This window comes from Dermacentor albipictus, chromosome 6 (genome assembly GCF_038994185.2).
Source record: "Dermacentor albipictus isolate Rhodes 1998 colony chromosome 6, USDA_Dalb.pri_finalv2, whole genome shotgun sequence".
NCBI classification, from domain to species: Eukaryota; Metazoa; Arthropoda; class Arachnida; order Ixodida; family Ixodidae; genus Dermacentor; species Dermacentor albipictus.
This window is the reverse complement of record NC_091826.1, coordinates 104,355,931-104,644,288: the sequence shown is the minus strand read 5'-3', so window position 1 is coordinate 104,644,288 and position 288,358 is coordinate 104,355,931. Positions and strand designations below refer to the sequence as shown.

At 46.9% G+C, this 288,358-nt stretch overlaps 5 protein-coding genes across 16 annotated transcripts; 3 read left to right on the top strand and 2 right to left on the bottom strand.

The window, feature by feature from the left end:
• The first annotated feature begins 62,177 nt into the window (after nt 1–62,177).
• LOC135908656 (salivary peroxidase/catechol oxidase-like) lies at nt 62,178–193,768 on the top strand. Of its 9 annotated transcripts, XM_070541194.1 has the most exons (17): nt 62,179–62,287; nt 110,967–111,011; nt 116,741–116,899; nt 152,095–152,249; nt 153,451–153,607; nt 159,984–160,207; nt 162,130–162,327; nt 166,360–166,512; nt 168,212–168,313; nt 175,060–175,170; nt 175,538–175,673; nt 176,842–177,045; nt 179,119–179,250; nt 181,237–181,455; nt 181,745–181,914; nt 183,940–184,048; nt 191,047–193,768. In XM_070541194.1, the coding sequence occupies exons 4-17, from the start codon at nt 152,171–152,173 to the stop codon at nt 191,108–191,110; spliced, it is 2,058 nt and encodes a 685-aa protein (XP_070397295.1). In that variant the 5' UTR covers nt 62,179–62,287; nt 110,967–111,011; nt 116,741–116,899; nt 152,095–152,170; the 3' UTR covers nt 191,111–193,768. The 9 variants fall into 9 exon arrangements, with proteins under 9 accessions (XP_070397296.1, XP_070397295.1, XP_070397301.1 ...); XM_070541200.1 differs by lacking the exon at nt 116,741–116,899 and having other exon boundaries at nt 62,217–62,287; XM_070541196.1 differs by lacking the exon at nt 110,967–111,011 and having other exon boundaries at nt 62,218–62,287.
• A 3,062-nt stretch (nt 193,769–196,830) lies between these two features.
• Nucleotides 196,831–254,786, bottom strand: fws (four way stop). The gene is made up of 19 exons (XM_070541185.1): nt 254,633–254,786; nt 254,372–254,511; nt 254,147–254,259; nt 253,892–254,082; nt 251,378–251,508; nt 245,067–245,238; nt 244,186–244,295; nt 243,567–243,644; nt 242,681–242,762; nt 242,043–242,199; nt 238,062–238,226; nt 231,440–231,653; nt 230,377–230,439; nt 226,819–226,922; nt 224,166–224,297; nt 216,622–216,790; nt 212,987–213,130; nt 202,964–203,043; nt 196,831–197,095 (listed from the first exon to the last, which is right to left on the bottom strand). The coding sequence occupies exons 1-19, from the start codon at nt 254,676–254,678 to the stop codon at nt 196,984–196,986; spliced, it is 2,403 nt and encodes an 800-aa protein (XP_070397286.1). The 5' UTR covers nt 254,679–254,786; the 3' UTR covers nt 196,831–196,983.
• Nucleotides 254,784–256,491, top strand: Dus4 (Dihydrouridine synthase 4). Of its 2 annotated transcripts, XM_070541189.1 has the most exons (7): nt 254,784–254,917; nt 254,995–255,116; nt 255,204–255,279; nt 255,342–255,383; nt 255,701–255,841; nt 255,907–256,115; nt 256,211–256,491. In XM_070541189.1, exons 1-7 carry the CDS (start codon nt 254,823–254,825, stop codon nt 256,489–256,491), a joined length of 966 nt encoding a protein of 321 aa, XP_070397290.1. In that variant the 5' UTR covers nt 254,784–254,822. The 2 variants fall into 2 exon arrangements, with proteins under 2 accessions (XP_070397290.1, XP_070397291.1); XM_070541190.1 differs by lacking the exon at nt 255,701–255,841.
• Nucleotides 256,481–257,565, bottom strand: LSm3 (U6 snRNA-associated Sm-like protein LSm3). The gene is made up of 4 exons (XM_070541191.1): nt 257,393–257,565; nt 257,179–257,286; nt 256,991–257,086; nt 256,481–256,640 (listed from the first exon to the last, which is right to left on the bottom strand). Exons 1-4 carry the CDS (start codon nt 257,411–257,413, stop codon nt 256,557–256,559), a joined length of 309 nt encoding a protein of 102 aa, XP_070397292.1. The 5' UTR covers nt 257,414–257,565; the 3' UTR covers nt 256,481–256,556.
• A 14-nt stretch (nt 257,566–257,579) lies between these two features.
• Nucleotides 257,580–287,136, top strand: Nf-YC (nuclear factor Y-box C). 3 transcript variants are annotated; one of them, XM_070541187.1, is made up of 11 exons: nt 257,580–257,794; nt 260,138–260,251; nt 262,104–262,175; nt 262,264–262,377; nt 265,216–265,353; nt 270,271–270,372; nt 272,685–272,783; nt 274,879–274,941; nt 281,343–281,462; nt 282,917–283,048; nt 286,835–287,136. In XM_070541187.1, the coding sequence occupies exons 2-11, from the start codon at nt 260,144–260,146 to the stop codon at nt 286,982–286,984; spliced, it is 1,098 nt and encodes a 365-aa protein (XP_070397288.1). In that variant the 5' UTR covers nt 257,580–257,794; nt 260,138–260,143; the 3' UTR covers nt 286,985–287,136. The 3 variants fall into 3 exon arrangements, with proteins under 3 accessions (XP_070397288.1, XP_070397287.1, XP_070397289.1); XM_070541186.1 differs by having other exon boundaries at nt 257,778–257,908; XM_070541188.1 differs by lacking the exon at nt 257,580–257,794 and adding an exon at nt 257,999–258,162.
• The last annotated feature ends 1,222 nt before the right edge of the window (nt 287,137–288,358 follow it).

Sequence of the window (288,358 nt, the reverse complement as noted above, 5' to 3'; positions counted from 1 at the left end):
CACGGTATTTGAGACAAAGGCGAGCGTGAGTGCGGGATGATGGAACATGAAAACGTCTGTGAGCGCCTTTTCTTACCTTTTTCTATTTTTTGCTGCTGCGAACGCAGGGGTGGCGGCATCATTTCGTTATACTGGTGCAGTAGCAGCTTTGTTTGTATAGCGACTATGGGCGCCAGAGGTTGACGCTCCCCGCTGTGTTCAGCGGCGGTGAAAGTTGAGGGCCGACCAAGTTTGAGAAGGCCCAGAAATTCACGGAGCTCCTTCACTGATGTTGGTTGCGGAGTGTAACTCATGAGCGTTGACTTTTGTGTCAAGTGGCTTTATTCCCTATGGTGTGACAAAGTGGCCCAGAAGCTCAACATTTGAGACGCCAAATATGCACTTTGAGATTGATGACCAGACCGCAGCCATCAAGGCTAGTTAAGAGAGCAGCAGGGTAGTTAAGAGCAAAGCGCGGTTACTGTGAAATGGCCTCGCAACCATGATATCATCAAGATAAGCGAAAACGAAATTCAGACCACTGGTAACCACAATGGTTGTCCTGTTAAATGCTCGCGGGCGGCGTTGTTGGCACCGAAGGGCATCTTGACGTATGCGAAGCGGTCAAACGGTGCTGTAAATTAAGTGTCATGTTGGCAATGTCAGTTCACCCTACGGGATTCTGATCGTACGCTTTCACGAGGTCAATCTTCGAAAAAAAATATGGTGCAACCAGGGAGAGTGCAGCTGAAGTCTTGGACATGCGGTGGGCGATATCATATGGAGAGCGTCTCAGCGTTGAGTGTTCGCTGTTGTAGGAGGAGGGCCGACAGTCACCAGGGTCCCCATTTGAAACCGTATGAAGAGGGGAGACCCAATTGCTCGAGCGTGGCCATATAATGTCTAGCTTGAGCATGTGTTCGAATCTAGGACGAGCAAGGCGATGGCGAGGCGTTCGCCCGAGAAGCATCGCGGATGGGAGAAGACAGGAAGACTGGTGGCGACGATATGAGGAGTGTGTTTTTACCGGCGGTTCTCTCGTGCGGCGGTCTCGTGGTTGCAGAAAATCGGCGAGTGGGATCTCCTCGAAAGCGAAAGCCGGATTTGTTGCTCTTATTTCTGCAGATGAGGTAGAATAGAGCAGCGAATTGACTTAAAGGTACATGGTCATATGTCAACAATGCGGCGCCAATGGACGTCAGCGAAGAGTTTGATGTACGAAGGAAAGTAAGCACCGATGATTGCTTGTTTTACGCCAGCAACTATGAAAAGCCAGTGGAAACTGAAGTGCGATTCGAGATTGAGAGTTTGGGAACGTTGGTCGTACGTGGGAATCGGTGAGCTATTGACGGCTTGGAGTGAAGAGGTCGGTTGCCTGAAGCTACAATCCTGTAGGAGGCAGAAAGTACATCGAACGCCGCTTCCGTGTCTACAACGAAACGGGGACCAGCAAAGATACATGACGTAGAAGAGTCGGCTATCAGCGTGACCGGTGCCAGTTTCCGTCTACAGGTACCGGTCTGCTTGAAAGGGAGAGACGCGGTGGGAAAGGCAAGGAGGTTAACCGGAAGAGATACCGGTTTGCAACCCTGCAGTGAGGGAAGGATAAGGGGAAATTAAAGACGGAAAGAATACCGAAAGGCACGAAACAAAAAAAAATAAATAGAGGAGGTGGAGATTTCCCGTGAGCACTATAGTCTCTAATAGGCCACTCTAACACAAAAGCTACAAGAATGCACTCATCGACTTGTGGTGGGACGACCGTATAGGCCGGCGTTCCAGGTCTTTCCGCTCCAAAAGCGGTCGGTCGTCTAGACGGGCCAGCGCGGTCCCCAATGAGTTCCTGTGTGCGCTGTAGCGGAGACAAAGCAAAGAACGTGTTCAATACTTTCCTCGCTGCCGTTAGTTATACACAGCGCTATACCTTCCCTTTTGATTTGGAAAGCAAAGGATTTGTTTACCCCCCCCCCCCCCCCTGAGCATAGGTGGGTGCACCAGCCATGAACTTCGCCAAATTTACGGCGGTACCAAGAGGTGCCACAGCAGACAGCGCAAAATGAAGCCGGCCGAGAACTCGACGGCAAGCACCACCATACAGAGGAAGGATGGAGGCAAGGTCTCCAAATACGTACTTAGGCAGTAAGCTGGCGGCTGAGCATGTAGAGGCGTTTATTAAGGAATGAATGATGCAGACCTTCGAAAGCGCGGGCTTGTGAATGAAAGGCAACCGCCTCACTACTAAACGAACACAAGCAGTCGAGTACTCTGTCGAAGGATTCGGCAAGATTGTCGATCTGCGCTGTAAGTGCAGCGGCCAGCCCCATTGCCATGTTTTGCAGGAGATGTTAAAGGAATGACTAAGGCAGTAGGCACCTGTTGTCCTGGTTCTGATCGCCTAAAGAAGCTGTCACATATGGCGTGGCAGCCGAGAATACCGTTTGTCACCCAGCATTACAGCAGCCAGCGGTCGCTTCAGCCTGCTATTTGCATACTCTGCCTTGCGTTTCATGACGGTCTCCTTCAGGCGGTTAAAAGGGCGTTTCGGGGGCTGGGGAAGCATATTTGTGATGTGTTTTGTGACATCAGGTGGTAGAGCCGAGAAAGTGTGCACGTACATCGTCTTCTAGTTAACGATCGCCGAAGACGGAACTGGGCTTCACTTTGTGCAAACCTGACGCGTGTTTTCTTCGTCCATGTACTGCGTCAAAAGGACGCTCTGGATGGTTCCAAGCTGTTCGTGGTTGCAAAACACAGTTGCGGCCGCATCGCCATGACAATTAAGGAACATCTGCCATCCTGTCCGGAGGGGGCCGAAGGTGCATTTTCAAATCCCGGATCGTCAAATAAGTCGGGACCTGCACGCCACGACATCGAGCCCCGGTAACATTGAATTCAACCTGGTCTGTTTTTATGGGGAGTACACCAGACTTCCTCTGTGTTCTTGCTCCTTGCTATAGCAAGCCTAGACAGCTGTGAAATTGAGCGTCATTAGTCGAAATTGAGCAAAATTGCAATTAGGCGAAAGTGAGCGAAATTAGTCGTCGCCGGAGCGCTGGCCGTGATAACGCGTTACGCCATGACGTCCTACTTTCTCTCCTCTCGCACACACCATATGGAGCGTCAGCGCATAGCATTGACCGCGTGACGCCACATGGCGTAAGTCGTTCTTTGCATGTTACAAGATACTTCGAGGCGATCTATTGACAGTCGGTTTGCTGTATCGGCTCGAGCAGGGCCTCTTCAATAAAAAAAAGACTACGCATCTAACGCTGGGACTTTAACTGCAGTCCTCTGTTGTAGTAACCCCCTGATCTACGCATCAGGCTAAAGACATCTGCCCAGCGCGACAGAATAACAACGCTACCAATGGTTTCCTCATGCTAGCTAACGCTTTCAAACGCTTGACGTGTTCGTAACATCGGATAGCAACAACAATTAAATTTTAAAAGTGAGGACTCGTTGGATCCATTCTTCCCAGGGCGCCTCGATAGTAGCGCCTCTCTCCGCTGGTTATGTGCCATTGTGTATGTGTCTCTGGCTATGTGGCACTGGTTGCATGTGTCGCTGCATGTATAACACTGTATATATGCCGGTCTTCAGTGAAAGTCTTTCACGCCAATTTGAGTCATTCACTATGTGCTCCTGGTTATGTTAAATTATTTATGTGCAACTGGTTATGTTCCAATGGGTATGTGTCTCTGGGTATGTGTCACTGGGCATGTGTCACTGGGTATATAACACTGAATATATGCCAGTCTTCAATGAACGTCTTTGACGCGAACTTGAGTCACACTGTGTCCCCCTCGATACGTGCCATTGGTTATGTGCAACTGGGTATGTGTCATTGGGTATGTCTCTCTAGATATATGTCACTGGGAATGTGTGACTGGGCATATAACACTGAATATATGGTGCTCCTCAATGAACCTCTTGACGTGAACTTGAGTCACACACCATGTCCCCCTGGGTACATGCCATTGGTTATGTTCAACTGGGTATGTGCCATTGGGTGTGTGTCTCTAGATAATGTGTCACTGGGTATATAACACTGAATATATACCGGTCTTCAATGAACCACCACTTTGACGCGAACTTGAGTCGCACAGTATGTGCCCTGGTTACATGCCATTGATTATGTGCAACTGGTTATGTGCCGTTGGGTATGTGTCTCTAGTTAATGCGTCATTGGGCATGTGTGACCGGGTATTTGACACTGAATACATGTCGGTCTTCAATGAACCTCTTTGACGCGAACTTGAGTCGCACAGTATGTGCCCCGGTTACATACCATTGGTTATGTGCCACTGGGTATGTGCCGTTGGGTATGTGTCTCTAGTTAATGCTTCATTGGGCATGTGTGACCGGGTATATGACACTGAATATATGTTGGTCTTCAATGAACCTTCTTGACGCGAACTTGGGTCACTGGTTAAACGCAGGAATCTGCAATGACTTATACAGTGTTGTAGGTGTTGAGCTATTCATGCCCGCTCACTCAGAATATAAAAGAAAATGTTGAAGTTTTTTTTTTGTAAATCTAGTGACGAATAATGCAGCACAACGGTTGTGACTCCAACGCTAACGTTCGCGGCCAGTGCCAGGCAGAAGTAAAAGCATAAGCTCGCATCTCCGCCACCGAGTAGCGGCTGCAGTGGCGCCGAGATGGCTGCAGAACGGTCATCCACGTCGTGAGCCCAATACGAACGAGAGCGGACGTGCGAACCTCGCATTCTGCACATCCTCCGGGCGCGCAACCCTCTTAGCCCCGAGAATGTCGATCACCCGCGTCTAGACGGAAAACGAAGACACCGCTATAAAAACAGACGGCTCGCCTGGAATTTCTACTCCGTCTCTCGCGTCTTTCCATTATTCTCCATGCTGCTTCATTCCCTTTTCTTTTTTTTGGTTAACACGTGTTTCTTCGTTCGCGAAGGAATGCGGGAGATAACGTTTTCCTTTCTTTTTTCCCTCTCCCACCCCACGTTTCTCCGGTAGTTCTCGGCTGCTTTTGTTATTTGTTGTTGTTGTTTTACAATTTGTCGAGACATGAGCGTGCTCCGATGAGCGATACAAGGCAACACGCTTGTCGGCACACTGCAACCTTGCCCGCGGCCACGTATGCCCTGGTTCGCGGTGGCGCAGGGCCACGCGCACCGCTGATGCCACCGTTGCGCAGGACGTGCTGGTCATCGGTAGTGAGCTCTCGTATCGGACGCAGCTCGCTTTTGAAAACGGCCGCGCTGCGTTGCACGACCGTGGTTGGCTCGAAGAGTGGCACGGTGTCTCGCGAGCCCGATCGCTTTGTCCCTGTTAACTGTTCGGTTCGTCTTAGATGGAATGGCACAACCCACTACGGCTGGCAGGCGAATAATGGGGCCGTCGTATAAGCAAAATACTTCTTTAAATAAATTGAAGTGTTAGACGGAATATGATAAAAAGTATAACAATAGTACACTTCAATTATAAAACATGACGACAGAACATTGTGCTCTGAAGAAACGCGCTCAGTGCGGCAGACGGAAATACACACACGAACAAAGATTGCGTCTCCGTCTTCCATGCTGTGCTCGTCTTGCCATTAACCACAATCTTGCCCGAGCCTCTATCCTTATGTTGCTTTAAAATGTACCTTTCTTTTTACTTGGAACTGTTTTATGCCGGGACCCAGTGAATATCTATTACGTGTACTTACGTCACGCGATCATAATCACACACATCTGCGGTATAGCGATAAGTTACCGTTTCGTGCCTATGTAATTAACATTTTCGCATAAAGTTTAGAAAGGTTTGCTTCATTAAGGAAATTGTGATCTTGATGACGCGTATTAGTTCAAACGAAGAAATTTCGGTATCATTGCCTGCGAGTAATTTCGTAGACAACGTGACCGGTAGCATCGGCACCTATAGGGGAGTGAGGATGGTAGTCCTTGGAAGTGTCCTGCGGTGTAACTCAGTCGGCGTCTACGAGTGACGAAGTTCCTGGTGTTTTCCGACAGTCAGAATGACCTCCAAGCTTCAGTTTCCTGAAACAACGACTTTGTACGTGCGTGTGCCCCAGGTGCCATCCACGATTTACATACTGATAAATAATGGTTTCGAGCGTACCCTGCGTTCTTGAAGGGGAAAGGGAAGAGCCAGCGCCAAAAAAAAATGTTTCTTCTTTTTGTTGTCTTTATAACGAATATGACGCAATGTATGCGGGGCAGGTTATATTGAGTCGTTGTACGCAGCTCTACTGGTACGTACCACTGTAGTAGTGCCTGTACCTACGAGTGAATAAACTGTCTTTCGCTCTTGCGCTTTTTCCAAGGCGCCGTGGCAGCTCACCTTTGCACAGAGTACATGGGTTCTGGCTCGCAATGCCACCCGGGGATCTAAGCACGCAGTTTCTCCACATAAGCACTCACCGTCGCGTCGCATATACCTATGGCGCCTGGTAGCCTCCGAGGTGCTGCTTACACTGCGCCTCATCACAAGCCTCGCCTGCTTGCTATCGCTGTCATTGCTTCGTCCTTCGAGCGAAACATTAGTTAGTGAAAGACTGTGCGCATTTATCGACTCCTATTTGTGAATGCGGTGCGAAGTTACCACCGCTTCTCAGAATGTGCATATCAATTTTGTGCTTTGACCAATTATTTCGTAAGAGGTATGAACGATCCTTTTATTGGCACGATTCAATATAAGAGTGCCGGAGGCACCGTTTGCCCATAGTGCCATGGACCTTCTGGGCCTATTTCCTATATGTATCCGCGGAAATAATTTGGTCACTGTCGCGACATAGCACCTCGCCAGATACGCGGAAACCTAGGCACTGCCGAGCGGCAAGACAGCTGAGGCGGCACAATGTTTTATTAGGAACATCGTCCTAAGACAGGGTGAACTAGCCGTCGTCATGACACAAGGAAGAACCGCTTTTACAGCGGAGCTTTTCAGAAGTGTGCTCACGTTCAGCGGCGCGGCCTGGAGGAGGACAATAGCATGTCGTCCTCAAACGAATGGGCTAACAGAGCGCCTCAAGGAGATCCCCGCTGACGTGCAGTGTGAGTACGTGGATGGGGACCACAAGAATTGGGACCAAATTCTACCATATGTCGCATTTGCGTATAATGCGGCACGACAGGAAACTACAAGAATGACGCCGTTCGGTCTTCTCCGCGGTCGAGAAGTAACGACGATGCTTGACGCTATGCTGCCTCATGATTGCAGCGATACAGAGGCTGACGCCGCCGATTTTACAGAGCGCACAGAGGAAGCCAACTGCAGAAAGCTCGCGCGTGACTGAGTAACCAGCCAGCAAGACCGTCACGTCCGTCGGTATAACCTCAATCAAATATCTGTGGTTTATGGACCCGGCGACAGAGTTTAGATATAGACAACTATTATACGCCGAGGTCTCCCTGAGAAAATTATAAGGCAGTACTTCGGAACGTGTAAAGTCTGCGCCGCCTTAGCGACGTTACCTACGAAGTTGTTCCTGACACCCAACATTGCTCGAAGCGCCACCAGCATGTGCCGGAGACTGTCCACGTGGTACACATGAAACCTTATCTCTACGAGAGACATGGACAACCTGCATTTATGCAATGACTATACTATTCCTCGCGCATCGGGACGATGGTCGCTCTGAAGAAAGACAAGTGCCACGGCCCTACCTGCATGGAACCACGATGGTGACAACAGCGATTTGCTCGAGAGTGCGCGCGCAGGCTTAATAAAACACTGCACTCCCTATTCTCGGGTGTGCCAATAAAGTGTGACAGGACGACATTTCTCAATTGAGGCTCCTGTTCTTAGTGAACCGCGACAAGATCGCCTAACATAACCTAGCCTAATTTTCTGAACTCTTCTATAGTAATTCTAATACAGTCAATAAATTCTTTATTTTGCTATCAGCTATTAAGCGCCCGTGCAAAGTTCCCGTCCATAGCTTTCCCTAGCAGCGTCGTTTCCTTACTTCTCGTATGCCGCTGATCCATAAATGTTCCTTACGTGTGTCGTTTGCACCCTGTGATTGCATTTGTTACCTTATTTTCCAAAAAAAAACATTCTCTTCCCCAAAGGTTCTTTATCTACCTTAAACCGCGACCTACGCCTTTAACATATCTGGTTACGACATACACAGTTACGTCTGTCGTGCTTTAAGAAGCTAAATACGGATATGCTGCACCCATAAAACAAGTCTAAAAATTGCAAAGATGCCTGATCAGTGTGTCTTGTGATAAAGAGAAATGAGAGTTCCGTCTGTGAGTCGGGATGTGCCTTTTTACAGTAAGCTGATACGTGTGATAAGATCGTCTGCGTCCGACGACTGGCGATCGTTCATGCTCACAGTACACAGTGTTGGGAGCTAGGTCCCGGGATCGGGAACACAGCAGCCATCCGTAGGAATTCTCAAACCCCGGTGAAACGTACGAAGTGAACAACGAATCGGACCAAGTTGAGTTTCTTCAAACAAGTTTCCAAATTTAAACGAGGGTTTCTCTATTGGCAACGTCCCTCTTATTAGTGTAAATGCATGACTTGTAAAGGAATTGAACTACTTGTAATGGAAACGAGCTGTGCGCACAGTTTCAGAAAGCAAACTACCAGTGCTGTGCGCAGGTCGAACGCTTCAAAGCTGGAATGAGCGCTGTTTGCTGCTGCTTCTAAATTTCTCTCGAGCAAATAAGCTGATAACTCAACCCGTTGAATGAGAACAGCATCTTCTGCCTGCACCGCTAAACTAAAGCATGCTATGAAAACGATATGTCGTCTCGCGGCATAACATCTGTCGTGATCAACTTCAGATCTTCCGAGGTAGTTATCATTCATGCTACAGCACCTGCAGGCAAAAGCACATTATCGAGAATATTCCTGCTACTTAAAGCGCTAGCAACGCTGACGCTGCGCAGAAAGCTATAAGTGAAGAAAACCGAATGAAGCTTACGTGTTCATCACTATAATTTTTAAAGCACTTGCCTAAACAAAGTACACTCCACGATTTGAAACACCAGCAAGATATATAAAATAAATAAAGATAAAGCGATAGTCTACTCGCAGGGAAGAGAGTCTTCCCGAGGGGGAAGAGTTTCAAACAAACTGGCGTAGTATCAGTGACCTTTTCCCAGTGCGGAAGTTCCTTATCTATGCCTCCCTCCGATGCGCGTCGTGTGCTGCTTTCGGGAAAAGATGAAATCGCACATTATTGTCTTTCCACTGCTATTACGTGCATAGAAGTACACAACGAAAGTCGCTTGACATGGTCCTTTTCCGTTTTCATTTTTGGGCTTGTGTGCGGCGGCATCACGACGATTTGAGAACTACGAGGCATTCAGCAAATGCCGCGATAGGAAACACTCCTTCGCTCGAATGTAGAATCTGGATCGGCTGTTTCTCGGCGGGGCCGCTAGGTGGCGAGCGTTTACGTGGATCCGCGAATAGTTTACACACAAACCTAATCTCAAAACTCGTCTTTTCGGTTTTATGCCTTAATTTTAAAATCATTGCACTTTACGCTGTGACGTTGCCTTTCTAGCTAGTTTGAGGCACTGATATAATAGACTTGTCATTTGCAAATTACCCGCTGAGCTTGAAGTAATTCTCTGCTGCTGATAGTACCAGAATCTCGAACAAGGTCAAGTTTCCTCCAATTCAACGTCTCTGCTGGCTCTCTGCGTTTAAGGGTTGAATATTGGCCCAATTGGTAACGTCGCACCTCGAGATGTGTTCACAGTGAACACAAACTTAGGGAAAGGGGACATGAATATGGAGCTCTCACGCCGCCAACTACCCAATAAGTGGGTGTCTTTCCAAGCATCTGGAACTCCCGTAGTTGCCGTGCACCAAGTCGGGATCTCGTTTGTACCTTTTTCACCAGTAGGTACCCGGCGGTAGTACTCGTCTGTCTCCCACGGCAGCGGCGGATGCTCGACTGTTCCGCCAAAGGTGTGGTAAGGACAAGGGCGAACAGAGACAATCGCACATCTTTATAGGACCGCCTTTCGAAATGAGTGCTCATATAAACAACTGGGAGCCAGGTCATGGTACATGTCTGCCCTTTAGAAAAAATAAACGATGGATTTTCGGCGGCACCAGAATTCGGGCCTATAGTTCACTCGACCTGTCCCCTGAGTATGTCTACGCTCTGAACACATCAAGTTTCTGCGTTTCTTTCGCTGTATTCCTGAATATGCAAAAAAAAATGATATCAGAATATAAAGTTTCCACAAAGTGCTGTGTAGTCTAAGCTCTCTTTTTTTTATGAACTGCTTATCACGTGTTGACCACCTTCGCTAATAACATGTCCACTGTAATAATTTGCTAGTGCCTTTTTTAACGAACCATTCATGAGTGCGCTTTCTTTCAGAATGAAGGTTATAAACAAAGAGAAGGTGCTTCAGAAAGGCTGGCGAACGTTTAATACGAGGACCTATTTCATCCTGACATGCCTCGTCAAAGACGGCATTGCCATCCTCGGCAGGTTAGTTCTAACAGGTTAGTAGGATGACGTCACGTGCGATAGTTGTCAGTGGCGACCAGTTGTAAAGGAAGAGACTGAAAAGGAAATGAGCGCTGTTACTTAACGTCTCTAGGCTTGGTTTTTAAGACGAGAGGACAAGAGCGGGATAGCGGGAATACGGCAGAAAAAAGAGGGAAAAGAAGAAAAGAAAAACGAGGGCATGTGAAGGTGTAGGGGGAGCGAGAGGTTAGGAAGCCTTAATAGAACTGAACAGAAGCCATAGGTGCCGTAGGCGGCATGCATTTGTGGTTTTAGGAGAGCCGATCAGCCGGTCAGCGCGCTAGTAACAAAAGGACATGAGTTGAAAGGATGACTTGAGTAGCGTAGTAGCATTGCGTCGGGTAATTTCCAAGGTGTTAAGATGGTGACGTGGAGTATCGGGGCAATCGATAGGGTAGTTGGAAGGCTGCGTCTTGTTCTTTCAAGAGAGGTCAGCCTCAGTGGTATGGCGTAGGCGTCGTCACGGCAGTATACAGAAGAGGCGCGACCTTGTTTGATGGAGGCATGGAAGAAGTTATTCTGGCGTCTGGGACTTTAATATGTGTCGGTGAGGGTCCCTAAAAAATTAGTAAACGAAGAAAGAAAGAAGCAAGGAAACGGGAAAAAATTCGGCAGAGACACTTAAGAGTGCTAACGTGTGGAATGAAGGAAAGAGAAAAGCAGAAGGCAGGGAGGTTAGCCAGAATAACGTCCGGTTGGCTACCCAACAACGGGGGAATGGGAAAAGGGAAAACAAAGATGACAGGGAGAGAGAGGAGGGAAGAAAAGAAGGAAATTAGCGGTGAGTTCGCTGACGCGTGTGGTCTAATAGTAATTGCCCTAATAGTTACAAACGTTCACACAAGCTCTTCATCCTCAAGAAGCACAAAAGTGCCTTCACCGCTTTATGGACCGACGGGCGATGGGGGTGGTGTTCCAGCAGCGCCTGCACGGAAAGCGACCGATCGTACAGTTTTTGGAGAGCTTTAGCAAGTTCTTGTCTTTCTGGGGCATATCGTGGACAGTAGCACAGCAGGTGGTTGATGTTTTCTTCGGTGCCGCAGACCTCGCATGCTGCACTGTCGGTCCCTCGAATTAATGTAGAGTATGCTTTCTGAAGGCAACTCCTGACCAAAGGCGACAGAGAAGCTTAGCTTCACGTCGAGGAAGTCCGAATGGAGGTCGCAGTTGCAGTGAGGGGTTTATTCGATGCGGTCGTGTAAGCCTTAAGTTTGACGAGACGTGTGGGAATGCGAAAACGCTATAGCGTTTGTAGACTTCGGAACGTCATGAACGCGCTCATTTTATAAGCTCATGACGTGGCGCCCTCTCCTCTCCATTGGTTGCACCGTCACGTGCCCAATGACGCACGTACTTCACCACGCACTTTAGTCAGCCAGATGACTGTGACGTGACGTGTGCGTTGACGTACGCACTAGGCGCAACTTTTGTAAACCACAACCGTGGAGCCACCATGGCGTCGGGGAAGCATGCTCTTCTCCCACCCAAGCCGAAATGTACCAAATTTTCTTTTCAAAGCCATTAATTTACTGCGTCTACAGCAACCTCTGGAGAAATTTGGCGCCAGTCCGAACATTTTTTGAACTGCACTCTAAGAAACGTTTACACCCTTTGGAGTGCCCCTTCGGCCACACAACGATAATCGTCATCTGCCTTGATGCGTTTCCTTTCTTGAAAGCGCCGCGCCCGCTACTTTCCTGTTGGGAATGTTATCGTGCTGATAACGCGCATGCCGTTCGTTACTGGAAAGTACCGGGCTCGCAGCGTTAAAGAAAGGAAACGCATCAAGGCAGATGACGATTATCGTTGTGCGTCAGATGGGGCACTCCAAAGGGTGCAAACTTTCCTTAGAGTGTGTTTTTACTGTTTGCACCGTCGGCCATTTTTCGTACCGTCTTTCGGTCACGCCCACGCCGACATATTTATGGCGTGACGAGGCATAGAATGCCTTCGCATTAAAATATAGAACAAATAGGAAGTGACAGAAGCAAAGCGGGAGGGGGTGGGTGTACGTTGCAAGAGGGCTCGTACGGTTGATATATGCGCAAAAGCGCGGAATATTAAATTGAGTGGTAGGGAAGAGCTATAAATGGAGGAATAGGTCGCTTAAAGATCGAGGTTAGCTAGTGGCGTAACTTGCCAGTAAACGGCATGTGAACTTCAGGTGTAAGTTACAGATTCCAGCGACTCGAAGTTGCCAAATTGATTCGCATCGAGGGTAGGCATTTAAACGCGTTTATGAGCGATGGTTCCGTATATTTCCTCTCGCTAGTTGAACAGAAATTAGTTTGTAGTATATAGAGCCTTGCTTTATCGAATAGATGGCGATGTTCATTGAAGTGGTAAATTGTGTTCTGTATCTGCGCAATGGCCGTTGAGTCTCGTATGAATTTGTTGTTCAGTCTCACCTATGTATTGTTTGTTGCCAAGTGGCACATTCTAGACAGTAGACTAGGTTACATGACGTGCAGGTCAAACTCGAAGATGCCTTGTGAAACTAATCCGACGCTGTACTTTTTCTGTAGTAGTAGATTGTATATATTCGCATGTAGAGCACCTGGGGCTGCCACAGGAATTCGATATTGGATTCGTCTTTTTTTTTCAGTTTGGCATGTGCAAGAATCTCCTTGAAGATAGTGTTGGGGCTGTAGGCTACTCCATTTGTGGGCCCCTTTCTTGATTTTGGATTTCCTCCAGAAAGGCACAGAAGTGGACCAGTTTGTAGATGTTCTCGAGATAAAGCGCCAAACAGAACACGCGAGAAAAACAGAGAAAGGAAAACCACCTAATGGAATTTGCCTTTAAATTCCGCAAACACTAGACAAATTGCAGAAGCGTTTTACATCAAGCGTTGCGGTAACGTCCCTGATGGCCGCGTCGCGAAACGAGGTTTGATCCCACGTCCCGACTTTCTTTTTTTTTTTGCTTTTTCGGTAGTATTTTTTTCTGTTCTCCTTTTTCGTTATTTTTGGCCCCAGTTTCCCTAACGTGGCCAACAACTGTCGCCACTTAGATATGACAAGGGCAAATTGCAGCAAGCAACGCGTCCTCAGTGCCGCTCGACCGCATACCCACCTATTGCACCACAGGGTCGCGCGTAGAAGCAAATTTATTTCGCTGATTTTACACTATGTTTATTCCGATGTTTTTAAGAGTGCTATGTGAAAAACAGTATGCTTCTTCAGCTGCTTTTACGTGTGCTCTCTGGGTAATGAAAATACAGCGTAAGAACTTCTACTTGAACGCGTGACCAGACGGTGTGACGGATGTGTCTGTCCGACAGAGGACGCCTGCAGTCTGGGCTCGTCAGATGCAACGGGCAGAGGCAATAGTGCCTGCAGTGTAATCTGGTGAACTGCTGTCCAACCCCGGTACCCAGCGTAGCAATATGAAATTGTACCACAACGCTAACAAAACAGCCGGCTTGCGATTGTTTCTGCATTTGTAATATCAACCACTGACTGCAATGTGTTCAGGTTTCTGCCGCATGATTTTTGTTAATGACGTAGTTTGTGCAGGCCGTACCTTGTGCGCTGTGCTTTATTGTTCTAACCTTGCATCCATAACATATTAAATTAAAACAGCCACCTCTAAACTTATTTCGTCAGGAACGCGAACCCTCAGCTGCGCTGGCACTGATTGCCATTAAAGCGCACTACTGCTCGCAGATTCTCTGTGAAATTTGCGCAGAAGTCTACCTATACAGTATTCACTGCTTTAAATACATTAAACAGCATCAAATAATAGATAGAGATAGAGAAAGGTCAGGCAGGGTGGTTAACCAGAGGCGAGTTTCCAGTTTGCTACCCTGCACGGAGGTGGGGGCTATAGGGGTCGGGAAGAATGCAAAGAGCGAGAGAGAAAAAAACTCAGTGCCCTTCCACTCCGTGAAGAAGGATGACCAGCGAATCTGTGTATGTGCGCCCCTTAAGTGGCGAACTGCACTTCCGCCGCGGGTCGGCCCGGCATTGCTCTAGCTTCGTGATCGGCCCACATATGAGGATCGCTTAACGCCTACTTCATCTCCGCCGCGGGTCGGCCCGGCATTGCACTGTCTCCGGGATCGGCCCACGTATAGGAAGTTTTTTTTTTTTGCTTACGACACGAACTTTTCTTGGATGGTAGAGGTATACAGCTTCGCTGTAAAACCAGGAACAAATAACAGGAAAGGCGTTCCAATCACAGGCTTTCACACAGACCGGTCGATCTCAAGAAGTGCAGTAGCGCTTGCACGGCCTTCTGATGCGATGTTAAGTCGAGTCGATGTTTAAGAATTTCTTCCGACAGAGGCTGGTCGTCCAACTGGTTCAGCACGACGGAAACCGATTGTCTCTGCCCACTGTATTGCAGATGTTTGCAAAGAACATGACGAATCGTTTCTGCCTCACTGCATTCGCCACATGCTGCGGTGTCGGCCATCCATATGCGGAACGCGTAGGGATTGGTGAGTATCGCTAAGTATGGACAGCTGGGCTAGTTGGTGATGATTAGCATTGTGAAACATAGTTCCAGCGCACAATTCAACAAGGACGAGGAGAGAAAGACAACACGAACGCCGGACTTCAACTGAGTTTTATTCATTAGAAACAGGGCTTTATGTACACAGGGGGAGGGGGTGGGGGACTGCTACTGCGCAGGACCACTCAAAAATATTTCCTTGGTCTAGGCAAAGGTCATCAGAGGTGTCAAAACAAAAATAAAAAGAGAAACTTTTCCCTCTTTTTTTTCTATTTACGTCACTCAGTACAATCTTGTTCATATCCCGCCCTGCCTAGCTGATTCGATACACCCGTTTGCCCTGAGATAATCAATTTCTTTTGTCCCGAGTGCAACAGAAGGAGCACTCACACAGTTCTCGTTTTCATTGGAGATACAACACGCTTCAAATATTTCCCGGTGTTTCTGATCGCTATATTTGCGCAACACGCGCGTTCGTTCAAAAAACGCCGTGCATGCTGGCTTGTGCGAGCAACGGCGTATGTGGTCGGCTAAATCACCAGCGCCACTTAGTGATATAGCAGTCCTGCGATGCTCTAGCAAGCGTTCATTCAGACAGCGCCCGGTTTGGCCCACACATAGCCTACACAAAAGGGTAGCGTCTCTTCGGGGATGTCTTGCTGGAAGTTGGAGCTTTAAGGCTGGATCCAGGATGCATAAAGAGGCGTGCATGAGATTTGGTTCATTCCACTCTGATGTAGTGCAGCGCCGCGCAAGTAGGCGGAATCCTTGCAGCATCTATCCGAAACAGTGGGATTGATGGGCGGTTGTCTTCTACATGAGCAGACCGAGCAGCGTGATTGGCACATTCATTGCCAATGATACTGCAGTGACTTCGTAACCAGTCAAAAATTATTTCGTTCCTTTCTCTGTCAGGTGGTGTATGGCCTCTGTGATTTTTTAACGCCAACTGTTCGTGCGGACCGAGCCGTAAGGTTGACAGTAAACACTGCAGTGCCGGCTTCGATAGTCGACCACTTGTGTGTTGGTTGGTCATTAATAAAGTGTTAATAAAGTTTTACTATAATAAATTAATAATAATTTACCAAGATAGCTGGATACGGTAAAATATGCCCTGTATCCACGTGGTCTGGCTGTGCATTCCTCGTTTGACCATGTGATCGCGTGTGTCGCTTATATTCCTTCATGCGTGTGTTTCAGTAAACTTAGTTGTGAGTCAGCGCTCGTCCTGTGTCCTTTCACTCCGTCGTCGTTTTGTTCGCGCTGTTACCATTATGAATGCAGACCAACTCGCCCAACTTTCCGCTTTTATACGGAGCTTAGAGATGTTTACATGAAACTTCTTTGTCCTGTGGTTCTTTTGCTCCGGCCTATGTGGCATTGCTTAAACCAGTTGTTTAACTGAAACTTCCCTGTCCGGTAGTTCTGCTACTCTGTCCTTTGTCGCGATGCTTAGAGGTATTTAACTGAAACTTATCCGTCTTGTGGTTCCTTCACTTCGCCCTGTATCGCGCTGCCCAACGCTGTTGTTTAAGTGAAACTTCCCTGTCCCGTGGTTTATTCCTTGGTCCTGTACACGCTGCTTAGAGCTGTTGTTTAAGTGAAATTTCCCTGTCCTGTGATTGCTTGCTCCGTCTTTTGTCGCACTGCTTAAAGCTTTTGTTTGAATGAAAATTGCCTATCCTGTGGGGGCTTTTTTTGTTTTGTTTTTTGTTCTTTCCTGTGTCGCCCTGCTGAAAGCTGTTGTTTAGCATTACGTATCATTGCACCAACGAGCACAAATGAACAAGCTGTTGAAATTTCAATTAGGGTTAGTTCAGCAAACTAATTACTCATTGTTTATTATTATATTAGCAACTTACATATTCACCAACATTTCTATGTTTTCTTCTGCTCAAGTGAACTCTCCACGACCCCGAAAATGAACTGCACGTGAGCAGGGATAGCGAGGCAAAGATATGCTTGGATTTATTCAATTGCTTGCCCGCCTTTAGAAAGAGTATTACCCTGCGCAATTATTTATGCCACTTATTATTTCCAACTATTTTATGCGTGCTAACAAGCAGGATGACGCTAGATGGCACCAAACACCAAACATGAGAGAAAATAGGGTTCCTGGGTTTAACGTGCCAGAACCACGATCCACGGTCCTTGAACCTGCGCCCAATGCACGTTACCAGGGCATTTTTCGTAGTTCGCTCACATGAAAATGTGGCTGGCGCGGCCAGGACTTAATCCCGTTTTCTCGAGCTTAGTGGCGTAACCCCATGGCCGCTGAGTCACTACGGCAGGTACCATACTTTAGTTATACACCTTTACAGTTTGGGCACTGGCGGTTGTCGCCACATGCCTGTGACAAAGCTACACAAACTAGCATGGCACCATGATAAAGTAGACGAGCAAGAAAATTATCTTGCGCGAAAAATATAGTTTGCTTGTTACTGAACACCCTTTAGTACGTTAAGTACGTGGATACAGGCTGTAATTGTTTCCACAGTATAAATATTAGTAGAAATGTTCGTTAAGGCAAATGTTTACTATATTTACCTTTGCGCCCCACTCTGTTGAAGGCATGGGATTTGAGACCACCAAAGTGAGCTCACGGATACAAATTTCCAGCTACCGTTCTATTCAGCGTGACCTTCGCAAACGCAAGGACCCATTTTTCAATATTGCACTCGGCACACCTACTGACTCATAAATTGCGGGTTGAACGAACCGGAGCTTGTGTAGCGGCTCCGGAAAGTATGTGAAGCTGTATAAAGACGACTAGAATGGGAGGGGGGGGGTTGAATGAGGGGGCAAGGGTTAATTACTGGCCTCACGGGGGGTCTGCTCACGGGAAAATGAACGGCCTGTCGTCGTACAAGGAAAAAAATTATCGCGTTCAAGTTTTCGCTTTGAGGCCGAGTGATAGGGGTGCGCGGGGTAATCCGCATAATCATAGACAAGGATTTAGCGAGAAACGGGCCGTGCGACTGTCACGTCATAAATTATCCCAGCAGACGAGACCGGTTATGGTGGCAGTCTCCGGACGATCCATACTCCGTCAGTCGCAATATGTTGCGGTTCCGCGAGCCGTTCATTCCTATTTATCGCTCGTGCACGTTTGCACGGTTCCGTTTCACGCTGTTTGTGAACGTGTACCCTCAAAAACTTACACTACGCATGGATGCTAAATGAAGAATAGTAAATTAATTATTCTTAAATGAAGACATGCGGATTTGCGCTGATGCGCTGTTGCGCTAAGCCTGCAAATGTTCCCCAAACTAACCTACCAACTCTTCAAAATAAAACAGCGCAAGTACTGGAAAACTTTGAATGGCAAATACATTGCTTTCAAGTGCGGTCTATGCACGTTTGTGAGCGAGGCGGGAAGAGGCTTTGTCGCCCAGAAACGAATCCTAAACACTACGTGCAAAAATAAACATCGCCAGAACACCTTGCGGCTGGTTTTTCGTTCTTCCTCTGGCTGCTAAGAGAGTTCTTATGACACCACTTTGACCGCAAAGTGCAAATATCATTCCAGCGGCACCAGTCCGGACCAACAAACAGGATGCGATAAAGCGAAAGCAAACCACAGTCGAAGCTACTCGTAGCTTCACCTGTGATGTTTTATTGGCTGCCACATTTCCAGCACCGAAGAACGACAGATTTTTTTTTTTTGCCTTTAGCTATGTGGACTCGTATCACCTACGTAAAAAAAACTACCCAAAGAAAATTTGGACGTTTCCAACTACATCGGTAATCGGCGCGCACGCATGCCGCCTATTAGCATAAATAGCTCGAGACACTGCCCAGTTCTTGGGTCGGCGCTGCAAAGTGACGCATTCGCGACTATTTTCGCTGAAGTTTTGACATGCAAGTCGATTTCAATCCAATTCGATGCAACAGAGATGCTCGGGTTACTGTTTTTAACGAGGCGCCTCGTTCACAAAGATATTCGAAAGAGAGTCGAGACAACTGGTGCGGTTGGCGCGTTTCCAGTCCTCACGAGAATGACAAAGAATTCCTCGTGGTGCCTGTAGAGCTATGCCTGTAGAAATAGAAAAAAAAAAGCAAATGAATGCGTCGTCTAAGAACGGACCAAGGGCCTTAGGAGAAACTGTAAAAGCTGTCGGAAAGGCGACACACGGGCCGCCGCCTAAGCACCACTATCCATTAGCAATACATTGCGTCCTGAGGAAACTAACTAGGGTTAGGTCAAGTTCGGTGTATAAACGGTGAGCTAAAAACAGGTGGCTTCTTAACAGTGGCGTCACGTTCGTTCTCTGTGCCGACGCCGAACGGGTGCCGACGGTGCCACTCCCTCGTACGATTACGATTCCAGCTCTTTCGCCTCCTGTTTTTGAGGTAGGATCACTCTGTGCTACTCGGTGTTGCTAAATAATTACTGTATATTATTGCAGGCTGTCCTTGGCGAGGACGTGGTAGGCGCGACGACATCCTCGATGCGTTTTGTTCTTTTAATGCGTTGGCATTCTTTGAGCACTTCATGCACTTTCCGGTGGCTGTCTATGTATGTATGTTTGTACCTGTGTGTATATACATGCATGTTTATATCTAACTCTTTTCCCACTTGGGTCACTGGCATGTCCGTAGGCGAATGGGTAAGACATCGCGCTGCTTTGCTGAGGGAGCACGGTTCGAAACCAACCATCGGGCCAACTCGCGTCACGGAGTATGTGGCAGTGCGTACAAACATGCCGTTCTTCTGCCAACCTCTTTCACGCCGACATGGGTCGCCGTACATGCGGGACTTGGTAGGCACCGCTGTTCGAGAAAACTCTTTGACGCCGACTTGGAGCACTCTGCCTGTGCTGGTCAATAATGAACCGCTTTGGTGCAGACCTTCGTCACCGGGTATGTGCCCGTAGGTGCGTTCCGCTGTTCGATGAATGTCTTTGACACCAGCCTAGAAATATAAGTAGGTATGTGCAGCTGGGAATGTGGCGCTCTGCAATTTTTCGGATTGAAAAACTTTAATGAAAGGTCCTGCGAGCTACGGGACGCAAGGTCCCATTGAGCGGGCTACTCCCACGTTGGGAGTAGCCCACGTTGTGAGTAGTTGGGAGAGAATGACGAGCAAGTTGACCTAAATGTGTCTGATGCTGAGCGGTATCGAGTGCACGACGCGAGGGTTCTTCAAGGACCGCAAAGCGGCACATTAGCAGGCTGCACCACAAATTCTTTGCGTATGTGTCACTTTCAATGAACGCCTTTCACGCCAACGAACGCTACAGCTGCGCCATGAATGAACAGGGTCTGTGCCGCTCCTCAATGAGCCTCTCGCCAACTTTTGTCACTCGGTATGCGCCCCTGAGTGTGCGGCAAGCGAGGGAACAATTGTCAGCGTTCGCAGGCACCGTTGTGCCACGCTTCTCGGCTCGAAGGCCGCGCGCGGACATCGCGGCAGTGCCACAAGATGGCGCAGCGTGTGGAGAAAGGAGAGCCATAGAGGAGCCCGTCTGTTACGTGATGCATTTCTCAGCGTTCGTACATACCGGAGCACTATGCATTCTGAAGGCCACACGCAGGTGGCGCTAGATGACGCCGACTGTTCTTAGTCACGTTGAGATAAGTTATGCCGCATTTTCTTTTTCATCTCCCAAGTCCCGCTTCAAGAGTTCAAAAGTCAACGCGTCTTCAGATGTAGGCTCATCTGAGGCTCTTGTAGGCTCATGTCCTGTAGTTTCGACCGATCATCGGGAAATGTTTGCAAGACGGAAATTTCAACACTGGTTTATAAAGACGCGGACATAAGCTGGCCGCCTTGTTCAGAGCTCATATAAATGCTCACCCCTTTTAAGCCACACTAAGTACATTGAGATTGTCTTATTACGCAGATACCTACGTCATCTCTGTACAAACCTCCTCGTCCTAATTCGGAGCGCAGTGCGGTCACAGGGTAGCATACTTAGAAACACCGCAGGCAACTGTAATGCTAAACACTGTGTTGTGCAAGAAAAAAAAACTAAGACCAGCGTCGAGGAAGAAAACAACTAGGAGGAAGCATTGTGACGCACCATTCAGCCAAACGAGTCTGCCCAAAACGTGATTGTCACGTCAGGACACGTGATCGGTTTTAATGCACCCGCCCAGCAGACAGAGACACGGCAAAATGCACTCTAAAAACAGTCGCACCCTTTGGGGTGTGTATTTGCCACACATCGATATTCGTCACCTGTCTCGCTTGCATTTCCTTTCTTGAAAACGCAGCGCTCGTTACTTTCCTGTCGAGAATGCTCTATCATGCTGATAACGCGCATGTCGTTCGTGAATTGGAAGTACCGGGCTCGCAGCGTTAAAGAAAGGAAATGCGGACAAGACAGATGATGATTATAGCTGTGTGGAAAATATACACCCCAAAGGGTGCAACTGTTTTTAGAGTGTATACGAGCAAGAGCGCACATTTAAAACCTACCGGCAGCGAAACATCATCGGCCTGTTTCTCAAAGGTCACGTGCTGAGCCGACCTGTCGAGAGGAAAATTGAAGGGAAGGGTTCGCGGAGGTTTGTCTTGCCAAGGCTTGCTGCGTGACGTAATGCTCTTTCATATTTCATTTCCTTTCCCCATGAAGCATAATTCAAAGGTAGGAGTCATGAGAAAATAACCGAAGAACACCACGGAAAGCGGTCACTTCTAGTCGCACTGCGATGGCGCTGGGTTAGTCATCAGCTTAAAGAGGCCTTATTGTCTATGGTCTTCCTGTGCGTCGGACTGTCTGATGCGCCGCTCCGAAACTGCAACGTGCGGTAACATACCACGAACGAAGCCACGCATGGCTGGTTGTCCCACAATTGAATGTGCGACGTTTGCATTCGTAGAGTGAAGGCAGGGAGAGAATGGGCGTCAGAAGAAGTTGCCTAACGAAGGCTTACTGCCTGATGTACTTCCACATATTTTGTTCTGCGTGTTTCCTATTTGAGAGGTTTGACGTCCTGAAACTGCATTGTCGATTACGATGGACGCCGTATTGGGTGACTCTGGATTAATTTTGCCCAGCGGGGATTCCTTGGTGTGCACTCACTGCTCGGTAAGTGGGCGCTTCTGCCTTCCGCCCTCGTCGAAATGCGTTTAATTCACCGCGGCCGAGAATCAAGCGCGCAACCTCGTCCTCAGCTGCGCATCGTCATAGACGCTTAGCACCCGCGATGGGTTCCTATATTCTTCACCGACAACTGGTGTGGCTCTTCAGATATCGAAGAAATGATGCTAGATAGATGGATTCGTCTAAATGTCGTCCTTCTGGCTTCCTCATTTTCTGAGTGCTGGCTGGCACAGCCTATCAGTTCTTATACACTTTTCTTAATTAATATTTTGTCGAAAATTTGTTCTAATGTAGTTCCTAGCACGACTTAGGCTTAAAGGGCACTTGCGTCCCTATAACATAAAACTATTTCACTCTGTATTGATTCCAATCTCCTGACATAAAACTTACGTAACCACCGACGCAAGCATCGGCCGGTGACCCGCAGCGTTTTTTGAACCGACCAATCAAACGCCCTCCTTGGTTTATATAGTAGGTCACTTTTGTTTGCTTTCACAGAGAATGGCATCGCCTATCATGACAGGTTTTGTTATCTAATTGGCTGACAAGAGTCGGGTAGCATGCAGCAGTGGAGAGGATTTCGGTGGGGCCGAGCTAGCTCAGTGAAAGTATATATAGATCACCGGATAAGCAAGGTGGTGCCCGCGTCTGCGATGGGCCTGCTTGCCCTCGCTTAGCTTGCGGGGGCTGGTCGAAAATCGCGGTATCGTGCAACGGAAGTTCGAAAATGCTGCTAAACCATAGAGTTTCATACAATGGCTAAAACGGGTCCTAAGTGAATAAGTGTTAGGAGAGCGATGCCGTACACTTGTCGAAAAGACGCGATAACGTTATATTGCCACGCAACATTCTTTATTATGCGCCAATAAAGCCATGCTCCTCGGCAGCTCCGAGTTAGTCATGGCATTCGCGTCAAGCCGTTCGCACAACCCTTCAATACGAATTAGCACATGTAGAAGAACGTGACACCAATAACGTTTGCAATCAAGTGCAGGGTGATTGAAAGTAACTGGAGAACCAGAAGTCATGCAGAAGTGTCAGAAACAGAGACAGTAAATTTTATGCAAAGGACGTAAATAAAAAAGGCCGTGGAGACTTACAAGTGTGGCAAGAAAGAGATGAGAAACGAAAATATGTACTACAACACGGAGAACAGTGCCTTGCTATTTAAGGGACGAGCTGGTGGCCTAAGGATCAAACATACTGGAGTAAATATTCGAAATGGCACGCGGCATGTACTTGCTGCAGCAAAAGTCCGGAGACGATTCGGCACGTGGATCCTAATAGAATGCCAAGATGCCCAACAACACGCGTAGGCAACAGCCACCTTTCAGAAGCGCAGGGATTCAAAGCGGGTGGAAGAATTAGCCTGTCAGAGAAACGTTTAGAGTACTGGTGGAAAAAAAAGCAGTGAAGAGATTGATAGGACTGGATACGTTATAGACTTAGGTAACTGCAAAAGGTAGATTTATAGCTTTCAAGGAATGACAGAAGATTAAGAATGTCGTAGGCGAAAGGCCAGATTGATAAGCATGTGTATACTGTAGATTACCTCATTAGCTCAAGCAGGTTAGATGACGATTTGTCACCGCTCCGTTTCAAAGTGGATGAAAATAAATTATCATTGTCATCATCAACATCATCATTGGTAATACTCCCGTACCAGCCCCCCGGGGCCCATACCCAGTGTACCTCAAGTGCATCAAGGAAGGTCCGCGTTCAAAACACCCGTTGAATTATTCCCACACCCAAAATACATTGAGGAAATCACAGGGGGCAAGGAAAGTGACCTATGTAGGCTCTGCTCACAAACAGGGACACACACACATAATGTGGGAATGCAGCTCGCTCCCGTTTTCTCATCCCCTGCTCAGCAGCAAGACTGACTGGACAGCCTGGCTCAGGTCCGAGGACGTCGACCGACAGCTTGAACCGATAGACTGGGAGGAGGAGGCCAAGGAGGCTCAGGGCCTTACTTGAGCCCGATCCCTCAGCCACCTCCCCCTTTCCCCTTCCCCCTTTCAATAAAGTTTACCACCACCACCACCAGCGAGTGTCGAGCGCCCAGGAAGTAACCTTCCTATAATTCTTGACCTTGACACCTCGCACAGTCGCTGTATCCCCGTTCCTTCGTTCATTTTAGAGCGCAGCTCTTAGGCCCCCGTCGCTGCGTTGAGCGTCGGCGTGCCTCGTCCTCCCTCGGTGTAACCGAGCGAACGAGCACAGCCAATGACTTCAAAGCGAACGCTGAGCGCAGCGGCGAATGAAAGTCGGCGAGCAAAGAAAGCGTGAGGAGGAAAGCGGAGGAGGGTGCAGCGGAAGAATGAGGAGGAAGGCGGTGGAAGCCACATTGAAGCACCACCGCATGGCGCTCACGCCCGCGCATCGATCCGCGGCAGCGGCGGCACCGGCCGTGCGGAGGAACAAATGCACCGGCGATTACGATACTCCCTAATGAATAAAGGGAAAATCAGACATCCACCCGTTCGTAGCAATTGCTACAAAGGAAACCCATACGGGTTCCTCGAAAGAAAGGCCTCATAGTTGAAGAAAAATTTGTCCTGGTCAAACGATACTCTCTAATGCGAAACTTGAGCGCAGCAGTATAGCGCAGCAGTATAAGTGTTTTGATTTGGCGGGTCAATATTTTGTATTATAGTTATATAGGTGCACGGTTTGTATTAGGGAGAGAACGCTGTCAGTAGCGTGGCTGACCCGGACAATTTGTCTCGTGCGGCACACTGCAAATGGAGCGGAGTGTGGCGCAACTGCCTGCCTAATCAGGAGGTCGCGATAGAACGCGCGTGGGTGACGCGGGGCCGCAAGTCACAGCAGCCGCCGCAGACAGACCTCGGCTCATGCAGCGCTTTGTTCCCATACAGACGACGCCCGCTACTCTGGCACCATATCTTAGCCATCGTCCCCGCACAGCCCGTCTTGCACTACGCTTTTGTTCTCACGCAACAAAGAAGAGAGCGGTTTTTCGCCGCGGGGAAATCGTGCCACCAGTGTCAGCGGCGAGAACACTCGAGGGGGCGTCACAACGAGCCTAACTCGCAGCCGCTCGCCATCGCCCCTCGCAGGAGCAGTGATCCCCGTTACAGACGCTAGTACCACAGACTCAGCAGCTGACGCCGCGAACGAGCGTAGCCCACCACACCTGAAGCCAATCTGGCCCCCTTCGGAAGCGCAGCTGAGATTGCCCACGTGGCTGCGGATGCCATGGTTTCCGGCAACTCAGTCCATGCGCACGCTGTTTGAACTGTGCTCCTCCTCCACTCTCTGCCTCATGTTTTCACTGTAGACTACGCCTACCCTTTCCTCCTCGCGCTCGCTTCTTTCATCTCCCGCTGCGCTCCGCGTTCGCTTTCATCTTTCGCTGTGCTCGTTCGCTCGGTTACTAGACACGACGTTGAGGGACGCCAACGCTCAACACAGGAACGGGTTCCTAAGAGCTGCGCTCTAAAGAAAAAAAGAACCAGAAAGCTAGCCTTCGCGCATAGCGTTCGCCGCAACCGTTCCCAGTAAAGATCACGGTTGCATAAGCTGTAGTTGTCGGCACGCGGCAACTGTGTGGCCGGTCTATATATAGCGCTGCGTGTGCCGGCTCTGCCAGTGCGATGCCTCAATACGTCGCGAAATGAAAACACGTGTAGTGTTGCACTCAAATTTCGCATTAGGGGTATCGTAAACAGTCGGTGAATTTTTTCTGGTTTGTTTTGCTGTTGGTGCTCTTTTTTGAAGTCATTGGCAATGGTCTTCTTTTTCCTCTCATTCCCCAAAGACCGAAAATGTTTAATCGAAAAGAAGGGCATATTTCTCAAAAATGATTATTTCCACGTGCCGACGGTTTCTTTTCCTTTTTTCTTTTTTTGCGGCTCGCCGACTTGTGTGAATTTTCGGCTGATTCATGATAAAGGACACACAACAAAAGCACACCGCCAGAAATCAGATATGCTTCCGGAGTCGCTCTTCCCTTTCGGTCACAAAGTGCGAAACACAAGTCTTTGACTACTTTGTTTGCTTACACAGGCCCTGATTGGATTTCCTCCTTTGTTCCTTCACCTCGTAACTTCGTACGTAATAGACTGCTTCAAAACATGCCGAATCTGACATCACTCGAACGGTACTAAAGTGAACTAAACGCTACGCTCCGTAGCACAGCGCACGTAAAAACACAATAAAGTGCTTCTTCGAGAATTTCCTTCACTTTACTGATCCGCATGCATGATCACTTCATACTCTTTGACAAACTTCCATCAATTATTTCTTAGTAGCGACGCGACTGGCTGCCAGGGTTGACAATCATATGTACTTAATCGAGATGTCGAACCAAAATGTTTTCGGGTTCTATCCTGGTGCAAGCTTCTGCACAGAGCTGAAACTGGATATAACGAAGTGATGACCAAGCTCGAATTATTTCGTCAAATCAGGAAGTTTGTAAAATCGAGAAAGAAAATTTGAAACATTGGTATACCACCTGCGTCTTCGTACTGCATTCACAAAACACCTCTTGTACAGGATAAAACGTGTCTCTAGTCCGCAGTGTTCTTGTGGCCATCCAGACGAAGATGTGCATCATCTTCTCCTCGAGTGCACAAAATACGATCCACAAAGAAGGGGGCTGCAAGCAAATTTGTTGACATTAGACAGTAGACCATTCACTCTAAAAAAAAATATTTGGCCCATGGCCAACTGCGAGCCTTCAAGAGCGCTTCTTGCTCTGAAAAAGTTTTTAGAGGACGCCAACATTTTGGGAAAATGTTAAGTATCATATGATCCGAATACGCTAAATGAGTGACACAAACATTGTTCGTGGTTCATAATCGGTTTATGTGGTGATCGCAACTTTTACGCAAGGTGTATAATTCTGTTCTGTACTTGCAGTGCATTGTTGTGTGTTTTGACTGTTCCAAATATCTGACTTTATATATGCATACGTGGACTGAACTAATGCACAGAACTTTGCGACTCATGTAGTGACTCATGTACATCCAGTGTTCTACTGAGCGCCATATTTTGTGTCGCTGTTCTCCCTTTTCCGCAAATTTGTTTCCTTTGCCAAGTGACAAGGAGTAGGCGGTACCACCATAAAGGCGCCAACCTCTCCTAATACTCATTTCAATAAAAAAAAAAAGAGTTGACCGAGCGATGTCGTATACTTGCCGCAAGGGCTCGACAGCGTTATACGGCCACGTAAAACATGTCATCATACGCAAATAAACCCGTTTTCCCTGTCAGCTGCGAGCAGGCCGTGCCAGAGGGATTGTTGAGCAGACGTCTTCTATTTCTTTCGGAACGGAGCAGCCTCCGGCTATTCCGAAAAAAAAGTTCAATTTTGTTCGGCATTATATTCCATTTTTATTGTGTACACATCACTTTGAGGTGGCGACATTTCGCCGTTTTGTCACGTCGCGTGACAGAAAGGAGAAGTGGGCGCAGCTCGAAATATTTTTGATCGATAGCGGTGGGCTAACGGCGAAAAAAAGTGCGGAATCGGCAAAAAAAAATTTTTTTGTTTTCTTTTGCTCAATTTAATCACGCATAATGAGTGCGCACACGTCTTGTCAGACGGCAAGTTTGTGGGGTTTTCGCGACGTCGCGCGACAGACAGGCGAAGCGCGGGTAGCCAGAAAAATATTTGAACAATCGTCGAAGGCTGATTGCATCAAAGGAATGAGAACTGTTTGGAATAGCTTTATGTTATAGCGCACCAGGTTCGTCATGGGTCGCGTTGCCCGGATTGGGCATATTATTTTCTACAGATACATCATCTCAAACCATTGCAACCCTTAAACATGTCTGCGAGATCTGGCTGAGAAGTTCGTGCAGTGTTCAGCAAAGTAGTGGGAGGGGATGTAGTGGCGCGGCCCTCTCCGCTCGAAAGAACGCGTTTGAGCTCTACTAAGGACCGGACTGCTGTATGACAAACCAGAATGATATAGCTGAAGATGACTACCAAGGGTGTTTCAAGAAATTGAAGAGATGGAACCAGTGCATTTTTTCTAACGGATACTATTTTGAAGGTAACCACAGGGACGTACCTGAAAGTTTTTTAAACATTTTTAAACGTACGTGCACCAATATTTGGGACAGCTCTCGCATTCTTGGCGTCGTTAGTATTACGCAAGAAATTGGATGAACTGTGAACTAAGGCGCGGAGACCTGCTGTCATATGTTTTCGAAGTCCCCAGTGCCAAGTGCGGTCAAAATTCAGCAAATTCTATTTATTTTCACGTGTAAGCTGCCCTAAACATCCGTGCACATGGTGGCCCTTGAGGTTGACGAAACAGTTAGGGACTGACATAATAAGATGTGGCAGCGATACAGACTTGTGTAACAGCAGTTGCCCTCACAACGGGTGTTCCGCACTGTACAGCCTGTAATTAATTTAAGTTCTAGAGTATTACTTGCCAAAACCACAATTTGATTTCAAGGCACGCCATAGTGAGGGACTCCGTGTTAATCTGGATCACCTTCGGCTCTTCAACGTGCATACAATGCACGGTACACGGACGTTTTTTGCATTTCACCCCGATGCAAATGCGGCCGCCCCGTCCGCGATTTGATCTCGCCCCCTCAGGCGTAGCAGCGCAACGCAACAGACATTACGCCACCACGGCAGGTCTGTACAGCGTGCAATCGAGTTCTAACGAAGCACCCATCCACGTTCCTATATTTCCAACGGCTGACACCTCGAAGCTGTCCCAGGTTTCTTGCGTAAGTTATTGAATCAACGCGCTTATTACATTACGGTCCTTGGCTCAATTTCGCAGCTTGCTGTAGAAATGATGTCGATCAATTACTTTATGACACTGCTGAACTGCACCCCCCCCCAAAAAAAAACCAGCTGCTGAAGTTCTGTTTCTCCAAGTTTACTTGTCTTATTGCGCACTTTTACCAACCCACACCGATGGCGCGGTATCAGTTCAAGTACTCGTATCAAGAAGAGCAAACTTGCACCACATGGAAAATTCGATGCAGTTCCAAATAAAAGAATCGCTGCAGAATCCATCTTACGATGACTGTCGACGGCGACGCGATAAAGTTGAATCAATATGGCGACACAACGTGTTGCCACCATCGAAGCGAGCTATGTACGAGGCGTGAGCTGCAGCGGGACTCCTCTTTCGCAGCGCTTTCCTAAGAACGCTCAGCGCCATCTAGCGCCGCCACCACGAAGCCTGCGCGTGGCTTCCGAAACGCACGGCGCACCGGTAAGTGCGAACGCTGACAAACGCGCCATGCGGCACTTCGCGCTTCCTTCTGGACTCGCTGCGCCATCTAGCCTTGTCGTCTCGCTTGTCGTCTCGTAGCCTCCGAGACGACAAGCGTCGCTCGCTGGTACCTGCGAACACTGAGAACTGTTCCCTCGCTTTCCCCACGCCCAATGGCACGTACTGTGTGACCCAAGTTGTCGACAGGTTCAGTGAAGACCAGCACACACTCAATGCAATCGTGTCGCAGCTCGCTCAAGCGTCGGCGTGAAAGGCGTTCGTTGAAAGCGAAAACATACCTCGTGCTTTTGTGGCGCATCTTGCTAATGCGTCGATTTGCTGTTCTCGAGGAACCCTTGCGCCGTGCATCCGATTCCGCTCAGCATCGGAGAAAGCTACCTTCTTCGTCATTGTAGAGCGGCATATTTCCGGTGATACGTACCTAGTTAGCCAAGTTGGCGCCAAAGGCGTTCATTGAAGAGCGGCACAACTTAGTGGCACACGCCCAGTTACACAAGTTGGGAAAAGAGAGGGTGATTGAAGACCAGCATAAATTGAGGAAGGAGCACATACCTAGCGCTCCAAGTGGGCGTCAGAGTTTTGTCGAACAGCTGTACTTACCGAGTCCCGCACGTACAGTGGCCCATCTCGGCGTGAAAGAGCTTCGCAGAGGAGCGTATCCGCCGTGGTTGCTTAGGGGTGTTGGTGTTGCGCTGCTGTGCACGAGATCGCGGGATCGAATACCGGCCACGGCGGCAGCATTTCGATAGGGGGGGGGGGGGGGCGAAATGCAAAAAAATGGCTGTGGCTTAGGTAAGGTTAAGCCCAGGATGCGAAGCATACTAGCCTTTATTTTAGTTGTTGAACCACTGTTTAGCCTGGTGAACTGCTGTTGCTTGGCTATATTTGGTTCGGCTAGACGAAGAAACAACTCATGCATTACTGCTTCTCCTTCAAGAGTGGAACGCGACAGCGTTCCCGTCGACCCGCCAAGGTGTGTAAGACAATGGGCTACAGGGCAGCGACTACGCGCCCCGCATTGGACGCGGCGAGCTTCGAGCAAAGCAGCGTTCGGCGCGGCAACGAAATGTGCGCCTGAGCAAGAGACGCACGCCTTAGAAACAGCTCGTTTCTAAGGCAACACCGCATTCACTAGAGGCGCTTTTGTACCGCTTTGAAGCATCGTACTCGTGGCTCAGTGGTAGCGTCTCCGTCCCACACTGCGGAGACCCTGGTTCGATTCCCACCCAGCCCGTCTTGCAAGAGTTGAGCCAAAGCCACTTCTCCTCTGTCGTGACGTCACGGTGTCACGTGGTTTCAAGGCGACACCGCCGCGCCTGAGGAGCTGGGTTGACCTCTCGTAATATGCTTCGCATAAAAACATCCGTCAAAGAACCCCAGGTAGCCACGTTAAAAAACCCCAGGTAGCCAAAAAATCAAAGCCCCTTTTTTAAAGAAAGATGGCTGAACGCGAAGCTTTCCCCCAATGCAAACTTAATAAAGTTACCTACCTCCAGAACCACGAACGGTTACGTGTACCCTCCGATGCTCGAAGGTCTGCCCAAGCTGAACGCCGTGGACGTGCCACTGGTTGCGTCTCGACTGCCGTTCATGTGCATCCTGCGCCTGACTCTCAGTCGCGGTCAGTACGGCGGCGACGACGTCGCTCGGATGCGATTGTCGACGGATATGCATGGCTTCTGCACGCCGTTGCTGATACACGGGATCCGCCTTACGGGCACGATCGCGCTTATGTCCGCGTACGGCAGCATTCTCTTCTGCCGTGCGCTGCACCCGCGGCCTGCCCATGGTGACGGCCGGGAATGCATTGCGTGACGCGCGTAGTGCAATGCAGATGTATACAATTCGTCTGGGTAGCGTGGGCTTTTCCCACTGGTCGAGAGCATGACATTGTTCTTATAGGTACAACTGCGAACTTACACTATAGTGTTCTACGTAGACGTTAAGTTGGCTTTTCAGCAGCGCGTTTTCGGCGCTCACGGACGAGAAAGTGAGACATAGATGCTTTCACGTGCGATAAATGTGACATTTCACACTGCCCCCTGCAGACCACCGACAATGGAGCCGGAATTGTAATGGGAAACGCAATCTTGCTATGTTACAAGAACTCCGTGGATGCGCTGGTATTTTTGCAGAATTTTCTATTCAGTTCCCCAAGGCTACTGGCAAATGCAAACTATGATGAAATCATATTAACGTAAAACACCCGCAACGTATGTCTTTATATATACGTTTTCTTTTCTGCTATTTAAAATTCCTAGTCCTCTTATCGGTAGAATTGTGAATGTAAAATATAGTGGTCTGTACAGATGTTCAAGTTGGCTTTCCTGTGGTGCGTTTTCGGCGCTCACGGACGAATCAGTGGGACATAACAAGCTTAGCTTTAATAAATCCGGAATCCCCCTCTACGGCGTGCCGTAGTGGGAGACTCCGTACAGCGTACAAGGAGCCTCCGGACTCCGGACAGCGTAAGCCTCGCACTCGCTCCTTCCCGACGCCGGCCCAGCTGCGGGGGCCTGCTCCACCGGGTGGAGCAGTTCGAGTGCAACTACAGCTCAGTCAACAGCGTAAAGCGTCAAAACTGAACAGAAAGTTGAACAGGGTTTTTCTGGGTCACTTGCTGGAGCAAGATGCCCGAGCACATGTAAATCGCCGACAGTTTTCATCGCATAAAGAGTACCGCTGGTTGCACAAGAAATTAACAGCTTGACGTAATGATTCTGCGGAAACCTGCAAGGTGGAGAGAGGTAATTAATAAAGGGAAAGCAACCTTTGTAGCAATTATCTATGTCTGGATGGATGTCTCATTTTCCCTTTATTAAAGAATTTACAGCATACAAGTACAGCCAGTGTCCCAACTGAGTTGAGATTATTTGAAGTTATTGAGGCGAAAGCCTAAGTGCCTCATGAGTCGAAAATAACGGTTGTTTCCGTTATCGAAACATTGACCGTCCGGCCTTATTGCACCGAAATTCAAGCCACCAAAATTGATGGCGCCACCCATGACCATTGGTGGCAGTCGAACTCGCGAACTTCGTTGTTAATTAAAGCAAACGTAATTAAGGCACTCGAACGAAAGCTTTTGGTGGGATTCGAACACCAGACCTTTGGTAGGACCAAAATTCAATGGCACTAAAATTAGTCGTGCCGCCATTTATGGTCGAACCCATGACTTCTAGTGTTAATTAAGACGAAGTTAATCAACATATATTTAATTAAGGCCCTCGAACCCACGACGTTTGGTGCTAATTAAGTCACTAGAACTCACGACAATTAGTGGAGTCGAAGCCACAACCTTTGGTGGGACCAAAATTCAATACCTAGATTGATGGTGCCACCATTGACGGTCGAAACCACGACCATTGGTGGGAGTCGAAGCCACAACATCAGGTTTTCATTAAGGCCAAGTTAATTAAGGCACCAGAACCCACGATTTTTGTGGGAGTCGTACCCTGGACCTTTGGTTTGACCAAAATTCAATGGCACCGAAATTTATGGTCGCACCATAGGTGTTCCAGCCCACGACCATTGTGAGAGTCGGACCCACGACCTTTGATGTTAACTAAGGTGAAGTTAATTAAGCTTCAGTTAATTAATATTTAATTAAGACACTCGGATCCACGGTCTTTGATGGGAGAAAACAAACAACAGGAAGTAACAACGCATTCGAATGAGAATGCCAAGTAGTTTTACGAATGTCTCGTGAGCGCACAGCGTTTCGCCTTCATCTTCTTTAGCGTATGCTAAAGTGACTCAATTTTTTGTTTCAGTCTTGTCCGTAACGTGGTAATGGTTTGCAAACTATGGGACACTTTAAGACTGCCCGTTTCCCTTCTCACGCGTGCCCTAATGGAGCATCCACATTGACTTCTGAGCCCTTTGTTCAACCAGTTCAGACGGGTTTTTCCAATAAGTTTAGGTTCAGGTTCAGCTGCAAGCGGCGGAAAATATATGGGTTCGGTTCCGGTTTTCAGTTGAGTTCTAGTTTGGCTCAGCACACGATGCATCCGAGCTGTTTATGCGGGTACACTCAATGTGCTTCAGAATACTTCATCATCATCATCATCAGCATCAGCATCATCAGCCTGGTTACGCCCACTGCAGGGCAAAGGCCTCTCCCATACTTCTCCAACTACCCCGGTCATGTACTAATTGTGGCCAGGCAGTCCCTTCAAACTTCTTAATCTCATCCACCCACCTAACTTTCTGCCGCCCTCTGCTACGCTTCCCTTCCCTTGGAATCCAGTCCGTAACCCTTAATGACCATCGGTTATCTTCCCTCCTCATTACATGTCCTGCCCATGCCCATTTCTTTTTCTTGATTTCAACTACGCATTTCGATGGGGGCGAAATGCGAAAACACCCGTGTGCTTAGATTTAGGTGCACGTTAAAGAACCCCAGGTGGTCAAAATTTCCGGAGTCCTCCACTACGGCGTGCCTCATAATCAGAAAGTGGTTTTGGCACGTAAAACCCCAAATATTATTGATTTCAACTAAGATGTCATTAACTCGCGTTTGTTCCCTCACCCAATCTGCCCTTTTCTTATCTATTAACGTTACACCTATCATTCTTCTTTCCATAGCTCGTTGCGTCGTCCTCAATTTAAGTTGAACCCTTTTCGTAAGCCTCCAGGTTTCTGCCCCGTACGTGAGTACTGGTAAGACACAGCTGTTATAAACTTTTCTCTTGAGGGATAATGGCAATTTGCTGTTCATGATCTGTGAATGCCTGCGAAACGCACCCCAGCCCATTCTTATTCTCCTAATTATTTCCGTCTCATGATCCGGATCCGCCGTCACTACTTGCCCCAAGTAGGTGTATTCCCTTACGACTTCCAGTGCCTCGCTGCCTATTGTAAATTGCTGTTCTCTTCCGAGACTGTTAAACATTACTTTAGTTTTCTGCAGATTAATTTTTAGACCCACTCTTCTGCTTTGCCTCTCCAGGTCAGTGAGCATGCATTGCAATTGGTCCCCTGAGTTACTAAGCAAGGCAATATCATCAGCGAATCGCAATTTACTAAGGTACTCTCCATTAACTTTTATCCCCAATTCTTCCCAATCCAGGTCTCTGAATACCTCCTGTAAACATGCTGTGAATAGCATTGGAGAGATCGTATCTCCCTGCCTGACGCCTTTCTTTATTGGTATTTTGTTGCTTGCTTATTACCTATCGTAAACTGCTGTTCTCTTCCGAGATTGTTAAACATTACTTTAGTTTTCTGAGATTAATTTTTAGACCCACCCTTCGGCTTTGCCTCTCCAGGCAATACTTCAACCTCCAATACTTCAGTTATGAGAAAATCTCGGTTCTCAGCCTGCACAATAACGTACGGCAGAGGAGAACTGCAGCGCAAAAAACTCAGCTCTTCTCCCAAACGTACACCTATCTATCCCGATCATCTCACCATCCGCCATGTTGAATGCACAGCCGTGCCAGCAGCAAAATTTGCCAATAGAGAGAGTTTACTATTGCGTAAGCTGGCGGTAAGGCTCATTAATAGCCAAGCACCTTGAAACCAAGTCCTCTCTGCATCTCAATTTGTTCAGTTGTCCCCGTCTGCGCTTTCCGGGTAAAGATTCCACGCAGTGCCTTTTGTGCTGCAGAAGTAACAGCAATTTCTGAAGCTGCAGTAACTGCAACGTGCGTATGGGACAAGGACAGCGCTGCCAGTGAGCTACTGCGCTCGAATATAGCACACCTTCCGAACGCAAGCAGTATCCTCCACTACGCGGCAGCATCCGCGGTGCTCTTGTCTAGACAGTGCTCGTCACCTATGTGCAAAATGTTCAGTTGAGCCCACCATGCGTACAACTAAGTAAGCGAATCATATTGCTGCGGCGAGCCACGTGACTGTTCCAGAGACAACGCACCGCTCGCTGCGCCCAACTGACGCAAGAGTCGTAGTCGTCCTTCACATAGTTTCAGCAACAATGACCCTGGACTGAACCTACCGTTGAGCCGATGCGGACCCTGAAAAATATTCCGGTTCGGGTTTCGTTCCAAGGCGGAAAGCATGTCGGTTCGGTTGCGCTCTGGTTTATCTGAAAATAACGGTTCAGCTGCAGTTTTCGGTTGAGTTCCGGTTGTGCTCGAGAACGTGACTCTTTTGCTAGTTTTTGACCATGGATCGTGAGAGGTCCGGGCGTGCCCTATAGGAGTTGACTGCACCAGAATTCTTTGCACTCGGGTTTTGCAGCAGTTGCATCGAGGGACACCCGAGGGCGCCGCGCCGCTGCTACAAGCTCGTCCGACAGCTCACGGCGGATCAGGGCCAAATTAAACAGCGTCCGGTTCGATTCGCGCTTTCACTAGCGGGAGCAACTAACGACGCCCGGCGTTCTGTATAGACGAGCCACTTCATTCAACCCACGCCGACGTCGCCTCTACGCATTACCATATATTATCCTCTTCGCGCAGCGTAAAGACTCCAGTGGAAGCTCAGAAAAACTGCAGCGGCGGTTATACGGACCTTTAAGCCTGTCTTCTTCTTTTATTACTTTCAACGGGAGAGTCGGAAAGGGAGGCACAGTTTACTGCTTCTCCACTTATATCACTTCTTTTTATTCTTCTCCCGCAAGTTGGTCCAATTTGCCGAGCTACGCCAGGCATGTGGACCCCGAGACCTTGTCCACTTGTTCCTCGATGCAGAACACGTCGGTGTCACTTGGACGGCGGCTGCCGCGCGAAGAACGGCGAGCTGGCAGGTCGCACAGGAGAGGTCCGTTCGCGTAGCGGTGGCTACGTCGCCGGTATACACTGTAAGTGCAACGGAACCCGGCACCGTGTGCCTGCACACGGTTTGCTCGTCGTGTCTGTGCGTGCGTGTGTGTACATAGCCAAGGCCCCACGCCGGCTGTGCGTTGCGAGCACTCCCTGCTTTCGTAAGAGGCTTCTCAACGGCGATCGTATCGCACGAGGCCCGCGTGCACAAACGGTAACCTCGGCACTGTGTAACCCGAGCTGCCAAATGGGGGCCACCGCTTGCGTAATCGCCGCGTAAGCGTCACTGTAATGCTGTGTTCGCAAATCACCAGTATTGTGCAGGAAGAGCGCTTTGTACGCTTTCGGGATTTCGAATTAACAGATGAGCGCAGCGTGATCCCTGTGCCCTCACCGCACGAGATGAGATCTCCACCTGCCAGCTTCGACTACGCGCGAGCGTACGTGCGTCTTTGCTGGCTCGAATGCATCGGAGCGAAGGAAGTTAGAGACGCCGCTGCGATCCTGCCGAACTAGTTCGCTGGTTGCGGCTCTGTTGCTGGACACGTGGTCACAAATTCAACTCGCACATGCATATCAGTTGGGAGCGGGAATGGAAGACACCCGTGCATAGAGATTTAGGCGAAAGTGAAGCCACAGCGTCTAAGAGGCCCAGGGCTATTAGGAAGCGCGCCACTACGTAAACTCTATCAGCCTAATTATTATTTTTGTAAGCAATCAATAAATAGGGTATTTACCTATCAACACATTCACCTTGTCAATCTCCCCTGGCAAAATCAATGCGAAGTTTCATGCACAGGCCAGCTAGCCTACCAGACGTCAGTGGGCAACGTTTCTTCGAACCCGTCCTCACCACCTGGTTTTGAACATGCTGTGTCAGCCCTTCACGACACGACCAAGTAATCCGGCGCACGGAGACCTACAACCTCTGTCGACACGGAACATGGATACGTGGTGTGCGTCGTCGTGCAGAGTGCAGAATGAGAAGATCTGCCTTGGACCTCTTATACTTGTCACAGAAGTCATTGGCACGTCCGTCTACAACTAGACAAACTGAAGAATTGTGCACAAAGTGGTCGTGATGACTCTGTGCATCTCTCGATCCTCGCAAGCCACTCTGGAAAATGTGTGAGGTAGTACGGGAAGCTTGTGGTTCTCAGCGTAAGAGAACGGCCCATTTTGGACCCTGTCTGTCGTTAAAAAAGAAGTGAGCTGAAGGTTGCAGCATGTGACCGCAACATTCATTGCAGCGTATAACACCTGGTCCAGTTCCATCTCGCGAACGACAAAAAACAATGCATCGGAAGCGTCCGCTGCGTAGCGTCGGGTAGCTCGGATCCCAGGGTGTGTCGCACTCAAAGACTTTTATTTATTCGGTTTGTAAGTACTAAGCGTTGGGCGTGTCGGTAATCCATACTCAAGGAAGAATGTCGCAAACGAACGCCCGCGTTTCTATCTTGTCCCTGTTCGCTAGCGCCATTCTTCGAGTATTTATTCAGTTCGTTTTTGTGGGCAGTTTTGTCGCGCTTTCCATCATGCTTAGTGCAAACCAACTAGCCCAACTTCTTGTTCCATTAAAAATTATATTTCTATAAACGCATGAATGCAGTAAGTTTCTCATTCCTGATCATTTCTAATCGGTGCGCAAATAACGCCATATTTTGTTGAAAATTCTCAATTCCCAAAGTCAAAAAGCCGTCCGAAACCAAACGAACGAAGCCAGAAAAAGGAAACTTCAAGAACAAGACTCAAAGAAAGCCTTCGGAACTGAAGCCTTAAGTGTAGACGTAATCGCAGGCAAAAACATTGATAGCTTTAGCCCAACCAGCAAAAACCACCGTGATACTGTAAGTCAAGACATTCGTTAGGGTCTTAAAGCAGTCATTGGTCGGGGATCCAGAGTGCCTATTCTTCGCTTGAGGACACAGAAAACGGCTGGATTTTTGCGATGCGAAATTATCCGTCCTGCGTGCTTTCTATGGCACCTCTTGCAAGCCTTGTCAAGCCAATTAGACCAACTCAACGTTATTCTCGTAGTAAACAGCGCAAATAACTTTACGAAAATTATGTGTTTATTTTTGCAGTACATGCATCGATTTAGTATCTAGTGCATTACAACTCCACACCTCGTGAAGCGTTCGAAACACGGGAATATTTAAACTTTCTACTGCGTTGTTGTGGAAGGTCACTGATATTTTTCCAGCCTATGTACTCTACACGATGAAATGTTTTGAAGATCGTAATCATGGTGACTTTTTTAAAAAATCTGCGAGCCGAAATCAGCTAAAGAAGCCATTCGTGCGCTAATTTTAGCACAGCAGTTGAAGGATAGTTAAACATTTATTTTTCTTGTATGCTACGGTGAGACTATTACCTCTGGATTTAGAAGCCCCGCATCCTTGACTACACTATTTAACGCCGCGCATAAAAGCAGCAGCCGTCGCCACCTTGGACAAACTGGAAACCATTGTCACGACAACTGCAGCTCTGTCGAATCGGTTGAAGAACGTTCCACCAGATCCGTACGGAGAACAAACTCGATATAATTTTTATATAGGAACACGCTCGCCTTTTGGCTTAATGGACCCTGGTTCTCAGAGTGTGTTGACCCAAGAAGCGTCAAGCTATCGCATTTGCCTTCTTAAATAGTCTAAACAAAACTTGCATTTTTTCAGAACACTAATACAGGATCAATGTTTGAGAGCGACATCCATCAAACGTTCTATTCAGCGTTCTTTTGTAGACAACCGACAATGCGCCTAGCTGGGCGCCACACCATAAGAACGGGAAGGATGATACTTCCTCTTTTCTATTCTGCCGACATACCTGCATTGTACTCCAACGTGGGGGGTATTCTGCAAGAGTCCACCTAGTGAACTGTCCATTTCAACCGCCACTGATTAGCTGGGGCTGCTCGTCTCCTCCTCACTCGCACAACTCCGTCCACTCAGCAGCGGCCGAAATGGACAGTGTACTAGGTGGACTCTTGCAGAATACCCCTCCAGACTGCGTTCGCCTCGCACTGCACCTTGCCAGAGCCATACATACTCATGGCGCTGGTGATTGTTCACTTCACAAGCGCGCTGTATAAAACCCGGTGTACATGCTACAGGTGTACATGTTACACCTAGGCGACTGTAAGGCAATTAAATTATCATATTCGGCCTACTCACACCTTCGGTGCGCCGTCTCTACGGTTGGTGCGCCTTAAGAATCGCCTTAAAACCGTTGCAAGGAGAGAGGGAGAAAAAATACGTGAGCCATTTCACTCTGCGAAGGTGGACGGCCAGCGAAGCTGTTTAGCACACGACACGGAGGTGTCACAGAATTTTAAACAAAGGTGCCAACTCATTTACTCTCTTGATGTGTGGTCATCGTGACGAAAGGTACGCACACACATCCGTTGTCTTAATCGGTGGGTCATTATTTGTCTTCATGGGTGGGTCATTATTTTATTGGTCGTGATGGTGGTAATGATGGCCTTGTGGTCGCAATGGTAGACACTGATCGCCTCGGGTACAACGTTGGACACGTTCTAAGCCAGAGTCCAATGTATGCACGACTCAATGGTTCATGCTCAATGAAATGCGCTACTCGGCAGCTGCTGGTTTTATTACTGTGCTCCAGTGCGGACAACTAACTCTGCCTCGGGGAGCCGGAGGAAACTATCCCCGAGTGTAACTGGAGAGCTGCTGCCCTTAGAAGCCGGCGGAGAGGAGGCACGCGTGACATTTCGACGGGACCGCTCGCCGGCGTAAAGCGGACACGCCCGACGTACCCGCCACTCCAGGAAAGCTGAAGGAAACTACAGGCACGCATGGGCTTGGAACGACGACAAAGGCAGGGCGCTGAGTTTTTGCTCGAGCACATGGAGATTTCACGGAAGGCTAGCCATAACCAGCTTCGCTATGAAAAAAAAATAAACGAGTTCCTTGAATACTTTAACTGCGACTCCAGGGTGAAGCTCCAAATCCGGGGCCCCATATGTGCCAGCTACCATTTCCGCCTGTGCCACCAGCCATTCCTGACCGCCATTGGTAGGGTCGGTTAGGCGCTCCGCCCATATGGTTTGAAAAGGCTTGGGAACTGGGAGAACAGAGCCTGGCATTCAGAGATCCTGTGAAAGAGGGGAAAACAGCTTTCACAGCGAGTAGAGAAGAGCATTGAGAAATAGTGTCGCTCTGCAACTGCCGAAAGACAGCTACTTGTCAACGAGAGTGGGATTTGTAGGGGATAGCGCCATTTTGCAAGTCTTAGTTGTCCAAGGTATGTGGAGTACGGAGAAGGGGCTGAGACAGGTGTTGATCGAGGTATTCCCAGTGAGACAGAAGGAAAGTTCTCGGGCAAGTTTACGGGCCAGCGCATGAGTGTGCTCATTTCCGGGCACGGCTGCACGACCAGGCCCCCAGGCAAGTCTGTAAGTGTTGGTAGTGCTGAGAAGGGCGCTTTCAAGGCGGGGTGTAGTCTGAACATGTAGAGTGCCAAGGGTGTTGTTGCGGCACGCTATCTGGAAGTCTCTTATGTGAACCTTTTTCCCGCACATCATCAGAGTGGAACGCCCATACCCAACACGTCGCTGAAATCATTTGCCCAACATCGTCCTTCGAAAATGTCTCTTTGTTGGCTGAAAAATAACCTGCTTTTTTCAAGCGTCATTCTTTCTGTTTTTATGCACTTGCGAAAATCTAGCTTTCTTGTACAATTTCTATGTATACCTGTGTTTCTGCAGCATTATTAACTGTGGCCACCCCTTATGTAATACCCCTAGCAAAGGGGTCTTTAAGGAAATAAAACTGAACTAGCTGTGTGCGTGCGTGCGTGTGTGCGTGTCTGTGTGTGTCTGTGTGCGTGTGACGAGACTTGAAAGCCAGGGCAAATTTTATAGCAGACTATAATGCCAGTACTCTGCCAAAATCAATATTTCATCCACAAACATGTTTTCTATTTTTCTAGAGGACTCCAGCCGGTGCGGCTTTCTTTCAGAAGTGAAATCGCGGCGAGCTCTGGCTTCCCCTCTGTTGTTAAAGCTGCAGGGGCTAATACTATAGAGTTTTACAGTGAATCTGCTAAGGGGAGCAACTCAGCTGTTTTGGTTGAGCGTCGGCCGACCGCGACGGTCTGGTGATCTGCTCGGTATCGCATGTAATCCAGACGACAGTGAGCGACGTAGCCTGCATTGTAGCTCTGAGCGGTCGTGAGCCCAGGCGATAAGCCTTTATGCGTATGCCTACACGCTTAAGCATGAGTGTGCGTGAAGACCAGTCCGTCCGAACTCGCAGCCGGATGCTGGCAGTAGGCACAGCCGGCAAGGCACATAGGAACATGCGTCGCAAAAAGACAATATTATAGAAGTACCAAGCTCAGACATAGCAAAGCATTTTAAAGGACTCCAGTATAGTGAAGGAAATACACACTATATAATGAAGGGTTTGCAATTCTTTACGAAGGTTTCGGGCACTGGCGCGCCAGAGGCCTAGGTGTTGCAAAGCATACGAGAACTCTCTTATACTACAGCTTCGTGGTCTTTGGTGTATCATTTTCTCAGATAAGCACGCACATGCATACACATAGCCCATGCCTCGAGTTGTCTATTCCAAAGTTCTGTGCTCAGGCACACACCCAGAGGTCGAAGTTGGCGTGAAGGAGGTTAGATATGAACACCATACCCGAAAAGTGCATGAAGTCCCCAAAGAATGGTAATCGTATTGAAAAGCCCCACGCAACACTTCATCAAACTAGGGCTAGCTCAGTGCTCTGCTCTAGTGTCTTTTGAGTGTTATCTCTGATGACGAGCTGGTCACCACTTGTGACCGGCTCGTCCGAAGACTTCTAAGGATCCTTTGAAAACTGTCGTCACTTTAATTTCCCGCCATTGCAGCGTGCCACACTTATCGCTGTCTCCGATCTCGTAGGTCGCATTCCGGACTCATCCTCTGACTGCCTCGCAGTGACCACTTTGGCGCGCCAAAAACGAGCTTCTTCATTCGACGCACGCGTCTGTCTCACAGCAAAGCATTCCCCGGAAATCAGCAGTGCATCCGCGGTCTGCCGAAGCACGTGGCAGTCGGGTCAGAGCGTTCGATTAAGCATTCGAGCCACCGAACGATATCATCGCACCACGCATGCATTACCCAAACGTGCATGCCCGCAAGCGGGAGCACCACCGCGTGACCACGGCACGAAATGCTACACCATGCCAAAGGGTGGAGCGAGATTGAGATAAGCGCGGCTTCGATTATGTATCACTCAAAATGCGGTCTAAGACCAACGCGTGGACAAGCGAGAATCACTACGATGACAACCACATTTTCACTGTTTTTCACGGCCCTATTTGTGCAATCGCGAAAGAATCCCAGTGCAATCGCGAAAGAATCGAGAGCTGGGCGAGTTGGTACATTTTGGGAAACGGCATCTTTTGAGAAATTCAGTGTGCACGATATGCGCAGTATTTCTATCTGATCATATAGAATCATTTGTCGAAATCTTTATGTTCCCATAGAAACATCTGTGATCATATAAGATTATGGTGCGGGGCATAAGAGTATTATTCAATATGATTATAGCAGCACATCATGGAATAAGGAATCGACGCTTGCACGCTGTGTACTTATCGGCGCTAGACCATGTGTTTCAATCCTGACAATTAATCCTTAACTATTACTAATAAGATAATAATACTACTAATAAGCAAATGAGGGATTTACTTGGATGAAACTGGAAACGTAGTTGGCAACATTGTGCTGCTAGTTTTTGCCACAAACAACAAATTTCCCGATGTTCAAAGGATGATAACATGGGGTTATATGCAAAAAATAATTGACGTTTCGGTCATGCAGCGCATCTCCTAAACATGCTGAAGCGGTCAATGTAGAAAAAGCTGCAGCAAAACAACACATTCTGCTATTTCTTCAATTAAACACGTGTCTATCAATCGACTGAACGTGTTTCTTTTTTATTAATCTACTGAACGCGTTGTAGAGCTAGTCGGTGCATGTTATTCACCAGAGTCGTGGTGCGACGGTAAAGTAAGAACGCAAACAAAAAGAAAGCACTATAGTATGCCTGTCCACGTCGTTTCTGCGGTTGATGATGATGATGATGAAAAACTTTATTTATCCCTTTTTAAAGGGAAGGGGGCAATGGAATAGAGGGTGGGGGAGGAACTACTTGAAGTAGGCCTCCTTTATCCTCTCAGCCCACTCCAGGATGGCCTCCTGAAGATCGGGCCTGGAGCTGCGCAAGGCAGCCTCCCACTGCTCCTCACTAGATATTAATTGCTTGAGGAAAGGGGGAAGGGGGTGCTTAGGGCACCCCCACATGATGTGGTTTAAGTCTGCTTTGGGAGAGACACAGAATTTACAAGAGGGAGAAAGGTAAATGGCGGGATGAATGCGGTGGAGGAGGTAAGAGGACGGAAAGGTGCGAGTCTGCAGCTGTCGCCACAGAACTTCACACCTACGCGGGGATTTGCCATGTCCTCATTTCTGACCCACAATTCTAGTCAAGGAAAACAAAATTAACAGATTCGACAAACAATCGTACTTCTTGCTGGCCGAGGTTCTACACAAGAGGCGAGAAAAGAAAGCTTACTGCTGGATAACTTATTAGGCTTAATAATTACAATTGGTTAATTAACCTTTAAGTTATCAGTGTCAGGCCGTCAGTGCCAATTGAACGTTTGTACCGAATGGAAAGCTCATAATAAGTAAGCTTTTCAAACGGATCAAAACTTCTGCCTCATTTTGCCCTCAAAACCAAGAGGGTGAGGAGCGCACTAAACAACGGAGGCTTTAAAATTACGTCCCACGGCAAAAAAACCACGCAACGAATCAAACGCAAGAAAACCTTGCAGCTACTAAATGCCCATGATGAAAAACCAAGCACTCGCTACGCTTGCTTTGTGAAGTTATCTGACTGCGCCGTCGACCAGCAACAATTAGCGCTCATTTTCACATTTCGTGTGACGATCCCAAAACTAAGCGTGGGCCGCCAGCTGAGATAGCCTCTATTAGATTCGTCGGACGATCCTACGGCTGTCAAGCAGACGTAGGACTCGTCGGACTACCTCGCCGCTGCCACCATTTGAAGGAGTCGAAAGTCGTAGAGATGAATTCGGTGAACAGGATTTATTTACATATTAACATATTTTAAGGCAAGACATACATCGGCAGTCTAGCGCGACTCCCATGTGGAGCCCGCAAGATTAACATTCAGCAAACAGCATTCGAGCACGCAGCTCACTACTACATTTTGAGCATAACAACGAGCACTCAGCTCCCAACGACGAGCACGACACCAGCACACTCTAGCAGCCGGCAAACGCTGCTTATAAGCCTCCGCTTGACGTCATCGTTCGGCGTGGACGGAGCACGAGTGGTCGGGAATGTTCGTCCAATCATTGTAAACTTGCCAACGCCCCGCCGTTTGGCCCACACACAAAGGCTCCGGAGTCGACGTCAGAAGGCTTTGTGGAACTCTCGGTACAGCATAGCTCGCGGTGTCGTCGACCGAGGGCCTCGTAGAACTGTGCTCCGTCCCGGGTGGCGCGGCGGCGTACCACATTCCACAATGGTTCCAGGACTTACTTTTGGAAATGCGGTTGTTTGCTTTAAATCAGGGGTACAGTCAGGACTCGACGGGAACCAAAGGTCAGTGGGTCGCCTCGCATTGGGCGCTCACGGGAAGACTACAAATGAAGCTGTGCAAGGGGATATGGGCTGGACTAGTTTTGAAGTGAGGGAAGCTCGCAGTAAAATTGAGTATGAAGAACGGCTGAGGAATATGGAGGAAAGTAAATGGGCTGGGAGAGTGTTCAGGTATCTGTACAGGCAAAACATTGATTCACAGTGGATGAAAAGAACTAGGAAGCTTACCAGCAAGTATGCGGCCTGTGGGGTGGGCAACACAGCAACAAAGAAGGTCAAGCGGAAAGTCAGAGAGGCTGAATTAATCTCATGGGTGGCGGCAATGGAAAAGAAACCTGCCATGAGTAACTACTTAAGGGGAAAAAACGAAATTAGGAAAAAAACCATTTATGATAACTGAAAGGGAAGCTCATTACTTTTCGAAGCGAGATCGGGATGCCTTAGAACACGCCCCTATAAAGCGAGATATAGGAAGGAAGAAGAAGCATGTGCTTGCTGCGGTAAAGCTAGGAAAACGACGGAGCATATTTTATTAGAATGTGAAAACGTCTATCCAGCGGTCGATCTAGGCACCACTGGCCTCCTTGAAGCCCTTGGGGTCAGCGGGAGCAGTGGTAAAGCAAACAGGTCCGCAATAGACATCAGTAAGAGGCGATTGGGGGATTGGTGGAAGAAAAGTAGGGAAACGACAAAGGACGGAGACGTACAAAAGCACAGTTCACAATAGGGTATCAGAAAATTTGGATGTGGTAGTTCATAGTGTTTTTCTTTTTTCATTGGTTAACCTAGGTAGGATATTAGACAGCATAGTAGCAAGAGCTTGGTGGCGCAAGCCACCGCGCCGTTCCAAAGGGGACGCTCATAACATCCATCCATCCATCCATTCCAGAGCTGACCGCGCGCCACGTGGCTGGCGGTCATCCGCAGTTCTCGGAAGGCGCCTCGTCTGGGGGAGCTTGGAACACGTGCAGCGGGCTGAAAGCTGGCACGTTGCCACCCCATACGGCCATTCCTAACACCTCGCATAGAAATCGCTGGCGCTCCACCCAGGGCGTCACAAAACGTAAAATTGTCCCATTGAAGTTACTAAGTGGTTTATCCACTTGAAGTATTGAATTAAATTCTGGGATTTTACATGCCAAAACCCCGATTCCATAATGAGGTACGCCGTAAGTGGGCACCCCGGATTAATTTTGACCACCAGGGCACCTTTCCCCTGCCCCCAATGCACGGGACGTGAAGCAATGGGCCAAATCAAGGAACACCGCGTTGTTTCTAGATTTTAGTGTTGTATTTCCACCAAACATGCTCACGGCAAATTGTAAGATCAAAATGAAAAAAGTGAATGCTGATTTGGTGATGAAGTTGCTTTCCTTACTTTGTATACTTTTGTCGCTGACGAATTTTCGTGCATTTCTGTGCGAGATAATATTTTATGCCTCGTGTATTCCACACGGACCTTTATCTACTTTCCAATGAAAGCCCGTACGCTTATGAGACGGCAGCCTACTTGATAAATACCTACGAAAGCCAAAAACAGGCTGAGCTACTCATCGCAAAAGGACGGATAGGTCCAATGAAAGAAACGTCTCTGCCAAGACTCGAGTTAACAGCTGCTACGCTGGATATATGAGAAGTGGATTTGTAAGAAAACTAAACAAAACAAGATCTTGGACAGACTCGACCATTATTCTAAATTCTTTGTCGGAACTAGAGTGAAGAAAATAAAAGAAAAAAAAAACGAAACTGCCAAAGTGGAAATACGTCACAAGTGAAGAAAACCCAGCTGATTTGATGAGTAGAGGTGTGAGCACAGACCGTTTGATACACTCAGAACTGTGGCGGCATGGTCGAAAATTGTTTGTTGTGAAAAAGAAAACTGTAGAGCAAACCGAAGCAGAACGAGACACCGAAATGGTGGAAATTATGCGACCGACACGTGCACGTCAATTGCGGCAGTGATTGACGCACAGACGCACATACATACAATTACTCAAAGTGGCTGCATAGGTTTTCAGGTAAGTCCAGGATATGAGAAAAAAAAAGAGCCGGATCACAGGAGACCTAAGTTTTGAAGAACTGGGGAAGGCAAAGACAACAATAATAAAGCTAGAACAACGACACATACGAGAAGCTATCCTAAAGAGCAGAAGCATTCCTGCGAAGACAACAAGGACGTTTCTTCATGGTATGAAAGTCCTTGAAAACGGGCAAGGTCTGATAAGACACAAAGGTCGCCTACTTCAAAGCGGATTAACATACAATGAAGTATGTCCTATTGCACTAAGAAAGTGGACGACTGTTAGATAGCTGCTGGTGCGCCATATTCATCAAGTCACGCTGCATGGAGGAATAAGCATCGCATTATCGCAATTTCGAACTACGTAGTGTATAATACAAGGAAGGCAGTTGGTGAAGAAGGTGATTCATGGATGTCTAAAGTGCCAACAGTTTGACGCCACAACGCTGCGCCCAGAAACAGCCCCACTTCCTGCCGCCAGAGTCAACGAGCGACAACCATTTGAAGCGACCGGTGCGGATTTCGTGGGTCCGGTGTTTATAAATACGCGATGAAAGCACTACACAAGAGTATTTGTATGTGCTGCTAAACGAGCTGCACATCTCAAAGTGTTGAACAACAAGACAACAGAAGCATTCTTACCTGCATTCCGAAGATTTACAGTGAAACAAGGCCCATGTTGCACGACATACAGCGACTACGCAAGGACCTTCAAGAAAACCAACAGACACATCAATCGTACGATTAAAAAACTACAGGAGGAAATCAAATAAAGATACATCGCAGAACAAGCACCTTGGTGGGGAGGCATTTATGAAAGGATGGTATGAAGCATTAGATCAATAATGGGGTAAGCTAAAGGGAAAAGACTGATATCCAGAGAAGAGATGCAAACAATTACAACTGAAGTTGAAGCAGTCCTTAATATCAGGCCGTTGACATATCTGTGCAGCGAACTGGAGGAGCATTTGGCTATTGTACTGGCTGATGTAATAGCTGGAAAGCATAAGCTCAAAAACATTACCGAAGGTGACGAAAAAAGTCAACATTGAACGAATGGGGACAAATAAACAAAGAATCACGAAATAGCGGTGGAAAAAATCGAGCAGGGAATATCTGAAAGAATAGAGAGAGCGATGTAACGCAAGAAAGCAAGAAACGGCAGTGCACCGAGCAGATATCGTTTTGCTCGGTGCACACACTCTTAGATCCTGTCTGGAATCTGACTAAGGTCACCGAATTTCATTCTGGAGTAGATGGGAAGCCGCGCTCCTGTCTTTTAAAAACCAAAGAAAAACTTGTTCGGAGACCTGTCCAACGTATTTACACACTTGAACGTTCATTCATTGATGAGAAGAAAACTTTTCGTGGGCCGGAGGCTATTGAAACTCTTGGCAGTAGACGGGACGAGAAAGAAGGCTGCGGGTAGAAAAGATGCGCGCAGTAAAAGCCACAAAAAAATGAGAGTTTTGATTTCGCTCGCATCGAACGCAGCTGCCTCGTCTCGTTTTTGCGACAGCTACACTTACATGTTCATAGGTTATATATCTTATTTATTTATTATTGTTTGCGGCAGATACTTTCCCATTCCTCACTGAAAGATTTCAAAATATCGCCTCCGCAAGAACTACGATGAAAGAGTTGGCCCGACACACCAGACGTATGCAAACCTTGCGCTTCGCTGGCAGCGAACACGAAATCACAGCATACATCGTCGCCCCCAATGACTTCTCTTATGGTGGGTTACAAGGCATCCCGGGCGACACCCCCGGTCAACAACGCTTCGACAACCTATACTCATCGGGACATAAAATAGGGGGAATCTGGGCTTTTCCCACAAAACATCATAAAAAACACCCCATCCAACGCTCGACCCCATGTAAGCCAGACGTTAGTCAACAGCTTACCGGTATCATAGCGAGCTAATAGAAACAAGAACAGAAAATTAGCAACCTTGGAGAATCGGCAACCACGAGCAATTCTGCGCCATAATAACAAAAAAAGGCAAAACTAGTCCTCAATCTATCTTTTCCTCACTGATGTTTTCTATTTTCATTAGAACCTCTGTCTCTAAATTGGGTAGTTATGTATGGCTATAACGGCTCCGGCTCTATCCTCTGATTTCTTTCGGCCAATTCTCCAAACTTCTCTAGCAAATATCGAGTGCTCACCAGTTAATGCTTCAATCCACTTTGAATCCCAAAGCTTCTGGACGTTCCTTCCGATTCTTGCTGGGCGAATACCTTGGCATTCCACTGCTATGCACGTGCCGAGTAGTCTCCAGAATTTACTGCAGCAGGCACATGTCTCGTCATGTTGCGAATGTTTGCTCCGATACGTTTTCTTCCCCAAGCACTTAGCTCGGGCCTCAATTAGAAAGGCTTTGTGTTATAGCACCGATTTCTCCTCCTACTTTTCTTTTTCTTCAGATTGCACATCTCCGTGATCTTACTTGTTGCCCTACTTTGCATCCCATTCACTGTCTCTGTTTCTCTCCCATTCTTCTTGGCCTCTCCTGGTTTGTCTATTTGCACTTTCAATTACCCGTACTTGGTTGAAAACCTTTTTTTTTTACCCTTTTCGTATATTTTGTGTCCATTCTCTTGAGGTACAGATAATCGTGCACATTAGCCGGCCATTCATTTTCATTCATGTTCCCGAGTCTTTCTTCAAAATAAAATTTGCTTTGCGCTTCTCTGACTTTAAAAGGAGCCCAGCCAATGTCACCCTCCAGTACCTCATCTGTCATTGTACTGTAGGCCATAGTTGCCAATCGGCTCACAGGCCTTGGGTTAGGTTCCGACCCCGACAAGATTTTTTTTATTTTTGCACACAATGGAATTTTCGAACGTTACCACTTGCAGTCTTACTTCTTTCAGGATTCCTAGCACCACCTCGTTTTTATTGTAGCCCATAATTGCTTTACGTATAATTATTGCTGCTTCCACTTCATCCTCAGAATATCTTGCTGGATGTTTGAGTAGGTCTTTCCTTCATCTATGTATAAACATAGGTATTTATATCGTTTGACTGTGGATCTGACTTGCTGTTGAATGTAAAAGTAATTAGTCGTATCTTCATTAAAGATCGAACTTCCTGTTTGCTCTGTGTTAAACTTAAGGCCTAAGTTAGTAGCTTAATCGAAACACGTATTGTCAGGTTTCTATAAAAACCTTGCATAGTGCTAAAGTAGTCCACATATATCGGCCCAGGGACCCTGTGTTACCCCTTTTGCCCAATTACGCATGTAAAGCAAGTCAAAAACTCTAAGTTACCCTATTCCAGTCATCCTTATATGCCTTTAACATAAAGCATGAACATAAATGGAGATAGTGATAATTCTTGCCTCAGTCCTCGGCTAATTTCCACTAGTTCGCATTTAGGGCCTCACCACGGAACTTGTGCTCGGTTTTCCTGGGGATCTCGCAACGACACCATGAAATCATCTTCTGTGCCCTCTGGCTTTAGAATATTTCACAGCACTTGATGGTCTATGTTGTCCTAAAATCCCTTATTATCTATAAATGCTATTCATAAAGGTATATACCGTCCATTAAGCACTATAGGGGCATTCGGCATGAGTTTACTACGCTCTCTCCCCACAATCGATTCACTATCAAAAACTACCTCTATCACTATCAGACAAATAAGCAAAGCGTTCCACATCAAAAAGTTGTGCGCGCACACATGTGTGAGTGAGCCCTCAGCCCATATCAATGATAAAGAACTTCTATTTTTAAATTTATCATGTTAATCCAAGTGTTGTTGACCTCCTCGCGAAGGGTTGTGACTAGGCTTTTAGTGTGCGTGTATGTTTTTGTTGATTATTTACTATAAACCTTCTTATTGCTCTTGGTTTTCTACGCATGCGTGGTGGAGATTTGTGACATATACTCGCAATAAACTTCAGTTCTAAGTGCAGCCTTGTTCTGCCCGTTCCTTTTATTGGGCTCGCGTCCGCACTTCCTGGAACTCCTTATATGCTCACTATGCAGAAACTGGCCCTGCAAACCACATTACTAGGCCATAAAAGAGAGAGAGGATGGAAGAAAAGAAATAAAGGTCTGAAAAGACGAGGCATTGGTAATTAACTTGTAAAATTGTGTTCGCTATGTTGCATTCGAAATGAAGGCTACGTGGAAGTGAAGTTTGTTCATTCTAACGTCTACATATTACATTTCCTAAGGCTTATCAAGCCACCCGATATCCCCAAGATAAGCAAACAACAAGCTTGAAGCCTGCCGCTTAAGACCTAATGTGCTTCTCAATATGAGTGGTGCTTGTCTAACTTTGGTAAGTTCAAATAACAAATGCCACGGTTATTTTATTTTGTTGAAATTTGAAGATGACGCCATTTAAACGAACAGCGAGGTTGCGAATTCGGGTAGACGTATTCGCATGGCAATTGGGGAAATTATATATGAAGCATGATTTTTGTGTGCTGATGGTGACTTTTCACACGAGACGCCCAACCGGAGGTATTACTGAGTGCATTGCGAGCCCTTGTGCCTATATAGAGAGCACCTGTGGCAGAAAGCATATTTCTTGTCCTTGAGCTGGATTATTCGAAGAGGTCGACATTAGTATCACAAGAAATTCAAACACCTACACAACTAACTAACGAAAATTCCCTAACTTCCTAATCAGTTACCTTACGGCTCATATTTCAATCTACTAATTGTAGCCGATGAGTTTGCAAGGCGTGTTCTCCTTGGAACGAAGTCTAAGGGTGACACCAGTTTCAAGGTACTAATTTTCAAAGTTTGGGACTAAATACATTGGGGTTCTAGTTACGTTTGTGCTTCAATGCATAAAGGAGTTTTTTAAAAATGGAAGTTGAGAAACGGTGCATTTTTAGAGCAAATTTGATGGCGTATATCTCTGAACTGATGTAATTGTGGACATTCATTCCTTGTGGGCACGCCTTGTAATCTCACCGGCTGTAATTTCTACATTTCTAGAATAATTAGGTAAATAGGAATTTAATTAGCTAGTTGTTATTAATTAGCTGATTATGTGTTTGGATTTCCCATGCAAGTAATGTCTGCTCTCTCCGAATAATTCAGCTCAAGGACTAGAATTGTGCCACCTGCAACAGGCGATTCCTTAAAAATTTTGGAACGCTTCGGAACGATCACCCCGTGTTATAGATCCGAGTAGTTGGTCGTGGAAATCTCAACCACTGTGTCTTTTACGCATGTCCTATGACACATCAATCGGGAAATGGTGATTTAAATGTTCATTAACAATAATATCCTGTAATAGAGGACTCAATGACGAGTCTTGAGTACTTCCAAATGAAAGAGTACGTGGCTTACGTCTCACCGGCGCTGGAGCGGTAAATGACAGTTCAGTGATAAGGGAAAGATGTCATTAATGGGTAGAGCTTCCTGGATGAAGTCCAAGAGGTTGTCCAGCATTTTGGTTCCCTTCTGTGGACCACTTTGCCGGGTATAAAATGCTAGCTGGGAAACCACCGTCTGGAAGCGGAAGCTATGGAAGCTGTAGCATGCCGGGCAGTTTTCCAAATGCCATTTGGAATGAGAGCTCTAATATTTTTTTCGTTTTGTTAACGATGAACAAAGACGCTTAGAAAGAGATGTTTTACCAAGATCAACTCACATTTTATATGTAGTGAAAGCTTTATTGTATTGTGATTGCCAAAAGTCCCCGAGTTGAGGTTCTGTCTTTTTTTTTCTTTTTTTTTCTTTGAGAACGCGTACGCATCGTCCTCCTGCGCTCATGTTCGTCATCGAATCTAACATCTACTAGGTATCACTCCTACGTAAAGGAACAACTAGTCGTAAATGAGTTTTACGCAAGCGTTGGGAAGCAGTCTACATAACACATTCCGAAGTTGCGGGAAACATATCGGTACGGTTCGGTTCCGGTTCGGCTCAAGACGGTTCAGCTCAGGTTTTCTGTTCAATTCCAGTTCGGTTCAACACCTTGACAGTCAGCATGACAGGCAGCGTTCGGCGCGCTTTACCATACAATACGCAACTTTGACGTCACGCGCACGGCAGTTGAACGTACCCACATCTCACGCCAGAGCCGCTTACACCAGAGTGAACCGCACTCTATTTTGGACTTATGCAAATGGTGGCCGGCAGTTCGTGGGCAGTGCGGAGTGTATGCCGAATTGGTGCACTCTCCAAGCGAAAGATTCTTCGCTCGCCGGACACTTGTGCACATTCGCTGCGCCCACAGCTCGTAGCCGTGCTGCTGTAGGCAATGCTTGGCACGTCGGGCTATACAGGGGCCACTTTAACTTGCTAAGGAGCTTTACTGACGGCACTCGGCGGACGAAGAAACATGTTAGACAAACACGGTGCTTTTGACGCAATAGCGTTAAAGGCCCCGTGTCACAGAAAATCTGGTGTCGGCGTCCAGCGTCGGACGTTATTTCGGCAAAAATATTTTCAGACCAGCCATACCCAGGCCCTCCATGTGGCGCAAGGAAGCTACTGAAATAATTGAATTTCTCAAGTTAAAATACGTAGGCAAATCGTAAAGCACGACTTACAAAATACCTACAGACATGATAGCGTCGGATTCTAATTTGACTATACGAAAAAAAAATTCTATTACGCGAAAACTCAAACAAACCTCTTTTCCAGCGTTTCTACAATACATAGACCGGCCACGGCGCCCACCATTCGAGCGCGCCGGCGCGTGAGTATCTCAGGGGCCACGGAGCCGCATGGCCGGTTCCTTGCAATACCTCCAGATGGCGCTCATTTCCGCCGCATCGTGACCAACGCAAGAGGCCGCGTTGCTACCAGAAAGCCCGTCTTCTTACATAGCGCTCGCGGCCAGCATTTCCCGGTAAACATTACGGGTACATGCGCTCCAATTGCCGGGAAGCGTGAGAAGTAGCCAGGGATCTTTGAATACTATCGCGTTCCACCATTGAAGGCGAAGCCTAAGCGTCCTCCATCTTTTTTCTTCGTGTTTCTTCGACCACGTCCCATCAGTAACGCGATTTAGCAAGTTAAAATGGTTTATTAACTCGGTCAAGTAACCACTCTGTGATACAGGGGCCAAATTTTTGGTGCTCCGGGCATCGTCATGTATTCCGACTGGGCCAGCTGCTGCCTGGCACGCCAGTACCCCCGGACTACACATTCGTGCCTTAAAGCCCGCGACAAGCGCGTAACAACCCGGCGGCAATCGCGCGCCGCATGCTCACACAAACGCACGCACACACGCATACATATACCGTCGTCGCTAAATAGCCGGATCCGCCTCGCGCGCGACGAGATTTGTAGAGGGAGAGAGGATGGGATAGATATAGCAGTGGTCGTCGATGTCGATCGCCGTACTAGATAAGATCCGCCAGCGCCAGGATCACTCGCAGAGACGCGCTTCCTTGTAGCAGATCCCGCGCACCACCACCACCACGCATAGCGCACGGGGTGTGCTTGCGCAACATATGTAAATTAAGGAAGGGGCCTGGGAGGGTAATTTGAGCGGGAGTATCAAGGCGCAGCAGCTACCCATGCCACCCTCACGCGGCTTCTGCTTGAGCATGCCCAGCGTGCACAGCAACCTGCATCTCAGCTCAGAGGCTCTTCCCTCGCCACTATCGTCGCGAGGAGGCGGACGACCGCGCTCGTTTGTTCGGCGGTATACGCGCGGCGAGATTGGGGTGCCGGAGAGAGCGTCCCGTTATTGTGGAAAAAGAGTGGCGCGGCAAGGCGACGGCGTTGACGATACGCCGCGCTGCGGTTACACCGCGCCAGCTGCGGCGCGCGGCTTGCAGCAGTGCTTGCGGCAGGCCCGCTCCTTCCTGATTCAAGGTCGCGCGTGCCGGCCGGCCGCCCGCCTTGGACGCTCGCCGCCGCTGGCGATCGCCTCGGTGCGGCCACCGGGAACGCCAAGGCCGAGCGATGTGCGGTTCACTGACCGAGCGGCGAGCTACGGCCGCTGCGCGCGTTCCGACGCAGCCACTCGGACGTTATGAAACGGAAAGGCGCCGAACACTCGACAAGAGTCGAGGTAAACAGCGGCCGTATGGAAAGAGTAAGCAAGAAACGCTGTGGCTCGCGGAGTTGGCATGCGGGCGTGTCCCTGCCCTTTTTATCTTTTCCACTCGTTGCGCTGCCCGCTTTCATTAGGGCGCGCGAGTTGTTAGCCCACCAGTGCGCACGCTGGCAGCCCGCTGCCGTGTCATGTCGAGGTAATGTGGTTACGACCCTGAGATGTTTACGTTCGAGAAGACTCTTCGCTGGGGTCGAGCATCCGGTTCGGTGACTGGGCATGCTTGCAGCTCGCCAAGCAATAATGTAACGGGCATCAGAAATCGCTGAGAAAAAAAGGGGGAGGGGGGGAGGTTTACCTAGCGTTATGCTGCACATTCGGAGGTTTGCGCAGGTCACGAAGATACATGCATCTTTGGCTTACCGACCCTCACAGTTCATTGGCAGTGTTGCTCAAGAAGACTTAAGGACTGCTTCGGAATCCGCACATTGCCTGCCCGCTTCCAAGCTTTGCTGTCTCTCTCTCTCTATTTTCTTAGGCACTGGAACTCGTTACACGGGCGGTATCGGCTAAAAAACGTGCAAGCGCGAATATGTGAAACCTCCGATACAGTGAAACTGGTAAGAGGATTCGTCGAAAAGAACGTGCGAGTTACGCGTTGCTGCACACGGCGATTTAGCCCGAAACGGCAGAGCAAGGGTAGAGCGGGTGCCTGAAGTGCTCACGACCTGCGAGCCCAATGAGCGGTTACCTATGTGCTCGGTTCATCTTCGAATACGAAAATCGGGCGTCTGCTCCTACTGCGCGAAAAAGCCACGCGATGACAGGTTCATCTACCTCCGAGTCGGTTCACGGGCGCAGAATTTTATCGAAGCACTTCTGTAAAGGTCTCGGAGACTGCTAATGAGTTGTGGCGGAGCGTTTTACAAGGCGGAGCAGTAACCGCGAAAATCGGACGTACCGGGCCGATACGGCTAAAGAGAGAGAAAATGAGGAACAAGCTTTAATCATGCTGGAGATGTTAGCTTGGCTGTTCACCTGACATGCTACTCCAGGTGACGGGTGATGTTTATATGATACATACCGTGATAACCACTTTGCACCACGTACAGTCACACACACACACACATAGATACCAGGGGCGTAGCCAGGGGGGGGGGGGGCTTATGGGGCTTCAGCCCCCCCCCCCCCGAAATTTTTTCGTGCTGTCCATGCACCGCCGACAAAAGCAACCCCCGGTGCCAGAAATCATTCTGGATTTTGTCTAGAGCGTCTTTTTCACGCTCGACAAGCCATTTCACCGCAAGAATTGCGAACTTGGGCTGAATTTCGCGGCAACGCCCATGCACCGGGAGTCACATAACGCAACCAGCCCCATCCGTGCACAAAGTTTCAAGGACGTTTTGATGGCGAACGGGCTCGCCGCGGCATTGCGCGGAGGCCGCGGAATCTACACTCTATCATGGAATTTACGGAGCGCGTGGATATCAATTCCGAAACTTTATGGGTATAAAGTTCTCATAAACTTTTGATGTGAAAGGTACATTGCGGAACTTTGTAAGTTTAATGCTCCCATAAATATTTGACGCCAAAGGTGCACTGACTTTTCCAAAGTCACACATCGGGCCATACAACGAGACAAGCCAAATGAACACGCTATCAGACAAGTTGACAAAGCCCGCAGCGAGGCCCGATGAGACGAAGCGTTGTGGTGGTTCATTCGTGCCGTCATGTCACATAAAAAATATCATTTTTTTTTCACCTGCGCCAAAGCATCCAGTGAAGACACTAAAGCCAGCCAAGGCAACTACGTTCTTACTTATTTTTCTACTTTGACTTTTAATCGCGAGGACACATTGAGCCTCTTCAACTTTTTTTTGTTCTCGCTCCCCTACCCGCGCGCTACCAGAGCCAGCCAGAGCGCACGCGTTTTTCTCGTGTTGCCCCGACCACCGCGCGGCGCACTTCGGTGCGCGTTGGGTTTTCTCTGGCCGAGTGCATTTTCGTCTGGCAGAGCTTTCGACGCTTTCTAGCTAGCAGACGAGAAAAAGAAACAATGGTCGCTAGCCGCCATCACTGTGGGGACTCGACGGATTGCAGTGCGTTCGCTTGAGCGCAACCTCTCCAGAATGTCTTGTCTCGCCGGTGTAGGATACCGAGCAGTATGCGCATGCTTCTTGGTGGACCAAGCATCTCGTGTTTTCTTCGATATTCCTTTATTAGCCATATCAGTTGCCCAAAATAGGGATTCTATTGTGACCAACATACTTTGCGTTTTTTTTTTTATTACGGTGCCCCCGCCCCACAAAAGGAAAAAAGAAGCGTTGTTGCGGTGCAGCGAATTGTCGCATGGTGAAAGTGCTATTTCGCTACTTCTTTTGCAGAAAGTAATGGGCCATGGGACGCTTCAGCTGCCGGATACTCTTATTTTAATAGTGTGATAGCGATTATACGGACACTAGCCGCATTCCTACCATCGCCGTCGCCCTCATGTTCCGCATAAAGTCCAAGTGCGATAACATCGTGACCCCGCGCCGCATGCTGTATGTGCGAGTGAAAGCGTGTGGGAGGAGGGGGGGGGGGGGGGGGTATAGGTGAGCCGACGATAGTGGCTCACTCTGGCTCACAAAGTGAGAAGCAAGTGCGCCGCCTTCCGTCGCGAGCGTTACATTGGGGGGAGTGGATGAAATGGGGGCAGGATCTAGGATTCTGTTAATCTGTGATTGCGCAACATGTTTATTTGCCTTGTTTGACGCATTATGTACCGTGACGTTTTCTCAGATACGGAGATTTATTGGAGACTTATACGTATATTCAAATATCTTGTTGCGAGGTTTTGTGTGTACGTGCAGTGGCATTTCCAGTGGCACTTTTTTGCTCTTTATCAAGCTGTATCTTCGCATTTGTATATGCCATTGCATCTTCGCATTTCTAATGTGTGAGGGCTAGTCAAATGAAAGTGAGCCTACCCACGCCGCGAAATTATGGTTCTGTTCATTATCTGCAAGGCCTGCGCGTAGCACACAGGTATCTCTCATTTACAAAAGTGACACGCAGGTGTGCGGATAGATGTTCTTTAATGCTCTCATACACTGGGTTGAACATGATTGCGTGCCGTAATGGACTCCCCAGAAGTGAAGCAGCGTAATGCCGTGATGTTTTTGACAGCTGAAGGTGTTTCCCAAAAAGAAATTAGTCACCGTATGACTGCCGTGTACATGGAACATTGCATTTTATTAGCCATTGTGAAGCGTTGGAACAAATGGTTCAAAGAAGGACGTGAAATTTGCAAAGACGATCCCAGACCGGGCCAAAGCCATCGTGCAATCACCCCTAACAAAATTGCAAAGGTTGATGAGCTGATGAAGCAAGAACGGAGGATAAGCATCGATGGACTGGCAGAGCGTGTGAACATCAGTCATGGTTTGGTGCACGCCATCATTCATGAACATCTCGGTTATCGGCTCTTGCGTGCGCAATGGATGCCCAAGATTTTGAACCACTGCCAGAATACGGAGAAGATCAGCGCTGTCTTTACTCATCTGACCCGGTGTCACAATAAAGGTGACGATTTCTTGTCTGCAATTGTGATCGGAGACGAACCATCATGCCACTTCTAAGAGCCTGAAACACAACGGCAAAGCTTACAATGGAAACATTCAAATTCACCTTCTCCAAAGAAAGCAAAGGCCGTCATTTCCGCGAGAAAAGTGTTGTTGACTTTTATTTTTCGATCGTCAGGGGCCATTACAGATAGAATTTGCTGAATCTTGAGAGACTATCAATTGTTTCCGATATTGTGAAACGCCGGATCGGCTGCGTGTCGCAATCAAGAAAAAACTACGTGGAAAATTGACGAATGGGGTCATCTTGTTCCACGACAATTTCCGTCCCCACGTCGCTGACGGGGTTAATACAAAACTGGCAAAGTTCAAGTAGGAAACGCTGAAACATCCGCCACACAGCTCAGACCTGTCCCCTTGCGACTTCCACATTTTGGGGCAACCGAAAAAACAGCTCAAGGGAACCAGATTCGTCTCGGACGATGTCGTGAAAGTCAGTTGCAGACGTTTTGAAGCAACAACCCAAGGAGCTTTATGAGACGGGAATTGCGCGACTCTTTAGTCAATGGGACAAATGTCTAAATGCTCATAGGGGCTACCTTTAATTAAAGTACCCCGTTTGTTATATATTCGATCGCATTGGCTCACTTTCATTTAACTCGCCCTCGTATATTCTGCAGAACTCCTGCTGTTTATACGTGCGACTATAATTTCGGTGCAATTACTCACGATACACGACCGGTGACAGCTGCTGCTGCGAAATGCATTGAAACAAATGGCAGTGTCGTAGAGATTTTTCACTGGCCGTTGCATATGTACAAAAATGTAAACAAGGATCTTGAATGACAAAGTGTCATTAACATATTTGTCCTCAACTTGTTCATTTCATGGCCTTTACATTTTTCATATCAGCGGCATGCACTGCTTTGCTGGCTTCGAAGTGACGTAGTTCTAAAGTTCGTGTGATATTTTCTTTACTTATTAAATAGTTATGTTGGCCACAATTTTTGGCACATATGAGTATATTCTTTTATGAAAAAATACATATTTTACTTGTATTGACAGTGCGTAGCGTTCAGCAATTCGTTTGCAGCATCTTTGGCAATGGCAATGCAGTTATTATTCGTGTATTTGATCCCTAGGCAAATTGTTTAAGAGGAAGCTTTAGCTCGGGCCCAACTGCGACGCGGCCTATTCAGATACATGTAAAACGCAGAAACGGTTTTCTGAGATAACTCCTGAAACGGTTTTAATGAAATTTGTTGCATTTGAGAGAGTATGTTAAATTCTAGCGTCTGTTGGAAGTGGAATTTTGATTTAGGGCCTGAACTTAGTTTAAAATATTTTGAAAAATTCGAAAGTTCGAGAAAAATGGAAGCACGATGTTTAAATATTAATAATTCTGTATCGAGAACAGATATCGCGGTTCTGTAAACGGCATCCATTACACTATTCAAAGCGGAGAAATTCGATATGTCAATTTGTATCTTACGTGAATTGGTTATGTTATGTGCATAGGTTCTGCAAAAGCCGTATTTCCATAATACTTAATTTTTTGAGACTCATGTGTAACATATCAATTTTGTCCACTGTAGATGTACTATTATGTGCAATTCACAGAATTGTGATATCAATTATCATTGCTGATTTACAGAGTTGTAAACAAAGTTGTATCGTTTTCTGAAAATTTTCAATTTTTGCCACTTCTTGATAAAATATTGATGACCTAAATCGAAAATTCGAAACAAACAGTCACTAGAATGTAGGTTTTTATTTTAAATGCAACAAACCTCGTCAAATTTGGTGCAGTGGTTGTCGAGAAAAACGAATTCTCCTTCTACATGTATTTAGATAGGCGCATCCGACCTAATGTTTCCTCTTAAAGGGGGGGGGGGGGTCCACCTGTGAGCCCCCCCCCCCGAACGAAATTTCTGGCTACGCCACTGATAGATACACTATAGATATGTTTACAATGTTTCGTTAAGGCTTGTCGCCCGGAAGAACGTCAGCAGCGCCTCCCTGGCGCGTAACGCACAGATGCTGCTTCACCGAGAATGTGCTGTAGTGCCATGCTTGAGTCCCGTTGAAAATGCAGTGACGCCTTCAAAGACCTCTGACGCGTAGCGGTAGCGGTGACACAGAACATGTCGCAGGTCTTCAGGGACGTTACATTCAGACCACACTGGCGAGTTTGTGAGTTGAATCTTACACCTGAAGTAGTCTGTGTAGGCCACGTTGAGCCTTATGCGGTGAATGCATGCTTGGTCTTCTCTGCTGAGGCCTCGCTGAATGTAAAAGTAGCACGATGGATCTATTTTGCATAGGGGTCCATGCTGGTAGCCGGCATATGTCCAGAGGGATCGCTCATACGGCCAGAGAAAACTAACGTGTCCTGTCAGTGCACCGAACTTAACAAAACAGCGTGTACGCCGGGAATGCGCGGCTCCCGTAAAATACGGTGCACAGAATGCTACCCTTGTACGTCTCCAAGGTTAACGGCACAAATGTGTTGCCAGTTGCTCACCGATCGTTCTGCGCATGCGTATTGGCGTGATCGTGCAGAAAACAACAAGCAACACTTACTGGTAGAGTCACGTGGACCGTCTGAAACCCGGCTGAGGATCGGTAAGGCTGACCGCAGGACGACAGTCACCCTCCTTGCGATTCTAGTTGCTTGTAAGCAATGCCAACAATCTCGAAACAGCTCGGGTGCTTACGAAGGGTCCCTCTAATTACTGACACGCTCCTTGATGAATGGACGGACGAACGGTTCATGCAAAGACAGCTGCAGTACTTGCGTTGTCGGCTTGCGTGTGGTTTGTTGGCTTGCGTGTTGTTTCCAGCCTTTCTATGAACTTCTTTCACGGAGAGATCCGAATCGTCAAGCTCGAGGGAGGGGGGAGGGGCGTATGTCTTCGTGTGTCTTCTGACCTTGAAGCGAGCTGCAGCACCCTACGCATGCACATGTACACCACGGTAAAGAGAAATCCATAAGTTGAGATTGTCTGGCAAGCAGCATGGGCGTCGCGAACGCATTGAGCAGGCAAACAGTATTTGCAGTCGTCGTGTATGTGAAGCTGGCATGAGACAGGCAAATGGCTGGGTGCTGTGACAGGCATCGAAAGAGATTTCAACACGTTACCATTGAGCGTTTGCTTGCTTTGCTCGCGAACGTGGAAGACACTGTAACACGGCCGACAAAACGCAGGTCCCTTTGAGCAAGATATCGGCATAATGCATTTCTTGAAGAGCGATTTCCATCATTTCTATATAGGGTGGTTTTTAGCTGCACCAAATTTTAAAAAATTGTCTGCGCCAGATAGCTCAAGTTTAACTTTATTTACCTGAATTACTCGATGAGGCGGTCGTTACTTCTACGAAAAATCCGAATGCTTAATAGAATAATTACCATAAATAGACTCGTCACAATTTTAATTATTTACATTACAGCACACATTTGAATCTTTAAACTGTAGCTAGTGAGCTAGCAAGGCATATCGAATTGGAACGAATCCTGATGATGGCACTGATTTTGAGATATAGGCGTCGTCAAACTTGTGATAAAAAATGCACTGTTCTTTCACTTACTTTTTAATAAAAACCCTGTTTTATGCATTGAAGCCCAAAAGTATTTGAAAGGCCAATGCTGTTCGTCGGACACTTTGAAAATGAATATCTCGAAACTGGTGCAGTCCTAGGATATGACTTGGGAACTCACCAGCTAAAATTCGTAGATTGAGATATGTGCTGTGAGTTCAATAACGAAAAAGTTAATTGCGGTATTTGAACGGGATTTCGGTATTTAATTAGGCATTTGAACGACTTCTCATAGAAGTAATGACCACCTTATCGTGTAATTTCGCTCAAGGGCTAGAACGGTATTTGGCTGCAGCGGTGGAGCGTATCGTGCACGAAAGCCTGAACGGTCTTCTGTTTTACAGGGAAACCTGATGTTTGATCTGCGCGCCTCGAGACTACCTGGCTGCCTGTGCTGCCACCTTTCCTGAAAATCTGCTAAACGCGACCAGATAACACGGCCAGTTCAACGGGGGGCGTCTCGCGTCATTTTGGCTGCAGCGGTGGAGCGCATCGTGCACGAAAGCCTGAACGGTCTTCTGTTTTACAGGTTGGTCTATCTCTGTAATTTGAAACTTCCTATTTTTGCGCTCCGCTGCTGCCGCTGCCAAACTGCTTGTCTGTGTCTGCTGCCAAACTGATTGTCTGCGTTGATCCTTAATGCGTTTTAGCCACTGTAGCTCTACCATTTCTTACATGTGCTAGTGATTGTGGTTGTACGTAAAAGCTGCCTACAATGTCCCGATGTTGCGCGTGCCGTTTACTTATCGGCGAGCATGACTCAGTTCTGACGTGCTCCGACTGCGGATTTCTTTTTCATATTGGTCAGTGTTCGGGCGTGAATGAGGCCAAACGAGGAGCCTTCAAGAAAAATTGGAAGTGTGAGACATGTCAAGGGAAGGGAAGCAAAAGTGTTGCGCCTGTACAGGGTCAGGTAAAAGATCCGGAAATCATGGTGAAGCTGGTAGAATTGGATAAGAAGCTTAATTTGCTTTTGGAGTTGCCAAGTAAAGTAAGTGGCATTGAGCAATCTATCCAAATGCTGTCTGACCAATTTGATGAAATTAAGAGACGTCTGGACTGTCACGAAAAAGACATCAACAATGTAAAGCGTAGGGTGGAAAAGATGGAAGGGGCTCGAGACCCTGAGGACCTTAGTAAACTTAGGGATGACATTGACGCTCTTGAATGGCACAGCAGGCGCCTGAACCTTGAAATTAATCAAGTTCCTGAGACTGAGGGTGAGAACTTGTTATCCCTGGTGAACGAAATAGCACAACAACTTAACATCGAATGTCTATCGGAGCAGGACGTTGTGGCTACACACAGGCTGCCAGCTAGGTCGGGCAAGACCCGTGGCATAATTGTGCGCTTCGCGCGTCAGGAACTGCGAAATGCCTGGCTTGCTAAGAAACGATCACTTAGAGATAGTTCCATGAAAGTTTTTATTGCCGAGAACATGACAACTCGATCTAGAAAGCTTCTGGCTGCCGCTAAGGAATGGGCAAAACATTCCGGGTATAAGTATGCATGGCACGCGAATGGGCATGTGCTTGTACGCAAAGAAAATGGTGCCCAGGCTGTAGTCACTAAGCACGAGGATGAGCTTTCGACTCTTACTTAGTATTCCTTACTAATGTTCCTTGCTGTTGATCTTATTTCTTTTCAGCACCATGAATCACTTAGGGTCGGTTTCTAAACAAGAATGGTTTGCCCACATAGAAGCTGAACAAAAGGGAATTAGTTGTGTTCATATTAACGCTCAATCCGTTTCTAGCAAAATAGAAGAACTGGAAAGCTTTTTTGTGGGGATAGATAAGCTGTGTGACGTTGTTATGATAAGCGAAACCTGGTATACGAATGACAGTCACATTTTAGAACTTCCGCACATGAAAACATTTTACCTTAATAGGTTAACAAGACGCGGGGGTGGTGTGTGCCTATTGATGTCTGACCTTATACCTTGTGATATACTTCCTAATTTTTCGGTTACAACGAGTGATTACGAAGTGCTATGTGTTCATTCAGAGAAAGTCCTTTTTGCTGTATGCTACCGCCCTCCTGGTGGTGTTCTTGCCCATTTTCTTGAATTTTTTGATGATCTGTTATCTTTTGCTAATGAAAACCGCCTAAACATAATTATTGGAGGAGATATTAATGTAAGCATTGGCGCGGATACCGTACGCCGGTCCGATTTTGAAAGGGTATTCATTTCAAATGGTTGTTTAAATACAATTCACTCCAGCACTAGAGTAACAGAAAATACGGAAACTACGCTTGATTTGTTTATAACGAATTACTCACATCAGTGTTTCGTAAGTGCTATTTTGAGTAGTGCTATAAGTGACCATATGCCTATTTGCATGTTTGTCAAAACTAGAACAGCTAGCACCTCGCACAGAGACACAAGCGGAACCTTCCAGAAAGTAACCGAGGATACCCTAACATCTTTTCAAACAGAGCTGAAGCAGATTAACTGGGATGACGTTTTACAGGAACATGATGCTGAATCAGCGTACAATATTTTTCTTAGCAGGTTTGTTACCGTGTATAAAAAGCATTTTGTTTACAAAGTTAACAGGAGAAAAAAATGCCTCAGAAAGCCATGGTTAACGAATGCTCTTTGTAAAAGAATGAAGAAGCGTGACAAACTATATGCTAAATTCATCAAAACCCGAGAGCCTCTGGATTTAAAAACATTTAAAATGTTTCGTAACAAATTAAGCAAAGAGCTACGGAAAGCACGTGATGCTTATTTTCTGCAGATGTTTTCGTCTTGTATGAATGACTCAAAGAAACTATGGAATAGACTAAATGCTCTTATGAACAGAAATCAGAGGAGTGATCCAATTGAACAAATTAGTTTAAACGGTAGATTGCTGGTAAAGGAGGATTTGGCAAACGCTTTCAATGATTATTTTGTACACAGAGACGTTGACCTCAATCATCCCATGCCGCACTATGTGCACATTACTCCGAACGCAAACACAATATTTTTTCAGCCACTCATGCCTTCGGATGTATGTTCTGTGTACCTAAGACTCAAGACATCTCGCAGCTGCGATGCCGATAGTCTTCAGATTCTACCTATAAAATTTGTTATATATGATATTGCCCCTATTTTGACACATATTTATAATTTGTGCATTTCCACAGGCGTATTTCCAGAAAATATGAAGGTTGCTAAGGTAGTAGTATTATTTAAAAAGGGTAATAAATTGGATATAAAAAATTATCACCCGATCTCGATCCTCCCTGTTTTTTCAAAAGGTCTTGAAAAAATTATTCTAAGTCAGTTGTCTCCGTTCTGTGAAAAGTACAAGATAATTTCAAATGCTCAATACGGTTTCCGTAAAAACAGGTCGACGGAATTAGCTCTTCTCGATCAAAAGGAATTTATATTGCAGAACTTCGAACATAAGCTATTAACAATAGGCATATTTGTCGACTTTACACAGGCATTTGATCATATTATTCACAACATTTTATTCTACAAACTAGAGAAATATGGGATTAGAGGCATTCGACTTCAATTATTAAAATCTTATCTTAATAACAGACGCCAGTTTGTTTCTGTAGGCCACAATACATCGGTAACCAAAGAAATACTTTGTGGCATCCCACAGGGTAGCATTTTGGGCCCGTTGCTGTTTAACTTATATGCTAACCATATTACTTCCATCTACGAAAAGGCGAAGTTTATCATTTACGCAGATGATACAAGTGTTTTCATCTCGTCCGGTTCTTGTACCAATTTAATTAGTATGGCAAATGACTTCTTGCGCAGCCTATCCTATTGGTCCACTGAGAACTGTCTAAAAGTAAATACGGCGAAAACAAAGGCCGTAATTTTTCATACCAAAGGCATGAGTCTTCTTCCTTCAGATCTAACATTAGCGTATAGATCCACAAATATAGAACTCACTCTTTCTGCAAAGGTGTTAGGGGTACACTTCACGAGTACCATGCAATGGGACGACCATGTAAGCTTTGTACTCCAAAAACCTTAGCCGCATAACAGGTGTTTTAAATCGCTACAGATATACTTTACCCGTCTCTGTAAAATTATTAATTTATAATGCCTTATTCGTGTCTCACATACATTATGGGCATCTTGTATGGGGCACCACAACTGAATGTAACTTGAGTAAATTATTTCGTATGCAGAAGAAAATAATACGTGTCATCGCTAATGTACCGTTTGCCGCCCATACTGAAAACCTGTTCAAGAAATACAACATTGCGACAGCCCATAAAATCTAACTGCAGACTATTACGCGAGTATTACTTTAATACCAAACGTAACAATACTTTACTTGTAGAACTTGCAAATCTATCCGTCAATTCATACCGTTATTCAACTCGTACACCTGAAGTCTGGGAGGTTCCGCGCTCTAGAACTAACTACGGTTGTCAAATGTTGTGTAACAACCTTCCAAGATTACTGAATTTATACGACAGAGCAGGCTTCAATTTACAGGATTTATCACTGTCAGAATTGAAAACTTTATTGCTTTCACTTCAGCGCACGTTTGTTAATGAATAATAATGTGTGTTATGTTCCTCTTTTTTTGTCTATTACCAAGTGTATATCATTTATTTATTTCAATGCCGCAGTGTGTCTTGCATTGTTATTGTGGAAACATTTCACTGTTCTTTCATATATTATATAATTGCAATGTTTTATGGCCACTAGATAAATGTGATTTATATGGCGCTTGATGTGTAACCCCATGCAGCCATATTGTACCTAAGGGGGTGAGGTTACCTCAAGCCGCGTCTGTGCGGCTTTTTCCCTCATCCACCTCCATTTACCACTCCTCTGTACATGTGTGTGTGTAAATGGAAATCAATAAATCAAATCAAATCAAACTAGGGGGGGGGGGGGGGGGGGTGGCGTTCGCCAACTTGCACAACTTGTGAATTTTCTCAGGGACTGAAAAGTCCACTTGAAAGCCCAATAAGTTTTGTGCGCACGAGACAGCGCAACCAGCCGTTTCTTGTAAGCGGGTTCGCGTAACCTCGCAAAGCCAGCTTCAGCAGCTTTTCGGCGACATCAGAAAGCAGCGGTTATACGAGTAACCGGCGTTCACCAACCGGTCACCTGTGTGCCAAAACTGCGCTGCACGGCGTCGGGCCAGGATTTCTTCGAGGCGCTGATGCACCGCTTAACTAGCTCGTATACTCTAAACTGTAAGGCAAAAGTGTTTTTTCTATTCTTGGCTCGTATATTCAGCATAAATGAGTGGATGAACATAAACGTTTTAGGTCGAGGAACCTCAAAGTGTCCGTTACAGGCAACTCATGTGTCAACTGCCAACAATTCTCGAAAATGGCTGCAATGTGGGATGCTGCATTGCGAAAGTGGTCATCGTCGCAGTCAACAAGTATTAAAATGCCACCCGCAAATCGGCAGACTCCAATAATTGCGGATTCATTTAGCCTAGCTGCCAGAACATGGGCATGATGAGCAAAGTAAATATCGGCAATGGTGGGTGCCAAACCGGATCCACTGACAACTCCGTTTTTTCTTCTTTCTTTTTTTTGGGGGGGGGGGGGAGGGGGTATGCAGTTGTGGTCATTCCAAGTAAAAAATGTCTATTATACGCAAAAGTTCAACACTTCTAAGAGGCTGCTGTTATTGACATCACAGCGAAGCTAGAAAGCAGATGAACCAAACGTGTCAATGCATTCTTCAATATACTTATGCGGCGTGTCGCGAGGTAGGGAGTAATACAGGTCTTAAATAAGGCCTGAAGCCTTTTGTTACTTTCTTTTAAAACGCCAATGACTGACTCAGAATTATTCACAAAGACAGAGTCATCAATATATTGTAGATTACGTTTTTCTTGTACCAACGCAGATACCGAGTTTTGCCCGGTCCCAATTTTCGTTACAATGACCCGGAGTGTGCAATCAGTTTTGTGAGATTATTAGCTGAAAAAACAGCTAAAGTGTCTAATTTTGCCAGTGACTTTAGAATGTCACTGTAGAATAACGTTTCCAGGACAGCTTCACCGGGCGATATACCTTGCGCCAAACGACTGCGTGGTGACGCTGGTTGCTTCAAAATAATGTGCCGCTTGGCAGCGCATGAAAATCCAGCGCAGTGAAGTATGTTCTGAAACGTCTCTACAACATCGAAGTGGGCCCTTGCCATTAGGTGAGCTGCACGATTGTGCAAATCAGCATCATCATGAACATCATAAGCCTACGAAGGCCTCTCCCCGTGATCTCCAATTACCCTGCACTAGCCGATTCCAACATCCGCCTGCAAGTTCACACGACGTAATTTTCTGCCGTCCTCGGCTGCGCTTCCCTTCCGTGTGCATCAATTGGCCATATAACATCCTTCTAATCTGTCCTCATCAACATTCATACCGTCTCTTCTTCCTCTGCCCCCCCCCCCCCCCCCGATGCACATCGAGTTGCAGCCTAGAGCACAAAAGCTCAGGCCAACCTCTCGGCCTGTCCTTAAGTGAAATCTCTCTTCAAAGTATCGACGCCTTAAGCCAGAAGTATGGAAGGGGGCGATCTTGTATGCTCCGCAGTACAAGTCGATAACCAAAACTTGCAAATATGGGCGAAAACATCCTCTAGCATGAAATGTGCCGACCGATCGCCACTACCGTTAACGCCCACGTTAACATAACGACTCGGGATAATTAAAAGCTGTGGTCAAATGTTCTCTGTTGTAAGGATAATTATGACAGTCCCACAGCCTTGAACCGGATTCTTATTCTTTTTTCGCATGGGTTGTCAGGATGCGTAAAGAGAGAAATGAAAGCGAATAGGCTTGTTTGAAGCAGATATTGCAAAGGTCAATTATGAAATGCGCTGTCATCACTATCAGACGCCATTTCTGTCAGCCTATAATGCATAGGAATAGCGACACATGTTTTCGAAGTCATAGAAACTCTACATGCTTCTAGCACGTAAAAGGATCACACTTTCAAGAATGAAGGTTGCAAAATAGTTATGTATTTTAGCATGATGTTGAAGTCGTCTCCCAGTTCCGTTCAGGGCGTCACTGAAGTTATTTTGACATCATACACAGAGCAGTATTTGCTCAAAACGACTAGCGCTAATCAGTACTGCGAACTAATTGGCGTGAATCCATAAATTAAAGAAAACACCTAGTACCCGGACGATCATGATCATCAAAAACAGTTGATGGCCTCTATTTACAGGGTCTTTTGTGGTAGTCCGGCGAGGTCTTCTTGGACACCCTTGACTGGGTTGAGCAGGGATGAGGCCCTTTCTCCAGAGCTCCGATGGCCTCAGCTGCCCCACGTGCCCGCTGCACGAGACCGACTTGGCCCTTGCAGCTGTCGCTGACCAACAGTGCCTCCCACTGCACCGCACTTGGATTTATGATTTTCGGGACCGCTGTTATAAGTTGGCATTCCCGCGTGATGTGATACAAGGTGGACTTTGGAGGGCACCCCGGGCAGTTAGCGGCGTATCTGCTGGAGTACATTTTACTTAGTAGGCTTAGGTTGGGGAAGGTTCCTGTCTGTAGCTGTCTCCAGTCACTGGACTACGCCCTCGTGAGTGATTTATGTGGGGAAGGATATCATACCCTGGTTCCCCTGTAGTGTGCCAATAAGGTTGAGTACTCATTTGGAACAGATGGTGGACTTTCGAGCGCGGATTATTCAGATGCTCGGAATGTATACGCTCGAGCTACCCGGTCCACACCTTCATTCCCCGCTATGTCACGGCACCCACAGTACCTTGTGTTGGATCGGCTGTGGTTGTGTTGTGTGGTGTGTTACACCACCTGTCTCGAGGAGTACACGGAATGCGCGGTAGCTTATTATGCCATTTACAAATGCCGGTAGGCGTCTGTGGAATCAGTTAGAAGGATTAATGATTTGCCGGTTCTGAAGCTCTTCGCCGCTGCTAGAGCGGTAGCTAGCTCCTCAGTTTCAGTCACGGTGCTTTGGCTTATGAGCTACCTGTAACTTCGTGAAGGTTTGCGTTGATAACCGTGACCACTCTACGTCCTTGTTTGGGATCTTTTGCGGCTGCGTCTGCATAAACTACGTCATTTTTTGGTGGAGTTCGTGCGTTGGATGCAATCTGCACGTGCTTGCGTTCGTAGGTCCGGGTCCATGTTTTTTGGCATTGGGTTCACTCGGAGTTGCGTGCGAATTTCATCCGGTATGTCAGCTGTTTCTGGCGTTGTCTTAATTCGTTCAGTATATCCAAGGCGTTTGAGAAGTGCTCGGCGTGTTGGTGTTTGCGTGAGTGTCTTGTTGAGCCTGGAGCTGTGCTTCGCGATGCTCTTGGAAGGTATTGTGTACTTCCAGGGCAAGGAGTTTCTGTGTAGGCATACTGACTGGGACTTTCAGTGCCGTCTTGCATGCTTTCCGAATGATTACTTTTGCTTGTTTATCCTGATGGAGATTCACTCACTGGTGCGGTAAGCTATGTTGACCCTGCTGATGCCTAGGTTTCTTACTAGTTTCTCTTAATCATACTGGTAACCTGTAGCATTGTATTTTTGAGGCGCTTCTGGGTGCAGGTGCTCCGTTCATTAGGTTCGAGCCACATCCCCAGCACTTTTACCATAGTCTTCCCGGCCCTCGAGGTGGAGACGTGTCTGTTGGTGCCGTCCTATTTAGTTTGTGTGTCCAGACTCTGAGTAGCTCTGGTTTCTCCGTTGAGCATTGCAGGCCTTTTTCGTTAATATGCACAAAAGTCATCACTTCCAGCCTCTTTTCTTCTTTCTATTCCCCCTTTCCCTCACTCCCTCTGTAGGGTAGCAAACTGGACGCTCGTCTGGTTGAACTCCCTGCCTTTTCTCTCTGCTATCTCCCTCTTTCTTTCTTTAACATATTGTTCAACTCAGTTGGTGGCTTCTTGTAGTTTCCCTTCCTTTTCACCCAGGGAGCCCTTGGTGATCGAAATGGTAATTCCTTCCGAGTACATCGCATGTCTTATGTCCGTGATGTTCTCTAATTTTCTGACAAGTCCGATCATAGCTATGTTATAGAGCAATGATGATATTACTGATTCCTAGTGTGTGCCTTTATTGGGGACTTGTAAAATATTTGTGCGGGCATCGTTTATGCGTATTGTAGACGTTCCGTCTGAGAGGAATGCTTTCACAAAGGCGTGGATGCGTTTGCCGCCGTTAAGGTTGTCTAGTCTAATCAGGATGGCTTCACGGCTGACATTTTCAAAAGCCCCCTTGATGTCTAGGGCCATCACAATGCGTTCCTCTCGGGTTGTGACGTTCTTGAGGACGTCTTCCTTAAGTTGGAGGATCACGTCCTGTGTCGAGAGTTTTGCCCGGAAACCAAACATACTCTGTCGGTACAAATCTCTCTCTTCCATGTCGTTTTGGAGTTTCTGGGTTAGGATTCACTCATATAGCTTACCAAGGCAAGATGTAAGCGATATCTGTCAGATATTCTGAACCTGGAGCTTCTTGCCTGGTTTGGGAATGAGTATTATTTCCACGTGCTTCCATTCTGTCGGTACAGTCTCCGCCTTCCTGTGGTCAGTTATGAATTTTGTGAGTTCTTGAATGGCCTCTTTGCTAAGGTAGCGAATGACAGCCTTTGCTATGCGATCAGCTCCCGGAGCAGTATTTTTGGTGCTGTTTTGTATGGCTTCGTAAACTTTTTCCTTCGTTATGTGTCTGTCAAGTGTAGAGATTTCTGCGCCTTCATACTGCCCCTTATAATGGGTGGTAGGTAGTTTCTGAATCATTTCTCACGTGCGTTTTCAAGCAGCTCAACTTCCGTACCATCGAAGGTGTGAAGGGGTCTCACAATTAAGTGCCTTATTAGTTTCTCTTTCGGACTTCAATGGATCAATTAGTGCTCTCAGGAGACTCCAAGAGCGCGCCGTATTTAATGTGCAAGCCATGGAGTTACTTAGTTGTTGCCGATTGACGCTAGTTAGTTGGGCGGCGTAGGCTTTAGCCTTGGCTGTTATTTCTGTGATGTTGAGCTTTAAGTTTCTGTTGTGCTTCTGGCGCTTCCAGTGTATGACTAGAGCGTACAAAAAGACTAGTGTTTGTCGTCGTCTTTTAAGTACTTTGCTAGAGTCCTTCGTGCTTGTTTTTTCAGATCATGGCGTAGCAGTAAGGCTAGATATGATGGCGTTCCTCGCGGGAAAAAGAAGGATGTGTTTCGCGTTTTTCATCAGACTGATCGCGTGTATCTTGACGTCATGACGAATCCCCATCCTGCGCGCCGGAACCGGAATTAGTGCGTAGAAGTCTCGCGTTATAGTAAATTATGTAGGGTACTCTGTTTTACAGCATATTGTCTAAAGCTCAGAGGACCCGAATCTTCATTTATCTTGGAAAAAAAAGACAAATCGAAACTTTCACGTCTGTACTCCGTGACAGTCACAATTGCCTTTACATGCGCCGTGTTTGCTCCACGTCATTTTAAACATAAACGCTTCGCAGGGACATTTTTTTTTGTTGCCTCTAGAGAAGGAATTCGTTTATCAGAGTGGATCACCGTGTCCTTCAAGCATCGTGTGCGCACAATAACGCCAACAGACGTCATCAAATAAAATATGATCGACGTCTTCATCTCTCAACGACAACGATGACACGCAAGGCTGACGACGAGATACGACTCGACCTAATATAGCGAGAGCCTGTTTTATGGCCCCGGTAGTTTAACGTAGAAAAAGGAAAGAAAATGTACCAATATTTTGGATGAAAGCGGTGAGATTTATTTTCCACCCAAAACACGCGTCAACAACACGTTGTGCCAAAACAAATTCCCCCCGTGAAGCCATTAATGATACGCGTTTTAGAGACCATCATGCGTTAGTCCAGCATGAAGATCGTCCTGATTGCGTGCTGAAGACGAATTCTTTCGGCGCACCACTTTAGATTACTTTCGCATCACCAAGACCATCGCACCGACTTCGACTATATGCGTTTCACCTAACTGAATATTTTTTGAAATTCAACTGAATTTATTTGCTATAATCTTTCATGGAGACGCCAACACGACTCCCGACAAGCAAGATGAATAAACCGACCCGACTAAAACTGAACCAAGCCGACCAACGCTCAGGCTGGGTTCAACGTTCGAATGCGGCATGAGGGCTTCCCGTAGGGCTGCACACACGACAAGAACTTTTGACCGCTAGCGCTATCTATGTTCCGCTGCCCGTGGCGGTAAATCATGAGACAAACCGTATGACCCAACGGCAACTCACTGAATCGTCGGAAAGCACGACACTATAGCTATGCTATGCATCATAGCGATGATCTGCAAGCCGCCGACCGGCTCAGCGACTTTAAGGGGTTCTCTTTTTTTTTCTCCTTTTTTTTGCAAAAATACAGGATATCGGGAAGAGACGCCTAAATATTTTTGAAGCGAAGCTTTTCCTTTGCCTCTTCCTCTCATTTTACGAGTCCTGGCTGTTGGCTCCCGTCTTGTACAATGGACTGGTACCGGACACATTGGGAACCGGCATTGGGCAAAGTGCTAACCGAGATGGCCCGAGCAGGCATGTCAGGCGGGTCAGCGGGCACGTGAGCTCCAATATCGACACACCCTCGCCGTCATTTCGTCGTCGTCACTTCGTTCCATGACCATCATTCATTCTTGCCATGCCTCCTTCGTTGTTTCGTCCTCGCCGTTGCGTCGTGATGCAGGCGTCTTAAAACAGATGTATGTGGTCGTTTCATCGTTGTCACTACGCCGTCATTGTCTAACTGTCGTAATGACACATTGGTCATTACATTGCCATTATGCAGTCGTCCTCATGCCATCGTCTGATTATGCTGTCGTCATAATGTCGTCGTAATTCTATCGTCATTACTTCGTCGTCAAATTTCGCCGCCATGCAGGGCATCAGCTTGTTCGAGCGCCACAGATTTATGTTGAGTCAGGCGTTTCCTCGTGAAGACGTGTCCAAATTTGTCACGCGGTCTCTACTTGCAAGTGGTCGCTAAGCAGGGACATCGTTCTTCACTAACACTAATATACAGTTCGATTAAACCGATTCGAACAGCGCGTGTGACCCGCCGATTTTTTATTATCGTGAAAGAACGTTGCTTCGTAGCAACAGGTCGACTAAGGCTTCTTTTGAGTCAGCGCAGTTGCGAAAGAAAAGGACCATCGTTGTAAAAACAAAATAATACGGTCACCAAATTCAGTCTTTATTCGCTATGAAAAAAAAAAATCGCGAAAGCGTCCAACTGTCTTCTTCCTGATTCTGTCACTAAAATGCTGGGGCGAACAAGGGAGTTCTCGGCCTCGAGCTGACACTTCCACAAGGTGACTCGCCTTCATCAGAACTCTGAAAAAGACAAGGCCTCGTCTTTCCCATCGCGACGACAGAGAGAGATTCTTGTTTGGGAAGGAAGAAACATGGGGTAAAGTGCAGCGCAGTAACTTTCTCTCAGATGAGGACACCTCAACCGCGCTGCACAGGGGGGAAGGGGTAGAAAAGAGTAGTGGAGGAAACAGGGAAGCAGCAGCAGCGGACGGACCACCGTAGGCGTGGGGAGGGGGCTCAGAGGCGATCGGCTAGGGCGATGTCCTCGGCGCACACCAGAATCGCTCGGAAGAGGCGCTTCTGGCCTGAAATGCAGCCCGTGTGGTGCAGCAGATTCGCGCTGTCGAAGCGTTGGCTCTAGCCTTGGTCACTTAAAGTCTCCATCCTCCTCTTACCGTTTTAGTCCGATATTGGATGCTTGAAAGTTCGACAACTTTTTCAGCTTGTATTCTTGTGCTGGTAAGGGCTAACGGTTTCACAATGTTTGCTGTAATCAGGGCTCGAATGCATTCGGCTCACATATCGACTGAAATTGACACTGGAAAAAAATTAATGTGAATGAAAACTAAGAAAGTGAAAATGTCATTTTACTAGAAGATATTTCTTTCAATAAAAAGAAAGATGAAATCCTTTGATCTAGAATAATTGAATTTTTTTTTCTATTTATGCTCAGTGACAGTTTTTTTCTTTAGTATAATTGATCTCCACACGGTAAAGTCGATAATCTTCCTTTACTTGCTTTCTCTATCTCCTTCTTGTCATCAATAATCAGTGAAATTAAATTTGTCCATCTCTGTAGCGTCTTCAGCGGCGTAGGCATACAGACACACACAGAGCTCGATTCCTCTTATAAAAAAAATACCGCTGCCCTCCGACCGAGTCAAGCCACTCAGAGCAGGGCTACATAGAGTAGTATAGTGCAAACTCGGATGTGTCACGTAGTGCAGGGTGTCATGTTTATATGTACTAGTATTATGTGCTGTTATGGTCAACCTGTCGGGTGTGAGAGACATTCAGGCGCCACCATGTCCACATAATTGCCCTCTTCTCCAAAACGGCGTCAACCCTTTCATTCCACGAGCTGACACAAAGGGACGGACGAAGAAAAGAAAACCCGAAGGGCAGGGTCGACGGCAGAACCTACTTTCACAGGCTCCCCACGAAGAGGTCGACAACCACAGGATCGCCAGGGGTTAAGGCCATCCCGGCCCCCGTGCTAATGAGAACCGCTCGAGATTCCGATGTGAGTCACATACATGTACCAATGAAGTGAATACAATCTTTTCTACTTTTTTTCATCATCGCGATACCCGGCTTCGTCGTCGTTTCCTGATTCTTGCGGTAAGGACCTACCTCACCCGGTCGAGATCGTATCAGTGCTAGTAAGGAGTATGTCGAAGATTTTCCCTCATGCGAGGTAATGTCCACGGACGCACCACAGAAAGACGGGCAATGGGCGACAGGCATTTGCTCAGGAACACTATCATGGAGCTTTGCAATCCGTCCGCCGGATTACACTCCAATCCTCGTGGCCGAATTCATGGCTATTTGCTCGGCCTTATAGAAAATTTCAAACTATGTGCCGCACATAATATTGCTCGCAGACTGCCTGTCAATTCTTATGTCGACAGAAAGAACAAATGGCTCACTACTGCTTCAGTCGCTGCAGTTTTTACAGCGAAGCTGTATACGAAGCTGTATCGCACTTCTATCGTCCAAGGAAATTTTCGTGTCGTTGTAAGCAAAAAATAAATAAATTCACCACACGTGGGCCGATCCTGAATATAGTGCAATCCCGGGCCGCGGCGGAGGTGAAGCAGGCGTTTGGCACTCCCCATACATGGGTCGAGCCTGATGATAGTGCAACTCACACACACGCGCATACAACGCACACACGCGCTCCCAGTCACATAACACGAACGCAAAAACACAAGTATGCGCACAACAGACACACATACATACACGATACACTCACGAAACACAAACACATGCGCACATACACACACATATCCACACGCGCATGTACACACACATACACAAACACAAACACAACACAAACACACATCCATAAGCACACACGTGCGAGCGCTCCCACACACAAGACACGCACAGACACACACCGCGAACTAATACGAGTTTCCCAAAGAATGTTAATCGCATTAAACATAGCGTGCAAGGAAAGAGATTGCGAGAACGAGTCCAGGGTGAGGTGACCACGTTCAGAAAAAACTCCCGTGCGCAGAGATATTTACACACTTTAAGGCGCCGTGCCATTTTCCAACGTACACCGTAAGCAAAATTATACGAACTACAGGCTCGCCGGTAAAACAGCATTTATTCGTAATTCACATGCAGAAACCGAAATTAGCGAGTGCACTGGAAATGCTTCAATGCCAAATGGGCAGCGCAGTCCTCAGTGTCAAGTTACACGGATAAGCGGAGGAGAAAATCGGCTTCTTCGCAGAATCCCGGGTCAGAATTCTTTTTTCTCAAGTGAGTACATTGGGGACGTCCAACCCTAGCAGCTATTAAATGCAATCGCAGTAGCAACCACTTATACCTAATTTTACCTCCGATGACATCACGCGACGTGACAAAGGCGCGTCGAGCGCAACGCCGAAAACGCGTCAGAAGAGCCGTTTCTGATCTCTCAGATGTCAAAATGCCAAGGAACGTGTACTGACGTAATAAGGCTAAAAAAAAAATACAAGCAGCCAGTCTATTACGCGGCCATTCCTTTCGAGCGGCAATTGTCTCGAGGTCAGTTTTGCGCGCCTGGAGAAAGATTCGCTTCTTTTTCAGTCCCTGTACGGGCAAGGCACTGGTAATGAATTCTGCTGACCTAAATCAACGGTCAATGGCAGCGAATGAAGTCAAAACGCAATGCGACACTTCGGAGAATTCAAAAAGGTTTGCAACAGCGGATGTCTTTAAAAAAAAGAAGGAAATTAATTGATAAGAAACATGGTACCTCTATTTCTATTTTTTTTTCTCTGCTGTTCCCTCAGCTAGTGCTTCAAGTTTGCTGAGGTAACGGTTGCCGTCTCGGACCCTACGTGGGTTATACATTACCCCATAGTCTAAGTAACGACGAGCCGCCGCACTGGTACCCTGGTCCGTTAGTCACGTCTGAATCGGCGTCTTCGTATTCTCCTTAGCCGTCCGCAGACGTCGCCACGCGCTAGAGAAAAATGTGATGTTTACATCGGTAGCGAGTTTGGTAAGTGCGCGGCGTGTACAGACGTGGCGAGTTGCAACACGCGCCACTCAGCAACGCATTAATTTTTTTTTTCCAGGCGCGCTCGCGCCCATCGCACACGTGGCACACCGCGCGCCAACCATGGCGGCGCACCAGGTAGGATAGCGGGGCGGAGGGAGGGGGGGGGGGGGGGGCATTAATTGACGTCGCCGGGCCACCTTCAGTACCGGCATTGTTGCGAAGGCGGCGACAGTGGTCGCCAGTGCTCGTCGCTCAAGGTCGCGGAATCTACCGCTTCATCTCGCTCTGTTGCGGGGAGCTCAACGACGCGTTGCATGGCAATGAAGTGGCACCGCTTGCTCGCCAATGCAGGTCACAGCCGAGAGCCGTCGTCTTAAAAAAATTTCTTTTCTCCCTGTCTTTTTTCTTTTCTTTCTTGCTTTTCGCTCGCTTCCTTGCAACCGTCGGCCGCAAGGCCTGAGGTCTGCGCAGCCATCAGCCGATCTCCGCGGTAAGGCATCTGGTCGCTACAGACCATCATTCAGTCTCGGTTACGAATCTTCAGTACAGGAAGGGTGCGAAACGAACCCTTACGCATACATGTATATATACGGCGTCGTCGACGTGATGAATGGTTTTACAGAGAAGTCTCGATAGTGGCCCTGCATAGCGTTTACGCCGGGAGCGTTGGCGAATTCCGGAGACACGTCGCGTTGGAATGTTTCGACGCTACTCCGCCCTTGTGTGCAGATGATCCGACGTCGCTGCAGTGGATTGCCTGTCGCGGGAACTTGGCTACGAGCTGCACGTGGCACTGGATGTGTCTCCACCTATAGACGTCTTGATACCACTTCAGCTCGCTATTCCTCTCGGGCTTCTTGCAAGCTTGCGGCAAACGGGGCTCTTTTTTCGCCCTATGGCATTCAAATAATTTAACTGTAAGAAGTGTGTCATAAAACACAGAGTCATTTTGCGCCACTTAGGACATCCTGTTCTGCCTGGAGGGCGCTCGTCGCCGAAAGCTGCCATATGTGAACACATTCGAACGGTCCTTTTACGGCAGTCTGGCTGTTCTACAAAAATCGTCATTCTCCGACCACTTCAGGCCCAGATACTGAAGACCTTTGACGACGATCACACTTCCGGTCACTTTGGCGTCCATAGAACATATAAGCGCATCCTCGGCAGCTTCTGTTGGCCTGGACTTGCCACCAGCGTGGCGAAATACGTGGCTCCTTGCTCGCTCGGCCCGCGCGGCGTACTACTGACTTCACCTCTCGCTGGGTTAGTTCTGTCTGTACCACGTCCTGAACTCCGTTTCACAGTCGTTGGTATCGACCTGTACGGACTGCCACTCATATCGTCTGGCGGTAACCGATGGACAGTCACAGCCTTAGGTCACCTGACACGGTACGCTTAAATATCCCCGCTTCCTTCAGCATCCGCAGTGGAGGTTGCTTCCTTTTTCATGGAGGCCACATTTTTACGCTGCGGAGCCCCACGTGTCCTCTTGAGGGACCATGGCAAGGCCTCTTTGGCCGTACCTAGTCCTTGCGCCACTAAACAACACACATTCATTCATTCATTCATTCATGCAAGGCATTTCTGTCAAAACTTGGAAATTCCTCGACGAAATTCTTCGTGCGTCGAACACCATTCATAAGACGACTTCCGGCTACCGCCCACAAAATAATGGCCTCACAGAGTGCTTTCATCGCACGCTGTTCGAGACGTTATCAGTGTATATCAAACCTCCAGACCCCACCAACTGGAATGTCCTTCTTCCATTCGTGAGCTTCGCATGAAACACCGCCACGCAGTGCACCACGGGGTAATCACCATCTTTGCTCGGGTACGGCCGTCAACCGACCGCTCTCCTCGACGTCTCTTTCTTTGGCGTCCCGGTGACCTCGTCGACATCACAGTGCGAGCAGCTCGTTTTGCGCGTTTCCTGGTGTCGCCATTAAGCTCGCCTCAACACCGACGGCCGCCAGCAAAACCACAAAACTCGCTACGACGCATCCCCCCGTGTCGTTTATTACCACGTTCGAGACGAGCTATATTACTGCGGATCCCATTTCGAGCTCCTGGGTTATGCGAAAAAGTTTGAACCTCGTTTCATCGCGCTCTACACCGTTTCGGGACCCGCCGTGGTTGCTCAGTGGCTATGGTGTTGGGCTGCTGAGCACGAGGTCGCGGGATCGAATCCCGGCCACGGCGGCCGCATTTCGATGGGGGCGAAATGCGAAAACACCCGTGTGCTTAGATTTAGGTGCACGTTAAAGAACCCCAGGTGGTCAAAATTTCCGGAGTCCTCCACTACGGCGTGCCTCATAATCAGAAAGTGGTTTTGGCACGTAAAACCCCAAATATTATTATTATTATTACACCGTTCGGGAACAAACTTCGCCAGTGCACTTGTCGCGCCACTCCCGTTGTCACGCATCTCGACGGCCGCAACGTGCCACAGAGATTGTGCATGTTTTCGCGTTGATAGCCTTTCGTACGGCGTTCTTCGCCGCCATAACCAGCAGCCACGTTGGCTGCTTCCGGGCACGGAGAAACTTGCGTGAACGTTATCTTCAGCGCTCATCTTCATCGGTATACAATCTTCACGGCCAGCGTCACCCTCTTCAGCGCGCTGCACTGTCTAACAAAGTTTTAAATCTGTATTACGATAATAGGCGGGAGTGTATACTAGCGATTATCTAGCTTTACGGCTGTAACTGCAGCCCGCGTACGCTCAAACTAAAGCTTCGTTCATGCCTCATAAATTTCACTGCCACTGCCGAGATAACTCGGGCACCCACACTCGCACAACTCTTGCCACTTCCGAGTGTATTTGTTTCATGCTTTCGACGCACTCCTTGCCTCTCCAGAAGCAACGCTTGCAAATAAACAACTTTGCCTACCAGTTCGGCTATCTATAGAGAGGACACCTAGATACATTCAAGAATACACAACTTCTGACTTCAGTGGAGCAATAGTCTGAGTGTTTTGTCGCTCTGTCACGGCAGTACCCATGCCGAACCACTGTGCCAGGACCTTCCGTACTTTGACAGACGAAGAAAAATATGAACTGCTAAATGAATTATGAAGAGGAAGAAACATGTGCGACAAGGAACCAGTCTCAATGTAACATGAGATGTCCGCTGAACCAACATGACCAAAAGAACGCGGCCGGGTTTAAGGATCGAAAAGACAGCCATGGCCCCCGGTAAGTGTGGCAAGTCCACACGTCCAAACTATATGACAACGAAGGAAATTATAATCTGTTCACACGCACTGAAACGAGAGAAAGCGACGACGAAAAACAAGCTGCTACGCAGCATAAGATAGGGCCATACCACCGCGCAATAAAAAGAGAAAGAGGGCGGCGGCTGAGGAGCTGTCGGGAAAAAAAAAAACCCGGCAGTCAAAGGGTTGCACAACATTGTTGACGCTACCGGAGCGCTATAAGACGACCAGTAGAATGTGCCGTTAGCAACCTTCCAGACTGTCCTCGAGCTAAGAGGGCGCGTTTCGTGTCTAGACGGGTGTAGTGCCGGTCTAAATCTCGATAGGGCATGGCCGATAATAGCATTCTTTACATTTAAATATTTTACTGAATTTTTACTCTCCTCTCTATTTTTCAACCTTTGTCAAATGAGAACCAAGAAGTACACTCGAGGGTAAGGGGGATAGTTTGACTGAGATGAGGCACGTGTCTTTGCTGGTGTAGCAACGTTCCGATGCCCTTTCTCCAAAGATGTAGAAAGCCTGCGATCCCCAATCAATCTTGATTATGGATCCAATTGTGGAAGAACGGAAATAACCCCTCTAATCTGAATATCTAGAATGAAACCTATGAAATGTGTGATCTCTATATAGCTTTCATAGATTATAAAAAGGCATTTGATTCCGTATATATGCCAGCTGTCGTGAAAGCATTGCGTAATCAAGGAGTACAGGAGGCATACGTCAATACCTTCGGAATTATCTACTTAGATTCTACAGCTACCATGCATCGCCACAAGGAAAGTAGCAAATTAGTTACTCAAGAAAGGGGTAAGGCAAGGATACACAGTATATTCACTGCTATTCACTTTACGCTTAGATGTATTCAAGGCCAAACTATTAGACTGGAAATGCTTAGTAGTGAGGATCAGTGGTGAATATCTTAACAACCTTCAGTTTGCAGATTAGATTGTCCTTTTCAGCAACACTGGGGATGAATTGCACCAAATGGTTGAGGGCCTTAACCGAGAAAGTGTAAGAGTATGGTTGAACATTAATATGCAGGAAACAAAGATAATGATCAGTACCCTGGCATGGAGACAAGAATTCATGATCGCCAGTCAGCCTCTAGAGTCCGTGCCGGAGTATATTTATCCAGGTGAATTACTTGCAGGGGACCCTGATCATGACAAGAAGACTTACAGACGAATAAAAATGGGTTGGAGTGCATAAGGCAGGCATTATTCAATGCTGACAAAAAGCTTACCACGGTTGTTGAAAAAAACGGCATAATAATTGAATTCTACCAGTGCTAAAGTATGGACCAGAAAAAATGAGGTCAAAAAGAAACTCGAAAATATGTGAAGGACTGCGCAAAGAGCAGCGTAATTTCAAGAGACTGGGAGAGAGCAGTGTGGATCAGAAAGCAAACAGGGACAGCCGATATTCTAGTTGACATTAAGAGAAAAAGAAGCTACAGAAATTGAATTGTCTACTAATGAGTAAGGATTGTTTGACTCGGCTGTGACTTCGCTCTCGCTTACTTTTGCTTACTTGCTTCCCCTAGCTTATGTGCGTCTACCCATGGCCTTTCCGGCGGCAAAGAATGCTTAGCCTTTAGCAGGCAGTAGTGAGATTTTCTCGCCGCATGCGGCCTTCTCACTGCCATCGTACCAACTGAGCCGGAACGCCGGGCACGAACGCCCATCGACGGAGTAGAGCGGTCGAAAGGGAACACCAGCTGCCGGAGTAGCGCGTGATTGGGCGAGGGGAGAGCACAGTACATCGCGGCGAAGCCGTGTCACCTTCGCTGTCGCTCTCGCAAGCCTGTGTTATTCGCGCGTTCCTTGCCCACGCAAGCTGTCGCCTGCGTTCTGACTGCGCCTCGGTAAAGCCCGATCAAAACGCGCCCAACGTCTCAACGAGCTCGCCTGCCCGCGGGGTGTTGTAATTCGAAGGACGTTCGTCATCATCATCAGCAGCCTGGTTACGCCCACTGCAAGGCAAAGGCCTCTCCCATACTTCTCCAACTGGGTTGGGTTGGTTTCAACAAGGGTTGGTTATATTTCGCACATCACCTGATTGACAGTGTGAATATGGTCTATTGTTGAGTAGCATTTACGGAATCCTGCCTGGTCCTTTGGTTGACGAAAGTCTAAGGTGTTCCTGATTCTATTTGCAATTACCTTAGTAAATACTTTGTAGGCAACGGACAGTAAGCTGATCGGTCTATAATTTTTCAGGTCTTTGGCGTCCCCTTTCTTATGGATTAGGATTATGTTAGCGTTCTTCCAAGATTCTGGTACGCTTGAAGTCACGAGGCATTGCGTATACAGGGTGGCCAGTTTTTCTAGAACAATCTGCCCACCATCCTTCAACAAATGTGCTGTTACCTGATCCTCCCCAGCTGCCTTCCCCCTTTGCATATCTCCCAAGGCTTTCTTTACTTCTTCCGGCGTTACTTGCGGGATTTCGAATTCCTCTGGACTATTCTCTCTTCCATTATCGTCGTGGGTGCCACTGGTACTGTATAAATCTCTATAGAACTCCTCAGCCACATGAACTATCTCATCCATATTAGTAATGATAGTGCCGGCTTTGTCTCTTAACGCATACATCTGATTCTTGCCAATTCCTAATTTCTTGTTCACTGCTTTTAGGCTTCCTCTCTTCCTGAGAGCATGTTCAATTCTACCCATATTATACTTCCTTATGTCCGCTGTCTTACGCTTGTTGATTAACTTGGAAAGTTCTGCCAGTTCTATTCTAGTTCTAGCTGTAGGGTTAGAGGCTTTCATACATTGGCGTTTCTTGATCAGATCTTTCGTCTCCTGCGATGGCTTACTGGTATCCTGTCTAACGGATTTGCCATCTACTTCTATTGCAGACTCCTTAATGATGCCCATAAGATTGCCGTTCATTGCTTCAACACTAAGGTCCTCTTCCTGTGTCAAAGCCGAATACCTGTTCTGTAGCTTGATCCGGAATCCCTCTATTTTCCCTCTTAGTAGCACAGTAGCTCAGCAGCGTTCGATAAGACATTGGGCCACCCCGAAATCGCAAGTTGGCCCACCCTCGAATTTAAGTTGGCCCGTGCCCAAACTTAGGTTGGTCCACCCCCAAATTTAACTTGGTCCACCTCCAGATTTCAAGCTTGCCCACCCACAAATTTAAGTTGGCTCAACCCGAAATTTCAACTTGTGCCACCCTCAAATTTCAAATTGGCCAACCCTCCGATTTAAATTGGCCCACCCCCAAATTTAAGTTGGCCCATGTCCAAATTTCAGGTTCGCTCACTCCCAGATTTTAAGTTGACCCTAACCATAATCTAAGTTGGCCCACCCCACGTTTCAAGTTGGCCCGCTTGCAAATTTCAAGTTGACCCACCCTCAAACTTAAGTTGGCCCACTCCTGCTGCAAGCTTCATCATGTATATTCTAAGGAGCGCTATGTATCTCTATGGGTATCCTTATTTTATTGTCTTGCTTTAAGTTGTTTCTTATCGCTTATAAGCTAGCGATAATGTACATTTACGCTACCATAACGATTAAATGTCATAACTTTGCAAATTACGCATTTTTGTGCAGATACAAAGCAATACACTTTTCGCGTGACAGGGCTGGGGAGCTCGCCAAAGGTTGCTTACGCATTAAACTTGTGCTGGGCGGGCCACGTAATGCGTAGGTTAGATAACCGGCGGACCATTATACTTACCGAATGGGTGCCAAGGGAAGGGAAGCGCAGTCGAGGAAGGCAAAAAACTAGCTGTGGCGATGAAATTGAGAAATATGCAGCCGCAAGTTGGAATCAGCTAGCGCAAGGAAGGGGTAATTGGAGATCGCGGGGAAGAGGCTTCCATCCTGCTGTGGGCATAAAAGTAGACTGGTGATTACGACGACTAAAATGCTGCGTGAGCGCAAATGTCGGTATCTTTCAACCGGCTCTGAACTCTACAATGATCCAAACTGTGCGGTGAATACTTGACCATGCGCAACCTTTAGGGTCAATTTCTTCAATACATTATTTATTAGCAACGCCTATAGGTACTCACAAGACGCCAATAAATTCCAGCCAATTCGCCGCAACCAAATCTGAAGCTGAAACGATTCATCTACGATGACGGAAGTGAACATAGGCTGACTGCGTTACCACAGTCGCCAGAGGCGTCTACTTAGGAAATTCCCCTGTTAACTAACTACTACTGTCCTTCAGCGCACCATACTTCTGCACATAACACATATTAAGGCAAGCTAGTAGCTACATAAGAAGAACAGCTTAATGCTGGTCCAATATAAATCGGATATCACTGTTCTTGTAGCTTTTGTGTTAGAGAAAACTTGAAGACTTGCGCAAACGAGTCTAGCATCAGAGTGTCGAACCGTAACATTTTCGTTTCGGTAATCGTTTCGGTTCAACGGAAACTGTTCAGCTCGAGTTCAACTACGAGACGAAAAAAATAGCGGCTCGACCGGTTTGGAACAGTTCATGTTCGTTGGCAATTCAGCAAGTCATTACCGGAAAGCAGCCTAAACTCATTGTACAGAAAACCCGACAATGCTCTTCAGCTGCGCGAAAAGACAAAAAAAAAGTGAGCCTGCTCTTCTTCAGGCCACCAGTAGATACAAAAGAAGGTATGTATATCCTACGCAAATGTTGGAGTATATGTGACGGGAAGCGTTAGGGAAACGGTGCAATGAGTGCTGTTGATGCGATGGAGTACAGTGTTGTTTAACGCTGAATCAGTGACGTCACGAGGTGTAAAGGGATGGAAGACGTTTGTCGAAGAAATGGCGGTGATGAGAGATGCATGGCACAGAGACGCACCACATGTGTGGTAGGCACGAAAATGTATTTAAGCACTCTATACTCCTTTTGTCACAGTTACGGTGGCCCTTACCTAGCAGAACATACGCAGTGGGCCAAGAATGGTCAATACGAATACAATAAGTTTAGGAAAATCAAAAAGCCGTTGAAAATCATTTCGAGGCATGTGCGCTTGAGCAATACCTATCAAGTTAAATTATACTCACATGCTTCATGCTGTGATTTATCGTATTACGTAAAACACAGGTGTGTTCACTGACACTACGTTATCGGTAAAAATTGCGTATAATTGAAGCTGTAACATGTTGAGGCCCGTACTGCCAGTTTCACAGGAATTGTGTAGCCCAAATATCGCCTAGACTATGACTTATTCCATTAGACTACATGTGTGCGTTCGAGAATCATTCAAACGAGCCGACATATATATACAAGATTTTTGCCGTGGCCTATTGTTTCATTACTCAGAGTATAAGTGATCTCACTGGGTCTAAATATTCAGTGCTATCAAAGCCGGTTTATTATTCTGCGAGACAGCACCAAAACGCACAAAAAACAACGATACCGCCCTCTCATCTATGGCCCTGATTGCGTTTACAGATCCACGACACTGACACAGTCAGCACCAGAGTTCATATCAGATGAACTTAAATATGATAACGGATATCTTTGTACAAAAGCAAACGCAGAATGCAGGGCGTCACTGGAAGAATTGCTGCCAGAAGATCCGCATCCTTTTCCGCACGAGTACGGACAAGCGGACAAAGTGTGTGGCGCGGCTCCGACGCCTGCGAGCCTAACATGCTTTTCCGGGGAGAACACTTCCGGTCGCGATGGGCCAGACCATTACCCCCTGAACATCTTTCAGGCCTGTGCCCAAAATTTTGACGTCAGATCCAGCAGGCTGACACTTCCAGAAGCCGCAGCGTCAGCGACATGAATTTAGCCTCGTTCTTACACGCTGCGCACGGACCGGTTGTTGGAGTGGCGTGGTCGCATTTATCGTTTTCCTTTGTTGTTTCGCAGCAATTTTAGCTCCGTGCGCGATGTACAGTGGGTACTAAAATGCCAAATAAGTGTTGTGTGTCAGGGTGCACTGGCAACTACGATACGGGGAAGAGGATACAAGTGTTTTCTTTCCCTAAAGACGACGACACTTTCAAGAAGTGGCTACGCGTCATTCCTAGGAGGTCCTGTTGTGTGCCCCTAGTTGCTCGTAATTGTTAAGTACATTTACCGTGATACTTCCGAAGCCCAGATAGACTTATTGTGCCCACACGGACTGCAAACACGCTTACACAAAGGGGAGAGCAATAGGTTACTTTAATAAGTGGCTTCTCAGGCAGTAACGAGACGTTTGTACGTTGCTGCAGGTTTGCGCGGATAATTTCCATGCTTCATGTATCGAGAGCGCGACTTCATAAACAAATCCGAGAATAGGAAACGTTCTTACAGTTGCACTGCCAGTACCGCGGTTCCGCCGTGGATCTGTACCTACAGTTTTTTTCCGATTGTCCTTCGTACTTTTAAGCACCAGACAACAGCACGAGAGAAGCACCTGATGCCAAGAGCAGCCAACTAGAAGCTTCCCAACTGGCCCATGCAGTAGAAGAGTCACTGGCTTCACATGAAGCGAAGCAGGAGAGAGACCATTTTTCGTCCCTCGAAGAACTCAAGGCATGCTTGCAAGTGGCATCAGTGCCGGTGAAGTGGACTGAGATCCATAAAGAAAAGTGCACGATATCTGTGAACATCACTAACGATCGTGAGCCTTGGTTGAAGGCGTCATTGACGGTGTTCGAAAACCTTCAAGTGTCTGCCTGCTATCAATGCTCCGGGATCAAAAACTTTGGTAACGCTGTTGTACCGAACTCAGGTCCCAAAGCTCCTTCCTTCTTGGAAACCTTGGGCAAACTGTGCATGCTGTCTGAGGAGCGTTGCAGTCCTCATCACCTGTCGCTTGCAATGTGCTTGCCTGTGCTTGCAATACATTCCCTTCTGGGCGTATTAGAAGGCATCCCTAATGAAGACAAGAAAGGGGCTGTAAAGTTTATAAAGGAACAACTACTACTCCTTTCTGCAGAGCGTATTCAGTACAGCACACAGGTAATGGTGCTTGCATGCATTCTCCACACAATATCGCCGAACGCTAAGTTTTTTAGAGAAACAAGTACACTAACCTTGCCCCATCCGAGCACTCTCACGAAAGCGTGCTCATCTGTTCAAATTTGCCCAGAAATTGATTCTTGCGATGAAACTTCCCTTCAGTATGCTTCTCAGGGATTTAAACATCTGCAGCCACATGAACACACCGCGATGTTGATGCTTGACGAAATTCATATCGAGCCTTATTTTGATTACAAGGGTTGGAACACATGTGGTGCTGCAGTGAATTCCCAACGAGGCAGCCACAACAGTACACGTATTTATGGTTCAAAGTCGGCTGGCCTCATTCAAGGAGGTAGCACACATTCTTTCTGTAAAAACCATACAGAGTAACTAACTCCATGCCATACTGGAGAAGGTAATCTTGCGCTTAGAAGAGATTGGGTACAGGGTCATAGCTGTTGTCCGTGACGATAACTCGCTGAACTGGAAGGCAACGAAGATGTTTCTGCCAAAGCCGATGCTTCGTCATGTTTACCCACATGCGGCAGACGCAGATAGGCCGCTATTTTACGTGGTAGATGCTGTGCATCTCTTCAAGTGCATAAGAAATAACTGGCTGAACCAGAAAAATGCAGGTACTTGCTTTTTCTACCCACGCTTCGAGCTTTGAAACAATAATGTTCGTCGTGAATTCAAATGGCTGCCTCATTTAGGCATTTGAGAGATATGCATAAAGAGCAGTCATCTCTGCTGCTAAAGTCTGGGTATGGCTTGACGTCAAAGGCACCTAATCCAAGCAACTTAGAACGGCAGAATGTTACGCTGGTACTGCAGGTTTTTAATCCGCACCTAGCCGCAGCCCTGGCAGCCCGCAGTGGTGAAGTCAATTTTGAGCATGCGTGAGCAACAGCAGATTTCATCAAAATCATTGTTCGCTGGTGGAGTATTGTCAACGTAAAGACACCGAATAAAGGCTTCCATCACCGTAATGGTTACGAACAACCCATGTCATACCATACAGGTGACCCAAAAGTAGCTTTTCTAAATGCTTTCATTACATGGCTCGACGTCTGGGAATTTCATGGGCACCACACTGGAGTCCTTACCAAGGAGACATTGAGTGCCCTAAGGCTCTCTGCTCAATCCTTGTTGAAATTGGTAAAGTGCTGCATAAGTGAGCTTCACTTCAAGTACGTCCTACTAGGGAAAGTCCAAACGGATCCTCTCGAGAGTCGCTTTGTACAGTACCGGCGGATGGCTGGTGAGCAGTACCACATATCTGTTCGACAACTCTATGAAACAGAGGGCAGGATTCGCCTTCAAAATACCCTCCCAAGGATGAGCACTGACGACCTCAGAGGCATCGAAGAAATAAAGTGTCAGAGATGTAGGCACCTCCTTTAGTGTTCATGTTAGCGACGATGACCTTGACGCGCTCAGAGCATGAATGTCAGTTAATGGTTATGTTGGTGGGCATTGTGCGCATGCTACAAGAAAGCTCTAAAGTGCGAAAGTTGCCGAGGGCACTTGGTTGTTACTGGAAATGAGACTGAAATGGATGAAGGCACCCATTCCTTAAACGCACAACTGGACCGAGGTGGCCTCAAATTTCCCTCTGCCTTTGTGATTACAGTAGTCATGTATACGGAAGTTGTAGCTACAAAGCTTCTGACACAAAGTGCCTGCACAGTTTCTCCATGGGCCCTACTACAGGAGTGTCGTTCGGCAACAGACTCTAGACTCTCTTCCGAGGCTTGAGGACATAGATGCATATGAAAATGGGCATGCCTAGGAGCTCCTTATCACACTGGTTGCAAACTGTGCAGCAGACATAATGTTGAACAACTTGCGCAAACAAAGGAATGATCATCTAAACATTAGAAAGGAACAGAAGGCAAAAAACCGAAAAGCTCAAATCTTTCTTGAAAAGTGATTTTCCATACCCTGTACTCTGCACGTTTAATTGTGTTAAGTTGTACTGTGAGTATTTTATTGCAGTTTTCTGGTGTGATTTCTTTGGCCAATTTCGGCCTGTTGCAGTACAATGAGCCTTCTTTGTTTGTGTCGTACATATTTTCTAGCCTAGATTTAAATGGCAGTTCATTGTTTTGTAAATTGAAATTGTAATGTTTTTGGCATCTCAATACGATATGTTTCTTTTTTTCTCATTGAACTAAACCTAAGACAGTTCTTGCTGTGATTGGTGAATGACTTATTTGTGATAACTTGTGACTGTGTGTGCTTTTCTTGTGCAGAGTGCATACAGAGATATTGTGCAATCTGGTTTGTGCATTGGGGTTTCTTGTCGATGCCTCTACCGGCAGCAGTGCAATAAGTGGTTCTTTGCGTCACCTATTTATCCTACTACTGTCCACAATTTGGCCACCAGTGTTTTTAATGGACAGTGGTTTTTTCGCATGTCTTTGACTCTGAAATGCAAGGTCTTGTGTTTGATGTCTTTGAAGTGCAGCATTTTTCAATCTGATAAATGAGTTAATATCTTGCCTAACCTACAATTAAAATGACAGTATGGTTTTCATGTTCTAACTTTTGGCATGGCTTTGGCATTGCAATGTGCTATGTTCTGCTTTCTGTCTCTATACTGAGACAAACAAAGGGCTATTTTCGGGTATTGTTACTCTGCGTGCCTCTTATCAGTGCAATGACTTCTTGTGGCTGTCAGTTGTGATTTTATAGTACACAGTATAAAAGGTAACATGTATCTATATTACAGCGCGATATCGTTTGCTGTCATCCCTTTCAGCCGCGAACATTGTGTAGTGGTAAATATCCTTACAGACGGCGTCTGCTGTGATCAATAAATATTGTTACGAACGACCTGCAAGGGTACCGACCTACAAAATTTTCCCAGCCAGCCGCAGCTGCGAGGGTGGCGAGCTTCCCGAAGCGACCATGGAAGCCTTCCCCACCTGCCGCGGTGACTCGTTTTGTAGGGATGATGGTGTACCGCATCAACACCCCCTTGGCGCCGCTATGACTAAACCCGGTCGGCGGACCAAGTATTGTTCGTGGATTCGCCGTGGCCGCCACGGCTGGTTAGAAGCGGTGGAACTCCTGGGAGAAGATGTCTGGCGGCCGTCTCACGGGGCTTAGAAGTCATGGACAGACGCGGCGGCCATTGTCTGCGGAGTCAACACTGGGATGAAGAGGCGCCTGCTAGGGGCAAAACCCGTGTCTGCAAGAGCCCATTCACCTCGGCGTGATCAGTGAAACCTGTGCTGAAGTGCGTGTAACCCCCCCCCCTCAAAGGCGGGTCGGCTGCGATGCCTTTGAACGCTCCGAATTGGTAGCAGTTTGAACGGCCGTTTTCCCTCACCTAGAGATCTAGGGAGGACATAGTGTATTTAAGAAGCCGTTGGCGGCTCCTCAGTGTACATTCCTCTTTCAGTCATGCTCGACTGATGAACTGTAACGTTCTCACGTAAATACTGTAAATAAATCCCATATTCCTCGTTCTCGATGAGAAGCAGTCCTTTCCTTCAACAACGTCCTCAGCGTGATAAGTGGGACGACGGCATGGGCCAGCTACCATCTATTTCATGCCCGACCTCAACCATGACAATATGTATAATTCCCTTCGTAGTACTAATTATTACATTTACCCTGACAAATCGTGCGAATCTGGCGGTCGAGGAACCTGTATGTGAGATCAGTTCTCGCGAGGTGTGGACGCAGCAAGCGCTCGCGGCCCTCCCAGCTGGCACGTAGTGACGTCGTCGACGTCACATCACGTGACGCGCAGGACTGAAAGCTGTTCAGGGTGTAATGACCAGACAGATCTAGGGATCGGTGTTTGAGGTGCAGCACCAGAAAGCGAGCCGACGTATTTCACCTCGTGCGGGAGCAGACAGCCTTTGCCCAGCACCGATGCAAGTTTATGAGTCGGCTACCAGCAACGATCCCTGTCGCTCCTGTCCGAGCATACGTGCCTTCGCATCGCTCCACAGGAAAGACCCGAATGCCAACTTATTCGACAAGGACCAGTCCTCAGACACGGCTCGGCTCCTCTAGAACATCATCCGAACATTCTGGCCAACTTCTGCTGTGATCGGACCAACGTACTGTGAGTTTCTGTGCTTTTGTCACGGACCTGGCAGGGCGCCCAGCTATCCCTAACGGGTGGGAGAGTAGACCTACCGTCAAGTACGCCAAAGGCCCACACTCCTGCAGCAGCAATGGCCCCGAAATTCGTCACCGACACTGATGGATGGACCACCCGAGTATCGAAACATTCCCAAGGTACGCAGCACGTTGCAACGCTCATTTTGCGTCCGCCAACTGGCCTTTTCCTACCTCAGTGGAGCCCACGAACGCTCCACGACGCGCTAAGCGTCTCAGCAGCCCTGACTGCTGCAGAGGCTCGCGCCGCTACAGTAGACATCAAAAAAGAAAAGAACTTGGCCATAATAACCAGTGATGACTCCTCGGCGACAGAAAAGCTCCAACGCATTAACGAAACCACTCTTAATGGCAAAACTTACCCTGTCCACATCTATATCGCTTCGCCCCACAACTCGTGTAGAGGTGTGATCCACAACGTGGAATTGAACACCCCCACCGAAGAATTGATGCGTGAACTCAGAGCCCCAAATTATGAAATTATTGCGGCTCGTATGATGGGTAAAACAGCCACTGCCATCATAACTTTCAAGGGCTCGCATGTACCTCGCCAGGTCATCTTCGGCGGAGGTATATACCGCTGCGTCCCTCACCGACCCAAGGCGCAATTTTGCTCAACATGCTTTGCTATAGGACACCGATCAGACGTTTGTCGCGACAATGGAAAACAAAGGTGCAGAACATGTGGAAAGTCGGTCGGAGATCCTGTAGGGGATCATGACTGCAAACCAGGCTGTCCTAATTGTGGCAAGGACCACAAGGCCGATGACCCGACTTGTGAAGTGCGACGAGCCGCTGATAAAGCAGTCAGAGAAGCGGCCTACCTGAAGCGTTTGAAACAACGAAAGGACAACAAGCAAATGAAAACAGTCACCATCGCAAGCCGAAGCCCAAGCCCAAAACGCAACTCCGACAACACATCGAGAGACAGAAGTAGCTCCAGAAGCCGTCAGCCATCCAGGGGCCGCAGCCACTCCAGAGGCAGGAGCCGATCCAGGGGCCGCAGCCGATCTAGGGGACGCGGCCATTCCTGGGGCCGGGACCACTTCGGGGGCCAAAGCCAGTCCGGCAGCAGCGGCCGTTCCGGGAGCGGCGGCCAGTCCGGGGACTTCAACCGGCCCAGAGGTGGCAGCCAGTCTCCGGATCACAACCATTCCCGAGGTCAACAAGACGAGCAACCCGCCAACCAGCGAAACGTGAGTCAGTCACCCGGCACCTCCCCTTTCCCCCCCGCGACCTATGCATATCAAGTTCAAACACGAGCTCAAAAAGTAGCCAAAGATTATAAGAACGCTCTACTTCAAACCCGCAGACCTAATCAAATGTCAATACTATCGTCACAATCACTAGAGCCTACCGAAGACATGGACATGCAAGCACAGGCACACGCACCTGAAGCTACACCATTGGGTGATATAGTGCAACCCTTAGTACAGGAAGTAGAACCAGCGTCACTGCAACCGGCAGTGAAAAAGGCAAGATACCACACAACAGCCCTACAACACCTTGAAGCAGATTTTAAACAACTAAGGGACGAAATGAAAGAAATGCAAACCAGTCTAGAGGCCAAGATAGCTCAACAGGTTGCTGCTCAAGTTGAGGAGGCGCTAAAAACATACACTCAACAAATAATGAGCCAAATGCGCTCCCTGTTCAACGAGCTCCTCAGCAGCCAGGCAGAGGCGATGGTCTCTACACAAGTGCAGGCTGCGATGGTCGCATTACCGCGCCAGGAAGAGTGCGAACGACCCAAAGCACGTCGATCTACCAGCGTAACGCGACCCACTCCTTACCCTACAGCGGGCGCCCCGCAAAATCATCGGTAGAACAATGGCGACTAATCTGGTGGTGTGGCAGTGGAACTGTAGAGGGATTGCTCGAAAACGGGGCCTTCTCACGCAGTACATTGCCGCTCAAGATCGTCGACCCGACATCCTCCTACTCCAGGAAACTAACCAAACACCTCATCTTGCAGGCTATACGACGTATAGCCATAATTCGACACTGGCCATTCTCATTCGTAAAGATATAGCGGCAGATGTTGTCCACAGCACGGAACAGAGCCTCACTGTACGCGTCTTTCCAACTAAAATTGTCAAGAGCAAGGCACAGCCCCACTTATTCATCACGAATGTTTATAGCCCGCCAAAACAGAAAGTAGACTTCTTCAAGGAGGTTGCGAATCTGCGGCCAACGAAGTATTTTGATCATCTAATAGCAGGCGACTTCAACGCGCCACACACTTCATGGGGATACACAAAAAACTCCTCCAAAGGATCCGCCCTACTATACCATATGCAACAGGCCCAGCTAACTCTCCTTAACGAGGCCGACTCCCCGACGCGGCACGGCAACTCCGTCGAAAGGGATACCACGCCCGATCTCGCCTTCATTAAAGGACGACTGTCAGCGCAATGGGTTAACACGCACGATACTTTAACAAGTGACCACACTGTCATACAGATATTTCTGCAAATCAAAGGATTCCCAAAACGCCAGCGCAAGCATCGCCTCACGGATTAGATTGAGTTCCGCAAGACACATGTAGGAGACTTCCAAAACTTGCACTTGAAAGATTGGGTGGAGATGGTCAGGCAACGAATCCAGTCACACACGAAGGAAATAATAGAGAAGTGGGAGCAACCAAGCACGGACAAGCATCTTCTTCATCTCTGGGAGGCACGACATGCCCTCATTAAGAGATGGAAAAGAAATAAGCTCAATCGAAAACTACGCTCACGCATCAGCACGCTCAACGAGCAGATCATCCACTACACTGAACATCTCACTCGTGAGCAGTGGTACGATACGTGCAACAAGCTCAATGACACATTGAATATGAGCTCCACGTGGAATCTCATCCGATCACTCATTGACCCCACCCAGACAAAGACGGAAACGTCCCACAAGATGCGAAAGCTGCTCGAAACATTTGAGCACACCGACGACCTATTCAACGAGCTTATAACAACACACATTGCGGATCCAGCGCAACCACAGTATGCCGACTACAAAGGCGCAGAGCCAGAAAATGACGGTCTCACCGGCCCAATCACATTAGCGGAGCTACAGCGTGCCTTAGCAGAAGCAAAGCCGAATAAAGCGCCAGGACCAGACCAAATTACGACAACACAGCTCCGCAACCTTACAGAAGCCGATCATGCATTCTTACTTCAGCAAATTAACAATGTGTGGGACACGGGCAGCTTGCCAGAAGAGTGGAAGACAGCCAGCATAATTTTCATTCCGAAGCCTGGCAAGCCCCAAGCTATATCCAATCTGCGTCCAATATCGCTAACATCATGCGTGGGTAAGCTAATGGAGCGCATCGTGCTTAACAGACTTCTTAGTCATCTTGAACAATCACAACACCTACCCCATAATTTGATTGGATACAGACATCACTTATCTACTCTAGACGTTCTGCTGCAGCTACACGAAGAAATCACGAAGGAAACAAGCAGCGCTCAACTTAAAGCTATTCTTGCCATAGACCTCAAGAAAGCTTTTGACTATGTTGACCACGATGCTATGCTGCAAGAGCTCGAAGCTACTGGCTGCGGAACCAAGCTTTATAACTATATTAGGGACTTCTTACGGAGTCGCACGTACACGCTACGAGTAGGCGACATCATCTCACAACAGTATCCCCATCCGCAGAGAGGTATCCCGCAGGGTTCCGTGATCTCGCCCACACTCTTTAATCTTGCCATGTGCGTAGTCCATAGAGCACTACGAGACATCCCTGACATCAAATATGCGATCTACGCAGATGACATCACCATCTGGATCAGCACGGGTTCGCCAGGGCATATCCAAGAAACTCTCCAACAGGCTATGAACAGGGTGCATGAGTCTGCTCAAACTATTGGCCTTAGATGTGCGCCGGAAAAATCTGAGTTGCTACTGGTCCATTACAAAAGATGGAGACCGCCCACCATACAAATTGTAAACGAAGGCGTGCCGATTTCCCAACCAAAACGTATTAAGATTCTCGGTCTCCATATCTAGAAAGATGGAGGTCCCGCTGCGACGGTGCATCACCTGCTCAGGCAAGGAGAACAGGTGCTGCACATGATGCGTAGGGTCTCCAACCGAGCAAATGGAGTTAAAGAGGCAGATATGCTTCAACTAAGAAACGCACTAATTATGTCGCGCCTGCGCTATCACCTGCCCTATACCAATCTCCGTCAGCAAGATATCAATCGCCTTGATGCGCTCATCCGCAAGGCGACAAAGCTGGCCATCGGCATCCCGTTTAGTGCCAGCACTAAGCTCCTCCTTGACATCGGTTGCCATAACACGGTGGCGGAACTAATCAGCATTCATCGTCGTCGCCAAGAACTGCGTTTGCAGCGCACGTGTCAAGGCACGCACATCCTCCATAGTATCGATCATCATCCAGAAGCTGCGCCCCTTCTGAACACGCGCCCACTACCACCGAAACAACGCGAACTCCTAACCATAGCTCCACTGCCACGCCATATGAATCCAGAACGAGGCAAGGAGAGGCGACGACAGCGAGTTGCCTACTTTAAGAGGTACACGGCAAGACACCCTGACGGCATATACTTCTACACTGATGCTAGCGTTGGTGCACGGGGCTCCGCTATAGCAGTCGTGAATAACGACCTGCAAACTGTACATACTGAGTTACTCCCAGAGACAGATCCGACCTTAGCGGAACTGACAGCCATCGCAACCGCGATCAAACACATGCCCCTTAGTAACTCAGCCTACCCAAGAATCATATTTACCGACTCCATGGCGGCTTGCAGGAAATTGTTGCACAACGATCTCCCGGCCCACATTTCGACATTTATTCAAGGGCACCTTCAGGGTCCTCTGGAAATCATCTGGATACCTGGTCATGACGGACTGCCGGGAAATGAAAGAGCTAATCAGCTCGCCTGCGAGACTTTGAACCAGGCACCCTGCATTCCGCGACCAGCCCAGACGAAAAGGTGGGCTCCCCTACTTCTGCGGCCATATCAAGAGGCAAGACGCAAGTTCCCCAAGCTCAGCAAAGTGCTCACCCGTGAACTGGGTGTACTGATTCGTCAGGCTCAGACAGAAACACTCCCTACACCAGCGCGAATGCACCTCCTCCGTGGTCTCTTACCTGAAGATCCCCCACCCTGCCGATATTGTGGAGAACACCCGAACACATCCCATATCCTCTGGTCCTGTGGACCACCCCCACCTCCCCTTCCTGCCGCCACAAATCTTTCCCCTAAACCCCATGCCGGGTGGCTGACAGAAGCAGCCAGCGCCGACGACCAACGGTACCTTGCGGCGTTTATCAGTGCTGCACTGAAGAATGCCGCAAGCGAGGCTCTGGACTGAGGGCCTTTACACCATACCAACCAACATGAAAATAAAGTTTTTCTCTCTCTCTCGTAAATTTCCATCAGCAGACAAGGTCACGAGGGGATCCACAATAGATGATAAAATCCTCGACTCCGCATTTCGGCGGGGGCGAAATGCGAAAACACCCGTGTACCTAGATTTAGGTGCACGTTAAAGAACCCCAGGTGGTTGAAATTTCCGGAGTCCTCCACTACGGCGTGCCTCATAATCAGAAAGTGGTTTTGGCACGTAAAACCCCATAATTCAGATCCTCAACTCCCTCCTAGAGTACCTCCGGGAGATGTTCTTGCGCAGTTTTACCTTGCACTGGTCTTGTTCTCCTTTCGTCTGCCCTTCCTTTCCGAATAATCACCACATACGAAGAAGGGAGATCGTACTCGTTCATTACGAATCAACATTTTCTACAAAACAATAACGTGGTGGAAGCACACCTCAGAAGCAATATGTCACTTAGTTAGCACTAAGCATGTCATCGTGGTCAAAAGCGACCTGCCAGCTAGGAAGCACTTGCTAACAAAGAACTATTCAAAGGTCACCAAATTTAAGCGTTCACGAACGCATTACCAACGTGCCTGCCTCCCAACGTGGCGCGTTGAAAACGATGCAGGCGGTGCTGCCACTTGTAAAATGACGAGAAGCTGTAGAAATGAGGTAGCATAGTCGAACCGCGAGCGCAGGCAGTGCAGCAATGCAAATCTCCAAAGAAGGTGGCCCACTTGAACCGAAAAACCTTTGTTTTATTTTTATTTTCAGTTTCGCTCCGGAGTGGAAAAAAAGCCGTAACGTTCCGGCCCAGTTCCAGTTCACACAAAAATTCATTTTTTTTATCGTTCTTTTCGTTTTCGGCTCGAAATCTTGAGCACTATCGTACACTGGGTTCTTAGAAAATGCAAAAGAAAGGCTTTTAAAATCTTTTCTCCGTTCTAATGCTGTAGGGTGTTTCGATGAAGGATTCGGGCCAGAGCCCGGTGCCTGAAACCCTGCGACCTGTCCACAGCGTTCTCCACCACTTCGACAGAGTACGTTGGCCATCCGCTGAAGGCCTGCCCATGAAGAAGGGCTACCCAAACGACGATACTCGAAACATGTTCTGGTTCACTGACGATAAGTTGCGTAAGCTACCCATTCACTCCACGTATAGAGGTCACCTGTGTGCACTTGATCACGTAAACGTTCTCGCATGAGGCGCAACAACGTCTCCCGTTTTTTAGCAATTCTAAAAGCAGAAAGCCATAAAATGTAGAGGAAAAGCACAACTCAAATTCATCGCCCAACCGCTATCATCAGATTTTTTTTCGTCCACATGCCTTTTTTTTTATATGATATAAGGAGATGTTGGCGCACAGTTAAGGCACCGGCTACTCCTCATCTCTTGAGCGGTTCCGTGATACATAGTACAGGGTTCAAGGTTTCATATCAAATAGTCTTTTCACACAAGGTCCACATGCCTTCGTCGCCTTTAGTAGGTTTTGCTCTGATTCCAAAGTAAAGGCCACATTTGTTTCCTCACTATAGAGTGAGCGATGCGCCCAGCATAAGAAAAGATTAATGGCGCTTCCATCTCCCGTTTGAGTAGATGAAAGACGATGTGTTCTTGCGCAAGTTGCCACTCAGAACGGGATGTATGAGCCATATAATTTATTCTGAGAAGCCCACGGCATCTCAAACGACAGCGTCTGAAAACGCTAGCTATCCCGTGGCGAGAATGCGAGAATGGTCCCCTTGCCACAGACACCAAGGCCAGTGTTACCACCGGTGCAGCAGCGCGGTATGCCAGTGGTACCGTTGCCACGTGGAGCACCTGTACCACAGGTTCCCTATCTATCTCCGGTATCGGCCCATATTATTAGACCGCACTGTCTCGGTATCGGCCCACGAAAGAAGCTAGAAACATAACCGATAGGAAATAGTGGGAGCTATCACCACAAAAATATTCGTCTTTAACAATGCGAAACAAAATAAATGTGCCTCGCAGCGCAAGCCCACATGTTAAAAACATGGTGTTTTATCGACGGCTCATATTATTACAGTAAATGAAGTCGCATCAGTGGAAGGCGAAGAAGTGTGAGTAGGGGCAAAGAGGATTAGAAGGACGTATTTTAAAAGCATATCCTTTCCTATCCTATGCTTTGTGCGCCGGGTGCATAGGGATTTGCCAGTACGCCAATCGCAAATCAACAGTAGGACGCCGAATGAAGGCAGTCCAACACGGCATCTATATTTGGAAGAGGGTGAACGTCTTCCTTGGTAATAAAATTGAGACGGCGGTACGCCACACAAAATCTCATTCCTTATGCAGGTCATTGCTAATGCGAGTCGCACTTTTATGTAAGCCTGAAGGCAATTACGCAGTTACAGAACAGGAATGCCTAGCGGGCACCTTTGCTGTGCGACGCTTCCGCTCGTAGTGCGTGGGCGTCCATTCAAGATCGTAACAAATCCTCATTCGTTGCGCTGCTTTGTCAACGTCCGTGATACCTCCGGTCGCCTCGCGCGCTGGGCTCTACGTCTCCGTGAGTACAACTTCCCAGTTTCATACTAGAATGGTCGCCGACACGTTCGTTCTGACTGCCTTTCTGGAGCGCCACGACCCTTTGTGACGCGAATAATTTCTGCCACCTGATTGCTTCTTTAACACCAGCGTCTCCCGATAAAGAGACATTCAAGGATGAGCAGCGAGAATACTTCAGCTTAGAGCCACTTTTCAATACTGCGCATGACCCCACAAGAAGCCCAGGCTTTTGTGTCCGTGATGGTCTCCTCTGCAAAAAAGAATTTCGCAACCACTTGTGCCCACTACCTTGTAGTTCCGGAAAAGCTACGCTGCACTGTTCTGCTGGCCATGCACGACGATCCTACCTCCTGACATCCAAGAGCAGCGCTTACACCCGTGAGCAAAAAGTATACGGACCAGGCACTGCGCAATGAAAGTCATTTTCTGCTCTGTCAGTTAATGGAACTTGAAATCAAAGAATGCAGCCCAAACTTGGCATTACTTATTTTCTAGCGCATTCATCAGTTTCCGTTCATGCATGGTAATTACGGAGAAATTCTGTTTTTTTTTTTCCACGACTCTGTGGTCCGTATACTTCTGCTCATTTGTGTACATTTCATCGTGCCCATTAACGGTTTTACTGGCCCCGAATGCGTCGGTCGACTGAAATGTATGTGTCCAGTTGCGCTCAGTGTCAGGCCCACAAGCACCTAACTACGACTCCAGCCGTGCTCCTACAAACACTGACGCCACCTAGTTCTCCTTTCGCGCAAATTGGAATTGATTTCATGGGCCCTTTTTCCCGCTCATCGAAAGGGAACCATTGGATCAACGTATGTGCCGACCATCTGACCCGCTACTGCGAGACGGCTGCTTCACCATCTGCCACCGCCGGCCCAGTTTCCCTTTTCCTGCTGCGCTCGATCGTTCTCCGTCATCGCCCTCCTCGAAGATGTCGTAGAAGAGCTTCTTCGATAGTGCACTTCTAGTTTTCGCCAGTCGACACTATATCACCCTCAAACAAATAAGCCGACCGAGCGTACCAACCGCACACTGGTGAGCGCGTTGCCCATGTACGTCGCGTGGGAGCGTAAGGACAGGGACGACATTTTTACCCTTCATTACACACGCCTTTAACACTGCAAAGCACAAAACTATTGGGTATAACCCGTTTTGGTACAGCCCGTTTTACAGCCGAGCTGTCATAGGCTAGTTTCCAGCGCTTCGTGATGCGGGTAGGCGAAAAACGATGGCGGCCTTTATGGAGCTAAAATAGCTTAAGCTTAAGGCAAAAATCGTGTTAGCGTATGTGTCCCAGCTGCTATTGAGGCCAGATGTGTAAAAACCGGTGATGAACGATGGTTTGATGCATTGCGATCTACGCAGATAACGACAGCGCAGGTGTTGCGTCCTTTGCCTTACCCACGACGGGCGAGAGCACTGCCGTGAAATGTGCCGACGCGTGCGCCACACAAACTGGGGACGGAATCGTTGTCACCACCGTAATAAAACCACATAAAGAAATACTCGAATTGTCGTCAAATTTCTCACGGAGGTTCCTGTAAACAATGTTAACTAATGCCTTTGAAAAGAATATTAGATGAACTTCGGTCTGGGGGAATACAAACCCGCGCCTACGGGGTACGAGACCCGCACGCTCCCCCAACGCCTAGGTAGCTCCACGGTTGTGGTTGACTAGATCTGGGCCTTGTTCCTGCGTCGTTGGGCGCGCGATAGCGCAGCCAATGGGTAGGAGGTGGCACCATGTCATGCGTGCATAAAGTGAGTGTATAAAATAAAAGTCGTTAGCCCAGTTGAATGCCACTGATTGGTCCTTCCAGTTATTAACTGCTAGCGGGCAAGCGAGCGCATTGAGACGCTTGGCGCGTTTTCCATTGGCCGAGGCATGGTTGAAACGCAGGCGAGAGCTTGTGTGGACAAGGAACGCGCTGAAAAAAAAACATTTCATCAAAGCGACCATAATGCTGTCGCATTCCCACACGTAAGCAGTCTTACGTGTCTCTGCCAAATTCTTTTAACGCGACAGCGTTAAGGAGCTCGTGTCGCAGAAAAGCCGGTGTCGTCGGCGTTGGCCGTGAGCAATAAATCCCAGCAGGCACTTCATGAATAAAAAAAATTGGAAGACGCTTAAGCTTCGTCTTCAAGAGTGGAACGCGACAGCGTTCCCGTCGACCCGCCAAGGGGTGTAAGACAATGGGCTATACGGCGCAGCGACTACGCGCCCCGCATCGGACGTGGTGAGCGTCGAGCAACGCAGCGTTCGGCGCGGCAACGAAATGTGCGCCTGAGCCTTAGAAACAGCTCGTTTCTAAGGCAGCACCGCATTCACTACAGGCGCTTTTGTACCGCTTTGAAGCATTGTACTCGTGGCTCAGTGGTAGCGTCTCCGTCTCACACTGCGGAGACCCTGGTTCGATTCCCACCCAGCCCATCTTGCAACTTGTTTTTTTATTCAAGAAGTGCGCGCTGGGATTTAGCGCTCACGTCCGACGCCACTGACAACGACACCGGCCTTGCGGCAACACGAGCTCCTTAACGCTGCCGCGTGAAGAAACAACTTGCAAGATGGGCTGGGTGGGAATCGAACCAGGGTCTCCGGAGTGTGAGACGGAGACGCTACCACTGCGCCACGAGTTCGATGCTTCAAAGCGGTACAAAAGCGCCTCTAGTGAATGCGGTGTTGCCTTAGAAACGAACTGTTCCTAAGGCTCAGGCGTGCGTCGCTTGCTCAGGCGCACATTTCGTCGCCGCGCCGAACGCTGCGTTGCTCGACGCTCACCGCGTCCGATGCGGGGCGCGTAGTCGCTGCGCCGTAGCCCATTGTCTTACACCCCTTGGCGGGTCGACGGGAACGCTGTCGCGTTCCACTCTTGAAGGCGAAGCTTAAGCGTCCTCCAATTTTTTAACGCGCGCTGAGAAAGTGGTATTTATTGTCAATGATAAAATTATAGAGAGTGGTATTTTTTCCCCTCATGTCATGAATATGAAACTGATGACAAATTTTGTTTTCAGTACCACGGCAGCCGCTTTACGACGGGAGCAAAATAGAAAACGCATCTGCACTTAGATTTTGGGACACGTTAAAGAACATCACGGTGTCAAAATTATTCCGGAGTCCGCCAGTACGGCGTGCGTCATAACCCGATTGTGATTTTGGCACGTACAGCCCTATAATCAATTCAAGTTTAATACTTCTGCCACAATGCTATGTACCATGTGAGGCAATGAGCATGCTCAACCTTCTCAGATGTTATGAAATATGGCACACAACAATGCCTCAAGCAAACAGCTCTCCATGTGTGCTCCGTGTACTACGCAGACAAAAAGCAGTGGTGCCCGCTAGGCTACGTTCAACATCAACTCACCACTCTCGTGTTAGATTAAACGCTGAAGAAATTAAGGTTTAGCCATCAACATCACTACTAATTATCGTCAATCAAAGCATTCAGCACGGAAAGCTTCGCTTGTATCGATTCCCACAGTGCATCGGATCTGCATAATTTTTTCTTCAAGGATGTTTGTTCCCTGCTCACTTGGTCGCACTTCAGTCACTGCTCCCATAACTGCCCTTGCTGATGTCAGTGATAATTGGTTTATGCACCGCCTATGACCCGAAGCTTCGCGACCCATTCCAGGAGTGTGCGCGCGGAAAAGCATCATTACGCGCACTTAAAATGCCCTCTAGTGAGCACAAGACGGGAAGAGCCCGGTTACTATACCTCACTGCAGCATATGATCACTGTGCATGACGTGTTTGTCACCCAGCACTTGCAGTAGCTTGGCAGGCGATCAGCCAGGCTAACATCCACAGCTTATTGGTAAAGTTCGTATCTCTCTCAATCTTTCAGTGCAGCATAGCTGTGTCCCTGCTTCCACAGCTTGTCGAACAATAACTGGTCGCCTTTTAAATCTTTTTTGTCTTCTTTTCTTGCATTTCCCAGTTTGCATTTTTGCCTTCAGTAGGATTATTGCGCGACGACCGAAGTGAGCGGAAGATCTGACTGCTGCCACTCCGGCATAGGCCGCCACTTACTCATTGCGCGATGGTAGATAATGACTGCTAGAAATCGTAACACAACTTCGGTGCACAGACTCAAAGCTAACGAGCGAGCGAGATAACTTTATTTGGAATCCGGCGATTGGAAGGCCCGGGCCTGGGGCCGCCTAGATGGCCACTAGGAGCTGCTGCTCCCGTACGGCCTCGATGGCTCGTTGGACGGCCCAAGGTTGGTCTTGGGAGTTCTGAGCTGAGCAGTGCGGCCGACCACCACGCCCGTAGATTGTCCGGGGAGACTGCCATTTTATCTTGATAAATTTTACATCCCCACAACATGTGTTGAAGTGTAACTCTAGCATACTTGCACAGCTTGCATGTATCACTCTCGTATATATCTGGGTAGAATGTTTTTAGTTGCACGGACTCGGTATAAGTTTCTTTTTGCAATCGCCTCCAAGTAACGGACTCATCTCTCTATAGTTTAGTGTGAAGTGGTGGTAATACTCGCCTCCGCTTTCATATATAATTTGGTAATATCACTAAATCTTGTTAATCTGTCTTTTTCCTTCCAGATCTCCACCTCCGCGTTCTCCTGACCGGCGGAAGTCATTCTTTGCTCAGCTCGGCTAGTAAGACCTCGAGCTTCGCGGTGTGCAACCTAGTTGAGGTTGATTGCGGAAATGCCTGGAGTCGCATGCGCTGAGAACCAGAGCAATTGCCTGCCGTTCTACTCTGCGTTGGAGAATTTCGCTTCGTTGACTCTAATGATGTGCCACGCCTCAGAATAGATCCTACTTTATGCAAAATTTCTAATGGCCGCCTGGAAATTGCTAATGATGTATTGAGCATTTGTGGAGATAAATGCTAGTGCAATAGCTACCTCTCCTGCTGTTTCTGAATGTTTGGTATTTACTGACACGCTTGTAAGGGGTTTTCGGGTATGATCTACGACTACTGCCGCGCAACTATTTCTGTGTGGGCATTCAGCCGCGTCTACGAAGGTTGCTCCGTCGTCTCACCCATAGCTCTAGGCTTCGTAGTTCTATGCTCTATAGTTCTATGCTCTATAGTTCTATAGGTATAGTTCTATAGTTCGTAGTTCTATGCTCTATAGTTCATAGTTCTATGCTCTATAGCTTCGGGTCATTTTCTCGGCTCTACACGTGCGTCTTCCCTCGTTGTAACCTGGATGCATGTTTTTGGTCATATTTGGCACTAGGAGTTTGTCACGAATTTCTCTCGTTATCGTCCTTTTTTTCCCGTATTTATTGTGGTAATTCATTCCTAGCTTGCGTAGTATATGCCGTCCCGCTTTGGTTTTGGTTAGTCGTTCCGCCTGAGATGTTCGTTGTGCTTAACTTTAGCAAGAGATCCGTGCTCGTACTGATGGGAATCCCTAGTGCTAGTTTGTATGCCTTTTTTATCAGGCTGTTAATTTCAGTCTTTTCAGCTGCAAACCAATTGTGGAAGGCTTCTATGTATGTGATCTGACTGATTACGAATGATCGTATCAGCCGTGTGATATTTCTTCCTTCATATCCTCGTGCTTGTTAGTAATTTGTTTGATTGGGCTCATGGTGTTTGTTGCCTTTGTGTCTAACTTCTTTATGGTTTCCTTATTTGTACCTTTGTTCTCGATTACTAGACCCAGCATCTTGAGCTGGTTGACTGCTGGGATATTCCACCCGTTCTTGGGTGTAGCTTGATTTCCTCGTGAGCCTCCTTTCTGTCGTATCCTTTTGGAGGCCTGCCACTAAGTGTGGGGCGGACTAAGAGATGTTCGGATTTCTCTTCAGAGTATGTGAGGCGTGTTCCTATGAGGTGTTCCTCTACTGTGTTTATTGCAGTCTGGAGTCGTTGTTCTATTGATCCGGCGCTGCCATCACAGACCCAGATAGTAATATCGTCCGCGTAGATGGTGTGATTCAGGGACTCCATGTGGTTTATTTTCTCGGGGAGTCCCATCTCGAAGATATTAAGCAGCATCGGGAAGAAGACAGCGCCTTGCGGCGTGCCCCCCCCCCCCCCCATGTCGATCTCGGGCGACATGAGCCCTCCTACGGAGATGACTGCTTTTCTATCTGATAGGAAGCACTCGATGTAGTTATACGTCCATTGCCTTAGTCCTATTCTTCCGATGTTTTCCAATAGGGTTCCGTGGTTGGCATTATCAAAAGCTTTTGTTAAGATGAAGGCCCAAGGTGGGCCTTGTAGAGCGCGTTTTATAATAGATTATCTGATGCTTAAGTTGAAGCATCGCATCTTATGTCGAAAGGTTTTTGCGAAATCCTATCATTGTATCTGGGTATATGTTATTATACTCCAAGAACTTATCTGCTCTGTTTAAAATAACATGGTCCATTAATTTTCCGACACTGGATGTTAGGGAGATCGGACTGCGGTTGTCGATCTCAATCTTCTTACCAGGTTTTGGAATGACCGTTATCGTCGCTTTCTTCCATTGAGCTGGCACTTCTCCCTTTACCCAGCACTCATTTATGTATTCTGTTAGTTTGGCGATCGATTCATCATCGAGGTTCCTGATAGTCTTGTTGGTTATACCTTCCGGGCCTGGGGCAGATCTGGTGTTTAACTTTTGTAGGGCCGCGCGGATTTCTGTCTCCGTGAGTTCCTCGTGTAATTTTGCGTTTATATTCCCGTTGTAGCTAGGATGGCTGCAAGGGGATGCCTGTGTTAAGTATTTCTGCGCTAATTTACTGAGAAATACTTCTTGTGTGCCCTCATATGTGTGTATTAACTTAATAATGGCTTTCCTGCGGTTTTTCTTGTTATTCTCATGCTCAAGCAGGAACCCGAGCATCTGCCAGGTTTTGCCGGTGCTTAATTATCCCTCCATGGAATTACATATCTCGTCCCATTGTTGTTTGGTCAATTGCTCAGCATGTTCTTCTATTTTTTTGTTGAGGAGCGCTATGCGCTTTGTTAACTTTATGTTACGGTTCTGACCTCTAACTCTATTCTGAAGCGACTGCTTGGCTTCCCACGTGTGGAGAAGTCTGCTGTCGCATTTCTCGAAGTTAGATTCAGGGGGTGCTATTTCTGTGGCAGACGTGACGCCATCGCCGAGCTCCTTAGTCCATTGTTCTATGTCTGTGATGGATCGTTGCTGTGCCGTCTCTCGCGTGCTACGAAATAGTTCCTTGGTCTATTCGGCCCTTCTCTGACGTGTAACTCCGATGTGCGGTGGTCGCTACCCAAATCTTCCAGTGTGTTGCGCCACGTAGCCATTTCTATATTCTTCGTGATGGTTAGGTCTGAGGTTGTGCCCCTGTTTAACGCGACCCATTTGAATCGACCTTGTGCAAAATTCCAAGAGTGTCCGAGCGGCAAAGCAACATAAGACGCAATTGAAATTCCCTCTAGTGTGCACAAGACTGGGAACAGCCCAGTTACTATACCTCACTCCAGCATATAATCACTGTGCCTGACCTGTTTGTCACCGAGCACTTGCAGTAGCTTGGCAGACGATCAGCCAGGCAAACATCTACAGCTTATTGGTAAAGTTGGTATCTCTCTCTCAATCTTTCAGTGCAGCAAAGCTATGTCCCTGCTTCCAGAACTTATCAAAGAACAACTGGTTGCTTTTTTATCTTTCTTGTCTTCTTTTCTTCTCGCATTTCACAGTTTGCATTTTGCCTTCAGTAGGATCGATGTGCGACGACGGAAATGAGCGTAAGCTCTGACTACTGCCACTCCTGCATAGGCCGCCAGTTACTCATTGCACGATGGTGGTTAATGACTGCTAGAAATCAGCCTATCACAGCTTTGGTGCACAGACCCAAAGATAGCGACACAAAACTTTATAATTTAATTAGGCACTGTCCTCCAAGAAGACATCGACGAATGCTGGATCACCGCAAACTTCGCGGCGGTCTAGAATCTCTGAAGACGTGAGGCCGAATCCACGGGAGTTTTTTCCTTGAACTAAGACGCATTCCGGGCCCTTCGGAGTAACGCTGCCTGTGTATTTCGCTAAACGAAGGCACTTTAACCTTCTTCAGAGATACCGGCATGACTTGGATACTTTACTTTGTTGAGTGTTATGGTTTGTTGTGTGTATGTTGTGCACTGTGCATATTATTTCATTTTTTATCATACTCATTTGGAGCAACATTGCTTGGCGTGCCGCCAGGCAAAGCTCTCTAAAGATTCCCTAAAAAGTCTCTCTCAGGTAAAGCGTCCTCTTAATGATAGTACATGTCATGACTAATGCCAATTTTTCAAACATCTGACAGCAAAGCTTCCGTTTATCTTTATTTTTATTTTTTTTCTGGTCATGACGCGTCCCTGGGCTTTTGCATCAAAGTCTCCGCAAAGAACGTCATTCTGGCGGCGGCGAAATGCACGGTCGCGGGTTGAATGCGTGATGGCTTCCACAATGTTCAACGCCCAACTCGCTGAGCTCTGGTATAGCATTCCGAAAGTGAAAAAAAAATGGTGCTCTAGGAAGGGCTTTCGAGCTAACTTTCTTCGCAAACCATCTGCAACTGCGCAGCAATCAGAAATTCGTATCCCTTGGCACAAAAAGAAAATCTACGTGAGCAACGTGCTAATTATCGTGCAAAGTGTGTACGTCGAAACCAACATTCCAGTGCACACGTCATCGCCAATCTGCAATCTTCGTTGAGCGTATAGCACGCTACCGAAACGGAGGCAGTTTAAAGTCATTTTTATTGCTGCCCCAGCTGCATCGCAGAAGGCGGTGTCGCTACTGCTGCAAAAAAAAAAAATTTTCACTTAGCCTGCCAACGTTTGCGTAAGCTCGCATTGTGTCCAGATTTCTCTTCGCCTTGTTTCACCGTCAAGGCACGTCGCGTTATCACCAGCATCGTGTACGCCAACTTTTCTTAACCGCGGAGGACAAGGCGGCAAGCCTGTGGCAAGCCTTCTTGTTATGTTCTCCAGTTTTACAACCGTCTGGAAAACTGCAAACGAAGGTTGCATTTTTGGGCGCTGACTGTAAACGTTTCATTCGCCCAGACGGGCAGGGAAAACTTGTGTGAATTTCCACACTTGTTGAATGTCTGCGGTCCGAAAAACACTGCTCTCGCAAGTCCCGCGCCGCATCGCCTGCTGAACTTCTCGTCGCCCGCGAGGGCTACCGACGACGTCTTGGGGACGCTCGCTAGTTTTCGATATTTGGCTATATTGGGTCAACGCAAATGCAAGACACCAAGACTGGCTTAGGTTCTGCACATGCGCACTTGCGAGCCGCGGTTTCCTTGGCTCCTCAAACCACTTGAGTCTCCAATGGTAAAACTCTCTAATAGAGAGTTTTAGAATAGCGTCACTCGTCTTACGTACGTTAAACGCGAGCATAGTTGTTGGACGTTACGGCGCACTTCCCTTCAAGACTTTCAGTTTGACGCATGGGAAACGCAAATGTAAGGAAGCCGTTAGAAGACAGGGTGTCATCTGGTACCTCGTGCCAAACATATCCAAGCCAAGACAATGCATGAGCAACCATCCTGTCGTTTGTATGCCGACGCGCCTCGTTAGGCCGACGGACGCCGGAATCGCAGAGCTATCTCAGTAATTGTGCGCGCTTTGCGCTCATAACCAACATTTAAGGTGAGTTTAGAGGAAGCAAAAGCTCATTTAAACAGTTACTGGCGATCAACGATGCCGAGAGCGTAACCGTCATAAGGATGCACATTGAGGGGAGCCATGGATGCCGCCACGTTTCACAACGCCATTTCTTAACGTTCGTAAACATTACATAAGTGCGTTAACCTCGCTAAATAACGTGTGATAGAGTACGTAAACCATGGGAACCGAATAGCTTACGATGCGTGCCATGTGACGACAACGCTATTTCTTTGCGTACGGAATGCGTTTACCTTTTTTGCAAACGCTATTCTAAAACTCTCTGGTGTTATCTAATGAAATGTTTTTCAGGTTCTCGGCATGCCAATAGGTAATGAGAACCGACTCGAAGAGGATATTGTGTAGCTGGGCGTTTTAAAGGTCTCTGGAAGATACGTGAATACGGAAGCGTAAATTTAAATTACAATGGTGACTTTCTCCTCTCTCTCTCTCTCTCTCTCTCTCTCTCTCTCTCTCTGTATTTCTCAATTACCCGATCCACATTCGAGCTCTCAAGAACTCATATGAGTTGAAGCATTCACATCACAGCAATTTATTCCTTTAAAGACCTCGTGTAGTATTATAACATATGGTGTTATAAGATATACAAAAAGTTTTTTGCGCAGTTTAATACCGATGAGCGAAATTCCGGCAGAACCCATGTCACGATGAATGTCGAAGTTAGTCTGATTATCATTGAAGCAATGTGGTGACACACGGCATTGCCACCGCCGATACGCGTTATATGTCAAGTGTGTCCGCAACCTGGATCCTCTGTTGTCCTTCCCCTATTGACATGCAAGGCCATCTAGCGGCAACAGCGCGAAGTCCGGGCAAGACGCGTTTTTTTATGTATTAAGATGACATTATCTGCACATACGTGGCGCGGGCTTCATTGCACGCAACGCCGGAGACATTTTAAAGAACCTTCTTCCTGCGTTTCGCGTCGCCGTCGTCTCGCCGTCGTCCCTCGCCGTAACCAGCTCCGTAGCCGGGGCCAGCGCGCTGCTTTAGTCGCGCGCGCTCCTGGCGCCATCTCTCGCGCACGGTGCGAGCCTTGCTCTCTTCGCTCCTTCTCCAATGCCACCCTTGTGCGTTGAAAATCAGAGCGCCGGCGCGGTGGTGGCTGATGTCGAGGATGTGCTGCTGCCCAAGCCGAAACGCATATCCGCCGCCGTTTGCCACTGCGTGTACCCCTCCCCCTCCTCCGTGGCGGCGACCGCGCGAGAGCGCGCGGTGTTCTCCGGTTGCTAAAGCGCCGGCTCGGTATCAGCGGATCACGGTGCGCGCTTCCCAAGCCGAAACGCAGAGCCACCTTCAGTTTACTCGCTAGCAGCGTCAGTGGCGTCAGTCAGTCGCTGCCACATCTTCGCCGCGCAGCAATCCTACGCGCCTACGCGCGGCCTCCCGCGACCTCCCGATAAGCGCGGCAGTTGCGCCAAGCTACGCTCCGTTTGCGGCGGCTGGTGCGAAATGTTCCGCACGAGAGGGATCGTCCGAGGCTCACAGACGGTTTATATTATAATGCTATCCGTTTGCCTATCTAAATAGTTTATTCTCGGCCAGTTCTTGCTGAGCCATGAGTGAGGCAACCGGTGGAAGTCCTTCGTCTGCCGCTGCTGCTAAACGAGCTGCCCGAGCAGAGGCCCAGCGCCGCCACCGCCTTTGCTTTTGATTTTGCTTTTGCTTTTGAGTAAAGCTTTTGATTTGGTAGCACACGACATACTAAAAAGAAAGTTGAGGTATTACGGTATAAGAGCAGTAGCGTTAGACTTAGTAACTTTCTCTGTCGCCTTTGGTTAGGAGTGGCCTTCACAAAGGCATACTCTACATTAGTTGGAGTGACTGACAGTGCAGCATGCGAGGTCTGTGGCACCGAAGAAAACATCGACCACCTGCTGTGCCACTGTCCAAGATATGCCCTAGAGAGACAAGAACTTGCCAAAGCTTTCCAAAAACTGGACAATCGGCCGCTTTCTGTGCAGGTGCTGCTGGAACACCGCCCCCATCGCCCGTCGGCCCATAAAGCGGTGAAGGCACTTTTGTGTTTCTTAAGGACGACGGGTTTGTGCGACCACCTGTGACTATTAAGGCAATTTTTGTAAAACCACACGCGTCAGCGAACTTGCCGCAATTTCCTTCTTTCCTTCCCTCCTCTCTCTCCCTGTGATCTTTGCTTTCCCTTTCCCATTCCCCCGGTGTAGGGTAGGCAACCGGACGTTATTCTGGTTAACCTCCCTGCCTTCTTCTTTTCTCTTTCCTCCCCCTTCTGAATATATAACCAGCTACAAAACACAACTGTAAATCATTTCAAATCGGACACGGAAATAATCTCAACAGGCGTAGCTCAAGGGTCTATACTAGGTCCCGTTCTATCTTAATACACATCAACGACAAAGTTAACACGCAGGGTACTAAGGATATTGTAATTTATGCTCACGACACGATTTTTTTTCTCGCTGGACAGCATTGTCCAGAATTACAGCATACAGCGAATGCACGGCTATCTGAACTCGCCACATGGCTAAAAGCAAACCACTTGCAAATAAATGTTAACAAAACAAGGTATCTAATCTTCAGACCAAAGAATAAAATAATTCACAATGATTTCTACGTGAAACATCGCACTACCTTGCGCGCTAATCAAAAATCAAATTTCTTGGCGTTGTATTTCAAGATGAGATTTTATTATAATAATATTTTACGTGCCAAAACCACTTTCTGATTATGAGGCACGCCGTAGTGGAGGACTCCGGAAATTTTGACCACCTGGGGTTCTTTAACGTGCACCTAAATCTAAGCACACGGGTGTTTTCGCATTTCGCCCCCATAGAAGATGAGATTTTGTGGTCAGAACACATAATTTTTTTTTGTAGTATGGAAACATCATTGCGTTAGTTTCCGTAGTGGTTCCCCATAGTAGTGTGGGAAATTGAGAATAAACAAGCCACAGTTTTACTCGAAAGGGTAATGCATAACGAAATTTGTTAATTATGCCTATACAACGAGCTACTTTAGCGGGTAAATAATTTATGTGTTCTGAAGATGAGATTTTGTGGTCAGAACACATAAATTATTTACCCGCTAAAGTAGCTCGTTGTATAGGCATAATTAACAAATTTCGTTATGCATTACCCTTTCGAGTAAAACTGTGGCTTGTTTATTCTCAATTTCCCACACTACTATGGGGAACCACTACGGAAACTAACGCAATGATGTTTCCATACTACAAAAAAAAAGCTGTACGTGTTATTGAAAATCTCTCACTTCTTGAAAGTACGAAAGGTTTACTTTTAAAACACAGCCTGCTGAACATTTCACAAACATATCCAAAGAAATTATCAATTAATATACATAGTGAGAAATGATAAACTTTTGAACAAAGTAAATAAATGTTACCACATCCTACGATTTTCGACATAAACACTATAAGTATGATACGACACGAACGCATTATGGCCATAAACTTTCGGTTGTTATAACTCGTAGCTTAAACGCTCATCCAGAAATCGATTTTATATTTAGGTAACATTCAAACGATGACCTTCCTTCAAATCTTCTACACAGTTTGCTATTAGAAGAAATGTAAATCAGTATCGTAAACCTTGTCGTGTTTTCTTCAGTGACCTTGTTATGATTTCTATATTGTGAGCGCAACACATGCCTGACTTTTATCTTCATCATCTCTACGTATTATCATCCGTTGTACGTCTTCTACAAACATTGACAACAAGTTCGATGGTCGCCCCCAAGGCATTGTAGGCTGTCCAGTGGATGGAGTTTCCTCTCCTAAAATTTCATCGGGGAGTTTTCTTAGAGGGCGTTCGCGACATGAGAAGTGGGTTGGAGAGGCGACACCGAACGACGACGTGGAGAAGGCGACCTGCCCGAGATTCACGAGAATTCACAGGCATATCAGTAGGGCAGCAACGAGGTGACCGGTGATAAGAGGAGCGGCACGACTTGCGTCGACAGCCCATTGCGGGACGGACGCCTGTACGTTCCTCGGGAGCGTAGCCACGTTGCTCATCCAGTTGACGCCTTCGACAAAATCGGGAGTGTGTCCTCGATAGCCACAGCAGTAGCAAATGGGTCTGGCAGGACGTGAAGCGGAGTAGTAGCGCTGCACACGCACTGGCGGTGACAACGAAGCCACTGGAGGGTGGTCTCCTGGTGCAGGTGAAGGGACGGTGATGGCTGGTGAGAGCGCCGCAACGTTGGCATACGTTGGTACTTGATGAATGCAGGGGCCGTTTGAGCTCGGTAGACGCGAAGCGGACGTGATCTCTTGCCGAATGATGTCACGCAAGCCGGTCGGTGAAAGAGGGACGGTACTTCGCGAAGCGCAGGAAGAGCACCGCCCATGAAGCACTTCACGGACGATGTCGCGGATCAGCGTGCGCAAGTCCATGACCGAGGCGAGACGAATGTCCGACGTATTGGGGCATAGCCAAAGGGACTGGAGCTCCGCAAGTCGCTGGCAAGTAGTGATTGCATCCTGGATGGTAGCAGGATTTTGCGTAGTAAGGGCGTTGAAGGCGACGGTGTTTATGCAATTATTAATGTGGCGTATTCGGTTCCTATGGGACATGCTGGCGTTCACAGGCTTGCACAATGCAAGCACATCCTTAGCGTACGAGGTGAATGATTTCTCAGATAATTCGATGCCCTTACCGAGCTGCGACCTCAGCGCGAACAGCGGGAGCGCCCAAAATCTGCCGAAGCTTCCGCGTGAACCTCGCCCCGTCAGCAAGATCTGGTTCATGGTTCCAAAACTAGGTTTTCGTGACATCGGGCAGGTAGAACTGCACGCTCCGCAACTTCTGTGAACTATCCCATTCGTTGAAGTCACTTACGCGGTCTTAGTCTCGGAGCCAGTCCTCGACGTCATTCCCTCCTAGACCAGCGAAGGCTTGCGGGTCGTCCTGGTGGCTGTTGATGGTCACGACGGATGGCGAAGGCTCCAATGGAGCGGCGGCGTCGGCCGTGCCTGGATTCGCTGGAGCGAGCATGGCCGGTGGTGTTATGCGGGGACCCGAGCGGAGCTCCCGTGAGAACGTGCGAGAGGTCGTGGGGAACGAGAAGCACCTTCCACCACTTATAAGGAACCGCTTTACTCCAGCCGAGCTCGTCCTGCCACCACGAGGATCAAGCTCGCTTGCCTTCGAAAGTGACCCACACCACTATGGGGGATTGGCCAAGAATCGTGTGATTTGTGAAAAATGATTATATGAGTCAACAAATTAATTAAATCAACATTAAATGAGAATAAATTAAGCTCTATTGGGAATCTTTGAGTCACTGAAAATAATAAATTCAGACAAAATTTAAACTGTGCGGCTGGTGATGATATATACAGATGAAGATGCACAATGGATGATGATATGTAGAGATGAAGATGAAAGTCAGTCATGCGTTGCGCTCACAATGCCTATAATGAATGTTTTCCATCTACCAATGACTGATTTTTTTAAACCACTGCTTTGCATGCTACGTAATGACTTGCATTGATGAAATGTCTTTTAGCTTCGTACATTATATGTTTCTATTTGTTGTTACTACTACGTGTGACACTGAAAATGCTTGAATTCCACTTAGTGACTTTGCAAACATTGTGTAACATTTTTGTAAACCTTACGCTGCAACCGCATGTGCTTGAACTACCGAAGGCAGGCTGGGCCTTTGTCAGGTGTTGCAAAACACCTTTAGCCCAATCTTCCTCAATCTGCAGTGTATACTCTAAACCGAAATAAAAAATTAGGACTTGAGACTGACTCCAACCAAATAACTGAATTTTATTAGCCCGACGTTTCGGAGCCCATTCGGCTCCTTCTTCAGGGGGGTTGTTCTTCGGGGGTGGCGGTGTGCCGCTTTTAAAGCATCTTTTTTGAAGAAAGGAGGGGGGGGAACACGGGAGGTGGGGAGACACTTCACAGACGGAAAGGTGGGGGGAAACAAAAGGAAAGGGGGGGTGTGTTGTTGAGCGCTTCCATGGTGCTGGGATGACCGCTGCTGGGGGGAGTGCTCGCGACGGTGCCCTTGATGGGGGGGGGGGGGTTACAGGGTCGCGCCGACGTTCTGTGTTGGTGAAACAAGCGGGAGTCTATCTGGCTGCGCGTCCTTTTCTTCTTTTCGTCAGGTCGCCAAGGCCATGGACATACACCGAGGGTAGGTTGCCCTTCACGCGGTTTAAGTTATTCCCCGTATTCTGAATGTGCCATGACTCCAGTAGTAGTCTCTTTCGCCAGTTCGTTTCTGTTTGAAGGATTTCAGTTTCCTTGAAAGCGATTTTGTGGTCGGCGACTTCAGAGTGTTCAGCGACGGCGCTGCGAATACGGTTGAATGTCCTGACGTCGTTCTCGTGCTGTCTGATCCTTTCTTTTAGATTTTTGGTTTCCCCGATGTACGACGCCGGACAGTCGGCACAACTGATTTTGTAGACGACGCCTTGAGCTTTTTCTTTAGGTGGACGATCTTTTGGTTTAGGGAGGAGGATATTGAAAGTGTTTATTGGTTTGTGCGCCACTTTGAGGCCTTCTTTTTTTAATATTCGGCTGAGCGCTTCGCTGGTACCTCTGATGTACGGGATGGACACTTGCTTCTGGGGTTGCGGAGAAGTCGACGGCTGAAGGTCCCGCATTTTGCTTCTTCTTTTTTGTTGTCTGGTTGTTTTTCTAATGAAGTCATCTGTGTAGCCATTCCTCTTAAGTTCGTTGAGAACCGTTCTCTTTTCTTTCTTTAGATCCGATTCCGATGAGGAATGAGTTTCGGCTCGTTTGAATAAAGAATTTACAACAGATGCCTTGTGGTTTGCCGGATGGTCGGATTGGAAATGAAGATAGCGGCGTCGTCTACAAAATCAGTTGTGCCGACTGTCCGGCGTCGTACATCGGGGAAACCAAAAATCTAAAAGAAAGGATCAGACAGCACGAGAACGACGTCAGGACATTCAACCGTATTCGCAGCGCCGTCGCTGAACACTCTGAAGTCGCCGACCACAAAATCGCTTTCAAGGAAACTGAAATCCTTCAAACAGAAACGAACTGGCGAAAGAGACTACTACTGGAGTCATGGCACATTCAGAATACGGGGAATAACTTAAACCGCGTGAAGGGCAACCTACCCTCGGTGTATGTCCATGGCCTTGGCGACCTGACGAAAAGAAGAAAAGGACGCGCAGCCAGATAGACTCCCGCTTGTTTCACCAACACAGAACGTCGGCGCGACCCTGTAACCCCCCCCCCATCAAGGGCACCGTCGCGAGCACTCCCCCCAGCACCGGTCATCCCAGCACCATGGAAGCGCTCAACAACACACCCCCCCTTTCCTTTTGTTCCCCCCCACCTTTCCGTCTGTGAAGTGTCTCCCCACCTCCCGTGTTCCCCCCCCCCCTCCTTTCTTCAAAAAAGATGCTTTAAAAGCGGCACACCGCCACCCCCGAAGAACAACCCCCCTGAAGAAGGAGCCGAATGGGCTCCGAAACCTCGGGCTAATAAAATTCAGTTATTTGGTTGGAGTCAGTCTCAAGTCCTAATCAATTTCCCAACCAGACAGGCAATTCTGTCGAAATGTTTAGCTTCAAGAAATAAAAAATTTTCGTTAAAAAAGATGAATGAATCGCATCAAAAATTCTTTAAATTCTTTCATCGTAAATGAGTCCGGTCGGAACTTTATTTCTTTAGTTCTTTATTTATTGTTCTTCTTTATGCTTCCGTTATCGATATCTGCTATTAATTTATTGCTCATTTATAACTTCAAGTCGTCCCGGTACGCACCTCGAAGCGACAGCGACAGACGCAGTAGAGAACTTCAGCAGAGAGAACGCGCAGCTGAGGTCAACCCTTCCAAGGACTGCATCTTGATGAACCCGAGCGGGCTGGGCCAGCAACTGCTCCCCCGAAAGCAAGCATTGTCTCCTGTGAGTCTCAAACACAGCGCCGTTGTCGGTAAAGGTGCGGCGGCTCACCGGGTCGTCAAATACGGAGGCCGCAGTACAGGCCACCGCGTAGCCATCTTTATTTATAGACACTGCGGCGGATCGGCCGTGGCGTGTGCCCGTTCTTTCAAGGACCTGGCTCGTTGTTATTGCGGTCATCGCTGACCTTGGTGGTCACACCTAGCAAGCGGGAATGGCCAAGAATTGATGGAAGACAGCGCGAAAAGTAACGAGGTGTTGGAAAGAATTTCTCTTTCTTTCTCTTTTTTTCTTTTTCGTTTCTCGCCTCGAGCGACATTCGTCGCATCAGGCGGAGCAGCTGCGCTTTGTCACAGCTGCGGTGGCAGTATGCAAATTGCGACAACGCTTCTCTGTTCACGAAGGACGATAGGTATACACAAGACCACAGTGAAGTATGGCAGAGGTTTTCCGAATTTAAAGCGACGAATCCAATAGTGTCCGTAAATAATTCATCGAAAACCTTCTTTCGCTGCTGCAAACTTCGACGTACTAGGCGCAACAAAAAAGTACAATAGCGGGGATTGTACTTCACTTCTTCGTCTGCACAACTTCTTTCTTTCATTTCTTTTTTCGCTCATCCGCGTGAAGACATGTAGACGTAACGCCAGGTACGTTGTAAACAGCTATGACTCCCTAATAACGTAATTTTGCAAATGAAAGTGAAAGACAGTACAAGCACATATGCCCGCAGCCATGCTCCAATGTTCTCATTTCTTCACATTTAGAACGTCCTCTGATATTTCGAGCCCCATTAATTTAACTAGCTCGCAATCATTAGCAGCAGTGGCAGTTTGACGGCACTGTGACGACTGCTCCAACACTATGACACTAAGGCTGACAATTTGGGAAAGAGTCTGCAGCGAGGACAAACGTTTTTTAGACGTTTTTTTTTCTGCCAACATATAGTGATGATGATAACCGCGACAGACGTCACGAAACAGTTGCATGATAGCTAGAATAAATTTAGCTAACCTGGAATTATCACTGTAAAGTATCTCTATCGCGGCGAAATTGGGCAGAGTTCATAAGATTGTCATTCCACGAAGCTCTACGCCTTTTCTAAGCTATAAAACATCGTCCAAAAAAGAAACGGACGATTAAAGCACAATCTTTTTATCAAGTCAGTGTGGCACAGTTAAGTATACTTGTTCTAGATTGGACATTGGGCGAAATGTTACAGTTATCACAGAGTAAGTACTGATGTTTTTTTGCATGCGGTCAAGCATTTGTGCAAGTGCCTTTGTGATGACGGCGTCCTATTGCGTCATCTAGCACAGCAGAAACCCTGATAACATTGTTTTACAACGTAAGCTGTTACGGGCTCATTCCAATAGCCGTTCCTGTTGTCGATGTTGTCCGTCGCGGCTATAGCCGGGATTGAGAAAAAACCAGTTCCCAGTCAAGACAGGGGGTCAGAAATCTTGCGCCTCTGGAAACTCTGCCGATAGAAATTCGAGCTAAAAATGGGCATCCCATACCGAGGGTGGGCTCGGTCAAAATTCTAGGTCTCCTCATTGATGCCAAGGACTGTAACTCGACGGCCCTCAAAAGGCTCACTGGACAGGCTAGTAATGTCCTAAGACTTGTAGCCCGCGTCTCAAATCGAAGAGGCGGTCTCAAAGAGGACAATTTGCTCAGAGCTTATCAGGCATTCTTCCTGAGTCATGTCATCTACATCGCGCCGTGCCCTAATTGGGCTAAAGCGGAAAAGGCCAAGCTCGACCCCCTAATCAGAATCGGCCACAAGCGCGTGCTCGGCCTTCTGCAGTCCACAAGCACTGAGAAGCTGCTGAAGCTAGGACTCCATAACACTATCGATGAGCTAATAGAAGCTCACACAGCGGCTCAGATAATGAGACTTTCATGCACTAAGCCAGGGATTAAGATTTTAGAAGAAGCGGGAATCCAACCCAGACATGAACCGGCGACCAAAGTTAGCTTGACCCGGGAACCCAGAAGTCGCATCATGGTTGACCCTGTCCCGCGAAACATCCACCCAGTGCGTAACAAGGGTAGAAGATTCGCGAGAGCCAAGTCCATCCTTAAAAAGATCAATCAGCAGAAACTAGATGCCCTCTTTGTCGATGCTGCCAGATATGAAAGTGGGGATAAGTTCGCTGTCTCGGTGGTAGACGCGGGGGGAAACCTTGTCAATGCAGCCCCTGTTTATACGAAGTTTGCCCATGTGGCGGAGGAAGCGGCGATCGCTCTGGCTTTTCACAGCTCAAAGTTTCCCGCTATCGCCTTCTCGGACTCGCGCACGGCGGTTAGATCCTTCTGGTGCGCAATCATATCTGAACAGGCGAACAGTATTGTGATTAAAGCACTTCAAAGCACTAGAGAAAGCAGCGAAGGAGGATACCAAATCTCGTGATTCCCAGCCCATCTAGATAGCTCAATTAACCCGCTTGGATGTAATCCTAACGAGCAGGCCCACCGGAGAGCGTGCGATTTCACGCACCGCGCTGTCGCGGGTAGGCAGGCTTGGAACGATGTCAACATCCACAAAGATCCATTACGTACTTTCCACGAAATTGTTTCCCATTATCGACTAGGCAGGAGGACATTTCCACCCACTCACCCCAAATTGAACCAACCTCAGGCTACCACACTCAGACTCCTGCAAACCCGTTCGTATCCCACTCCTCGATCCTTAACAAGATAGATCCTGAACACTCACGGTCGTGTCCCAAATGTGGTCATGACTCATGCTCTTTTGACCACATGCTCTGGCTGTGCCCAGCCCTTAACGCCTCTCCACCCATCACGAAAGAACAATGGCAGGAATCTCTCAAGAGCAGCAATCTCCACATTCAACTCCAGGCTGTCCAGAGGGCCCACGACATTGCGGCGGGACTTGATCTCCCGGTCCCATCGTGGGCGGAGACACCGACTTAATCTCCGGGAGCCTTCGGTTTTGGCTCCCCAAGATCTCAGTCCGTTAGGACTCAAATAAAGTTCTTGTCATGTCATGTGCACCGCAATCGAATCCGGGCCCGTCGCGCTGGAGTCAGCTACTCTACCACTGAGCCATCAGTTTTTTTTTAAACATGGTATTTATTACAATGAATGAAATTATGTATGTACAGGAAGCAACATCTTCCATCACAACTAAACTTGAAAGGAGAAGTTAAATGCGTAATCAAAATTCTACATAAATCTGGCTGACACTCTTCTTGATCGTAAATGTCCTTTAAACGCGCAATCATTTCAGCGAAATGCAATGTTGAGGTAGTTATTCTTTATGCATTTCTGTCTTGCATACGAGCTTTCTATAGGCTATGCAGGCCTATCAGTCAAAACATATCGAATGGTACATCATCACACGGAACAAGATATATCGGGTACTGTGAGAATTTAGATCCGAAGATTTTTGCAAATTTCAATAGAGGGCATCCCAGAATAAGATAGCATCTTTACAATCAATAAAACAGTGTTCAATAGTTTCAGGCACGTCACAAAGGTGGCATTTAATTAACGAAACAAAAATATCTAACTGGTAAGGTTTAAGCGTGTAATTTGCAAATTAAAACTTTCGGAGAAGAGGGAACTCGCATTTCGCGCACTTTTACGAGTACATCATGCCTTAGTAATCTGATGTATACTAATCGATAAAAGAGCAGAAGCCTGCAACATGTTTTTGGCAACCAAAGCGTTCTATGTCTTTCCGGTTCTTCACTGTGCAAGGCTTTACAACATTTTCAGAAGGATTTTTCAACATCCTCTATGGTCTTCCAGCTTTGAACCTATAAGACGCGTAAACATTTTTCGAACAGTGAATGCTGGAGGGCTATACGTTTGGTGCATCTGTATGTGCGACAGGGAGGATAGCTCTCATCCGGTATTACGAGCATTTTTGCAGGTTAACCTGGTTCATGTTCTGCCAGAATTGGTGGTGTCTTCGTATTTCTGTTCTAGACCTTGTTTAAGGGGGTTCATTTCATGTGTGAGGTTTATTTGCTATTGCTTTTCTGGTTGTTCGATTTTCCAAACATTATTTGTTCACTGTGACAGGAAAAACTTTTTCACAAAAACTTAACTTGGATGTTGAGCCACGCCAGCGCTTGCTCGCTTGCAGCAGAAACAAGCCCTGTAAACGCGTCCTAGCACTTGAGGAGACACGTGGTGCGACGTGCGTGCCGCGTGGCATCGATACGTGCGCAGTTTGCATTGCAGCTGCATATGATTGCACCTTGCGGCGCGCCATGTAGCCGTTACATAGGTAGCGATACAAGGTAGATAGAGAAGGTTTGAGGAAGAAAAAGACGCTTAGGGAGATGTATACAAAAAAGTACGGCAGGGACACTTAAGACTGCTCACGTGTGAGAATGCGAACGCATTCTCACATCCCACACGTAAGCTTGCGTGGGCAGTCGTGCTTCCGTGGGCGACCACGTTTCACAGATGCCGCTCAGGTAGACGCTGCGGAGGGCGTCGCAGGAGACAAAAAATAAAATAAATTATGGGGTTTAACGTGCCAAGACCACTTTTTGACTATGAGGCACGCCGTAGTGGAGGACTCCGAAACTGTCGACCACCTGGGGTTCTTTAACGTGGACCTAAATTAAGTACACGGGTGCTTTCGCATTTCGCCCCCATCGAAATGCGGCCGCCATGGCCGGGATGCGATCCCGCGACCTCGTACTCTGCAGCCCAACACCATAGCCACTGAGCAACCACGGCGGGTGCGCAATAGACACGGCACCGATGAAATCCGAAGAGCAAGTGGCACGTGGGAAGCAGTGACGGAGGCAGTGACGAAGGCAGTTACGTGACGTGTACAATGACGCAGGCACTAGGCGCAACTTTAGTCAACCATAACCGTGTAGCCTCCGTGGCGCCGGGCAAGCATGCTCGTCTCGCACACCGGAGTACCGGGCTGGATTCCCACCCAGACCGAAATGTAGCAAATTTTCTTTCAGTTCCATTAACTTACTTTGTTTGCAGAAACCTGCCTGACAAATGTGACGTCGATCCGAGCATTTTTTACGTGTTTTTACTTGTCGACCATTTTGGTGCCATTCTTTCGGCCACGGCGCCGACGACAACGCCGGATTTTCGCGTAATGGGCATAAAATGGTTTCGCATTAAAAGTTCCTGTAATGAAAAACATGTATGGTACACCTGATTAAATCGAGTAGGCTAGGTGACAATTTGTAATCGTCCCGTTTCAAAGGGAATGCGAATACATCATTATCATCATTAGCACTGTATCTTTCCATTTGTCACGCGATGTGACATGCGCGCAGCGTATACCGTCGATACGTGCAAACTTTACATCGCAGTTGCGTTGCATTCCACCAGGTGTGCCGACATGTAGCAGTTGCATGCTGCGTGTATACCTGGTTAACTCAGGCCGGCTAGGTGACTCTTTGTTACCGCATCACTTCAAAGTGGATGCCAATGAATTGCGTTCATCAACAACAGCGTCGTGTCGCGCCACGGGTCAATGGACGCGAAATGTGCGCCGCGTAGTCTGGATTTGTGATACCTGCGTTTACTCTTCGTTACACGTTATGGCACCTATTCGCAAGGTGCGGCTGGAGAAGCGAATTGTGGAGCTACGCGCGCGGCTGCAACCAGGCAACTTCTGGCTCAGCAGACCGCTGTGCAGAGTGCAGGGCAAGCCGCAGCTCATCGTCGCGACGCCGGGCGGACAGTCCCACATCGTTCTCGTGAAAACGACGCACAGAAACTGCCGCGAAGCCCCTCTAGAGCTCTGCCAGTTTATACTGAGACTGTGCTGCGTGTGCCGCAAGGGACTGCGACCTTTTGGTTGTTGTTTTTTTCGTCCACCCTGTCTGAGAATTTACCTTTTACCAATGAGGATCAACCTTTTGCTTTTTATCTATTCTTATACCGATTAGCACCAGCCATGTGCTCTCCAAGGAAGCCATGTGCAACCAAAATGGCACTGCTCGTCGAGAACCTTGCAAACATGCGCAAAGCACTTGGAAGAGAACAACCCCAACTGAGAAAAATGTTTATCCACCGTTCCCTGCCGTTTTGCAAAGGTATAGGATGACCGTTTTGCTAAGAATGAAAATTATTAGAAGCCACACGTCCCTTTCTCATCACGTCCTGTTCCGGAGCTGAAACGCTCCACGGGATATATCAATAAGGGGATGTCACAGTAATGACGTGTGTGCGTTTCCCATCGGGAATGCGCTAGCACTAGGCGCGGATTGGCGAGCTTAAATGTGCATCCGGCTACGCAGGAAGCTTACTGGAGGACAAGCGAAGAGCGCGCATCGTGCGGTGTTTTTTCACTCAACTGTAGAAGACAACACCGACGCGAAAACACTAAGGCCAGCATTGAAAATATTTGCCCAAATGACGCCAACATGCGTGATTCACACGAAAAAAAGAACAATGCATGCGGGTAAGCCTGCGCAAGACATCCGCTGGCCTCCAAGGTGCGTGTCGTACGGTTAGTCGATCAGCCGTTAGATCGTAACAGCGTTTCAATGTGAAAAAGAGTATATACACGTCACTGAAAACTGCGTCGGTATATTCTTCCCTTGGAGAAGTGCGACTCTACTTCCACCTGTGATGTATGTCATACGATGGTTAACTGGACCACGACAGCTTCTACGATGTCTCATATAACAATACTGAAGGCAAACCCTCCGAGCGTATGACCGGCAGACGACGTTCATGGAGAAGCAGTACAAAGAGAAACTCTTGATGAGAAACTGAAACTTGGGTTAGTTCGTACGGGTTCATCATGGCGTCCTAGCTGCCAAACAAGGAAAAAAGAGGCGCTACTCTGAAACTGAAACTGAAAGACTAAGAAACTGAAAGCCAAAGTGCTTCCGAACGACTACTGAAGTCGTTCAGTTGTGAGCAGTGCCGTTATGACCAGTGTCGTTTGTTCTTACTTGACGACCAAGACTCCACGAGGAAACTCTTGACACAACGGGCTGCCGCGAAACTCTTGACTGCAGATATAGTAGGTTACTCCGTAAACTCTTGACATAGACTCCCGCAGCCCCGGTGAAGAGAGAACCGAAAGACAAGGATATCATAATTTATGCGTAACGTATGCGCATTCCGGGCACGTGACTTCCGCAAACCGCGCAAAGCGGGGAACGACGCTGTCAAAAAAAGACGGTGGGTGTCGTCGGTCCGCACGCATTCACTTCCTAGCGCGTGCTTGCAGCCTCGCGCATGCAAGCGGCTGTACGGGCACCGTTACGCGTGCAAGCTGGCGCGCATACGTCTCGACCAGACGGAGCGACTCCTCTCCCCGGATCGCGTAATAGTGGTCACCCTCGCGCTGTGCGAGCGAGGGAGACCGCGTTTCCGACAAGGGCGGCACGGAGAGGGGGCGACAAAGGATTAAGGAGACCACGTCGTCGGCCACGACGAGGAGGACGTCCTCTGAGCGCGCGTCCACGCCAGCGGTCGATGACGTCCGCGGCGATGGCCACCACCGCGAGGGTGTTATAGTTACGCGGTGGCGGAGGGGTCCCCCCTCTCGCGTCCAGCGGCGCGCGCGCTCTTGAAAGCCAGCGTCGAAGGCCAGGGTCAAGGCTGGCAGCACAAGTACCGCTGCGCATCCTCCGGCTCGCCAGCCGTGCCAGTCTGCTCCGCCGACCGTCGCTGATCCGCCGCTCCTCCGCCAAGCTCCCCCATCGTGCGCGCTCTCTCGCTGCCATGAACAAGTGAGTGTGGAACACTGCTTGCCTCCGTGTGCCTGTGAGTCGTGTGTGCGCGCCCGTGCCCCTGGACGCCGCTGGACACGATAGCCACTTGGGATTCTTCTTTTCACGACCAGTGGCTTCCATTTCTTTCATTCTTCCTTTCTCGTCTTTCTCGGTTTGGAACATCGCTTTTTTTTTTCCCCCTCTAAAATATGAGTCCGTTCGCGGATAGCAACCTTCCGCGCCTTTTGTGTTCGGGACCGCGGCGAACGGTTGGCCCGGCGCTAAAGAAACTTTAGCACGGTGTTCCCGGTGTGATCAGTCGTGCGATTTATAGAGAACGCTATGGAATCGATATCGAACGCGTGCAGCCATGAGCGACAGACCTCGAGGTTGAATTGACCCCGAATTGAGGGCCGGGAAATATACGTCCCTAGAGCTTGAAAGCAGCCACGTTACTTTCTTTTTTTTTTCCTGACCCTAAAAGAATACTTCCGGCTATATGTCCGTTCACTTCGGCAGCGTATGTGAAAACGAAAGCCGTATCATGTCGAATGTCGTTAAAAAAGAGATTAACGAAGTTATGAAGAGCCTCTAATGTGGTGCTTTTCCCGCCTTCAACTTCGAACGTTTTACCGGCTTCTTTATCGGCGCGTTTATCGCACTCGTTCGCTCTCAATAACCCGGTCGAAGACGACGGCGTAGTACTGAGGCCGCTTAGACCTAGACGCATCGATAGCACCCCGTCAGGTCAGGATGGGTCAGGTGAGACCGTGCATCTTGATGGCCGTGGTGACCCGCCGCGTTATATACGCACTTTTCTCTTTTTGGGCACTGGTTCTCGAGCTATATATATAACCACTTCGCCATAAGGAAGCACTCTTACCGGTCTCTACGCGAACGGGTTAAACGTGGGCCCTCCTGCCGGGAAGGTATGCAGTAAAACAGCGTTACGTTTAAAAGCTGAACGGGTGGGTTTGCATATATAGAAGGCCTCGCACAGCATTTCCTGTGTCCAGCACCAAATTTATTAGCAGATTTGTAGTTAAGAAACTGAGAACACGTCCGAAACTTCCGTTACACCTGATTTTTGCTCTGTGACCTTCATTCTTTCTTACCTTTTTTTTTTCCTGGGGCATTGCTCTCCGCGCCATCTTGTCTAAGCAGAGACCGGAATGGTTTGCCCTAGACTTCACAAAATCCAAAGAGACGCCGAAGTCGTTAACGAGGAAAGAAAGGGAGACGGCCGGAAAGTTAGGCAAAAAAACGTTGGAGGACTGTTAAGCTTCGCCTTTAAGAGTGGAACGCGATAGCATTCACAGATCTCTGAGTGCTTCTCACGCTTCCCGGCAACTGCAGCTTGTGTAACCATAATGTTTTCCTGGAAACGATGGCGGCGAACGCCAGACACGAAGGCGAGCGAGCGAGCTTTGTGGTAGAAATGCGGCCTCTTACGTGGACCGCGGATGCGCGGAGGCGAGCGCCATCTGGGTGGTGTTGCGAGGAACCGAGTCCAGCGCGCCGCTTTATGAATGGTAGGAACGCAGGACAAGGAGTTCAGTTTCCGCGTGAGATAATTATTTTTTCTGGTATATTCAAATTACAGTCCGACTCTACCACGTCTGTAGGTTGTGTTTAGGTTGTACCTCGCAATTTTTCTGGCGCATCTCACTTTGGGCATTCAGTCAGTTCAGTAACACCTCTGCGCCATGCAGAGGGCCTGCGTGGTGGTGGTTCGGGATGAGTTTTCGCTAAACGACGTCTGATGCAAGACGCCAACACCGGATTTTATGCAACGAAAAGCTTCATTAAGCCATGCAACAAGGAAAAAAAGGTACAATCGCGACAAGCCGCGACGATTGCGTGAGCAGGGTAGCGATCGGGAGACGCGGCCAACCCGAAGGCAGCTGCGAAGACGTCGCCACGCACCCCGTCCAAGAAGTAGTAGTCGCTAGAATGGATGGAAGGACACGTTTAAGGACGCTGAAAGACATAGGCACAGCTTGAAAGGAGAATACGGAGGAGCCAGTGGAAACTGTAAAAGAAGTTCGCCTCCTGTCCAACTTTTCTTTTGTCATGTTTGATGTCCCATATGGCAGCACACGGATGACGAGAGACATCGTAGTTGGAGGCCCTAGATTAATTTCGAACATCCATGGTTGTTTAGTACACGACCAAAGCGCGGTACGCTTACATTCCAACCCCCCTCCCCCCCGAGTAGCGGTCGCCGCGGCCAGGAGACGAACCCGGGACATCGCACATAGCAGCAGACCTAGATAGACTTAGTTACCGCGGTGATTTCGAATATGTGACTGAGCCCCAGAGGCTGACTTTGAGAAATGAGGTGGCTACGCTAGACTTGCCAGAGACCTGTCATACCGTTACACAGACTACGGAGCGTGGCAGGACAGATTTCGTCGTGCGTTGGCACCAATGTTTGCAGGTTTCCATATGAAGTAGCAGGATTTCACACCGCAATGTTGCTATTAGCTGGTCATGAAGAAACCAGCGTTGGCGAGGAAGGGCAACGGCAGCTTGGAGACGCAACTGAAGTATGCGTACGTCGTCCGGTAGGGAGGTCAAGGAAATGGCACGACGGTTTGAACAATAGCAGGCGCGCGGCTGTATAAACATATACGTTAGCGCGATGCGTCTAGTCAAGCTCTGTTCATGGCCAAGTACTTTTCGAGGTGCTATCGGCGTCAAAGGTAGCGCAAACAGCGGATCACCATTGACAGGCGTGCACATCCGGTTTGACCGCACTGCGAGATGATGCTGCCCCTTTTCGTTTCTGTTCTGGTTCTCTTTTATTTTAAAGCGAGAAAAGATTAATCAAAGAACACAGAAGCTAAAATACCGCAGTATAGTGGCGAGTATTATAGCACATCACGGCGAAACCATACGTGCTATCGGCGTCAAATGAAACGCGAACAGCGGTGCGCGTGGTACGGTAAGCGTCGTCATCATTACTGCGCCATTATCCTTTCTCGCTTTCAAATAACAGAGGCCCAGAGGAGAAACAAAAATTCACGCAGAAGCTCCTCTGGGAGTTGTCTAAGTATGCGTAAGCATCGTGCCGCTTGCTCACCTCCACAGCAGCCCGGTGTCATTATCAATGTTACGAAACTCGATCCGAACAGTATAAACGACTGTGCTGCGGCGACATGAAATGCTGCGAAATGGCAGCGCTAGGTGGACTGATGAAGCAAGCAAAATACTGCAGGTGGCGGCACCAGGTGCGCTGATGACGTTGCGATCATTATAAGCCGTTATCGCTCTTTAGTGCTTTATCCATCCACGTCGAACTATTATCCACCGTGACCAACCGTACTCCGGCGGCGGCGGCGCATTTTGCGGCCGCGCGGGCCTCTCTCTTCAAAGCAACCTGCGATGGCGACACAGTGCGGCGAGTGCTGGTAGCTTCGTGCACGCTGTGTTCTCGCCGCTTAGATCGCGGTGAAGCGATAGGCAGCACGAGGGCCAATTCGCTCGCTGCTGCGGATTTATCATGAAAGCAATTGTCTTACGTACGGACAGAGGGACGATAGGACGGACGTTGTTCCTCGTTAGCCAGGCACTGAAATGATTATGCATTTAAAGATATCGCTGTATGTAAGGAGCATCATCGCACTGTGCGCTCAAACCGGATGTGCGTGCCTGTCAGTGGTAACGACTACACCGCGCGCACTACACCTTGTTATCCTTGTTATGCTTCAGCAACGCGCACCGTTGTTCGCGCTTAATATGACGCCGATAGTAAGCCCGTCCTCCCACGTTCTAGCACGCCTGTGCCCATTCAGGTGCAGAGGCTGGACACACGTGCATCAAGAGATTTGCTGACACGAAATCGCAGCATGTGCTACTGAAAACTGTTTCGTCCGCTCGCTACGCAATGTTACGGCGCTGCTGTTGGCAGGCGAAGTTTCGGCGCTGGTTACCCATAGCGTAAGGCTTCGGAAAGTTTTCGGCTGAATTTAACGTATCTGGACATTGGCGCTACTGAGTCCGGCAGCCCACGGGAATGTGGCTGGTATTCGAAACCGAACAATGCTGAACGTCCCCTGCGGTCACAACCACGCGCTCTAAACCTCCGCATAGGGTGCGCGCTGAAACACGGCGACGGGCGCACACGTTTTTCATGTCGGTCGTGCTGTCGCGATCGTCCACTTCCGCCAGGCATGCTAAGGACCTGTGTGGCTGTAGCCATGCAAAGCGTGTGTGTACGGTGTCGTTAACGAACGCGCACATGCGAAGCATTGAACTGCTCTGTCAGGCTCGGACAATCATCGCTGTTCTCGCGCAGTTTCGGTCCGGTGTCGACGCGACCATTTTTACGTGGCGAGACAATCCGTGCATTTGTGATGGGCTGAGTGCGCATCATGACGTGTAAGTTATTGTGGGACACGTTTGTTTTACGTAATGCATAAGGTTGTGAAGAAATTCATTCATTCATTCATTCATTCATTCATTCATTCATTCATTCATTTTGTTTTGGGTGAAGAGCCCAGTCGTCACGGACAGCGTAATGAACACGGAGACGCCCGCACCGATTAATCAACTTTATTTGTTACAAAAACAAATCCGGTGCAGTTAGCGTACCAACAGAGGGCCGGCACCACCCGCGCCGAAGATAAGTCGAAAACGCGTGCAACGTGGTCACAGCCATTGCGCACTACAGGATTGCGCACCGATATTTCTCTCTGCACGGTATATTCATTGCGCGCACAAAGTCAACCGACCGCAACAACAGAGCGACGCGTCGCGCACAGTGTCGCGTACGCTCGGTGCACCGCTGGAGCTAAAATGGCGCGCGCGACATCATCACCCCGGTTGCGAGAGCGGAGATTTGCCGGCGAGGGTGTGAGTGATCCCCCCGCGCGCGGCAGCGTTTTGCTTCGCGCAAACGCGGGCGCTTCGTGCGAGGAGTGATGGGCCGCACAGCGTCGTGGCGACACTTTCCCTCGGCCTGGTGCTCCTCGAAGGCCCCGCGTCGCACTCTCCACCCACCCCCCTCCGCCTCCTCTCCCGTTCCCGCCGCCATAAATCTCCGCCCTGCCGCGTGACCGCTTTGCTAGAATCGTGGTCATAAAACCTCCATCCTGCATACCTTCATCGCACCGCTGCGTGTACGTTCTCTCTTGTCCACTTTCTGGTCTCTTTTTATTTTTATTTTTACCTTTGTACGTCTGCTGTCGATTTTACCCCCTGCCAGTCGGTGGTTGATAGCATTCCATATTCAAGCGCTCGGATTTGCGGATTTTATTGTTCCTTTTTTTCTTCATCTCGTTTGAATAATTCCCGAAAAATAGAGAATGAAAAAATATAATAATAAGCAGACGCAGCCAAATGGCGCGCGGCTTTCTGATTTTTGTTTTCACCTTAAACAGCAGCGCGATATCTAAGGCAAAAAAAAATTCCCATTAAGGAAATCCTTCTCGGTTTCTTGCGTATTCACGCGAGCATTTCTTCTGTTTTTTTTTTATCATAAAAAAGGACGGAAAATACTAATCCACCCGCGAGACGGAGGCTCGTGCGGGGCTCATTTTCTCGTCCTCGACTTCTTGCTCTTCTAGCAAATCGCCCTTTTAGCTCTCCGACACGATGCAAGCGTCATCTCCTGCGTCTTACATAATGTTGAGCCCCAGTAATGGGAAAGAAGGGAGACGAAGGCTCTACTTGAGTACTTGAGGGTCGCTTCAGGGTTTCTTTCTTTTCTTCTTTTCTTTTTCTCTTAGACAGAGACATTGTTACACGGTAACCCTCCCTGCAAAATGGCGCGTAAGAAACCGGATCACTGGGGCCGTTCACGTTATAAAAAGAAATTATGCATACTAAACGCGGTGTTCACTGTGTAATGGTTGAGTAGATAGGGGACTTTCAATCAGAGACTTTCAAAACGGGGACTTTCAAATAATACTTGCGGTTAGTCAGCACCTTGTGTTGTCCATTCTTGTCTGTGGCCTTTTCAGGCTGTTCCCAAGTATTCTCGTAATGCGCCAACAAACTCAATTTTCGACCTTTCTCGTTTAAAAGCCGCTGTTTAGTGCCTATTTAAGCAACATGCGAGGCTAATGAGGGCGGCGATTTCACCAGCTGTCGGCGCTTCCTGATAGTCTCTTTGTCGTCAGTGAAAGCCCTTGACCCACATACAGGTCCGATGGTCAACACCTTGAATCAAGAGCACGGCCACACCCTTGCGCGTACACTTCGGAGCGCATGAGATGTCGGCAAGGTGAGACTACTATCGGCATGAAGTTAGAATAAAACGAAGTGCGGTGAAGTCAGCGCCCATGTTCGGCAGTCTCGCACATTATCCACTCAAGGCCGCTTTCCCGAAAGACAAAAAAGACGCAGTGCGGTGTTCGAGATAAGGATTATAATAAGGAGACCTGATTATTACGAAGGCAGGAGGAGGTCTGTAATAAGGCCGGCCGAGCCATCCACATCCGCGGACTTCGTTGACGGTCTAATAATTATGCAACAAGGCCGAGAGTTGGCCAAGCCCTTCCCCGAAGTATACCTTGAAATAAACTCAGACCTGTTTATTAACTTACAGCGTAACGTGGAAACTGCGTTTCACCGATTGCAGCTGGGATTTGCCTTCACCGAATACTGCCCACTTAACAGTTGGCACGCTGAACCCTCAACGTGGGCTTACGGTGAAAGAAATTATCTTTATCATTATCAACACCGAGAAAGCATATCGGTGTTGTACAAATGCCCGGCAGTGGCGAGAACTGTGAGTGAAGCTTTAGAAGTGCTGGCGAGATATGCGCTTTCCTCGGTGGATGTTCTCTGACCTTGGTCTCTTCCAGACAGTGCGAAGAAAGCGTTGTATATGTACTGTGGGGAATGTTTTTTATTAATTTTTTTTGGAGACGTGCGACCTAGATTCAAAGCACTGGGAGCACGCCTGCATTGGAACTTAGATAAACTTTATTTCCTTTATTTTTTGACATCGAGCTGAATTTGATTTCGCTTCCTGTGACGTTTTGATTCATTGATATTCTTTGACGTGCGGCGGTCATCTCGAAGAGCCAGTCGGTGCTGGCACGATAGAAGTATACGCGCCGTTGGGATCTGACAGTTAGGGCAACGGGCTGTTGTGATGGGGGACCGATCCCCCAATCTAGCACGTAACTTTTCAAAGTACGAGCTGTTCGCCAAGGCAGCAGCAGCAGCACGGTCAGGAATGGCCGGGAGGTTTCGCAAAGAATGCTTTGCAATAAAACCACGGAAATTAAGTGAGCTGCAGTCCCATTGATCCCTCGGCGCACCCAACGCTACGCGAGTTCACTTCGGAGCACTGCTACGGCCGACCGCTTTACTAAACGCTCTGTACACTGATGCCATGAGGTTGCAGTTTCTGGTTATGGTTATGTCTGCGGTCATTGATTAACTTGCGGTTGCTGTTGCCGCCGGTGATTCGTATCTCTTTATGAAAGAAAAACCAAAAAAATATCTATGCGGAACCGAGGGACGTGTAAAGTGAAGCCTCGGCGAAGCACCTAACTAAATGCTTTGCAACTAAAGGCGATGCGAGACAATCTCGGTCAGTTTCTTTGGTGAACCCATACACAATGTTTGTCCACCGGGAAGGTCACAACTTACTCTCGCACAGCTGTATTTTTTTCTGTTTATTCTCTACGCAGCTCACACGCTATGCCGAAATGCAAACACCAAATCAGGCGCAAATGCGAGATGTCTACATAGCGATGTCACGAGAACCGAGGCCACGCACGTCGCTTGTCGAGGCAAGAATGGTGACGAGAGACGTTTGCTCAAAGCACGACGCGCTTAACAATTAATCCGTACCCTTCCTGTCAGAAAGGCGCTTACCCAAACTGGGGAATTGGCCAAGAAAGGCCACGCCCCCGGTGGCACAAGTCCATCGAGTAGCCCAAGAATTGGGTAGGCCAAATATAAGAAATGTGATAAAATCTAAAATGTCGGCTGAATACTATGTGCTAGAGCGTTAGATAGGCGCGTATGAGGCGACGTTGCACCCGCAAGTTTTGTACGTTGCTTTATAGTTTTATTACGCAGATCTGCAGTTCGATTACTGACAGCTACTTTGTCGATAAATATTCAATCCTACATAAGTCGGTTATTCGGCGAGAAATTTCGGCACGCAGTATCACAAGAGCCCGGGGACGAGTAGGCAAAGAAGGCTTCCATTTTCGAAACCGATCCACGTCTCTGCGAAAGCTCAATCGGTAGGCTTTTATATATATTTGTTTTACTAAAGCTCGAGCCCTTTGAATCCTATTATACTGCCTATCCGTTTGCTACTTTCTGCGCATTACGTCGAATTACGTCGAAAATTCTGTTACGACCACCTGCGATGGCTCCCCCACCCTATACAGCGACGCGGCACCGATTCCTGCAGAGCCGCCCAGTTATTTTCCAGCGGCAGTGTTCGTTACAAAAGCGCGCATCGAATTCTGGAGGCGAATCACTACACCGCAAGGACAGGGCAAGCCGCGATACGTGTTCTTTTTCTCTTCTCTTTTTTTCTTTTTCTTTTTTTTTTGTACCAGATCTACAATCCGGGCTGGATCCGCTTCTACATTGAGCTTTGCGGGGCGCGGCGGGCATACTGATGACGTTCTCCTATATAGCGACACCGCTACCCGAGCTACGCAGGCGCCGAAGGAAAAAAAAAAGTGAGGAATGCGAAGAGGAAGGTTCGTAGGAGGCGAACGCTGAACAGGCTATTTTTGATGATGTCGCACCCGTACACCAAACCTGGTACTGCCGACTGCTGTGCTGAATTGTTTTACTGCATGTACGTCACCTGACTGACTTTTTCGTTATTGTTACCTTTGTTTTCTTTTCGGTGCAGGCGTGTTCTTTTTTTTTCATATATATATATATATATATATATATATGTTCTCAGGAAAGAAAGAGCAGCAGCCAACAAGGCAAACATCTCCGCAGTATCAGGTGTTAATAATAATAAGAAAAAAACTATCCCACTGTATATTGTGCCGTAGCGCTTCTTTATTTGTATGGAAACGAAACAAAAAGAAAATTGCACACGCGCCATTTCTTTATTATTATTTTGGCACGTTCTCACTTCCTGTTCTTTTCTTGTTGTTTTGAGTAAGAGCGGTTCTACGTCGCCTTATAAACATTCGTTTGCATGCTGCAAACCGTCAAACAAGCGCCCAGTGAAAATTTAGAGATGATTGCGAGAGTAACGGGAAGCTGGAAAGAAAAAAAGATAATTTTGTTCGGCTTGGTTCCATTTACTTTTCTTTCTTTCTTTAATGGCGCGGGAGGAGCATGGAGGATAAAGGCCAATAATCGGATTGAATTCGGTCATATCTGGAAATCAAAGGAATAATTCGGGCAAAATGTTGAAGGAAACGGGATCTAACGTAAAGCACTAAGCATTTAGCGACGAATTCAATTCGAAACAAGTTCCCCTAACAGGAACACACTATGGGCGACTTGGGCTAAAAGGACCCGCCGTGGTTGCTCAGTGGCTATGGTGTTGGGCTGCTGAGCACGAGGTCGCGGGATCGTATCCCGGCCACGGCGGCCGCATTTCGATGGGGGCGAAATGCGAAAACACCCGTGTGCTTAGATTTAGGTGCACGTTAAAGAACCCCAGGTGGTCAAAATTTCCGGAGTCCCCCACTACGGCGTGCCTCATAATCAGAAAGTGGTTTTGGCACGTAAAACCCCAAATACTACTACTACTTGGGCTAAAAGGATTCCTTGATGGCAGAGCAAACATCCCACTGACTGCGTTCAAGAGAGGAGGCTTCCACAAAAAATTGACGTCATAAGTTGAAAAGGCTCAATCCGCGCCGGTGAAACTACAATACCAAAATATTTTCCCTTAAAGATGAGAAACGGCGACGGTATAAGGGAAAGTGATGCGTCGTCTCATACCGCCACCGCAGAACGCCAAACGGGGTATGGCGCCAGACAAGCACTGCGAAGATAGATGTTTTGAGACTAGCACGCGGCGCCGCAATCTAGTGATGAAAAGGACATCGATTCTTCATGTTTCTAGACAATTCGTCTCCATTTTGCCACGGTGCAGTTTTGATCATGCCATAGTTTTGGTTTTCACTTCGCGGCATTTCGTGGCCATTTCGTGGCTGTCTTTTCTTTTCTTTTCTTTTTTTTCATTTTGTGGCTGTAAACGTATAGTCAATAGCCGCGAAAGAAGTTAGCACACTAGAGTTAATGAAGAATACACACAACAAGCAACAAAAGTAAAAGCACGAAGGGCGAGAGTAAAAGTAAAAGTAAAGGCACGAAGGGCGAGAGCAGAGGTCAAACGACCGAAGGTAAGACCAGAGGTTATTCCCTACGTGCACAAGGTGTCACACAACCTTAAAGAGGTTGCTAACCGTCATGGTATTTCTCTGGGTTTTTTTCTGCGCCCGTCAAGCTTGCGAAGCTGTGCTCTCGAGTTTACTGTGAGACCAGGAGGGGCTGCCGCACGAGGCATGAGAAGCCCTTTGTTGAGTGCTCCAGAGGGGTTGCATACGCAAATCCCTTGCACCCTTGCGGGCAGCTCTACATTGGACAAACCGAGCGTTGCGTGAATGACCGTTTAAGGCAACATGCGCAAAAGCTAAAGAAAAAGCAGGATAAGGGCGCTCATTTGGTGGCTCATGTTAGCGCGTGTGGTGGTGACGCTCGATTTTCTGCGACTACTATGCTGGGCAGGAGCGGCAACGCCTCTTCCAGGCTCGCTCTTGAGGCCTTCATTATCGAGAAGAATAGAGATATGTGTATAAGTGAGCCTTCTGTCTCATTACTAGATGCCGAATTTGACTTCTTGCGCCACCGCCTTTGATGTGCATGTGCCTGTTCTCTTCTGTTTGGTATGCGCATGCGTGACAAGAGGATATATAGGTACTATCCTTCCTTCCATTAAACAGTTGTGAGTAGCGCTTGTCCTTGTCCACCTTTCTTTTTTCCGTATTTTTATCGCGCTAAGTTACTACTTCAATTATGGACGACCAACTAGCCCAACAATGAACTCTTCTAGGACCATAGATGTTTCGAACTTTATTCTTCATTATAAATGGTAACAAGGCTGGCAGTACTTGTAAAATAAAATAAATAAATCCATCCATTTCTTGGCCAATCCCCCATCATACTCCATAGGAAACAAGCTGTGCTTGAGAAGATTCCCTCTCCCTAGTGGGTTTGTGTCACTTGTAAATGGATGCCATCATCGCCACATCATCATCATCATCATGGCAGTATCTGGAATCGTATAAGGGAGTTCAATTCCGAAGCATTCGGTGGTCTTTTTTTTCTGTGTTTCTTTTTTACGGGTTGTTTGCGTTGGTCGTTACTTTGAGTGATTGAGAGAACAACTTTATTTAGCGAAAAAACCCCGGCCCGTGGGATTCACAGAGTTTAGCGTCTTAAAAGTAACACCGGGGTTACGAGAGACGTCGCAGTTGAGGCTGCGAGTTAGCTTCGACGGCATGGAGTTCTTCAACGTTCGCCTCAATCCAAGCACAGTCGAGTGCCTATACAGCGAACGCATCTATGACGAATCGACTTGTATAACGAAGAAATCATTCTTCCAGGTTCTATAGTGCGCTGTGCGCTGCACGACCTTTACAACGAAGTGACCTGTATAACGAATTATTTTTGAGGCTCCGAGCACTTCGCTATAAAGGCGTTCGACATTACACCAGCGTTCACGCATGCCGCTTCCACGGAAATGCAACAGCCGCAGCCAGCTATCGAACTCCATATCTCGTGCTCGGCGACTCAACGCAGCCACCAGGCCACCGCGAAGGGTTTCTTGCTACGACGTGTCACTACGGGTACCTTGTTGCCGTGGTAACCAGATGCGCAGCTCAGTGCCAGGTGATGAAACAGTATGCACGGTTAAAACTGGGCACCGAGTTTTTGCTTCGGTGACCTTCGATTAGTATTTTCCAAGCAGTCTTTAAATAGTATAACAGTATAAAATGTGTAAACATGGAACAGCATACATAGTATACATAGAAGTATAAACAGTATAAACGTGGAATAGGCAGTGTGCGCTTCGGTGGTTCACTGTAACGTAGCCACAATCTTTACAAGGTGAACGCTCACTTTTCTTTTTCTTCCGTTGAAATCGCTCGCGCGCGTCCTACGACGTCGCAGCCGAGCGTCGGTGCCCATTTGAGATCGTTTTTACTGAAACGATACTGGCTGCACGACGGTGACGACGTCGAACTGGTAAAGCCAGCATTCGAATACCGAACGGTGCCGTATTCGATTCACCGTTCGAAAGTTTCGAACGTTCGCCACACTTCCTCTCGCTTCTCCAAGAAAGCGAGGGGACTCGTCGGCCCTAAGGCAACGCGGCGCGTGCGGTACCGGCACGGGGCAGTGCGAGCTATGCTGGCATCCACGTGTGCTGTGGATCTCGCACCAGCACGGCCGCAGCATACCGATGCCAGAATATTCTGTGGAAGGTCCGCTATGAGCAACCCGCGCTATATGCAGTAGACGCCGGAGAAGAAAGGAGAACAAAGAAAGAAGGATAGGGAGAATAAAACGAGGAACGCGTGGAGAAAGTGGGGAGCATACAAATACCGAGCAGGTCGCGTGTTCTTTCTGCCTTTGCACTGAGCTCCGTTTCTGCAGTTACGTGAAGTCGCCCTGACAGTGCTGAGTTTTCTTCTTTTCTCTCTCTCTCTCTCTCCTCTCTCTCTCCCTCTCTTATCTCTCGCTTTATTTCTTTTCTTTCTTGTGTCCATCGCTCCCGAGTACCCGCTTAGTAGACCACACTCGCGAAAGAAACACTGAGAGCCATAAACGCGGCGTGGAGGGCGGAAAGTTCCGTCTCCGAACTGTGGCGCGCGTTTCAACAGCAAAATTATAAGAGGGGGGTGGAGGTATTACAATGGAAAGAGTAAATTTGAAGCCGCAGCTATCATCCTGGCGTCGGTAATGCGCGCGTTCGCCCGGGCTGCCAGCACCAAGCGGCGCCTTTCGCCGCAATTTACTCTCGGGCAATTTTTTAGAGCGCAGCTCTTTGGCGTCCGTTCCTGGGTTTCGCGTCGTCGTCGGCGTTGTCGTCGGCCTCGTAACCAGCTCCGCCCCCCTTTCATCCCCCCAGCGCTAGCAGCGACCGACTGATACCGCTGGATGCCGCTGACGCCGCTAGAGAGTCAAGATAACGTGACTGCATAGAACACCGTCGCCGCCATGCAGAAAGAGGAGGAAAGGGTCCCCCCCCCCTGTTCTTGTGTGGCGGATAGGGTGCTCTTCAGTTGCCGACGCGCCGGTTATTTCACATAGGCCCCGGCACGTCGACGAATACGTGACCACCTTCCCACGGCTAGACCTGGTTCTTAGCGCTGCGGAAGCGAGGGTATCATATTGTTTGTGTCGGCATCGGCGGCGTTGTCCCTGAAACCAACTCCGCAGCTGGGGTTGGCTCACTATCGGCGTCAGCGGCATCAGTCAGTCGCTGCTATCTCTTCCCTCCTCCCTTTATCGTGTTGTCCGCTTGCTGCGCGCGCTTCTGCCCCCATCGTTTGCCGCTGGGTGTACACGCCGCCCCCCTCCCCCCTCTTCCTGCGAGTCTCCGGTTGTCAAAGCGCCGGCTCGAACTTAATTCCTTTCTTCGCTCCTCCTCCAATGCAACCCCTGTGCGGTGGCAATCAGAGAGCCAGATCGGTGGCGGCGGATCTGTATATGTGCACCGCCCGAGCCGAAATTGCCGCTGCCGTTCGCCCTGTGCGGTGGCAATTTGCCTCAATCTATCGAAAAGGTGAAACAGCTTATTTGCTGCGCGCAAATTTCGCATTAGGAAGTAACGTAATCGTCGGTAATTTTTTTCTATGCACGCCGCGAAATGGCCATCGCCGTTAGCCGCTCGTTTGATTACGGCGACGCATACCGTTCGGTGGCGTTCCTCGCAACCTTCTAACTCGTCGCCGGTGTCACGTGTGCCGCGTACGGCGTGTGCCGCGTCAGTGACGGGAACGGTCAGCTCCGGCCGTGATTAGCGTAAATACATGGACAGATTATTCGAGCGTGTTAAGGCGGAGGGGGGCGGGGGTGGGGGGTAATAAGGAGAAGCCAATTACGGCTTCTTCGTACGAGCCAACCGATCGATGCCATGTGGCAGTGTTTCACCACGAATCATGTGAAGATTGGTTGCGATGACGTGGCAGATTTATCGTGCGAGTGTGCGGTGCAAATTGCCGCTGGAGAATAAGGAGAAGCCAATTACGGCTTCTTCGTACGAGCCAACCGATCGATGCCATGTGGCAGTGTTTCACCACGAATCATGTGAAGATTGGTTGCGATGACGTGGCAGATTTATCGTGCGAGTGTGCGGTGCAAATTAGGCGACGAGAGACAGCCACTTATAAGCGCCGAGAACCACGCCCACGCCAACAGCGAACGGGTGGCAAGCTTTTCACGGGTAATCGTCTTGAACGCCTACGCTAAGATGTACTCTATAAACGGTGTGAGTTTACAAACGCGTACACTGTGCCATATTATATATATAAGGAACCGGCTGTATTTACCTCGAATAATGCTGATTTCCACCTTTACACCTCGGTTAGACTTGTCTTTAATTTTCCGTCTTGCTGATGATCAACGTAGGTTGCCGATTGCCTGAGCTTGCAGATCAACTCGCTGATTGTGCGGTCAAAGTGGGGAGGGGGTAAGGGAGAAGCAACAACGCACTGTACGCGTGAATACCACATTCGCATTTGCGTCGGTCCATGACAGGCTGGAGGCGTACATTGTGCCTGAACTGATCGCACTTCGTGCGCCCTCAACAGTATGCACTCTCTGTCAAAAGTGTATGCGGGACACGCTGCCTGAGGCCGCCAGGTTGACTACATGAAGGCAGTTTTAAGGGCTTTCCAGTGGTATGCGACGCATATATATTCTAATGCCCTAAACACTGAAAACTCGCACAATTACCATCCAGGTATCTGGAGAGGTACTGTCGTATATTCGCGGTGGGAAAACGCTAGTGGGTAAAAGCAGACACGCGGACAGACGGTGCTCTTTCTGCCCGTTCCCACTTTACTTAGCCAAACTTTTTTTCACCACAAACACAGACAGCCAAACACCAACCAGCCCGACGTCGCAATTTGTTGAACCTGAGTGGTGCATCTGCTCTGTATAAACAGGCACGAAGACACACGAAAAAGAAAAATCATCCGAAAAGCTTGAGAAAACCATTTCAGCGTTGGCACGCAGGGACAAGAGGAAGACACAGACAAGATGGTGCCCAGGTTACTGTCCCTCTATACCAGTGCTGTAATGGTAATGTTTTTTTCTAAGTGCACACGTAACCAAAAGTAGTCGGAACACGGGAACTGCAGCCGAACTGCTTTCCTATGCGCTCTACAGCAGCTTCAAAGGGAAGCAAAAAATTGAATTACGCATGCGCTGCGCGCATGCTTAATTGCGTATCCATAAAAACTCAGAAATTTCTAATCATAAATCATAAATTCGTAATCATAAATGTTCCATTCTAATGCCCCCTAGCAGCCTCAAGGCTACTGGATGCTTGAGCATTGCGCCTTAGCTCCTTCGTTCCAGTTACCGCGCCTGCACTTCCGCCAACACGCCCAACACGCAGCTGTCAATCCAAAGCAGTAAACAGCGCAAAACTCGTCACCTGCACCTAGTTGTTCCGCGGAGTTTGGAAACAACTTCTTCCATAGCACAAATAATTTGCTTACAACGACGAGGTGTAAGAAAATGCCGTGCCTGCTTCGCTCGCGTACATCGGAGACACGCCCTTCGCGAGCGCGTCTTTCGCACTGCCAGTCATGTTTTGCCGTTAGACCCATTCAATTCACCTGCACTTTCTCAACTGCAGTGCACGACTTTGCTTTTCGTTTCGCCAGTTCAACGTCAGTTCACAGCATTCCGTGCACTCTTATCAGAAAGGTCATTCAGCGTTCGTGCGGCATGCGCCGTGCCGTTTCTGGCGGGAGATTAGTTGGCGGGAAATTGGTTCACAAAATGCGAGGCAATCGAACGGACCCGTTAAAGTGGCGGCCCCGCCACCTGAGAACAAAAAAAAAAGAATACGTCTAAGAAAAAAAAAACGCGGTCGATCACGAGAGTGAGCGGCATGCAAGCAGACACCCCGGATGGAATCGCAAAAACAGTGTGCGCGACATGTGCTGACGCGCCAACAGCCGCAGTACAAGAATGAATAACCTTGACTAGATAAGCGTTAAACAATCTTACTCAAACTATCTAATAATCTACTGTATTAAGCTGTTGTTCTTTGCGATAAAATGTGCAGCTATTTATCCAGGTCACGGTGGCCGAAGTCCGATGGGGCGGGAATGCAAAAAAATAGGCGTGAAATGTGAATTAGCTGCATGCTATATAAAGAACCCCAGGCAGTCGAAGTTGTTCCAGAGCCCCTCACTACGGCGTTCCTCGTAATTGGATTGTTTTTTTAATACATAAATCTCCAGAATTCAGTTCAATTTATTCTTAAGCAGTCGAGACACATGTCTTGCCGTGTTTAGAATATTTGCTCTTGCGTGTTTTTGTCCTCAGGCAGCCGACCAGCCAGCTCAAGCCTCGAAAGATAAGGCACTGCGTTTCGCGTTACCGTGCAAGCTTTCTTTCGTGATTTCTTGTTTTCCATCGTTGCAAATCTCTGCGGACACAATTTCTTTTGCATCCCTTCCATTCACTGTACCATCTCTGCTCCGCTCGATTCCTTTTCGATTACTTTTGCTTACTTATTTTCAAATTACCCTCCTTAAGAGTGAAAATTCTCGAAGTGACGTCTGTCAACCAATTAGCGTCGGTTATCGCGCAGTCATGGAGGCATTGCGTAATCATGAGTACAGCAGACATACGTGGATACCTCGGGAAATTTCTACAATGATTCCACATCTGCTTCGTTTCTCCACAAGAAAAATATAAAATTATCTATGAAGAAAAGGGTCAAGCAAGGAGACACAATATCTCTAACGCTATTCAGACCATGCTTGGAAGAAGTATTCAAGCTATTAAACTGGGAAGGCTTGGGAGTTGGAATCGACGGCGAATACCTGAGCAACCTTCGGTTTGCAGATGACATTGTCCTGTTCAGCAACACTGGGGACGAACTACAACGAATGATTGAGGACCATAACAGAGAGAGTATTAGAGTGGGGTTGAAGATTAATATGCTGAAGACAAATGTAATTGTTCAATAGCCTGGCAAGGGAACAAGAGTTTAGGATCGCCAGTCAACCTCCAGAGTATGTACGCTTATCTAGGTGAATGGTTTGATCGTTGCAGACCAGGAGGAGGAAGTTTACAGAAGAATAAAAATGTGTTGTACTGGCATACGGCAGGCATTACCAAATCCTGACTGGACGATTACCATTGTCGTTGAAAATACAATCATTGCATTCTACCGGTGCTGACATATGCGGCACAAACTTGGAAGTTAACAAACAAGCTCGAGAACAATTTAAGGACCGCACAAAGAGCGATGGACAGAAAAATGTCAGGCGTAACAAAAAGATACGGAAGGGAGCAGTGTGAGTCAGAGAGCAAACGCAGATAGCCGATATACTAGTTGACATTAAGAGAACGAAATGAGATTGGGCAGGCCACGTAGGGCTCAGGGTAGATGATCGGTGGACCATTAGAATTACAGAATGGGTTCCAAGGGAAGGGAAGCGCAGTCGAGGGCGGCAGAAGATTAGGTGGAGTGATGAAATTAGGGAATTTGCAGGCGCAAGTAGGAATCGGCTAGCGCAAGACAGGGGTAATTGTAGATCGCTGGGAGAGGCCTTCGTCCTGCATAGTCGACATAAAAATAGGCTGACGATGCTAATGATGATGATGATGATGATGCTCTGAGAATTATACAGTAAAGGCTAGCACGAGATCGTGGTTTCGATTCCCGGCCACGGCGCCTGCATTTCCATGAGGTCGTGTTCAAAAAAATAATAATAATAACTCGTGTATGCAGATTTAGGGGCACGCTTAACGAAGCCCTGCAGTCAAAATTATTCTGGGGTCCTCCTTCAGGCCGTTTTTATTTTATAACCCACTCTGCTGTTTATCACGTGACCCACTACACCTGTGCAGTGTAGCCCATCGCCAAACCCCACAACCCATTTTTAATGCATAATAATTCCGGCATATCCCTCCCCATGATGAATGTCGACGTTAATGCGGCATTGAAGAAATGTAGCGACGCGCCCCACTTCCAACGCGAAAAACGTGTACGCAGCCTGGTTGCATTCTCTCACGTGACCCACTGCACACGCTACGGTACCCAGCGGCGCCGCCATAAAGTCCTCACGTAGCGCAGGTTCAGTTTCGCAGAACAACGTAGATATTTAAAGGATCATTTTTGCCCTGCGGCATCAACCCTCGCATTAAAGAAAAGAAAGTAGTCTACAGAGCGGCACATACCCGCTTCCACATATCTAGTGCCGCATTCCTGTGACCTAAGTCATCGTCAAAGAGGTTCGTTGAAAAGTGGCGCATGTGTGCACAGTGCCACACATGCCCAGCGATACATACATACATACACACACATACATACACACACACACACACACATACATACATACACACCCAGCGATACAAGGTGGTCCGACGGTTGGTTTCGAACGCTGCTCCCTCAGCACAGCAGCCCGACGCGCTACCCATTCGACCATGGATTACCCAACTACCCAAGTTTAACGATTATAGACATGAATAGAGAGACAGTCAGCCCCCGAAAAGCGAGTGAAGTATGTTAAGAATGCTAATCGCATGAATAGCCTTCATGCTTAGCAACTCGAGGCACGCAACTCCGGCTTAACAGATGGCGACCACATGCAAGTCAGCGTAAAACCCCTCTATCTTTCAAAAGTAATGCCATTTCTAGATCTTTCCGATACACCTCTCCCCCGGCGTTTCCTCCTCGCCGCCTCCTGTCGCCCCAGCCTCCCCCACTCCCCCATTGGCCAGTCCGTATCACGTGGAGGCATGCGTAGCGCTTTTGTATATTTTTTTTTTTCCAGCGTGCTCCGATCGCCATATTCGTAAGAGCGCGTCGAAAGCGCTGTACGCGCAAGCGGTTTGATCGAGTGCATATTAGCGTACCAGATCAAGTGTGTTAGGGACGAAAACTTCATTGTGATGCCGTGCTGCTGCGCCTTCAGTTGCCACAACCGTCAAGGCGAGGGCAAAAGGTTTTTTTCTGTTTATCATCCGGCGAGGGCAACGTACAAAGAAGAAAAGTGTGTATGCATATGATCGCGCGGGCTAATTTCAAGGAGGTAAAAAAAAACGCACGACGTTGTGAAGTGCCACGGTTCTTCATTGCCTTTTCTTTTGAACCTAATTTACGCCTGCTTCTTTAAAAAAGTGTTTGCGTATGTGTCCATGCTGTGCGCGGTATTTAGCTTGACTTTTTTAAGTCGACTTTTTTCGAATGTGCTCGCTTTGTTTCATAAGAGTTTTGTTTCGCGGCAAAAGTGTTAGCACCTCCGGCTGGCCTCTGACATAAAAGCGATTTATGTCAAAGGCTTACGAATGCAGTCGTTTAGCTCCTATGTATGCACGTCCGCATGTATTCGTTGGGTTTGTGGTGTTCAACATTTTTAATGTCCCTAAGCGACTAAGACTATGAGGGAGGTCTTTGTGGGTGGCGTCGGATAACTTAATTTAGGTCAGCTGGGTATTTTTAATGCGCTTTTTATCGTCCGGTACATGGGACCGTTGAATTTCGCCTCTACCACGGCTGCTGCCGGACGCGTCCTCGGAATCGGAGGGATGAGCAGCGGTTACTCGCACGTTTTGCGTGAGGGATTATTATAGCAGAGAAAGGCCGCAAAGGACCACAGGCCCCCAGATGAGTATTGACATTTTTACTGCCTAACATTGGAATTTTTATGTCTCCAACGAAGTAAATGAATATCGCATGCGTCATATGCCCTGTGCATTGCCTTGGATCTCTAATTTCTCTATACTTTTGCTGTTTTTGATTATGGGGTGTGGACAAAATTGCCGTCCTTGAGCCCCTTTATTAAACTCATGTGAGGATTGTGTAGTCATACAAACCTCTTGTTCTCTCTCTGTCTCTAATGGTTCCAAGATAGTGTCCGAGATATAGGGACACTGCTTCCCTATGAAAATTACAACGCAAAAAAAAACACAAAGGAGCGCAGTATGCAGACATGAAATTAGCACTTCAACAAAAGCGCTACTAGTGCTATTGGGGGGCGAGGGGGGGGGGGTAAATATTTTCGGCACCTCTGTCCAGTTTTGCCATCTAATTTGTCCTTGCTATTAAATTCCAACCTCTTGCACAGTAATAAAGCAAATAATTTTAAAAACTATTTCATGTCCTGCAATAATTCCTGGTACCTTGTTACCATTTTAAATACCATCTACGGGTGCAACATTGCTTATGGCCAACAGAACCCGTGCATCAGCTATACAGGTACGTAAACGGCGCAGAGCAGAAGGGGCCCAGTTTCTATAGGCATTGCTGACCCAAGACAGTTGGAGTCTTTCACGAGCCCGCAGAACAAAAGTATTCTGCAGGTACGTAATTGAACCTACGAAACCACGTTCAGATACTTTCACGCAGTCAAAAATTGAAACTCTGGTGGAAATGAGGTGAAAGAACACATCGCATAAGTGCTACCACCACAAGCGCGAGTCCAGGCCCGGGTCACCTAAGGAACGTGAAAAAGCCGGCACTGCCTCCATCGTCTGCCAACTCTCAGGTCATGCGCCTAGCAGGAGGTCCTTCTATAGTGAATAGTGCTCTCCTGTCTAAATTCTTCAAGGTCAATGCCAGTGTCAGTCCTTCAGGCGCATACACAGGGCACACCATGAGCACATGGTGACCCTCTTGATTCGCTTCCCCTTCCGTTACGCAGAGTAGCAGGTCAGATAACCCACTTTCCGGCCGACGCCTCTGCCTTTTCCAGACAATAAACTTCTTCTTAGAAACTGTGGTAGTAACGCGCGTGTTTCAGCCCACCGCGTGCATGCGTCGTGCTTTGGCAACACCAACTCTCAACGAGCGGATGCTTTGCGCTTTAAATAATGGTCCGTTTCTCTCTTCTTGTTTTGCATAATTCCGACATGGCATTAGTAAGGCCAGTAACTGACTCATTAAGTAAAATCTCGCCTCAAGAACGGCTCCGCAAGGCTCGAACGAAAGTGTTCCGCGGGTTTCCTTCAGCAGCGTTTTAGCCGTCGTCTGCTACGGCAAGTCCGACATAGGCGGCTCCACCGACGAGGCCGCGCTAAAACCCCTTAAACTTCGTAAAGTAGTGCCACGCTTTGAAGAATGCCGCCTCCTCCTCGCGCGCTCTGGCGGAGGGCGACGCCGCGTTGCTATTGGCCTAGTGGCATCCCGTGGGCCCTCGCGTCGTGCATCAGCACCATTTTTGCTCGAGAAGCGTCTACGGAGTGGCGAGGAACGCTCGAGCAGTTTAGGTGGCGCCACGGTCGAGGAGGGAGCGTGAAAGAGGGGAGAAACAAGGAGGAGTGAAGACGGAGGAGGAGAGTGTCGATACTTTACGAAGTTTAAGGGGCTTTAGGCCGCGCCGAGTGTGAAAGTAGAACGGAGGAGGAGGGGAGCGGTTGGGGCTACTTTTAAACATTGATGAGTTTGAAGTCGCCCTTGTGCGCAACATGACTCGGGTACACCGTGAGCACAACACGTCGCACGTACTGTACAACACTGCTACCTGCCCCACACAACGAAGCATCTCGTGCGGGACTGCACCGGTCTAAGGCTACTGGGGTATACACTCCACCGCTCTAACACGTGATCGCATGAACCCTGCATTTCACCCCCGTCTCAATACAACGCTGATCGGGTCCAGCAGTCAATATGGGATTTCGCGCAGGAAGCGGAAATCCTGGCAAGGACATAATTTAGCCCTTCTGCCTATTTTCCTTTCCCCTAACATAGACCAGCGTAGCATGACCTTGGATAATAATGCTCTAATGCTATATATGTATAATACTGAAGGTGACGGTGGTCTCCTCCGGAACACGGTCAGACGTGTGTCGAGTGAGCTTCTGAACACTTTTGAATGTGATGAACGCGGTTTAAATCATGAATCAAGGACGTAATGCGAACGCACCTCTCTCTCATTTGCCGCTATAGCGCTACTATTTTCTTTGTCCTGTTCTATATCAGTATGCACGTGTGGGCACGTGCCTTTCGGGCACTTTTGATGGCATATGTGTGCGAGCACTCCTCAGAGATACGTCACGTTCTGTTTAATTCATTCGCCACATTTTGGGGATCTATCACTCTTTGTGCGAGGCCCTGCGTACGCGTCGCGTTCACGTGTCGTTGTTCCCGCGGGCTTTACGTGAGCGGCGTAACTTCTACAGGGCAGTTGATCAAATAAAGTTCTATACCGGCAAGTACGCGGTGTTGCTATAGTTCTTCGCGCATCAACCATATCCGCGTCGGATATGTGCGCCGTGCAAAGAAGGGCGCGCGTCTTAAACGGCGCGCCCTCCGGTGCTCGAATCGCTCATCGTTGCAACTTGCCTACGGGGGTCACGGCTCGTATATAGTATAACCCTGAATGTGCCTTAAGCACACAATCGCCCCAGACTCTCTTCACGGTCAACATGTGTAGCCCTCGAAAGTGTTACAACTTATTCCACTTCAATTATCCCCCCACGCGCCATTACGATGTCTCGCAATGCGTAGGAATTAATTTGCAAATTGCGGGCGGGCCGGGCCAGCGCACCGCAAGAGTTGCTTTGGCGTGTAATCCAATGAGCGCGCAATTCCGTCGGCCTGTACCCTTTTTTTTTTTTTTCTTTGACGTTCGACGGCGAGATTTATGCGCTCTCGCCATTCGCGCAAGCCCTACCACGTGCACCCGCGCATGCGCGAGATGCTCACCATGCAGCCTGAGGCGTGCGTGCGATAAGACGTGACCCACGGGCGCGTTCGTTCGATTACGTCACGAGAGACCGGAACTCGCACACCGCGCGGCCTTTTGGCGACGGGTTCAAGGAGAAAGGCGCGCAGCAGCTGCCGCAACGCGCCGAACCAGGAAGCCGCTGGCGCACAGCGCGAGATCGAACAATTGGTCCGAGGCCTTCATTACGCGGCGCGCCGGCGAGGGTGGGAGGGGGGGGGGGGGACGAGGAAGATACCCAAAGCGACGTCGGGGTCTCTTGATAGTCTGTAACGGCCAACCCCCATCCCCTTTTTGTGGATATTTTTGCGTCTTTCGCGATCCTCTTACGCGCTTTGGAAAAACGAGCGAGACATATTACAGGCGCGCAAGATCCGGCGAACGGACGGAAAATCGCCGGTTGCCCAACGCTCGGACCGAACGCTTCGGCGGAAAACCGGCGACCGTCCGCAGTCGCGGCGGCGTTGTACGAATACTCGTCAGATGTGGCGCTCCTCGGCCAAGGTCCGCGCAAGGTCCCCCAGCTCCTTACTTTCTCTTCGTTTTCCGGTAATTCCTACCTTCCCTTCAGTCGTGGATTGCCTATACGATTCCGTTTATTGTTTTTTTTTTCGAAACCTTACTTCAAACGCTTTTTTCTCTGTTTTCTGTTCTTTCTCTTTCTTTATATATACTTTTTATGTATATAAGGAAGCCTTGCAGTAGCATCGTTTATTCCACTCCCTTGCTGACCTCTGCGCATTCACATTCCACGTTAGTCTGTCTGGGAGTCGTTACTGGATGAAAGGGCGCATCGAGCCTGAATCGGAGCGGGGGCGGCTTGTCTCGGTCGGAGCGCCCACGCGACAGCGTTTGTGTAACGCACGAAAGGGAACTATGTGCAACAGTCGCTTCCCCTTATTTACTCTTTCTCTTCTTTTTATTTTTATTTTTTATTTTTCGGCATCGATTACCCGCCCACTTGTTTCGCTACGACACCGAGAGGATTTCTAAATTCGAGACACCCCCCGAGATGATGACGTAACCCGGCTAGGCGGGGGGGTTGGGGGGTTCTCCCGGCACCCGCGACGCCATCACCTGTGCATAGGTGCAAGCCGGCAGTGGAAGGTCGCGACTCTGCAACGCGCGGCGCTTTCCGGGAAAGAAAAAAAAAAGGAAGAAGCGGCGGTCCTCGCCGAAAATAAAAAGACCAAATACATCAGCGCAGCGGTTCCGACAGAGAGAGAGAGAGAGAGAGAGACAGCCGTCAATTTGGCCACGCGCCGCACCGGCCATGTGGCCTCCCAGACGCTCGCGCAATTACAGCGCGCGGTCGGCCCCCGCCGGATGGGCGAAAAAAGAGGAGCCCTCGATATTCTCTGGGGGCGACCTCGTTGCGTATGCGACGCGACGCCCCGATGGCCCCCGGGCGTTCGTCGTCGCCTGCGGCGCTGATTTGCCGTCGTCGTGCCGCGCGTGTGGATCTTGCCACCGGTTCGCGTATGCGTGAAAAAAAGTCTCCCTCGTTCTTTCTTTTTCTTGTCACACGACGAAGAAAGCAGCTTTGCTTACACGGCGACTCCCTTAGCTGCGGCCGCCTGCACGGTTCTCGTCTACAAAAAAAAAAAAAATCCAGTTGCACGTTATCGCTACGTGCGTACACCTGTATCTTTCCATAACGTCCTCGTTTATCGCGCGCGAACGACGCTGTATCATAAAGCGCCTACATGCAATATATATATATATATATATATATATATACACACAGTAAGTGCAACGCCTAATAAGGTGCCAGCGAATGCCAATTTGGTGTGTGTGTTTGAGGGTACTTAAAGAGCAAACTAAACAATATATTTAATTGATTGTGACCTGCGTTTTCTATAGCGGCATTCTTTCTGTTGCCTGCTTGTTATCTGCTTCTATGAGAAACTTGCTAGTGCACCCGGGATTTTGTAGTTTGCGTCGTTATATGTTCAGTTATCTGTTATATGATGTCAAACTGCACAGGAGTGCCGAGGCCGTCGTCAGGCCTTTCAGCCTTTACCCCGGCTTTCTCCATTGTAAAAAGAAGGAAAATAAGCTTCATGTGTATGTGTGTGTGTGTGGGGGGGGGGGGGGGGCACTGTATGTTGAGGATGCACGTACGAGAAAAAAAAACGATGCTCTATTTCCTACGTTTTGGCCGGAGTCCACCTTTATTCGGGGAATACCTGAAGCGGTAAAGCATTGTTCTAAATACGTACACGGCAAAAAAAAAGGAAAAGATGCACCACGGGATGTTTGTTAGAACAGGCTTGCACAGCAACAAAAACATCAAGAACAAGGTGCTGGCGATGTGGCTCCAATGTAACCAACGGAGCAACCACACCCAGACGCTCCTTAAATATACAACGCTACAAGTTACCAGAACGATTAAGAGAATAGCCACTCATCGGGCAGGACTGCGGGAGTGGGACACTGTGACACTAGTAAGAAGCCTAGTCATAAGCAGAGTCATGTATAGTCTACCGCACCAATGGCTGAACCTCAATGAAGAGAAACAAGCAGAAGCAATCATTCGGAAAGCGTACAAGACGGCACTGAAACTCCCAATCAGTACTGCTACAGAGCAACTGGTTGCCTTGGGGGCGCGCAATAGCTTCCAAGAACATCGGGAAGCTCAGCTCCAGGCACAAGAAGAGACTGTTACAAAACCCAACGCGCCGAGCACTATACTCAAATACTTTGTGTATACCGAACAGCTTAAGACAGTGCCAGCAACAGCTGACGTGCAGGATGAAATCCGCAGGCAACTCAGAGTGGACCGAATACCGAAGAACATGGACCCGAACCTACACGAATGCAGGCACGTGCAGATTACATCCAACGCACGAAGGCCACCAAGAATGACGTAGCGTACGTAGACGCAGCCACCCAAGATCCTAAACGAGGACGCAGAGTGGCCACGTGTCATCAACGCAAACCATCGCCAAATCACAAGTGGCTCAGCAAGCCGAAGAACCGTGACTGAAAGTGAGGAGCTAGCTCTCGCTCTAGCAGCGGCGGGGGACTTCATAATCGGCAAATCTCTAACAATTATGATTGATTCTCAAGACGCCTGTCGGCTTTTCCTGTACGGTAGAATAAGCCACTGCGCACACCGTGTACTCCTCGAGACGAAAGGTGGCGTAACAAACAGCACAACACAACCACAGCCGATCCAACACAAGATACTGCGGGTGCCGGGACACGCAGGAATAGCGGGGAACGAGGAGGCGGACCGGGTAGCTCGAGGGTATGTCCGAGCACCCGAAGAATCCACACTCGAAAGTCTACGGTCTGTTCCAAATGAATACTCGCCTTTATTGGCCCACTACAGGGGAACCTGGACACGATATCCTCCCCCACATAAATCACTCACGAGGCCACTGATCGCAGACAGCTCCAGACAAATGTACCCCCGGCAGATGCGCAGCTAAATGCCCGGTGCGCGGTCAAAAGCCCATCTTGTACCACACCACATGCGAGTGCCAACTCATAACAGCAGTCCCCATAATCATAAATCCATGTGAGGAGCAATGGGAGACACTGCCGGCCAGCGACAGCTGTGAGGACCAAGCGCATTTAGAAAGATGAGAAGCACAACTTCGTGGTTATCTTTAGTTTATTTACCCAACAGTTTCAGTCGGCCTCATAATCAAATCCTGGTTTCGGCGCGTAAAACTCCAGAACAAAATTAAAAATTCAATATGCATAATGCCTTTGGTCCGCCTGCAAGTTAGAGAGAGAGAGAAGCGAAGAGGGAAAGGTAGGGAGCCATTTGTACGAAAGTCATGCTTGTCGTTCCCTGTATTCTTTCTTTTTTTTTGTAACGAGTTGTGCTCACACGCCTGACCTTTGCAGAGAAAATATATAAAATGACCGTGTGTGCTTGCACTCTCGATCTTCATAAAGGCCGCACCCAGTCCGAGAGGTTGAAATGAATGTCTGCTTTTCTACGGGTGCCTGCACTCTTTACTATAGAACTACTGCCTTCCTATATGTAGATGGATGTAAGGGAAACAAGAAGGAAAACAGAGGGGCCCGGTTTTTGTTAGTCACACCAATCATAAGAAGCCAACAAATAATGACGCCAAGCGATGTATAGGGGAAATTATTTCTAGTTTTTAATTGAATTGTAGTAAGTATAAATAAATGGAAATGAAAGTGGAAAATGAAAAAGAACAGCTGGCCGCAGGTGGGATGCGAATCCACTTCTTCGTATTACGCGTACGATGCTCTAACCAGTTGAACTAACGCGGCCCCGTTTTCCCGTACATTTTCTTGCGGCAGCAAAACGAGGCCATAGCTACCAGCAGATCTAGTCTTGCAAGGAAACCTCGTCATTCTGAAAAGTAATGCCAGCTCAGAACGACAGAAAGCTGAGCTAGTTGGTAAGGATTCATTATGCAAAAAAGAGGTGAGGCATGCAGACAGGACGCAAGAGTCGGGAAGTGGAGAAGTACGGCGTTCGTGTTGTCCACTTCCCTGCTCTTGTGTCCTGTCTGCACGCCTCACCTCTCTTTTTTTGCATTATGAATGCCAGCTCAATGTCGTCCTTATGTTGTCCGATGTCGTCCCGATGCTGTCAACTAGAACGAGCGCCCTCCCTCTGTTCCCGCAGGTGGCTACTGCTGCTGCTGGTCGCAGAGGTGGCGGTCGTGCGGTGGGCCGGCACGGACCGCTCCTCGGACGCCCGAATGTTGGGCCAGATGGCGCGAGAGGCGGCCAACAAGATCGACAAGAGGGAAGCCGCCACGCCGCCTCCACGGAACCACGGTACGACGCGGGGACGGTTACAGGCGAACAGGCCGTCTTAACGTCGAAGTGGGATCGCGTTGCTCCTGCGGGCCTCATTCGTGTGACCCGCAACCACGGTTGCTGCTCCGTTTTGCTAACACGGCGAAAGCCGAGAGTGGAGCGCAAGTAGAAGAAGAAACAGGGGTCGCTAATACCGTGTTTCCTCGAACGTAATCCTCCTGCCTTCGTGCGGGAGGCGGCGCGGAGAGGTAGCCGCCGTAGCCACGGTTCATTTAGGACGGCTAACCATGGTGGTGCCGCGGGATCTAGCGAGCGGCCGATAGGCAGAGCGCCAGCGTGTTATAATCTCGCGCCGGCTGCTCGCGAGCCGTCTTTTTTTTTTGCCGGCGCTGGAGGTGATAGTCGCTCTGCCACACATTTTATTATTGTGGTGGTGGAAGTTCTAAGGAAAGCCTTAGATTCGAAAGAAACACAGCCACATTCGGCACTCTAGACTATGCAGAGCCTGAAAAACAAACCGTACAACATCACGTCGTACGTAACAGAAAACTGTGACAAGCCTGAAAAAGCATCTTTCGCTATTATTAACTTCCATTATGGTCACTACTTGCGTTTCCACGTGACTATTTACTTTCTCCCCTCTCAGTGGAGGCAACTTTGGTTGGCCGGAACTGAGGTGCCTCTTTACTGCGTTTAGCATACCCGTTTAAAACTAGGATATCTTTCCCGTGCGTATTAGAGAGACAATAAAAAAATTGCCAGTCGAGCTAGATTGAAAGATTAGGTTTCTGTAATAAAAAATTGGTTATGTTTATCGACAACAAAGCATCCATACCCGAGAAAACGAAGAAAATTGAAAACTGATGCGTCGCCACGCCCTGCAGGAACATGGGAACAGAAGTGCGACGTCAGCACTAGCTGGTCCACATAGACCGGCATGGAGGGAGGTCACGTGGAGATTACGTCAACGCGTCCGTATCGGCGCGGGCCGTTGGAATTGAGCAGCAGCAGCGGTACCTTCGGCGGCTGCCTTCTACGCAACAAAGTCGTGCGCCGACACACAGAAAGCGAGCATGTAGGCTTCTAGACGAATAGCCTATCGATCTAGCTTGACTTGATCTTTCTTTTTTTTTTCCTTTTGGGAGGGGTCCCTTTAACAATGCACGGCCCACTCGTGAAGGAGATTTTCTCAAGAACCTCTGCCCTGAACCCCGCGCAGTTCAAATGAAGGGCGGCTCGTACAAGGGCAAGCACCCGGCGGGCTGTCCGGGCGCACAGCTCCGTCACGTGGCCAGCCGAGGACCGACGGCCAAGTCGCGGCGGAAGGCCCGTGCGGCCAGGCTCTTCGAGGAGACCACCAGGCTGCTCATACCCAGGTGAGCCCGGACCTGTGGCGTAGTAAGCGAACCGAATAGCGCGTAACCGACATAATAGCTTTCCTTTTTGTGGCGTTCAACATAAACATGTGGCGGATAACGGAAAGGAAGTACTCCGCGACTTGGTTTATTCGTAATGTAAGCCACATGTAGTAGCGCAAAGAAACACATAGAAGAGGACGGGAGTGGCCCGGGGTGTCCTGCCCTCTTCTTCGTCCGCGTTACTTCGCGCTTGTGTGGCTTCAACACGTACCAACCAATTCACCCGAGCAGAAGTTTTACAGTGTTTGATTACGTGCATCAAAGTATAAGCGAGCGCGAAAGATATGCGTCTCTTTACGGCACTATCAGAAGGGATATCTATGGCTTGAAGTAATCATGCATTTGCATGGCCGTGAACAGCGCATGAGCGATTCTCATCGCGCGAGCATACAGCGCGATAACGTGGAACGTAAATCAGTCGAAAGGAGATGCGCGTGATACAGACTCACGTAGAGAGTGATGCATGGCGCGCCATGTGACACTACACAGTTATGTTGTGCTACACTACTGTTTTTGCGCTACAGTGGAGTTCGTGACTGGAAGATCGGACTTTCGACTTGCAGAACGGAATTGGCTCGAATGTAGGGCAGGATATCCGGAGCAAATGTTTCTAGAGCCAACAGTCTTTGAAGAAGTGACGCGCTGCCCCAGCGATCCTCTGCGCTGCTTTTTGTAGCTTCCAAATTCGTCTCCGACCATCAAAGTACCATTATGTTCGACATCGTACATGCAGGACATTGGCGTCGAGGTGCAAAGGCAAAATCCACAAAAGCCTTGACTGAGACATCCACACCATTTCCAAACACAAAGGCAGCTTGTGGAAAATATTTTATTCACAGAAACATCTTAATAAAATGAATTCTGCGTCCATCACCTAATATATGCACCCATATGATGGTGTCCTTTTTTTTAGCTGCATTAAATATTTCTAAACACTGACTCTGACACATAGCACATTTCTAATCATTGTTCTAAATTACTCGATGAGGCGGCCATTACTTCTACAAGAAATCAAAATGCATCATTAAATCGTTGTCATAAATGCGCTAATTAACTTTTTAATGAATTAGTTCACGGCTGATATTTTAATATTCTAATTGCATAGCTAGTCAGTATACAAGGTTTATTCACTTCGAACAAATTCCGAGCATGGCGCCGGTTTCGAGGTACGCGCCGTCAAACTTGCGGTAAAAATCCACTCTTGTTCAACTTACTTTTTTGAAGAAAACGCACAATTTTTCATCCATTGAAGCACAAATGTAAACTCGAACGCCAACGCATTTAGTCGGACACATTGAAAACTTTCTATAAACAGGTGTAGTCTTGAGAAGTCCTTCTAAGTGGATATGCCTCGCATACTCACTAGCTACAATTAATAGATTAAAATATGTGCCGTAAAATAATTAGTTAACAAGCTAATTCGCGTAATTATGCCAATTATTCAATGAAATGTTTTTATTTCTCGTTGAAGTAAGAGCCGCCTCATCGAGTAATTGAGATCGTCGGTTAGAATTGTGCTATCTGCAACAGGCAATTTCTAAAATTTGGTACAGCTAAAAAGACACCATGTATGCAGGTATATCAACAATATAAAGCAGCTATGGCAAAGAACTACGACACGGCTGTGGACGGCACGATGGACGCGTACAAGAAGACGCAGCAGCGTAGGCTTAGCCAGTCACACCAGGAACAGCGTCTAGCCCGAGCCCCACTTCACTAGCATTGGCAATCCGGCTGCGGCGCTCTGCGCGGCGCACTTCTTCCTTACACAGCTAACAAAAAACATACGTATTTGCTTGTACAGGAAACAAACACTGAAACGTCGTGAATGAACATTAGATATCTGCCTGAAAGAACTCTACATTTCGAGCTGGAGCAATAACTAAAAACAACTGCGAAGCACGCAATTAGTTAAGGGGAAGAAAATCGTCAATCAACGTACATCACGCACACCATACGATGGTCGTAGAAGCAAACATTTTGTCAAACGTGTGGAACAGCCTTTGGCTAGCCTTATGAATTTTTTTATACGTGCCCATGATTCGTTTACTTATTTCCCACAGCATTTGGTTTCGTCTCCGTTAAAAAAAATGTACGTGGGCTAACCCCACCCGCAATGTCTTCGGTTCACGCTACTGCTCATACCGTCAGTCATCGCCGTCATCTGCCTGTTTTCATGTTCTTTTATTCCATCGGAATCGAATAGCCACTATTCGTAAGTGCTAATATCTTTCGGGCACTTTTCAAATATTTGAAAATCTGAACTGCGCCCAATTAAACACAAAATTGGAGCAGAAGTACGGCAAATTTTCGCCCCCGCAGTCATAGTATAGACATAAAACATGAGAACTTGCGTAGTGGAACAGGCTGCGTCGCTTGAGTAGCCATACTTTGCAGACTGCACAGCGCTCATTCGCAATCTCTGAAGAGTTCTGTACTTGCAAAGAAGCTACTTGTTGCTCCTAATGCTCCATTTGTGCTTTTAGAAAATAACGCGCTTCATACTGTACTACGTAATGAGAGAAACTTGCTGCTTGCTACATACAGTGTGAATTGATTTATGTTGTTCATCCAGTGCAGCCACGCGATGGTAATCAGTATGTCTCCTTGACCATGAAAAAACACAAACTTGTGTTTACTCTAGTGCGCGCTTACCTTTCTCAATTAAGTCGTTTCGACAGACAGAGACTTAGTAACATTTTATATACGACTACTGGTCCGTGGATTGTTGTTGGGGACTTTAACGCGCATCATTCACTTCGGGGAAGTATCAAGGAAGGAATCTCGTTTCCTTTGCTTGTGACTATGAACTTTGCTGCCTAAACGATGGCAGTCCCGCGTTTCTGCACGGCGGGACGTATAGCAGTTGTTTAGACTTAGCTTCTGCATCGTGATGTCTCACTGGCAGCATCCATTGCCTAGTGAAAAATTCATATGACTCATAACCCCCATATCCAATAATCCTATATGTAACATATACGATCCCATACAAAAACCTGTTTTTCCCATATGTAATACGATGTTGTTGGATATAGGAGTTATGGGAAATACGCGGATTTTTCGGTAGGATTGGCTCGCAGATATAGAAACCCATGAAACGGATCACATTCCTACCTACCTGAAGGTAAAGGGCCTAGGCCAAATCGGCTTCATCAAATCTTCAACTAACAATAGATTTGCCCGTGTTTAAATCGCTTATGGAGGACGCATGCCACGAATGCTTTTCCTCCACATTGAAAATTCAGATCTCCAAGGCCATGCAAGATGCTATGCGTTCATTTCGGCCATCGGAGAAATACACGGATTTCAATGCGGAAATACAGCACCTCCGTGCGATCCGCCGGCAAGCGGAGCGACGATAGAGAGGGACTAAATCAGTTTACGACCTTAAAGACGCCAGACGCATTTTTAAAAATTCAGCGTTGCATTGCTGTGCTGCAAAATCAACGCTGGAAATATTTTTGTGATACTCTCGATTCGCGTAAACTTCTGTCGGTTGTCTGGAGAACAGTCCGTGGACTTCGAACAGGTCCTCAACAGCGCCGTCCATATAAATATCTAGCTCTTCAACAACGACGTCGAGAAGTCGAAGTGGCAGAGGATTACCTGCGCAAGGATCACGGGCAAGACGTTGCAGCCATGCACACCTATTCCTATTGTCGCTCCTGGCCACAGAGACCCAACAGCCCCACGTGCGACACATGCAGCAGCGATGAGAGGCTCGCACACATTATCTGTGTCTGCCTGCGCGATAGTGCCGACAGGCAAGTGATGTGCAGAGTGACTAACCAATTGGATGATCGTCCAGTATCAGATCTGAAAGCTCTAGGCCAGTGCTCTCAAAGGACATCCGCGCAGAAGGCCATATTCGCGTTACTAATATTCCTGCGGTTTACAGGCCTTCACGATAGACTTTAAAAACGACGCTCCCTACTGCTCTATATATATATAGTGTACGCGGTTTGTTTGTGCGCGGCCCTGTTTCTGTCTCCCCCTCCTCCTCCTCCCTCTCTTTCTCTTTTTATCCCCCATAACTAATCCTTCCCCCGTGCCGGGAAGCCAAACGGAACTACGTCTGGTTAACTGCCCTGCCTTTCGATACAAGCCTTTTATCTTTCTATCGTTTACTCGCTGACCTTAAAAATATTAACATCGTTTTATATAACGATGCTCACATAATGATGTTCACGGTGGTTCAATAACGCTCTTTCGTGTCCTGAAACTTTTTGTCCGCACTTGCTGGCGTCTAAAATTTGCGTAATATTCAAGATCTATTGATATTCAATTCGATTCACTTCTGGAACTATTCGGTTTGTATTCGATTCGGTCTCAAAAATCACTATTTGCACACCCCTACTGCTAACATTGCGCCTGACATTTTTCGTCGCCCCGCATCACTTCTTGCGCCGTCCTGAACATTCGCTCAAGCTTCTTTCTTAACCTCCAAATTCCTGCCCAACGTGCTGGCAGTGGTACCATCCACCTGCTGCTAAATTGCATAATCGTCACCTCCGTTCAGCACGCACGCATGCATCGCATCGCGCATGTCGTTGCTAACGTTCTCGGTTACACAACAGAGAAAGAGACAAAAGCAAAGAGAGGCAGGTTAACCTGACTGTACATCTCCGGTTGGCTGCCCGTTCCGGGGAAGGGGGTGCGAGAGATAAGATAAAAAGAAAAAGATAAAAAGAAAAAGATAAAAAAGGGCAAGACAAAGCTATCTTTGTGGTCCGCTGTAAAGGCACTCCTTCGTTAAGTAATACCGAACTGTATGACAAGTTGAGAATGTGCGCTGTGTGAAGTTGAATGCATTAGTGGAACGTCGACAGCCGGTAGGACTGTGTGGTGCCTTCGCACGCTCCGTTTCCCGAACGGATTAGTAGACAGTTTTACTTGGGCGTCCGCAGCAGCTCTGCGTACGTAGGAAACTCGAGGAGGCGACAGTGCGCATGCGCAGTACGCAGGAGCACGCACTGTATTTTGCGTGCGCCCGCAGCTTCGTAGCTGCGTAGCGTCCGCTCCAAACTGTGCGGCCTTTGCGGGACGTTCTCGCGTGTTCTCGCGTGTCCACGAGAACGCATTTTTCTATATCGCTCCGGCCGAAGCTATGACTCCGGCTTGTGGTTTTACTTCGTGGCGGCTACACAGATACACAGATATTAGGTACACAGTTTCAGAAGCTTGCATATGGTGGCGCTGAGTAGCACACTGCCGGCCCCTGCGCGTGCACGTCAGCCATCCCCTTCTCAACTTTTGCGTCCGGCCAACTGTTGCCTTTTCGTGCACGCGCGCTTCGCTACGTACGCATGAGCTCGTGCGCTGCTTACGTAAGTGGTTGCGGACGCCCAACTAAAACCGTCTAGTATTTCGATCGCGCAAGTTGTCTATAAAACCAACAAACTCGCTGAAGCACGCTTCTCCTCATAATTATTCTTGTTGCAGTGAAGCCAACGTTGGGAACGCCAACTTTATTTTATTTATTTTAACGATTGACGCACTCACGCACGCACAAGGATAAATTCCGAAGCACGCCATAGGCTGCACAGGCTGCCGCCTGTGCAGCAAACACTTAACCACGGCGAACAGCTTAAATTTGTGCTAGTTCGTACAGACTGATCATTCGACTGTCCGATTCCTTCTGATTGGCGCCCACCTCATCACGTTCAACTTACCTACGCCTTATGTCATCATCATCATTATCATTATTATTATCATTCTTTTTCGTTTCCTTTTTTCCCTTATCCCCCGGGGCGCACCAGCTCAGGTTGACTTCTCTGCTTTTCTAAAAATAAGTATTCTGTCTTGAAGAAAAATATGCACCAGCAGAAAAGAATGCCATGGACAAAAGAAAATAAGACACGCGACACACGGACATTTATAAACGGTAAAGACTTGCTGACGCGCAAAACTTCAGAAGACATGCTCATTAACTAGAGCAGACAATCATGTATCAGTATTCCATCAATCCTGCTAACAGAAAAATTTTAAAAAGACAGTCCGTCGGCCTAAGAAACGGACTGTTAGCGTGACAGGAGAAAAAGAAAAGGCACTGCGGTGGCTTTCCAAAAGCAATATTAAACATTCGGTTGTTAGTGCAGCGGCGTGTCGTCTCTAACCCATGTCAATGTTCCCAGCTGTAATTTGTTGCGTACATCTAACGAACTAAGGCAAACGCTCTCTCTCTCTCTCTCTCTCTCTCTCTCTCTCTCTCTCTCTCTCTCTCTCTCTCTCTCTCTCTCTCCGTTTGTCTCTGGTCTCGTCTTCTTTTTAAAGCGTTGTTTTCCGCAGCGAGGAAATACTGAAATGCGTGTTCGCCTCTTCGTCGCTCTCCCAGGGTCCCGGGTGGCCTGAACGGTCTGCAGTCGCTGCAGCCGCTGGTCAGCGGCGACACCCTGCTGCTGGCTGCGCAGCGGGACTGCACCGCGGACTTGGTAGGGCCCTGCGACCCGACCTCGCCGTACCGTCGCTCGGACGGCGCCTGCAACAACCTGGCCAACCCGCGCTGGGGCATGGCCGGAACGTGCATGGCCCGCCTGCTGACGCCCGCCTACAACGACGGTACGTGCGGCGAAAGTGCGCCGCAGTCATGAACCCACGACGGATGTACAGGCGGGACAGTTAAGGTGCCAGGCGTCTCAAAACGCTTGGCGCCTTTCAAAGCGATAGCTTTCTTTGGCTGTTTCCCACATTTTGATAGCCTATGTCAGTTTCTGGCCTTGAGGTCCCTTAAAGTTTGTTTGTATGTATGTATGTATGTATGTATGTATGTATGTATGTATGTATGTATGTATGTATGTATGTATGTATGTATGTATGTGTGTGTTTGCGTGTGTGTGTGCGTGCGTGTGTGTGTGTGTGTGTGTGCGTTCGTGCGTGTGTGTGTGTGTGTGTGTGTGTGTGTGTGTGTGTGTGTGTGTACGTACGTACGTACGTACGTGTCGAAGTCGCCCTCAAGGTCACATAAAATGCTACTCTGTCTGGAGTTATGCGAAGGTGATGGCCGCTGTGCGAAATCTAACGTCGCGCTTCGATCTCGAACCTTTCCTAATCTAGAAAGCTGCTCCCACGCTCAAGCAGAACGATAAAGGTCTTTCTGCCGTTTACGCACGGTGCCTGCGCCATCTGTTAAAGATTCGTTACCCATCTTGTATCGCTTAAAAGGTCCCCTAAGAGAGCCTGAACATCGCTGTTTTCTCTTAAATTGGTCGGCGACGTCTTGTCCTTTGTGACAGTGACTTACCCGGACTGTACGAGATTTCCTCTGACTGCATGGTTTCTTAGGAGAAAGCTTCTGAATACCAGACGCTCACAAGATGATAAATTACAACGAAGGCTTGCAAGTTTGTCTTGCGTTACTACCCATGCGTGTTAGACGTCCTATCACGGGGAATTTGTTCCAATAAGGTCGAAAGAAACGCTGTTGTTGTGTCGAAGGTGTTTTTTCCGCAATACGCTCCCGCACAAGAAAAAAGGTGCAGCGAAGACTGTATGTTAACTCAAGCGCTCCATTGTTTGTATTCAACGCTTTTTGTGCCTTCTCTACGTCGTACATCGCGCCATTGAGCTTTTACTCAAAATCAAGAAGGGGACCGACAGACGAAGTTGCATACTGTGGTATAAAGGTTACAAACAGAAATCAGGTGCCTGCCCTACATTTTGATAGGTGGACCTATCCCTGTCAGAGGCGGCCTTGCTATCCTCTGCAGGTTAGCTTTAACGGTTTAGCAGGGTTAATAGGGTGACTAACCCGTTAAAACTAACCTGCCGAGGGTGACAAGGCCGCCTTTGACAAAGATAGGCCCACCTCTCGAAACGTAGGCCAGGATTTATGAAGCCCCTTAATCTTGTTTCTAACTTTTACACCATTGAGCTGTAAAAGTATTGCATACGGATTCAACGCTTGCTTCTGTGCACGTTATTTGCAAGCTACGAAAGCATTGTCTGGATCAGCCTGACACCCGTTCAGCAGTCATCGAAACTTATAACAACGCACAAGCAAATTGTTGAGAGCGTTATCTCTGCGCACTGCTTACCTAACTCTGCTGCCTGGAACGGTGAACTGCATGCTTCCCCATTTCCGTTTCTCATGGACGGCATCTCAATGAACTTGACGAGAAGAAAACGGACGGGCGTAAACCGCAAAACGAGCGGACGCCTTTCGAAGCTTTTCCTGATGGCAGCTAACGCAGAGACAAGTGTGTCAAAAGTAGCGCGCCTGTTCTCTTGAACACTTTGGATTCGTTCTACAAGAGGATAACGACAGAAAAAAATGAACAAACGGGAACTTACACTCTTTGGCTGAAAACTTCGAACTACCCGAAAGCACGGTGGGGCAGGCAGTTAGGTTAGACGAGGTTAGACAAGGCAAGGCTAGGTTAGGCTCGGCTAGGTCAAGCTAGGTTGGGTTTCCGATTCCGATCTCTCCGCCGATGCTTCCAGCGTGGTCACGCCTATAGTCCAGCGCCCTTCTCCTCCCGCAGGCGTGAGCAGCCCGCGGCTGGCCAAGAGCGGCCAGGAGCTGCCCAACGCGCGGCTCATCTCGTCGCTGGTGCACCCGGACCGGCGCCTGCCCAGCCCGCACTTCTCGCACATGCTCATGCAGATCGGCCAGTTCATCGACCACGACCTGGCGCTGGCGCCCCTGGAGGCGGACCCCGGCGAGATTCGTAACCTGGGAAGTACGTATACTGCGCGCACATGCAGAGACTTCGTAAACGCTGGGCGAACAGCACGTAGGGAAGCGTCGTCTCGGAGCCAACGTTTCGATCGAGCCCAAGAATCGCTTTCGTCGAGTCACCCTGTCGAAACGTTCACTTTGGGCTGAGGCTTTCCGTGATCGCGCGAACAGTGGATCGGTCTGTTCGCTAAGCAAACAAATTGGCAGGTCGATCAACTTGCCATGGAGTCCGATCCGTTCACCTTTTTCTCTACAACAGTCGTAACAAAAAAGTTAGCTTTGATGTCATCTAACTCAAACGCGACAAGTAAGTTCAAAACGTCAAAAGCAAATCATGCGTGACAAAAGTAAAACGAAATTTCTGCACAGAACCTCCGGGATTGTTACTGTGTTGTCGTGCATCTTCACGTTTACGCGTTTTAAGTATATATCAATGAAACAAAGGCTGGCATTTGGCCAAATGACAACCATAAAAAGCCAAATAAGGACGCTGGGACCTACGAAAACAATGAAAAACATTTAACTTCCTTTTCTTTAATTAATGTGCAGAGAAATGTTTGGAGAGCGTTATACTAAAAAAAATGAATATCGATCATAAGGGCCGACTGGGCCCTCTTGGAGCGGAACCCACACCTACCGCACGCCGCGTTTCCGTGAACCATGCTTCGTTCCAATGCTCCCTTCGTGGATACCAAGAGAGCTAGCGCGAAGCCCCATGCGCAAGCCGTATGCTGACCTGACGTGGAGAACGAGCCCAACAAAAGCCGACTCGCGCGCTCGAAGTTGTGTGGAGCGAAGCGCACGTTAGTCAACTGTCGTGGAGCAGTGACTATTCCTTTTCTTGCGCATACCTGTGCACTAGGCTCTACAATGTTTGCCTTAATAGCGAAAGGAAGGTGATGACCTAGGAGAAAGCGACAGGATCGTGCTTCTTCTGGCGTTCGCTCTCACGTTTCCGTCCCTTTTTTGCGCTATTACGGCAAACAGGCGTACGTATCAAAACTTGACCAAATCTCAGTTCGTGTACGCTCTAGCAAAAGTTGTTGCTAGGCCGTCACCTGACAAAAGTTGCCGCTCCTCTCTCGGCGCCTTGAGCGCGAAATAGAAAAAAATGCCAGTTTGCGCAGTACCGTTCTGGTTAATCTACGTTCCGTTGTCTTACGCAACAAGGGTGAAAACTCCAGCTCTGACGGCCAAGAAAATGCTGCTGCGGGACTCCGGTCGTAACAACACCGGTCGGCGACGAGCCAATCGCAACGTCAGACTGAAAATATTGGCCGGAGATGGGCCTCACAGTGGCTATCGGCTTTCTTTTAACTAAGGGAACTTCTTCTCCCGTATTTTCTTATCTCGCTCTCTGTGCCGAGGACTCGCGCATCTCAACCAACCCTTCCTACCGGTCTATCGCGTTCTGGTGCCTGGAAACGCGGGAATCAGTTTCTACGCGGCTTGGACTCCTTCAAAAAAAAAAAAAACGCGTCGTTGCTCGAGGTACGATATCAGCGCGAAAAACGCAACCCTAAGCAGACGGCATTCCGAACACCCGCCGCTTTGTTCTCCGCGCGCGTATTCAGCGGCAAAGCCGAACGTGCAGGCTGCTCTGCTGGCAGATGTACGGACAAGCACAGCCGCGGCCATTACGCGGGCGTGCGAGATAATCCGACGAGCTTTACTCACACGAAGAATGCCTGGCGTTCTCGGACGTGAGCGTTCCGCGGGCAACCAGCCACTTTGAGAAACAAAACCGAGAACGGGCAACGCACAGACGGCCCCAGCCGAGCCTTAATTTAATCGAGCGATACGGCGCGTTTCACAGCCGCGTCTTCTCCCTTTCCTTGGTTTTTCCTCTCTGACCCTCGACGTGAGGGGAAAGAGGAGACGCAGTTGGGGGAGGGGCGCACGGGAAAACGGCTGTCATATATTGCCTGCCCGCCAGCGCGATCCTTAAGCGTCGGCCCGCGGAGGATTCCCCAGGGTGCTGTCTATTCAATTAGGGGCTCTCGCGCAGACTCTTTCGGTTACTTCTTTTTTTTTCAGCTTTTCCTTTATCCGGTTAGTTATTTCTTTACAGCCCAAGAGCTCTGTATGGTTCACGTGCCACGTGTGTTGCCGAGTGGATCCGCCGGAGATGACAAAGCGCGCAGTGTAAAGCCTTTTCTGACTCGAGTGAACAGGTAGAGTTTATATATAGTTAGCACTATGTTTACGAGCGGACTGTTTAGGGAGAAACATTTACGTGTTTCCGGGAGAGCGGGGAACTTGTGTTGCCTCCATTGGCTTGGATGCCTTTCTTCAATCCGTGGCTCTCTGCTGGCGAGAGCTGTAATCTCTCTCCCTCTCCTCTCTCTCTATCTCTCTCTCTATCTCTCTCTCTATCTCTCTCTCTATCTCTCTCTCTCTCTCTCTGCATTACCTGTGATATCTGCCTTAGTGCACCCGGAAGGTCCCGGCGTCTGTACATATACTTAAGTGTTGGTGCCGCCGGGACGATGCTTTTGGCCGCACTCGTCATAAGCGCCTTAAGGAGGTCACGTGCCAAAACCTAACAGCCCAGCGAAGACATGCCGACAACAAGGCACGCCGCCGGCAGCATAATTGCACCTTTGGGTTTTTCTTTGTAAATGAATTATAAATTGGTTATGAATGAGCAGTGTATAACAATGAAGTTAAATGAGTAATGTATACAACTGAAGTTATCTTTGTAAAGATGCGGGGCTGGTAGCTGTCTACAGTAGGATACGACTGTTGGGCTAGTTCGTCTTGCATTACATTTGCAGTAGATTAGCGCAGCTTGATAACGGACACACGGTTCCTATAGTAGCACATGTCCTTATCCACTTTGTTCTTTGTGTCCGTCGTGCATTTGCACGAGTTTACCACAATTATAATGATAGTCGTCTAAGTTTCTTATTCTAAACCTTTTAATAGCGCCTAAGCAGACGACACATGTATACTTGGTGGTTAGCGGCTGTGACTTAAGTCGCAGCATCGAGATTTTCCGCAACTACGATCTTCTTTTTTTTTTTGCGGGCAGCCGCCGACGGTGCTTATGGTAGTCGGAATTTCTTAGTCATGCATCCCTTCCGGCGAGCGGTAATGAAGGTGTTTTTATTTTCTTTTTTTTTTCTTGCTCGAGTCCAAGAACTTCGAGCCGTCACCTGAGGCCACCACATCAAGAACTGCCGGACTATTCTTTACTAAAGTTTCTTCTTCTTCTTCTTGTTCTTTATTCAGTTTTCGGGTCAGAAACGTCTACTCTTGTGAGCCTTTCCTGACGCCCATGCACTCGTTTTTCAAGCCTAAAATTTTCCACTTAGGCTCCCACGTATCTACACTATACCTGGATCTAGGTTTTTCTATACGTGAAGAGACCATGCTCTACCGTCTGTGGCTAGGCCTTGCCTTTACGAACTCATATGCTTTCCTCATTGGAATGGCCAACAGCCCCACGTGCGACACATGTAACATCGACGAGACGCTCGCACATATTATCTGTGTCTGCCCGCGATATAGTGCTCAGAGACAAGTGATGTGCACAGTACTTGCTGGACCAGTTGGACAATCGTTCACTATCAGAACTAAAAGTTTTAGGCCAATGCTCCGAAAGAACATCCGCGTTGAAGGCCTTACTCGCGTTATGAAGGTTCCTGCGGTCCACGGGGCTTCGCGACAGACTCGAATGGCGCCCCCTCCCGCTCTGTAGTTTACGCGCTTTGTTCGTGCTCGTCTCTATTTCTCTCTAGCTCCCCCTTCCACTCTGTTTCTCTCTTTATCCCCCTTAAGTCTTCCCCCTGTGCAGGGCAGCCAACCGGAACTACCTCTGGTTAACGTCCCTGCCTTTCTCTGCATTATCTTATCTCTCTCTCTCTATCTATACGCCACTTGAAATTTTGTTGCAGTTGGTCTTTAAATGCGGGGGGGATTGCCAAAGCTGTTCGGCGTTCGGTGGCATGCCTGTGCGAAGTCCCTCGTTGACGGACAGCGCTGTCGTTGCACGCTGAATCAGCGCGCCCGCGCGTTTCTCTGCCCGCAGACCCGAACAACCCGATTGACTGCTGCAGCCCCGACCGGTGGGTGCTGCCCGAGTGCTACTCCATCGCGGTGCCTGCGGGCGACCCCTTCTTCGGGCCGCTGGGGCAGACGTGCCTCAACCTGCCGCGCTCGGCGCCCTGCTCCTGCCAGCTGGGTGAGCACTCGGCCGCTGCGCTTGCGCCCGCACCAAATGAGTCCTCGCGTCTTGACCGAGGTCGACGGCCGCGGTGACGCTTTCGAATATCCGTTTCTGCCGCGCGCAGTCCAGGAGTGAAACCGGCTCGATCCACGGATTGCCAATTGTGTGTGTCACTATAACCACCTTTACCGGTACATATGATGGAGGATGTAATTGATAAAGAGCCACCACCAGCTTAATTTTCTTCCTAATATTGCTTGACGACTACATTGTATTGTGTAGATAGTTTGTAGAGAAAGAGTGTCGGTTCTGTGGGTCCTACTTCTATTCCCAGATAGTGTACTGTTACTGAACTACACTAGCATAGACATTGTATTAGCTGCCTGATTATTTCTCGTTATCGTTGTGAAGAGCATTCTTTTAACATTGACCGTGGCTTGTATAAGTAGTACTGTCCACATGCCTTGGTATCAAGTGAGACTGCTACCATTGAAAATAAAATAAAATAAATAAGTAAAGTGCACGCCGCTGGCACTCAGGTGGTGTGGAGCTGTGAACGCACTCTCGATGATCAGTGTTAATAATAATAATAATAATAGAGCAAATGACCGCTATTCGGTGCCAGCAGTTTCACCTGTGTGTTTGTATTATTCCCAATACTTTTCTTATGCCCGTGATTGACAAAATCTCCACTCGGACCCCCTTGGACGTGTGGACGTTACTGGGACTTCAAATCGCGTTTGGCTAGTTAATCGTTGGTTAATCCTCAGATCACCCTCCTTTAAAGCGTGCGTTGCAAGCGCGGAATCCAAGCAGCGCCAGTAATGCAGTCACGTCGATTCAAAGCCAAATCCATTAAAAAATAAATAAATAAAACCCTAGGCTACCATCTCCAAGTATGTTTAACGACATCGCGTTGGATACAAATATTCGAAAGACATTGGATATACATAATCGATCAGCACTTGACATTGTTTTCTGCAAAAAAGCCTTCCCGCGGCACATTTAAGTGGATCTAAGCAGAGCGCCACTGTATTTCTTGGAAAACTTCGGGAAAGGTTCTTTCGAATTCTTTTCATCAAGGAGAGAACTTCTCAACCACCCGAGAGCAGCACGCAGCTACAATGGAAAGGCTTCTCAGAAAGGAAACTTCTTGCTGGCGGTGGTGCCGAACCCGAGACCAAGGCCTTTCCGGGGCTAGCAGATGGCAGAATGAAGCCAAAGTAATCCACAAATGAAATCCCACACAGGGACGCCGATCAGTTCTGCTGAAATCCTAAAGATGGCGGAAGTTCCGTGAAAAAGCAAAAAAGAGTTGTCTGTTTTCTGTTTGTTTGTTTTTTTAATCTTTCAACCTGCCAAACATCTCTCACATAAAAAAAATCAACTTGTTCAGCGTTATAGCTATAGCCGTGTCGTGCGCATTCGTACAAAAAAGAAACATTTGTTGAGTAAAATAATCAGTATGGCAATTAACTAACTAGTAATTCGTTTTGTCAACTGCGCACAACTGAAGGCTCGATCCTTAATTTCAAAAAACCGCAGTATTCGGCCTAATTGCTCCATATTTCCCAAGCCTGAGTGAGAATATGGAAAAAGAAAAATGAGCGTATCAAAAAAAAGCAATTCATCGGGCATAACGGGTCTTTAAATGCCCTATTCGTGATGTCGCTGTGTTTAACGCCTACAATGCAACGGCCTTCCCGCTCGGCAGGTCCTCGCGAGCAGCAGGACTCGCTGACGTCATACCTGGATGCATCGCACATCTACGGCAGCAGCGACGACGACACCAACCGGCTCCGACAGTTTCAGTCCGGTAAGTGCCTGTTTACGTCACTCGCGACCATCAGTCCATATAGCTGAGCTCGTAACAGCAGCGCGCTTAAGAGACGGAAAGAGAAGCGGCTGAACCCTCTCAGGTGCCGCGTGCACAACCTCGCACGCCACAGTAGCGCATCAAAAGCACTGACGCAAATAACGACGTTTAAAATGCGTCGCGTAGATGTTGACGATGAGCAAAACAAGAGCTAGGTGAAAGCACGAGCCAACGTTTCGACAAGTGGACTCGTTTTAGTGGACTTGACTTCTTCAAGGCAAGTCCACTTGTCGAAACGTTGGCTCCTGCTTTCACTTTGCTCTCGTTTTGCTCATCGTCTTGAATTTCCATCTCCCGCCCTCCCCGTGTTTTTCATGTAGATCTTGAAACACTTCCGACTTTACCTGCGCTGCGAGGGTAAGTAATACGAGTGACGTGTTTTGGTAAAACCAGTTGGAACGTAAACGGCTGGGTGTTCGCTCTAACTGTCGGCATGTAGTCATGTAGCGGGTTCACTTTTTCACTGCGTTTTTTTTTCGCAATGTTTCACAATAGGCATCTTTTCCAAGTGACTATAGATAAGTGCCTTTCGCGTATCGTAGACGTGAACCAGTTGATGTTCTCATACCTGACCGTCACTGTAAAGAGTCCTCGCATGAAGTCCACATTCTGTACACGTGACAAAACTCACTGCAGGATTGAAAATTCTTAATCTGCTCTGGCAGCTGTACCCTTATCGTAATCCCAAAGGTACAGGAAATGTTGGAAACTAAATTTCCAATGCGCAGAAATAACTGGCGCCTGAGGGACCGAGCATCACGCTTGCTAATTTAATTGGTAAGCGAACGTTTACTGCAAGTATGCGGCCGATGAAGCTACGAACCTTGCTTTTTGTGGAGTTGCGCTACACTTTGCTGTCTCAATCAATGCTTCGCCTTTCGTGCGAAACCACGACTTCTTCAAGCTTGACGCATGACGACGGCTCAGTGAGCACGATGACGTGACGAAGGAATGACGTTGACGAAACGATGAGGGCAGTATCGCGACGACTTCGTGAGGATAACGGGATGCCGACGATTGTACGACGAAGCTAGGACGACGACAATAGAACGACCACGTCGACATGACGAGGGCTGTCTGATGACAACGCAACGAAGACGTTGGCCAGACAACAGCGGCGTAATCGCGGCTGAATGATGACACCACAATTACGATAAAACGACCGCGAAGGAATGACATCGAGGTAACGACGAAACGGTTTATGAGGACAAGACGACTGTATTTATTTATTTTTTTTACCCTCAGATTTGCACATTACAGAGGGTAGGGGCATACCACAGACGAAAATTGAAAAAAAACAGTTGATACAATCACAATAAGAAGCATGAACAATCACCAGCTTAATACAAAAATGAACTGAAACAGTCGCATCCAAGATAAAGCAAAGTAATTTGAAAATCTAAAACTAAAACAACAATAAGCGAGAAACAGAAGGACAAATTCAATGCAAACAATTAAGCAATATTAAGCATGTTATTCAAGAAATCCTGAAAGCGCGCTGTATCCGTGATAGCTGTAGCTGCTCGTGGCAGTTGATTCCATTCGGAGGTGGTTCTAGGTAAAAAGAGAGAGAGATGCAAATGAAAGGAAGGCAGGGAGGTTAACCAGACTTAAAACGTCCGGTTTGCTACCCTGCACTAGGGGAAGGGAAAGGGGAAATAAAGACGGAAAGAAGAGCGTGACAAAAATGAAAGCATGAGAAAAAAAATATGAGAAGGGACGAAATGGGGTCATTAGAGTCTTTCTAATAGGCCACTGTCACGTAGAAAAGTCAACAGAGCCTTGACCGACTTTTGCTGCGACGACAGTTCACGTCGGCATTCCAAAACTGACTGTTCTGAAAGCGGCCTGTCGTCAAGGCGCGCCAACGCGGTCGCTAGTGACAGCCGGTGTGCGCTGTATCGAGGACAGTGGCAAAGCACGTGTTCGATAGTCTCTTCGCCGCCGCAGTGTCTGCAAGCCGCGCTGTCATCCGTACCGACTCGGAAGGCGAAGGATCTTGTATAGGCGACACCAAGCCACAGTCGGCAAAGTACGGCTGTTTCGAGTCGAGAGAGTCCAGGCGGGGGTCGAAGTCGAAGGGATGGGTCCAGTCGGTGTAGACGTGTATGCTTTAAGCTGGGTGTGTTCCATAAAGTTTTGATGGCTTCATTAGCAAGCACACGAATTTTCGTTGCAGCGTCTGTTCTTGAGAATGGAATGGAGTCTTGTAAGCCCTCCTCGTGTGCAGATCGTGCTGCTGCGTCGGCAAGTTCATTGCCCATTATGCCACAGTGGCTTGGAATCCACTGCAACGTGATGTCGTGTCCTTGCTCGACGAGGTGGTGAAGCAGCAGTCTGATTTCCATAACTAGTTGTTCGTGGGGTCCTCGGCGTAGGGCAGAAACCAAACAATGAAGAGCAGCCTTGGAGTCAGTGAACACGCTCCATTTCCTGGGTAGTTCTTCAGAAATTACACGAAGTGCACAACGAATAGCAGCAAGCTCCGCGGCAGTCGATGTAGTCTGGTGAGATAGTCGAATCTTAATTGTGGAAGGTTTTGCAGGAAAGATCACCGATCCTACAGACCCATTCACCGTGGTTGAAGCGTCAGTATAAAGATGATGATGCTCGTTGTAAGTCTCATACAGCAAGAGCAGTGAAAGCTGCTTGAGTGCTGGAGACGAGAGTTGGGCCTTTGTTCGTATTCCTGGTACCATTAGTCGAACATTTGCTCGAGCCAAGCACCATGGTGGAAACGGAACTTTCGCTGGAGCTGTATAACCTGATGGAAGGTATGCACGATAAGGCAGGACTGTTTCGCAAAAGGAAGCACGTGGTCGATCCACTGGCAGTGAGGCTAGATGATGGGCAGGGGCTCGAGCAAGGTGTCTTACGTGTGCTCTGAGCGCTTCCATGACTATATGGGTCTTGGCTGGGAAATCGTGTGCAATGGCAATTGTTTCAGCCGTTGACGAACACCGCGGCAATCCAAGACACACTCTAAGTGCCTGGGCCTGGACGCTTTCGAGTGTGCGGATATTACTTCTGCAGGTGTTGGTCAGCACAGGCAAGCTGTATCGCAAGTACCCAAGAAAGAGCGTCCTGTACAGCTGCATCATTGCATGTACTGAAGTACCCCAGACATTTCCTCCAAGAAACTTAAACACATTAGAGATATCTGTCAGGCGCTTCTTTAGGTAGGCCACATGAGGACTCCAGCAGAGGTCACGATCAATTATTACGCCTAAGAATCGGTGCGTCCTGACATAAGGTATGCTTTGACCGTCGATAGAGACATCGTATGATCTCATTGGCTTTCGGCTAAACGCGACCAATGCGCATTTTTCTGGCGAGATCTTGAGGCCTTGTTCATTTAAGTATGCCGATGTTGACGTGGCAGCTTTTTGAAGCCTGGCGCGTACTTGCGGCCGTGTCACACCAGATGCCCAGACGCAGATGTCATCGGCATACATTGATACTTTAACTGTGCTCGGAAGTCGTTCCACGAGACCAATGAGTACAAGGTTGAAAAGTGTGGGACTCAAGACACCGCCTTGTGGAACTCCATGGTGCGTATAGTATTGCGAGGTTGGGCCAGCTTCAGTGTTAAGAAAGAGAGACCGCCTATGTAAATAACTGCGAGTCCAACGATATAATGGACCGCCTAGGCCCACCGATTCCAATGCTTCAAGTATGGCGTCATGAAGAACGTTGTCGTAGGCTCCCTTTATGTCTAAGAACATTGCGGCAGATAACCTCTTACACGTCTTTTGGTGTTGAACATAGGTTACCAGATCGATAACGTTGTCGATAGAACATCGGTGACGTCGAAAACCAGCCATGGCGTCCGGGTAGATTTCGTAGTGTTCAAGGTACCACTCAAGTCTGGCGAGGATCATTCGCTCCATTACCTTCCCAACGCAACTTGCCAGCGCAATTGGTCGGTATGAAGTAATCTCTAAGGGAGACTTGCCAGGATTAAGAAGCGGTACCAGGCGGCTGATCTTCCAATCTTGGGGAACGTTGCCCTACTGCCACGACTCGTTATAGATATTAAGGAGTGTTCTTCGTGCCCGTTCACCAAGGTGACATAGCATGCGGTAAGATATGCCATCCGGACCAGGCGACGACGACCGATTACATAGGGCGAGCGCCGCGTCAAGCTCTTGCGTCGTGAAAAGCAGATCCATGCGTGAATCTCGTGAATCTGGAATACGGTTCAATGTAAGCGAAGCTGTACGAGTTGGCTGGCCCGCAACCATAGCACAGAAGTCTTCCGCCACATCAATGTCTTGTCGGCGCTGGAATAGTGCTAGGGCCTTAAACGGGAAACGCTGCTCCGGAACAGAACGTAGACCACGCACAGTTCTCCATATTTGAGATAGCGGTTTGCGGGGATCTAGCGACGCACAAAATTTCGACCACCGCTGAGCCTCTAGTTTGTCCATGCGGCGTTGTATCTTCTTTTGCATTCGCCTGGCTGTTCTTAGATCCTGAATTGACTTAGTGCGTCGATATCTTCTTTCGGCACGACGGCGAATCGCACGAAGCCGCTCCAATTCCAGGTCGAATTCAGAATACCTTGGAGAACACGTGAGTGTGCGCGTGGCTGTCTGTGCCGTTTCCTTGATAGCTTGTTGAAGTCCACAAGAGAGGCCTTTTTGACAAGCGTCCTCAATGTGGGATTTAAAGACAGTCCAATCTATTCTTCGTATCGTGGTGGACGTATACGTGTTAGACATTCCCGTGATCTTGAGGTAAGTGGGGATGTGGTCACTTCCGTGCGTTTCAATGTCTAAAAACCACTTAACATGTGTGGCGAGGCGGTGGGAGACGAAAGTCAAATCGAGGCAGCTGCTATACGTTATTCCCCGCAGAAATGTTGGACTCGCGTCATTCAGCAGGTAGAGACCGTTGTTGGAAGCCAAGGAAGCTAGTCGTCTTCCCGTCGCGTTAACCTTAGAGCTTCCCCAAATGGTATGGTGTGCATTGAAGTCCCCGGTGATAATCCATGGACCAAGTTGTGTTTTTAAGATGTCTTCGAGCCTTTTGGTGTCAAATCGGCTTGATGGAGACAGATACACCCCCAAGAGTGCAAAGGTGACATTCCTATTTTTAACAGTCATGCACACATACTGATTGTCGTCATGAGGTTGCACCGGTTGGACGACGTAAGTAAGTTCACGGCGAATAAACACGACGACCTTGCTGCTTTTGATGTCGCTTGATGAGAATGTTGTCTCGTAGCCGGATAGTCTTATTGGATGGGATAATCTTGGTTCACAGATGACAATGATTGGAAAGCGGTTAGTGAGAACAAATTGACGAAAATCGGCGATGCGAGATCTTAGACCTCTCGCGTTCCACTGAAGGATCGACGCTTCTCTGACCTCCTTACGAAATGACTGGTGATTGTCAGTCATGGCTTCACTCAAGGCTTGCTAGGACGGGGCTCAGCGCGTCGAGCACTTGTAGCCCACTTCGAGCAGATGGAGTGTCAATGCTTGTCAGCATGGCCCTGATGACATTCACAATAGATCGCAGCACCGGGATCATTTGGCAGTCGACTGTTGAAGCCTCACCAACAGAAGCGGGCTTCGATGGGAGCGTCAAGCGTGGAGGCTCCTCAGAGGACTGATAGCTTGCAAGCGTCGGCCACTCTTCCACGGGGGCAGCGTTTCCCGTCTGAGGTCTCCTTGTGCTCTCGGGCATTCTATTTGAGGATGATGGCGTTGGCACAAGCGGCGCACGAACTCCACCCTGTCTTGAGCGTTTTCGTCGATGACGACGTCGACGCCGGATCTTTTCTGAGGCTTCTCTATGGGTTGAGTTATCCCTGACCATTTGCTTCAGAACTTCGAACTCTTTTTTGAGTCTTGGGCATTCTTTAGACGTCGCTTCATGGGTGCCTTTACAGTTGCCACACCTAAAGTTTGTTGCACGGCAGACATCTACAGTGTGTGACTCCGCGCACCGGGGGCACATTGGGGAGTTTGCGCAGGCGCCCTTAACATGCCCGATCTTGAAGCACTTGTGGCATTGAAGCGGCTTTGGGACAAACCGCCGTACGACATGTCGGAAGTGACCGACCTTTACGTGTGAAGGGATGGAATCCCCCTTGAACACAATCTAGGTAAAAATGCATGTGAATAGGTTACAGTTCTACAACGAGGGACATCAACTTTTTGGAGGTGGTCAATTCGAGATGAAATGAAAGGAGGGGATTTAATGAACTGATTGCGTAGATGATTGTTGATAGCTGACGACGGCGCAATGAAAACTTGGCACGACAACGGCACGAAGGCAATGGGACGACGGCGATGGTATGTCGACGATGGCGGGACCATAACGGCATGACGAGAATTGTCGTACCGTCGACATTTTAGTTTATTCGTTTCAAACAAAAGTAACACCGACTTCTGAAACATTCGTAAGCAAAAGAAACAAAGACTTACGACATTTTTACTGTTTCTCTGGGTTAAGGACAAATTTAGAAAACACGTGCGATTGGTACATTTGGTTAAGTGCGGGGATAGCCTGATTCCGGCACTGTTGGTTAAACCTAATAGTTACGTAAAGCGCCGCTATAGTGTACCAGATTAATTACGACAGTATCCGCCTCGGATATCTTGCACGCTGTACTGCACACGTTCGCAGACGCCTCGCCGTAATTTGAAACCACGCTCCTTTGCCTTCTCCCAAAGGTCTCCTGCGTGCGCAGTCACTGGAGGGCGAGGAGCTCCTTCCCCAGAGCTTCTTCCCAGCCGAGGATCGGTGCAGCAACTTGGAGACCGGCGAGATCTGCTTCCGAGGCGGTAAGCGGTGCGACTCGCGGTCAATCCCGCCTGACTGGGTGAGCCCCACAGAGTCGTGGTAACAGTGACGCCATCGAGGCCTTCTTGCGGATACATCGCAATTTCGATAAAAAAATATATATTGCCGAGACAAGTGTTCCGTGACATAGCTCACTCATACGTGTATACAATACAGCTTGACTTGGTATACCCAACCAAAACAAGGCGGAGACGCGGGTAAGGCAGCCACGTGTCTTTTGTATGCATGGTTGTACTCTACAGTTCTCGTCTTGCTTCGCGCCCTTTCACGAACTCGTTACTACTACCGATTGGTGACCCTTTTCAAGGAGCGAGCTGGTGCTCACTGCGCGACTACGCGCATGCGCAGGTGACGAGCGCGTCAACGAGCATCCGGCGCTGACGAGCATGCACACGGTGTGGCTTCGGCAGCACAACCGCGTCGCCCGCCGCCTGCAGCAGCTCAACACGCACTGGGACGACGAGAGACTCTTCCAGGAGACACGGTAGGCGCGCGCATGGGCGCTTACTGCATGCTCGCTATCTGCAAGTTTTATTGAAGTTATTCGCTATCTGCCACGTGACGGCAATGGCCGAATGCCATACGCGGCGCCCGCCCACGCCGTGCAGTGCAGCGAGGCCTAGGGCCAGTATCAGCCAATCAGCAATGAGAACCAGCGGCGTGTCCGACAGAGGGGGGCTCTCGTCCATTGTGCGCTGTGACGCTTCCGCTCAATCAGCGATGCACGAAGGGCGATCACATGCGGACAGTTCGCCTGGTTCACGCTCTGGCTGGCTGATGCTTCGCCTCGCGCTAGACTGGGCGGCCGGTGGAGCCGTTTCATGTTTTTTTTTTCTAGCTTTCGTGCGTAGCTCTCGCCCACCTGGACGATAGCAGATCGCAAATCTACACATACTCTAGATCGGCGGTTAAGGCCTTTGCTTCTGGCTCCATTTCCGTCGAAGCCTCTAAAATTATCGGCAATGAGATCATCTCCCCTCATACCATTACTTGGTTTCCGGCACATCTCGATTCTCAGCTAGATTGCCCTCACCAACCTCAATGGTACTGCTCACTCTCGGGCGCGCGCTCTAACCCTCCCCGCGGGGGAGGACGCAGGTCTGCAGGGCGGGTACGGGAAATTTAAAGACATTTTATTCACTTTCAACGAAGTCACCAAGCACTACCAAATGGGCACGCGGGCTTTTCCGCCCCCGCGCGGTAAACTCTCCAGGTATCAGACAATCGCACTCAGAATGTTGCAGACTAGGGCATATCCCGGTTTAGCTTTCCTCAGCATTATTGCTCCGGACGCCTTCGAGTCTACCTGCCCGGTCTGCGGGTCGGTTAGCAGCTTGAATCACATGCTCTGGCGGCGCCCCTTGTTACGGGGGCCCAATTAGGTCACCGAGGAGGAGGGGAGCTTTGCCATCGAGAGTTCCGAGCTTCCCCCACAGCTCAGGGGTGTCCAGAGAGCCCGTGATGCGGCGGTGAGGATAGGCCTCCCCGTCCCTACGTGAGGGCGGCCCGCGGCGCCGCTCTAACAGCGGCGCTTTCGGGACCTCAATAATGTTCTTTGGCTGTGTGTCGTGTTGACAGCCGTCAACGAAGACACAAAAAGACAAGGACAGTTCGGTCGTCGACGCACTGACGCGCGCGCGCGCTTCGTGCAGGCGCATCGTGGTGGCGCAGTGGCAGCACATCATCTACTCCGAGTGGCTGCCGCCCATCCTGGGACCCGACGCGATGGTGCGCTACCAGCTGGTGCCCACGGGCCGCAGCCACTACGCGCCCGACGTGGACGCCACCGTCCTCAACGAGTTCGCCGCGGCCGCCTTCCGCTTGGGCCACACGCTCATCGACGGCGTCTTCCAGAGGTGAGCGCGCCCGACTCCCGCGGCGTGTCATTGGGGCCAACCGGTGTGGGAGGGTTGGATTCGTACTGGGGGCTTGTTCAATGCGAAGCGTTGTTTGCCTCATCGGTGCATTGCGGTAGTTGTGTAGGTATATGTTCCTGTCTCGCATCGCTTTCATAAGAAGAAAATAATGTGTGACCGATGGTCGAATCAAACCTCTGCCGTCGACCGCAGCAGCCAGGTACTTCAACCCCTAAGCCACGATCGTACGCACACTCCTCTTGTTCCAACGGCAGCAAGCTCTTTGAAGCACTAAGCGCGTGTGTCACGTACCGCTTACTCGTCTTCTTTCCCTGTGGCAGCTCACGCTTTGAGGCGCCGTGTTTGATTACGATATCTCGGGGACCAGCCCACTTTGCCCCACACTTTCGTCGTAGCAGCAGAAACTGTGCGACGTTGTAGCAACTTCATTATCCCACAATTACGGTTTAACATTTCATCGCTGCAGTGAAAATACCATCGTCGTTTTAACATACACCACATGGCATATATAGTCATAGGCATGCACGAATGTATAACACGTAGTTGCTGATGAAACAATAATCCGTGTTCTGCGATCTGCAATGAGTACAGAGTCTAGATGCCAGAGGCCTGATAGCTTCGTGTGAGCTGCGTTCTTGCCGCTTAGTTCGCGATGAAGCGAGAGGCAGCATGAAGGTCAATTCGCTCGCTGCTGTTGCCGCTCTTCCTCACGCCAGCGTTTTGACAGCGAGTGTCCGTGCTCGTGGAGTTAGAGGTGTTTATGTTTGCCTGTGCGAGCGTGACACCATGCTTGTTCATTTATTTAGTAAGCGAATGTTTACGAGTTTATAGGGCCGATAAAACTACTATCCTTACTTCGTATAGTTGGCTATACTAAAGTGCTATCGCAATCTATATGTTTCGCCTTTCGGGGAGACTGTGACTTTTTAAACCGTATATTAGAAATTTCCTGTTACAATGCGTAAATTACAATATATGCCATAAAGCACTGAGTAAATTAATGGAATTTTGTTGACTAGTCGATTATGCATTTAGATTTCTCGTGACAATAGCGCCCGCCTCTACAAGTAATCCAACTTAAGGGCTATCGCGCTATCTGCCACAAAATATCTTTAAGGATCTTGAATTAATGCACTTCCTTTGGCGATGGGATCAAGACGTAATGCGAGAGGCAAGGTTCTAGCTGATGTTGCAGAAGTCTCGGCGTGCTTTTTAGCCGCTACGATAGACTGGATCTCTTGCAACTACTGCTCCAGAAGGGCAATGTAAACGGCAGACGGAGGCATCAGTACAGCACCTGAGATTGCTATAACCTGCGTGGCACGCGCTTCAACGCAAGAAGAAAGCTTCAACGCGTACCTTGCGGGTATGCAAACCGGCAAGTGAAGTTCGCGCTTGCATATCGACAGCAATCCCCATTGTTCGAATACCTAGTGCCCTTTCATTTTTTCGCTGGGCTCCCTTGTACGGGCACGCCTTGGTCGAATGCGAGTGGAGTTGGCAGCACACGAGCCTAAAGGTTGACAGCGGTGCGCTGCTACACGGAGTGCGTCCGTGCCCTCCGGCGTAGTTTACTGGGCCGAGGCAATCTGCTTTTGACAGCATAGCGCTTCATTGTCATGCCAGCGCTGCTGTTGCGCAGCCTACCGTGCAGCCAAGACTGCAGCAAGCGACACGGGATACCGGCAGTAAGGTGCGCTCCTCGATTGGCTCCTTGGTCGATTCTGAGGCCCATCAGCTGGCGTGTACGTCTCTGTCCTGCTTGACCGTAGGCAGCCGTTACAGCCAATCGTAGAGCGGGAAGGAGTCTGCAGGTGGCCCGATAGCAACACATGTTCCGAGCGAATCGCCTCCAGTCCACTGAGTCCAGACGCACTTCTGGGTTGCATCATTCCGTGTACTTTGGCGAAGTGTGCTAGTGCCGATTTTTGCTGACGTCACATCGTCAACGAACGATCGTGCTAACTTTGATTGGCTCGCAACTTTTCGGACCCGCGAACGCGCATCAACTCGGCGCTTTTTCTCCTCTCATGGTTGTGTCTGTGCGCGCAGGATCGACATTGAAGGCCAGCGCAGTCCGTTCGAACTGCAGGACTTCTACTTCTTCCCCTTCTACTTGTACCACGGAGACACGGACAACGTCATCAGGGGCCTGCTTCGGCAGCCGGGACAGCACTACGACAGGTGAGAGCGGGCCTTTGCTGTTGCGGTTTGATTCAGAACGAAATTTCTGATTTCAGTTAGCATTCTTGGGATATTGTCACGTAGTAGTGACGTTGAAAAAAAAAAAGACAGCAGCAGCAAAACCGCGAATAACTTTTTATTGGGCGAACCTGTGCCCACAAAAGCAAAAAACACTCGAAGCACTGCGATAGCGGCGAACACAGTCGGAGATCGTGGAAAATGTGATCCCCGGATCAAGCGCTCTGGCTTTTATACATGAGTGATCGTAGATTCTAGAGTAATCGTTGGTGCTAGCGTGCTAGCGTGCTAGCGTAAAGAATTCGCGTCACGCATACAATCAAATTACACAAGGTGCATTCACAACAGACAACGGATAGAACCATCGATAAAATTCGAAAGACTTCCGATACATGCAGGCGCGTCCTGCAGTGAGCGATAGCGCTTACCATTTGTTAGCCGGTGAAAAGCGGTTTCCCGAGAAAGATAAACAAGTACACGTGTCAATATCTCCACGAACTTTCTGGTATATGTGTCCGTGCCGATCTAACCTCTTTCCCACCAATTTGGGTCACTATAGACCTACTCGGGATGGGCCAACGTTCCAACTTTCGTATTTATTTTTTCGACTGAAAAACATAAATAAGCCAGATTTCCTTTTTATTAATGCCTGACAGGTCGGTTGGACATGCTTCTCTGTTCTCTTCTGTATCATTGCCATAAATATAAACACGGATTTTTTTTTTTTGTCATGATTCTCGTGGTGTTGTTGCCCCTCACCATTCATAGTACCTCTATCTGTACCGATATTTATGTTAGCCAGGCAACTACTGCACATTTTTGTTGTAAATCACCGCACGATAGGACTAAAAAAAATTGGGGAACTTTGCTGCACGTACAAACTGGCGGCTCCTGATATTGACGCTGTCGGTCGTCGCTAGCCTCAGGAAACATGCTTGAAGATCTGCTAAGCTATACCGTTTGAGGTACGCACTGACTTCAATGTTCCCAAAACGAGCGGGGAATACAGTGGTGCTCTCATTAAATCGGCCGAGAATCAGGCACTTGAAAAACTGCCACACGGAGAATCAGCATATATTTCGGCACCTTTCGAGGACCGACATGTTGAAACTTGATTTCGTCGCAAAAGTTTTGCACGTGAACATGCATTAGGAATTGGCTGGCTTTTCATTTGCCTATTGCGTTAAGTTCGTGAAAGGTGAGTCGGTGAATAGCAAATATCTGATAAGGCCATCAGCGATTATCGCGTCATGCTGGACGCCCGCCACCTGAAACAAGCTTCCTTTTTTTTTTTGTACAAAATTCCCCTCAGGGATTTCTTTTTTTTTTCTTTTCGTGTATAAATATATGCAAAGGTGGACCTCTGTAGAGCCAGCTATTTTGAAATCGCAAATGCCCTTCTGAGGCAAGAATAAAGAAGGAAAAGAAAGCGAGAAGAAAATGCCAAGAAGCAGTGCGCACGTGAACACCAGTGACAAATGCAGAAATAATGTCTGTGATGCCACTAATAGCGGCAGCATACTCCAGTAACTGCGACAGTCACACATCACGCAGGCAGGGGGGGGGGGGGGGGGCAGTGTCAGGAGGGGGGGCGAAGCTCCACAGAAATCCTTTTGTGTATACATGTATGCAGCCAGTTGCACAATTACTTCATCCCGGAAAGGACATCACGGCTGCGACATTCATGGACCTTGTTAATCTTCGCGGAAGCACCCGGTACACATCCTGAAACTTTCAGAACAGCAGGCTGTGACCTTCGGCATTCATTAGTGTTTATTACACTGGTCAGTTCAACGCTATACGCTGGCGTTTTCGCGTGTCACCTATGTGGACGAAGAAAACCGCGTGCTCAATGCGGCTTCGGTCGCCCTGTAGAAGGCGATAAGTGGCAGACCAGGGACGCGACCTGGCGACCCACAATTGGTCCTGCTCGGCGCTCACGAATGCCTCACTCGCACGTGCATGCAGCTTCATCACGGAGGGCGTCACCCACCACCTGTACCGGCTTCGCAACGACTCGTACGGTCTGGACCTGATCGCGCTCAACCTGCAGCGGGGACGCGAGCACGGTCTGCGGCCGTACGTGGACTACCTGCAGTACTGCACGGGCTACCGGGCCACCACCTTCGAGGACCTGCTCCAGTACACGCCCGCGCACGTCGTGCAGCTGTACAGCACGCTCTACGAGTGAGTGGTCCGCGCCACGTACGTTGGACAGTACACGAACGCTGGTCCGGTGTTCAGTGGATAGCGACCATATTAAGTAACTCGCGTACATGTGGGGGGCGAGGTCGGCATAAAACGAATACCATCTACCTATATATATATATGCTTCTACAGATTGGCCTGGCTATATGTGTCAACGCATCAGCATACCTATATATACTGTCAATATGCTATTTTTGTCTCTGCTACCTGTCTATACAGTTTTAAATGTCCGTCTCTCTGTATCGGTGGCTCTCCCTATCTCTCGCAGCGACGTGACGGACATCGACCTGTTCACGGGCGGCGTCACGGAGACCAGCGTCCAGGGCGGCCTGATCGGTCCCACGTTCGCCTGCATCCTGGGAACGCAGTTCCGTCGGGCCAAGTTCGGTGACCGGTTCTACTACGAGCACGAGGGACAAGCCGGGTCCTTCGCGCAAGGTGAGGGCGCCCTCGCACATCTCTCTCCTTCCCTCTCTCTGTCCGACCAGACAACGGTCTCGCGCACCTCGTACTCTTTGATGTGGCAGGTGAGAAAAGTAAATGCCCAAGGTGCACAGGATGGTGCGTCGCACCATTCTGTATGTTACAGCTTTCAGCTTATCGTGTCGTTTCCAAATCCTAGCGAAAATACCGCATAGGCCCACGCTCCCATCAAGATGAACATGTGTATGCCCTACATGTAGCGTAGAAAAAAGACTAAGAGAGAGCACCATGTGATAATGCGAAGCTTAGTCATAAAAAATGTAAAGAAAAGGCTCAGGGTAAATAGGGCATGACTAAAAAGCCGAAAGCTTACAACCAGACCAGGACAGTCAAATAAGATGGAAGACACACGAGCGCTAACTTGCTCCTGAAGAGCTTCAAAAACTGCGCAGAATGACCAATTCCATTGCCTGCCACAAGCTTGGGTGCAAAAAAAAAGCACAAGGACAAGTTCGTCAAATGTGCGGAGTCGGTCCTGTACAGCACCCCAATTTCTTGTGGCAAGATATAACCTATACATAGGCTAAAGTGGCAGGTGTGTAAATGATCGCCTCCGGGAACACGGTAGCAATGCGAGGGACAAGTGTGGAGGATTCATTGATGTGCACTCTAGGAACTGTGAAATTTACTGATAATCGTAGTGTTGTTCCCAGTTCCGGCCAAAGTGGCAGACCCCTGCGTGAAATCGGGCTGCATGCCAATCTATCGAACATGCACTGCTATCACGAGAAGCAGGTGTCAACTGACGCGTGAAATCATCGAGGCAGAGATGATTGATGATTTAGGCGAAAACTGTGCGTCCAAATGGTCGATTGCTCTTAAACTCCGAAGGAATTACACTGCTTGCATCACCACCGATTGCTTTGCTGGCTGCGCTTGCGTGATGTACGGCCACGAGGTACCTTTATATTCCCCTTCGCGATTCTCAATAAATTGTTGCAAGTTAGCGCTCGAGTCTTCCGTCTTCTTTCACGGTCCTCGACTGGTTGTACGCTTGAAGTTTTCAGTCACTTCTTACCAACACGCCCAAATAGCCACATTACTGGTAAACAGGCCCTCACGAAGTCGCAGGCAAGTGGTAATTTCTAGCCTCCACAGAGGGCATGCGGGAGTGTGGAGAAAAGACCAGGTGGAGCGGGCCAATCGTGAAGATGGTATTGCAAGAGGCTACCCCGAAGCAAACAATGCCTTGAAAGGTCCGGCAACTACGGAGGCCTTGTTTCTCAAGAGCCGACGCGCAGCTAGTTCCCGAAGAGAGGGAAGGGCGGCGTCACTCTGAGGGGGTTGCCTTGCTGAGGCTAGCTGCTTTAGGTCATGTTTGATATCTGCTTGTCTTGTTCCTTCCTCCATGATGCCTTACTAGATCAAGCTCCCGAGCCCTTCTCGTGGCACCTTACAATAGAGCACCACATTCTGAATTGCAGACGCTTACATAGCGGGGGGAAGACCGAATCAGGCGGTATCCTCTCAAATGAGTTTATTGTAATTAGAACGTTCAAGACAGATACCTCTTTTTTATTATTTAGAGAGACCTCACAGACCTACGAAGAGGCATAGGGTGAAATGGGCACGTGGTACAATGTATAACAAAATACAATCGGTAAAATGACATCGATGCATGCAAGGATTCAAGTATTGACGCAAAACGAAGAAGTTTGCGTATTACAGAAACCGTAACAGGAGGCGCATGGGCACACCTGACACACCTGAACGAAGCACCGTCAATGTTCTTCTTTCAGCCGACCGCATAAACTAGACAACCTCCTTTTTTTTCGGCCGGTCAGTCGAAAAATGTGCTGGCATAACTTATTCCTGCAACTTCTGTGACACAACGAAGCGGGGTCGCCTAGGATGACGATTGAGGACGATGCATGCAATATTATCTTTTTCGATGAGGTAAAGGTTGGTGCCCGACTGTGCACCTTTTTTTACAGTTCACTCGGTGCCGCCCCCTACAGCTCCGTTCTTTTTGCCTCGCAGAACAAGTGCAGGAGATCCGCAAGACGACGCTGGCGCACATCCTCTGTGACAACTGCTACTCGCTCACCTCGGTCCAGACCAGGACCATGTTCCGCCCGGAGTTGGCAAAGTGAGTACACGAACGTGAACGGAAACGCGAATAAGAGAGAGAGTATACAAAAGCGGTGAAATATAGAGACGCTAAATGGAAACACGAAATCAACTTAGGGAGATAAAGCATACTTCCAGAACTGCCTCTTAGCTTCGGGGTGAGGGGTTGACTACGAGAAGAGAAAGCGAAGACCAAGCTCTCAGTTGCTGAATTTCGCGTCGGAAACTAGCTAACGCCGGTACGTCAGTGTGACGTCACGCATTTCGATGTGTGTTCCCGTATTTGGCCCGTTGAGGGGCAGCAGATGTTCTCGAAACTTGCTGTGTACAGTCATTGATTCCTTTAGTATAGACCGTTTAGCCGGCAAAAAAAAAAAAAAACAGGCCCCAGCAGAGGCCGTCAAAATCCGTGAAGTCATGGCAAGCCGGGGCGGGAGCTTCAAATCGGCATCACCTCTGGTTTTCAATTTTTCGCGTCTTTTCTGGCTGTCGCGGTTAGCGTGGCTCTCTTAGTATTGTTTAATTTACTAATACAACTCATTTTTTTTCTCTTTCGCGTTCTGGATCGCTATGCCGGCACGGCAGGAAGGTGTAAGAGGTACAAGAAACTCACAGTCTCTCCTAAAAGCTGAACAATTGATAGCAATAGCAAAGTATTAGACAACTACACGAAAGTAAGATTCGTAGCTTTATCGGTCCTACACATGGTAGTAAGCATTCGCTTACTATAGTTAAATTAACAATCATGGTGCCACGTGCACGTACACAGGCAAACAACAGACTTCACTCGATGACAACTAACACTCGCTGTTACAACGCTGGCGTGATTAGGAGCGCCAGCGTTGCGGATTGAACGATTCGCGCTGCCTCTCGCTTCACCACGTCTCGGAAAATTAAGATTGCGTGACCTCCAACACTAGGCGCGCGGGAACGCAGCGCGCATGCAGCTACCAGCCATCTCGCCACTGACTACACCTACACCAGTGACACACCATTCACAGACCGGACACGGCGTCCACTATTTGCGCGCGCCGGCGCGTGAATATCTCGGAGTCCACGGAGCGGCGCGCCAGTTTCCTTGAAATACTTCCAAATGGCACTCGCCTGCACCGCATCGCGACCCACGCAAGAGACCGCGTTTCTACCAGAAAATCCGCCTTCGTGCATAGCGTTCGCCGCGAGCGTTTCCCGGTACACATTATAATTACATATGCTGCAGTTGCCGAGAAGCGTCAGAAAGCAGTGAGGGATCTTTGAATGCTATCGCGTTTCACCCTTTTGATTATGTATTTCTATTCTGTCTTTCTTTAACGTTCATTATTCAATCATTTTGTATCTTATTCGTATCGTATTTGACGCGCGATTACGCTGAGCTCTTCTTCTTAAGTGTGGACACTTGTTTGACGTTTTCTTTGTTTGACCAAGAGGCCGGGTGAGGCGATCCCGGTGACAGTGCAGTCTATGGTGCAATGTGGTTAATTTTCGACACTGTTTTTGGGCTAATTACATCCATGCCTTTAATTTTACCTACTCTGGGTCTAATTCTCACTTCTTGTAGGCGCCGCCGAAGCCGCCTTCCACGCACCATTGCCTCGCGCGAGCCCTGCTTAGTCCAAGAGAATTCGCTCCATTTCCCCAAAGTATGTCGTACGGTGGCTTTGCCGCGACATGTCTATAGCTACGGCGGTGCACCCTTTACAGGGGTATAGTGCGATGTTAATTTTCGACTATTTTTGCTCTAATTACGCCCGTACCGTTAATTTTACCTACTCGGCGACTAATTCTAGCTTCTTGTTTCGTTGAGACGTACATTTTGTTACCTCTTTCGGCTCACTAAAACTCTGGAAGACCATTTTTTTTAAATCTTGGGGGTGGTTACACGATACGTAGATAATCCAAACCCGTGTGAAGTCATCTAAGAAGACCTTATATTCAAGACCGTTGATTTTTTTATTCCTGAGAGTGGTTACACGATACCTAGATAATCCAAACCAGAGTGAAGTCATCTAAGAAGACCTTGTCTTCAAAATACCGGCAGAAACCAGCTCTGGATGACTGTTGACGTTAATGCGATTCACTTAAGCAATATAGCGACACGATGCAATGCCACCGCCATAACGCGTCATGTATGAGGCGTGTACTGCAGCTGAGCTCCTCTCTCACATTTCCACACTCCGGACACGCTGCGCCATCTAGTGGCGGCGCCGTGAAGTTCGCGCGTGGCGCGTGTCTGAGTATATATTCAAACAAGATTGCCTGGATATATATGTTGCGGGTTCGATTTCGCCCGGTACCGGTTAAATTTTAAAGGGTGTTTATTCTTTTGTAACTGAAGAGCAGCACATATATCGAGCTACACAAACCCAGGAACCCAAGTTGGCGTGAAATAGGTTAGATGCAGACAAATATACTGCAAACTGGGCGAAGTTCCCAAAGAATATGCTAACCGCATTAAAACTGGTGAGGCTCAGAAACGGATTAAACCGCCTATATAGTCCCACGGCAGCAGGTGGCGTTCTCAACGTGTGGTATGTGGGCCCATAGACTTAAGGAACATGAGCGTTGCAGAGAAATCCGTCTGCGCAGAGTTCTTTTTGGAGTACTAGACTTGAAGCTTTTTGTTCTGAATAGCAAGCTGATGGTACAATCTGTCAAGGCACTTCTCACGTCACTTGCCTCTCAGCACCATAGGACGCGGGGGGACCCAGAAAAGGCGTACGAATGTCTCATCCAAGCAGCATACGTGTGACCGTCGGCCATCAAATGCAAACCAATAAGGGACAAATTAGATGGCCCATTCCTCTTGATTACAACACACTGTCACTTGCAGTCACTGCGCTACATTGTGTCTGAGCACGATATCATGCTGAAGCCATATACTGAGCGTTCCAGCAGCAACTGCCTCTGATTATTCGAGATCAAATAATTTTTGCTAGCCGACCTTCACAGCAGCGACAGACTGACTGAGATTTTTTCACTAAATAAACTTTTCACTCGGTGGCTTTGTGGGACACGTAATTGCGGAACTGAATTCAGCCAGTACTCAGAAGCAAACATTTTGCTAGAAACTATCTAGCAACAGCTTCGAAAAATACTAATTCAAGATGGTGCCGTGAAATGGATTTATGTTCCATTTAGGATTCTTTTCTTGCAATTTTGCCACAATGAGGACATATTAAAACAGGTACAGCAATGCGCTTTTATGTAAAACTTTAACATTTGTCGAATTGTGCAAGGCACACAATTTTGATGACAGACATACAGGGAAGGAACTTTACTGACAAGGTCCCTAGGGCAGATCTGCGGGCCGCTCCCACGTGGAGAATTTCGATGAGAAAGCGTCAAATGGCCCATTGAGCGAAAAAGCCGGCGTCTGTTCTCTGTAACAGCGAAAGGGCTGCTAGACTCGCAATCATTGGCTGCGACGCCACGTCACGAGCTGCACCTCGACGGAGCAGAGCGGGTGAGAAGGAACACCTGCTGCAGCGATAGCGCGACAGGTGTTGCGTGAGGGGAGAGGGCATTACCGCGACGCCAAGTCACTCTCGCTCTCAGCATGAGCACTCCTCCGCGGAGCAAAGCGGCAGAGCGGGCGAAAGGGTACACCTGCTGCTGCTGCGTGGGCCAGGGGGCATTTTTACAAATTGCTAGTAAGTACAGCGGGGCGTGGCACATTCGGAGGCGCCCGACGTTCCTGCGCAGGTGCGAGTAAGAGCGGGTGCGAGAGAATGAATGGGGGGCCTTTTGCTCCTTGAATATGTGACTTTGCCTACGTAGAAGTTTCTTTGCTCGTGTTGTATGCGCTTATCCCCGAGGCGTGCCGGCATTGCGGTGTGGGTTCGAGTTCGTTTACGCTCCGACGTTGGCTGCCCGCGCGGTGAGGCACGGACGCCCCATTTGGTGATCGCTGTGTCTGAGGGCACGTCGGACAGACTTTCTCGCGCCTCCGGCCCTGGTGCTGAATCAGTCATGCCGGATTAAGCCTTTCTTGCCCCTTACGGCGCTCTACCTTGCAAAAAAAACATCACTGACTTTTTCGGAGGAGCAGTAGAGGCCGTAGCAAAGGCGCGGCCTGCTTTCCTGGAGCAGTATGTTCGCTCTTGGCAGGCTTTTCGTAGTCTTCTCTCCGCCACTTTTCAGGAGCATTTTTGAGTGGTCCCGTTTGAGTGAAATAAACGCACAGCGCCTTAGCGACCGCGGTTGAATGCCACTGCCTGACGTCACGCCCTGAGGATTATTGACTTTGCGTCACGTCCACGTTAGGTTAGATTAGCTTAGGTCTACGTTACGTTAGCTTAGGTTAGGTTGGCGTAAAGGGCGTTAGCGTGGCGCGGCGCATTCTCACAGCGGTAACGCCGTGAGGATTATTGTCTTTGCGACTTGGCCACGTTTGGCTAGGTTGACGTTAGTGCTTCATCTTTTGAAAAGGGTGGTGCATTACTCGCAGCGCAAAACTTGAAGGACCTCTTAGCACCGTTCAATTGAACATTAATGTTTTCGCATTCGCAACTCATGAGAAGTGCTTAGGCGCCCTCGGATATTTTTAGCAAGAGATTATGCGTTGAGTACTATCCGAGATTCAACTCCGGAATTACAACATGTCACGTATAAAGTAATTAGAAGTTATTTAAATAAAACGTGTCAAATAATAATTGTACGAATGATTTGTGTGAATATGCTGATGTCCGCCCCTGCTATGAAGTTCAGTCAGTAAGATTTTTTTTTTTTTCTCCCTCCGTCTAGTTCGCTGCCCTTAGCCATCTGACCGAGACGTTGGCTAAGTGGTCGTGGCGCTGTGCTGCGGGGCACGATGTCGCGGTTTCGATTCCCGGCCATAGGTGCTGCATTTCGAAGGCGGCAGGGGAGGGGAGGAGGCAAAGTGCTCGTGCACTTAGATTTCATCATCATCAGCCTATATTTACGTTCACTGCCAAGACAAGGGCCTCTACCAGCCATCTCGCTCCAGCTTACTCCATTATCCACTCCGTTTCACACATAGCAGGCACTATTTTTTCTACGGTTTACACCTTCACTTAACGCAAAACAATTAATAGTTGAAAATATCGTGTTGGTATCCCCTTCACGCCCTGCAATTTACTCGTTTCTGGTAGCCATTAGACAGTCGTTACCGAAATATGCGGCCTGTCATGCGCTGAATCATTGCGCGGATGTCAGAAACGTGCAAGCGGGGCTGAAAACAAAAGGATGTGTTCTGCACGTACTGTCTCACCAATTATAGTGAGACTAAAGAGAAAACTAGTTAGAGCGATCTATTAGTAAATCACCTTCTGCCACAGTGGAACAGCTGCACTTACCTCAAGATGCCCGATAAGCAAGAAATGACGTGGTGGCGACGCCGCCTTGAAGTTACCGCGCAAGCTCACCGTGATGTCAGATTTTGACGGCTTCCGCTTAGGCCTAGTTATTTTCTTTTTCATTACAAAGGTGGTAAAGAAGCCAAAGACTGTACTTTGCAAGAATCAATTTCTACACCAATATAATGACACAAATACGAGAAAATAGTTTGAAATTCATGACGTTTCATTGACTTATCGGCGACGGGATTTCAGCACGTTAGTCAAGAAATGAATGATAAGCCTTTTTTTTTTTGCAGTATTCAACATCTTACCACAAAGTAGAAAAATTATTGTTTTGGAAGGATACTGCACCAGTTTAAACTGATTTAGTACTTCTCCCCAGTATATCTTAATTAAGATTTACGGGTAGCCAATCAGAAAGAGGGAATTAAACCAAAAGGGCTCGTCCACAGTCCACCACTAATCTCCTTCTGCACGACGCCAGGACGAGAAAATTAGCAGCTCGAATTGAAGCAGTCTCTCCATTCTCTGCGTACCTGCGATTCTCATTCCCGGTTGGCTGGCACGACTGCATACGAAAATTGTTCCCTCTAGGTTCAAGGTATTATCTCGGAGTGTTCTTGCCCAGATAAATGAAGAAAAAAAAGGCATCAATCAGGACACGGTGAATTGTTGCGTAAGAATAAGCAGCAAGTTTCGAGGTCTTATGGGTTATAAATGAAGAAAGAAAGCATCAAGTCAGGACACGGTGAATTGTTGCGTAAAAAACTAGCAGCGAGTTTCGGGGAGGAGGAATGGATACCCAGTGGGAGCGCTGTAACGCAATATTTTTAACTGGCTTCGCCACAGACGGAGCCCACGTCATATTTATCGGGAAAAAAAAAACTAGCAAGTAACGTCCGAAAACGCGGTATCAAACTAAACTGACTGCAAAATGCTATCTCTATGCTTAATTTGAGCGTGAGCCAGTGGTTTAGCAGCAAAAGTAGTGCTACCAGACACGCCTATTAATGCAATAATATATGTTCTCGTATACTTCTACGCAGTACTAAAACTAATATAGTACGCCTCAGTTCCACAGATTCTTTTTAGAGCAAAGCTGTATGTGGCCATCTGATTCGTCCATCCATCCGTCCGTCTGTCGCCTGCACATCGAAAACTCCTCCGGCGCAACCCCACGCGCGAAAAATAAAAAAAGAGAGGCGCGCGATTGGCCGCGCCAGTAGTGACGTCGTTGTTCTCCGTCGGAACCAAGCACGCGCGCAGCAGTTTCTCTCCGGCTCCAAAATAGGTAGGTCACGCGTCATACGTACTCCTGAGGAGCAGGCAGCTTTCGATCAGCAACACCGCGAGCAGAACCGGGAACGAGCTCATCTATCCCGTGCCGATGCTGCAGCCCAGGCACAAGAACAGGCTCATGCAGCCGAGCGCAAGCAGCAACTGTATACCGAGGATCCGGCGGTTTACCAAGCTGTCGTTCAATGAACCATCGGGATTAACCCAGTGATAAACACTGGGGCCACATGCTTCAGCCTTCGCTGGTTAACCATATGTACGGAGTTCTTGGGCGGTGATTTTTTGTATGCATTTAAACAAGCGTTTCTGCTTCATGTAAAAAGTATCTAATATTTTATAAGGGAGTAGGTACGTTCACAGGTGAGCACGAGGTATATCACATGTCCATCTACCTTGTGTGCAGCAACCCAGAGGTGCCCTGCGAGAGCATACCCCGACCGAACCTGTCCTACTGGCAATACCCGTGACGCCCGCCGCCACATCCGCGACTCACAAAAACCCGTCTAGTCATCCGGGCCATCGGTGTTTCGCGCGGCGGCCACTTCCGGTCATGCCGACCCTGCCTGTACTTGCAGCACTCCCGGTGATGATGATAACAGTCAAAGCCACCTGATGACTTAAAATGCAACCTAGTGCGCCTATTGGAGGATTGAGTTCCGTCCAGGTATCGTTACGTGACAGTATTGTTCCGAAACCTCAGCATTCTCGCACTGCTGCGCCATGTAGTTCTGCTTGTGCAGTACCAAGTAACCAACAGTAGCCCTGTCAAAAAGGATAGCTGGCAGCAGAGGTCCACATGGAACTCCTGACAAATGTAGGAAAGATGTCATCCTTACATAAATGGCTACCATCTATGTAAGGATGACAAAATATACAATATTATGCTCAGCAGAATGGCCCTCACATTTACATTGTGGTAATGACTGCCACATTATTGAACATCCCACAACGAGGACCGGCAATGAGGGCTGTTCCCTTTAGCCATATTCTACCTCCCTACTGTGGAAGTTAGTGCTGGTTTTAGCCAAGAGGGAGTGCGACCTTGCAAGCACACGAATTCCTTCACTATGTGTCCTACCGTGCCAGACAGCAGTTTGCTTATCCCGGCACCTCATTAATTTTAATCCTCGGTCACGAAAAACAGGGAAGATGGCTCATCCTCCAGGCTGGCACAAGACTGCATCTTAGGTTGCTGCGTCCATCTTCTAGCAAGAATTATTGGTAAACACACCTACGGCTCTCCAGAGGAGCATCTAGTATTAGCAAACATACATGTTTCAGAAAGACCGGAAAGTTGTGCCAACCCTCGCAAAGCAGCATGATAGCCGGAAGTTTGTTCAGGGAAAACAGAATGATGTGTGCGTCAATGCAGAATTCATCTCGAGTGCTCCTTTCGTTTTTTTTTTCTTTTTGTTGATGCACAGCGAATACCGAGTGCGTGGTGGCTAGAGATTTTGATGTGGGCAACATGCCAAAGATGCCCAAGCAAAATGAAAGCACCTCAGGAGTTATCCAAGTGCGTTACATTTAAACAGCGGAATACAAGGCACCGTTGACCAAGGCAACATTCTTGGAACTAATGTTCATAAGAACGATGGCTCAGTACAATGCGCCTAGACAATTACAGTGGTATGTTCAACAAAATGGATCAATATAACCTACATAAGATGAACACAAAACCATGTATGTCGTACTGTGCAAAGAAAGTTCAAATTCATTTTACTCTTACGTGGGCCTTTAAAGCAACTCCTTATTTTCTAACATTGTCACTGTTGTATCAGTAGTATTTTCTCTGCTGTCCCCAAGCCAAAAAGAATGATGGCTGCAAGACAGCGACAATGTTATTGCACATTGTTGCAATGCATTTGGCTTGTGTTATCATACTCATCATTTTCACCTACCATATGTTCAAGAAGCTTAACTAGCTGCCTTCTCAAAAGCGAAAGTCGCACCATCACTCATTCTTTGCTGCTCGGTCATGGGAACCAAACAGCAGCCAAATAGATGCTTGCATCTGTGCATTGAGCTCAGGATTCTTGGTGACAAGTGTGGAACCTACTTCTCGTTTGAATAAAGTTCGTGTAAATACAGTTGACACGACTTGTGTGACGCACAGGTTTAACTGCAGGCCCTGTTTTAGCAACACAAGCCCATGTGGCTAGCCTATGCACTTTCAATGCCCCTTCCAGTTTAAGTTTACCTGGCCACTTTCATGAAGCTTGCTAGCATGTGCGAGCTGGTTCCCTGGACACCGCTGCATGGCGTAAACCACACACCATGAGCACTGCTTCAAAACAAAGCCAGTTTAATGGAACACATCAGCAACGTCACCTCACATATACTATGCATTGCAAGCATCCATAGTAATCACTATCACACATACATCCCTGTTACACTCAAACCTCCCCATAATGGGCACATATACTTTAACAAAATAAATATGAAATGTTTTGTGACAATATCAGCATGTAACTAATATATGTTTATTACGAATATCGGATCCAATGAATATATTATTTTTGTCACATGTAACGGTCTTATGGGTTTCAGCTGCCATAAGCCTACTTCCAGAAACTCTCCTTTCCTTTCTTCCATACATAGCCGGCACGTGTCCCTCTCTGCCGTCTTCATACTATTTGAATGTTACACAGTCGTAAATGGTCTGCCACAAGCTATAATGTATGTCTTCTGGCACACTTATCCACAGAAGTCTCACAGGACTTGTCCCAAGATGCAAAGTGGTAAACTCCGTCCAAGAGAAAACAATGTCAGCAGATTCACGACAAAGAAAGCTAGTTTCTACACATATTAAAAAAAAAAGACGAAGAATGTATTTATTGCTCATGTGTGCTTTATGAGAGACAATGAAATACAGTTGAGTGGTTATATTATGTATGTGCTAGACAATGCTCCAAGTGCAATGTGTGCCTTTTCAGTGAAAACGCATCTTTATGTATATGCCAATGAAACTGCTGTCCGTGACAGTTGTGATGCCAGGCAGTTAATGGCGGTCACAAATGAGCCAGGAATGAGTGACTGTATGTGAAAAAAAAATAAAAAATTTAGCGGCGCATGTATCTATTCAAATATGACCATCAAATATTGAATAAATGAACTTGAAGAAAGCTTGTGTGTGGTCGACATTCTTGATGCTGCCTCTTCGTAACCGAATCGTGTTAGCAGTTAGGAGCGTGTAAACGCATGAAAAATGTATAACAGTAAATCAAATATATTAATATACAATTTAGTCCACTTATGATAGTAGATGCTCTGCCAATGGCTGCTCAAATGGCTGTGTTTAAAAATGTTGAATATATTGCAAATCATCAGCACGGACATAATTACAATTGAGTAGTAGTTCTAAGGGGGCAACATACCCCAACAAATGGTAGTGCGCCTCAATGCAAGTGCTTCTCCATAGAGGCACCCTCGCATATAATGCCTAGTGAGCACTGCTAAAAATGCATCACCCGTGAATATCTTTCTGCAAAAAAAATGCCAGTGTAGCTTAAAAGCTGAAGTATTGAAAGCATAGCAAAGTTTAGCATTGTAGTGAAAGCGCCTCACAACACAGGCGTAATGAGAGGAGGGCCGCCAGCGGCTTCGCACGTGTCGCACACCTCAACGGTGCGAGGGATGAGAGCGAATGAGAACTGTTGGCGACTACATAGATTCAGCTTGACGTTCGCTGTCCACGGCGTTCAGACCAGCGTATGTGCCGTAGTGTGGTTTGCACGCAGATACTCCAGCAGAAATGCCAATGTGCGTGGCTGCAGAGCGCAACGGTGCATGCACTTGGCTTTGCCACTTTTGCGGCCAAATGCACTGTGCGCCCCTGGAGGCCTTCCAACACTACACGCACATGTTCTGTACGTGTGTCATCCGTAGCAGGACAGCACAATGGCATTGACGTCAATTCCAATGGCAGCAGCGTGACTCCAACTCGAGCATCCACATAATTGCCGTCACATTAATGTCCGTTCAAGTTGACTAGACTGCAGTTTGCTTCATGTGAAAATGCAACATAACTTTGCATCGGCAGCTGACAGTTTATTGATTCTAATGGATGTTGAATAATGGAAGTTTGTAGGGCATACTCACAGTGCAGTCAACCCTCTTCTGTGTTTGTGCCATTTTATTGTTTACGAAAATTCTGTTAGCAAAAGCAGTGCATTGCACACCTTGGAACACTAATCTACCACTTTATCTTGACTTCTAGATATGTGTTTAATGACCCCTTATTGGGACTAAAACGTCGTAATCCAGCCTCATCAGAATAAATCTTGGAAAGAAAGCCAATGAGCGGGAGAGGGATAAAAAAACAGAAAAACACGCTATGAGTTAGTAAGAATGGTTAACAGTTTTGCATTGGTAACCTACAGGCACAAACACCAGTGATCTGCAAAAACACTACTGTTTCGCTGACACTGTGTAACCAAACCATTCAGTACCATAGTTATTATGCCTAATCACTCCAAAATAAAAATTGCCGGCTCTCCCGTAATCGAGAGTAGATGCAAGCATGAAATGGCAACCAGCAAAGCAGACTGGTCGAAGATGATACTAGCCACAATCTTGAAATGGGTGTGTAGTGCACGTTGGCTATGGCACACCCCACTACACCACACCTACCACGCCATACTGTACACTGATCCATACGGACACTACCCAGCTAGAAGAAGAAAACTGGCTTAAGGCCCCACAACAGGCAGTGAAAGACGCCAGGGAGACAGAGAGCACTGCCCAGCTATAAGAAGAATGAATTGAATTCTTGGGTTTTTGTACATGCCAAAACCACAATTTGGTTATAAGGCATGCTGTAATGGGGGACTACAGATTAACTTTGACCAGCAGGGGATCTTTAGAGTGCCTCAATGCAAGGGACACAGGCATTTTTGCATTTTGCCTCCATCGAAATGTGGCTACTGTGGTCGGGATTTGATGTCACGAGCTCAGCAGTGTAACACCATAACTGCTAAGCCACCACGATGGGTAGAAGCAGCGCCTAAAGGAGGCGCCACGCTACGTGGCAGCATCTCACAAGGTGACGCAAAACCCGCACCACTAAACCCACCGACTACTGGCATCAAAAGATGACAATGAAGTGTATGATGCCCTGTATGTGCCTTTTGAATGTCGTTATTGGAAACGACAATAAAAGTTCAGCGTACTAGAAATTACAGCTTGAGTGATATTGTGAACAAACATAAGGAAGAACTCAGAAAAAGTATTTTTTTCAACTTGTTTGGGGAGTAATTAGCTTATACAATGCGGTCCTGTACAATGGGTTGGGAACCAGAGACCGCATTTTCTTAAGTTTTGAGTGGTTGTCCGGATGCGCCCGTATAACGGCTCCGGCTTTTGGCTCCACATCACTTGAAAGTCACCAACAACAGGAGCTAAAAGCATTTCATTCTTAAAAGCAACTCATAGAAAGCATATAAAACAATGATTTATTGAAGCTGCAGTTGTGTCAGCTTTTATCTGGTAAGCCTTGTTTTGTCATTGAAGCCACCAACTACTTCACAACCTGGCCATTCCCTCACAACCGGACCACATGCTTCTCTGTGTTGTCCACGTGTCCACCCTGTCGCAAGGAACTCCAGCTGTCCATTGCCGCCAATGGCTGGCTGAGCTTTGTTTCAGTACACAGCACAAAAACAGCACTTGACTGGTCCATGCAAAAAAAATAATAGTAAGCAAGAAAATAATGCAACAGGCTGTGAGGGCCACTTACCATATCACACGTATGCACACAGTAGTGAAAGAAAGTAAGGGCGAGTCATTCCTTGTCATGGCAGTGAATTTTACTTTCTTAGAGCAACTGGCCTTTACTTTCTTGTTATAGGGTGTACTTTATTGCATCCATGTGAATTCGATTGGACAGGGAGACTACGTCAACACACAACGCACTTTCGATCAGCATCGGGCCCCATCAGAATCGAATTTCCGAGTAGCAATTGGCTCCTTTGCACAAGGTGCCGAAGGGAGCCAATCGCAGTCGAGAATTTTGATCCAGATCGGGCTCGACTGCAATCGAAAGTGCACCAGTATTAGTGACCTTAATTATATATATACTAATATCGCAGCTACCCAAGCCCAAAACTCTGATTTCGTCTATACATTTGAAGTTTCTCGTTCACATTTCATTCCACCACAAATAGTGTCTGTCCACCCAGTTAACAGATTGTCTACCAGGAGTTTTTGTGCAACGAGAAGTAATCTCGATTGCACCTTTATTTCGTTAGCAAAGCACGCCACTCCGTGAAAGGATCAGAGCTGTACAACACCTTCGCCAGGATTCAATCTAAGAGTCAGTCACAATGAGAGTGAAGCAACATCAGGCCTGGGCCATGGCCTTCTCAAGGATTTCTTTCATGATGGGGTAGACCGGTGCAAACTCCTTGCCCTGCCGCTGACGCACGGTCTGCACATACGACTCCATCGCACCACTGAAACACAGGGCATGTGTAAGTAGTCAAGAGTTCAATAAAAAACTGACCCGGTCAAGTGGTACGTTAAGAATAACGAACACATACAGGCTTCCGGTCACTGACCAAGTCAAAAGTTAGCTGACATTTCGGAACCCATACAAGTTCCTCGTTCACAATACAGCGGACACTTTGTCATTGCCAGTTTAAATACGCAGCATATGACGTAATAATGAGGAACAGAATTGGTGTATGGTGCCATCCATCTAGTTCATGAGCTTGTGTGTTGCTTGTGAAGTAATGACTCGAGTGATTACTCATTTATAATTTTTTTTTAGGGAGGGGGGGGAGGGGCTATAACTAAGGCGCAGTCTCAGTCAGTTGCACACTTACACTTGTGTACATGCTTTGTGAGTGTGTCAGAGGACAGATGGTTGTTCTCAGCATCATGCTTGTGCTCTGTTAGTCATCTCCCTGATTTTTTAGTTTTGCCAACCTAGCTGTAGCCAGAGTCAGCACATAAAATTTTTTAAACAAACGGTGCAAAATTTTTGTCTTTATGTTTACAAGCTTGTTGCACAACTTGTTTCAAGTTTTTTTTTTAACAATCAAGCAAGGCCGATTCACTCCCAGAAACATCGGTGCAGCTCTCAAGCAACAAGATGCTGGACAAGAGGAAATTCTACAGGTGGCGTCCAATCCTGGACTTTTGGTTCTCTCACGCTACCCAACTTTGTGAAGACCTATGGTACACAAAATGAAAATCACAGAAAACAAATGTAGAAGTGGCTGTTAGCTGTGACTTGGTGTTCTCATGGTAGTCATCTCAATCACAATAATGTCTGCCAGGAAGTGATGTAGTGGTGTTTATCAAGCACTTCCTAACCTATGAGCCCTCTACTGCAAGCGCAACAGTTTTGCATGGCCCATGAGACAGCCACACCCTTGCAGAGGTGTTCTCTGCACAAAGCATGACACAACATAATCTTGGAGGCCATGGTCTTGGCATAATGCAGTCATCAATGTTGTTAGAAAAGTATAACATCTTGTTCCCAAATCAAAATGCACCACAAAGGCCAGAGTTTGCTCTCCTGAATAAAATTTTCTGCACCGAAGCTGTAGTCTGGAGAGAGTGAATCTGGAAAACTAATGGCATTTGCATGCCAAGGCAGTAATATACACAATGGGACATCAAAAACCTCGCATGTTAATAGTGGAACTTCAGCATAGATTGAATATGAGATGAACAGTGTTGCAAAAAGTGAAATATCAAATGGAATTACAATACAGTCGAACCCAGATATATCGAACTCAAAGGTGATCGCAAGATAGTTTGATATATCAATAATTCTTTGTACAGAAATCACCTTGAGACGCCGCTCGTGGTTGTGACAAATGGTGGCTTATCGTAGAATTCGAGAGCAGTGAAGACCATGCGTGCAACGTGAAGGCGCACTTTATTTCACAGAAGAAAAATCACTAATCTTTGGCTGCTTCTTGCACTGGGAAATAAAGTTGAACACGCTGCTTTCGATCTTCTCGAGACTTTCCAGGTGCAATAGTCCGATGCCCTCCATTTCACAAGAACAACGCCAAATTAGGCTGACCGCTGACACCTGTTCAACGGCTGTGCACGGGCGCATTTCCTCATGACAATGGTGACCTTCGTCACCACTGGAATTGCCTTCCTCTTGGGTGCCAGCGATTCCCGCCACAATGTCCTTGTCAGCTAGAGCGGCTACAGCTTGACGTCGCTGTCAGTGTCAACAAAATCGTCAACAGTCACTTCGGGTGGGACGGCCCCCGAAAAACAAGCCACGAAATGCCTCGTGCAAATATCCGTATTAGTCTGAGGCTTCCGGACATTGATCTAAGGCCACTGCGGCCACTATGGCGCGGTGCTGCTCTAGACCAGCCATCGCCAAGCCGGTTTCCTCATTCTTTCACGCATGTGGCTTGCAAACGTCATGCGGCAGCACGTGCCAAACGACCGCGGGAGATGCGAGGGGCTTTGGGGAAAGCGCACTTTCCAGGGCGTGGCACTGCTCTAGATCAGCCACTGCCAAACTGGTTTCTTCCGCGCAAGCGGCTCGTAAACGTCACACGGCATCCCGCGCCGACCAACTGCAGATGGGCACGAGAGATGCCTGCGTCTTTGGGGAAAGCGCACCTTTCAGTGCCCGGCAAGGGGTTCGATATATCGAATGACCTGCGAAATTAAGAGTTCAATATACGACGCAACTTTCCTATACATGTACACAGGATTTTCAAGGAGATAATCTGTATGTTCGATATAACCAATAATTCAAGATATCCAGTTTCAATATATCCAGTTTCGACAGTATTATATTCTTTTTTCCAGAGAGAGAGTCCTGTTTATTCCTTTGCTCTATGCCAAAAGTGAATGTGTAAAAGATGGCCCGGTTGTGTCGCAACCAGTACATCAGAGAAAACAATCAAAGAAAAATAACTAGGTCAACCATCGTAGCTTATGGTGCGAAGATACTAACAACTTGAAGTGAAAAATTGAAGCAAACTGGAGCTTAACAAGAACAGACAATTTAATATTATTGAAGGGACTATGTTTACAGAATTCACTGTTATACTGTCCTCTGCAAATATACCATGTGTTAAATTTTTTAAACGGGTGCAGTAATTCATACAACGCCTTACCAGAACCTGCAAATGCCCATATGAAGACGAATGCTTCTCTGACTTTACTTGCGCGATGCAATGCGAGTGGTGACTGGTGTAGTAAACATACCCCAAAAAGAAACACCACAAAGACAAAAGCTGAATCATGACCGATTACAGACACTGACACCAGAGCACATTTTTGCTCATGAATCGTGCCCGTGCATCAGCGTGCCGCTGACTTCTGCCTCAGCATGGATAGGTGAAATCGATGGTTTCATAAACTGTGCAATGCACTCCCTCAAAACCTCACCAGCAAAAAAATATTAATCATTCCTTTAGAACTAAATTAGAACAATACCTGTTTCTCCTTGTGGAACATGTTTAAAGGATATCTTAGTACCAAATAATTTCATATTCCTTCAATGCCTGCATGAATAATTAAATCAGATTTTTTTATTAACTTTTTCTGAGGTCATAACCATGTGCCCTACTCTTTCACTCCTCTTTTTTATTGTAGTTTGTATTATTTTATATGAACCTCTTTACACTTCAATGAGTTCTGGGATTCACTTGTGCAAATATATTCAGAAAGTTTTCTCTTGTTATGTAAAGATAAATTTATAGTGATTGTGATGACATCTAATCTGGTCAGGTAGTCAATTCACATTAGATGAAGAAGAAAGAATGCCGGCCAAACAGGCGTTCTTAATAAGTAATAGATGTCTCTCTGTATGGAAGTCGGAACATACCCAAGAACTTACTAATAACACCTTTTTGGTGGGCAACTTTTCTTTTTTATTCTGACGTGAGCATGAAAAGGGAACACAACAGTTGTGCATCATGTGGGCATGCGAGACTGTCACGCATCCCCTGATATGTTGTTTTCCCTGCATGTCTCGTGTCTCCTGGGATCCGGCTTCTTCGCGTACCTTAGTGCCGGTGACGGTCAGTCTGGTTGCAGCGCATTACGAGAGATGGCGGGAGTGTTGCACAGCTAGCACCACCTAACGGCGGGATTAGTCGGGCGCGACAGGGAGAAGGCTCTTCCTGTAAAGGTGGTCCCACCTTTACAGCAGGTGGGTTATCGTAAGGCCATTCTGCGCGGCAGGTGAAAGCACCGTCCTCGCACCAGATGAATCGATCAACGTTCCTAGCGGAGCCATCGTTGGTGCTGTGCAGCTTGACTGTGGTTGGCATTGACCGTAAAGAGCAAGCAGCTTTTCACTCTTAGGCTCTTCGTGATTTGCCACCTGTCAAAGATTCTGAAATTAAGAGTCGCGAATTCTTGCGACACTCCTCTCCTCCCCTTCTCGTCCGTACGCTGTCCGCACAAATATACAGTCAAGCGGTCAGAGCACTAGTCACAAGACATTTTTGTGCCTGCCATGTAAGTTAATGGCGTGTCCTGTGACCGGTCGCTCGAAGCTATAAAAAAAAAGTCCGACGTGTGTCTGTGTCTCTACGAATGGCGTCAGGCACAGCGTGTCAGTGTGTACAGTGTGTCAAAAATATGGCAGCCGTGACCAACTCCGTTGCCATGCCACACACTCACTTTCGTTTGCAAGACAATTTGTCGGCCTTCTGAGCATCTTGTGGCTGCTGCAAATAAAACTACAATTATTCAGCACTAAAGCATAACTTCAGTTGCTAATGCCCAAATAACCAGCCCTGATTAGTCTTAATCGGCTAATCCTAAGCAGATGACCTACGTAATGAGTCACAAGTCATCGCAGAATGCTTACCGCTAATGCGTTCATACGAGTGGCTCATCAGTGATCAGTCTCGAGATCACAGGTAAGGGCCTGTAGAAGCAGCGTTAAGTTCCCCCTCATGTATCCAACACAATCTGAGTGCCTTCCCATGAATAATTGGCCAGAGCGTCACACATGCTTTCACAGTTTCTGAAATAAGCTCTGCTTTTGTTGCCGTTTTCTCTGTCCACTTTGTGTTAACGTTTCTGTCTGTCCTGTCAACCAGGAACCTTGTACCGAAACAGGTTGTCCCGGCAGACGTAGCGCCTTTCTGCAAATCACAGTTTTCAGGCGCTGTGCACGATGTCCCCACATTGGCCCGATGACGGGGAGCACAGGCAGTGGGGCAGAAGCACTCACAGTGACGAAGTCCGCAATCGCATCGACCGGGGCTGACCATACACGGCCATGCTCAGCATTCCTTTTGTGCCAAAAACAATGAATCAAAACACTTGATTGGCTAGCATCAAGCAGGAAGGGCTCCTTGGCACATGCCACATGGGTGCCAAAGTCAAATATTCAAAAAATCGAATAGTAGATATTCTATTCAGGAACCCAACAATTCAAATGTTCACTATTTGATTTGGTGATGTTCAAGTATCTGCACACCTTTGCTTTATTTTTTGTCACGTCAATCGGCACAAAAAAGAAAATAAGCTGCTATTTCCGACGTACAGAATGCGAAGCGCCAGATATGGTCAAGTCATCTCGCATGCAGTGCAGAGGCGGCTGGGTGAGCATCTATAATTTTATGTTAATGCCTTTTATGCTATGCATTCCTTTTCACGCTTTTTGCATTTCGTCAGTGGTCAGAGCAATGCTCTGCATGCATTATCGACAGGATCAGCTGGCCATGAATGGTGCTTGATAAGAGTGACACAGAATCGAGCAGAAGGCGCCGCCGCGAAATCGCAGCCTGTGTCTCAAACATTTTCATGCTGTTGGTACAGATAGGTGAAACTATAGTCAATGCATGCACCAAATTTTCATCGGGGACTGCTAGATAGACCAGGCTTCGCTAGTTATGGTGTTGCAGAGCGCGAGCGACATGGCCAATGACCATGCCAGCGACGTATCAAAACAATATTGTTATTTCTGCTTGACTTGTTGGCCATATGAGCATACAGTCATGCAATCGTGGAGTCTGAATTGTCACACAACCAATGTAAAGTGTCAGAAATTTCAGTCTTCCTTACAGATTATGTCTTTGCAGCTAGTAGCAGTGCCATGTGGCTGTCCGAATAATCGGTTGTTGACTGTATTTCTCACTCAGTGTACTCGTAGACTTTCACGTCAATGGACCCTCCATGTACGTGTCACAAGATTCAAAGATGAGAACCTGATTCACATTGCAGAAATGTAGCTCAATGTTCAGAATGAGCGCTCGCACAAGAAAGGTGTGAGCACCCTAAATTCATGCACATCCCAATTTCACGAGGGTCTGCGCAAATACAGCCAATAATTGGCAATTAACATTCCCCTTAAAAGCAGGGCGACTCACCGCACAAGGACTAGGCGCTCCTTCTCAGACGTGTGTTCATCAAGCCACTTTGAATAGCGGCTGCGGGACCAGGATGCCGCCTGCAACATTGTACAGTAACAATGACCACTATAACCATGTGCTTGCTGATTGAAGAGCAATGATTTTGTGCACAGGAACTGTGGTTGCACTTAGACCAAAGGGCCTGTGCTCAAAATACTTATCTTTCATTAGTGCCATTAGACCATGACTGGTCATTGCTGCAGCGATCGTCTTGCTGTCACGTTGACTATTACCCCGAGTTGCAGGTGTCTTAACACTGGCCAATAAGGAAACATTCTCGCGTAATAGAATTTTTGTCAATGTTGGCTCAGTTATTCTGACACGTGCTGAATGTTCTTGCAGGGAGATTCTGGTAAAAGCTTTAAACATGCAATGGACAGCTGATGTAATGAACTATAATTATGGCAATAACGGCAGCTATCAGCGATGAACAATTTTCCAAGGCTCACATGCACAATTTTGGCACAGCTGGTTGTTATGCAGATGACTGTGCTTTCATTCTCCGCAATGCCCAACTGCACCTTGAGGGTATAATAAATAAATAAATTACTACATGTATGACTTCTGTGGGTGCTTACGTATCAGATTGTAGAGTTGCTTCTTGTAAACCTAAAGCCTCTCCCAAGAGCAGCAGCATTTTATGGTGGTATCACGAGCTGTAACATGAGCTGTAATATGTAACGTAAGCTGAGTTCTTGAAACAAAACAAAAAATGCGTTCTACATCAAAAGTACCTCAAAGGGTGGTTATGGCTGACAATGTGACATCAACTAAGTGTATGCCTATCACATGTTTCTTCAATGTACACAAAAAACACTGTGGAAGAAACTTGGCAGCACTGCAACATGGACTTGTTGTTTATGCACTATAGGCACACCAACAGCATGCACAATAAAAGTATAATGACAGAGGAATTACATGATGCAAAGGGTGTGCTCAAGTGTCTCCCCTACATTTGTCCATTTCCTTCCTTTTTTTCTTTTTTACAGCAAAGCTGTATAACTCTACCTCCCAATGGGTCTGTCATGTCTGTAGGCAAAAGCTCAGAAGGCACGCACCACATGCACTGCTGAGTTCCTAGCAGCACCAGCAGATGGCGCTCACCTTCGCGCATCTGCGGCAATGGCAGCATCACCCATTCAGGGGAAAGAAAAAAAAGAACCAGAAAGCTCACCTTTACGCATAGCATTCACTGCAAACACTTCCCAGTAAGGATTACGGTTGCATAAGCTGCAGTTGCCAGGAAGCGGAAACTGTAGCATACAAAGCAGGGAGTGACGCAACTACACCTTTGTATGTAAAAGAACCTGCCTAGCAGCTGATTTGTATTGTGACGGTGCTATGGGAAGGCCACCTATAGAGAGGACTACTGAAGAGCAGCGTGCATACAAGGCGCGACGAAAGTTTGGTTAAGTACATTTCTCTTCACTCTGGTCCACTCTGTGTAGGTGCACGAAGTAGCCGAGCAAGCCAAGTCGCAGGCTGTTGAAATGTCTTAGGCTAATAACTAGGTGAAGTGACTGTGAATGTCACCATGTGAATAATTTCAAGCCACATCGCAATGGATAATCATTCTAGTTGTAGTTTGTATGTTCACTCTCCAACCACCTTCACAGCGTGGATTGGAGATCAATTTTTTTTTTCAACACCAGTATAGTCACGCAATGAAAGCTGACCTTGGTGCTCTGAAGATAATTTTTCAAGACTCTGCAGTCGAACAGAATTCTGTCGCTTCATGGCCATGACACGTGTCGCTATTACATTGCATTACAACAGACCGCCTTCCAAGTTCGCAGCTGCACTTCCCCTCACAGCACTTTTGAGTAAACAACAGTCGCTCAGGTCACTGTTCTGATAAACTGTGTACTTTGTGCACCATAGATTCACTCTTGCATGTGATTTCATCACAGGGTCGAAAATGGCATCTTCTGCCCACCGAAATGCATGATCTGTGCACGTAACCTCTCATTTAGAAACTTACTGCATCATCATAAGCGTGGAAAGCTGCACTGCAGGAAAGCCCTTCTAGTCAAGACAACAGGAATCTACCAGAGCCATAATGTGTCATGTCATGGTGACTGCAATGAACAAAAGAGGAAGAAAAAATGCTGCCAATAGTGTGATTTACCTCTCTTGTTACCACTAGAAATGTGCTCAGTTTCGGTGCTTTTACATTTCAATGTTTTATTTCAAGACATAGTAGTCGCAACGTATACTGTGATACGTAAAATTATAGCCTGACCACTGGTGTTTTGAATAGATGTAAAACCATAATAACTGCACAGACAGTTTTTGAGAATTCTTATGTGAAACTTCAAAGAAGCACCTCAAGGAACACCAATGAAAGTAATAATTTGTTAATTTAAGTTTCAGTACCAAGAGTAAAAAAAAAATCTAAAGTATACAGAATATACACCTGGCTCCCTGTTCACAACTTTTGTAACTCAGATTGTGCAAAAACATTATTATGGAGATTCGCTGGCATGAATACCAGCCATAGTGATGCCCATGCTATGTGCAAAGCAGCAGCTTCACAGATGTGAAAATGGGCAAGTTCCCATTGTACAGGGAGCCTTCGTTGTTACTAGTTGCAGCAGACAGCTGGTTTGTTTTTACTGCATTCTTTAGGCTTGCGAAGCAATGGTTGTCAGGACAGCGAAGCATGCAGAAGCGTGGTCATGCTTGATTATTGCATTCGATCAGCTTTTCCGTACAAGCAAGGTGGTCTGTGTGCATTCAACTGGCGCAGGGCTTCCAGGTGCTTTGTTCAGTTTCTGTGCAGTTACGTACAGTAATGTGGAGTGTTGCACAATATCTCACAGTACTGGATAAAGCCACTAGCACAGGCGATGTTCAAGATATAAGAGACTAAACTGCCAGTCAAGATTCGGTCGAAAGTCAGTCGAAAATCGAGTGCATGCTCTTGTGTGAGTGAGAACCTTACATGACTGAAAGAATTGCTTGTAACGTGTTGTACATATGCTGTCAACACGCTAATAAAAGTAACCCACAGTAGGAAAAATAGAGTTGCACTTGATATTAGTAGAACACAATTATCAAAATAACATGCACTCACGAGCATCTACCATTTGAGAAATTGTTAAAACTGCCTACACGATGGAGCGGAAAATTAGGCAACCAAAGAGAAGCTTGTGCATCCTAACTGCTGCAGTCATTAAAAAATTATGTTGGCAAGTCGACCAAAGTGTAAATTTTGTGTTGCTTTATTGAGAAATAGCTAGGAGCACTGCTTTCGATGATACCTGTAATAAACGTTTTTCGTTTTTTACAGACTCCTTAATCTGCCAAAAATTTGTCAAATCGGACAAATAATGAAAGTGCAGTTGCCATTTTAGACAGTGCATGACGTTGCTAGCAGAAGAATTACAACGGAAAGGTTTACCAGCACGTAGAAAAGTTGTCGATCAAATTTATCAGTTTCTATCGACGCGGTAATGAAAGAGTTAAGACTCCAATTCTTAAGAGGAAGCTTTAGCTCGGGCTCAACTCCGACGCGGCCTATTCAATATACATATAAAACGCAAAAACGTTTTTCTGAGATAACCCCAGGGCCGATTTGAATGAAATCTTTTGCATTTGAGAGAGAAAGTTAAATTCTAGTGACTGTTGGAAGCAGAATTTCAAATTAGATGCTGAGTTTTGTTAAAAGAATTTTCAAAAATTTGAAAGTTTGAAAAAAATAGAAGCACTAAATTTACAAATTAATAGCTCTGCATCAAAAACAGGTATCGCGGTTCTGTAAACGGCATCCATTAGATTGTTAAAAGCGGACAAATTCGATATGTCATTTTATATGTTACGTGAATTTGTTACATTGTTCACAAGGGTTCCGCAAGATCTTTATTTCCATATTGCTAAATTTTTTGAGATTCACGTGTAACATATCAATCTTGTCCACTTTAGATGTGCTATTAGATGCAATTCACAGAATTGTATTATCGGTTTTCGTTGTTGAGTTACAGAGCTGTAAACTTGATAGTTTATCTTTTTGAAAATTTTCTATTTTTGCCTATATTTTATAAAAAATTGAGGGCCTAAATCAAAAATTCGAAACCAACAGTCACTAGATTTCAAGTTTTTTTTTTTTAAATGCAACAAACTTTATCAAATTTGGTGCAGTGGTTGCTGAGAAAAACGAATTCTCTTTTTACATGTATTTAGATAGGAGCACCTGAGCTAAAGCTTCCTCTTAATGGGTGAACTTGTGCAAGCGCACAAGCAAGAGCGCAAGAGCAAGAGCACAAGAAGCACAAGTGGATCACAACAAAAGTGGGAAGCACAGTTGATGAATTTGATCTCACGAGTCAAGTGCATCCGCTATTTATATGTGCCTCAGCATACATTCCATAGTAATTGTTGGTGCTTGCATGCTTGAGAAGGTACAATACTATTCTCGTTGCACATGCAATCTGGTCAGGCATGTCTCTTTCGCTATACATAGAATTGACTACAACATTCTAGAAATGCTGGATCAGTGACAATCCCATGAAAAATGGTCACTGGCAAAAGCTAAAACCATGTACACATGGCAACGATCAGCTCTGCCATAATAATCACCATCATTGTCAACACCACATTTATCTGCAATACAGGGGGAACGCATCACCAGGTGATCTCCAGTCACCACTGTCTTGCATGAGCTGACTCCAAACTATGCCTGAAAATTTCTTCATTTTCTCACTCCCAGCTAATCCTCTGCTACTCTCGACTCTTTCTTCCTTCCCCAAGCTTTCATTCTATTATTATAATCGGCCAGCAGTTATCTGTTGTTTACATTACAAGACCAGCACAGCAACACTTCTTCCTAATCTCAAACAAAATACCACTTACCCACATTTGTGCCACTAAAGTTGTTCACCCCATTACTTTTACTTCTCAAGTCAGCATAACCAGCTTAAGTGGGGCACAAGCTTCACCTGCTGCCAGTACCTTCGTTGTTTCCCGCCATCAGATATCCACAGATGCTTTAAACTTAGAAAACAATAGAACTTTATGTGCAGAATATTTACAGGCAGCTGTTTACATCGGAACTGATGCATTAAACTTGGCAAAGCCAAAAGTGCAGAACACCGCTCCTACATCTAGAACCTTCATGAGGGGTCGGGAGTTGGGTTTTAACTCCTTGGTTGCACCGCCCGAACCAACTCGCGACACACCGGCGACCCAATTGGACAAGCTGGAATTTTACATGCACCTGACCATTTCTCTCTGTCTCCACATTGTCCAGAAAAGATACACCAGAAAAGGTAACCAAAAATATCTAACGAACTGTCTAGAATCAGTACAGAATCGTGTCACAAGATTCATCCATTCATGCTATTCATGTAATGTCAGTATTGTAATGTTCTTTGCTATTCGCTTTATTGGAAGTGTGCCTTTCACGTGGTTTTGCATTACGAGCTTTGTGACGCATCTGCTTGTACTTTTGTCCGGAGACGTTGAGCTGAATCCTGGACCTCTGACAGAGGCTCAGGTTGCGAAGCTCATGAAAGCTGTTGATGTCATTCCTGTAATTCAAGAAAACCAGCAAAAGCTTTTGAAGGAGGTCTCAGTTATCCAGACAAATCAATGCGAATTCACGGAGAAACTAGATTGTTTGGCAACAAAGCTATCCAAAGTAGAAGAAGAGATTGAGTCCTTCAGAGGCACACAGAAAGCTGTCACGAACCTTCAGTCGACTGTAGAATCTCTGACAAAACAAGTTCAAACTTTGTCAGGAAAAAACGACGACTTAGAAAACCGATCTAGGCGATGCAACCTTGTTTTCTATGGCATCACGGATACCGAAAGAGAAACCTGGGATGAGGCAGAAAAAAATGTTATCTGTTTGTGTAAGGATCTGCTTGGTGTGAGCATCAGTCACAGTGATATTGAACGCGCTCACAGGATAGGGCGATACAGCACGCAAAAGTCACGACCAACTTTAGTTGCTTTTTCGTCCTACAAAACTAAACAGAAGGTCTTGCTTCAAGGTCGGAAGCTTAAAGAAACAACTTACGCTATGAGTGAGGACTACTCCGCGCAGGTTCGCTTAGAAAGAAGGCATCTAATTTCATTCGCCAAAAAGCAAAGTCACCCCTTTAAGCTTCGGTATAACCGTTTGAATATTGGAAACAGCACCTACATATTTGATAACGAGGCAAAAGAGGTAGTACAGTGCAAGTCATAGCAAACCCGCGCAGTTCACCGTTCTGCGCATGACAAACAAAGTTTGCAGCTTGTAATTATTAACTGTCGCAGCATAAAAAATAAAGCTGACGAGTTCGCGCTCGTAATTTCACTGCATTGTCCGGACATTATCATTGGCACTGAATCTTGGCTGGATGACACAGTTTCAAATGCTGAAGTGTTCCCAACAGGCTACACGGTTTATCGCTCGGACAGGAACAGACACGGAGGGGGCGTATTTATACTTGTTTCAGATAACTTGCAAAGCTGGCCGATCGATCTTTGCAACATAGACTGTGAGCTTGTCCTGTGTAAAGTTGCTTCACAAACTGGTAGGACAATTACAATAGCTTCGTTCTACAGGCCACCTGGAAATGATAGTAGAGCTATATCTAGCCTGTCCGAAGCACTGGCGTCAGTTTCTTGTGACGTTGTTCTACTGGGGGGGGACTTCAACCTACCAGACGTGTCCTGGGGTGGCGGTCTGCCGACCAATTTATCAAACTCATCGTTGCATTCTGCATTGCTTGACCTCACAAGTAGCTTCAACCTGACTCAGTGCGTCGAGTCCCCAACCAGAGTTACTGCTGTGTCATCCAACACCCTCGATCTCCTTTTCACAAATGAAACTGATCTGGTGTCTCCACCTGTCTGTGTTCCCGGTATCAGCGACCACGCTGTCGTTTTAACCAGCGTTTCTTATCCACACCAAAATAGAGCTCGGCTTACTCCAAAACTTATATACTTTTATGATCAGGGAAACTACCAGGCAATGAACAGTGAATTAACTGATTTTCTTCCAGCTTTTTCACAGGTTTGCTCAGAAAAAGATGTTAACATTGCTTGGAGCGTACTGAAAGATAAAATAGTTGCACTAATTTCGGAGCACATACCATCAAAATTACTAACTGCCAAACGTCGGAAAGATAAACCATGGATCACCCCCGAAATCCGTCAACTCCTTAGAAAAACACGCCGTCTTTTTCAGAACCTCAGAAAAAGCAAGATGCCAGTTACTTCTGAAAAGTTATTTTCTGTCCAGCAAGTTTGTAAATCTAAAATTAGTGAAGCGAAGCGTCATTTCTTCAGTACATTAGACGCAAAGATTCGAAACAATCACAATATTATATGGAAGCTTGCCAAAAAAACCAGGAAAGAGAAAATTGGTATACAATGTATCACGTCTGACAATGGCACGATAACAAATGATGAATTGAAAGCCACTGCTTTCAACGATTATTTCAGGTCCGCCTTTTCCGCTAATTCACCGATGAGCAATATCCCTTTACCGTCCTGCGCCTCAGTTCTTCAGGAAATGCCCGATATCACTTTATCAATTCATGGTATTTTTCAAATCCTTACCAGCCTAGACACAAATAAAGCGACAGGTCCTGATGGCATACCCAATCGCGTGCTGAAAGAATGCGCTAGTTCTCTTAGCAACCTTCTTCATACAATGTATATGACGTCATTATCCGAAGGAATCGTGCCGGACGAATGGAAGTTTGCTCATGTGGTTCCTGTCCATAAGAAAGGACCAAAAAATAATTTAGAACAATATCGCCCAATTTCCCTCCTATGCGGCGCTTCGAAAATTATGGAACACATCTTATACAGCAACCTAATAAGGCATTTGAATTCGCAAAACTTTTTTTACACAGAACAACATGGCTTTCGCGCCGGATTTTCATGTGACACACAGTTAACGGAATTTTCTTTTGACATAACAACTGCATTAGATCAAGGTACTAGCGTTGACTGTTTGTTTTTAGATTTCAAAAAAGCATTCGATCGGGTACGGCATGATTGTATAATTCACAAGCTTCAGCATTTAAAAATTCCCGCTGACCTAATGAACTGGTTAATTAACTACTTCGTAAATCGCAGACAGATAACAGTGGTAAATGGATGTTGCTCATCAGCTGTTCCGGTCACGTCAGGAGTACCGCAGGGGTCTGTTCTGGGGCCGTTATTATTTCTTATTTTTATTAACGATATAGCGAAGAACATCCAGTCGAACCTACGATTGTACGCAGATGACTGCGTTGTTTATCGAGCGGTAAACAATCCAAATGACAGCAAAATCCTTCAAGATGACCTTAATAAAATTTCTAACTGGTGTACCACTTGGTGCATGGCCCTAAATGAATCAAAATGCAACTACGTGTGCTTTTCTAGAAAAAAAACTGACGTTTCCCATTCTTACAGGCTAAATAATTCGACCATTTCGAACGTAACAGGGGCCAAGTACCTCGGCGTTCACTTCTCAAGCGATCTTACTTGGCATGATCACATTGCAGAGATTGCCGCGAAAGGGAATAACACACTAATGTTCTTAGCTCGAAATTTTCATCCCTGTCCTCTGGCAACCAAAAAGTTATTATACACGACATACGTAAGGCCTATTCTTGAATACGTGTGCACGATATGGGACCCTTATCAGGACAACCTTAAGTACATCTTAGAGCGCGTGCAAAACCGAGCAGCACGCTTTATCACTGGGAACTATAGCAGATCTAGTAGCGTCACACAAATGAAAATATGCCTAGCGCTTACGACGTTAGCCGAACGCCGGCGCTGCTTGCGTCTCAAATTTTTTCATAAGATATTTTACAACAATACTGGCATTAATAAATCAAAATACATGCTTAACCCGCATTACACATCCCATCGCCGTGAACACCCATTAAAAGTAAGGCCAATGAAGTCAAGAACGAACTTGCGTGTTTTTTTTTTTTTTTATGTAACCATAATTACAACTGTTTAACATGTGTATTACTTCCCCCCCACTGTAATGCTCTCTGAGCGAATGTGGGACTGTATAATAAATAAATAAATAAATATCATCGTTAAAAGCAGAATCCAGCTTAACAACCCTGGCTTGTCGGCATCGTATTGCCACTATGTACTTATTTCATAGGTTTTTTTGCAGCTCACTTCATCATCTACCCTACATCAGTCCTCCTGCATGCATTTCACTCCACATTGGTCATCCCTTTCAAGTCGCCCGTCCACGGGCGCACACTACCACTTTTGCCACATCATTCTTCCCACGTTCAGCCTCGGACTGGAACGACCTTCCACACGACATCACTGCAATCACCAGCTCATCCACATTTTTGAACTGTATAATTAACATATTTACCAGCGAGCAAACTTGTACCTAAACATCTTTCCCTAGAGTATATAATTTATTTTATTAGCTACCCACCCCTTATGTAATACCCCCAATCCTGGGGGCCTTTAAGGTAATAAAGTGAAGTGAGGCGAACACACACAGAAAACAAAAGGAGGAGGATGTGCAAGGCCTCCGCCTAATGCGTTGCCATTCGCGTCATGCCATTTGCACAATCTTCAAAGGTGAACTGGCACATGACATTGTACGTGAGCATGTGAAACACTTCTACTATCTATGCTACACCATTTTCTGAAACGCACATGGGCAAAGTGGAAACAGGTGCTGGACAACATGGAGTGCACAAGCACATAACAACAATTATGGTTAACAATACAATGACCTAACTGGAATACACATTGCACCCGTTGATGCAACCAGCCCCAGGGTGATGCATTGCATTGTAAAAAACAATGGCCACGCCACCTTCCAATGAGGTTCCTTCTCACGGGCATGTGAGGCAGCAATTGTTTACACTTCCGGAGCTAAGCTGCGTTTGAAGCCCTCTGCCTCACATCACCATCCTTTACAGCTATCTAACCGGTTCTGCCATCTGCCACAGTACTGCTGGTCAAAACACAGGCTCGAGGAAGTCCATCCTGCACAAAGAAACGCACCTCGTATGGTGACCGAAGCTCAGGCGGTGCCTTGGCAAACAGGAAATGCAGCATCAGTGAGTGAGGCACCACGTCACCCAGCATGGGGGACTGGGCCACGTGCTGGGGACTCTGGAAGAGCAGCGGCCGCAGCGCCCGCAGTACCTGCACACGCAGAGGCCTTATAGAGACTGTCAAAAGAGAAAGGTTGACTGGCACGAAATAAGAGCGACAAGAAGAAACAAGGGGGACGTATTGTTTACTGCTACTACTGTTAGAGATGGTGCATTAAAGGAACACTAAAGTGACAGTTTCGACTCTTCATTTCTGGCATTAAATCAAGTGTAGGAACCTTCAAACCCTAGATAAACTATCAAGAAGCCTTAGAGTAATGCCCTAAATAACTTATTATAACAGCTTTAGGGGTGTGCGAATATTTGAAACTTTCTAATTGGTCTTCGAATTGAATAGTCACTATTCCTAAATGTGAATATCTTTTATTGCATTTCAAATATTTCAAAAGTCAACTGTACCCAAATAAACATAAAATTGGAGCAAAAGTATGGTACATTTGCACCTCCGCGGGATAGTATAGACATAAAACATGAGAACTTGCGTAGGGGAGCAGGCTACGCTGCTTAGGTAGCCATACTTTACAGGCTGTACAGCAATCATTCGCACTCCTCAAGATCCCTGCTCATGTGAAGAAACTACTTGTTTGTTCTCAATGCTCCATTTGTGTTTTTGACAGCACTTAATAACTTACTGGTAATGGCACCTACTTGCTAGCTTTAAAGGGACCCTGAAACGATTTTGGTGATTTTGTACAAACACACTGAGTCGTTAAGGTCGGTCCTTTTGATCATTAATTGACACACCTAAGCGCTACGCTTAAAGCATGTAATTTATTATAAGGTTTTAAAAATGTGCATCACTACCGATCGCAGCGTGCCACTCGCTGAGTTTTCAGCCGCCCTTGACCAGGTGTGCGAGGTGACCATATGACGCAAGTAGGGTGAGCTATCCAATTGGCTGCCCAGGGAACATCTTCGATCATTTTTGCAACCTTATGGTGAACAAGTGTTGCTTGTTATAATTGCTATGTTAGTTAACTTGTTCCTATAAGAAAGAAAGTAACAGAAAGAGAATGCACAAGGACAATCTATCCTGCACTCAAGACTTCCGGCACACAGCAAGTGTCATCTGCTTGTGTTACAACATGCTCCGTGTTGACGAGAGCTCCGCAGTCAGTGTCAGTGTCAGTCTTTTCGCGAGCACCATGATTTGCCTTTGTTGCATTGTGGGCTGCAAACATAGTGACTGGCAATATGTCAACATCGTGTCCCTCTGCAAGGCACCAAACGAGCAGAGTGGCTACAGCGCATCGGACTGTCACTATCCGATTGGCACCAAGATTTGCGCATTTGTGGCCATCACTTTACACCGGAGGATTACTACCACAATTGTGTTTCGTGAGTCTGGTTTTTGGGTAAACACAAGCGCAAGGGTACTGGGCCTGGCCATTTGACCGTGCCGTTTCACGGAATGAGCAGAAGTGCAAATGTGAATAGTCTGCATGGTGCAGCCACCTGGTGGCACAGAGCTCAACCAAACACAGTAGCAGTAACATAGTGCATTCTTCTTTGCTGCCATCACTTTACGCCGGAGGATTACGACTATAGTGTTTCGTGTGTCCAGTATTCGGGTAAGCGCAAGTGGACTGGGCTTGGGTGTTTCAGGGCATGAACAGACGCGTAAATGTGAACAGTCTGCTTGGTACAGCCACCTGGTGGCACTGAGCTCAACCAAACAAAGAACTAATACTATAGCAGTAGGGAAGTGTATTCTGTTTTGGTGCTGGTGTAAATTTTTGGTAGAAGCGTAATTATGAGCACATTGTTTTTCTAAATGTTTACAATGCCTTACACTTGGTTAGAGCAGTATTAGCTCTTTGTTTGGCTGGTTAAGCTCTGTGCCACCAGGTGGCTGAACCATGCAGACCAATCAGGCCGTTCACGTACGTCTACGCTAAAGCTCCTGCGTCACAGCAACGGTAGTATGAAGAGGCTTTAGTCATGCATCCATTAAAACGCAGCTTGCCTGTGGTTACCGAAACACCGGGCGCACTCGGCACTGCGACAGAATGCTCACAACGCACGCTGCTGCGATAGCTCTCACTTGGGATCGACTGCCAGGTGGCTGGCGGAGAGGTTGGAGAAGCTTCGCGAGCCGACTCCAAGACAACCAGAAGTAGGCAACATGACGTCCCATCATGACGCAGAGCCAGTGAAGGCAAAGCTTAGCCCCGATCACTCAGCTAACGAGTCTAGGAGAAAATGCATGACTATGGAGGAGGGTAACTTGTAATCGTCTATAGCTCTCTTAATATGAGACAGTTCACACAAATTATGGTGTGAATGATTTACTGTAGCTGTACCCTATGCATCTACAAAATTTATCGGAATCGTTTCAGGGACCCTTTAAGAATACTGGGATGTGTACATTGCTTCATATTAATTGTGATAATGGCTATTCATTATGCAAAACTATTTGAAAACGATTTCATATCCGATTTGATTCAATTCTCTTCAGGCACTATTCGATTCGTATTTGATTCGGTCTAAAAAAATTCACCAACAATTACGATACTTCCTAATATGAAATTTGAGCGCTGCTCTGTAAGTGTTTTCATTTTGCGATATATTGGCTTACGCAGACAATCTGTCTCGTGCAGCACATGGCAAACGATGAAGTGTGGCACGTGACTGCCTCGCTAATCAGAAGAATGTGACAGGCAGCACGTGAATGACACGCGGGCATGATTCACAGTAGCCACTGCAGACAGACCTCCACTTATGCAGCACTTTGTTTCCATATATGGTATTGGTCAATGTGCTTGCCGTGTCCACAACTTGCACAGCACTACGCTTTTTTTCTCATGCTTTCGCCATGCCCTCCTTTTCCACTTTCCTCCTTGCACTCTTTTCACTATTGGCGCCTTTCATCCCCTGCTGCACTCCGCGTTCACTCTTTTATCCTTCACTGTGCTCGTTCACTGTTACACCAAGGGACGACGCCAATGCAAAATGCAGGAATGGCCGCCTAAAGCTGCACTCTAAAAAATTCGGCAGGGACACTTAAGACTGCTTACGTGCGGGAATGCAAGAGCATTATAGTCCATTTGGTGAAATGTTTTATTTTAGGCTCATTTTAAGCACTCATGAAGTGGCGCCACTTCCTCATTGGTTACACCATCACATGTATAATGATGCATGCACTAGGCCACAACTTTAGTCAATTCAGCCAGAACCGTGAAGCCACCATGGCATCAAAGAAGCGTGCTCATTTCCCTCTCCAGAGCCCTGGGTTCGTTTCCCAACCAGAATAAATTTACAAAATTTTCTTTTGAAAGCCATTAATTTACTTTGTTTACAGGAACCTGCTTGAGAAATTTGATGTCAATCTGAGCACTTTCTTGTACGTGTTCTTACTCTGCACCATGGCCATTCTTGGTACCATCTCTCGGTCACGCCAATGGATTTTTGCATGAAAGGGCCTATAATGCTTTTGCATTATAACTTGTAACATGCCACATTTTATTTCACAGCAAACTCCAATTAAATTTGTTCAAACACAGCACAACACACACGACCCACCTTGTAGGGGCGCCCCAGGTCGGCCAGCGGCTGGCCCAGTGGTGCCAGTGCCATTTCCATGTGGGCAAAGTCAGCAGCCAGCCGCATCTTGCCACCCTCAGCCAGTGGGCGCACCAAGCTTGCATGCCGCACAAGTAGCTCCAAGGCACGCGACGCCAGATCCCGCAACCTGCGAAGCGTTTGATGCGTCTTTCTGTGCTGCTAACCTTCACGAAATTTTACTTTGTTTGCCTTTAAGAGGAAGCTTTCACTCAGGCCCAACTCTGACTTTGCCTATTCAAACACATGTAAAATGCAAAAACGCTTTTCTGAGATAACTCCTGGACCGATTTTAATGAAATTTGTTGCATTTGAGAGAGACAGTAAAATTCTAGTGATTGCTGGAAGCGGAATTTCAATTTAGGGCCTCAATTTTGTTATAAGAATTTTCAAAAATTTGAAAGTTAACAAATAGATAGACATACAAATTTAAAAATTATTAGCTATGTATCAACAACAGATATTGCGGTTCTGTAAACAGCATCCATTAGATCATTCAAAGTGCACAAATTCGATATGTCCATTTATATCTTACATGAATTTGTTACGTTGTTTACAAGGGTTCTGCAAAAGTTGTATTTCCATATTACTGAATTTTTTTAAAATTCATATGTAAGGTATCAATATTGTCTGCTTTAGATGTACTACCTATCATATGCAATTCACAGAATTGTGATATCATTTTTCCTTGCTGAGTTAGAGAATTGTAAACGTGACAGTTTCATCTTGTGAATTTGTTTTTATTTTTGCACATTTTTAGTAAAAAAATTGACGACTGAAATAAACAATTTGAGACCAACAGTCAATAGAAATAAAGTTTTTCTTTTAAATGCAACAAACCTCGTCAAACTTGGTGCAGTGGTCGCCGAGAAAAATGGATTCTCGTTTCAAATGTATTTAGATAGGAGCGCCCGAGCTAAAGGTTCCTCTTAATGCTTTCAACTGTCACGTGAACCTATTACTCACTGTTGTCTGTCCTACTCAGTACTATCTGCAGTGTAAAGCAGCATCTACTAAAGCGCACAAGGGGTTTCAGTTATGCACCATGTTCTTAATGCAGCAGCTGTACATGCTCAGAGCAGGCCATTTCACTGAAGCGTTAAACAGTGTATGAAAAGTAAGCATGTCCAATACACCACTTTGTTCAAATAACTGCAGAAAAGACTACCATAATGCCACCAACAAGACAGCAAACATTTTTACACAAGGTAGTAGCCAATATTTGGCAGACATTCTGTAACAGCTGTATATACATGCAAGTGGTAATGGTTATAACGGTGACAGTGACCAATTCTGCTAAGCTAAGTTTTCATGCCCAGTAGAACACATTTTTGGGCAAGTTACATGTATTAGCATGTATGCTTTGCCTTTGCTTCACTGAAAGCTAACATGTACTTGTAAGTTCACATGCAGCGTCTTTATCGAAAAAACATAAAACACGTATAGACTAAAGTCCCTTGATAATTTGAAAGTACCGCCACTCTTTGAACTCTGCCGCCGCCGTGCGACCTCTTCGCCTCCTCCTCGCCCCTTGCGTGTCCCCCCCGCGGCAACCAGTTTTGCCCCGTTTTTCTGCACGACGATTGGTCTCCCTGCCGTTGCCCTTGGAAACGCGTGGATCTTGAGTTTTGCTTGTGTTTTTCTTTTTCGTTCGCGCCATTTTCCTCCTGAGCACGGCTGGCTCGGTGCTTTAGCTCGGCGTAGCGAACGTTGTGCGCAGTGTTTCTGGTCTATGTGCTAGCGCTATGCCGGGCTGTTGCGCATATAACTGCAGCAAGAAGCCTGAAGATGGTTATGCCGTTTTTATGATACCACAACGAAAGCGTAATGGCTTGCGTAGGAAGCAGTGGCTGCATGACATTGGCCGAAGCAACTTTGTTCTGACAAAGAACAGCGTTGTTTGCGAGCTGAGGAGTCTTTCTTATAGCTCGTAGCAAACATCCTGTAATGCTGCATTTTTTTATCATTCTTCCGGCCTGCTCACCAGCGTTTTTGTTGCGGTTGTCCTCAGTATGCTTAATATTCCGGGGTGGCTCCATCACTTCGCACATCGCTAACTGTTGTTATTCAGTCGGAAGCGCAGTATTATTGATTCTGCTTTGCGCCCTGAAAAAATTAGTGGCAAGTATCCCCGTAGTATTGTAGGTGATGAGCGTTCACTAGTCAAAATTTAGCTTTTTTTTAAGTTTTAAGGCGAAAGCCTTTAGATCTTTATGTTTCAAGGTCGCATTCTAAACTGGAGGTATCACGTGACCCAAGGAAGGCTAGAGGGGACCCAAAGCATGTCCACCCCTGTATGAGAGAATGATTACCCAAGTTAGTTAATGAATCATTAGTGGGTGACATAAGGTGGATTAGGGAGGATTAAGGTTGATTAGAGTGTATTAAAGAAGATTGAGGTGGATTAGAGTGCATTACGAAGGATTAAGATGCATGAATAAAGATTTAGGTGCGTGGAGGAGAATTAAGGTGGATTATGGTGGATTAAGGTGAAGTGTTGATGAAAGGGTATTAAGACCGATCGGGGTGGATTAGGGTGCATGAATAACAATCCAATCACTAATCAATCATTACTTTGGTAATCATTAATCATCTCTTATACGCGGCTGCACATGCTTTGGTTCGCTTCCCGCCTTCCTTCGGTCACGTGATATTTTCTGTAGCTCACAACGGGACCTTGAAACAGTGGTCTAAGGCTTTCGCTTAATAAGCCACACACAAAGGGATGTGTCACAAGCAATACTAGACCAGACGCACGAAGTAAAGCATCTGATCATGTGGCAGAAAAATTGTCTGGAGTATAGAACTCGCCTCAAAGCTCCCTTTAAATCAGTATACCTCGTTCATACGGCTTTAAGAAAAAACCAACCTCCTCATAAACGTTGCCTCCAGCATTATCGATGCTGTTATTAGCATTTCTCAAAATTTTCAACCCCACTGGGGCGCGGAACTGGCCCAATATAACACGCCTCCATAGAATCCTGCGGCCCGTCCGCGGGAGCCCAGGAGGAATAGCGTGCGGTGCGCAGCCGGCGGGCGAGGAGAATCGAGGAGGAAAGCGCCGTGAGGAGGAGAGTGTCGCTACTTTCAAATTATCAAGGGGCTTTAGTATAGACCACTTCCTGCCATGAATTGTAGTTACTAAAGGTATGTGAATGTTCTCAAGGAACATTAAACCAGAACATTCCTTCCACCCTTGTCACAGTGCAACAGCACATGCATCCTGCCTTAGCAGACTAGTTGTGAAACATGTTTGAAGGGTCACGCACACGGCCTAAACTCAAAAGCAAGTTTCCAGCAAAAAAAAGAAAAATGCATGCACGCGCACTGCAGAAAGCACTCATGCTGTGTACCATGTTGCACCTCCACCTGTAGCTCTACGTCAGTACAGTGCCGAAAATGTGCATAGTGTATGAATGCAACCAAAAGTTTCAAACAAAAAGCGGCCATGCATTTGACCAGACTGCACCGTGAACTGCGTAGTAGCCGACTTTCATTGATGGCTAGCAAATTTATTGAAGAACATTGCATTACACTGAGGCAACAATTAAAAAACATTATGTTGCTGTTGAAGTCTTCTAGCAGTGTTTCTCCGTTTGGGGGTGGCAGCACATGCCTGTACTTGTTTAAGGTGCGGTAACATTGACTCTATACGAGACCAACGAGATGCCGACACCAACAATTAACCGACTATTTAGCATGGTGCGTCTCCGGGACCATTTTATCACACCAAGCTGACAACGCCGCAACTGACAAATGCAAACCATCATAGTGCACATGCTTTCGTGTTGACTGAACAGAGAAAATCAGCGTGTTGATCACAGAGCACCTTCATTTGTATATATACCTGATCACACTCAAAATGAATTGAAACATGCTTTCTAGGTTGAAATGCACAAACTTCATCCTCTGAAGGGCTCTTTCTAAGTTGAAATGCACAAACTTCATCCTCTGAAGGCCTGGAGAATGAGCTGATGTTGATCCTGTTCAGCTAAGGTTAGGCCTGGCACAGCTGTAGAGTTCGCAGTAACCAGTTAGGAAGAAGGTAACTACTTTTATAGCTCAGTTCTAACCTTAGCATTTGAAACCAACTACTCTTCACTTTGCAAAGCAGACACACAATAAGCAGGCAGTGGAGACACAGCGCTGTGACATTTGTATGTCAATTTTTCCAAAGGCTGCCCGTCGAATCCACTAGGTATGAGTTGTCTGTATGTGTTGTTATACTGACACATTTCTTAATTCCAGGGATACTCGGTTAACCACTAAGTAAAACGAGAAACGAGAGATAGTGCATTCAGTACAGCAGCATAAACAATCATCTCCCTCAGTTACTGACAATATCAGCGATGGCATTCGTGTTTTCAAGAGAGGACTAAACGGCCCATATATGAGCGCTTCCGCGAACATAGATTTTTCTCACAATACCTTGTGGAATACACAAACGGTAAGTATGATGAAGAAAAGTGAGAATCAGAAATAGCAGCCCGTAATATCTGTATCTAGTTCACATTTGTCGTTTAAAGGGGTCCTGAACCACTCCTCAAGCTTGGTGAAAAAAACGTAGTCCGCAGATAGCATATGCTGCTGTGAACCACTCAGCCAAGTTTTCGAGTCGTGCGCGGCCTGTGGAGCTCGCAAGCAGAGCACGAAGCCACCTTTAATCTCAAACAGTCTCTTTTCAACAGAAGCCTGCTTTTCACTCTTTTGTGGAGGCTTTATTTCATAATATAGCAGATTCTAATACATGTCTGCTACTGGCCAATAGCAGACATCAATTAAGGAGGTTGGGTCAGTGCGCTTGTTCCTACTATTACTATGCATATTTATTGACGAAGTTTAATAAACAGGCTGAAGCAAAAATCTGCTTTCGAATTTCAATAACAATTACGTGCTTCCGAAAGAAGCCGACTACAGTCTGCTCACACTAGGCCACAGCCACCCGCATAGGAATTACACTTTGGCCCCGCTGCTTATTGGTGTTGTAACCGTCAGGTCTCGCTAATTTCAACTAGTTTTGAACACTCAACTAGCCTCAAACCACCCAATACTTAAGTTCAGACCATATGCGCACTTGCCAGCGCATGCTCACTCCTGGCACTCCTGTTTAGACACCTTGGCAGACTATTGACAGCACGTCAAAATGTGTAAGTTGGATGCGGCTACTATCTGTTGGTCAAGCTAATGAAGGACAAAGCCGTCCCGCACCATGTAGCATGGTCAGACTGGAGCGTACGAAAGCAAGCATGCACTCAAGCCCTGGCATGCACGTAGCAAACACTGCACATATGCACTACAGTTGCACGTAGGTGCAGTATGCCATGTAGCGTAGATACCATGGCTGCCACCGGTTGCCACGAGTCCTCTGGCTCAGTGCACCATGGCTCGCTGAGGACAATTGCGTTTGGCTTAGGTTTGTTGCGTCGTAGGTGCCAAAACCTGAAGTAGTGGCATCTATGTTAACATCCAAAATCAAATTTGAACTGCGCATCATGGTGACATTCAATAGGCGGGGCGTTGTTGGCATGCCCCACTCTGCCGTAGCCTTCACAGTGCAAGGCATTGAAGAAGGAACGTGAGCATGGCGGAGGCTGTGCTTGGTTGCCAATAAATCCGCTTCTGCTGAACGCATTGAAGTACTTTTTGTGGCAAACTATTTCTGAAATAGCCTATTTTAACTTCAAATGCATGTCTCCACTTTGATAAAAAGTGGTTCAGGGCACCTTTAAGGTGATCAGTCGCTTATATTGACTCGTCTTTAAGTGGAACAGCGCAGCTCATACACACAGATATGTATGTTTTGCTACATTTTGACATTATCTAATATTAGTGATGCCCTGTTTCCACAACATTTGACGCTAACAAAGATCTGTGGCAACAGATATTGATGCAAGCAAATGCACCCTTTTGGTAAATCCGTCATGGAAGGCAGTACTCAAACACTGCTTCAATATGCAACATGTTTAAAGAATGCGTAAAATGAATACAAAAAGCGAGCTGCAAGTGCAGAAATTAGCGACAACAAATTACAAGGCATCAGCAGACAGAACTCGGCATGCCTTTATCGGGTGCACTGTTAGCACGACAGCACACTCAGTCCTTCCCAATCAGTATCGGTGCATGCTACCTGGCTTCCAGAGAAGACATGTTGCCCCAGAGAAGCCAATAATTAATTAATCACGATTCACGAAACACACAACCGACGCACACTCAACATGGGTGCAGGTGCACAAATGAACAGGCGAAAGGGCCAGCACCCTTCCAAAACATTTCGAACAGCATGTGGCAGAGGGCAGCACAGGTAAATTAAAGAAGATTGAGCTGAATCAATTATCTTCATGAAAACTAGAAAGGTCAGTATCAACATAAGCACAGGCTTGGTAAGTGATAAAGGACAAAAAAAAAATATGGGTAGCAATGGCACCTTAACGTTCTCACAACAGTTCCCATGAACTTTCCAGCATGTGCTTCAATTTAGTTATTAATTGATTAATAAACACAGCCTTTGCAGCCCTACACCAATGACTATGCTAAGCAGCCTGCAATGTCATGCACCCCTGAACATGACCTACAAAGCCCAGTCATCATTGACATCATGCTATTTATGTCCACTGCAGGACAAAGGCCTCTCTCAGCAATTTTAATCCCAGCTGACCTCATTTTATGCCTGCAAATTTCCTAATTTCATCACACTACCTAATTCTTTACCATCCTCGACTATGATCCTCTGTAGCATCCTCCAAGGCAAATATTATTTCAGTACGTGCAGCAGGGAACGCATAGTTTAACTCAAGCCTTGCTCTTTGCCGCAACTTCCTGAGGTCACCACCACCTTTTGCATATTTGCTACATGCGTATGAATGTCATGGCCACTGATCGATTTTCTTCAGGTGTTGTAAGTAAACAGTGGCTCTGAAACAACAGCAATTTCATTGCTGATAAGACCGTGGCACCCTCTGATGGAAGGAAATAATATCACTATACTGATACCGCAACTCTCAAGATCAGAAAATAGAACAGAGGGCTGTGTCACCAATTTTTCTGATGATGCACCAACACAAAAGCTTAGTGTGATAATCAGTGAAGGCTGGTGAGCATAGTTACATGCACATCATGCTCGAGTCATGCTAGAGTGTGCCACGCGGCATGGTTTTGACCGCAGTAGGAATGACTAAAATAATTACAATGCTGTGAGGATGCGGAAAGGGCACCATTAAGATTGTCGATAAAGCAGGAGGTACATGGTACAATTGACACACACAATCCAACGTGCAATAGACCATACCAGCAAGCGACATCCAGCTAGAGCAATCATATTTCCAACAATCCCACACATCATATTAGAAGTAGTGTCATACCATGCATCTTCTGCTTTGATGCCGCTCATACCAGATACATTAAGGTGCATTCTGCTGAAGATGATTTGCAAGGAGACGCTTTCTGCTGTGAGGCACATTTTGCACCTTTCCTGTGGGGTGTTGCAGCAACCCCTCCCCTGAACTCACCCTTGCGTGACGGCTGCAGTGGGAGGCCACGAGGAGAAGAAGTCGGCCTGGCAGTGGGAAAGGAACTGCTGCAGCTCGCGCATATACAGTGAGCAGGGAGCATCAGGGGCAGCCATGCGGTCCACAGCAGGGCTGCGGGAACAAGAGGTGTTCATGAGGGGCTCCCAATTAGTGATGACTATCTAACATTATTTTGCCCCATGCCTAATAAGTGCATGCAGGCACTTTTGCAGGGTGAAAGAGCTAAGGCTGCTCTCAACACAATCTTGAAAGCAAGGCAGCACACTTGAAACCCATGATAATGGAATCCCGTGACAACAAAGGAAATATTTGCATATCCCCAGCGAACATCCATAGGACTCAATGCATTTCATACCTCTCGACAATGAATTGTCGCTGAACTACAATCCCACATCAACGGAATTTGCAGGAATGTAACCCCGTGTGTTATACCTACTCGCACAAGGCTAGCAAGCTCCAAAATGTGCTAGCTCCAAAATGTGCTCAAATGTGTTTGCTTTGCACTAAAATTGCATAAAATATTCCACTATGCTAGTGTGGGCGCCACCATTTTTATTTACAAAGAGAACAAGTGCCAGAAGTGATCACATGCACAAGAAACACATCATGGCCGCCATCTTGCTTGTTGATCGCACGTTTGAAATGGCACGCACGTTTCTACCGACATGCAATGACAGTTTTTGAAAATGTAGCACAGTACATAATGTACAGCTCGGTGAGAGAAGTGCAGCAAAAACAAAGAAATTCACATCCTACCGACATGAACTTGTTTATGGCACTTGACATGGCGGCCAAAGCATGGACTGCCACGCATCAGGCTGTGATTGAGCGATCATCCAGGAATACTCATCCCTTACTTAAAGAATGCTTCTTTTGGTGCCACCTGACAGGCATTGCATGTGGACTGGGTGGTGGATGTAGACTTGTGCAAAGGAGCTGTAATTTCGATCAATCGCCTTCGGGGATACGAGATACGACTTGGCATCGGATGCGTTGGTGTCCATGGACGATGGCGTGCGCTGGAAAAACACTGCTGCGTGCATGGAGCGCTGTTGCTCTGTGTCTGGTGCTGTGTTGCGCAAAATCTCACAAAAGTGATCATATTTCTGAAGGCAATCAACCAAAAGTGCTGCTCCACGGCAGGGCTGCCACTGCTGATCGACGACACATGGGGCGCACTTTGTGCTGTCAGCAGTGCGGTTCAATATCCTCGAGTAAAGCTTGCCAAAGTGGGCCAACTTAATTTTGACAGTAAAGTATCGTTCGGCGACGCATTCCTTAACAGTACTGTCATTTCACAACAACAAAATTCAAGCAAAAGTAAATTTTTTTCGCGTTCCCCGCCGATTTTCTAGTTGCGAGGTTCAACTGCAATCGTTTGTTCTATGGGGCACCTGTGCTGGTTAGAAAGCGCTAGGGTAGTTTTGAGTGTACAACTGAATTATGCTATTCCTGCTATGCTATTCCTCCTATTATGCTATGTCCAAGAAGGTTTGACTCCAGATCGAACACAATATTGAACACCTTTTAAATAATGAATAACTGTTTTTACAATTACTATAAAACCCATCCTAGTATTTTTAATGTTAGAAAGTTTGTATCATGACATAGCACCTTATGAAGCATTGTTTACCTAAAACACAAATGAAGCATAGGAACAATGAATCAAGTAGTTTCTTTGCATGCACAGAACTCTTGAGATAGTGCGAATGATGGCTGTATAGCCAGTAAATTATGGCTCCTTTAGTGTGGTAGCCAGTTCCACTATTTAAGTTCTGATGTTTAATGCCTATACGCCTGCAGGGATGAAATTTGCCATACTTTTGCTCCAATTTTATGTATAAGTGAGCGCTGTTGACATTTTTTAGCGCTTGAAGACTATTCAGAAAATATTCGTACTTATGATTGATTATTCGACTCGAAGAGCAACACAAATAGCACACTATTTGATTTGTTATTCGAATATCCCTAGTAGGGACACAGCAAAAATGACAATTTTTTTCAATGATGACAGACACACGCCTGTATCAACGCTTGCTGACACTTGACACATTCAGCCAGGATCTGTACATGCTCACAGGGGACCACATGCATCTCTCATTCTAGAACGCAGCTGCCCCGTCAGATTAGACAATCGACACATGTGGCTCATGATGAGCAGCAAATCTGCTGGCATGAAATTGCACCCTGTCCAACTGAATACTGTTTCTTCTGCCCATAAGTATGTGTGTTACACCACTGCTGTTGATGTGCACAGATTTGGCAATGGCTTCCAATAGCCTGCCTTCCAATAGCCTTCCAATGGCTTCCAATAGCAATCAAAAGCTGGTAGCTGCTCCGTATGCTCAGACCTTTTACCAAAAGCCTGCCTGCGAAGTGATGAATTGTATGCAGTTGGTGTTGGTGACAAACAAGGAAAACAAACAGTGCAATGCTGCTCCTCCATAAGGAAGCACTGAAAGTGACACTTTTGTCATGTCACTTTTCGATTACTGCCATGGACTGCTCGGTGCATTTGCGTAATGGTCGACACCAACTTGGTTGTCTGCCAGCAATGTTGTCACGCAGTGCGAAAACCCCAACAACAAACCGGGTGCATAAAAGAGAAGGAGAAGACAAGGCATGCTCTCACGTGCAGAAGTCTTCCTCATGCATGGTCAGAATGATTGCCTCGACAGACTGGCTCACAGCAGACAGCAGCGGCTGCACTATGCTCTGGATGACCGTCTCCACAGACTGCATTACAAGCCAAGCAGAAATGACACAGTGAGCAAGGTCGCAATTCAAAGAAAGCTCATCGCTCCGACCACACACTGGCGCTCATTAACTTCTGCACTCAGCACCTCCACCAAAGTGACACAGACAGATGAAAATTTATTTGCAGATTACTGAGAAACCCGACAATTTTGTGGCCCTAGTTGCTCACAAATCAAGAACTTTGGACATACACTATTTGCAGCTATTACACAATTTCAGGATTGTGCCACCTGACTAACTTGGGCTGCAAAAGCTGTCTCTCTGTGAGGCCTGAGATCCCCATGCATCATTTGAGAAGACTGGCACAGGATTGCGCAGCCAAGTAAATCCAATGCACCATGCTTTAGGGGTTACAGCCAACAGAGCTAGCTAGTAAAACCATTTTTTTAACATAGTGTTCACATTTTTTCCCTCAACATGCTGCCTGTTCTTAAATTTTGCTTCGCTTTCCAATCACAAAATTCACATAAATTAAGGGTGTGTGAAAATAAAAGGTCTCGCAGTATTTATGAGGTATCATGAAAAAAGCCCCAAGTGATTTGAAAGCCTAAAATAGAAACCCTGCATCATTTTCAACACACTGATGATCATCATCACTGTTTTTCTGCTCACAGTAGCATGACAATATTGTGGCCTACAAAAAACCAAATTCCAAGTCACACACACACACCACTGTCAGATAGAATAATTTAGTATCACTTCTGAGTGCCACTCAGAGATTGGCACCCTAGGAGGTGTAGTGATACTGGCTACAGTGTGTGCTCAACCAAAAGTGTGTTCATCAAACTCACTTCACTATGCTTCCCTATCCTTCGCTCCTGCAAAGTGTATAGTCTCGACAACTATTGCAAATGTCTCGACAGCTGTTGCAAATGTAAAAAAAAGGGGGAAAAATTTGTTCGGTATTTTTGTACAATTATTATTATTAAAACCATGCTCATTCTAACCACCAAACAAAATATTCTTGTACTTCCAGTGAGCAGTTTCAATGAGTGTGAGATGAGTTGATTTATTTCAGCAGGCCAGTACTATCACGTTCAGTATGAGCTACAATGTGAAAGCATGTGGAAAGGCAGTAACATGTTTTAGCTCATCCTGAGCCCAATGTAGTACATACTAAAAAAAGAAAAGTCAGTTTCGCCCAACAGGTGAAGCACCGACTGCGACAGCAAATTATTAGACAGCCATACAAAGTAAGGTTAATCATTTTATCAGCTGCATAAACTGCATAAGGTGCTGTAAAGATTCACTTACTAACTAAATTAACAAGCACACTGTCATGCACGCACATGCAAACAACAACACATCCCACTTGATGACCGCAGACACTCGCTGTCAGAACACTGGCGTGATGAAGAACACCAGCAGTGGCGAGCGAATTCCTCTTCGTGCCACCTCTCAGTTCAATGCGAACTAGGCAGTGAGAACACAGTGCACACGAAGCCATCAGCTATTTCAGGTTGGCTAGCCTTCGAAACTAGCACAGACTGCCTCCAAGATAGGACGCACATGGGCTCTCAGCCACTGCAGCTGAAGTAGAAGAGGTGATGCGAACTAACCTGCCCCCTTGCACCCCCCCCCCCGCCCCCCCTGGCACATGCACACCTGCCCGCTGCTCCCCTTACGCACATGTAAAGACGGCCCATACCCTCACCACCTTCCTCCCTTAAGAGTGCGAGAAGACATCGCCACATCAAGCCAGCGCCCTTCTCGGATCACCCTCACACGGATTTGCTCGCACCATATGGCACGCAGCCATGTTATCACACTTGGACTTCACATGAACATCACGGCAACGGCGGGAGTTCACCTGGAGTGTCCATGTAATTGCTATCGCAATGACAGCGACCGCAGTTTCATTCGCAGCGGCTGTGGGGTAGTTTCCTTTAAAATCAAGGCAGCCATTGGCCACGTGCCTTCAGAAATGTGTGGTTGACATCCATGATCACTTCGATAGTGACCGTGGTTCCGTCTGCAGCGGTAGTGGCAAATAGTAGTTTCCTACTGACTTGGTGTGCCCATTGGCCACGTGCCTTCAGCAATGAGTAGTCGCTATCCATGCTCGCATTGATAGTGGTGATTGTGGTTTCATCCGCCGCATTTGATGCTAGCAGTAGTTTTGCTTTGACTTGGTGCAATGCAGGCACAATGTCAGAAACAGGACGGAAGCTGTCGAGAATGAGGAGAAATTCTGCCATGGCCTGCACACTGGCATCAAGCACGCCGGCTACATCGCAGTGAACGAACGCTCTGTTGCCAACCAGCTCAACGGTAATCATTGCGATGTGCGTGCGGTATTGAAATGCATATCCTGGATGAAGACACAGGTCTTTGAACCACGGCCGTGCTGCGAAGGAGCTGTGAGGCCTCCATCACCGAGAGCGCTAATCATTCCCAAAATGTCTAGGATTGCAACTTCCGCACTTCATTCACGTTAAATAGAAACAGGATTTGTTGATTAAATCAGTAAGTAAACGCTCGCTGATTTAGTAAGCATTTGTTTATTGTTTTTCGATACCCTCTATATTTCAACATTTCGTCAAATCAGACAACTTTTTTTGTCCTGTGTAACCTGAATTGACAGCTTTTACTGCACAAAGATATACAAGTGGTGGCCAACATCATGTCCTTGCCCTGCATCTATTACGGGGAATAAGAAAACTGGACAAATGCACTATGGTGCAGCAGTGCAGGCAAGCTTCTTTCAGGGGCATTCCATGCTTCTGAAAAAGCAACAATGCTATACTTCCACATGTTCACTATCTCTCCAAGTGATTTTTGTAACCAATGACCAGCGAACAATTACAAACATCATTTAGTGTACAGCACTGAGGTGCCAAGTTTACAATCAATCAATCAATCAATCAATCAATCAATCAATCAATCGATCGATCAATCAATCAATCAATTTTTATTATTTCACAAAGTATTTCACAGGTCAAAATGGACAGAAGCAGGTCTTGTAGTAAAAGATTCAACTGAGACTTCCTGTACATAAGTACATAAATGTACAAAATCACATAGACAACAACAGTGATAATTGATAAATGCATTTACAAAATGCATGATAATAAGATGAAAATACAAATAAAACAAGAAGATAAATACACATCACTATATAGACAACTGTTTTATAACGCAAAGCCTGGTATTAGAAGAAAGAAAAGAAAAAAAAGAATTTAAACAAACGTGCAGTACAATAGAACAGTAGATCCAATAAAACGAATTAAACACTACATTGTGACACATATGTATCGCTTAATGAAAGATTTTTCCATTCCTGATTAAACCTGTGAGCTTTCTGGAGTTCAATTACATACGGTAATGTATTCCATAATAAGATGGCGGCAAAGTGAACAGTCTGTTTGCCATAAAAGGTGTCATTAAATTTGCTCAACTGACCAGACTGACAAAAGCAAGAAACTGCACTTGCCTGTAGAGCTGCTCTCACTACAGATGCAGCCTCAGGTGATTCCACTGCATTGCCGGACAACAACTGTGGGAGGAAGGAGGGACACAACGTCAAGACAACAATAAGTAAAGAGACACTGTAGATAATGCCAGCCTGTATGAAAGACCAAAAAGGATGCGCCATAATAAGGTGACATGCCAGAAATTTAAGATAAATACACAGTTCACTGTATGCGGCACGAAGAGCTACACAAGGCTGAAAAGCGAAGGATGAAGACCTAATTTCAATGATGTTCAAACACAGAGGTCTAGTTCGTACAACTCTGCAAAATATGCATGCTTTATAGAGTAAAATGATCAAAATTCAATGGAGCTGACATAAAAGTGCTGGTAATCAGAGCTGTCACATGACTAATGGCCACACTTGAACATACTGATGACACTTGCAAAGAGAGTGAGACTAATGAGCACGCACCACTCACTGGTGTGTGCACTTTTCCATATTTTACTACGCCTTTAATTCTTGGAAGAACCCGCAGTACACCCATCCCACAAATGCGACGTCCTTTCACTATCAGCAAGCAATGTCTGCTTTCAAACAGCACGACTTCTCTCGCCTTCAACTTTCACCCTCTACGTACTCACCTATTCTCTCCCCTCATTTAAACAGGGTGGGGGGGGGAGAGAGAGAGAATTAGCAATTTAAACGCTGCCTAGGAAAGCAGTTGTAGCCCTGATGAAGGAGGGCAGTTTCAGTGAGTCGGTATTTCATGGCATTTTCTTGAACTCAGAAAGAATGAAGGAAGCAAGACACACAAGAAAAAAAAGAACTGGAGACATGGGGGAGCTAATTAGCACCCAACTACCCCTGGTTTTTTTCTTGCATGTCTCATTTCCTGTACTCTTTTTGAGTTGTGCTAGTTCAAGAAAATGCCCTAATGAAGACTTGTTGGAAGGTATACTCCAGGCTGAGGCGTTTCCTGTTTGACCACTGAGATCACATAGATGTTAAAGGAGTACTTAATAATATTCTCCACAAATCCTGTGTTTAACCTCGAAGGAACAGAAGACAGAGGCATGCTCACCGTGTCCATCTGCGTCTGGAAGAGGTGCAGCAGGTGCAGCAGGCTGGCATTGCACTGCTGAGCGACGGTGGCAGGGCCGTTGACCTGCAAAGCGTCTGAGCCTTCCAGGGCAGCCAGCTGCTCGCACCGGGCGGCCAGCTGGTGGACGGCTTGCGCCACGTTCTTGGCCACCATGCGGCACAGGCGGCTGTCCACCGAGGCCACTCGCAGCTCGCTGGACAGTGGCACAACGTGGACCTCCTCATCAGCACTCAACTACTGTGATCGCTGTCGCTGCCGTCGTTTACCATTACGTTTGGTAAATTACACAGTTGATTCTCATTTATTTTACGCCTGTGGTACCGCGACATTAGGTTGAATTATCTGACAGGTTGAAGTCACAAAAGGCGGCAAAATGAATGAACTAAAATCATTCCTATTGCTTAAAGTCATCTGTCACTGCTTTTGCTTCTTGCTCTTGAAGCACGACTCTACCAGCATGCAGCAAAGATCGAGTGCTGACGTGTTTAAACAGTGCCTCAGTGTTGGACTTGAAAAAAAAAAATAAAGATAAATAGCTTCATGCTAAGGTAAGCAGTAGTGCCGTCAGCTGAATTTACAGCGTTTTTAAGCTTTTTGCAACCGCTACTCACATGAGTGGCAATTGGTGAGGATTGAATTAACTGAAGCGGCATGCTTTTGCATTTGAATTAGAGATTTCCTTCCATAGTCCCAGTGTATAGTTTCTCACCAAAACTTTCCACTGTATTCAAATAAATCGAGAAGTCGAATTAAGCAGCAAGTTGAATTGACAGAAGCCGACTGTATAGCCACTCCTCAAAGTATTGTCATAGCTATTAGTATTATAAACGGCCTGCCTTCTGTTCTGTGAACATGAATATATGCATATAATTTATCTCTGACCTTTTTTTTTTCTCCTTTCCCTGTAGTAAAATGTTGTAACTAGTATGGGATCCCAACTAGCTTTGAGCTAGGAATCCATATGCATATAAATAATCTTCTGTATACAGTCGCAGCTGTCAGCATTCAAGAATGGCACTGCTACAACAACTGCACAGAGAGATCACAGGCAGCAAGCGGCATGTGAGCTCCACCGATGCATCGCTTTGGTGGCCCCAAAAGGGGCCACTTAAGAAATGTGAGAACGTTGCCACAGCAGCCTGTCAGCTTGAGAAATCCAGAAGAAACACTGGGTCAAGGTCACCACAAGCATCTCGCCACATACTCCTTACTGGCTTGCACAAGAAAACCCCATGTCTGTCAGCATTGCTCGTTTTAAGCAAAGCTTAAAGGCATGCAGGGCATGGCATGCAGGTGGCATCCAAGGCATGCAGGTGCTCGATGTAGTGCAGCAGAAGGTCCCCCATAAGAATGAAGCCCCAGAGGGATTGTATCATCTGCAGGATCTCCTACGAGGACAACGTTGAGGCAGCCTGCTCTACGGCATCATCGCCACTGTCGTGGTCATCACTATCTGATGCAAACAAATTCTCAACGATCGCCTTATCGGTTAGAAGCACTTCATTTCAAAATCTGTAGCAGTGCACTTTCTTTTCACCGACATCGCACATTCCCGATGATTAGTGGGCGGATCAGCCATCTTCCATTTCAGCGGCGAGTCAAACATGGCTAAGAAATCCCGTGACCAGGAACAACTTCGATGCAAACAAAGACGAGCATGAGCAACTTCATCTGTTGGCAGAACTGCGCAGAATGAGGGGCCAGCAAGCAATGTGGGAGCAGCGCAATGTTGTCAGCACAGTTGGCATAGTCCATTCGCGTTTTTGGAGGGTCGTGCGTCCTAGAGCTATGGGCACAGCCCGTTCATCTTTGGAGGGGTGGAAGGGTGACGGGAGAGAGGCCCGCGAAGCTGACAATGCAGAGAAGGCTGGAAAATGAGCACGCAGCGGCCGTTCGAATGACAGGCGATCGTGCAGCGGCTTGAATTTCTCTTTTTCTTTTCGAGGATTTCATATTTCAATACATTTTGGCGCGGACAACCAGCAGGCAGACTTCATCGTTATAACCAATAATCCAGCATGGTGGCTTTGTAGTAAGCGGGTTATTTCATCATAGAAACACACAAAAGTTGACGGTGCAGCAGCTTCTCATTATGCCGATATAAGTGTTAAAACCAGTATCGTAAGTGAGTTCGACTGTATTACTTATTTGGATAAAGTACTCCTTTCTCATCGTCGTCTTCACCTACACAGCCATCACTACAATCAACCAAATGGTACAGTTGTGCAGTACCCTGCAGGCAGGTTCCCCTACACAAACAACTGCTCTTGCAGAGCTGTTTAACTGTACCATCCTCAAAAGTTCCTATAGAGTCAACATTTCAAAAGCAAGCATTGATTGGCCCTAACCTTGGTCATCTAGACAATGACACGTCATCACATCGCCAAACAGATGTTGGACTACCAGGAGCCACTGAGTTCTGAACTGCAAACCTTTTCATTATTTATCAATACTGCAATCCCCATTGGGGATTTTAGCAGGGTGGAAAACAATACATATTGTAGCGAGATATAAGCTATTCTTTGTCATCTGTACATGATCATCATCATGTGGGGCTCATATGGGGTTCTTCTTCATCATCGCTTGTGGGGCTGGCTCTCGAGTGTGATCCGTGCTGTGGGCGTGATCGCTTCGCCATATCTTCGAGTCGGAATAAACGTTCACATGCTCTTCACATGCTTTCTTGTTGGCCACTGTAGACGAGATGCCTAAACACGACAACGGATTCTTCCAATCTCATCAATTGGCGGACTCTTACTGTCGGCGCATCATAGACCACCTTCAAGGAGCTTCGCGCCCACCTAACGCCCGCCTTCGTCGACAACTGACGCAATTTAAGATTGACAACCGCGTCCTCTACCGTCATGTCTATCACCCTGACGGTCAGCGCTGGGTTCCTGTCCTGCCACGCTCTCTACGTGCTCATGTCCTGCAGGCTTCTCACGACGACATGACTGCTGGTCACCTTGGTTTCCAGAAAACCTATGACCGCATCAAAGGTCGCTTCTACTGGCCTGGATTGTCCGCCAGTGTAGCGAAGTATGTCGCTTCCTGCGCCCTATGTCAGCGTCGAAAGCTCCCTACATCAGCTCCCAGCGGACAACTGCAACCGGTTCCTTGTCCGTCGCAACCATTTGAAATCGTTGGCATTGACCTGTATGGTCCTCTTCCTGTGACTCCCACCGGTAAACGATGGATTGTGACAGCCGTTGATCACTTGACACGCTACGCCGAAACAACTTGTGTGAGCTCTGCCTCAGCTTCTGAAGTTGCTGCATTCATACTTCAATCCCTAATCCTGCGCCACGGTGCTCCTCGCGTTCTCCTGAGCGACCGTGGAAAAGCATTCCTCTCGCAACTAGTAGACAAAGTACTCAGAGCCTCCGGAACGACCCACAAGGCTACCTCCAGTTACCATCCGCAAACTAACGGGCTCACAGAGCGATTTCATCGCACGCTGTCAGACATGCTAGCCATGTACATCGAACCGGATCACAGAAACTGGGACGCAATTTTGCCATTCGTGACTTTTGCGTATAATACCGCCGTTCAACGCACGACCGGTTACTCGCCATTTTACCTTGTCTATGGTCGTTCGCCCAGTTCCTGTCTTGACGTCACTTTCTTCGCGCCAACTGTCAATCAATGTCCATCCTCCTGTGAAGAATATGTGTCCCGCATTCTGCGTTGTCGCCAGCTCGCCCGCCTCAACACCGAAGCACAGCAACAGGACCGCAAGCAGCATTACGACGCCTCTCATCGCGTCGTGTGCTTCCGCCCTGGCGACGAAGTGCTACTCCGGACACCAGTTCGTACTCCTGGCTTGTGTGACAAGTTTCAACTTCGGTTCATCGGCCCCTACAAAGTCTTGGAGCAGACTTCTCCAGTTAACTATCGCGTGGTACCAGTTATTGTTCCAAGTGACCGCCGCTGCCGCGCTGCTGAGGTTGTCCACGTGTCCCGTATGAAGCCTTTCACGAGGCGTTCGCCGCCCCTTTGAATTGCGGCCAGGATGGCCGCTCTCGCGCGAGGGGACATTAGTGTAGCGAGATATAAGCTATTCTTTGTCATCTGTACATGATCATCATCATGTGGGGCTCATATGGGGTTCTTCTTCATCATCGCTTGTGGGGCTGGCTCTCGAGTGTGATCCGTGCTGTGGGCGTGATCGCTTCGCCATATCTTCGAGTCGGAATAAACGTAGTGACAACTGCTACGTCACAATATGTAAAGAATACTATAGTATAGGCAACGAAAACAATACAAGTCAGGTTAACGGAGCTTAAACATAGCAATGGCACAGTAAGAAAACAAATTGTTACTCAATACTTGAAACAAATGCCGAAAGGGATGATTTTAAAACTTGGTCATTGGTTAGATGATTCCATTCAACGATTGTTCGAGGAAAGAAGGAATACTTAAAACAATTATTGCGTGTACTAAATGGGGTTATTGTTCGGCTATGTCGCTGTCTAGTAGCATAACCAGATGAAAAAGTAATTATTCCCGTGAGATCTGTCTTATAATGACCGTTAATAAGTTGAAAAAGAAATTTTAGTCGTGATACACGATTTCTTTGCATTAATGGTGGCAGGTTTGCTTTTGTTAAGAGGTATGTCACTGAAGTGCGTCCGAAGTTGTTATAAATGAAACGAGCTGCTTTTCTTTGCACCATTTCTATCTTGTTAGTGCCAGTTTTAGTAAAAGGGTCCCAAATTACGCATGCATAGTCTAGCATCGGTAAAACTACAGCTTTATATGCGAGTAGGCGTACAGTGGGAGTAGAAAGTTTCAAAGCCCTCCTTAAAAAATAAAGCTTGCGGTTAGCATTAGATACTACATATTCAAGGTGCTTAGCCCAAGTGAGGTCATTTGTGATCCAGAGTCCTAGATACTTATAATGTGTTACTTCGGAAATATTTATGTTAATAATACCGTATGGAAACGTTAGTTTATGTTTCTTATGTGAGATGGACATAAAAACTGTTTTCTCGAAATTAATTGACATTTGCCAGGCAGCGCACCAGTCGACAATTTGTCGAAAAGCATCATTCAGCAACTCCTGGTCAGTAACATTGTCTATCTCCGAGTACAATACACAGTCATCTGCATAAAGCTTAGCCGTAACAGGAATACCATGCAGCATATCATTATTTCATATAGTTTATGAACTGGCATTTTCAATAAAATCAAAGTTCTCCTTTTTCTCTGTCGCTTTTTTAACACATGCCACTATTTTCCTTCATAAAAGAAATGGCTCAACGAAAATCCGATGCTGCACCGATTTACCAAACCATATTGTTAATGATGGTAAAGAGACAGGCGGCAGGCTGTGTTGCTAATAAGTTACTAAGTACAGTACACATATGTCCATTAATTCGACTTCAGTTAATCTGATCTTTCAGTTAATTCAGCCCCAACCGAACATTCTGACTGACACGCATACACTTCTATGAACTGGGACTTTGATTATTTCAATGATGAAACTGGTCCTAACCAGATAATCCTAATTCGACTCATCAGCAAGAGATGCTATCCCCCAACGAAAATGCCGATTTCTGGCAGGCCATCAGCAGAGCTTCAAGTGAGAAAGACTGCTTACAATAAATCATTGTATTTGCTGGATTCTAAAACACTTATCTCCTTCGAAAATAGCAAAAAAAAATTTGCCAGAGAAACATCTTCAGATACAAAACCAAAACTACATGTACAGTATTGGCAATTGCTTACTGTCAAAGTCAGCATCATTGTTATCAAAAGATGGTGACAGAACAACTTTTTGCATAGGTCGGCAACTGTGATTTGCTTTTATTATGAAAGCTCATTCAAAAGAGACGCCATTCCACACCCTAAGCTAACGGTAACAGAGCCAAATCACAGGTCTTCATTGTGTTGCTTTCTTTGTCCTTTTCTTTCACCTCCACTGTTAACCTATTACTAAGTGCCATTTACAAGTCTCCGTCGCTACAACATTCGTCTTGTTATTGTACTGATGGCTATCATGAATGGTTCTAGATGAAGAAAGCCAAACTTATGAGGAAATGCTCTTACAAATTAGGTTTCCGAATGCAGACCCCGATGCATCGAACCTGCCTTTAAAGTGGTGTCTTATTTCAAGTAAAGCCTGAGTGGATTGCACTGACAAATTCCAGCACCACACTGAAGTAATCACAGCATTGACATAGGTTTTCCATCGCATCGTCATTGTTTCTCCACGTGTGCTTTCCAGGTTGTCACAGTACACAATCTGTCCTTGTGTTTCAATGCCATGATTTCCAAGACTGGCAAACCACACAAGCCATTTCATACGCAAAGAAAAAATAATATTGAAATAATGTCACAGATTGGTGACCTACCACAAAAGTGCTCATACATAAGCATTTTTCTTCATGCATATGAGTGATGAAATGCATTTTTTAAGAACTAAGTGATTATTGATGCACATAAAGTTGCAACACCTACATATGTCAAACCATTAGGCTTTGGTACTTTGGGCACAAGCGCCAGGCACCACCCCAACTGATCATACATCAGTGTGCTCGTTTCCTGCCAAAGGCGGCCACGAAGAGAAGGAACAACAACTCGGCGTTGGCCAGCTCACCTGGAAATGGCTCGCAATATGCCATCGAGGTCGTCTGGTGAAGGGCGGCTTTCACGGGTGCTGCCTGACAGAGCCACGTTGACCGCATCCAGGAGACGGGAGAGAGATCTGGATAGGTACGCCTTCTCCAGTGGGGCCAGGGTACCGCAGAGAGCCTCCTCTGGCCTGCACGCAAAACCAGAACAGAATGGGGCTGCGCAGACGAAAGTCATAGCAGAAACAGCTCCATATTCCCAGCCCATCAAATCACTCTGAGCTACGCTTACGGGTCTACCACTACACTTAACTACACTTACCTGGTCAACCACGTTCAGCAACACTTCTGCTTTCACATGATGTAATATTGAGGACAATGTTTCACTATGAATCATCACAACTTGTCACAATGAGCTGCTGTGCCTATGTGTTTTGGGTACAGGCATGCACAGAAAAAGCTTCTCTAAAAACATTAAGGTATTTTTCATGTTAGGCTAGCGGCAACAAGTCGCATATTCTTGGTGTTTTAAAGAATTGCATACGCCGTAGGACAAACCAGCAAAGGCGTAGGCCACCATCCTGTTTGCAATTGTTGCAGAGTCATTTGATAAATACAGAATATAAAACTTGCTATGGGCATTACATGTGGTTGTTCTTCATATACAGCAATGAAATGCTGTTTGAGAATGATGACAACGGACATTTAGTAAATAACTTGCCATTCTGTGAAGGTAACGTTCGCTACTTCATTTTTTTTTCTTATTGGCAGAATCAGTGGCATGCTACGTTTTTCTTGCTAAAAAATCGGGGGTGCATTGAGTTTAAGGTTTTTAGGGGAGCTTTATATCATTTCTATGCTAGATTTTTACATTAAACTCATAAAACGTTATTGCGCATTTGACTAAGGGCATTTAAGAATTGGGGCAAACGCTTCCAAATTAATGAGCTGAGCGTTATGGTGTTTTTTCTGCCCCTTGAGCCACCAGATAATTTAACTGATTTTGTCAGCCCCGTCAGAGTCAAACCAACAGAAGTAGACTGTATTCATGAGGATGGTGAAAATACCGCAAGTCTCTTTTAGTGCTGTTTACCAAAGCATCAAATGGAGTGCTTTCCAACATACCTCACACAACCCCTAATGCTTTCCAATATCTTTTTTTCTGTTCTTTCAAACTTCATGCAAAATTCCAAATATTTTCAATCATTAATACTTAGACATCGTTATTTCTCTGGTCAACTAGTTTTCCTCACAGGATTTCATAACACATTCCTTGTGATGAGCTCCCATATCAGAAGGTACAACACTCCTCATGATTCCTTGTGCTTCTCTGTATCCACAACTTGACAACAGACATACAGTAAAACTCCATTAACTTGAAGTTGTAAAAACCAGGGAAAATTTCAAATACATAACTGGAATTTCGAGATCTGTGAATTCGAAAAATTACAAGTCCCTGGCTGGGCACAGACCACACAGACACACACACACACACACACACACACACACACACACACACACACACACGCACGCACGCACGCACGCACGCACACACACACACACACACACACACACACACACATATATATATATATATATATATATATATATATGCATGTATCCTTTCGAAATAGTTGCCAGCAGCCGCTAAACTTTGCGCAAAAGCTCAATATACCAGAAGAAGCTAAAAAATTTAATTACTGGGTTTTACATACCGAAACCATGATCTTATTATGAGGCACGCCATACAGGGGGACCCCTGAAAATTTTGACCACCTGGGGTGCTTTAACGTGTACCTAAATCTAAGTACACGGGTGCTTTCGCATTTCGCCTCCATCGAAATGCGGCTGCTGTGACAGGGATTCGATCCCACAACTTCGTGCTTAGCAGCCCAGCACCATAGCCACTAAGCAACCCCGGCGAGTATACCAGCAGCGGTATTTTCGGTACATCACTTTTGCAAGACATTCTGTGATTTGGCACCCAACACATCAGGCATCTATGGGCAACAGCAATCCTTTCACAGAGCCAAGCAAACACTCTTGCACATAGGGACATAGGTGTTCACTGTTGCACATAGGCACATAGGTGTTCAAGCCTAGCCACGTGAAATATTGCTAAAGTACTCATTTCCCAAAAAATATAATCTACCAGGAATACTGCCCCAAGGTCACTCAATTATAGGCCACTTTCAACCACCCGTTTCAGCTGGCTTATCCCATTGATAATGCAAACAGAGTGTCGCTATGACCACTGATGAAGCACGATAACAAACGCCATTGGAAAAAGCATCCCTACAAAATTGCAGCCCTGAACCTGTTACTTCAGAAAATTCCCAAAACATGACAAACATATGGCGCAGCTGGCATAGCACGCGAATCGTGCGGCATGGCGTAGCACCAGGTATGCTGTCGACCAACAGGCATGCTGCCGCGCAGTCCCCGGCCTCAGGCTTTAACCAGGGGTCTCTTTCATGCAAATATGTACCCAATGTTCTCATCAAAAGAGTATCGGCACAACAACGATACAGGCCACTTCATCACCTTTCTCGCTACAAACGACAGCACTTAACAGCGGTGACATTGCCTACCCAACGCTGGCACCCGCACTGCACACCATCGGGTCTGTCTCAAAACAACATTGCACCTGCCACTCGGCCCCTGACCAACCCTCCACCCGATCCGTCTGTGCCATCTGCAAAGCCTGCCTCCAAGGCGGTGCACGAATTCTGCACCTTGCTGACTCCGCTGCCTCTGACCATGCCCCCCCCATGGACACAAGCCACGATCATATGCTACCCCCAAGATCGAATAAGCCATATCTCCAGTGCCAACAGCGCTCAGTGCTATTGGCACAGGTCACTCAACCTACCGAGCCCTTCCAAATCTTCACCTGTGCTATCTTCGCAGACGTTCACGCCTCCTGACTGTACGCCTCATGGCCTCGTCCCACTCCCAGTTTTTACAATGTCACAGTGCAAGCTGCGCTGCATTCCGCATCAAACGTCCACACTGAACGACCAGACACTCCTACAAGCCTTGGCCCTCTTTGCCCGGCCCGCTGGGCAACTTCCTCAGCTCACTTCTGATGCAACCCATTGCGAACAGCGCCGGATCGTTTTCTCATCCAAACAGGGTGCCCCACATCCACTTGAAACGCATGCATCATGCCCCGTCCAGCACACCAACTGAATTGCTCGTGCGCGCACCCTATTTGTCGTGCAATGGTGCGGTGAGTGATGCGCCACCAACAACGTTCACGGAAGCACCGTCAATGAGCTTCGCCATTTCTCCTTCTTCACAACGCATGTGCCAACCATCATCTCGTCAATTTGGCACGTTCCTCCCAACAGCATCCATTCATAGAGTCCCTCACCCATTAGGTAGCACCCAGTCCCGCCTGCCTGAGCTCTGCAGCAGTGGCTCGATGCCTAAACGCCGACTACTTGGACTGACCACGGACCCTTTTGCAACCATCGTTCCCTCTGGGCAGGGAGCCCTGCAGCCCCCATTATAGCCACAAAACTGGGATGCTAAGGTCAATGCTCTATGTCAGCACGTTGGTGGCAGCTGCAAAAGACGAGAAAAATAAAGATGGGCAGCTCGTGCTTGATTCACAAGCACGGCACGAGCAGTTCTGTTTTAGAAGCCTGCTACGCTGGTCCTCTTATTCTCGCGCTCTGCTGCGACCTCTCGGTTCTTGACAAGTTAAATGGGAAACAATTATATAAGCTCAACAAATATACATACATAGCTACAGAGTAAGAGGAAATCAAAATAATGTCATAGAAGAAATGTCGCTTACATTTGACATATTACTATTACAAGGTGTTTAGAGCTGTTAGCTGCATTGATGAAACTTTCCAATACGAATTACGGGGTCAGCTATTGCACCTAGTATCGTGACAGCAAAGCAAAGAGGCATATAACCTCGTACACCAAAAAAGAACAGTAGCTCCAGAAGATCTTACGGTACCGTCGTCTTTTCAAGGCAAGATGGTACATACTTGAAGTCTTCCTGGCCCAAAAAGCGGCCACCGGGATCGCTGTCACCACTTGCAGGAGCTTGGCCTTCGATCTGGTCTAGCCGCTTCCAGAGACCATTGAACAGACTCAGCAACTTGGGGTACTCGCCTTCAAACGCTTGCCGCAGGAATGTCGACTCTGCAGCAGTCACGTGAAAAAGCTAATGTTTGTTTTCTGGCCACCAGCACCCTGTTCGAAAAAATGACTCACTAGTGCATTTGGCAAAATAGACAAAAGTGACTGCAGTCAAAACCATTTATATCAAACTCACAAGAAGATCATGTATAGTGTAATTCATTATAAAAGGTTTGTGAAGTATATTTACCAAATACGAGTTCTACTTTAAGGTTTCTTTCTTAAGGCATGGCTTCAGCTGGCCAACATATTTCCTATCCCATGTCCAGGAAAGTATTATAAACTATGCCTTCAATGCAGTCCGCATATCTGCTTCTGCATGTTTCACCATGCACCCAATAGAGAATGATTCCCAGCACAAGAATGTTTTGCACTTGGATTACAGCTCACCATAGAACTTTGCATTTTATTGCAAGTACACGAATGTAAATACCCGGCTGCCCAGCCAAAAGAAAAACCAAGGTTTGAGAATAAAGAGACTTGCCAGCCGCCGCCTTGGCCAATTCGTCGGACAGCATCTCAGCCAGGGAGAGCCAGAATGAGCGGAGGATGTCTCCATGACCACTCTGGGAAGTGGTAATGATGCATTGACAAATTACTGAGGACACTGTCCACATAACCGTAAAACAGGCACAAACAGAAATAGTGGCACAACGATGTGCATACTAGATCTTGATTATAAATTCACTGCCATAAAATATCACACACAAATATGGCCTCATCACCATCCTGGTAAATCCCATCCCTACTCAACTTCCACACCTTGAGCCCATTCCATAAAATGTGTGTAGAGGGCAACATTTCCCCTAAAAGTATGGTTGTCTGCAAGTAGTGTTGCAGAAAAAAATTAACTGAAAGACATTTTTTGATGTAAAGCTGCAGCATACATATTACCAAGCATTCAGCAATGATTTTAAAAGCAATGGCACCAATGCTGTTTTGCCACTGCTGCCGATGGTCATAAAATAAACCATTGCCATTCTACTTTAACTAGGGACATGCGAATATAAAATTTTCTAGAGGTGTGCGAATAACAAATCATAGATTTTAAATCAAATATCGAATCGAATCAAGGAAAAAATTCAAATATTGAATCGAATATTGAATATCAGAAAATTTTCTGATATTCAATATTCTATACAATATTTGGCTTTATTTTTCTTTAGAAAACAGGAATGAAAGCTCATTCCCCGTTCTTTCCCTATCTTGAAATGACTTCCCATTACAAGTTACTTCAGTGTGAAAGGAACGCATTCCAGTCACACTTCAAACGTTGGAATGTGTCATTACATTAACGTTACCTTTGATTTTTTAAAATTAGAATGTGCTTAGTGTCGGATAATCCTACCCGTGGCATCAGCCTTGCCTACCTTCTGCAGCTCTTGGAGAAAAACCACGTGTGTCACCGGGTCTTTCTTCTTGGCCAGCACTTGCTCCAACTGCTGAATCTGTACAAGCACGCACACATACAAGGGACATTCAGGCATTCGTCACAGCCTAGTGCAGTGAGTGAGCACAATGTGTGTTATAATGTGAAAAAACAAAAGGAAATAACATAAACAAAAAAAACATACGTAACAACTGAGAATCTCCTCCTGTAAGCTATGCTCCACTGCATACAGTAGATAGGTTAATCTCTCATAAGATTAACTTCTACTTGATTAAGCAAAAGCATTGCTATTGCAATGCTGTTGCTTTTGCTTGATCGCTTGCATTCTGCCCCAGCAATCACTCACTATTTTTCTTCCTCAGCTCCGTGACATTTATATGTTGCCAAACAGTGCTAACTTATGGGATTTCATATCTAGAAGCCACACTATCAGCTATGAGGAACAGTGAACAAAGGGTCACTAGTTACTAAATAATTTTCATAGATACTTCTAGCAAGCCTCTCAGCATATGGCGGTGTTTCTTGGTGGTGGTGGTAACAGTAACTTGACTTGCATCGTCTGCCCACAAGTGCACACACTGCAACACCGTAACCCTGACCTGACAGCAGGCTTGGCACACGCTGTCCACCAGTCGGTCCATGCTGGTCCATAGGGCTGCCCGGAATGCAGCACTGCTTCCAGTGACCGGCATGGCTGCTCGGCCAGGACCTGCATGGAATAGACACCAGTGCTAACACTATGATTGATTGATTGATTGATTGATTGGACAGGCAGATGACATTACTGCACATTACGTCAGCCTCATGAATGCAATTTTTGCAACGAGAACAGCGCCCTGCAATGAAAAAGGCGCCCTACGACTTCTGCAGCGCATCCGCACGCGTGCATGGAGAATATGCAACGCCAACAAGGAATCTGCCATGGGAGTGTTTGCCAAGAAGAAGGCGCTGGCTGAAAAGCTGGCTCACAGCTGCAGAGGCCGCTGTCGTCGCTGCTAGGCCGCCGCGGCATCAAACAAAAATAACACTTTTGTCGCGTGAAGTGAAAAAATGCTGCATGTCTTTGCCTTTTCATCGCACTCTCTACAAGTTCCATTCTTAACAGGTAAGTGGGCGATCTCATGCTATTTTGGTTAAGCAGTACTTCTGTTTAGTGCGTACTTTTTCCGAGCTCCGGCCAACTACAGTTTACCGAGGTTTCACTGTAGTTATTGCAAGACAGAATCATACAATTTTAATTTTTAAGTGAGCGCAACATCACATCAATAGGAGTGAATTGCAGATGTTGAAAACAGTAGAATTATGATGAGTGATTCACTTTCGGGTACACAATCGCTTATGCACAATTATGTGTTCCTGGAGCAGTGCGAAGTCCGATGCTATCATGCGAAGCCACAAAAGCGATTGTACCACCGAAAGCGAAAAACTGACAACGCCGTCCCAGAGTTTCAAGTTAAGGCCATTAGCTGTGAGTTCTTGCCTCTGTTCCCAAAGGAAGCGGCCGCCTGCTGGTCCAAGCTTCCAACGGAGAGGGCCTGCTGCACAGAGTCGCGAAGGCGCTCCAGCGTGGAGCGCACGAGCTGTAGCACGCGCGGCTGGAGCAGCTGCAGGTGGAACAACACCTGCAGCGCCGTCCCCACCTGAGCCTGGTTCTGCAAATGCGACAAGGGCACGACCGCGTCACCACGTTTCGAGCGCGTGGCATCACGACTTTACGGATACAATGTATCCAGCCCACAGCAACCGCCATTTTTATTCTAACAACTTCAGAGGAAGCCTTAGCTTGAGGCCAACTCCAATGCCGCTTGTTCAAACATGCATAAAATGTAGAAATGTTTTTATGAAATAACCCCTGAACCAATTTGAATGAAATTTGTTGCACATGAGGTAAATAGCTAACTCTAGTGACTGTAGGAAGCAAATTTTTCATTTAAGACCTGGAATTTGTAATAAATTTTTTAAAATTGGTGAGACTAAAAGAAATGGAAGCCTAAAGTTTACAAATCTGAAACTCTATATCAAAGTGGACAAAATTAATACATCAACTTTGTCCACTTTCAATGCATTATTAGGAGCAGTTAACAAAATTTTGATAGTGTTTTTTATTGACAAGTTACGAAACTGTACACTTGCTAGTATTGTTTTTCTAAATTCTGCAATTTTAGGAATTTTTACTAAATAAAAGTGACAGCCTAAATTGAAAATCTGCTTCCTATAGTCACTGGAGTTTAAGTTTTTTCTTAAATGCTACAAGCCTTATCAAAGTCTCTGCAGCAGTTGCCAAGAAAGACTATTTCTCCATTCCCATATGAATATTTAAATAGGAAGCCTTAAACTAAAGCTTCCTCTTAAAATGAGGATCCTGCACGAGAATTATGAGCTCAAATAGCTGGTTTACATAAACATGGCAAATAGCATAGATTAGAAGGCAAGTGGCATACAAATAGGACATATGAAGGCAACAGATAATGAAGCCATGGAAAACATAGGCAAAATTACTTGTTGCTCCTAACGGAAGTGAAGAAATGATAAGGCAAGGGGAAATGAAAGTGGGAAAAAAAAAATAATAATAATTTGCCGCCAGTGGTAGATGAACGTATGTGCTGCATTATGAAGACCAAAAAGTGCGGTCTTGTTGCCGAAATTTAGTGATAACCAGTGTTGCCATTTTAGCAATCTTGTTGCTAGATTTAGTGACTTTCATCTCTGTTTAGTGACAAATTTTGCAATTTAGCTACCATCAAATTTTTAGTGACTTCATAGTTAGGAAACCTGCTTCAAAAAGAGCCCTTTAGAACACACTTTATTATTCAGAAGCTACATGTGAGCAGCCAATATTGGCTGTATGACACATAGGCTGTGTGACCATGATGAAGCAATGGCAACACGGTTCAGTGTGCTCACAAAATACATGTTTATCAAATTTTTTTATGACGCCAATTTGAATGGATTTTAATGCTCAGAGTTCTGCACTCTCCCTAAATACGTTTGATTGGTGGGTGTTTACAAATTTTACTGTGATATTTACAATGTAGCGGGCGAATAATAAGATAAATTGACAGTATAGAGGCATATACATGCGAGCATCTGGGCTCGTGCAGGTGAAACTGAACACAACGCTTCCTTATCGCATGATTTTGGACAAGTCAGTACTAGTCAGACACAGCCTTTGTGGGGTCTGATGTGGGATTCTCACACCGTACTCTTGGGACAAAGGAACGACAACACAGTAGTGCAAACAATCACAAGGGCATTTACTGCACCTTTCATACATCAATGCCTGCTAGCCGAGTTGCTATCCACAAACATGCCGATGGGCGCGCGACAAATCTAGAAGTCTGACTCACCGCGACCGGAAGCGAGCGAATATGTTCGCCCCATGCTGGATCCCAACGCCTGGTCGTTCACGTGTATAGTCACGCGAATCGTGGCGCGTTCGAAGGCGGCCACGCGAGGCGATCTCGCAGAAGCATGGGTGGCCACGCGCACGCGGGAGACGTCCCCGCCGCGCGCCGACCCGCCGGGAAAGAGGGCCGCTGCACGTGTGGCACGGCACGTCCGTCCCGCTCGCTGTCTCGAACCCCAGAGAGAGCGTCTTCTCTCGCCCGCACCCAACTAACCCCGCAGCAGCGCAACACTAGCGCCATCTCTCGGACTGCGCTTCAAACACATCGACCGCGCTGACGTCACGCAGGCCATGCGGCGAAGCGGGACCACAGGAGACGCGCTATGCGGGAAAAACATCAGGGGAGGCGCGAGGGTCGCGCATCCCCACACCTTCAAGTGTACCAAGGAGCGGAAGCGCAATATCTGACCCGCACAACAATCGCAAAACTGTCATGGCAGCGTTAGCATGTGACCCTGTGCGTCTTGCGGAATTTCGCTATTCTTTCCGGAGCACTGAAAACTATAAAAGTGCTCAGGGATAATGTGGACAAAGTGCCTTTGCATGTTAGGAAAATCTGATTTCTCGTCTTCAACTGAATCTTGCTACATTTTAAACTGCACAATCTGAGAGTAAATTATGAATTTCAGCTGTCATTATCCATTGTTACGTAAGCATAATAGCAAAGTAAAAGCCCACTACACACTGCTGGTAAAAATGCTGCGTACTCTTGAAATGATGAGGAGTAGTCGAACAAGTTGCTTTAAGCCAACCTTTCGTGAAGGGGACTTGTCTTTGTTGTCGAAACATTGGCTTAAAGCAACATTCCTTGTTCGACTACTCTTCGTCACGTAAAATTTCCATCTTCCTTTGAACTTATATGACTACTGTTGACTCACACAGGGCCTAGACAACTGTGAGATGATCTGATAAATGATTTATACCATGTCAGCATATATTAACCTATTCCTAAAAGCCTACATTACCTCAAATTTATTCAAAAGATTTAGTGGCAATTTTAACGACTCTGCAGCAAAATTTCGTGCAAGTTTACCGACCTTCTACTCTCACTTTAGTGACATGCTTCAGAAATGAAGATTAATTACTAAAATTTTACATTTGTCTCTTTATTACAATGTGCACTGTGTATGCAAAATTTTAGCCCCTTCTGCCAAGAAGCAATAAAGTTAGTTCTGATCCCCTCCTCCTCCCTTAAAGAGCCCCTGACCAGGTCTGGCCATTTTGAGCTGACAGGCACAGAGCGTAGATTGAGCGATAACAATCATGTCTGCAAAGTATTACATCCCTACACACCGCGGAAAGTATCTTAAATTTCAAACCGATTTCCATTTTTCCTTCTTCTTGCGGCCGCCGAGCTCCAAGCTGGAAGATCATCATATTCATACAAAATCAGTTTAGGGTAAAGTCTACACGGCATGAAACCGTATATTTGGTCACCAACCCTCTAATTCAACAAGACTGTTCTTTAAATTAATTTTTTTACGACTGCTTGATAGTTCGTAAAATTCTAAGGCATTTTTTTGCGTAAGCAAAATCTGTCGGCGACAACTCATTTGTATAAAAAGTATAACGGTTAGAATAGGCAGCAAATCGCCGAAGCATTGACATTGTCCTTGTCCACAAGGTACTAGTATTGCGGCAAACATCATGTGGCCTAAACAAATATAGTATTTGCTAAATATATGTAAAGAATTTCAAGTGTGCCAAAATTAAAAACAAGTAAGAGTATGAACTGCTTCGAACCGAGATCAACAGCAACGCGAGGAAAATGAAAGCTTCTGCTAGGGTCACTCTACTTCTGCAAACAAAGCTTCCATTGAAGTTGCCTGTGGGGCCACCTCTTCAATACGACACTAGCTGCATCAGAGGAGTGGCCGAGTAAGCCCACTGCCTCCTTCTACTACACTGTAAGCCTGGAGTAGCTGTCACTAGACCTAGTGGCGCTGTAGCCCGTCGCAACTTCTTTCAATTCTGGCATCGTAACAGGAGTGGGTGGAGCTGTTCTCTTGATGGCTGTATGGGGCATGTCCTCCGTTGGCCCTGTAATTGAGGCAGCTCTAGTAACATAGTGTTTCTTTTTGACCAAAAAGGGCATTCGGCGCTGCCACCTATGCACAGTGCACGCAGTAGCGAAACTTCTGAAGCTTGGTCAGTTTTATCTTTTGTGCGTTTGAGAACGCATGCTTGGCAGTTTACAATAGTTCTACTTTCACAGTACCTCGTATGTTCATGGTTCCAAGAGCTCGGCGTATAGTAGACGCATTACCAAAGTAAATGGCAACTTGTGAAACGGGCGGCGACGAGCAAGGTGAGCCAAGTAAAAAGGAACCAATTTACTTTGTCATTGAACAAAACATATAAAGATGTGAACAGAAACGTGCACAAAGCTCTGCGACCCCGCGGAGCATAATGTTGTCAGTGCATAACAATTTTAGGGATCTTTTTATGCAATGTAGGGAATTTTCGGTGTCGATTTAGGGATAATACAGCACACTGAATTAACAACACTGCACTCACACAACTGCGGATGACAGCGCGAACGGACAAGCCCTCACATGGACAATAGCGGTGGAGCAAACGCGACTGAGCCAAAAATCCAAACGGGGATTTGGCTCACTGCCGTATCACGAAGCACTTGGCGCAGACCGAGAAAGCCCCAAGCGAACGGGTGACAAATGAGTTTGTCGGCACCGGGTGCACTATTTGCTAGCTACTAAACACAAAATGACAACCCATAAAGTGGAGAATGGGCGACCATGAAAAGGGGAGGAAGGGTGCTTCAACATGCAGGGGTGAGGAGAGAGCGGGGTTCCCTATGAGGTTATGAAACCTTCAATGGTGGAAAACCTTATTCCTTGAGGCACGGCTACACGGCAGTGTGGTGAAGCCATGCCCCGCTCCCATCTCCCATGAAGCCACATTTCAAGGCGAAATCCACATATAACCTAAATAACTTCACTGTTCACACATATAACATATACACATATAATGTATAACTTCACGGCTGAATCTTTTGAAATTTTGGTGCAGCTCATACGCACAAAAATACAGTAGGTTGTAAAAGCTATAGAACAACCCCTGCAAAGAGCGTTTTTACACACACTAGAGGTGCCGGGGGGGGGGGGGGGGGGAGACCGAATTCATCTTGCAATAAACCAGATAATATACATACTACCAAGAAGCAAAAGTTTGGAGACCACAACAGCTGCAAAAAACACTTGATTTTATTCTATCACGACCCTCTAACGCAGAACTGTGACCTGCACTGCACTGGCTGAATGTGCACACATGCATTGCCCCACTGAATATAAGGCTACATGTCAAGGCTGCGGAAAAAGAAAATGTTTATACAGCACCTTCAGTCTCCGCGCTTTTGCTTGCGATTTACCAGCACCTATTTTTTTTCAATGCCAGCCAGACACAGCCAATCCAACCTTTCACAACCCTCTCCTATCGTCCTTTCCTACTCTCCCCTGTCGACTAGTATTCGCGCCTGCTGTACCGTCATGGGGGAGAGTACCATCTGGGTGGTGCCTTATAGTGGAAGTCGGAGGAAGACTGACACACGCGTAATAACCTGACACCTGACAGACGCAGGTATGGAGCGTCTACCACTTCTGATCGGGAACGGCAGCAGTGCATGCTCAGACGCCTGCATTTAGCTGCGCCTGCAAACAGGCGCAGCTAAATTAGTCGTACCATCTGGGTAGCATCACATCGTGACAACTCACTGAGGTGAGGTGCACCAACGGCTCCCGTTGGGGAGTGAGCGATTGCACTGGCATCGAAAACATAGAGGAGGCATTGCATTTACATGTACATCTCCCTCATCAGCCTACAACAGCCAGCTTACACAAAAGCCCTCCGCATTGGAGAAAAGTGCTCTGGGCGTCACTGACACTGAGGCGAGAGGCTGATGATTAACACAGATTACATAAAAACATTGAGATTCTGTGGAACTCTGTATGGATTGAAACGCATACAGTTTCAATGCATACGGCAGCAGAACATCTTGGCCGTTCAGCCACCACACTGGGTTGCACATGACAGAACAAAAACTCGAATCTCATGGGCACATAAGGAAGGGAAAACCAAAAGTGGCAGTACATATCAGAAGTGATTAACAGTGCCAGTGCTGCATAGTCATCTCTTCTTTGTTTCTTTTCACGCTGCTGTTTTTTTCCTTACCAGTTAACAGTCGTACAACAAGCAGTGTCACTGAAGCCAACTGTTTTGACTTTAGCGACATTCCTTGTAATTTTAATTCTTGCAGTTTACATTTCTTGTAATTCTACCATGGTTAATCCCTTCAAGCCTCCACCTTTCTGTTAACCACTTCAAGCCTCCGTCTTTCTGTGAACCCCTCTCCTGCTTCGAACACACACCTGGGACTCCGTGCCTTTCTCAAGCATGCGCTCTGCCTGCCTCTCCAACTCTTGCCGAGCGCTTTCCAGCACAGCAAGCTCCTCCTGTACCACCTCCACGCCGCTTAGGTCCACGCCTTCAAGCAGCTGGTCTGCAATTTTATAATATCAATATTATTACTAAAAATAATACAGTAGACAGCACTGTTTGTGTCCAGCTGATCCAATTTTGCCTCGAGGTCACTGCACGCAAAATTGAGTCAGCACACACATTTTTTGCATAATGTAATGAATTTTCTGTGTAATGCCAAGAACAAGTTATGCGTTTCGAATTGGCTGTGTTGGTTGTTCGTGTGTAACAAGCCATGTGTCAGAAATGCCAGTATGCATGTGTAAGAAGGAGAAGGGGCTATTTTCTAAACGTCTACTTCATATTACCAATATTTCTCCAAGTGATAAAGCGCTGCCTCAGAATTGTGAAAAAGAAAAAAAAATCTGTAACTTTGACCATCACCCATTTCAACTGCTGAATCCCCCACCTCAAAAAGGTAGTTGGTCAACTGGATCTTTTTAGGTGCCCATCCCCCCCCCCCCCCCCTCTCTACCTTCAATACACCAAGGGGAGATCCCCAGACAGGTAAGACACATTTTTCTAAAAGCTTGCCCTGCGCGCTGTCTTTTCAGCGAGGCATATCAACTTTATTAAAGATGGTTTACCTTTAGTTATAGTGCAAAAGCTGCAACAAACTTGGCATAGGGAATACTGGCAAGTGTTTTTAGATCGCAATGACTTCTTCAGTGATTGTGGTGTTGCTGATAAAGCCTGCTTTCACAAACTTGTCCGCATAAACTCGCTTGACCCAAGTTTTATATCTGGTATCCTTTCACCATCGGATGACTTCGAACAGATAGTTCAAAGGATTATGAGCGAAAATGTTTTGCAAACGGGTATGTAATTTGAACAGATCTTCATGGTGTTTGTCATTCTAGCTTCAAGTGCAAACCGCTGCTCACTTCACTTTGTAGTCATAGTTAGGAAGTGATCCTATGCAGAAAAGGTGCTCTCTTGAGTGCATTGAATCATTACCTCTCTCACTAGTATTACTGCATGATAATATGGGGAAACACAACAGTGTCAAGCTTACAGAAACTTTTCGTCATTAAAAAAATTAATCATTTCATCCAATAGAAAATTTCTTGTTTTTAGGACACGCAGAACCACTCTTTCAGAAACTTAAATTATGAAATTTCACAATATATGCAAGCACAAATTATTGAGAGCCTACAGAAACACCACATTAGGTAGAGCGGAACTATTGGAAGAATTCATATGTCTTAGGAAGAGTACAATTTCCTATTCTTTCAGGTGTCAACCGCCATAATATTGACGCATGTTTTCTATGCAGACAACAATGACGATGGGGGCATTAACAGACTCTGTCTAGTGCATCAGTAAGATTGGGCGAGGATGAAGAAGACGTGTCTCTGCTCTGTTTGTTTTTGAACAGGTTGTCCTGTTGTTCTTGAAGAACGTCTCCCTGTCTTCTATCCACATTTTACCGTGACGATATGTTCACTTATCACATACCCATTATGGGAAACTTGAATATGTACTGGCAACCACACTAAATTATGTGTGGTTGCCAGAAAGATGTCGACGTTAAACGTCGACATTAGTAACAAAAACTTATTCGAGCTGTTTGTGAAATTGTTTCTAGAACTGCTCATGGGTTTAATGTACATTGAAACATGAATATTGTCATTGTTTTTGTAACTATGTATAATGGTATTGTATGATTGTTCCTATATTTGCTATGTTCGTATAACTGAACCATATAACAAATTATCGTGTCAATGCTGCTGTACGGGCGGTTAGAGCTTTATCAGTTGCGCAGATGCAGCTTTTCTTCTATGGCCTCCTATTTTCACAATAACAATGTATCGTCTATGGTGAAAATGAAATGTGTGTGAATTATGGATTGATTAACCATCACGCCAATGAAGGGGCATTAGTACTTTGACACATTTCAATAGTCTACAATGACCAACATACTTAATGCATGGAGGATCAAAAAAGAACACCAATTTTTGTAAGATATGTTTAGGACCTGCGTACTTCAGCAGAATGCTAACAAATATCTCCATGTACGACTCAACGGTGCATTACTTTTAATCGTACCAAGCTAACCAATGCACATTTGAATTAAAGCTTTCACACAAGCAAACATTTCCTTGAGGAACCATAGAGTCTTTTTAAGCAATGTTCTAATGCATCTAAACATGCCATTCATCTCCATGCCATTCTTTATATGAACAGAGTGGCCATAAATATGAGGTGAAATGCTCACTAAATCGAGCGCACTCTTTACGCGGCACTTGATTTCGCGATTTGATACGAAAGCCGTCATGCTGTGTCCATATATCTATTCAGATGAAATGACGGCCAGATGCCAGGAGTTCCACATATGTCAGTGACACCGCTTCACGTTGCAGCCACGACGGCAGACTTAGCCACAGTATTTAAACCGGGCTTACCTGCTTCGCTGAGACTCTGGGCAGCTTTGGTGATATCCTTGGTGCCGCCCTGCAGCTGTGCCCGCAGGCGTTTGACGATCTGGAACAGCCGTCCCATCCGTCGAATCATGTCACAGGTTTGTTGCAACCTGGCAAGCATGGCCGTCTGGGTCCAGCTCTTGTTGTAAGGTTCAACGATTTTGCTCTGGAGCCTGAAATTGGACGGTAAATGCATGTCTGCACATCGCATCACTAAAGTGCACAGGCTCGCATCACCTTTCAGACGTCGCCTGCAGGTTCTGAATAGAGGCGCACATCGTCTGCAAGGCACCTTCCAAGGTTTCAATCCCGGACGCTTGAGCCAAAAGGTCCTCATAATGAGCAGACACCTGTGAGTTCATTAAATAGCTCATGGTGTTCCGGTACTCGGAGAAAATATCACATGTCCTATTGAGAATGCTCCTTTCGTTGATATCAACATACAATCTTGACACACGTTACCTGGCTATGTAGTTCCTTGTCCAAGAGAGAAATGCCAGTAGCAAGTTTTGAGAGATGTTGAGAGATGGCGAGGTCCTGAATAGCGTTGCATGCGACAGCTTTCGCATCGAAGTCGTCGTGCAGGAACTGCTTGTAAACGGCTGCGCGAAATAAAGAACGACTGTCACAACTACACGCTGTCCCATGGTACTGCTCAAACTTCTAGGAAACCGCAAAGTGAGGACTTTAGCAAAAGTAATGGGGGCTGAAAGCCGGCCTTACCGTCGTCAGCGAACTGCTCAAGAACGCCCGACGTGTCTTCCGCCATGTTTGTTTACATCCTGGCATCAACAGGGGATAAGCGGCAGCGCGCAGCTGAGAGCGAGCGATACGTACCGCAGGATCATGCGTGCTTCCCTGCATCGTGGTGGACTCTGTCAGTAGAAGCGGGTGTTCAAAAACTGTTTTCAAAATGAATGAACAACCAGCGGAGTGGGAAAAACCGTTGGACCTGCTGAATAGTGGCCCCATGATCAAGATTTGTGCTCCGATGGTTCGCTACTCCAAGTAAGTGATTCAACACGCGCCATGTGATATGTCTTACGCATAGGGTCTTACGGATCTCGCCGCTTCTTTCTCCAAAGGCAAGCTTTCCGTCATCTGGTGCGGAAGTACGGCGTCGACATTGCCTACACGCCGATGATCGTGTCCGACTCATTCGTCAGGTCGCAAAAGGCAAGGGACGCAGAGTTCACTACTGGCCAAGGTAAGGAGTTGCTGCATCTAGAGGTTGATTCATTGAAGGTAAAGTGGTGGTGCTGTTACCGTAAAGTGGTGGTGCTGTTACCGGCAGGTGATCGACCATTGATTGTGCAGTTCGCCGCAAACAACGCTACCGATCTGGCAAATGCGGCAGAACTTGTATATAGGTGAGAAGACCCGATTTTCTTATCCTTAACGGCAAGTTAATGAACGTGTCACCTTGTTTTAGGTACTCCGACGGTGTCGACCTTAACTGTGGGTGCCCGCAGAGGTATGTCACTGCTGTCTATTTCTCTGCACGTAGTACCATGGCGACTAAGGACATTTTTTTTTTCTGTTTGTACCCGTATGTGTGTTCTTCAATGCGAGGCGGAGGAAGTGAAAAAGTACATGGTTTGAACAGTGGTCTTAGGTTTTTCATGTTCGGATTTGAACCAGGGGCCACATCATTTTACAATATCTAAGCAAACAGTCGCACCATATGTGAGATGCGTGTGCTTCTTGCGTTGCCAAGCCTTACTTGGAACGACTTCACTGGAATGTCTGGTGGTATCAGTGCTGTAGAAGTAATTTACTCTCATATAACAGATGGGCCATTGCAGAGGGGTACGGAGCGCACCTTTTAAGCCATCCCGAGCTTGTAAGAGACATGGTTTATCAGACCAGGAACCGTCTTAGCGATTCCAACTTTTCAACATCGGTGAAGATTCGAATATGCAGCGACCTCAGGTAACCAGTGCCATTAGTGTATGCATGCACTGGAGATCTTATGCTCAAAACTGTTTTCACTACAGAAAAACGGTGGACTTCTGTCAGAAGCTGGAAGCAGCAGGCGTATCTTTCATAACTGTGCATGGTCGCACCAAGGACCAGCGTAGTGAGCCCGTCAACATAGATGCCATTCGGACTGTGAAGGACTCGTTACAAATTCCTGTTGTTGCCAATGGTGATGTGACCAGTAAGAGAAAGGCTGAGGACATCTGCCAGGCAACCGGAGTCAATGGTAGGTTCACCTTAGTTACTGTTACATTCCTTGCGACGCCTGTTTCAAAATTGACATGCAGACCTCTAAAAGATAATTCAATCTTTCTCATGCAGGTGTCATGGCAGCACGAGGAATGCTCGACAATCCTGCCATGTTCTCTGGTTTCAAACATACGCCAGCACAGTGTGTTCAAGACTGGCTTCAGTTGAGCGCAGAGCTGGGATGTCCGCTGACACAATTCCACCATCACCTCATGTTCATGCTTGACCGTGTACTATCTCGCAGCGAAAAAAGGATATTCAACGCTCTCACAAGTTACTCTGCAATCGTGGACTACCTTCATACTGCACATTCAGTCGACTTATATGAACACAGAGGCAGGGTTCTTTTGTGAACGCTTACATTTATTGAGTGATCATGACCATGGTTCAAGCTGACTTAAGAACACACAATGTGCATTCAGGTTGTTGTTCGGACTGGAGGAGACACCAATATGACGCCATCTCCACGTACAAACAGCATAGGAATGGACCTCCTGGTACTCTGCATAAATATGGCATAATGAAACAGTTCTCACGTAGCATGTACATATACAGAACCAACGTTTTCATTGAGAATTTGGAGCTACTGCTTTGTCCCTGCTCACATTTTGCAACAAACAGCATGTTCGGTCCGCATCGTTAAATAGAAACACGTAGCATCGTTGCTTGCCAAGTGTTTTACCAAGTGTTTTATAAAACGATTCGAACCGAAGAAGAGGAGACCTAGTTACGAAATTTGCGAGAGAACAAGGCGGCGGTAAGCGCAAGATCTTTTAAAATAAATGTTTCCTTAAAAGCACATGTGTGTACAGCTCCATCCACAAGTGCATGAAGAAAAAAAGAAAAGATTACCTTGTACACTTCCTCGTAGGTTTCCTCGTCAATTTCCACGCTGGTCACAGTCTCCTCTACATCGCCCAGGATCATGTTCAGATGCTGATCGTACGCCTGAAAACGTACAACCCTTATAATATGCTGGCTCGTTAACTTCACAGCGGGTGCTTCAAAAAAAAAAAAAACGCTGAAACTGATGTACTCACGTGCAATCTACCGCGCAATTCCCGCTCGTTCCTCATCTTCACATAGATTTTCTCATCCAAGCTCAGCCGGATCAGGTCGAGCGGCTCCTCCACCGCAGTTGCGGGAGTCTGAAATGACAGACACGCGCATATGTACGTACACAGCGTATTCCTAACAACGAAGCAAACATTCGTGTGTCATGTTTTTTTAAGCTTACGGTCTCTTTCAACCTACCTGTTCAGCGTCGTCAGCCATCTGTCTGTCGTACGGCGAGCGTTGCGCGGTTTGCCGGAAGCTGCTCCAAAAATCCACAAAATGCCACTTCCGGTTTTTATCCGTGCGGGTGTTCTAGCCAGGTGCCAAGTTTAGCCAATGGCTTAGCCAAGTTGCGACACGAGCGCCCACCAAACTTGAGCGGCAGTTGCGCGCAACGGCGAAAAGGACGCAAAACTAAAAGCGAATATCGCTAAAAACAGGGGCAACCCAACCGCGTAATCGCGCCAGTGTCGTTGACTGCGTGCTTTGGCTGTGCCGATTTTTTTCCGTGCGCGTGTGCTCGTGGACAGCTGAAAGAAATGTCGACGTGGATTTGGTCACATGCCCGCAGTCTGTGATTCGATTTGAAGCCGATTCGAGGTGAGTGGTGCGCCGTGCGCGCTGTGAAGGAAAAGTGCAGCGCCTATGGTCGAGAACCCAGCCACTGAGTGCGAGCGGTCGGCTGTCGTCCTATCAACTTTGTCCAATGGGGCGGTCAGTGCTCCTGTGATTGGCTTGGGGCCCGAAAGAAATGTTCCCATCAAGGCACCGACTGATTGGCCGCCGGCGGATTTGAAACACGCGACACGCGGTCGCCGCTACTTTCGAGCACGCGCTACTGACGAAGCGCTGGTCGTGACGAAGTTTTCGTGGCAGCCGAGCGTGGACCGTGACCGCGGTGGTGCCCGATTAGGCTTAGACCAGCTAGCGGCCAGCGGTTGGCGCTGGCCCGACGATGATGTCTCCCTGTATGGAGATAAGCAACGCCGAGGACGTAGTTAGAGATAAGGGAGCGCGCATACATTGGCGACGCAGCAGCTGTTCGCTACCACGATCTGTTAATTTTCAGAGAGAGTCCAAGCTACCAGACGAAATTTTTTTTTTTTTTTCGATGAGCAGCCAGAATCTTGCTATTTATCACTCGCCTGTCACCGCACACTTCTGCAAGACTGCGCGAGGTCCATTAGAAACTTGATTAACATGTTTTTTTTTCTTTTTAAATGTGTAAGCATATCTATGCTTGCCCAACGAGAAAACCGTCCCGTAAGATGATCGCGTTCGAGATAGAGGCCGTAGCAGCGAGCGAATTCACGTTTGCGCTGCATCTCGCGTCAACGCCAACGAAAGGGCAAGAACACAGCGCTCACGGAGCTCTCGGCACACGCCTAAGAAAAAAGTTTATCACCACCACCCCCACTCTCCCTGCCACTTTCGCAGATCGCTTTCTAGATACGGGCGCGCGCGTCTTTCTTCAACGCTAATTAAGCGGTCAGCATACATCCTATTGTTTGTGCAGACACGATAAGAAATTCAATTTCTTTGTGAGATTCATCAATACATTTACTAATCCTCTTGAGATTGTACTGCAGGTTACATGAATCAAACCGCTTTTCCCTTTCCACTGATGCCTTGCTTCATGGTGTACCAGCTTGTGCCGTTGTGTCTCTTGAGTAGACTTCCTGCCACATATGCTAAAGGTGCCCTTTGAGCTGTCGAAATGTCATAAAACATAAATTTTATGAGGCAGGATGTCAGAGAAAGTAGTTGTGCTTTCTTACACAACCTATTGAACAATCTCAAGAGGATTGGCGAATGCACAAGTCTCAGTGACAAACTTTTGGCACTACTTGTTAAGTCTTCATGCAATAGTTAACCCTGGCAGATAATGCAACAATGCACAAGAGTCAATATGCTGCATGTGAGTGCAGCAACTTGTTTATTCGATACCTCTGATGTGTGGAAAGTGATACATCAGCGACAAACTAAGCGAGGGCAACGTTAAAGTAGCTGAGCTCGCTACGTCTGAAAATTTTACCTTCCATTGTTGCAAGTGCAAATGTAACCGTGCATTTTCCTAGCATAAGACACTGTTTAAGCACCCGGATAAAATGAGACAAGCATTAGAAGCATTTGAGATACTCAAGAAATAATTGTGCCAGTCATCCTTATCTTTATCTCAAAGATAAAGAAATTGAGTTTTTTGCCCTTACTGTAACATTGAAATGCACGTATGATGAGAATGCCATGGGTACCTTTTCATTTCGTTTTTTGTGGCCACCTTACATTGTTAGTCTTGTTCTTAATCTGTGTATGAAAAAGCAAGTGTGTCATTAAATGCATTCAGTTGTTGATCTGTGCCGTGTCTGCGTACCCCTTCTTGTTTCATCCCATCTGGTAAAGCTGTTTTTCACTTGGATCATAAACCAACTAGCCAGACAGTTAATCTTCAATTACGTCTCTGATTTCAGTTGTAATTTTCACCTGTATGCTGGCCACAATCTGGTTTATATGCAATGGAAGTACTCCTACATGTCATGCTTTACACTAAATAATTTAGAGTTTCGCTCAAGTTTTCTTGTTCAGAGAGGGAGTGTCAGGCACACCTCGGAAATTGATTTTTTTTTTTTTAACGAAAGTATGCTGTGCATTCACTTGTATCACTTCATCCGTGAATCAGAGGGCGCGTCCGGATGTCCTGACACCTTAAAGTTTGTGTCTACAGTGCCAGAGCTTACAGTGCCTGTCGAACTCATGAAGTCCTTCTTCCCAGCTGTTATTGTTTTTTCGCTCTAGAGAGACAAATAAGGTTTAAAGACTATTGAAGAGAACCCGCCAGCACATAACAATGCATCATCATTCAGCGTCTCAACGTCGTCGCCGCCCCCCCCCCCCCCCCCCCCCTCTGAGAAAATCCTGATTACATCTTCTCAATTTCTGGTGCAGGGCAGCATGTCTGATTCGCAAGCATACACTAATGCCTCTGGCCAATCTGAGGCCCAACAGGCATTGGAATACTTCTGGCCACGCGTCATGGAGGAAACGAGAAACCTGGGTGTGGTAAGTATCCTCCAATATTTTCATGTCTGGACAAAGTGCTCCAGTATGTGCTGGAAAGAGGAGACATGTAATTAAGGATGCTTTCAACATTATGATATGTATGACGTGCAGCCTTGTCTTGGTGTTATGGAGTGTAAAATCGAGTGAAAAAAGTATCTAGTAAGAAATCTGTGCAAGTAGAGTTTCCTATTGTTTAAAGGGCCCCTCACCAGGCCCCATAGCAAATTTCGGCTATATGCTGGAAATTGTTACGTGTCCTCTAGGGAGTGTTCTGCCGGAAAAATGTTTCAAGTCGGCTCATTAATAGTCGAGATAGAAATATTTCAGTGCTGCGAACCCATGATTTCAGGAGGTAGGCTCCACTGCATAGCGAGGATCCCTCTCCACTTGCCCTCTCTAGCCTTTGCAAGCGAAATTCCTTCCCTGCATTCTCCCATGCCGGACCTTGAGGATTGCGTGACACATATGTCATGGGCCCCGCCTTCACTTTTTTTTTCTCCTCGCTTTTTTTTTTTTTTTTTCGTTGATGTGCACTTCCGCTGGCGGCGTTGTGTGCGAGCTGTTGTTGTTTCGCGCAGCGCACGATTTTGCACACTGTGTACAAGGACACACGACTAGCAGTATAATTCAGTGCTACACAAAAACTGAGGCGGATCGCAGAGCATGATAACGCACTGGAACACGGTAGAAAATGGCATAGTTTTGGTACCTGCCCACGTGACTGCATGACCATGGGAACAAGCAGACGAAGCAGAAGTACATCTCTCTTGATTCAGTGCAAAGTAGAACAAAAAACACGCAGACATTCCGTTTGTGTGTTTTATTATTTCTCTAAACTTCAGTTCGTAAATTCATGCAACAGATCACACAAATAACAGATAGTGCCTTGAATAATTCTAGAAGTCACGTGTCACCACAAGTGACGTCACACTGCGGACTCGAGTATGTAGGTGCAGGGACCTGAGTGCATCATCCTCCAGCTTGGAGTGCAGCGGCCACGAAGAGATGGAAAAACAATGTTCGGTTTGAAATTTCAGATCTTTCCGCGGCGTAATACTTTGAGATGTAATACTTCTCAGACACGATCATTATCACGCAATGTGTGCTCTGCGCTTGTCAGCTCGATATGGCCAGACCTGGTGAGGCGCCCTTTAAGTGCAAAATATTGACATTGGGTCATGCTGCTTATCTGCTGAAAGCCAAACTGAAGGTAGTTTAGGGTATGTGTGTTTGCATGTGTGTGCAACTGGAATAAATAAAACTGCAACAATTGGTAGCACCTCCTTTCAACCTGAAGAGCAGACACCTAAACCAACGTTTAAACAACCAGTTCACATTGTCTGGTTATTGACCTTTATCCTTTCCTGCCAACATGGCCAGCCAGAGATTCATGTCTGTTGCAAGAAAACTACATGAAGTTTTGTTATCTTGGTTATGTTAATGTGCAACCTGAAATACCTTGTTGCTGCACAAGAACAGTGAGAAGACATAGGACACGTATACAGTTTAGAACCCTTAAAACCATAATCATCATGAAAATATCATAGTGGATAATAAATTGAAATATACTAGGTGTATGCATCATTAAACAGCAATATATGTTTTCTTGTTGGCTGTTCCTTTGCATGTACTTATTAAAGTGGTGAAATTTGTTACCATTATTGCTGGCCTTATGAAACTGTTCTGCATGGTTTTGCATTCTGCCAAGAAAAGGCTACATTGAAATTCCTGTTACTATAACATATGAGCATCTCACTGTCCTGTCAGAACAAAGTTGATATTAAAAAGAGGAGACTTTCTCTTGTGCACTTATATCTAGCACCTGATGCCTCGACTCCGCCGTATTTTTCAGAATGAATTCAAGAACCAGGAATTGCCACTAGCTCGTATAAAGAAGATAATGAAGCTAGACGAAGATGTTAAGGTGAGTGTCCAAGGTCTAAAATATCAATGGGCACATGCGAGTTTGCACTTTAAGGCATCTTACTGACTGCATCAATCTTTACTGGCAGATGATTAGCGCCGAGGCACCAGTACTTTTTGCCAGGGCTGCTGAAATCTTCATCACCGAGCTCTCACTACGTGCCTGGGTTCACACGGAAGATAACAAGAGACGCACATTGCAGGTAAGGTACACTAAAATATGTGATGCTATTCCTCCTTGGACATCCTTGCTGAGTAAGGACGCTTTGAAAGGAGTACTGACATGATATTTTCTTCTATTATTTCTATTTTTTTTTTCGTTAAACGAACATTCTCGACCTCTAAATTCTACAAATAATAGTACAAGCCTCAGAGCTTAATTCATAATTTCACACACTAACAATTTTTCTACTGCCAGTTTTGGTTTTGTTTCTCAGGAGGATACTGTGTCGTGATGTCATGACACAGCGCGTGGTCATGTGGGAGCAGGACATTGCGGCAGTTTAACACTCACTCCGGCTCACTCTGTGGTCTCATATGGTGCTGCTCGTGGTGAGGACCGGTATAGTAGCGTAGCAAATGACTGAGTCAGTCGGAGCAAGGGTCAAAACGCCGCAATGGCCGGCTCTCACTAGGCCACATATACTGCGTTGTGACGTCACCGCACAGTATAAGCGAAACCGAAACTGGCTGTAGAAAAGTTATTATATTAAATTATGTTGAGGCATGGCAGTATTTTTTTCTAAGGTTTAAATCTACCAGAACTTCGTTTAAAGCAGAAGAAGAGTTGGAAAATATTGTCACTACCACTTTAAAAAGGCCCTGCAACACTTTTCTTTAGCAGGGTAAATAAATCATCTTTGACGCAAGGCAATGCTTCAGTGAACGCTTCAACCAAATGTTACTCACTCTCATGCAGAAGGGTATGTACAGTGTTGCTGTAAAGATTGGTCCTGCTTTCTTACCACCAGGAAAGCGCCTGCCATCAAAACTGCACGTTCATGACGCCAGGGCGCCCTCGTACGACTATTGGCTAGATGTGTGAAACTGTCACGAGCAATAGCATTAACTTTATCAAACGCCACAAAAGTTCCTGCAATGGTAACAATGTTCACAATACTTAACATATCAAAAAATACTATGAGAGATACATTTAAAGTGTCAACATAAAAAATTCAGTTTTGTACTTTTGGTATTCGGCGGCCATCATCTGCTCGAGTGGTGCTGGCTCCTCTGCTGTGCAAGCTCATGTGGTCACTGAAGTTTCGCTGACGCTACCACAGTACACGTCTGCATACTCTTGTACGTCTTTGTGTGTAGAATTTGTGCACATGTGCAGTTGACCCTTGTTATTACGAAATGAGGTATAACAAAGTAATGGATATAAGGAAGTAAGTGAAGTTCCCCTTGAAATCTTCAGTAGAGATTCGTAGTGCAACACATGCAATAATAGATATAAGGAAGCAATAGATATAATGAGGTAAATAATGATAACAAAATAATTCTGGCTCCCTCTTCAACTTTGTTATAACGAGGTTTTACTGCATATAAATAAGATGCGAATGTGATGTTTGTCATTTCCTCAGTTAAAGTTGCGTGAAGCACACTTCACAAGCCGTTTGCTAAAAGTTAACTGCAAAGTGCATGCGATGCTATTGTTCAATTGTTGGCTGCAAAGGGAATGAGATTGATACAAATGAACTGCACCAGTTACTGCAACACACACTGATTCAGCAAGCATGGTTAGAGTGTACCGGACAGCCAGGGTTAGACAGCAAAGAGGCATTTATATTTTTGACTGTAACTGATACTGCGCAGTATGTGTGAGCCATGGAGAAAACTACTCAGTTCCTTTGAGCATGTTAAATGCCAGAGCTAAATCAATAGTGCTCACTGTTGCAGCATGTAAACTCTATATCAACAAAAGTGAGTTGAGGCACAGCACCTAGTTTAGCATGTCTAAGTTGCCAAAACCGGACAGAAGTAGTGGCACTTGCATGAAGATGCGAAACCAAATTTAAGCTGCACCCCACCATGACATTCAGCAGGTCGAGCACTGCGGGTACCGCTCCTCTGTAGCCTCTGCAGTGCAAGTCGTTGAAGAAAGAGTGGAAGCACTGTAGGGGGAGGTAAAGGGTGATTTTTGATTGCCGATAGCTGTGCTTACACTGAGCACATTAAAGTACTTTTTCCTGCTAAATCTTTCTAAACCCTAGTCCCTTCATGAGCATTGCACTTTATGACTTCGATAAAAAGCGCTGCAGGACCCTTTTGAGGGTTTCTGCAGTGTCTTTTCTGAGAGGTTTAAAAAGCTTCTCCTTACAAATATTTTTTAACAAAATGTTTTTTTTTTATGTGAAGGAGTTCTTGGTAAGCAATTCCTGCCACTGCCATGTCCCCACAACCTTCCGTAACATATTCTTGCAGACTATAGTTGGTTCATGGCGCAAGTTAATACATCATGAGCATGTTAATATACCTCTCCATTTCTTCATTTGAAGTGCACTCGAAGTCATGTTGCCAGAAATGGTGGTTGTCGTGGTCTTTCTATGATCGCACCACTCAATCTTTTGTACTGCCTGATCTCAGGAGTGTATTGCACAACACTGTCACGTTGCCCCATTTCGTAGGCCATAGAGTCACAGCGATACGGGTAAAGCCACAAGTTCAGTTTTTTCTTCCTCCACAAGCAGTGCTTAGCAATGGTGTTTAAATATATCCACCGAGTACCTATCGTGTTTACTCCTGCTTAAGAGTAAAGAAAAAGAGAAGTGGCGAGGGTTTTGAAAGCTTGATGGAAAGGGCAGGCAGCCTTTAGAGGGAAATTGTTGGCTCCAAGTGGCATGTACAGGAATAATCATAGACCCAGATAACCATGACAACACTGTCTAGTGACTAAACTGGTTTATTAACCACACTCAAAAACTGTTGCAGGCCTCTTTTCATGTACAGAGCAAATATAGGTTTGTGCCACATTTGCTGCTGGCCACACAGTGTTTTTTGTTGTCTGTGTAAATATCGCTCCACTACAAACATTTCAGAGGAATGACATTGCCATGGCTATCACCAAGTACGACCAGTTCGACTTCCTCATCGACATCGTGCCAAGGGATGAGCTCAAGCCAACCACCAAACGGGCAGAAGAGACGGTGCGGACGACGACCATGCCCACCGACCAGGTCAGTCATGTCGTGTGCAAGTACCTGTCATGCATGTGGTTTAATTCCTCGGCTGAGTGCCACACCTGCCTCAGGAACTGCACCCAAGTTATAGACCGAAATCTTGTTATGCCAAAGCCTTCGTTGTTTGCGTTTATACAAGAAAGAAACTTCTGCACAGAGGGCAAGCCAACTTGTGCCCCTTCGTTGTAAATGTGTGTATGCAGAAAGTGCTGACATAGCAAAGTAACAAGTTCTAAATGTGGTTGCCTGCCATTTGCCTGAGTTTTGCCAAGTGCTTTCTGTGTGCCCTGGTGCAAGTGCTGCAATCTCAAGAAGAGATATTAATTAATTAATTAATTTTCAAATACTGTTGGCCGTCTTGGCCATAACAGGGTGGGTACAGCAAGTTTGCACATAGCGTAAGAAATGTAAACACCTTACAAACGTAAATAGGACATAAAGCAATAAATGTTGGAAATACAATGCAGAACAAATAACGAAATACAAATACAATATTTTGACTAAGAAATACATGTTTGTAACATTGTGACAGTGATATTAGAAGCAGCATAAAAGAAAGACTATTGTATGTATTTTTAGAATAGTGTGACAATGTTTGCACGGCACTACTAAGATTCAATTTCATAAAAGGTTTTTAACGCGTTCCTCAAAGATTTTATACTCGACTGCAAAACAGACACCGGCAAACTGTTCCATTCCTTAATTGTTCGGGGAAAAAATGAATAAGCGTACATGTCCAGATATGCTTTTGGATTTGAGAACATGCAATGATTGCTTGACCTGACGTTTCTAGCCTGCCTGGGAGCAAGATAGGGTGTGGTTTCAAAATTGAAGTGGCCTTTTGATAACAAAAGAAGAAATTTAAGTCTAGCCAACTTCCGCCGTTGAGGCAGTGGAGGCAAATCAAGCAACCGAAGCATTTCGGAAACAGAGTCAGTATGATAATACCAAGAAAGAATGAACCTTGCAGATTTTCTCTGTATCTTCTCAATGCGGTTTATTAATCCTGATTGAAACAGATCCCAAATGACACCATTAAATGACCATTGAAAGTAAAAGCAGCTGGCCAGAATTGTAATAGCATATAGAGCTGCTTGTTTGTGCAACACACAACACAGTGACTGAAAATGAAATGGAGTAGGCTTCCAGTCGATGTTCAGTGTTAGAATAAATGGAAGACATTGTAGCAGACAAGGCAAATGAAACTGCAACAAGTCGCAGAAAGCATGTCCTTGACTCGCTGGCCACTATTCCAAGAAAGAGTTAGAAGTTCAAGCTTCTGCAGTGATGCCTCTGAAAGCGTCCAGTCCATTCAAATGGCATTGCACGAAGGTGTGACGAAACCAAGTTGGTGGGTGCAAGCAGCATGTGGTAATGCAAAACACAAGGTTCCTAGTACTGCACTTGGTTGCCATGGCAACTGTTATGCTACAAGAGCTGGGCTTTCAAGTAGACGGTCTTGTTAGCATGTAAAAACTTAATTAGGCTGAGCGTTTGGGGGGGGGGGGGCATGCGGTATGGCTGCTATAATGAGATTGTGTGGAAAATCTCTTCCTGAATACCCTATGTCTGCATTCTTGTTAAAACACAAGCACTTGTTTGCCTATAGATATAGAGTTGAACCCTTTTATTATGAATCACTTGGGGCCTCGAAAGTCATTTGTTATAAAGGTCACTTTATTGTAAAGTTTGCAAACCACACAGTTCATAACAGAAGCAGGACAGAATTATTCCTTCGTTATACTGGTCATTTCGTTGTAGAAGCATTTGTTGTAGTGCTCGACTGTACTCCATTTTATAGTTGCATGTAGTGCTGCAGAAGCTGCACTTATAGTGCACTCATGGGTTCCAGAGAGGCCCTTCTTGCATTACACAGTTATTAGTACTTTTCACATCGTGTGTTATTGCCATTTGATGGATCTGAACAGACTGAATGTATTAAACTAGCCTTTAGGAAAAGCTTTCGACACAGCACAGCACTGACTGCTGCTCCTTAAGCTCGTGCACCTAGGCCTAACCGAAAACATCATTAAGTGGATACATAACTATATCTCAATGACCTTTTCCCAAAAGTCGTAATCAATGACTCAGAATCTGGGCTTGCTGCTGTCACATCAGGTGTGCCACAGGGGTCTGTACTGGGGCCCTTGCATTAATTTACATAAATGACATCAGTCTGAACGTCTCGTCAACAATTCGACTTTATGCAGAAGACTGTGTGTTATCCCGAGAAACGAATTGTTTAGGTGATGCCACCACGTTACAAAGTGACCTCAACCACATCCTATCATGGTGTGGTAAACGGAATATGAAGTTAAATCCCTCGAAGTGTAATTACACTCGCTTAAGCCATAAATGCAATGTCTTAAAATTTATTTACCACTTTAGTAACGAAATCATTGTTACTATTGCTGAAAATTAAATATTTAGACATGCCGTACTTACTCACATAGTGGTCACACCACTGAATTGTGTCGTAAAAATTCGTTTTTCTCTCTTTCCCGTGTAATGATCTGATCGCACCCTGAACTTGTCGCAGCGATATGTTGTGTGCCAAGTCTAGCTAATGATGATCACGCTTACCATCCATCGGATGCTAATGCAAATGACTCTTGAAGACATATCAAGCGGTCTGCATGCACCCACCATTGATAAGCAGATGCCCCATTTCATTCCTTTCATCAATTTTTGCACTTCCATGAAAAAAAAAATCTAGAACCAAACTTGTCTCGGCTTTATTATTTGTAGGCTTCATAATGGTTTTGGTTAACAACAACAACATAAAGGGCGCCTTTCGATTCTTCTCGTCTGCACTCGTGGGCACGCAACCAATCGCGAGCGGCAACGATAGTGGCCACGTTTACACTGATACAATAGAAGTGTACCATATTTGTACGGCGACGCGTGTAACGCAGCTAAGATATTCACCCACCGTTAGCGGAAAAGTGCCGTACTAGGATAGCAGTGAAGACAAATGCGCCACAGTTTCCGCAGCATGCCCGCCATGTGTTTCTATGTCACTAGCAGCTAAGCGCGCCCATCTCTGTTTCTCTCCCCTCAAAGTGGACATGGCTGCGTTATTGTCGCAAACTTGCCAATATTAACAATATTGTTCATTACTGATACGGAAGGAACTGTTTCAATGCGTGTAATGTATTCATGAGAAGAAAAATAATCGCGTTCAGCTTGCTCCACCAGCCACCATTTTTGTTTTAGTGTCCCTCACTGACAGTGGCAGCTGCCTGCTTGTCATCCCGCAGCAAATGCGGGATGAAAAAAAAAATGTTTATTTTCGTGGGAAATTTAACGCACGTAATGATCACACCCATAAATTTGCGTCATTTTTTTTTACAAGAAAGTGCGATCATTATGTGAGTAAATATGGTAACCTTCCCATCAAATCTGACACGGAATAAACGTATTCAAACAGCAACCTTAAAAGCCAGCCAAGTTCTTAATATTGTGAAAAAAACTTTAAGCAGGTGCCTCAGGAGGTAATAACAGTGTTGTACACAACCAACGTGGGGCCCATTCTAGAATACGCTGCCATCATATGTGATGCTTACACTAACATATGAATTAACAAGTTAGGAGTGGTGCGAAGCCATCCAGCGTGTTTTGCAACTTAATTCCGTCGTAATGTTGGTGTTATCCCCCTCAAAAACTGTTTACCGTGAGATCCACTAGAGACCCATCACTGCTTTTTCGGGCTTTCCTTTCTCAACCAGTTAGCCCATGAAAACCTTAACATCCGTCTCCAAAAGTACTTGAAGCCTCCCACATGTTATTCCAAACGAAGGGATAATAATAAGAAAGTTAGAGAATGTGTAGAGTAATGTTACGTACAACAACATATTTCTTGTGTGCCTTTAGCTTGCAGCATGTAATGTGCTATGCTTTGGTCATGCATGCAAGCTGTGCAATAAGTCTGGTTGTACTCTGCTCCTCATTCCGTAGTTAATATCTTCATATATGCGACGTCTTCTGCGTGGAATTAGTTTAGTACACTTTACATAACATATGAAGCCAATGTTGCACCTAATTATGTAGCGCATTCGTGTTTCTTGCAATTATGTGGCGAATACCACTGAAGACCGATTTTCAGACGTGTATGGTAATTCGGACGCCTTCGCGACACCACCACAATACCCTATAGAGTCAATGTATATAAGAACGTCTGAATTTCTGGATGCAAAAACCCTTTGCCGCCCGATTTTCCTGAGTTTTTGCCATGACCGAAGGTCCAAAAAGGCATTGATCAAAGGCACCACCGCCGCCATTTTGATTATATCGCCGCCTCTCGCACGCAGATCCACTGGCAGCCGTAGGCACCATTGCGGCAATGCTAGGCCTAGCTACTTCGATGCTGTGCTACCAAGCTTGCTGTCCAGTGCCATGTGTTTTCCTTAAAGCAATTCACCACTGTTATCAATGACGCCGACTCCACCTTTGTGATCCTCGCCAATGGCTTCGAAGGTCAGAAAGCATGATGCGTTGCATGCTGCCGGTTTCCGAAAGTCAGCTTCGCCTCGGTACAGCAGTGTCACGCAGTAAAGCATATCAAAAGTGGGAAGAGGAAAGTGTCTCTGGACACAGTATGTATTCCTTAATTATACACGCATGCACCCACCATCCCGTGACAGTAAGAGCACCAATACACCTAATACGTGTACTGGCAGGCCTTCAGAGCTTTTTCGGAAATGCCTGTGGGGATTTGAGCCCTGGGGCAATAAAAGGCATCTATTCGTTTTTTCAGGTTGCCCAACTTTTTTTTTACATTTTTGCGGCCCCTTGTCTGAACAATCAGACGTTGACTGTATTGTGACAGGTTGCCCTAGCCTCCACAGCATTTCCTGCTGTGTATGAAACGGGAAGTGAAGTGAGTGATCCTGAATTGTCACCTGGTAAATGCAGGTCCAGTACTACTTCCATTTGGCCCAGCAACACCAAGCAGCCCTACAGCAGCAACAGCAGCAACAACCCACAGCCACCCTGACAACAGCTGGACAGCCACAGGTGGGCAGCAGGGTTTCCACGCTTGACCCAATTTCACACCAGAGTGCACTTTTCGAACCTCTTAGCTTAAATTTCCCTGGCTTTGCTACTCAGCTGATTTCTGTCTGCGTCAGGTGTCAGGTACCGTTATAACGCCAGTGCTAGTGGGTCTTACATAAAATGGTCATGTTTTGTGCTGTAGCATCACCGTGCCTTAGGTGCCCCTCACTAGGCGTCGGCATGACAAATGTTCTGCAATATATTATGCCTATGTACACCATCAAAAGGGCTGAAACAAAGAAAAGAGTAGGAAATTTGCAGGCATGAGATGGAGTTGGCCAAAAGTTCAAGACGGCTAGTAGGGGGTCCTTTGCCCTTCAGTGAACCTAACAAGGTTGATTAGAAGAGAGATAAGAACAATTATTAACTGACTGCACAAATACATAGCCTTTCAAACGTAATTCTTGTAGTATTCACATGCTGTGCAATCTACTGTCATCACCAGCCCAGTTCTGTATAGACAAGCTGCTTGTTTGTAGGGCAAGCAAGCAAGAGGAGTAGACGACTACGTCGATACATCTCGCTTACCGTAAAAACTGGACTATAGGTCGTACCAGAATAAAAGTCGTTCCCCCGACTAACGAATTCTAAAAATGAAAAAAAATATATATATATTTTTCAATGGCAAAAGTACCGAAAGACACCCTTACCTTGAAACAAATGCGACTCAGCCGGTTGCACAATGGTGACAGTACTTATTTAAATGCTGCTCGCATGTGCACTTGGCCAAGTTTTTAACAGTATCACGCAACCACCGACCCGCATTTTTGTCAGCACCTTATTAACGGCGCTGAGTGGCGAAACAAATGAGATACTCGCATGTGTACACATGCGCTTACTTTCGCTATTTCTCCGCTCCGTGCCATGATGATAAGGTGCTGACAAACACGCGGGTCAGTGGTCTCGCGATACTGTTAAAAATTGGCCGGGTGTACAATACACAGAAGGGCACAACGCGCGCAAGCGCTTCTCCAAATCAGAGCAATGCCTTTGATCAGAGTCGTCCAAACTAGAGTCGGATGACGAGTGCTTCTCGCTGCCCAGTTCAAAGGCACGCGCGATCCGTACCGCTTTCAAACGGACGCATTCGGCAGTCACAGGCAGCGATCTTACGCGCAGCTCCCGGGCAAACTCCGCAACCTTGTCTCCCAGTTCTGCGGTCCGTTGCAGTCCGCCCACAAAATTACGTTTTCTTTTTGGTTGCTGCAAGTTGTAATACGTTGCTTCTGCCTCCGTCAGTACCGAATGCTCTTTTCGGATACTCCAAATTCACGCTGTGCCGCCAGGTTGCCCTGGGCTTCCGCGTACTCAATCGCCTTTTTTTGAAGGCGACGGTGAATTGCTGTCGGCTTCCACTCATTTAGAAACAAAATGTGAGAAAGCAGCCTTTAACAAATATAACTTTGTGACAATGGAAACGCAAAATGACAGTGCCATAATGTTGCCACACCGCACAGCTGCTGATGGCGAAGGCGGCTGTTTACTTCATCCGCTCATTGTTGCAAGACTTCCGTAGTTTTTCTGCCAATGACCGGTATATAAGACGAAGGTCAACTTTTCACAATGTTTTCTTTTTTTAAGTTCAACCTATATTTCGGTTTTTATGCTACCGTTCACCACTTTGAACAACAATTCCCTGCTCTAGGTAACTTTTGAAGACTTGGCCGTGTGGTATTACATGGTTACAATCTTGACAAATCAGTTCTGCTGAAATTCGCAAAGTGGGGGATGCTTGAAGAACATGTCTCTGTAGTTTGAAGAGGAAGTGTCCGCTCTTGCACTCCAAGTCGTCATTTAATTCAGCATCACTCTGCAATCTGCTAACCTCCTCTTTGGCTGAGTTAGTAGAACTGCTCTGGAAATGCGTTGGTCCCAAGATGAATCCTCACACCAGCACAAATGTTTCTCCAACTGCAAAGCTTTCTTTTTACTCTTACTTTCCAAGAAAAGTCAAAGCGAGAACAATTAATCAGAATTTTGTTTCTTGTTTGCCTACACTAAATGTGGATAACTAGAAAGAGCGCAGAAAGGACTGCGCACATTGAAAGACGCACCACGGGTGCTGACTCGCTGTTGCAAGTTTCGCTGTTTGTAGTCTTTTTTTCGTACCGTTTATAGTCCTTTAACAAACGTACCAACAGGCCCACCTCCCGACTATTCTACACTGAATGTGATTGCATTGCCATCTCATGTTCATAACATCAGATTCCACAGAATTTCTGATATGTGAGCCTGTTATGTGTGCCTGAACTCTTGCATCTTTTTCTTTGCAGATTCAGATAGTGCAGGCATCTGGCGGCAATGCACAGGCCCTGACCGTGCAGAATGCAGCACCTTCTTTTTCGATGCCCTCCGTGCTACAAGTGCAACAGGTCAGTTGGAAAAGTGCTCGTCTCACCATACTGTGCATTCAGAAAGCACGAGCTTGCAATGGTTCTCGATGCGATATTCAGGCCTGATTAGGAATCCGGAAAATCCATCGGCGACTGTATAGAGTAAATTTCAAGTGGGTAATGTTTATGGGAACATTTTTGATACAGCAAAAGTAAGACAGTATTTATTTGAAAAATGCATTAGATAACTTATCTTCGCAGTAAAAATACACGTACGCTATTTTCAAACCATAATAGCGTTTTTATTGCACTTCACTCTGCATTGGAATCACCAGAGCTGTCATCCAGGTCTCTGGATGCTTCAAGCACATCATGGTTCCACAACAGCTTGTCCTCGCATCCGCGTCTGACCGCCTGCCGTTATCGCATGCATCATGTCAAAGTGCTGTTTTCTGGCACCCGTCGTTCTGACAAGCACACCATGCCTCTTCCCTCGACCGTCCTGCTCATTGGCATGTCGAACTTTATTGGTGTCTGATCAGCACTTTCGTCTTGTGAGCAGATAAACTCTCTGTCTTGCAGCAGGCTTATAACTCAACTTACGGCCCATCGCACACAGCTAAACCAAAGAGAGGCAGAAAAGCAAGCAACAGACACACTAATTTCACAGTGTGCCCAACTATGCCAACCAAGCACCCGGCTGCCCCTTTTTCACTTGGACTCTTCCGTGTGCCGTGCCTGGCCACACACTGCACACTCTCCTATCACGTTCGGTTGCTGTTGCCGAGAGAAGTTGTGCGTTTCTTACTCTCTCAAGTCTGCAAGGTGCCTTTGCACCGGCACCGGCGGCATGCTTCCCGCCAGTGCCATGGCTTGCCGTCAGCTCCTCCGTCAACAAACCCACCGCTCCTGCTGGTGTGCCACCACAGCATGTCGCTAGCATGGATCTGTGGGTTACATGAGTTCGCTGTAGAATTTTGTTTATGTGATTTTGGTGTTTCTCCAAGTGTCATTATTGTGTATATTTCCAACACATTGAAGGGGATCGAGATTAAGTGTGCTTGCTCTATGCATGTCTGTGTGTAAAATATTCTAGTCTGTCCGAAAAACTACAGCACGACCATTCAGTCGTGGGACTGCAGAGGACCAAAGTTGGGAGTGCTATTACTATGCAAGGGGAAACAAAAATTCAGATATTCAAGAGCAAATTTGGGGTGTGTTTATTAAGCGAGTGGGTTCATTGCGCAATATATGTATGGTAGCAGCCAACACTGCAAGAACTACAGAAATCGTGCACTCGAACAAGTTTCATTCCACGTTTTTCGCAGTGCAGTTGTTTTTAATCAACAATACTTTTTATGGAATAAGTACTTCATACATTGCGAATACAACTTGTATACACAAGATCACGTCAAATCATGCATTATTTGTCTATCTTTATGCTTTCAGTATGCGACAAACTAATGTTGTGGTTGCATGCACCATGCTGTGGCCACTACCGGTTTTTCTGCTCACTTTAATCTAAGCGCCAGTTCAAATAATCCGAGCACCAAACTATTTGGTCCAAGTGCGAAATATTTAATCATAATGCCGGCGTATCCCAGCGCCAGCACGAATAGGCCGTGTGACAACAAATTTAATCCAAGTGCCAGTCAATTTAGTCCAGGCAAGAAACACAACAAGATTGAGAATGAAAATAGCTGAAATGCTGACATACAGTTACCAGCAGATCACAGTGCTACTTTTTTGTGATCAGTGCTAATTTTAGACAACGAATGACCTCAGTCACGCATTCTGACTGGACATTAGAAACAAGGACCAGTGACATTTGATATCTCCATTAGCTCCATAGTGTGAACATGAATTATGAACTCAGTGGCGCTCACAGATTTCAACAATGAGTGGTTACAGCGGTTGCTGAAAATGCCTTTGTGACAGGAGTCTGCTAATATTGCCCAACTCCTAAAGGAGTTACTGATTTGAAGTGTGGCATTGGCATAGGAGCTGAACGTGTCATACTTATATATGCTAGGTGAACAGACAGTGCACTTTTATGCAACTCAGACCTCCTTCAATGTGTCTTCGACCTCACTTGTTTCTGGGTGAGCCTGAAATGCCACGTTTCTTCCTTTAGGTTGGCACCGCAGAGCAGCAGCAACAAGCTCAGCAACAACAGCAGCAGCAAATCCAACTGCAGGTGAGAGTTGTGTCTTCCTGCAGTCCCTCCTAAGTTTCTTTCGTTTGCTTTTTTTTTTCCTTTTTGCTTTGCAAGGTTTCGTTTTTAGCTAAAGCAACAAGTATTCGAATTTATGAAAATGCAGAAGTGCACTTTATGCACTCTGAAATGCCAGAAATAACAGGATTTTTTTTACACACGTGCATTGAAGTTACTGAAAGCTCCTGTAGGCCTCGCTCGTGTAGTCTTCTGCATCAGTCAACCAGCACAATTTAGCACAGTTCAACGCTACGCTAAATTGTGCTAGTGTCATCTGTGCTTAACTACCAAATTAACTTTGTGATTATACTACTAATCATGTGTACTGCTGCACTGCGCGCAAAATTGTGCGCTGCACGAAATGAGACAGGCACAAGAGGTCGCGTGTGACGCCGTCAGCAGAAGTGCGCAGTGCTGAAAAAAAAAAAGAAAGTGAGCAGAAAAAAAATAAAGGTGGGGCCTGTGACGTATGCATCACGCGAGCCTTGAGGTCCAGTATGTGAGAACACAGGGAGGGAATTTCGCTTGCGGAGGCTAGACGGGTTGAGTCGAGAGAGTGTCTTGCTTGGCAGTGGAGCTCGCCGGCGGAAATCATGGGTTCGCGGCACTGAAATATTTCTCTCTTGGCTATTAATGAGCCGATTTGAAAAATTCTTGCGGCAGAACGCTCCCTAGAGGACACGTAACAACTTCCAGCATGTAACTGAAATTCGCTATGTGGCCTAGTGAAGGGGCCCTTTAGGGTCAGCTTTGCCGCACTACAAGCCTACAAACATTGCAAAGGTGGTTTTGGTCTGTATCTGATTGCATCATGCAAGCAATTTCCTTCTTTATTGTCTCAGTTAGAAAAGGTGCGCATTAGAATCAGGTAAATACCATACTCAAACATTGTAGGCTACTGTTATGGCTTGAAATTCTTCCTAGGGCAGGCCAAAAAGTTGACGTTTTCAACAGGAGATGACATGCGCTTAATGCTTTCGCTGTCCCTTGAAGGGCCCCTCACCAGGCCTCATAGCGAATTTCGGTTACACGCTGGAATTTGTTATGTGTCCTCTAGGGAGCGTTCTGCCACAAAAGTTTTTCAAATCGGCTCATTAATAGCCGAGAGAGAAATATTTCAGTGCCGCGAACCCATGATTTCAGCAGGTGAGCTACACAGCCAAGTAAGACACTCTCTTGACTCGCCCCGTCTAGCCTCCGCAAGCGAAATTTCTTCCCTGCGTTCTCCCATACCAGAGCTCGAGGATCGCATGACAGATACACCACGGGCCCCACCTTCAATTTTTTTCTTTTTTTCTTGTCTTTTTTGTGGTGCACGATTTTGCGCGCTGTGCACAACACATGACTAGCTGCATAAGACAGCGCAACACGAACACTGAGGCAGACACAAGCAGATCATAGAGCACGATCGCGCGCTGGAACCAGGGTGTCTACCAACCGGGAAAACCGGGAATTCTCAGGGAATATGAACAGTCTGGAAAAACTCAGGGAAAACTCAGGGAATTTGTGCTTCTATCAGGGAAAATTAGCTGTAACTTTATTGAAAGGGAACGAAAGTCGTGTTAATGCTGGCTTCAGTAACAGAGGAATCGCAACGAATCGTCATTGACGCCGTGTCATCGGCACGATGTATTGCCAGAGTAGTTAACGACCGGTTTTCTAGACGCCCGATTTTCGGACATGCCCGATCATTTGCATGGTTTTGTGGCACCACCACGTACTCCATATAGTCAATGTATATTGCCCTGACTGCAGGTCTGAAATGGCATTAATCAAAGCCGCCACCGCCGCTATTTTGATTATCTCGCCGCCTCGAACCGGCACTCTCGCAGGCAGATCCGCTGGCAGCCGTAACCACCACCGCAGCAACGTTAGGCCTAGCTGCTTCTATGTTCGCTATTAAGCTTCTTGCCGTGCGGTGCCGTGTTTTTTATTGAAAGAATTCGCCGCTATCACCAATGGCACCGACTCCGCCTTTGTAATCCTCGCAATTGGCTTTGAAGCTCGCAGAGCACAGCGCATTGCGTAATGCCAGTCTCCGAAATTTAGCTTCGCCTCAGTACATTAGTGTTGGGCGGTGAAGCATAACAAGCGTGGGAAGGGGGCAATTGTCACGGGACACAGTATGTATTCCTTAATTACACATGCGTGCACCCCGTCTCCTGTCACAGTACAAGCCCTGATATGCCTAATAAGCGTACTGGCAGGCCTTCAGAGCTTTTTCAGTCGTGCCTGTGGTAATTTTAGCCATTAAAGGCAGTTAAAGACATGCATTATTTTTTTTTCAGACTGCCCGTTTTTTTTTTTCAATTTTTTTTTGCGGCCCCTCGGAAGTCCGAAAAATCAAATATTGACTCTACAACTGACCAAGAGGATGCTTCAGATGATCCATGTGGTGAAAGCGTGCTAGAAGGAGGATGAGAACAGAAAGGACCGACGCACTAAGGAATTAATGGGAAAGGAAGGGTGCCGCCGCCTTTTTGAAGGAGCTTGAGCTAAAAAAACTAAGTGTTGACTGACACTGAGACACAGGTATCCCTCATCCAAACCAAAATAAATTGTTTAAGCAGTGAAACCCAACACTGAGATGTGTACGAGCTGAGAGTATGTCAGGACAGTTGAGGTTGACTTCCCAGCTGCTGAGAGAGAACCTTAGTTGTGACAAAGTTCAGGACCTCATACAGATGAGCTTGCTATCAGTTGATAGAAATAGCTTATATTAAAAAATATTTACTAATGTATGCATCTCCTTTTCATTCGTATTTGAAAATGTTCGACTCAATTTGGAATGGGCTTTACCATTTCTTTCGCTGTGCATTTTACTATCACCTTCCTTCTGTTTTCTTTTTAAATAAAATAGATATTACTCCTTACTATTCAAACTGGATTAAGTCATTTTTTTGTTTCAGCATGCTTACTAGAGAGTGACAGCATCGGGCAACGTGGTGTCAGCCTGTCTTGACATAAAACAATGTTCTGGTTCATTCAGGGAATTTCGCAAAGGTGCTCAGGGAAAACCTGGAAAACTCAGGGAATTTGGAAATGTCAACTTGGTAGACACCCTGTGGAACAGAGTAGAAAATGACATAGTTTCGGTGTCTCTGCGCGTGACTGCACAACGTGGGAACATGAGACGAAATGGAAGTACATCTCTCTTGCTTTGGTGCGAAGTAAATCAAAAAGACACAGACATTTGCTTAGTGTACTTAATTTATAATTTCTCTAAGCTTTAATTTGTCTATTCAAGCAACAGATTACACAAATAACAGATGTTGCCTTGAATAATTTTTGAGGTCACGTGTCACTGAACGACGTCACAGCACAAACACATGTATGTAGGTGCACTAGCACGTGTAATAACCCTCTGGCTTCGAGCACGGCGGGCACGAGGAGAAGGGCAAACTGTGTTCGGTTTGAAATTTCAGATGTTTCCGTGGCGTGTAGCGAAGTAATATTTAGTAGACACGATCGTTAGCACGCATGGTGTGCTCTGCGCTTGTCAGCTCAAAATGGCCAGACCTGGTGAGGGGCGCATTAATAAGCTCTGTCAAGACATGCTGCCGCTAAAGGGATCGCTATGGGGTCACCTAGGCGTCGGGTGCACTAACTGGTCCAGTCTGAATTATCCAGCAAAGGCCAATTTTAGAGATCAAATTAACAAATGTTTGCTTACTATTGGTCTTAAAAATATTCAAGGCTCCGAAGCTCTGCACCGGATGGGAGGCAGTAGTGTCCACACCACAGGAACATTCATGCTGTCGGAGGAGCCGTATACCGTCAAACCCAGTTGAATTGTGTTTTTTTTTATCAAACAATTTCCCGAACATTGTGAAGCTGCAATGTGGAAACATATCAGAATGTATGACTGCATTAAACAGAAATCGTATTCGCTGGATAGATCAAGCTATGTGAAACACCAACCAGCATTACAAGCCAGCTGTCCCACATGGACAGGCCACGACGTTCCATGGCCACTGTGGAGAAAGAACTAAACTGGGCGCTTTCCTGCAACCATGGTTGCAGCCAAACTTTTCCATGCCAAATAATAAAGCTTTTAGACGTTATGCAGTTAAACCTCGATGTGACAAACTTCAGTATAACAAAATTCTCGATATAACAAAGTACAGTTGAACCTTTCAATAACGAAATCCCCGCTGCAACGAATAAATCTGGGGCCCCCGACAAACGTTCATAGAGGCCAATGCGATTGCCCCCTCTCAACAGCAAAGAGTTTTAAAAAAAGTAGTCCCGCATTAAGGAGTGATTTTACATTTTTTATGCGCATGAGCCAGTTGCAAACCCAAAAGTACAAAAATTGCAGCAGCACACTCATCCGACAAGTCGGGTACATGCATTTCTGCCAACAAGCATCGGCATGGCCATTGCTGTTTACACTCGGTCGTATAATGATTATGGCAGCAACGAGATTGCTTCCCCCCGCCCCGCTGGAGCGGCATTTTGCTAGCTTATCTGTTGGCGACTAAGTAGGCATGGCACTTTTCACGTGAACGTCCCGCTGGACACTGACATCCGGGTTTTCCTCGGCATTCATGACAATGACGAAGCTATGCATAGCTAATCAAGCTGTGAGGCACGAGTCCTGTATAGCAAGGTGAAACAGAGCAAAATAGGCGCTTTTTCTTCATTATATTTCGGTTCTGGAAAGTAATGGGTGTGCTTACTTGTTCATTTTCACGACAGCAAAATTCTTGCAAGAACGAAAAAAAAAAAGTTCATTCCCCGACAGTTTCGTTATTGCATGGTTCGACAGTATAACTTCTTGTCCCTAGAAAACCATGTATTTTGAACCTCAATATAATGAAGTGTGTTGATAGACAGTTTCAGTATAATGAAATTTCACTTTGCTGCTGCCACAAAGGAATACAGAGACAGTAAGTGGAAACTTCTGCCAGTGCAGATGGTTAAATGGTTGAATTACAAGCGGCTGCTTGCAATTGCACCTGTCTAATTGTGCACCGCACGACCAAGCACGACTGTCGAAGTGAAGCAGTGTCATGTTCCATATAAAGCTTGAGTGCAATAAGATCCTATCGCACCTCACATGCTGTTTAATTTGGTGCGCGTGAAAGCGTGCGAGGATGAGCGCGATCTTCTCGTACAAGCCAGGGGAAAGGGCAGGAGGGGAGCGAGCTCGCAGTCGCATGCGTGAGAGGGGAGGGAGGGGGAAGGTTGGCATGCTTGGCCTTTTCTAGCGCGGCATGGCTGTGCATGGCTGTCGGCGTGGTTGAATGCATACACAGCCCGCGTGCCCAGTTTTAGATGCCCTCCGCCACATGTGCAAAGGGGAAGCGTGCTGAGGTGGTGTGGCATCCTATGCCTTCCTGCGCATTTAGCATTGGAGGTTGTGTTACCTCAAGTTTTGGAGACGTGTTGAAGCGAGAAGCAGGTGAAGCAGTCGCTTCCCGCTACTGGCACTTTTCATGATAGCGTCTTCCCACTGCCAGCAACACTATCAGCCATGGAGGCGGAGTGGATTTGAAAGTGTGGCTGGCCTCGCTTCGTGTCGTCAGTGTGAAGATATCGTCGACACGGCATGAAACCGTATCTTCCATCGCCAACTCTCAAGTTACACAAAATTAATGTCTTTGACATTCAAATTTGCCTTCTCTGATTGCAAAATTTTGCGCCCCTTTCGTGTAACAAGAATTCATTGGCAACTCTACTTATTTGCATTAAAGGCTCAAACAGCAGCCATACATCTGCACACCGCCATCACGCACGTCTTGCCGAATTGGTCATCCGCTGAAAGTCTCACGCCAACGTGCCCGTACGACTACATTTTCCAGGTCATTTTTCTTCCAAACAGCAAGCGACTGGAACGACTTTCCCCATAAAATTGCAGCCATCACCTGTCCATCAACCTTCCTAGAAAAAGTTACATCCCACCTGTCGTCATGAAAAAAAAATGTTTTACTTTCTCACATTAACCCCACCCCTTATGTAAAACCCCCTACAGGGGGTCTTTAAAGAAATAAAAATGAAATGAAATGAAAAATTCAGTATGATGAAAATTTGATATAACGAAGCGAATTGCCGATTTTACCAAGCTGATTATGTCGAGGTTTGACTGTGTTGACAAAAATTCACGTATTCACCTTTCGACGTGACACACAGGGGCCTGTGCACACCAAACAGTAGACACGCATATTGATGACAGTGTTCACCTAACAACCAGTCAACACCTCTGCAAGTTTACTCTAAACATTCTTTTACTGGCCTCGAAGACAAATGCATTTCTGGCAATGAGCTTCCAAAAAGAAATTGTTGATTGCATGTTATATCAAGCTCGTTTGTTTTGTTGGTTGTGTTTGTTAGACTAGCAAAGTGGACTTGACGGCACTGCTATTCTGTCCCTGGTCCAGACCCAGCCGCAGGTGGTCCAGCTGCAGCAGCCCGTGCAGACACAGCAGGTTGCGCAGCAGGGCGGCATCCAGATTGTGCAGCAAGTCATCAACAGCAACGGGGAGATTCAGCAGATTCCGGTGGGTGGCACTCGTCTTTCACAGCCAGCACTGCTGCTACATGAGAGTGCAGTCCACTCACAGTGGCAACATTTATAGCCCGCTGTAACTGTAGGCTTTGTCCTCATCGTATAAGCAGAACGATGAACTGTGCAAGTTAGCCACTGTTATGAGTGGACTCCACTCTTTCTAGTCCCGGGAGGTGCTTGGCAAGTGGGCAGAGCCAAGCATCCTTTTATTCAAACAGCGGTGCCTAAACTTGTTGCCGTCCTGGATCTCACCATGCACATTGCCGTGCCCTGAATGTCATGTCCGTGAATTCAGGGAAAACACAGGGAAGGCAGGAGATGGAAATTCAAGATGATGAGCAAAACGAGAACAAGGTGAGAGCAGGTGCCAACGTTTCGACAAGTGGGCTTGCCTTGTAGAAGACAAGTCCACTTGTCAATGATGATGATGATGATGAAACACGTTTATTTGCTCTATTTTGCAGTGATTTTTGCGGCTTCAGATGGAGTCTTCCATCTTCTCTTCAGGGCCGGTTCCCCTAGTCCAGGGCTCCGCTGAGGGTAGCTGCCCTGCATGCACTTGTCGAAACGTTGGCACTTGCTTTCACCTTGTTGTCGTTTTGCTCATGTCTGTGAATTGCTCTTCTCCACGTGGTACTGCGCACGCCATTGGCGCAAACGACTAATTTTTGTGCTTTGAAGCATTCAAGCACACTGCAGAAATCAGTGACAATGTGTGTGCGAATCCAGCCTCTCTTTGGCAGCAGCAAAGGCTCGGTCACAGCCCATTGTGCAGGTTGCCAAACTGCACACGGTGCGGTGTTTCGTTAATTTGAACGTTCAAGTCGCTGAGAATTTGTTCCAGTAGAATGAAGTTCAAATAAGAGGCGCCCCTTTGACATAAAACAGTGATGCAGTGAAAGAGTTACTGCACACAGCCTCGTCAAACATGCCTGAATGCTCACCAGCAGCTTTCCCACTTTTGTTTTTGGCGATGCCTTGGCCTCCATGTCATACAAAGTTTGGCGAGTGAAAAAGCAAAGGAAGGAAGGGAAGCTTGGCTGGCACCAAATCGAAAACGGCAATTGCAAGTTACCTACCTAGCTGTGCAGTCTGCCATTCTTGTTAATTATGGCCGACAAGCAAATAAGCATGAGTAAATTGCATGTGATTTTCCCCCTCACTGAAATGCACATCGCCACGATGGGACTCGTAGTGTTAGTTTCAGTCATCACTGTTCTTCAGAATGTTGTGAAATTGAGGGAACTCCGCTATGGTACTGTTTCAATGTAGCAGCAGGTTTAGAGCTCTCGACCGGTATTCCTTTCACTCAACTCCATTCCCATATTATCCACTGCCCACGACTGGCCAATCCGGGTGATAACATGGGCGGAGCACCCCACTCGGACCACTGGAGAAACACAATTGGAACGAAGTTGTTACATTATCCCACTCTCTCCGTTACAGATCCAGCTAACACCTGCGCAACTGCAGTTGATCCGGATGCAGATGCAAGGACAGAGCACGGGTCAGCCCATCATCATCCAGACAGCACCCATCGCCCAGGCAGCACCACAGCCCCCACCGCAGCAGACACAGGTGACACAGCCACAAACAAGCGCTGCATATATGTATAGAGCATTGTCAGCTTTACAGTTGTCGGTTGTGGAAATGTGCAAAAATGCCAATGTCGCAGTGGAGGTGGCAGCTGCTGCAACTTTGGTTAATAGGGTATATTACACTATGAGCTTCCAACCATGGATGCGTGGTAAAACTTCAATATGATGAAATTGAAGGGGGAACCGAAACTACTTTGTTAGAACCATTGCCTACGTGGAGACAGGGGATTCGTAACCGTGAACAAAAAGGTTTCACCAATATGAGATTTTAAGTGCTAGTACCTATTAGAATTCCAAGAGGAACTCTTTGTTATAGTTGTATCGATTAGTTTGTTAAGCCCACCTCTTTATAACAAAGTTTGACTGCAGTCATCACCTGGATCTCCATTTCTTGACTAATTTGAGACTGTGCTTTAGTTTTTCATTCAGTCATAGTGTTCTCTGCTGCATTCAGATAGCAATGGCAACTGACAAATTATCTTGTCAAATAATTAGCCCACTGTAAAAATTCCTGCATTTAGAACCTGTACACAAGGTTAACAGTGCTATAAAAAAGGGGTCCTAAAAGTAACTACCGTATTTACATGATTGTAAGTCGATCCCCCCATAACACGTGAGAGGAAAAAAAAAGGAGAGCGTACCCGGGGGCGCATTCGGTAACGAAAATTTATTAGTAGCTGACATGGTCACTGGACTACTCGTCTTCACTAGTGCTGCCATCGCCATCATTGCTACGGTCCCACAGCGCGTCGTCGCCCAGCAAACTTTCACATTTGGCGAACAACCGCACCACGACATCTTGCGGAACAGCAGCCCACGCCGAATGCACCCAGCCACACGCAGCCGTCAGGGAGGCTCTTTTGACAGGTCCGGTTGGCGTAATTTCGTGGTCTTCTGCCGCCAGCCACTCATACTCATGGCGGAGCAGGTCCTTAAAAGGCGGAGATCTGGGCTTGTTTCATGACCATGTCGCACTTCAGTGGCAGGGACCGATCGCGCATTTCAGCGACGTATGCCACAAGCTTAGCCTACAGCTCCGGAAAGCGTCCAGACTTCGGCATGTGGGAAATTCCTTACTTGGCGTTGCAGGTGAAAATTTCACTTCGCTGCAGTCGCCACTCTCGCACCACCCGTTCAGAAACATTGAACTTGCGTCCCGCTGCGCAATGATTTGTTTCTTCGGCATAAAGGATGGCAGCCCTCTTAGAACGCCGCTGTGAACGAGTGCCGAATGATTAGTGGGCCTGGAGCACTCATGACAACTGAGGAAGCATAGAAGTAGCACATAGCCGGCAGTCAAGTGGAATGCGTCAAACCAATGGCTTTCGTCAAACTATAGAGAAAGCTAAGTGCAACAGGGAAAGAGAAACCGTATGGAGAAACCCGCGAGCGGTGTCTGCTCTTCCATGAACTACTGATACTCCCCGCAAGCACCGCTGTTCTGAGAGTGCTGCCGAGAATGGAACAGCAGCTATTCTGTCAACTATCGACACCCCCCCATGAGTGTTGTGTGCACTGTAGAACTCGAAAATGTTGAAAAACCCTCCCGAAAACCGAACAAACACGCTGGATAGCAAAAAGCTACGGGTAGGGCTATAGAGCAAACGTAAAATTGTAACTACGTTGTAGCTCCCATTGGTCTCGCTTTTCTGGCGGTGCCATGTTTTGGTTTCGATTGTAAGTCAACCCACCACTTCAGATTTTCAAATTTTAAAAAAGTGGTCAACTTACAATCATGTAAATACGGTAGAATTTTTTCTGAGGATTCTTTTTTAAATCACATATTCCTTGCACATTTGAAAATATATTTAAATTTACGGGTGCATGTTGCAGCGATACAAGGTGTCATCCTGCAGCAATATTAATACACCTTTAGGGTACAATAGGCTTGTCTCACTGCTTTATTCATTGTTCAGCAACTCTTGCGAATCGATGACCCTTAGTGCTTCCGGCATTTTCTTTTTGATCTCCTCCACATCTTGAAAATGCTTTCCTTTAAGCTCTCGTTTCAGTCTTGTTGAGGAGTAAGTGGGTATTGAAGCCTTCTTTAAAGTCTCCTTTACCAAATTTAATGAAACTGTAGAGCCTTGTTCTGTTTTTTGTGCTGATTTCAATAATGCAATCATTTTTATAATAGACCTATTAGTTCCAAAGCTAATGAAAAATAAGTTTCTATTGTTTCCGGGAGCAATGGTGCAAAGATTGCTCACCAGAATGTTGCTTTAGCACACAGCTAGATACTAGGAAGACTAAGGTTTGCAATGGTAGGAATACATTTTTGGTTATGACGAGTGTGAACAAATATACAGCGCTTCAACGTGTTGTGTTTAAATATGTGGCTAATTCGCTATTTAATGGAGAGCCAAGAAAAAAAATAATTAGAATCAAAATTTCGAAAATCTCTTCATACCATTGTGTCCATTATGCATTTAGCTACAATCTGTAACAAAACTTTTGGATGCCCTGATGGCGGAGACATCACTTCCAAAAGATTGCAAGGAGTCCAAAATTTGTGTTTTGCAAAATGAAAAAAAAAGACAAATAAACAAGGCTCATTTTTAATCACGTAGGACAAAAATAATGAAATATTTACTTTTGCGAGGCAGGAGCCACCGGGGATATAATCAGTCTGCCTACAACTACCCGAATACCATTATCAAAAAAATTAATTTTACCGCGACTTTTTTTTGTTTAAGATCCATGTCCTCCTAAAGTCAGGATACAGAGAGTAAAGAGAGGGCGAGACAAGGCAGTAGCATCAAGCCATTGTTGTGGGGAGGTGATGTGCAGGTGTCACGCATTGTCCCAGTACACAAGCAGCTCGCCTGTGTTCCACGTGATTGAGAGCATAGCAGTGCGACTTTTTTTGACAAGGACAAGCACAGCAAAACGTCCCTCCATTATGCTTTTAATCATGCAGTACCAGCTAGCCCTGCCTTTGACATTACTGTGTTCCACAGAGTGGAGTGTTTTCTTCCAACTGCACCACGCAACCACTTGGGCGCTTTAACGTAAAAAATGCTGGTCAACTGTCTGGCCTTGTGGCACTAATTTGAAGTGAACAAGCTCTTTGATATATAAACATTTTGGTAATGTCACAAAACCGACACAGACGGTGAAAGGGGCTTGAGTGGAAGCAATGCTGTGAGCAGACAAAACGTTACACAAGAGCACTGCATGGTCAACGGATGGAGACGATAGTGTAGTACACACACCTAGCAGTACAGGTCAGTATTAGTTAATACTTTCATGTCAATAAAAAAATTCTGGTTATTTTTGGGTCCTCCTCAATTGAAGTTGGCTCAGAACCAAAAAAATCTAGAGGCTCTTAGCATAAAACTGCAACTGAATAGACAGTTGTGAAAACAAGCCCACGTTTTTGTTGCCTACATTGCCACTGACATACTTGGTCTAACAATCTGCAGATACTAGGCATTCACCAAATGACGGCTTTTGCCTCTGTGGCTTTCTTTTTTATTAGACATGCGACACAAAAAAAGGCTTCAGACAAGATGACACCAATCAGGGAAAGCAATAAGTGGCTATCACAAATAAAATTTAACTTGAGGTAAACTGTCCACCAATATTTAGCCAGCATGCTTTATCCTGGGTGATTACAGTCAATACTCTTCGAGACAAACTGCCAACGCACATTGTCAGATAAGCTGACCAGTCTGGGAAGCCTCTTTAGGTCGAGTTTTTGTGCTGATTTCGCTAACTTCTGTGTAGACAAACTTTAAACAGCTGCCACTTTCTTACCCTGCAGACACTGTACCAGATCCAGCAAGCTCCAGGACAGCCAGCCTCAGTGTTCCTGGCTCCAGCAGGGGCAGTAGCAGGCACACAGCAAGCCACCGTCCAGATTCAGACGCAACAGGAGGCACAGGCCACCGAAGACGACGGCACGGACCAATGACAATTGAGGGCCCGTGGCTGTTGATCCCCCTTGTAAAAGCATTGTTGTACAGACCTGCTCCACCACCGCTAGAACTTGCCTTTTGTAGCACACCGTACTTGTCTTCTCGAATAAATGGGACAAGTGGCATCATCACCTTCACCACCTTGCAACCCTGCCTCGTTCTCTGTTCATTGTAAGAAGTGCGGTTATGCAGATCCGTTCCATCACTTCGACCTGCCTTTCGTAAGGCATTGTCACCTTCACCACCTCGCCAACGCCACCCGGCATAGACGGCAGTCAGGTTGAATGCAAGTCCTACTTTTGACAGTTACTAGTGGCACCTTGATAAGCACAGACCAGGAGAACTCCATGAGAAGGCGACTGCACCAGCAGAGATGACGTCACATGCATGGTGCTTCAGTGTCACTGTGGTGCATAAATAGCCAGCAACAGCTTGGGAATTCCCATGAAGTGCTGGGCACGCAAGAACGGCTGCAGAAATGTGCTGCGCAGTAAGAAGATTTTTTTAAAAATGGAGGTCAAGGTCCTAATGCAATTGTCGTGTGGGCTCTCAGCTGCAATGTGGGAGAAGGCAGGTAGCAGGCATGTCACGTGGTTAAAACATTAAGAGAGAGGCTGTGCAGCAAGAAGAGTAGCTAACCTCCTCGCACCTTTGCATTGCAACAATTTGCTTATATTTCAATGATTACATGCCTTTTACGTAATTGAAAAGTTATTGTGGTAGAATGCTGCCTAGGCAATGCTCAAATACTCCCAGTGTGTAACGAAAAATTTCAACAAAACCTCATGAGAGGCACATTGAAATACTATAACCAAATAGAAATTAAAAAGTAAAACAATAAAAAGAAAGAAGTGCAGAAGACTTGGAGACTTCGTCGCAAGCTGAAAAAAACATGCAGCTTGAATGCATTGGCAGGTCTTCACTGTCCGCAGTAGGAACCATTTGCAAGCAGGACATGCAAGACGCGCCCAGTCAGCGGTCTTATCGCGAGGTGTTGTTTACTGTGTTTGCGTCTACTCTCGACACATTTGCTTCACGAACTCGTGAATCTCTCACAGCAAGCACATGTAGCGCAATGCAGGTGCGTGTATAATTTGCTGTTGTGAGTGCACGCTAATGTAACAGACACTGTGCCTCAAACACATTGCATATGTGAGCACAGTGGTATGATGTACAAAATCAGTCCAGTGAAATACCATTGAGATTTGGTAGTGCATTATGCAACTACACTGAAACCTACACATAATGTGTGCACACACAAAAAATTATCAGATGTGAAGGAGTGAATCTAAAATGCTTATTGCCAATGTCAGCGTTTAACAAAGCCTATGTCAGACATAATGGTGCATGGCCACACTGGAACACAAGAA

Coding starts and splice junctions, on each gene's coding strand:
- Dus4 (XM_070541189.1), top strand. CDS start 254,823: ATGAATGAACAACCAGCGGAGTGGGAAAAACCGTTGGACCTGCTGAAT. Junction 255,384..255,700: donor AACTGTGGGTGCCCGCAGAG/GTATGTCACTGC, acceptor CTCATATAACAG/ATGGGCCATTGCAGAGGGGT. Junction 255,842..255,906: donor CGAATATGCAGCGACCTCAG/GTAACCAGTGCC, acceptor TTTTCACTACAG/AAAAACGGTGGACTTCTGTC.
- Nf-YC (XM_070541186.1), top strand. CDS start 257,840: ATGGTCGAGAACCCAGCCACTGAGTGCGAGCGGTCGGCTGTCGTCCTA. Junction 262,378..265,215: donor ACAAGAGACGCACATTGCAG/GTAAGGTACACT, acceptor CAAACATTTCAG/AGGAATGACATTGCCATGGC. Junction 281,463..282,916: donor GGGAGATTCAGCAGATTCCG/GTGGGTGGCACT, acceptor TCTCCGTTACAG/ATCCAGCTAACACCTGCGCA.
- fws (XM_070541185.1), bottom strand. CDS start 254,678: ATGGCGGAAGACACGTCGGGCGTTCTTGAGCAGTTCGCTGACGACG. Junction 242,763..243,566: donor TTCTCCAAGAGCTGCAGAAG/GTAGGCAAGGCT, acceptor ACCACTTCCCAG/AGTGGTCATGGAGACATCCT. Junction 230,440..231,439: donor TCCAGACGCAGATGGACACG/GTGAGCATGCCT, acceptor TTCCTCCCACAG/TTGTTGTCCGGCAATGCAGT.
- LSm3 (XM_070541191.1), bottom strand. CDS start 257,413: ATGGCTGACGACGCTGAACAG. Junction 257,087..257,178: donor AATTGCGCGGTAGATTGCAC/GTGAGTACATCA, acceptor GTACGTTTTCAG/GCGTACGATCAGCATCTGAA. Junction 256,641..256,990: donor CCTACGAGGAAGTGTACAAG/GTAATCTTTTCT, acceptor ATATTTATGCAG/AGTACCAGGAGGTCCATTCC.
- LOC135908656 (XM_070541192.1), top strand. CDS start 143,701: ATGCCGTGCTGCTGCGCCTTCAGTTGCCACAACCGTCAAGGCGAGGGC. Junction 168,314..175,059: donor GCTCCGACAGTTTCAGTCCG/GTAAGTGCCTGT, acceptor CTTCTCCCAAAG/GTCTCCTGCGTGCGCAGTCA. Junction 184,049..191,046: donor TTCCGCCCGGAGTTGGCAAA/GTGAGTACACGA, acceptor CCTTGTGTGCAG/CAACCCAGAGGTGCCCTGCG.